Genomic DNA, 288,358 nt, shown 5'->3' with positions numbered 1-288,358 from the left:
GGTTTTGTACAAAAAATGAAAATTTCAAAAGTTCCTGTTTTTCTGCCTTAAACTATAGGTACACATCCCAAATGTATTACTGAGTTGAAAGAAGGTGATTCTGGTGCATGGTTTTTAAATGGGACCACAAAAACTATTCACATGAAAAAATTTCTAACCCCCGGGGGTTTTGTCCAAAAAATGAAAATTTCAAAAGTTCCTGTTTTTCTGCTTTAAACTATAGGTACACATCCCAAATGTATTACTGAGTTGAAAGAAGTTGATTCTGGTGCATGGTTTATAAATGGGACCAGAAAAACTTTTCACATTCACATGAAAAAATTTCTAACCCCCGGGGGTTTTGTACAAAAAATGAAAATTTCAAAATTTCCTGTTTTTCTGCTTTAAACTATAGGTACACATCCCAAATGTATTACTGAGTTGAAAGAAGGTGATTCTGGTGCATGGTTTTTAAATGGGACCACAAAAACTATTCACATGAAAAAATTTCTAACCCCCGGGGGTTTTGTCCAAAAAATGAAAATTTCAAAAGTTCCTGTTTTTCTGCCTTAAACTATAGGTTCACATCCCAAATGTATTACTGAGTTGAAAGAAGTTGATTCTGGTGCATGGTTTTTAAATGGGACCAGAAAAACTTTTCACATTCACATGAAAAAATTTCTAAGCCCCGGTGGTTTTGTCCAAAAAATGAAAATTTCAAAAGTTCCTTTTTTTCTGCCTTAAACTATAGGTTCACATCCCAAATGTATTACTGAGTTGAAAGAAGTTGATTCTGGTGCATGGTTTTTAAATGGGACCAGAAAAACTTTTCACATTCACATGAAAAAATTTCTATGCCCCGGTGGTTTTGTACAAAAAGTTAAAAAATTTCAAAAGTTCCTTTTTTTCTGTCTTAAACTATAGGTTCACATCCCAAATGTATTACAGAGTTGAAAGAAGTTGATTCTGTTGCACGGTTTTTAAATGGGACCAGAAAAACTTTTCACATTCACATGAAAAAATTTCTAACCCCCGGGGGTTTTGTCCAAAAAATGAAAATTTCAAAAGTTCCTGTTTTTCTGCTTTAAACTATAGGTACACATCCCAAATGTATTACTGAGTTGAAAGAAGTTGATTCTGGTGCATGGTTTTTAAATGGGACCAGAAAAACTTTTCACATTCACATGAAAAAAATTATAAGCCCCGGCGGTTTTGTCCAAAAAAATTAAAATTTCAAAAGTTCCTTTTTTTCTGCCTTAAACTATAGGTTCACATTCCAAATGTATTACAGAGTTGAAAGAAGGTGATTCTGGTGCATGGTTTTTAAATGGGACCAGAAAAACTTTTCACATTCACATGAAAAAATTTCTAACCCCCGGGGGTTTTGTACAAAAAAGGAAAATTTCAAAAGTTCCTTTTTTTCTGCCTTAAACTATAGGTTCACATCCCAAATGTATTACAGAGTTGAAAGAAGATGATTCTGGTGCACGGTTTTTAAATGAGAACAGAAAAACTTTTCACATTCATATGAAAAAATTTCTAACCCCCGGGGGTTTTGTCCAAAAAATGAAAATTTCAAAAGTTCCTGTTTTTCTGCCTTAAACTATAGGTACACATCCCAAATGTATTACAGAGTTGAAAGAAGATGATTCTGGTGCATGGTTTTTAAATGGGACCAGAAAACCTTTTCACATTCACATGAAAAAATTTCTAAGCCCCGGGGGTTTTGTCCAAAAAATGAAAATTTCAAAAGTTCCTTTATTTCTGCCTTAAACTATAGGTTCACATCCCAAATGTATTACTGAGTTGAAAGAAGTTGACTCTGGTGCATGGTTTTTAAATGGGACCAGAAAAACTTTTCACATTCACATGAAAAAATTTCTAAGCCCCGGTGGTTTTGTCCAAAAAATGAAAATTTCAAAAGTTCCTTTTTTTCTGCCTTAAACTATAGGTTCACATCCCAAATGTATTACTGGGTTGAAAGAAGATGATTCTGGTGCACGGTTTTTAAATGAGAACAGAAAAACTTTTCACATTCACATGAAAAAATTTCTAACCCCCGGGGGTTTTGTACAAAAAATGAAAATTTCAAAAGTTCCTGTTTTTCTGCTTTAAACTATAGGTACACATCCCAAATGTATTACTGAGTTGAAAGAAGTTGATTCTGGTGCATGGTTTTTAAATGGGACCAGAAAAACTTTTCACATTCACATGAAAAAAATTCAAAGCCCCGGGGGTTTTGTCCAAAAAATGAACATTTCAAAAGTTCCTGTTTTTCTGCTTTAAACTATAGGTACACATCCCAAATGTATTATTGAGTTGAAAGAAGGTGATTCTGGTGCTTGGTTTTTAAATGGGACCAGAAAAACTATTCACATTCACATGAAAAAATTTCTATCCCCCGGGGGTTTTGTCCAAAAATTGAAAATTTCAAAAGTTCCTGTTTTTCTGCTTTAAACTATAGGTACACATCCAAAATGTATTACTGATTTGAAAGAAGTTGATTCTGGTGCACGGTTTTTAAATGGGACCAGAAAAACTTTTCACATTCACATGAAAAAAATTCTAAGCCCCGGGGGTTTTGTCCAAAAAATGAAAATTTCAAAAGTTCCTTTTTTCTGCCTTAAACTATAGGTTCACATCCCAAATGTATTACTGCGTTGAAAGAAGTTGATTATGGTGCATGGTTTTTAAATGGGACCAGAAAAACTTTTCACATTCACATGAAAAAATTTCTAACCCCCGGGGGTTTTGTACAATAAATGAAAATTTCAAAAGTTCCTGTTTTTCTGCTTTAAACTATAGGTACACATCCCAAATGTATTACTGAGTTGAAAGAAGGTGATTCTGGTGCATGGTTTTTAAATGGGACCACAAAAACTATTCACATGAAAAAATTTCTAACCCCCGGGGGTTTTGTCCAAAAAATGAAAATTTCAAAAGTTCCTGTTTTTCTGCTTTAAACTATAGGTACACATCCCAAATGTATTACTGAGTTGAAAGAAGTTGATTCTGGTGCATGGTTTTTAAATGGGACCAGAAAAACTTTTCACATTCACATGAAAAAATTTCTAAGCCCCGGTGGTTTTGTCCAAAAAATGAAAATTTCAAAAGTTCCTTTTTTTCTGCCTTAAACTATAGGTTCACATCCCAAATGTATTACTGAGTTGAAAGAAGTTGATTCTGGTGCATGGTTTTTAAATGGGACCAGAAAAACTTTTCACATTCACATGAAAAAATTTCTAAGCCCCGGTGGTTTTGTACAAAAAGTTAAAAAATTTCAAAAGTTCCTTTTTTTCTGTCTTAAACTATAGGTTCACATCCCAAATGTATTACAGAGTTGAAAGAAGTTGATTCTGTTGCACGGTTTTTAAATGGGACCAGAAAAACTTTTCACATTCACATGAAAAAATTTCTAACCCCCGGGGGTTTTGTCCAAAAAATGAAAATTTCAAAAGTTCCTGTTTTTCTGCTTTAAACTATAGGTACACATCCCAAATGTATTACTGAGTTGAAAGAAGTTGATTCTGGTGCATGGTTTTTAAATGCGACCAGAAAAACTTTTCACATTCACATGAAAAAAATTATAAGCCCCGGCGGTTTTGTCCAAAAAAATTAAAATTTCAAAAGTTCCTTTTTTTCTGCCTTAAACTATAGGTTCACATTCCAAATGTATTACAGAGTTGAAAGAAGGTGATTCTGGTGCATGGTTTTTAAATGGGACCAGAAAAACTTTTCACATTCACATGAAAAAATTTCTAACCCCCGGGGGTTTTGTACAAAAAAGGAAAATTTCAAAAGTTCCTTTTTTTCTGCCTTAAACTATAGGTTCACATCCCAAATGTATTACAGAGTTGAAAGAAGATGATTCTGGTGCACGGTTTTTAAATGAGAACAGAAAAACTTTTCACATTCATATGAAAAAATTTCTAACCCCCGGGGGTTTTGTCCAAAAAATGAAAATTTCAAAAGTTCCTGTTTTTCTGCCTTAAACTATAGGTACACATCCCAAATGTATTACAGAGTTGAAAGAAGATGATTCTGGTGCATGGTTTTTAAATGGGACCAGAAAACCTTTTCACATTCACATGAAAAAATTTCTAAGCCCCGGGGGTTTTGTCCAAAAAATGAAAATTTCAAAAGTTCCTTTATTTCTGCCTTAAACTATAGGTTCACATCCCAAATGTATTACTGAGTTGAAAGAAGTTGACTCTGGTGCATGGTTTTTAAATGGGACCAGAAAAACTTTTCACATTCACATGAAAAAATTTCTAAGCCCCGGTGGTTTTGTCCAAAAAATGAAAATTTCAAAAGTTCCTTTTTTTCTGCCTTAAACTATAGGTTCACATCCCAAATGTATTACTGGGTTGAAAGAAGATGATTCTGGTGCACGGTTTTTAAATGAGAACAGAAAAACTTTTCACATTCACATGAAAAAATTTCTAACCCCCGGGGGTTTTGTACAAAAAATGAAAATTTCAAAAGTTCCTGTTTTTCTGCTTTAAACTATAGGTACACATCCCAAATGTATTACTGAGTTGAAAGAAGGTGATTCTGGTGCATGGTTTTTAAATGGGACCAGAAAAATTATTCACATTCACATGAAAAAATTTCTAACCCCCGGGGGTTTTGTCCAAAAAATGAAAATTTCAAAAGTTCCTGTTTTTCTGCTTTAAACTATAGGTACACATCCAAAATGTATTACTGAGTTGAAAGAAGTTGATTCTGGTGCATGGTTTTTAAATGGGACCAGAAAAACTATTCACATTCATATTAAAAAATTTCTAAGCCCCGGTGGTTTTGTCCAAAAAATGAAAATTTTAAAAGTTCCTGTTTTTCTGCCTTAAACTATAGGTACACATCCCAAATGTATTACTGAGTTGAAAGAAGTTGATTCTGGTGCACGGTTTTTAAATGGGACCAGAAAAACTATTCACATTCACATGAAAAAATTTCTAACCCCCGGGGGTTTTGTCCAAAAAATGAAAATTTCAAAAGTTCCTGTTTTTCTGCTTTAAACTATAGGTACACATCCCAAATGTATTACTGATTTGAAAGAAGGTGATTCTGGTGCATGGTTTTTAAATGGGACCAGAAAAACTTTTCACATTCACATGAAAAAAATTCTAAGCCCCGGGGGTTTTGTCCAAAAAATGAAAATTTCAAAAGTTCCTTTTTTTCTGCCTTAAACTATAGGTTCACATCCCAAATGTATTACAGAGTTGAAAGAAATTGATTCTGGTGCACGGTTTTTAAATGGGACCAGAAAAACTTTTCACATTCACATGAAAAAATTTCTAACCCCCGGGGGTTTTGTCCAAAAAATGAAAATTTCAAAAGTTCCTGTTTTTCTGCTTTAAACTATAGGTACACATCCCAAATGTATTACTGAGTTGAAAGAAGTTGATTCTGGTGCATGGTTTTTAAATGGGACCAGAAAAACTTTTCACATTCACATGAAAAAAATTCAAAGCCCCGGGGGTTTTGTCCAAAAAATGAAAATTTCAAAAGTTCCTGTTTTTCTGCTTTAAACTATAGGTACACATCCCAAATGTATTATTGAGTTGAAAGAAGGTGATTCTGGTGCTTGGTTTTTAAATGGGACCAGAAAAACTATTCACATTCACATGAAAAAATTTCTATCCCCCGGGGGTTTTGTCCAAAAATTGAAAATTTCAAAAGTTCCTGTTTTTCTGCTTTAAACTATAGGTACACATCCAAAATGTATTACTGATTTGAAAGAAGTTGATTCTGGTGCACGGTTTTTAAATGGGACCAGAAAAACTTTTCACATTCACATGAAAAAAATTCTAAGCCCCGGGGGTTTTGTCCAAAAAATGAACATTTCAAAAGTTCCTTTTTTCTGCCTTAAACTATAGGTTCACATCCCAAATGTATTACTGCGTTGAAAGAAGTTGATTATGGTGCATGGTTTTTAAATGGGACCAGAAAAACTTTTCACATTCACATGAAAAAATTTCTAACCCCCGGGGGTTTTGTACAATAAATGAAAATTTCAAAAGTTCCTGTTTTTCTGCTTTAAACTATAGGTACACATCCCAAATGTATTACTGAGTTGAAAGAAGGTGATTCTGGTGCATGGTTTTTAAATGGGACCAGAAAAACTATTCACATTCACATGAAAAAATTTCTATCCCCCGGGGGTTTTGTCCAAAAATTGAAAATGTCAAAAGTTCCTGTTTTTCTGCTTTAAACTATAGGTACACATCCAAAATGTATTACTGATTTGAAAGAAGTTGATTCTGGTGCACGGTTTTTAAATGGGACCAGAAAAACTTTTCACATTCACATGAAAAAAATTCTAAGCCCCGGGGGTTTTGTCCAAAAAATTAAAATTTCAAAAGTTCCTTTTTTCTGCCTTAAACTATAGGTTCACATCCCAAATGTATTACAGAGTTGAAAGAAATTGATTCTGGTGCACGGTTTTTAAATGGGACCAGAAAAACTTGTCACATTCACATGAAAAAATTTCTAACCCCCGGGGGTTTTGTCCAAAAAATGAAAATTTCAAAAGTTCCTGTTTTTCTGCTTTAAACTATAGGTACACATCCCAAATGTATTACTGAGTTGAAAGAAGTTGATTCTGGTGCATGGTTTTTAAATGGGACCAGAAAAACTTTTCACATTTACATGAAAAAAATTCTAAGCCCCGGGGGTTTTGTCCAAAAAAATGAAAATTTCAAAAGTTCCTTTTTTTCTGCCTTAAACTATAGGTTCACATCCCAAATGTATTACAGAGTTGAAAGAAGTTGATTGTGGTGCATGTTTTTTAAATGGGACCAGAAAAACTATTCACATTCATATGAAAAAAATTCTAACCCCCAGGGGTTTTGTCCAAAAAATGAAAATGTCAAAAGTTCCTTTTTTTCTGCATTAAACTATAGGTACACATCCCAAATGGATTACAGAGTTGAAAGAAGTTGATTCTGGTGCACGGTTTTTAAATGGGACCAGAAAAACTTTTCACATTCACATGAAAAAATTTCTAACCCCCATGGGTTTTGTCCAAAAAATGAAAATTTCAAAAGTTCCTGTTTTTCTGCTTTAAACTATAGGTACACATCCCAAATGTATTACTGATTTGAAAGAAGATGATTCTGGTGCATGGTTTTTAAATGGGACCAGAAAAACTATTCACATTCACATGAAAAAATTTCTAACCCCCGGGGGTTTTGTCCAAAAAATGAAAATTTCAAAAGTTCCTGTTTTTCTGCTTTAAACTATAGGTTTACATCCCAAATGTATTACTGAGTTGAAAGAAGTTGATTCTGGTGCATGGTTTTTAAACGGGACCAGAAAAACTTTTCACATTCACATGAAAAAATTTCTAAGCCCCGGTGGTTTTGTCCAAAAAGTGAAAATTTCAAAAGTTCCTTTTTTTCTGTCTTAAACTATAGGTTCACATCCCAAATGTATTACAGAGTTGAAAGAAGTTGATTCTGTTGCACAGTTTTTAAATGGGACCAGAAAAACTTTTCACATTCACATGAAAAAATTTCTAACCCCCGGGGGTTTTGTGCAAAAAATGAAAATTTCAAAAGTTCCTGTTTTTCTGCTTTAAACTATAGGTACACATCCCAAATGTATTACTGAGTTGAAAGAAGTTGATTCTGGTGCATGGTTTTTAAATGGGACCAGAAAAACTTTTCACATTCACATGAAAAAAATTCTAAGCCCCGGGGGTTTTGTCCAAAAAAATGAAAATTTCAAATGTTCCTTTATTTCTGCCTTAAACTATAGGTTCACATCCCAAATGTATTACAGAGTTGAAAGAAGTTGATTCTGGTGCACGGTTTTTAAATGGGACCAGAAAAACTATTCACATTCACATGAAAAAATTTCTAACCCCCAGGGGTTTTGTCCAAAAAATGAAAATTTCAAAAGTTCCTGTTTTTCTGCTTTAAACTATAGGTACACATCCCAAATGTTTTACTGATTTGAAAGAAGATGATTCTGGTGCATGGTTTTTAAATGGGACCAGAAAAACTATTCACATTCACATGAAAAAATTTCTAACCCCCGGGGGTTTTGTCCAAAATATGAAAATTTCAAAAGTTCCTGTTTTCTGCTTTAAACTATAGGTTTACATCCCAAATGTATTACTGAGTTGAAAGAAGTTGATTCTGGTGCATGGTTTTTAAATGGGACCAGAAAAACTTTTCACATTTACATGAAAAAAATTCTAAGCCCCGGGGGTTTTGTCCAAAAAAATGAAAATTTCAAAAGTTCCTTTTTTTCTGCCTTAAACTATAGGTTCACATCCCAAATGTATTACAGAGTTGAAAGAAGTTGATTGTGGTGCATGTTTTTTAAATGGGACCAGAAAAACTATTCACATTCATATGAAAAAAATTCTAACCCCCAGGGGTTTTGTCCAAAAAATGAAAATGTCAAAAGTTCCTTTTTTCTGCATTAAACTATAGGTACACATCCCAAATGGATTACAGAGTTGAAAGAAGTTGATTCTGGTGCACGGTTTTTAAATGGGACCAGAAAAACTTTTCACATTCACATGAAAAAATTTCTAAGCCCCGGGGGTTTTGTCCAAAAAATGAAAATTTCAAAAGTTCCTTTATTTCTGCCTTAAACTATAGGTTCACATCCCAAATGTATTACAGACTTGAAATAAGTTGATTCTGGTGCACGGTTTTTAAATGGGACCAGAAAAACTATTCACATTCACATGAAAAAATTTCTAACCCCCATGGGTTTTGTCCAAAAAATGAAAATTTCAAAAGTTCCTGTTTTTCTGCTTTAAACTATAGGTACACATCCCAAATGTATTACTGATTTGAAAGAAGATGATTCTGGTGCATGGTTTTTAAATGGGACCAGAAAAACTATTCACATTCACATGAAAAAATGTCTAACCCCCGGGGGTTTTGTCCAAAATATGAAAATTTCAAAAGTTCCTGTTTTTATGCTTTAAACTATAGGTTTACATCCCAAATGTATTACTGAGTTGAAAGAAGTTGATTCTGGTGCATGGTTTTTAAATGGGACCAGAAAAACTTTTCACATTCACATGAAAACATTTCTAACCCCCGGGGGTTTTGTATAAAAAATGAAAATTTCAAAAGTTCCTGTTTTTCTGCTTTAAACTATAGGTACACATCCCAAATGTATTACTGAGTTGAAAGAAGGTGATTCTGGTGCATGGTTTTTAAATGGGACCAGAAAAACTATTCACATTCACATGAAAAAATTTCTAACCCCCGGGGGTTTTGTCCAAAAAATGAAAATTTCAAAAGTTCCTGTTTTTCTGCTTTAAACTATAGGTACACATCCCAAATGTATTACTGATTTGAAAGAAGATGATTCTGGTGCATGGTTTTTAAATGGGACCAGAAAAACTATTCACATTCACATGAAAAAATTTCTAACCCCCGGGGGTTTTGTCCAAAAAATGAAAATTTCAAAAGTTCCTGTTTTTCTGCTTTAAACTATAGGTTTACATCCCAAATGTATTACTGAGTTGAAAGAAGTTGATTCTGGTGCATGGTTTTTAAATGGGACCAGAAAAACTTTTCACATTCACATGAAAACATTTCTAACCCCCGGGGGTTTTGTACAAAAAATGAAAATTTCAAAAGTTCCTGTTTTTCTGCTTTAAACTATAGGTACACATCCCAAATGTATTACTGATTTGAAAGAAGATGATTCTGGTGCATGGTTTTTAAATGGGACCAGAAAAACTATTCACATTCACATGAAAAAATTTCTAACCCCCGGGGGTTTTGTCCAAAAAATGAAAATTTCAAAAGTTCCTGTTTTTCTGCTTTAAACTATAGGTTTACATCCCAAATGTATTACTGAGTTGAAAGAAGTTGATTCTGGTGCATGGTTTTTAAATGGGACCAGAAAAACTTTTCACATTCACATGAAAAAATTTCTAAGCCCCGATGGTTTTGTCCAAAAAATGAAAATTTCAAAAGTTCCTTTTTTTCTGCCTTAAACTATAGGTTCACATCCCAAATGTATTACTGAGTTGAAAGAAGGTGATTCTGGTGCATGGTTTTTAAATGGGACCAGAAAAACTATTCACATTCACATGAAAAAATTTCTAACCCCCGGGGGTTTTGTCCAAAAAATGAAAATTTCAAAAGTTCCTGTTTTTCTGCTTTAAACTATACTGTAGGTACACATCCCAAATGTATTACTGATTTGAAAGAAGATGATTCTGGTGCATGGTTTTTAAATGGGACCAGAAAAACTTTTCACATTCACATGAAAAAAATTCTAAGCCCCGGGGGTTTTGTCCAAAAAATGAAAATTTCAAAAGTTCCTTTTTTTCTTCCTTAAACTATAGGTACACATCCCAAATGTATTACAGAGTTGAAAGAAATTGATTCTGGTGCACGGTTTTTAAATGGGACCAGAAAAACTTTTCACATTCACATTAAAAAATTTCTAACCCCCGGGGGTTTTGTCCAAAAAATGAAAATTTCAAAAGTTCCTGTTTTTCTGCTTTAAACTATAGGTACACATCCCAAATGTATTACTGATTTGAAAGAAGTTGATTCTGGTGCACGGTTTTTAAATGGGACCAGAAAAACTTTTCACATTCACATGAAAAAAATTCTAAGCCCCGGGGGTTTTGTCCAAAAAATGAAAATTTCAAAAGTTCCTTTTTTCTGCCTTAAACTATAGGTTAACATCCCAAATGTATTACTGCGTTGAAAGAAGTTGATTATGGTGCATGGTTTTTAAATGGGACCAGAAAAACTTTTCACATTCACATGAAAAAATTTCTAACCCCCGGGGGTTTTGTACAAAAAATGAAAATTTCAAAAGTTCCTGTTTTTCTGCTTTAAACTATAGGTACACATCCCAAATGTATTACTGAGTTGAAAGAAGGTGATTCTGGTGCATGGTTTTTAAATGGGACCAGAAAAACTATTCACATTCACATGAAAAAATTTCTATCCCCCGGGGGTTTTGTCCAAAAAATGAAAATTTCAAAAGTTCCTGTTTTTCTGCTTTAAACTATACTGTAGGTACACATCCCAAATGTATTACTGATTTGAAAGAAGATGATTCTGGTGCATGGTTTTTAAATGGGACCAGAAAAACTTTTCACATTCACATGAAAAAAATTCTAAGCCCCGGGGGTTTTGTCCAAAAAAATGAAAATTTCAAATGTTCCTTTATTTCTGCCTTAAACTATAGGTTCACATCCCAAATGTATTACAGAGTTGAAAGAAGTTGATTCTGGTGCACGGTTTTTAAATGGGACCAGAAAAACTATTCACATTCACATGAAAAAATTTCTAACCCCCAGGGGTTTTGTCCAAAAATTGAAAATGTCAAAAGTTCCTGTTTTTCTGCTTTAAACTATAGGTACACATCCAAAATGTATTACTGATTTGAAAGAAGTTGATTCTGGTGCACGGTTTTTAAATGGGACCAGAAAAACTTTTCACATTCACATGAAAAAAATTCTAAGCCCCGGGGGTTTTGTCCAAAAAATTAAAATTTCAAAAGTTCCTTTTTTCTGCCTTAAACTATAGGTTCACATCCCAAATGTATTACAGAGTTGAAAGAAATTGATTCTGGTGCACGGTTTTTAAATGGGACCAGAAAAACTTTTCACATTCACATGAAAAAATTTCTAACCCCCGGGGGTTTTGTCCAAAAAATGAAAATTTCAAAAGTTCCTGTTTTTCTGCTTTAAACTATAGGTACACATCCCAAATGTATTACAGACTTGAAATAAGTTGATTCTGGTGCACGGTTTTTAAATGGGACCAGAAAAACTATTCACATTCACATGAAAAAATTTCTAACCCCCATGGGTTTTGTCCAAAAAATGAAAATTTCAAAAGTTCCTGTTTTTCTGCTTTAAACTATAGGTACACATCCCAAATGTATTACTGATTTGAAAGAAGATGATTCTGGTGCATGGTTTTTAAATGGGACCAGAAAAACTATTCACATTCACATGAAAAAATTTCTAACCCCCGGGGGTTTTGTCCAAAAAATGAAAATTTCAAAAGTTCCGGTTTACTCTGCTTTAAACTATAGGTTTACATCCCAAATGTATTACTGAGTTGAAAGAAGTTGATTCTGGTGCATGGTTTTTAAACGGGACCAGAAAAACTTTTCACATTCACATGAAAAAATTTCTAAGCCCCGGTGGTTTTGTCCAAAAAGTGAAAATTTCAAAAGTTCCTTTTTTTCTGTCTTAAACTATAGGTTCACATCCCAAATGTATTACAGAGTTGAAAGAAGTTGATTCTGTTGCACGGTTTTTAAATGGGACCAGAAAAACTTTTCACATTCACATGAAAAAATTTCTAACCCCCGGGGGTTTTGTGCAAAAAATGAAAATTTCAAAAGTTCCTGTTTTTCTGCTTTAAACTATAGGTACACATCCCAAATGTATTACTGAGTTGAAAGAAGTTGATTCTGGTGCATGGTTTTTAAATGGGACCAGAAAAACTTTTCACATTCACATGAAAAAAATTCTAAGCCCCGGGGGTTTTGTCCAAAAAATGAAAATTTCAAATGTTCCTTTATTTCTGCCTTAAACTATAGGTTCACATCCCAAATGTATTACAGAGTTGAAAGAAGTTGATTCTGGTGCACGGTTTTTAAATGGGACCAGAAAAACTATTCACATTCACATGAAAAAATTTCTAACCCCCAGGGGTTTTGTCCAAAAAATTAAAATTTCAAAAGTTCCTGTTTTTCTGCTTTAAACTATAGGTACACATCCCAAATGTATTACTGATTTGAAAGAAGATGATTCTGGTGCATGGTTTTTAAATGGGACCAGAAAAACTATTCACATTCACATGAAAAAATTTCTAACCCCCGGGGGTTTTGTCCAAAATATGAAAATTTCAAAAGTTCCTGTTTTTATGCTTTAAACTATAGGTTTACATCCCAAATGTATTACTGAGTTGAAAGAAGTTGATTCTGGTGCATGGTTTTTAAATGGGACCAGAAAAACTTTTCACATTCACATGAAAACATTTCTAACCCCCGGGGGTTTTGTACAAAAAATGAAAATTTCAAAAGTTCCTGTTTTTCTGCATTATACTATAGGTACACATCCCAAATGTATTACTGAGTTGAAAGAAGGTGATTCTGGTGCATGGTTTTTAAATGGGACCAGAAAAACTATTCACATTCACATGAAAAAATTTCTAATCCCCGGGGGTTTTGTCCAAAAAATGAAAATTTCAAAAGTTCCTGTTTTTCTGCTTTAAACTATAGGTTTACATCCCAAATGTATTACTGTTGTGAAAGAAGATGATTCTGGTGCATGGTTTTTAAATGGGACCAGAAAAACTATTCACATTCACATGAAAACATTTCTAACCCCCGGGGGTTTTGTACAAAAAATGAAAATTTCAAAAGTTCCTGTTTTTCTGCATTATACTATAGGTACACATCCCAAATGTATTACTGAGTTGAAAGAAGGTGATTCTGGTGCATGGTTTTTAAATGGGACCAGAAAAACTATTCACATTCACATGAAAAAATTTCTAATCCCCGGGGGTTTTGTCCAAAAAATGAAAATTTCAAAAGTTCCTGTTTTTCTGCTTTAAACTATAGGTTTACATCCCAAATGTATTACTGTTGTGAAAGAAGATGATTCTGGTGCATGGTTTTTAAATGGGACCAGAAAAACTATTCACATTCACATGAAAAAATTTCTAACCCCCATGGGTTTTGTCCAAAAAATGAAAATTTCAAAAGTTCCTGTTTTTCTGCTTTAAACTATAGGTACACATCCCAAATGTATTACTGATTTGAAAGAAGATGATTCTGGTGCATGGTTTTTAAATGGGACCAGAAAAACTATTCACATTCACATGAAAAAATTTCTAACCCCCGGGGGTTTTGTCCAAAAAATGAAAATTTCAAAAGTTCCTGTTTTTCTGCTTTAAACTATAGGTTTACATCCCAAATGTATTACTGAGTTGAAAGAAGTTGATTCTGGTGCATGGTTTTTAAACGGGACCAGAAAAACTTTTCACATTCACATGAAAAAATTTCTAAGCCCCGGTGGTTTTGTCCAAAAAGTGAAAATTTCAAAAGTTCCTTTTTTTCTGTCTTAAACTATAGGTTCACATCCCAAATGTATTACAGAGTTGAAAGAAGTTGATTCTGTTGCACGGTTTTTAAATGGGACCAGAAAAACTTTTCACATTCACATGAAAAAATTTCTAACCCCCGGGGGTTTTGTGCAAAAAATTAAAATTTCAAAAGTTCCTGTTTTTCTGCTTTAAACTATAGGTACACATCCCAAATGTATTACTGAGTTGAAAGAAGTTGATTCTGGTGCATGGTTTTTAAATGGGACCAGAAAAACTTTTCACATTCACATGAAAAAAATTCTAAGCCCCGGGGGTTTTGTCCAAAAAATGAAAATTTCAAATGTTCCTTTATTTCTGCCTTAAACTATAGGTTCACATCCCAAATGTATTACAGAGTTGAAAGAAGTTGATTCTGGTGCACGGTTTTTAAATGGGACCAGAAAAACTATTCACATTCACATGAAAAAATTTCTAACCCCCAGGGGTTTTGTCCAAAAAATGAAAATTTCAAAAGTTCCTGTTTTTCTGCTTTAAACTATAGGTACACATCCCAAATGTATTACTGAGTTGAAAGAAGGTGATTCTGGTGCATGGTTTTTAAATGGGACCAGAAAAACTATTCACATTCACATGAAAAAATTTCTAACCCCCGGGGGTTTTGTCCAAAAAATGAAAATTTCAAAAGTTCCTGTTTTTCTGCTTTAAACTATAGGTACACATCCCAAATGTATTACTGATTTGAAAGAAGATGATTCTGGTGCATGGTTTTTAAATGGGACCAGAAAAACTATTCACATTCACATGAAAAAATTTCTAACCCCCGGGGGTTTTGTCCAAAAAATGAAAATTTCAAAAGTTCCTGTTTTTCTGCTTTAAACTATAGGTTTACATCCCAAATGTATTACTGAGTTGAAAGAAGTTGATTCTGGTGCATGGTTTTTAAATGGGACCAGAAAAACTTTTCACATTCACATGAAAACATTTCTAACCCCCGGGGGTTTTGTACAAAAAATGAAAATTTCAAAAGTTCCTGTTTTTCTGCTTTAAACTATAGGTACACATCCCAAATGTATTACTGATTTGAAAGAAGATGATTCTGGTGCATGGTTTTTAAATGGGACCAGAAAAACTATTCACATTCACATGAAAAAATTTCTAACCCCCGGGAGTTTTGTCCAAAAAATGAAAATTTCAAAAGTTCCTGTTTTTCTGCTTTAAACTATAGGTTTACATCCCAAATGTATTACTGAGTTGAAAGAAGTTGATTCTGGTGCATGGTTTTTAAATGGGACCAGAAAAACTTTTCACATTCACATGAAAAAATTTCTAAGCCCCGGTGGTTTTGTCCAAAAAATGAAAATTTCAAAAGTTCCTTTTTTTCTGCCTTAAACTATAGGTTCACATCCCAAATGTATTACTGAGTTGAAATAAGTTGATTCTGGTGCATGGTTTTTAAATGGGACCAGAAAAACTTTTCACATTCACATGAAAAAATTTCTAACCCCCGGGGGTTTTGTACAAAAAATGAAAATTTCAAAAGTTCCTGTTTTTCTGCTTTAAACTATAGGTACACATCCCAAATGTATTACTGAGTTGAAAGAAGGTGATTCTGGTGCATGGTTTTTAAATGGGACCAGAAAAACTATTCACATTCACATGAAAAAATTTCTAACCCCCGGGGGTTTTGTCCAAAAAATGAAAATTTCAAAAGTTCCTGTTTTTCTGCTTTAAACTATACTGTAGGTACACATCCCAAATGTATTACTGATTTGAAAGAAGATGATTCTGGTGCATGGTTTTTAAATGGGACCAGAAAAACTTTTCACATTCACATGAAAAAAATTCTAAGCCCCGGGGGTTTTGTCCAAAAAAATAAAAATTTCAAATGTTCCTTTATTTCTGCCTTAAACTATAGGTTCACATCCCAAATGTATTACAGAGTTGAAAGAAGTTGATTCTGGTGCACGGTTTTTAAATGGGACCAGAAAAACTATTCACATTCACATGAAAAAATTTCTAACCCCCAGGGGTTTTGTCCAAAAATTGAAAATGTCAAAAGTTCCTGTTTTTCTGCTTTAAACTATAGGTACACATCCAAAATGTATTACTGATTTGAAAGAAGTTGATTCTGGTGCACGGTTTTTAAATGGGACCAGAAAAACTTTTCACATTCACATGAAAAAAATTCTAAGCCTCGGGGGTTTTGTCCAAAAAATTAAAATTTCAAAAGTTCCTTTTTTCTGCCTTAAACTATAGGTTCACATCCCAAATGTATTACAGAGTTGAAAGAAATTGATTCTGGTGCACGGTTTTTAAATGGGACCAGAAAAACTTTTCACATTCACATGAAAAAATTTCTAACCCCCGGGGGTTTTGTCCAAAAAATGAAAATTTCAAAAGTTCCTGTTTTTCTGCTTTAAACTATAGGTACACATCCCAAATGTATTACTGAGTTGAAATAAGTTGATTCTGGTGCACGGTTTTTAAATGGGACCAGAAAAACTATTCACATTCACATGAAAAAATTTCTAACCCCCATGGGTTTTGTCCAAAAAATGAAAATTTCAAAAGTTCCTGTTTTTCTGCTTTAAACTATAGGTACACATCCCAAATGTATTACTGATTTGAAAGAAGATGATTCTGGTGCATGGTTTTTAAATGGGACCAGAAAAACTATTCACATTCACATGAAAAAATTTCTAACCCCCGGGGGTTTTGTCCAAAAAATGAAAATTTCAAAAGTTCCTGTTTTTCTGCTTTAAACTATAGGTTTACATCCCAAATGTATTACTGAGTTGAAAGAAGTTGATTCTGGTGCATGGTTTTTAAACGGGACCAGAAAAACTTTTCACATTCACATGAAAAAATTTCTAAGCCCCGGTGGTTTTGTCCAAAAAGTGAAAATTTCAAAAGTTCCTTTTTTTCTGTCTTAAACTATAGGTTCACATCCCAAATGTATTACAGAGTTGAAAGAAGTTGATTCTGTTGCACGGTTTTTAAATGGGACCAGAAAAACTTTTCACATTCACATGAAAAAATTTCTAACCCCCGGGGGTTTTGTGCAAAAAATTAAAATTTCAAAAGTTCCTGTTTTTCTGCTTTAAACTATAGGTACACATCCCAAATGTATTACTGAGTTGAAAGAAGTTGATTCTGGTGCATGGTTTTTAAATGGGACCAACAAAACTTTTCACATTCACATGAAAAAAATTCTAAGCCCCGGGGGTTTTGTCCAAAAAATGAAAATTTCAAATGTTCCTTTATTTCTGCCTTAAACTATAGGTTCACATCCCAAATGTATTACAGAGTTGAAAGAAGTTGATTCTGGTGCACGGTTTTTAAATGGGACCAGAAAAACTATTCACATTCACATGAAAAAATTTCTAACCCCCAGGGGTTTTGTCCAAAAAATGAAAATTTCAAAAGTTCCTGTTTTTCTGCTTTAAACTATAGGTACACATCCCAAATGTATTACTGATTTGAAAGAAGATGATTCTGGTGCATGGTTTTTAAATGGGACCAGAAAAACTATTCACATTCACATGAAAAAATTTCTAACCCCCGGGGGTTTTGTCCAAAATATGAAAATTTCAAAAGTTCCTGTTTTTATGCTTTAAACTATAGGTTTACATCCCAAATGTATTACTGAGTTGAAAGAAGTTGATTCTGGTGCATGGTTTTTAAATGGGACCAGAAAAACTTTTCACATTCACATGAAAACATTTCTAACCCCCGGGGGTTTTGTACAAAAAATGAAAATTTCAAAAGTTCCTGTTTTTCTGCTTTAAACTATAGGTACACATCCCAAATGTATTACTGAGTTGAAAGAAGGTGATTCTGGTGCATGGTTTTTAAATGGGACCAGAAAAACTATTCACATTCACATGAAAAAATTTCTAACCCCCGGGGGTTTTGTCCAAAAAATGAAAATTTCAAAAGTTCCTGTTTTTCTGCTTTAAACTATAGGTACACATCCCAAATGTATTACTGATTTGAAAGAAGATGATTCTGGTGCATGGTTTTTAAATGGGACCAGAAAAACTATTCACATTCACATGAAAAAATTTCTAACCCCCGGGGGTTTTGTCCAAAAAATGAAAATTTCAAAAGTTCCTGTTTTTCTGCTTTAAACTATAGGTTTACATCCCAAATGTATTACTGAGTTGAAAGAAGTTGATTCTGGTGCATGGTTTTTAAATGGGACCAGAAAAACTTTTCACATTCACATGAAAACATTTATAACCCCCGGGGGTTTTGTACAAAAAATGAAAATTTCAAAAGTTCCTGTTTTTCTGCTTTAAACTATAGGTACACATCCCAAATGTATTACTGATTTGAAAGAAGATGATTCTGGTGCATGGTTTTTAAATGGGACCAGAAAAACTATTCACATTCACATGAAAAAATTTCTAACCCCCGGGAGTTTTGTCCAAAAAATGAAAATTTCAAAAGTTCCTGTTTTTCTGCTTTAAACTATAGGTTTACATCCCAAATGTATTACTGAGTTGAAAGAAGTTGATTCTGGTGCATGGTTTTTAAATGGGACCAGAAAAACTTTTCACATTCACATGAAAAAAATTCTAAGCCCCGGTGGTTTTGTCCAAAAAATGAAAATTTCAAAAGTTCCTTTTTTTCTGCCTTAAACTATAGGTTCACATCCCAAATGTATTACTGAGTTGAAATAAGTTGATTCTGGTGCATGGTTTTTAAATGGGACCAGAAAAACTTTTCACATTCACATGAAAAAATTTCTAACCCCCGGGGGTTTTGTACAAAAAATGAAAATTTCAAAAGTTCCTGTTTTTCTGCTTTAAACTATAGGTACACATCCCAAATGTATTACTGAGTTGAAAGAAGGTGATTCTGGTGCATGGTTTTTAAATGGGACCAGAAAAACTATTCACATTCACATGAAAAAATTTCTAACCCCCGGGGGTTTTGTCCAAAAAATGAAAATTTCAAAAGTTCCTGTTTTTCTGCTTTAAACTATACTGTAGGTACACATCCCAAATGTATTACTGATTTGAAAGAAGATGATTCTGGTGCATGGTTTTTAAATGGGACCAGAAAAACTTTTCACATTCACATGAAAAAAATTCTAAGCCCCGGGGGTTTTGTCCAAAAAATGAAAATTTCAAAAGTTCCTTTTTTCTTCCTTAAACTATAGGTTCACATCCCAAATGTATTACAGAGTTGAAAGAAATTGATTCTGGTGCACGGTTTTTAAATGGGACCAGAAAAACTTTTCACATTCACATTAAAAAATTTCTAACCCCCGGGGGTTTTGTCCAAAAAATGAAAATTTCAAAAGTTCCTGTTTTTCTGCTTTAAACTATAGGTACACATCCCAAATGTATTACTGAGTTGAAAGAAGTTGATTCTTGTGCATGGTTTTTAAATGGGACCAGAAAAACTTTTCACATTCACATGAAAAAAATTCTAAGCCCCGGGGGTTTTTTCCAAAAAAATGAAAATGTCAAAAGTTCCTTTTTTTCTGCCTTAAACTATAGGTTCACATCCCAAATGTATTACAGAGTTGAAAGAAGTTGATTGTCGTGCATGTTTTTTAAATGGGACCAGAAAAACTATTCACATTCATATGAAAAAATTTCTAGCCCCCAGGGGTTTTGTCCAAAAAATGAAAATTTCAAAAGTTCCTTTTTTTCTGCATTAAACTATAGGTACACATCCCAAATGGATTACAGAGTTGAAAGAAGTTGATTCTGGTGCACGGTTTTTAAATGGGACCAGAAAAACTTTTCACATTCACATGAAAAAATTTCTAACCCCCGGGGGTTTTGTCTAAAAAATGAAAATTTCAAAAGTTCCTGTTTTTCTGCCTTAAACTATAGGTACACATCCCAAATGTATTACAGAGTTGAAAGAAGTTGATTCTGGTGCATGGTTTTTAAATGGGACCAGAAAAACTTTTCACATTCACATGAAAAAATGTCTAACCACCGGGGGTTTTGTACAAAAAATGAAAATTTAAAAAGTTCCTGTTTTTCTGCTTTAAACAATAGGTACACATCCGAAATAAATTACTGAGTTGAAAGAAGTTGATTCTGGTGCATGGTTTTTAAATGGGACCAGAAAAACTATTCACATTCACATGAAAAAAATTCTAACCCCCGGGGGTTTTGTCCAAAAAATGAAAATGTCAAAAGTTCCTGTTTTTCTGCTTTAAACAATAGGTACAGTATGTAACTTCACTGTACAGTATAATAGATCACGAACGAGGCACCAACAGTATTAAATATAATTTAGACCAAGACACAACAATCCCACCTGAACAGACCAAATTCATTCTAGACAGCATCACATTCATCCTAAAACATAACTATGTTTGGTTTGAAGACCAATACTACATTCAGACAACAGGGACAGCGATGGGCACGAGATTTGCCCCTGGGTACGGTAATTTATTCATGAGTTGGTGGGAGGACCATTACATATGGGTGGAAGGCGGACCAGGGGCAAATCTAGTGCTTTGGAAACGATACATAGATGACATACTGTTCATATGGAGAGGAGACGAGACATCCCTACAGATTTTTTTACAGTACATAAACAATAACAACAACAATTTGATATTCACCAGCAACTACAGTAAAAAAGAAGTAGAATTCTTAGACTTGAAGATCTTTATTGAAAATGATAAAATACATACCAACACATACAAAAAATCAGTCGTCGTCAATAGTTTCATACTATCCACTAGCTGGCACCACCCAAATTTCATCCCTACACGGGTCCAGATTCTTCATATCAGCTACATTGCCTTTTGCGCCACCTCTGCAGACCAAACACAAAATTCTTGGTGCACCACCCAAACTGGTTAAAATCAATCCCAAAAAGCCAATTCATCAGACTAAAACAAAACTGTACCAAGAACACAGACTTCATAGAACAAAGCAATAACATGATAACACAATTCACAGAAAAGGAATACAAACTGACCAACTTAGAAACGGCACGCAAAGAGATAGAGGGAGTAGATAGGACTGATCTCCTTAAATACAAATAGAAGAGCAGTGGGATACATCAAGAAACACCTTTCATTACTCAATACTCACAAGAATCCAAACAACTACAATATATACTGAAAAAACATTGGCCGTTACTATTACAAGACAAAACACTTTCAGATATCCTCCCAGAAAAAAACAAGAATAGTATACCGAAAAGCCCCGGATATAAAACAGAAACTGATTAAGAACCACATCCCCCCAAAAAAACAAACTCAGCAAACCATTAATAATGAACCCAACAAAGGTTTCTACTATTGTGGGACATGTGCAGGATGTACAAACCAAAAACTAAAAACAACCCAACCAGTCACAACCTACAAATCCGCATCAACCCAAGACACATACAAAATAAAAAATAGAATCTTGTGCAATAGCAAAGGGGTAATATACCTGCTAGAATGTGGCTGTAATAAGCAATATGTGGGACGAACAACAAGACCCCTAAAAACAAGAATCAATAAGCACATTCGAAATATAAACAAGAAAAATGAGGAACACAATCTATGAAAGCACTTCTATGATCACCACAATGGTAATCCTAGATCACTGACATTTATAGGTATCGCAGAAGTCCAAAACAACTGGAGGGGAGGAGATTTTATACATAAGATCAATAAACTTGAACTCAAATATATGTAGGAGCTAAAAACACTGAGACCGCAGGGACTAAACCTAGACAATGAGGTGAAAGCGATAGTAGGGAAAAAATGACACGTATACAATAGGTGACACAGGTTGACTACTAAACAAACAGACAGACAGACGACCGCCCCCATTAAATACAAATCATACCCTAGGTAAAGAAACCCCCAAGTCTAGAAGCACCCCATAAATAACACAAGAAATACTAAACAATACCACAGTGTAAGACAGATAAAGTTAATAGACCTAAATAGACATTTATCAAGCTAGAATATAAAAAACTCACGCAATTAAAATAAACCAGTATGGAATTATACACCAATTAGATGCACTTAAATCTGTAAGCAACTACATTCCCAATCCACTACCATTACTAGCGGTTAGAATCCCATAATAGAACACATTGTAATGGTTGTTAAGAAATGGTAAAATTGTAACAGGCAGAACAGCGGTGGATGTTACACAAAACAGCAGACTGATTTGCGCATGAAACTCTGCCCAATCAGAGACACCGCACCAGAACCAATCAACATAGAGAAGACTAAAATGGAGGGACATTTAAACCCAGAGACATACTGAACAAACCATCTCCCTAGAAGAAGGCTTAAGAGCCGAAACGCGTTGGAGGGTCCATAACAGAATCAAAACAGATCCATCTAGCAACTAGCCATATCCGAGTACCGACATCTGTGACCACCACACTACCCACCGGTCAGCGGGTGCACACAGGCCCCCACGCAGCAGAAGCCGGAGCGAGACTGACACAGAACTGGTGTAACGGCAGCGGTGAGTATCTGCAAGAGGGAGAGCGGGTTGAACCAGCAGGGTCCTGTCTAGGAGGATAACGGTCACCGCAAAGGATAAGCCAAGCGTCCTGAAACGGTGAGCCGTGACACCTCCCCGAGACTGGCAGCAGCATCTGTGTATCTTGTGGCTCGGTCAGCCGTGCACCGCACGGAGCTGCCGGTGCCAAACGGGACACAGACGTAGCATCACCTGTCCGGGACCCGGGGCTCCCCAGCCACCTCCACAAGATTCTTACCGCTCCCGAACATGAACAATAATGCGCACAGGTACCAATAATATTGTACAGAACTAATACCCTAAAGCAGGCATGTCCAACGTTGGCCCTCCAGATGTTGGGAAACTACACATCCCAGCATGCTTTGCCACAGTTTTGCTATTAGAGTTTGCTAAAACTATTGCAAAGCATGATGGGATGTGTAGTTTCAAAACATCTGGAGGGCCAACGTTGGACATGCCTGCCCTAAAGGAATACAAATAGCGGGACGCCGCTGAACTTATTGATTATACCACCACTCAGGATTTTTTTCGTGAAACCGAGACATTATTGTGCACACATCACTTTGGAGTGTACACCCCCCCCCCCCCTTTTTTTCTTCTACATCATACTTTTTTTCCCACACTCCTACCATATTGTGTTGTCGGTTCTAGACAAATCATTTATGAGCTAATGTGACTTTGTCAAATTATCCTAGATATTTTTTTTATATATATATATTTTTTTGTTATTGTGAAGTATTGTTGCTCTTGAAGGAGTACATTCTTCCAGCCTCTACAGACTGGACAATGTACTGAAAAGAGCAAGTGTCCTGTTGCATAGATACTGTTTATCAAATAATAAATAAAAATACCCACTTTATTTTTATCAAACCATTGTTAGAATCTTAGTGACAGAGTGCGGCACCAAACCAATCCTCTTTATACTGTAAACTACGAACGGACTCAGTCATCCGTTTAAAAGTGCAGCTGCTAGTCCTAGGTATACACCAATATAGATTACCCTTTCCATTATACTGTGCTATGAAACAAGTACCAATGTATCCCTTGACCCTCTAATAGTCTTTATAGGAAATATGGACTTCCACATTGTATAGGGTGATATTTATAACTACTTTTTGGAAGCCATTTTGTCATGTATAACCTCCATTTTGTATCTTCATTGTAACTTCATTGCTATATATATATATATATATATATATATATATATATATATATATATATATATATATATGTACTTTTTATTAGGATTACTGCTTTTACAGACATATAGGCACCAGTTAGAAATATAGTTCCATTCTAAGTCTTTTTACTTTGATCTGGTGTGGAAGATAGAGTGAGTGGGAAGTGTAGCCAGTGGTTAGGCAAACGGACAGTAAGAAATATATGTTCCTGCTATCAGTATGTCTGATCAGAACTGTCTAGTAAGCAGAGCCGGCCCTAGGCATAGGCAAACTAGGCAATTGCCTAGGGCATTTGGAATGCCTAGGGGCAGCAGCAGCTTCTGCTGATTAAAATGATATGCAACATGCCTATATTCTGTGTGTGAGTGAGGCTGTATCTGCATATGAAATAGTGTATTCATGGAAATCACTGTAACATAGCATTCCGTATGCAGGTACAGCCACAGTCGCACACAGAATATAGGCATGCTGCATATCATTTTAATCATTGGAAGCTCCTTGTGTGTGCTGGTCATAACAATGCAAATAAGACGAATTTTCAGCAAAAAAGGCACCCAACGTTACCAGAACTGGCCAGGAGCTGCATGGCCTAATGAGGCAAGATGTATGAGGAAACATCTGTATCCAAGCAGAGGCAGAGGTCACAGTGTTAGCGGCTGTGCGAGTGCTGTCTGCGGGTGGGTTGGTTGTGCAATAGTGTTCGGCATATGTGTAAGGGGCATTATGTGTGTCATGTATAAATGCATTAATAATGTGCGACATATGTGTAACATGCATTATGTGTGTCATGTGTATGAAGGGCATTAATAATGTGCAACATATGTGTAACAGGCATTGTGTGTCATGTGTATAAGGGTATTAATAATAATGTGCAACATATGTGTAAGGGGCATTATGTGTGTCATTATGTGTATGAAGGACATTAATAAAGGTTGGCATAATGTGTAAGGGGCATTATGGTTATAAGGACATTAATAATGTGTATCATGTGTAAGGGGCATTACTATGTGGTATTATCAGGGGTGCAGAGAGAAAGGGGTAGGGGGTACAAATTATCCAGGCCAAAGTCTGAAGGAAGGGCCCAGTGGGGGCCCCGGGCCCCCTCCCCTTAAGTGACTGCAGCAGCTGCAGCTCTTCTCCTCTGCCCAGCACACACTGCTTTGTGCTGGGTTGCAGTGTGGCCATGGAGGTGCTTAAAATGCAATATTTTCTCAGGATTTTTTTCTACTGGTATAATGTGAATAATGTGAGGAGTAATGTACATAAGGTAAAGTGGTACTACTGTGTGATGTAACGTGAATAAGGGGCACCATCACATGATATAATGAGAATAAAGTTGCACTACTGTGTGGCATAATTTGAATTGGGCGTACTATTGTGTGGCCATGCCCATTCCCCTGTTTGGGCTGCGCACCGAATGTGTGCGCTGTTTCTATTTAAAATATTGCGGGTAGGATCACCAAAATGATGACTGCTATGATGAGGGTTCATGGTGCTGGGAAAGGGGAGCAGGGTCAGAGACGGAAATAGTGGCGGTGCTAGGGGGCCCCAGCCAAAATCTTGCCTAGGGCATCATTTAGGCTAGGGCCGGCTCTGCTAGTAAGCTGTATGGGCTATTGTGTCCATAACTATGTGAACAGGAGTCTTGTCATTTTGGGATAATTTATATCATGTGAACAGACTGCCACATCCAGAAATCAATATCTTACAATACTAGGATATTTCCTGCAGGATGGATATATATAAAGTCTAAAGACTTACAGTATACATAGGAGAAGTCCCTGAAGCTAGGTCTGTCTGCAGCGGACGTAGAACTTCTAATCCCCCTCAGTGTAATAACTCAGTAGAGTTAATAAGGAGGGTCCCTGAGGATGACTGGACTCTTATTCTTTAAACTACGGATGACAACCATCCGGGACAGATCTTCAAACATCTGAGATAAAAGCTGTGTATTAACTTGTTACTTATTTGCATGTTTTTATTATTGTAGCTTAAATAAATGTTTATCTTTGCTTTGAAATGTCCTGTGTCAGTCTCCATATTTAACACATTGTATCCTAGAACCTGGTCGCTTGAGTTATTACTTTCAACCAACAACACACATATTGCCAATGGTCAAGGATCAGCGCAATGCAGGTATATGCTATTATCCTCACCTATCCCTATAGATTATCAGTAAAAGGTAGAATCAACAGGAGGAAAATGATAAAGTATAGATATGATTCTCACCTTTTATATACATACTAGGTGATTCATCGCACCCTACGGGCGCTCTTCACACCGTCGTAAGGGGCTGCGCCCCCTTAATTTGTGAACGTTTGTATATGAGAAATATGGTTAGAATTGTATGAAAGATGCCCTGTATTGCAACTTAGGTGTCCGCGAATCGCGGGAGGGGGGGTCACGGAGGGTGCCGCGAATTGCAGGAGGGGGGGTCGCGGGGGGTGCCGCGAATTGCAGGAGGGGGGGTTGTGGGGGGGTGGATGCTGCGAATTGCGGGAGGGGAGGGATTGCAGAGAATCGCGGGAGGGGGGTTACGGGGGCGGGGGTTGCGGCGAATCATGGTAGGGGGGGTCGTGGGGGGTGTGCCGTGAATCACGGGAGGGGGGGTCACGGGGTGGGGTGCCGAGAATCGCGGGGGGGTGTGTGTGTGCCGTGAATCGCGGGAGTTCCGGGGGGGGGGTAACGCGAATCGCCACAAGAAAAAATTAACACAGAAAGGTCAACACATGTAAATGTTGACAAAGTGTGGCACTTCATTGGTGTCCATGTCGACACATGAGAATGAATATGAAAACATTCAAAAAATGAAAAAAAAAACCTTCAAAAACTCATGTCAACCTTTTTCATTGTCGACCATAGCCATGTCAGTGTTTTCCATGTGCAATTTCATTCTGGAGCTGCCGCGAATCGCGGGGGGGGGGGTGCCGCGAATTGCGGGAGGGGGGGTCGCGGGGGTGGGTGCCGCGAATCGCGGGAGGGGGGGTTACGGGGCGGGGGTTGTGGCGAATCATGGGAGGGGGGGTCGCGGGGGTGTGCCGTGAATCACGGGAGGGGGGGGTTACGGGGTGGGGTGCCGAGAATCGCGGGGGAGGTGTGTGTGTGTGTGCCATGAATCGCGGGAGTGGGGGTTGTGGGGGGGGGTGTGGGGGGGTGTGACGCAAATCGCCACAAGAAAAAATCAACACAGAAAGGTCAACACATGTAAATGTTGACATAAGTGTGGCACTTCATTGGTATCCATGTCGACACATGAGAATGAATATGAAAATATTCAAAAAATGAAAAAAAAAACTTCAAAAACTCATGTCAACCTTTTTCATTGTCGACCATAGCCATGTCAGTGTTTTCCATGTGCAATTTAATTCATTCTGGAGCTGCTGCGAATCACGGGGGGGTGCCGCGAATTGCGGGAGGGGGGGTCGCGGGTTGGGTGCCGCGAATCGCGGGAGGGCGGGGTTCACAGGGGTTCCGGTGGGGGGTTGCCGCGAATTGCGGGAGGTGTGGGGTCACGGGGGTTGCCGCGAATCGCGGGAGGGGGGGTTGCGGGGGGGTGTGACGCGAATCGCCACAAGAAAAAATCAACACAGAAAGGTCAACACATGTAAATGTTGACATAAGTGTGCCACTTCATTGGTGTCCATGTCGACACATGACAATGAATATGAAAAAATTAAAAAAATTAAAAATAAATCTTCAAAAACTCATGTCAACCTTTTTCATTGTCGACCATAGCCATGTCAGTGTTTTGCATGTGCCATTTAATCCTGGGGCTGCTGCGAATTGCGGGGGGGGGGTGCCGCGAATCGCGGGAGGGGGGTCGCAGGGGGGGTGCCGCCCCGAATTGCGGGAGGGGTCGTGGGGGGGTTCTTTTTGCAGCGAATCGCGGGAGGGGGGGTCGCGGGGGGTGTTTTTGCTGCGAACCGCGGTAGGGGGGGTCGCGGGGGAGCGGGTGTTTTTGCCGCGAATCGCGGGAGGGGGGCGCGCGGGGGGGGGGAGGTTTTGCCGCAAATCGCGGGAGGGGGGCGCTCACCTGGTGGCTGTGGAGTAGCAGTGCTGGGCAACATGGGAAGGCAGAGGGTGTCTGGCACTGTCTGTGGGCTCACTGGGCTGGTTCTCTGTCACATACCTCCCAACATGACCCTCTCCAGGAGGGACACAATGCTCTGTTTCTAGACTTCCCCTTAATGTATGATTGCCATCACCTGTTTTAAACAGGTTAATTTCTCAGAAAGGTGTTCAGCACAGATGAAGGCAATCACACATTAAGAGGAAAGTCCAGGAACAGAGCGTTATAGACACAGACACCCACTTTGAGTGACAGATGTAGCCAAATATATAGGAGATAAGGTTAAAGTTTTATATGTTATTCAGTTCTATCACTGTCCCTTTAAATGTATTTTATTTAAAATGCTTTCAGCACAACAGATTTTAATTTCAGCATAAGATGGAAAAGTTTGAGGTGATTTTAAGAGTTGTTACCAAGCTCAGAAGATGAGACAACAAAGATATTGCACCTGTGAAATGAAGATAGCGTTTTGGAATGTTTTGAGAATCAGAAGGAGGAGGCACAGTTACTGCTTGCTTATTAACATTGATCCAATTATTTATATTATAAACAAACTTTTGTTTTGATATCTCATTAAAAAGTATCAATTTATTGCTTCAGCTTAAAACTTCAAAATTAATATTTAATAAGCACTGACGTGGATTGCATTCCACATTTTGGGTATAACTATGAGCACCTTAAGAATAAACTTCAGATCAGAAAGGTCTGCTGAGATACTCTGTGTGCGTTATCTCTTAATTTCTGGTCTCCAGCCGGCTGTCAATCATGGAACCTCTGACTGAACATTGAAGGTAGTTGTCAGACCCTGTGTCATCTCTCAGGGACCCTAACATTACACACTATGTTCCAGCCAGCGCTATATAGGGTAGGCTGCTATAGTTACACACAATGTGCCAGCCAGCGCTATACAGGGTAGGCTGCTATAGTTACACATGATGTGCCAGCCAGTGCTATACAGGGTAGGCTGCTATAGTTACACACAATGTGCCAGCCAGCGCTATACAGGGTAGGCTGCTATAGTTACACATGATGTGCCCAGTGCTATACAGGGTAGGCTGCTATAGTCACACACATATGTGCCAGCCAGTGCTATACAGGGTAGGCTGCTACAGTTACACATGATATGCCAACCAGTGCTATACAGGGTAGGTTGCTATAGTTACACATATATGTGCCAGCCAGCTATAGTTACAGAGGCATAACTAATAATTGTGCGCCCCCCTGCTGAAAATGCAGGGGGGCGCCCCACCCCCCTAAAAAAAAAAAAAACAGCGGGGAGCCGTGGCGCGCGCGGGGGGGATTGAGGGGAGAGAGCGTGTGTGTGTGTATGTGTGTGTTTGTGTGCGTGTGTATTTTACCTTGGGCCGCATCCGTCCGCGCCGGGTCCCGGCTCTCCCGGCTACTGCTGCTAACGAAAGTGACACTTGGAAAATGGCTGCCCCCATACAGCAGACGAAAAACTGTCTACGGTATGGGGGCAGCCATTTTCCAAGTGTCACTTTTTGTATCAGTGAGAGCAGCGCTGCGGCAATAGCCGGGAGAGCTGGGACCCGGACGGTGCACACAGGCAGCCAGACAGTGACTGTCGTCCAGCAGCCCCCCCGGCGCCCACATACCCGCCACGGCGGGGGCTGCGGGACGATACTTACGCCTCTGTATAGTTACACATATGTGCCAGCCAGCGCTATACAACATAGGCTGTTAAAGTTACACATGATGTGCACAGCGCTATACAGGGAAGGTTGATATAGTTTCACAGGAGGTGCCAGCCAGCGCTATGCAGGGTAGGCTGCTATAGTTACACATGTGCCATCCAGTGCTATACAGGGTAGGCTGCTATAGTTACACACGATGTACCAGCTAGTGCTATACAGGGTAGGCTGCTATAGTTACACACGTGCCAGCCAGTGCTATATAGGGTAGGCTGCAAGACTACTCGGGGTACATAGTTTCGGCTGGGTTGTACATGAACAGGAGATGCATGGCAGAGGTCACGCCTCCTTGGATAGCCTCCAGGACCTAGTGCCCAGCTAACAGGAGCAGTACAATGTACTGCAGTGTGCTCTGGCTAGGGGGCCCCCTAAGAGAGGGGGCCCGAGGTACTGTTTATTCCTTTATCTGGACTTCTATTCTGCTTTTGTGTATTCTTAGTGTATTTACATTTTTATATGGCACGGTGGAGATGTTTCAAACATTGTAGAGAGATTAACTGCAGAAAGACAAAGTACTAACCAATCAGCTTATAACTGCCATGTTACAGGCTGTGTTTAAAAAATGACAGGAGCTACTAGATTGGATGGTGGTCTTGCACTACCTAATCTGCAGCTCTACTATTATGCTACTCAGTTGTCACATATCAGGCTTTGGTTGCAGGATGATAGTGTTGAGTCTTTGCACATTCTTCTATCTTCGGTGTGTTACCCCGGGCTATTCTCCACTACAGATGTTGATGAGAGGAAATACCTTTCGTCGCTCCCCTCCGTTAGTCGTGCAGGCTGTCCAGATTTGGCAGACCTTGCTTGTTTTGGTTAAATTTAAAGCTGTTGATCCAGACACACTCTTTGGCTCCCTGAATTGAAGACGCTGCTTGGTTGGGGGGTATGGAGCCCCAGAAATATAGTGACGTTGGGACAGGTTTATTGTAATGATACTCTTAAGTCCTTTCAACAATTGAAGGAAGAATTTTATTTGCCCAATTTTTATTTTGTTAGATTCCTTCAGCTTAGCAAGGGAAACTCCACTAGTAGCTACTAAATCTGTAAGGTTTCAACAAGTACAGCTCTTTATTTTGCACAGAACTTATATGACCCCTGTACGGTTTGTTACATTTGGAGGTAGACAATCGGATAGCTTCCCCAAATGTAGCATTGACACTGGTACTTTCTGGCATCTCATATGGGCCTGCTCCATCCTGCAGTCATTTTGGTCTCAGGTTAAATCCTCTTTGGTAACCACCGGAGTACCTTTGTCGATACTTACTCCAAAACTGTGTATTATTGGAGCTGATGACATTCAGGAGCTGAGTAAATGGCAGATGCAATCTATTACTAATATTTGTGCTCGGGGGCGTGGCCTGGTGAGCACACTGGCAAGACGCTTTTGGCTCGAGCTCCCGAATTGGCATCACCAAACAGCCTCTTTTCCCCTCCAAATCCCCTCTCTCACCCCCCTGCATCACCCCATCCTTACCCACCCAGTGTCCCGACTGCTGCTGACCCCTGTCGCGGAGCCGGAGAGCACTTTTTAGTGCTCTTGCGGGGTGCGGCCTGGGCTCGAGGTCGGAGCCGGGACCTCAAGTAATACAGGGAGGCCGGATATCGAGCACCCGACGAGCGGCGGACCGCAGCCTACGCCGAGATTGGGACCCGGCTCAATTCCTCACCCCACCTGCGCCTTCCCCTACCGTGGCGCCAGAAGAGCTGAGGCGCATCAATTAATCACCGGAGCCCCGAACGGTGCCAGAGCCAGACAGAGGGGGGCGGACCTGGCGTTGGACACCCGCCGCATCCCCCGTGAGAGACACCGGAGACACCGGGCAACATAGTAGGTACCCGCTTGGGGACCTAACAGCATAAAGTGCGGGCTACGTGGGGGGGACGGAGCGGGAGGCCGCCGCCATTATACCACTACCGCCATCTTAGGACTAGCGCAGCCCGGTGTTCTGAACCCCCAGGGTCTGCAATAAAGGGCAATCCCTCCCCAAATCTCCCGGGGCTGCTCTTCTAGCTGACCTCCCTTCAGGTTTTCCACATTACTTGGGATCCGCTTTGGGGGTGTTTACACTGCATTGCAGACTAGGGAGAAGTGCAACTTCTGGCTCTCCTACGTGGTGTACCCCTCTGAGACTCCCTATCCAGGCATCACCTCCTATATACTCCACACACCTCATCATCTGCCCCCCCCCTCTAATACCCCTGGTACACAGAATCACTTCACACATAAGAGGGTTGTGGACTCTGTATTTACCAGCAATAAGGCAAATGTAAAGCAAACCCTATCTCCAGGGCATTGAAGTATTCTCAGCCTGAAGTGTCCCCAATTGTTATACATGACCGCCCTCTAGTGGTGGCTGAATTTAACTGCAGCCAGTGTATTTAAACAAACAGTAGCAGACCAGGCTAGATTTTCACGACTTACTCAACTAATTTAACGAGAGATTGCCTGACGACCTGCTGTCATTGATTAATGGGCGCAGACTTTGTGCCTAGATGGGAAGCATAAAAGACTACCTCTAAACATGCTACATCCCAACTGAAGATGCTATTCTGAAACCAGGCCCTTGGGAGTCACCGCCTGATATGACATCGCTGCTTTGATATGATCGCAGTGTGAGACCTCCCTCCCAGACCCAAGATTCGTCTTCTCTACATTCGCATGCTAGTATGGTCAAAAATAAAAGACCTGCACAGAAAGGTACCGCACATCTCCCTAAAGAAAACATGTCTCAGACAGATATGAGACCGTTCTTGCAATCCACCCCCTCCAGACAAACTGATGAATCATCAGCACCTGAATCACCAGTTCCCCCACCAGCAACCCAGGCCTCACTGCTGTTAACGGAACTCTCCGAAATTAGAGAAGCCCTGTCTTACATGAAGACTCTCCCAACGAAGCAAGACTTTCAACATACTTTCCGTCAAGAAATAGCTGCCATCTAACAAGATCTCTCCCAACTCTCTCATCGTACGACCACCCTGGAAGTACACCAGGAGGAAACATACACCTTCTGCAATTCTTTTTCAGAGATTATCCACGCCCAATCCGCTGAGATTCGCTCCCTCCAAATGCATCTGACAGACCTGGACAACAGAGGGAGGAGAAACAACCTCCGCATACGAGGTCTGCCTGAAGATATCACCCAGGAAAGCCTTCCGGACGCCCTTACTAAGGTCTTCAACGAGATATTGGGAAATGACCCCTCTGAAACTATACTTCTAGACCGAGCGCACCGCGCACTTAGACCCAGAAGCTCCCCGTCAGATCGCCCGCGGGACGTGATCTGCCGTTTACATTACTACTCACAAAAAGAGAACATTGTCCGCAAGATACGTCAGTTGGATGGCGTAGATTTCAACGGCTCCAACATACAAATTTACCAAGACCTATCTTGGCACACCCTCCAACAGCGGAAGGTGCTAAGACCCCTCACCTCTGAACTCCGCAAGCGTCAACTGAAATACAAATGGGGCGCTCCCTTCAACCTTCAGGTGACCTCCGCTGGGAAATTGCACTCCCTGAACTCCTTCTCCGACCTCCCCTTGTTTTGCACAGCACTGGGCCTTCCAAGTCTTGATATACCTAACTGGGAATTCACGCATCCAGAGCTCCCCTCTCTTTGACGACCAGAACAAGATCAGCCCTGGCAAGAAGTTCGCCACACCAAAAAGAAACAAGGACAAGCCTCAACTTCGCCAGACACCAGCCCCACCTGAAAACCTGAGGGGCCATCTTTGTTGGGACTGTCTTCAACTCCTAGCCTATACTCAGGACTGGTGACTATACCATTGTAGTTGATTACTAATTTAACTGTTTGCTTGTTGTTACAACCAACCCCTCTAAGTCCCTAATTTAAGGGATAGTTCATTTCCCCCTTTTTAGTACCTTTCAAATGTAAAGTTACATAAGCTATTTTTATAGAATGTCTCACTCTGACTGCACTTACTTTAGCATATCATTGAATGTGCATTATATTTTGTTTACAGTGGTGACTCCTTCACCCCATACCCGCCTTAGGCTATACTGCCTCCTGGGTCGCTGGCAGGCCCCACCGCCAGTTGCCCCATAGCGGGAGTTTTTTCATTAATATTGTTGTTGTTTAATATGTTTCCTTGTACACCTTTCCTTTATGCTGTCCTCTTCCTCCCAAACCCCCCCTACCACCTGACCTTTCCCGAAACCGTAGACATTTCATCACATCCCACTATATATGACCACAACAGGTAAACTAAAGATCCTTTCGATCAATGCAAAAGGCCTTAATAGCCCAGAGAAAAGATCTAGCCTACTCAGGACCCTCTGGGCTGAAAGGGCAGATATCGCCATGATACAAGAAACCCACTTTAGAGTATCTTCCCAAAACCCATCCATCTCCAACCGTCGCTTCCCCCTCGCCTACTACTGCAACACGCCCAATAGCAAATCTAAAGGGGTAGCAATCCTGTTTTCTAAAAATCTTCAGCTCTCCGATATTTCTATACAGAAAATAGCTCCTGGTAGAATCCTCCTTATCAAGTGTAAGATCTCTACTCAACCCTACACGTTTGTAGTAGTCTATGCCCCCCAACCAAGACCAGTATTCCTTCTTTCAATCACACATCACACGTTTAGACTCTTCTTTCGAAGGCACGGTAATTGTAGGAGGAGACTTCAATTGGACCATAGACCCAGTCAAAGACACATCAACCAGCTCCCGCCGATTTTCTACCCGGAAATACCAAAAAGTTAACAAAATTCTCCATGACCTCCAACTAGCCGACTCCTGGAGAGTCCTAAACCCTACCGGCAGGGATTATTCATTTTATTCCCACCCCCACCAGACCTACTCCCGTCTGGACTATCTATTCCTAAGCCATAGACACCTTCCTCTGCTTCTAGATGCAACCGTGGGCTCCATTACTTGGTCGGACCACGCTCCTATCACAATGACTCTAGCGATCCCCCAACATACCCCCGGCCAATGGACATGGAGGCTCAATGAATCTCTGCTGCAAGACACGTACTGCAAATCTGAACTAGAGACAGCACTTTCAGACTATTTCAGTCTGAATGACACCGCAGATATATCCGCAATAACGTTATGGGAGGCACACAAATGCGTCATACGAGGTAAGCTGATACAGCTGGGCACATACACCAAGAAACAAAAAGCTGCTAGAATACTGACACTAATGAACACCATCCACAACCTTGAAACCATGCACAAAACTAACACCTTGCCATCAACACTTGCAGAACTAGTTGAAGCCCGTTCTAATTTGAATAGAATCCTCACCGAGCGCACCAAATTAGAAATACGCAAGTGCAAGAGTAGATATTACCAGTGGGGCAACAAACCAGGTCGTCTTCTCGCACAAGCTATTAAAGCCCAGAGGTCCGCTTCCTTTATTAATGAGATAAAAAGGGACGCAAATTCTTTATGCTTTAAAACCCCGGAGATTGCAGCATGCTTCCAAAACTATTATTCCTCACTATACAACCTTCATGATCACGCCACCCCAATAGACCACCTGCACAAAGTACTTCAGGCCACGGAATACCTATCCTCAGTGGCTTTCCCCACCTTACCCCTTCCTGACAGGGATCTCTTGGAAAAGCCTTTTTCCCAGCTTGAACTCGATCTAGCAATTTCTTCCATGCCCTCCGGCAAAAGCCCAGTCGGCTTCACAGCCATATACTATAAAACATTTAAAAACCTCTTAGCTCCTAAACTACTCCGTGCCTTCAATGCCATCTCTGCAGATACGCACTTCTCTAAACAGTCACTAGAGGCACACATAACTGTCATTCCAAAACCTGGGAAAGTTCCCTCGGTATGCTCTAGTTATAGACCCATATCTCTTTTAAACATCGATGTCAAGTTATTCGCAAAACTGATGGCGACCAGGCTGAACAAACTTCTTCCCGCATTGATCCACAACGATCAGGTGGGATTTGTTCCTGGCCGGGAAGCAAAGGACAACACCACCAAGGTCCTAAACCTGATCCATCTTGCCTTTCAGCATCGGATCCCCACCATCCTGGTCTCTACAGATGCTGAGAAGGCCTTTGACAGGGTCAGTTGGAGTTTCATGCGGTCTGTACTAGAACATATCGGCCTGGGCACTCAAGCACTCCATAGGATTCTGGCCCTATACCACATGCCCACAGCAAGAGTAAGGACAAACGGCTTTCTCTCTGATCCCTTCCCTATTAGTAACGGAACACGGCAGGGCTGCCCCCTTTCACCGCTAATCTTCGTCCTATGTATGGAAGCCCTGGCGAGAGCCATAAGACTTAACAAACATATCTCGGGCATACAAGTCGGAGAGGCGGACTATAAGTTGGCACTATTTGCCGACGATTGTAAAGAAAAAAGGTTTTACACTGCGCTCTAAACAGCTGCTCGATAGGGAAGGTTTAAGCAATGTAATGGGTTAAATCAAGCGCTTGTATGACTGTGCATGCCGGAAAATTGAGATGAAAAGCTTAAAATGAAAAAAGAGTAATGAGATAAAATAAAATAAAAATAAAAATAAAAGCAATAAGATATACAATAAGTATTTTGCTTTGAATGTTTACAGCTCCTTCTGGAGCTATTGGAGTTTTTTTGCCTCTGTGTCTGGAACGTGGAGCGCACTTAGATGGAATTGTGGGGTGAATTTCCCGGAGGTTGCCGTAGGTAATATTCGGGAGAGTTGGTATCCCTAACTTTCCCTAGTCTTACCTCCCCTTTAGATGTTCTTCAAGGTACCGGCGTTTTCTCCGTCCCCGTGTTCTTGCGCTGTTCAGCGCGGCTGCTAAACCGAAACCGGAAGTCGCAGTCCGTGCTTCCGATAGCGGCGAGTGTGCTCTTCTCCTGTGTCCCTCTCTCCAACGCGTTTCAAGGCGTTAGCCTCTTTGTCAAGGATGGTGGCTGATTGATTTAGCCCCTGGTTTATAGCGTTGTAGCTTGGAAAAAACTTTTTTTCTTTTTGTGTCTTAAAAAACTTTATTAATCAAAAAAACGGAAGTCAGTCTCATTTTGCCGACGACCTACTGGCAATAATTACACACCCAGAGACATCACTCCCCCACTTTGTACACAAACTAGATCGCTATAGCTCCATTTCCAACTTCAAAGTTGACCAAATCAAGCATCCTGAACATCTCGATACCCCACACAGTGGTCCCCCAGTTGAGAAAGGCCTTTCCATTCACATGGCAGCCCTCCCACATAATATACTTAGGGGTTAATCTGCCCAGCGACCTAACCCGACTATACTCTTTGAACTACCAACCCTTACTTAAATCTCTCCAAGCAGACTATAGCAGATGGCATAACAAACAGCTGTCCTGGCTGGGCAGAATCAACATCACTAAAATGAACTCCCTACCCAAATTGCTCTACATACTCCAGACCCTACCTATCTCTGTCCCAGAAGCCTGGTTTAAATCCGTCCGAACCCTGACCCAACAATTCATATGGTTTCGTAAAAAACCTAGGATTAAACGAGAAGTCCTGACGAGAAGTACCCAAAGAGGGGGATTTCAACTACCAGATATAAAAAATTACTATCAAGCCATACACCTAAACAGAGTACTAGACTGGACTAGAAACCGAAACAACAAACAATGGGTGGAACTAGAGGGCGTTTGTGTCCGACAATATCCTGAAATATTTCCCTGGCTCCCTAAGCCGCCACCTTCCCACCCGACTATCACCCCCACCCTTGCCGTTTGGAAATCTCTACGGCGCAACCCCATCATCTCCTCCGAACTTGGCCCTCTGACTTCCTTTCTGTATAACCCAGATTTCCAACCGGGGTTGAACGTCTCCGATTTCTCCCAATGGGCACTAGAGGGACTTTTTAGAGTAGGTCAGGTGATAGCTGACTCAGGTATGCGCTCGTTTCCAGATATACAGGCAAAATGGGGGGTCCCTTCTAGAGACTTCTGGAAGTTCCTTCAGGTTCGACATTTCATGCAAACAAGCTCTAGAATCGCATTATCATCCAAAGAATGGGAATCTATCTTCTTAAAGGCCCACTCCAGTTCTGTTTGTATCCAAACAAGGGAAACCCAATACAAAATAATTATGCGCTGGTACAGACACCCATCTATTTTACACACCATAAACCCGACCATCTCAGCGAGCTGCTGGAGGTGTGGGAAGGCCACTGGAACTCTCCTACACATATGGTGGGAATGCCCACTAATTACTCCCTTTTGGACCAATGTTATTGAGACCTCGCAAAAAATAATCCACACTTCCCTTCCTGTGACTCCCGTCTTCTGGCTGTTAAACCTCTCCCCCAATCCGCTATCCTCCTACAAAACCTCATTGCTCAGACACCTTGGCAACGCTGCGAGAGCAGCTATACCAATCCTGTGGAAATCCACGATCCCTCCCACACGCAAATCCTGGTTCAACAAAATCAACGTTTTACTATCATCAGTGGATAGACTCTCAGACTTTACAGCCATATGGCTTCCTTGGCTGGATTATAAATCCTCACAAGAGTACAAAGATTCTATTTGTAGTTAAAGTAGCGGGATCCAGTTTCGGTCCACATTAGCTCTAACTTACCTCCGTCACCTTATACTCGGGAAAGGTCAGGACCCCCACCCTCTTCCCCCCCTCTTTATTTTCTTCCCTCCTCTCTCTTCTTCCCTTATTCCCCCCCCCCCACTCCATATATCCCACCCCGTTTGCACCAATGCGAATACTCACATCGCACCTTTCTTCCTGCGCTTCAATTTATGGTTTTTAAAATGTCTCCATAGACTTCTGAGGACCACATTAAGAGCATTAACATTACTGTTGATTGTTGACAACTGTATGTCTCGCTGCGCCGAGATAAGCAGAATATTCGCATGACTAAATGTACGAATCCCCTGTTATTTCTTTCTTTCAATATTCAATAAAAACTGATTATACAAAAAAAATATTTGTGCTCTTGCTAAAGTGTGTATTGCTAGACTGTGGTTGGATCCTAGAGGCCCTAATTTCACTCAATTTCTAAACTTGGTGAATGACTCCATTGCTCACGAAAAACATGTATATACAAAGAATAATGCCAGCTCCAAATTTGTTACACTATGGTCTATGTGACTTGAGTCAGCGTACTCCTCACCTGACTCTTCTATCTTATTCTACTTACTGTATATACTTTAAGTGGCACTGGTGATTCTGTAAAATGCCAGATACGTATTTGTAGTTTATGCCTCATCATTTCGGTTGCACGTTGCATGTATGCCATATATTGTTTTTTACCAATGCTGTTGGGATATTGTTTAGGATTGGCCAGCGCACCTCTCTACCTCTTCCTCTTTTTATTTTCTTTAATTGTTCTCCATGTTAAGGAGAAGGTTATAATATACAAAATATATTTATATCTGTTTTTATTCTGTATAAAAATAGGTATGGCACAGAAGAGCAACACAAATAATTAAACAAAATTGTTATCGTTTATTTTCATTGAGCAGTGCATTTTGCTATGTATCATATATTACGCAATATGGTCAAACAATCTGTATTCTATTTATGATATTTCCTGTGTTTGATGACTCTATTTGGTTAGCATTGCTATATGATTACTTTAATGTGCAGTCTATTTGTAATACTCTGCCTTCAATAAAAACAACTTTACAAAAAAAAAAATTACAGGAGCTGATTGGAGAATGTTAAAGTGGAGAAAGTACCAACCAATAAGAGGATCATATTCCCCAGTGTATTCTAATATGTGCAACTTTGTGTAATAAGTTTGTGTCTTCTAACACATTGCCTCATATGTCCCCATCAGTCCTCTACCCCACGCTCATATGCACCTCCTGGACCTGTATCCCTCAAATAACTTCAGAGACAAAGTCAACACCCTTGGATAGAATATTTCTCTCGCGCCATACCCTGAACATCCAAACAACCTTCTCATACACTCCCCAGATCCTCTGGAATGGATTCAGCAGTGGACAGATTTGCACATGCACCTCTGTAAATCCATCCACTGAAAATGCAAATGCACAAGGTGTCAGATACCTCCTTCTTGCATTTGTGAGCCCAGCACTGCGACCGAGGGTCAACAGCACCATTGATGGTCACAATGTTTCCCGCAGATGATTAGCTAAGTAACCTTGAGCTTACTCTGGCAATCACAGGGTGACTTTATGAGGCCACAAAGTATGCCTCCAGAGGTGCAGACCCTGGCCTGGAAATGACAGATTAGCTGATCCTGTGACACAGACCCAAGGTGCATACACATGGTGTAAGTTGAGCTTCTGATGTTGACTATATAATCAAAATCGTAAGAAAAGTGATCACAAATCACACAGTGTGTACACAGCTTGAAATGTTCACCCCGTGGGATCGACACCGCAAGAAAAAATAAACTGTGCAGGAAAGCCAATTTTGATTATATTGTGTACAGTCTAGTGCTCTAGTGTAGTCAATATTGGCCATAGTAAAATCTCAGCGTGTGTATGCACCTTTATAAATTTCTTTAGCCTATGTAATAGTAACGGCGTCACAGTTGTGTCTATCCCATTGTTGTTAATTATGTCTTCTCTGGAATATTATCTCTAATTACCAACAAGTAGTTTTAAAATTCCTAACTAATATCTGGTCACAGAAAATGAATGTACTAGTGCCAACCGGAGCATTATTGCAGGAACCTTTTTATGGACATCGTACAGCAAATTTGCAGCAACTATAAGGAAGAAAATCAAATAAAACAATTGGACTAAAGTAACCCACTGACAACACAATTCAAAATCCAAGATTTTATTAGTTAAATAAGTATTCTTCCAGTTAATTTCTTCAGAGACCTATGTACTATATGTATGAGATGCAGTACTGTACAGAGGTGGTCAGCCCGCCGTCCAGAGGGGGTTACTCCTATGAAATGCAGATGGACAAACGGATTTCCTTTCTAGAACGTGATGCTGTGCCCATGATTGCTGTAAGTAGGGGACTCAGCATTACATTTTCCTGTATAATACTATGTGACATGTCTTCTTTCATAAACACAAGAAGGTGAAGCTTCCACAGTGGTCTTGCAGGTCGAGGACATCCGAGATTGTACAGAGAAAGGCCAGGCTACTTGCTGGATACAACTAACCAGCATCCAGCAATACTCTGCAATGAGTGCAAACGAGAAGTTAGAGTCCGCCCCATCTCCACCCTCCCTACTTGTCTCTTCATGCATGGAGTTAGGGGCGGGGATTTCGTCTCAATCTGATTTCTTAGCCAAGCGCCCCATCTTGGTCTGGATGTTCCTCAGAAGAAAGAAGATGATGGTGACGGCCAAACAGGTCATCTCAGCTGCCCAGAAAGCAGTGTCCCAGCCATAATGCTTGGCTATTGTGCTGAAAGGCAGTCCTGCAAGGAACCCGCCAACTGCAGGGAGAGACAATGTTAGTATGATGGCACAAAATGTGGGGGAGAAAGAAGAAGAAGCCGTTATCAATGTCCCATTCCAGGAGGCAAATGGCTTTTGTAGCTGGAGTAATAATAATAATAATAAAAATAATAATAATAATAATAATATGAACTGGGAAGTACCACCAGAAGGGTAAACAAATGACTAAGGCTTTAGGTAGACTAGAGCCGTGGCTCTCAAACTCGGTCCCCACACAGTATCATGGACACTAGAGATGTATATGTCATTGTTACGGCATCATGTATAATAATGCGATCTGTTCTGGTGGCCATATATACCTCGCGCACAGATATTGCTCCCACACTACTGGACTTGATCCATCATTAGAGACTAACCCCAGAGCGTAGAACATCACCTGTTTTCCACCATAAGGGGGCTCAGGCACTATGATATTCTCCTTCTATGCCCGCTGGGATGGTAAAGTATGAAAGAGTCAGTTTCCAAAAAAAATCATGAAAAACTCAAGTCACTCTTTTTTTTTCGTGTCAATCTAGACACTGTTGAACTAATGACAATCAAACCTCGCTTACCCGGAAAGACTACCAGATCTCAATACATACAGTTTGGAGCAGAGAAGGGAAAGGTGGGACATGACAGAGACTATCACATATATTAAGGGCTTTACCAAGGTACCGGAGGGTGACATCTTTAAAGAATGATAAGTATTATAACATTGTGACATGCACAGACACTGGAGGGTAGTGGATACATGGAACAGCCTCCCATCAGAGGCGACAGAGGCAGCATGCTTGGCATAGGCCTGGTCTGATCCGGCAGGTACAGGAGGACAGTGCAGGACTGATAGACGCTGCCTCACAGACCAGTCGGATTAAGTGATTCTGATATCACCGGTATAAGAAAAGGATTTCATCTTTCATTCTCCTGAAACCTAATCCCAAATCTGGAATGGAGTTATTTATAAGATGCTATAAACCAAGTTAATGGTGTCGGAGCTTTAATCCTATATGCTTTATTTTATGGTGCACAGAAATGTCTGATATCAGCTTAGCTGGTTTGGTTATTCTATTGTTACCAGGAATGTGCCAATGGTACTGAAACTATAGAACCGATAGTCTGGTCCATTTCCAGGTATAATTAATCATGAACAAGACAGTTTTCATGGAACACTTCCAGCTGTCTACACACTGGCCCTTATTCTGATTGCTTCGCTTGGACCTGTGCAAGGGCCGAAACAAATGTACCAAACCCTGTCTAGCGAATGGATCGCTGGTGCTGCCCATTCGCACGCCGTATTCGGCCGGACGGCATGCGAACAGATGTTTTATGTGAACATCCATTCGGATGCCTGTGGGAACCTCCCCCATCTTTCGATGGTCATTCGGTTAAGTCAGCTGTCCGCCCCCCACACGCATGTCACGACCGCATTTCCATACACACACCCTGCGGTTTCATGGGAACGCCCATGAAATGTAGGGCGTGCACATATGGCAATGGCCAGCCCGCGACGCCCCTCTCCACCCCCTGCTCAGAAGGCCAGGAGCAAGCACTCGGCGACCGGACTTCTCGCCGAGTTCGCTGGCTCCCAGCATACAGACATGTGCAGAAATGATTCTGCGCACGCATAACATCGGAACACTGACCGAATTTGTGTCCGAGTGAAGCAATCAGAATAAGGGCCACTGTCTGTAGTGAAAGTCATTTCCTATGATATAGCGGTTTATAGATCTGCATTTATCTATTGTACTGACAGACCGTCCAGGAGAAGAGAACGGATCATCACAATGATATAGATTCTTCACTGGTAATAGGGTTACCACCTCATCCCTTTCATTCTGGACACATATTAATTACACAGGTTCTGTGGCTGGCTGACTTCAAGACTCAATTTCACCTGGTTCTAATCAGCCAGAGAACCTGTGTAATTAATGGGTGTCCAGAATTAAAGGGATGAGGTGGTAACCCTAACTGTTAAAGCCAAACCCAGTCCATAAAATGAGACCAGCGGAGGAACTCTACACTCACTGTTAGCCGATAGGGCGACGATGGCATGAGACGTGCCGCAGAAGTTGGAAGGGGCACTTTCATTGGCAATCACGCCAAACAGCGCTATTGGCCCATAAGAGGAAAAGCCAAAAACAGCTCCTAGGATCAGGATCCAGACCTATTATAATAAAATAAAAATGTGCTCAATTAATTCATATAGCGCTTAAACATTGACACAATAAGACAATTCAGTCATTAGAATGCATCTATCATACTAGTGGAAATTCGCAATAGAAATCAGTATTACATATTAAACAAATATCTGGTTAAATTATCACATGTAAAAGACATAAAAGCAGATAAAAGGTGACAATCTGACTCTGACACCAGGGGTGAGGAATAAGACAAACTTATTGCTTATTGGTAGATGAATACGCAGAGCGTGAATCTGAGCTGCACACGGAGCAGGTCCATCTGCTCAGCAATAAATGCAATTATCTGCCTGCATTCAGCGCCGGCTGCATCTCTGCGACCCCATAGTCCCACCCTTCATCAGGATTAGCGTGCATGTGCACCAGCCCCATCTCTTGTGCAAGAGATTAATGCAGATGGTTCTCTGAATACGCAGGCCACTGAATAGCCTGAGATTTGGTCTCCGCGGCACACAATTTCTAGGAATAGGCACCTCACGGCTGCCTAGGTACACCCACAAAAGCCAAACATGAAGATGCAGTGGAGATCCGTATAACGCAGAGTCCCCTGCTGTTTCTCAAAGTTGCCTACGCGGCCTCCGATACATGGGCAGGTAATAAATATGGTGAGATCCATTCGTGGAAAGGCGTTGCATGCAACAATGAATCAGACCCATGGGGGCTATGCTTTTAGGACTATGCCAGCTTTCTTCTTTTGGCTTATGCGTTTGGATACTTTGAGCGGTTAGTTGGTGCACAAGGATAGCGGTAACAGAGACAATAGCGGTAACAGGGACAATACACACTTGAATGAGTAGTAGAAAGTTACGTGGCTGATACTGGACACAGGGAAGCTATGAATAGTTGGTTAGGAAAGGACTGACAGGGCTGTGCATAGAAAGACAGAAACCTCTTGTTGGTTCAGATTGGACATCTCAGCGAGAGGCTGGAGAGCGAGAGACAAGATCCCATCAACCTGAGAGAGTAGGCAGCAAGGAGAGAGAAAGACAGACATTGTAAGAGCGGAGGCTGATCAGAAGGAAGGAGCAAGCAGTGGCGTAACTATAAATTTTGCTCCCCCATGCCAAAAATGTTTGTGAGCCCCGCCCCAATGCCATTTTTGGAAAGACAGAAAAAGAAAAGAAATTATATACACATACACATGACTATTCACGTCAAAGACCGGCGTAGATATCAACGTTTTGAAGTTTTTAATAATACTTTGTAACAATATAAAAAAACAAGGTACTTGTTTCCTAGCACGGCGCCCACGATTTTGATCTTACAGCATTTTATACATCTCATCGCATCGCATACAATATAGTGTCATGCGATGCAATGCGATTTTTAATTGTACGAGCACCCAGATGGGTGCTTACAATGTTAAATGCACCCCCATTGTGAATGCCACCCCCACTATCAAGGCCAACCCGAAGTGTGGCGAGCGTAGCGAGCCCGCGAGGGGCGGCGATACGCGTCCTCTGACCTTTTCATAACCCCACTATCCACGTCGGCGTGGAGTTGATACTAGATAGTGCCCGAAGCGTGGCGAGCGCAGCGCGCCCCGAGAAGGGACGCGGATGACTTAACATGTATTCCGCATCCCCCCGCTACACTCGCCACACTATCTAGAGTCAACTCCACGCCGACGTGGATAGTGGGGGTATGAAAAGGTCGGAGGACTCGCACCGCCGCCCCTCGCGGGCTCGCAGCACTCGCCACGCTTCGGGTTGCCGTTGATAGTGGGGGTGGCGTGGACAATGGGGGTGCATTTAACATTGTAAGCACCCATTAGTGTTGTACAATTAAAAATCGCATCGCATCGCATGCAATGCTGTGCGATATTTAATTGTACAATCCGGCTCATTTACCCAATTATCGCATACCATCGCATACCTTATGTAATGGTATGCGATGGGCGCTGTGCTAGGAAACAAGTACCAAAAACAATAAGGTGTGCATTTAACTTGCACAACTACCTTGTGCCTTCTTCTTTGCCTTTTTTTGTGTGACTGTGCATCTGGCGCAGACCCCACCAGCGCTGGCTCACCCAAGCCACCGCGGGGTCTGTGATACCATAGTTATGCCACTGGGAGCAAGCCTATCTTATCTCTGACAGCTAGGAATAATGTATGTCCTATGCACAAATTGTCAGACTATTCCAGTGTCATTCACTTCTTCACATTATTGCATGGTGGCCATTCCAATATTACCTTGGGTGATCCTGGAGTGACGGTAACACGGAACAGAAACAAGGACACAACCATTCCAGCCATCATAGAGAGAAGAAGCCCGTGGCGGGGATTACCGTGGCTCCTCAAGCCCACCTAAAATGACACAAACAAAATCCACATAACAAAGATAAAAGTAAATGGTTAATAAATATAATTATTCTAAAAGTGAAAAAATACATATCCCAGCAGCAAATACTTGTGTACAGTACAATGTGGTCTACAAAGTGCTAGCGGAGAGACTTTGGGGGAGATTTATCAAAGATTGGAGAGATATAATATAGAGACAGAGAAAGTACTAACCAATCGGCTCCCAGCACTATACAGGCTTTAATAAATGACAGGAACTGAATGGTTTGCAATTTATCTCTCTTCAAACTTTGATAAATCTCCTCCTTTAATTATTGCTGGAGAAGATGCTTCAAGCATTACTGTTAGCCTTACAGTATGATACTCAGACGGGTGTGGTATATTAGGTCAACACCAAAAGTTCGACACAGGCAAAAGGTTGACACATGTAAAGGTGGACATGAACTTTCAAATTTTTTTGAGTGTCAATGTCGATACTTGAGCACATGGACGGTACGCGTCCAGGATGCGCCGGGAGGCAGGACAGTGCCGGATGACCTGCTGCTCACCCGCCGCCGTCCTCCCTGCCTCAATCCGACATCTTTTCAAGTCAGATTGAGATTGACGGAAATGATCGGGGTTGGCCCCGTTTCCGACAAAAGCAGGTGGACTGGCAGCTATTCCACCAATATGGAATAATGGTTTCCAACAGGTTGGAACATTCTGACCTGTTGGAAAAAAGCAGCTAGAATTGAATAGGTCGGAACCCCTTCCGACCTATTCTAGTCGTAAACTGTTGTCTTTTCAACAAGACAGCAGTTCCAACTGAAATTAAATATATACCCCATTATTCTGCTATGCCAGGTGCTAGGGGTCTGCGCATACGTGGTTAGCGCTGACCGCACCGAACCTGCGGGGGAGTGTGGCCTGTAGCTCATAGGCTACAATGGGCTACCGCCATCTCAGAATGGCAGTAGCCCAGGGACCCACTGTGATGCTGTCTGATGCATCGGGCAGCATCGCATCCCCTATAGAAACCTCAGAGGGATGTGGCTGCGAGGGGAGCAGGAGGTATCGCAGCAAGGATTGGAGATTCCTGCTGCGGTCCCTCCTACATACATTCAGGGGATACTTAAAATTTGCGGCTAACCCCCAAAAATGGGCATTTTGAGGACAATTTTAGACTGAGTCCAGTTGCAGGTGGGAATTCCTCTCTGGCAGTCTCAGGAGTTGCCAGCTGAGCACATTATCAGGCGAGATTGTGATGTGCGAATTCAAATGTCTTACTCTTGCCACGGCCCGATCAGACAGCAATCCTGCGGCGATACTGCCTACCAGACCCCCCACCTCAAGGGCACTCATGTACGAGCTTCCTGCAGGAGACATGAAGGGAGACTAAGAGAACCATTCATAGGCATATATATTGTATACAGTATGTATTTTATATTATAATTATAAAACATCAGTGGCATCAGTGGCATCTTGGGGAGGGGGCACCCAGCACGGGGCAAGGCCGCTCCACACACTGCCCCGCAAAGTGCTTGCAAAATGTTATGGAAACATCACTACACATTAGTGGCTGTGCAGGCTGGCCATGTTTCGGGCTGCAGCAGCTGTGTGTGATGTCACTCAGCCGCTGTGGCCCTCCCCCCGAGCAGTCTAGAAACATCTGCATTGTACGGACCACTCCCACTCTCTTAAAAGAAAAACTACATTACACACGGCTATCTAAGACCTGTCCTTGGAAAAGTGAATAAATACCAGTTTGTGTGTTTTTGCAAACAAACCTGCTAATCACTGACCTATCAAAGCGGACTGCCCTTTGTCCTGAATGAGGAAGAGCTGACCCCAGTCTGTACAACATGTCTTCACTCCGAACACCACCAAGTAACCAGCGCACAGCAGCCACAGGTAAGGAGACAGCAGGAACTCTTTCAGAGTAGTCTCATCAACTTGGGAACCTGGGAGAGGAATGCAGCAACACGCCGAGTTACATATTGTAGACAACAATAGAATTCCTCAATTCTCTACACAAGATGTGACTGCTGATGATACAACAGTGACGAAACGCTTTGGTTGACCTCCCTCGCACCACCTGGCTGGTCTGGAGAAGTTTTTTTATCCTAAATTTGGGGACCTATGTATATGGTGCAGTGTTCCGGTTTGTAGTCGGAGAGTACACGGTGCAGTATGCAATGGATATGCTAAGAAAATGCCTGTGTGAGCAGTTTAGTTTTAACCTTTTGGGTGGTATGCCGGAAATTTCCGGGCATACCACTATACTGTAGGTGCGCACCAGTGGTGCATCCAGCTGTGCACCACTGGCGCACCACCTCTAGGCCCCCCGTTGCTCCCTCCCTCCTGTTGCCCCACCTCCGATCCGGCGATCGTACACCAGAGCTCCCTTGCCACTTCCCCAGCCACCATTCACAGCAGTGACCAAGGTGGCAGGCTCAGAGATGTTCGGGCGGCTTGGGAGCACTCGAGTTCAGGCGCCCGAGTCCTCCCGAGCCACTGCGAGCATCCCTGAGCCTGCCACCTTCATCACTGATGTGACTGGCGGCTGGAGCAGAGGTGAGGGGGGGGGCCCTACATTCTGTGGTGGGTTTTGCTGGTAGGTTGTCCTGCCCCAGCAAAACCCACCACTTAAGTGGTTAAATTGTACTATTTGTACTATTGCACAATATATCTGATGTGTTACTTCTTAGAGCCTGATTTTGCTGCACACACTGGGGGCAAGCACTATGCACAGCAGGTTAAAGTTATGTATGCAACTGAATTTCTGTTACAATGATTGTACCAAACAGATTGGTACATAGATAGATACACATATTTTATTCAATTGACTGGCATTCCCCATACCTTAAAAAGGCTTCATACCTGGGTGCCCTCCTGGGAACAGCTGTGATCACAGGACCCTTTGAGTGCCAAGTGAATTTGTTAAAATAGGTGTGAAAATTGACAAATAAACATTTGTATTCATCACGATGACCTGTAATGTTACCTTATATAGAAAATAAAAACATTTTTACACAACAATTTTTATTTGAATTTGTATAACAAATGTGAGCGACGCCGGCATTTTTAGTGGATATTGTGCACATCGCTCACAGAGATGTTGGCACTCAAAGGGTTAAGGGGTGAAGCCAATTAACACAGGGGGTATGACCAGACACCCAGAGGCTTTGTTTGCCATTGCAGTCCATGGAACTGACCCTCTAATACACTGTATCATTTGAGCTCACAATCTGGAACCCGGCATTCGATGAAGGGTTGGGGTCATCATATAATGGGGCCCACCAGGAATTTCACCTTATAAACCTGGGGGCCAGTCTAGTACCATCGCCACTTGGATCATCAATCCAAATACTCTTTAAATAAATAGACTGCAAACATGGAACAGATTTTCTCTTAAGGAGCTTAATTATCAGTAACACTAATGTACGGATCTATCCATCGTTGTCTTTTAATAAAAATGTAATCAGAACATCATTCAGGAGCTATGTGAGAATATTCCTGCAAAGAACAGTGAACCCATTAGCGCTAATTGGTTTCACTACACTTTAACCTGGCAGTATTTGTTTTACTAGGTTTACCCGGATTTATATTGTTATGTTTACCTTGCATGTACGTCACCTCTACCTGACCCTTATTTAATGACGAGACTACACTTTATTGTTACTTATGCTTTTTGCACCTTCCCATCCGAACCAATCCACATACGATGCCGTGAGACGCCCCACTCTCCCATGATCCAGAAAACACTTTGTTCACCTTTCTTTCCTTTCTTTGGCCCTTGTTCAATATTCTTCAGTCCCACATCTGACGGCTCATTCTTGATGAGGATAAGGCAGATGAAGGAGACTCCAACGCAGATGAGACCGGAGAAGGACAGTGTACTGCGCCAGCTGTAACTGGCTGCTACAAGGGTGGCAATGATGGGACCCAGACTACCCGCAAGGTTCATGCTGCAGGATAGTACAGCCCACCATGTGCCAAACTGGGAGGGCTCGAACCACTGCAAAACAAGAGCACAGCAATGAGTATACCGACCCCACACATATCGGTTTACAGCTCCAAAAAGTCACTTTATTGTGAGAGTTCATATATGCTGTCCTAGGTTGACAATAATTAGGTCGAAGGTCAATAGGTCGACCACTATTGGTCGTCATGGACAAACAGTCGACACATGCAATAGGTCGACATGGAAAAGGTGTTTTTTCATACTTTACGATCCAAGTGGACATTGAGTAAGATTATAATAGTTACTGAAAGATGCGAGGCACTGTGCCTGAGAGCCATGCGAGGGGACGCGGAACACTTTTACTGTGTCAATGTCAACGTATGTTGACATAAACACAAAAAAAACTCATGTTAATCTTTTTCATGTCGACCTTTTCCAGGTCAACCTATTGCTTGCGTGCTCATTGAGAGGGAAGCTTGCATTACTAAAGTGAGTTGGAAACTGAAGCAGGTGAGTTAGAATACTGAAAAAGGTGAGTTTGAACACAGTCTAAATTTTCATATTCTGTTTTATTGTAATATATTCATCTTCTTTCTATCCTATTGTAACCTGTTGCTCAATTTTGACATTTAAATTCATTGTATCTATATTTTTCCAACATTGTATGTCATTTTTACTCATTCACTATTATTTTCTCTTATCTTTGCCACACATTTATCGCACCCTGTTTCCCTCTTCACGCCTGCTCACATTTGCCTCACTTCTGACCTTCTCTGTTCCCTTCATCCTCTCACTTGTTGTTGTTTCATACTTAATTGGATTACTCAATCAACCTGATTTTACCCACTGGTCTCCTCTCTGACAGTAGTTCCTTGCCTGTTACCTTCTCTCTCACTCTGTTTTCTACCAAATTTACTACAGACGCTGTCTGTCCTCCCAAATCCCTCTGTCTGCTTTCACTAACCTACCCTCTCACCTTCGGTTCCTCATGGCTGTTAATCTCTCAACTTCACTTTCTCCAACTGCTCCTCCCCCCTCCCATCCCATACCTATCCTGACCACTCGCCCCCGCACCCCCACCCTCCCAATGACCCCCCCTCGCTTCTGCAATCCCAAAAACCTTATCCACATAAATACACAACCCACCCCCCCTCTTTCCTGTGCACTATGGAACGCCAGATCCATCTGCAACAAACTCCCTGCCATCCATGACCTATTCATCTCTAGAGCATTCCACCTCCTTGCTATCACCGAGACCTGGCTCTCCACCTCTGATTCTGTCTCTCCAGCTGCTCTCTCCCACGGTGGCCTCTCTTTCTCTCACACTCCCAGGCCTGACGGTCGCCAAGGTGGCGGTGTGGGTTTTCTCCTCTCAGCCTCATGCACCCACAGTGTCATTCACCCTGAACCCTCTCTCCTTTTCTACTCCTTTGAGTCTCACTCTATCCGTCTATACTACCCCTACCACCTCCGTGTCGCTGTAATCTACCGCCCCCCTGGCCCTATCTCCCAATTTCTTGACAACTTTGCCGCCTGGCTTCCACACTTCCTCTCCTCTGACCTGCCATCTGTCATTCTTGGTGACTTTAACATCCCCTTGGATAACCCCGCTGATCCTGGCACCTCCAAACTCCTCTCTCTCTGCTCCTCTCTTGGCCTATCTCAGTGGACTACCTCTCCCACCCACATCCAAGGACACTCCCTCGATCTCGTCTTCTCTCGCTCTTGTTCCCTTACTGACTACACTATCTCAGCTTTTCCTCTTTCTGACCATCACCTCATCTCCTTCTCCCTCACTGCTTCCCCCTCTCCCACCCCCCCTCCCAAGCGCATTGTCTCACGACATAACGTCAACACACTTGATCTTGCTGCCTTCTCAAACACGCTGTGTCCTCTTCTCGCCCCAATCGCCCTCATGTCCTGCCCGAACCTCGCTGCCTCCCTCTATAATGACACCCTATCTTCGGCATTGGACTCTGCCTGCCCTCCCTCCTCTATCCCCCTTCGATGCTCCAACCCCCAACCGTGGCACTCACCTATCACCCGATTCCTTAAAAATTGCTCTCGCACTGCTGAGCGCTTCTGGAAGAAATCACGCTCCCTTGCGGATTATCTCCATTTCAAATTCATTCTTTCCTCCTTCAGCTCTGCCCTTGCTCTGGCCAAGGAATCCTACTTTAAGTCCCTCATCCTTTCCCAATCATCCAATCCCCGCAGGCTCTTCGCCACCTTCAACTCCTTGCTCTCCCCCCCTCCTCCAGCTCTTCCGTCCTCCATCGTAGCCGCTGATTTTGCTACCTACTTTTCAACCAAAATCTCCTCTCTCAGGACTGCCATCACTGCTGCCATGACCTCACCCTCTCCCTCCTCCCCTCCTACATCTCCACTCCCCTCCTTCCAACCCCTGTCCTCATTTTACCCCACCACTGCTGCTGAAGTCCACTCTATCCTTCAATCCGCTTCTCCCTCCACCTGCCCGCTCGATCCTATCCCCTCCAATATTATCCGTCGTCTCAGTCCATCAGTCTGCTCTCACCTGGCTCACCTCTTTAATCTTTCCCTATCCTCTGGGATCTTCCCTTCCTCCTTCAAACACGCTCTTGTCTCCCCAATTCTCAAAAAAACAAATCTGGACCCCAACTCTCCATCCAACTACAGGCCCATCTCCCTCCTCCCTTTTGCCTCCAAACTCCTAGTAGTAGTAGTAGTAGTACGTTTATTTATAAGGCGCCGCAAAGTGTCCGCAGCGCCGTACATAGCAAACAAACAAAAAAAAAATTACAAGGTAACGTACAGGGTGTGTTGAAAGATACAGTATAAATAGAGGTATAGCTGGTAGAACTAAAATCAGCATCAGTTCAGAAGTAGGTGTCAAAATTGTCAAGGAGACTGAAGATGAAGTAGAGGAAGGGAAGAACAGGACAGGAGGACAGGTGAGGTAAAGAGGTAGGGTGAGTACGTGAGGAAGGAGGGCCCTGCTCATAAGAGTTAACATACTAAAAATAGGTGGGTGGACGAACGAAATACAATAGGATAAGTAGGAACGGAGGGGAACGGAGGCAGGATAGGAGGATCAAAAGAGGTTAGGAGGAGGGATAGGCTAGTCGAAAAAAGTGGGTTTTGAGGGAGCGCTTGAAGGAGGTAAGGGAATCAGATAGCCTGATGGGTGGCGGGAGGTTGTTCCAGTGCAGGGGGGCAGCGCGAGAGAAATCTTGGACACGGGAGTGGGAGGAGGTGATTAGGTGAGAGGTCAGTCGGCGGTCAGCGATGGAGCGAAGAGGACGGGAGGGAGTGTGGATAGAGATCAGTGAAGAGAGGTAGGGAGCTGTGGAGGAGGAGAGAGCCTTGTAGGTGGTGGTGAGGAGTTTAAAGAGAACTCGGAAAGGAATGGGGAGCCAGTGAAGAGATAAACAGAGGGGGGAGGCGGAGGTAGAGCGGCGGGAGAGGAAGATGAGCCTAGCAGCAGCGTTAAGAATGGATTGGAGAGGTGCGAGGCGGGTGAGAGGTAGCCCAGAGAGAAGGATGTTGCAGTAGTCAAGGCGGGAGATGACAAGAGAGTGAATGAGAATTTTGGTCGCGTCAGTGGAGAGGAATGGTCTGATGCGTGAGATGTTGCGTAGGTGAAAGCGGCAAGACTGTGAGAGAGCACGAATGTGGGGGGTGAAAGAGAGGGAGGAGTCAATGATGACACCGAGGCAGCGCGTTTGGTCGGTGGACGTGATCTCGGTTTCACCAATGCTGATGGAGATAGTGGGAGAAGAGGGGATGTTCGGGGGATGGAAGATTAGAAGTTCAGTTTTAGCCATGTTTAGTTTCAGGAAGCGTTGGGTCATCCAGGCTGAAATGGCCGTGAGGCATTCGGAGACCTTGGACAGAAGTGATGGGGATAAGTCGGGGGAGGAGAGATAGATTAGGGTATCATCAGCATAAAGGTGGTAATGAAAACCATAGGAGCTGATGAGGGTGCCCAGAGAGGTGGTGTAGAGGGAGAAGAGGAGAGGGCCAAGGACTGACCCTTGGGGAACACCGACTGGCTGGGGGGTAGTAGGAGAGGAGGAGCTCGGAGTGGAGACGGAGAAGGAGCGTTCGGAGAGGTATGAGGTGAACCTAGAACGTCTGACCTATAATCGTCTCCTAAGCCACCTTACTGCTAACTCCATTCTAGACCCCCTCCAATCCGGGTTCCGCCCTTTACATTCCACTGAAACTGCCCTGACCAAAGTCACTAACGATCTACTATCGGCTAAATCCAAAGGCCTCTTCTCTATCCTCATCCAGCTTGATCTGTCGGCTGCCTTTGACACTGTTGACCACCCTCTCCTGCTCAACACCCTCCGCTCCTTTGGCATCACTGGCACGGTCTTCTCCTGGTTCACCTCATACCTCTCCGATCGCTCCTTCTCCGTCTCCACTCCGAGCTCCTCCTCTCCTACTACCCCCCAGCCAGTCGGTGTTCCCCAAGGGTCAGTCCTTGGCCCTCTCCTCTTCTCCCTCTACACCACCTCTCTGGGCACCCTCATCAGCTCCTATGGTTTTCATTACCACCTTTATGCTGATGATACCCTAATCTATCTCTCCTCCTCCGACTTATCCCCATCACTTCTGTCCAAGGTCTCCGAATGCCTCACAGCCATCTCAGCCTGGATGACCCAACGCTTCCTGAAACTAAACATGGCTAAAACTGAACTTCTAATCTTCCATCCCCCGAACATCCCCTCTTCTCCCACTATCTCCATCAGCATTGGTGAAACCGAGATCACGTCCACCGACCAAACGCGCTGCCTCGGTGTCATCATTGACTCCTCCCTCTCTTTCACCCCCCACATTCGTGCTCTCTCACAGTCTTGCCGCTTTCACCTACGCAACATCTCACGCATCAGACCATTCCTCTCCACTGACGCGACCAAAATTCTCATTCACTCTCTTGTCATCTCCCGCCTTGACTACTGCAACATCCTTCTCTCTGGGCTACCTCTCACCCGCCTCGCACCTCTCCAATCCATTCTTAACGCTGCTGCTAGGCTCATCTTCCTCTCCCGCCGCTCTACCTCCGCCTCCCCCCTCTGTTTATCTCTTCACTGGCTCCCCATTCCTTTCCGAGTTCTCTTTAAACTCCTCACCACCACCTACAAGGCTCTCTCCTCCTCCACAGCTCCCTACCTCTCTTCACTGATCTCTATCCACACTCCCTCCCGTCCTCTTCGCTCCATCGCTGACCGCCGACTGACCTCTCACCTAATCACCTCCTCCCACTCCCGTGTCCAAGATTTCTCTCGCGCTGCCCCCCTGCACTGGAACAACCTCCCGTCACCCATCAGGCTATCTGATTCCCTTACCTCCTTCAAGCGCTCCCTCAAAACCCACTTTTTTCGACTAGCCTATCCCTCCTCCTAACCTCTTTTGATCCTCCTATCCTGCCTCCGTTCCCCTCCGTTCCTACTTATCCTATTGTATTTCGTTCGTCCACCCACCTATTTTTAGTATGTTAACTCTTATGAGCAGGGCCCTCCTTCCTCACGTACTCACCCTACCTCATTACCTCACCTGTGCTCCTGTCCTGTTCTTCCCTTCCTCTACTTCATCTTCGGTCTCCTTGACTATCTTGACACCTACTTCTGAACTGATGCTGATTTTAGTTCTACCAGCTATACCCCTATTTATACTGTATCTTTCTACACACCCTGTACGTTACCTTGTAATTTTTTTTTTTTTTTTGCTATGTACGGCGCTGCGGACACTTTGTGGCGCCTTATAAATAAACGTACTACTACTACTACTACTACTACACCTTTTGATCATCTCGACCCAATGCCTGTCGGCCTTTTTCATGTGTCGACCTTATAGAACCGCACTGATACCAGTAAGTAGGCAGCGAGGGGGTTATTGTTCCAATACAAAGTGTAGGAGTCATTTCCATGTAAGGACACCCCTGAGGCACTTGTACGTCATTACCTACATATAAGCATTATTATCATCTCTCGGAGAACATTTTTACACCCAACATAAAGCTTCAGCTTGTATCAAACCAATAGAGAGAATATATTTCTTATATACTTAGAACAGTGTTTTTCAACCTTTTTACCTTGCGGCACACTAAATAAGATTTTAAAATTGCCAAGGCACACCATGAGATCCCCATAGGGCAAAACACATTGGCCCCCACAGGAAAAAAACAAACCTATTGCCCCCCCATATAAAAAACAATCACATTGGTCCTTACAGGTAACAAAAATAAAATACATTGGCCCTTTACATGAAAAGAAGAGACCAGTAAATAACATTTGAACTAGTGGTGGCTGTAAACTAGTTTGGGCATCTCTAGATCTGGGGGGCACACTTGAGAACAGCTCAAGGAACACTAGGTGTGCCACGGCACAGTGGTTGAAAAACACTGACTTAGAAACATAGATATACTTGTACAATGTACTGTATACAACTAACCTTTCGGAGGACCTTCCCACAAGGTGGCCAGCCAAGCCCCTGTGCAAGGCCATTGAAGAACCAGAGGACAGCAAAGACTGAGACACTGGAACTCCAGGAGAACACAACATTCACCAAACCCACCAGACAGAGACCAGAGGAAAAGAGCCAGCGAGCGCTCATCTGGTCAGACAGGACCCCGCTGATAAACTTGCTGATGGCATAGGCTGCAGACTGGCTGCTGGTGATCAGACCTGAGGACAACACATTGTTGGTTACATGGTCATTTGGCTGATTGCTCCGCAAACATTGACTGCCAGCAACGGCTGCACCTCCAGATTGGACTGGTTTAATGTACATACAAAAACTAGCTTTCAGTCTAGCATCCTTTATTGTTCAAAACCTGTGCAAAAGTTCCTCTTCCCTGAATGGGGTGTCTCTCTAGGTTATGGTGCTTCTGGCACAGGTCTGGTCTGCATATCAATGCTGAAATACAGATCACACTGTGCTAGAAGCAAAGCAGCAGAAAGCGACACCTCAGGCAAGGAAGAGGAACTGCTTTGGAAGACACAGGGTGCTAGAATGAATATTAAAACCACAATCTATATTTTATTGCCTGTGAATATGATTATACTCATGCATGTTCACCAACATAAAAATCAACAAGAAAAGTAAAATCCATCAGTAGCACAAACTCCACATAACTGCAGTCCATATTCCTATGTAACAAGTGTCGTTGTGGTCAGAGTATTAAATGTACATAAAGTTAGTCTGTTCTACACACATTACTTACACAGAGTGACACATTTTATACTGTTTGCACATTACCTTCCCCATATATGCACAGCACTTATGTTACCTGATGCTAAGTATAACCAACAAACACCTCTACACACACACACACACATTATTATTACAGGGATATTATCTAGAAGCACATTAACCCCTTCCCGACATTTGACGTATATATACGTCATGGCCGGGATGTACTTCCCGACACATGACGTATATATACGTCATGACTTCAAAGTGCCACTGCGTCTCGAGACGCAGTGACAGAGGGACGATGTCTGCTGTCCCTGACAGCAGACATGTCCCTGCATGCCCAGGGGGGGCTGCGATGCCGCCCCCCCGTCGGCGATCGCTGTGATTGGCTGTTCAGTGTGAACAGCCATTCACAGCGTTTTCCTGTGTTACTGGCGAATCAGACGCTCGGTAACACAGGTGTCAATCACCGCCGGGCGTCAGGGGGCATGAGGGGGTCATCGGTGATGACGACACCTCACCCCACCTGCCCCCAAGGCTGTGATTGGTCCGTGGGACCCACGGACCAATCACAGCCAAGGCGCGTGATTTAAACTAACGGTGACTGCGCTGCAGACGCCATTCCGGTCTGGAATTGCGTGCAGAGCGGTCACCGTGCCAATCTGTCGTGATACATACCTGATCCTTGCCTGAAACTTACCTGATCACCGCTGATCACCGCTGGTAGCGTGCTGCCAGCAGCTGGATACTTCCTGGATCTTGTGACTTCTGTGTGTGCTGCTGCAGCAGTGTCATAGAGTCACAGATCGTGAGAGATAGGGACAGATAGTGATAGAGAGTGATAGAGAGTGAGAGATAGAGAGAGATAGAGAGAGATAGTGACAGAGAGTGACAGAGAGTGATAGAGAGTGCTATATTTTGTGTCTGCTACCCCCCCTTTTGTGCTGATCAGTATATCTGTGCTGATCAGCAACTTTTTGGGGGTGCAGGTTTTTTTTTTTTATATATATACCTGTCAGTTGCTGCCAGTTGCACTGTCAGTTGCACCAAAGGTTGTGCACCTGCTGCCCCTCACTGGTAATCAGTGTCGCATCACTGATCACCTTTTTTTTTATTTTTGAGGGTGCTGTGGGGTCTTTTTTTAATTTTTTTTTTACACACACTGTGATTTTGTGGGTGTCCTGTGGCCACTGTGCGCTGATCAGTGACGTACATCACTGATCAGCTTTTTCGGCACAGGGTTGATCTATTTTTTTTTTTTTTTTGATCAAATTCCTGTTGCCTTTGAGCGCTGTTCAGTGACGGACGTTACTGACCAACATCTGTGCTCAATTTTTGGCGCAGGACCTTTTTTTTTTTTTTTAACCCCTTCAATTTTTTTTTTTTTATTGGGATCAAATTCCTGTATGAAGTATTTTTTTTTTCTGCACTACATACACACTACACACTACATACCCCCCGTGTTGAAATAAAGTTTGTACCCTCCCTACACTATACACGTGTTGAAACATTTCACTACCAGAAACACAAAAATAAAAATGGCATCCCAAATGTCATCCCAAATGTCATCCCAGTCATCCAGAAGAATGTATTCAGCGGAGGAGGCATATGCCATGCTTGCCTCTGACTCTGACACAGCCAGTGATGCAAGCGGGGAATTTGAAGGATTCGCCTTAAGCTCCTCTTCCTCCTCTGCTGATGAGGGACCCCCTCAAAGACGCCCCCGTAGAGCAGCTGAGACCCCCCCCCCCAAATGATTGATCTCGTATGGACCCCACCACCAGACAATTTTGAGCCCCAGGTTCCTGAGTTTTTGGCCATCCCAGGAATCCAATTTGATTCAGCAGGTCTCAGAGAAATTGACTTTTTCAAATTATTTTTCTCTGATGATTTTATAAATTTAATGGTGGACCAAACTAATTTATATGCCCAGCAGTTTATTGCTCAAAACCCCACGTCATCATTTGCTAGGTGGACCCCTGTAGATGCAGTAGAGATGATGACGTTTTGGGGTCTGGTGTTACATATGGGCATAGTAAAAAAGCCAGAAATTAGGCAATATTGGAGTACAGATGTTCTGTACAGCACCCCATTTTACCATATGGCCATGACTCGGGCTCGTTTTGAGATAATCCTTAAATTTTTACATTACACCGATAATACACTGTGCCCACCCAGAGATGATCCCACCTTTGACCGGCTATTCAAAGTCAGGCCGGTCATTGATCATTTCAGTGCCAAATTTGCAGAGATGTACATCCCTGAAAAATTTATTTGTATTGACGAGTCCCTTATACATTTTAAAGGAAGGGTTAAATTCCGCCAGTACCTTCCCAGTAAGAGGGCAAGGTATGGCATAAAAATGTATAAGCTGTGTGAAAGCACCTCAGGGTACACCCACAGGTTTAGGGTATATGAAGGGAAGGATTCAAGAATTGAACCGCCAGAATGCCCCCCCTCCCTCGTAGGTGTTAGTGGAAAAATTGTCTGGGATTTAGTGCACCCCTTCCTGGATAAAGGTTATCACCTCTATGTGGATAACTATTACACTAGCATCCCCCTGTTTAAGGCCCTTGGTTCAAGAGGTACAGCAGCTTGCGGTACTGTGCGTAAGAACCAAAGAGGCCTCCCAAAAACGCACATTGCCCAAGTAATGAGAAGGGGTGAAAGCAGGGGAATATGCACCGAAAATATGTTGTTGGTCAAATATAAGGACAAGAGGGATGTCCTTATACTGACAACAATTCATGGAGACAGTACCACCTCCATCCCTGTACGAGGTACCAGTACCCACACCTCAAAACCTAATTGTATCCTAGATTACAATAGGTACATGGGCGGAGTGAATCTTTCAGATCAGGTACTGAAGCCGTACAGTGCCCTGCGGAAAACAAAAATCTGGTACAAGAAGCTGGCCGTGTATATCATCCAGATGGCACTGTATAACGCTTACGTGCTATTCCGTTCTACCAGCCAGAGGGGGACATTTATGCACTTTCAAGAGGAAGTCATAAAGGGCCTAATATTTGGGAACCAGCAGGCAGAGGGCCCCAGTACTTCTAGTACTGGCCCCCGTATTGTACCAGGGCAGCATTTTCCTAACGAAATCCCCTCCACTGCAAGAAAGGGCAGGACACAAAAAAGGTGCAAAGTTTGCTATAAAAAGGGAATAAGAAAGGAAACTATTTTCCACTGTGAAACTTGCCCCGACAAACCCGGCCTATGTATAAAGGAGTGTTTAGAAATATACCACACATCTATGGATTATTAGGTTCATCATTTCACCGTGCTTCGGGGGTCTTGCTAATGCCACATAGCACCCACCATTCATTCCACCAGAATCTGAGCTGCAAAATCCAAAAATCACTCCTTCCCTTCTGAGTCCTGCCATGCACCCAAATGGTATTTTTTGGTCACATATGAGGCATTGCCATACTCGGGAGAAATTGGGGCACAGATTTTGGGGTGCTTTTTCTCCTTCATACCTTCTGAAAATGAAAAATTTTGAGCCAGAACTGCTTCAGTTTCAGAAGGTATGAAGGAGAAAAAGCGGTACTCTTTACCTAGAACGGCGCCAGCGATTGAAATCGCGGTCGTCGTGGGTAAAAATCGCGGTAATCGCGGGCATCGCGGGTAAATCGGGATGGCCGCGATGCCCGCGATGACCGCGATTACCGCGATTTTCCCATAGGGAACAATGTTAAAAAGCCTGATTGACCGCGATTTTACACTTAAATGCCTCAATGGACCCGATTTGGGCATAGAAATCAATGTAAAATGGGCCACACAGCCCAAATAGGGCCAATTAACCGTTAAATGTCCCCCCCAATTTTTAACGCCACCCCACGATCCACGCCAACCCGAAGCGTGGCGAGCGCAGCGGTACGCGTCCTCCGACCTTTTCATGCCCTACTATCCACGTCGGCGTGGTGTGAGAATATAATAGTGTGGCGAGCGCAATTTTTCATTTTCACTGCCCAGTTGTATCAAAATTGGTGAAACCCCTGGGGGTTTGAAATGTACACTATACCCCTAGATGAATTCCCTGAGGGGTGTAGTTTGCAAAATGGGGTCACTTGTGGGGGGGTTCCACTGTATTGGTGCTTGGGGGGTCTTGCTAATGCGACATAGCACCCACCAACATTCCACCAGAATCTGAGCTGCAAAATCCAAAAATCACTCCTTCCCTTCTGAGTCCTGCCATGCACCCAAATGGTATTTTTTTGGTCACATGTGAGGCATTGCCGTACTCGGGAGAAATTGGGGCACAGATTTTGGGGTGCTTTGTCTCCTTCATTCCTTGTGAAAATGAAAAATTTTGAGCCAGAACTGCATTTTTGTGTAAAAAATTTAATTTTTCATTTTCACTGCCCAGTTGTACCACAATTGGTGAAACCCCTGGGGGTTTGAAATGTACACTATACCCCTAGATGAATTCCATGAGGGGTGTAGTTTGCAAAATGGGGTCACTTGTGGGGGGGTTCCTAACTTTTAGCATCTTATGGTGCCTAGAAACCTACATGGTGCCTAAAAAATAATCTCATAAAAAGGAGGCTCCAAAATCAAGTAGGTGCTCCTTCTATTATGAAGCCTGTGGTTTGGTCAACGTGCACACTAGGGCCACATATAGGATATTTATGAAAACAAAAGAATTGGGGGAATCAATTTTTAGTCACATTTCTCTAGTAAAATCTACTGTGTTCCTTAGAAAAATGTATTAAAATTGCAAATCTGCAAAAAAAATGAAATTTTGAAATTTCACCTACACTTTGTTTTAATTCCTGTGAAACACCTAAAGGGTTAACAAACTTCCAAAATGCTGTTTTGAATACTGTGAGGGGTGCAGTTTTTGAAATGGCATCATTTATGGGGGTGTCTCACATACAAGTCCCTCAAAGTCACATCAGAACTGAACTGGTCCCTAAAAAAATCAGTGTTTGAAATTTTCTTGAAAATTTGAGAATTTGCTATTCATATTGTAAGCCTCCTAGTGTCCAAAAAAATTAAAAGGAAGTTGAAATAATGATGGAAACATAAAGTAGACATATGGTCTATGTTAGTTATTAACTATTTTGAGTGGTATAATTATTTGTCTCACAAGCAGAAAATTTTACATTTTGCAAATTGCTAAATTTTCCATTTTTTTACGACATTTTGGTATTTTTCACAAAAAAACACAGACTGTATCGACCCAAATTTACCACTAATTTGAAGTACAATGTGTCACGAGAAAACAATCTCAAAATCACTGGGATAAGTAAAAGCAAAAAAAAGTTATCCCCACTTAAGTGATACATGTCAGATTTGAAAAAAAGGGCTCTGTCAGGAAGGCAAAAACTGGCTGTGTCAGGAAGGGGTTAATACAAGCCTGGTTTATTAGTATGCCTCAATGATGACATGGTAAATATAAAAAAGTTAGATTACGATGTTACAACATAAACTTGACATGCAGTGACATGTAATGCTGTGCTCACACTAGACAACGTGCACCATGAACAATATCGGCTGATTATTTCCCATGGGCTTCCCAGAGTCCCGGGCAAATGTCGATATCGTGCGTACACACATCATTTTCACAAACGACCAACAATATACAGGCGATGTCAGATATTTACCAACATGTTGGATTTCTACCTGGTTTAAATGACATCGTTCATAGTTTACACACCAAACCATACGCACCTAGTCGTCAATGACAATGGTGGAAATTGAGCTGCATGTACAGTCATCAAAGGACCTCGCTAGTGACTCGTTAACGATATAGTGTGTACACATTGCACAATAAACACATCAATGTAATTATGACTAGTCGTTATCGTGCATATCATTTATTATGTCATCTACAGTAGGGTCTAATGCCTGTGTCATAAAACTGGAGGGGGAATCCATGATGCTATCACTGCAGGTGTATATAGATGCAATACAACTATACAAAAAAAAAAAATATATATATATATATATATATATATATATAAAAATGTGGCATATTTTGTTGTAAGCAACACTATATTTGCTATTCTCCTTAGCTTGACATGCTTGCTGCACTACCTGTCATTGGGACATCAGTAAAAAACATGAGCAACACAAAATCAGCCAAAGTGCTCTTTATTTATAATACACAACTACTATACACAAAATGATAGGCGAAAAATATGGCATTTGCGCATTACACTTATTAAGGATAATGCTGTGAGTGGTTTCACATGGGCAAAGGTTTACTGGGAGGAACATTTTACCCCTTTTCACCCCCTTAGGTAGTATTCCTGTAAATAACTGCCCAGACCACCAGCAGGTAACATGCTCCAGGTCACCCAGCAGTGGCACAGGGAGAGTACACCAACCTCCACACTTTGCAGAACACAGTGGGGAAGCAGGGTAATTGGCAGGCGTTTTTGTCACACAACCCCGAAACGAAGCACACCATTACAATGCCAATATTTTTCAGAAAATATATGGAGAAGGACCTTTAATTTGGGCTCAGACAACGATTAATACATAGATGTATACCATATATATATATATATATATATATATATTTATTATATTACATCGGCAGAACACAGACGACAAGTCACCTCTTCACCAGTCAGCTAGTGATTGGCTCCCAGTGTTGAAGGTGATCACAGATAACATCGGGGGCAGGGAGACAGCTAAGCAGCACTGGGGTGGAGAGAACGTACAGAGATGTTGGGGGACTCATACTCATGGATATTATTATGCAGCATAGTCCAAAAAATAATAAGAAGATCTGTACATAGACCACAATGTGTGACAAATGATCCCACAATGAATGCTGGCTGTAGCGCTCACCAATATAGACACTCAGAACTGTCTAACTGCATTTTATAGCAGCACTCTAAGTACACCATGCGAGGCCTTGGAAACACACTTCAAATACTAATTAAAAGTGAGGACAAAGTACAAGGTTTTGTCTCTGCATGTATCAGCCATTCATCAAGACCCGCAGTGCGCAGCTGCAATTCAGACAATATGGGGATGTAAGAAAGCGACGATCATGTGGCGGCTGCAGCATGTCCGCCGCTAACGAGCGCTCCCTTGTCTGAGCATCATTGGATGAGGGAGGTGGTCGTTAAGTGCGGGATGGCACATCGTTAATGATATGGAGTGTACACACTAGGCGATATTGTACACAATGTCACTCAGGAAGCCCTTTCTGAGTTACTGTATATGGTGATCAATATATAGCGTGCATGGGACTTTAGACACTGCTGATCCTATGATTCACCCAATCCCCCAATGACCTGTTGTGTCTGCTCTTACACAGTAATCGGGCACGTGCCAATTAAAGGGTTGTGGTATAGTGGAATGGTCGACCACATGAGGGAAGCTTACACACACACACACACACACAAAGTCATTTTTAACAGATTGTATTACATTTGTCAATGCAGGAGGGCAGAGAGGCTGAATTAGACACATGCAGCTGAAAGTGGCACTGAGGACACAATGACAGTGTGACTGGTATTCTGCAGCATTACTTCATACAGGAGACCAGGCATCACAGACAGACTGGCATTCTGCAGGGAGTAAGGGAACAGGATATGAGAAGAGGAAATCAGAGCATGGTGCACTTGCTAAACTATAAGGAGGTGTCAGAGCCCAGGCCCTGAGCAATCAGTACAAGCTGCCCATATACTACAGGGGGGCATCGGGGCCATGGCAGATTTTGTTCACAATATTTTAAACACTGTGGATGACAACCATTATGGGATACTCCAATTGGCTCTAACTAGACAGAAAGTATGTTTCCGTACATCTGCAATAGTATGCCATAGTGAGGTATAGGATGGACGGGGACAGCCTTACGCCCGTAATTGTGTGAATGTTGTTAAATATTTCTTGCCTGTATGTCACTATCCGAGGGCAAAGCCACCATACGGGACAGGGAAATATTATGGGCCAGATGCACTAAGCTTCAAAATTGATCAAATGGAGAGTGATAAACAGCCAGCCAATCAGCTCCTTCCTGCCATGTCACAGACTGTGTTTGAAAAATGTCAGGAAGGAGATGATTGGTTGGTTGTTTATCACTCTGCATTAGATCACATGTGAAGCTTAGTGCATCTGGCCCTGTGCCTGCAGCAACTCCAACATTGTGAAGTTGAGGTCAGGTACCTAATACCCCTTTTTACACCGTCGCAAAAACCTGTGTCAGCGGCGGATCAGACTCGGTTCAGCGGCGGTGTAAATGGGGTCAACCCGTGTCCATTTACACGGGACTCCTACCCAGGTCAGGACCTGGGTAGTGTGCGCTGTAAATGGCTCCAGCATGGGTTGGGACATCGGAGAAGTGGCATTGCTGAAGATCCCCGTCAGCGGAAGGCAGCGGCAGCAGAGAGCGCACACACAGCACGCAGGCTCTGGGCAGCTCACTGGTGATCCACAATACAGACGAGTGAGCACAGGGGGAGATGAGCTGCTGCAGGGGGGAGTGGGGGAGATGTGGTGCTGTTGCTGCAGGGGGGGAGTGGGGGAGATGTGGTGCTGTTGCTGCAGGGGGGGAGATGTAGTGCTGCTGCTTCTGCAGGTGGGGAGTGGGGGAGATGTGGTGTTGCAGGGGAGAGATGTCTACTGCTACAAGGGGGAGCACAGGGGGAGAGGTCTGCTGCTGCAGGGGGAGATGTGGTGCTGCTGCAGAGGGAGCACATGGGTGATGCTGTGTGCTGCTGCATGGGAGGAAAGGGGACTGGGGGGATACAAGTTTTCCTCTCGATAAAGGGGGTGTAGCCCCAAAATGAGCCGTTGATGGCCATTTTTAATGATATCCACTAGGAAAAGCAGGGCTGACCCAGGTTCAGTGCAGGTCGAAGTGCTGTGTAATACCCCTGGGGCATTAACATATGTGACGTACATATGCTAATGCATTTGTGATGCACGTGCGGGGGGGGCGGGCAGCTGACATAGCTGGATGTCAGCTGCCCACCCAATTCCCTACATTTCTTCGCTCATATGTACAAGTGGTCGGCGACCATCGAAAGATGGGGGAGGTTCCTACTGGCAAGTGAATGGATGTTCATGTACAACAACCATTCGCAACCATTCGCAAGCCTTGCAAATTTATTCGGTGTGGGAATGGGTGGTGCGGGCTAACCATTTGCAAGGCGAGGTTTGGGTCATTCGCAAGGGTGCGAATTTACCAGAATAAGGCACCTTCTGCATAGGGCAGCCCTGGGGGAGGGGTTGCAGTAACTGGCCGCACACCTAAAGATTATCTTTATAGTTTGCTGCTTAGAAAGATAATCTGGTAATGCATGGATCGGATGGAAAAGGCCATTCAGACAAGTGGGATACATCCATGAGATTATCCGTAGGCGTATGGCCAGCTTAGGAACACCCTGCATAGGGCACATTAAAGTATGTTTATTGCAGCAACAAAACCTTCATTGTATCCTCTGCCACAGTCATTGTAAAAAATGAAGTTGCACGGCCCGTGCCCCGGTAGTTTTACGAATAGCAATGAGAACAGCCATTACAAAAGCGACTTCATGCTCTAGCACTGATAGACATACTTCCACAGTATCAGTCTCTGGGGTGCTTTGGCCACGTCTAATGCCAACAAGGTTAAAAGTAAGATTCCCTTTAATATAATTCTAGTTATATTAGACAAGTCCTACCGCCCAGCACTGACTTACACCATTACAGTAGGACTCCTGCTGTATGTTCTAAGCTGGTGGTGGGCAAATCACTGCCTGGGGCCTTTTACAGATCTGTAGCCGTATAGGAGGGTGTGGGTAGGTGGGAAAGAAACTATTGTTCATTCTGTATCTTTCAAAACCCATGCAGTTTCTCTTCCCTGCCTGTGGTGCCCCTCTGCTGTGATGCTTTTAACACAGGTCTGGTTGGCTGAAATACAGACCACGCTGTGCTAGAAGCACCACAGCAGAGAGCGACACCATGAAGGATGATGGGAACATCACCACACTTCCTGGACTGGAGGAACGTCTCACAATGGCACCCAGGAAACACAATGGCACAAAAGCGCCAACTTCACGTTGGGAGAAAATGTTGCCAGAATAAAGAAAAAAAAAAGAAAAAATAACAATCAATTTGTCTTCAGTTAGATGCATTATCTGAAAATGGGGCTCATTCAGCCCTGTTTGTTTGGGTCCGAATTCAGCCCCTTTCCCGATGTTCATGGACTGCGCATGTGCGAATATGCGTATGCGCAAACCCCAGGAACGAACGGTCGTTTGTTCGAGGAGGGAAGGGGAAGGCAGCAGCGAATCAGGCCCAATGTGTATAATAAGGAATCTCTGCATCATAGAACAAGTACAATGCTGAGGATGTGACACACTGGCACACGCTCTCTTGTACTGTAGGTCTGAGTGACATGACAGATGGTGCTGCGGGAGGGAGACGCAGTCCCAGAAAAGCAACAACTAAGCAAGCAGCCGAAGTCCCCAGCTACCTAGTAAATGACATGGAGCATGTATGCAGCTGTGCCAAGTGTTGTTAGACAAACAAGAACTTACATTACATAATGGGGGTTGTTCTGGTTGATTCGCTCGGATGCAAAGTCGCACCCTTGTGAATCAACCAAACCCTGCCTTGCGAATGGTTGGCTGCCGCCACCCATTCGCAAGCGCGATCACACAAAGGGCATGCGAATGGATGTTACACAGTAACATCTATTCGCAGGCCAGGGAGAACCTCCCACATCTTTTGATGGTCGTCAACCATCGAAAGATGTGGGAGGTGCTCGCATATATAATGTTGCTCTTAGCAACCTTACAAATGCATGCACACTGGTAAGGAAATGGGCAGGCAGCTGACATCCGGTGATGTTAGCTGCCCGCCCCCCGCACCACGGTCTCATTACCATGGGCGTTCCCATATGCTAATGGCCCACCGCTCTCTGCCCACTGCCCTTGGTGCATACACCCAGTGAACAAACTGTTCGCCATGGGTGCATGCACCCTGCGTATGCGCAGTAATGTGCATGCGCAGTAAGACAACATCGATCCGTACGTAGCGCTGCTGCAAACGGACCTGAATATGACAGAGAGCCGCATACATGCTACAGCTCTGCACACACGGTCCTCTTACACACATGGAAATACCGATGGTACTGCTATAGCGAGGGAGCAAGGTGCATACATGACAGTAACAGTACAAACATCACTCACCCAGATCATCTTTGTCCAGTGTGATCTCCTGCATGACAGAGGGCATGACAAAGGAGAACGTCTTGCGGTTGAAGTAATACAGAGTGTACCCCACAAACATGGCGCTGAAGATAACAGTCCTGTAGAAGCCATAGCCTTGGCCCTGAGTCCCCATCTTGCCTTGTGTCCAGGGGGTAGATCCTAGAGACCTAAGACCTGCGGTTCATGTAAAGGCTGCCAGAGCCAGGCCAGTTCTAGCCGAGGTGTGTATATATATATATATATATAGCACAGATCACATATGTCGCATGGACTGCCAGTGAGAATCCACTCCACGGGGCGAGCCCATTCACTGCTAAATGGAGACAGTCAGAGGAGGGGAAAGGGCTCTGCCAATCTCTTCAGGACTTCTGCTGAGCTGTGAGTTTGTTCCTGGTCTCTTTCAGGCATTGCTTCTGGGAGAATGATTAACTCGGAGCTGTCACACACACACATTACCCTGCAGGGACAGGCAGAGAAGAAGGTTGTTTACTGACACATGGACACAGAAAATACACCATCAAAACAATCAGTACAAAGAGGAAAACAAACCTGCTAACCTTGTGTAATGAGCCCCTGACACATTACTAGGAACCATATAAGTGAAGGCAAAATGTCCAGCTTTTATATATTAAACTGCTTTGTCTATTAAAACTGGAACGCAATAAGGGGACGATTCAGGATCGATCGCTGTGACCCGCTTTCGGCCACAGCCCAGACGGTCGAGGTTTGCGCACGCGCATTTCTGCGCATGTGCAAGCCCCAGCAGCGAACGACTTACACACTCGCCGGGGGAACGCCCAGCATTTTATGGCCATCCCCCTAAAAATGGTGGGGCGTTCCCCTGTAGAAGCAGGCGTGGCGATGTCTGCTTGGGGCGAGTGGCTGACATCACATGACATCAGCACCCGCCTCATCTTCAGCGAACAGCAACAGGATCATTCGATCGTCAGCAACCATCGTATGACTTCTCTTAATCCGGCCGAATGTGAGGGGATTTGTCCGCGTACAGATCCCCTCGCATACTACCGAGGGGACTTGACTATTGGTCCGACACTGCAACGCATTAAAGTCGGAAAGGAAACCGCACAGAACAAGAGGAGACATGAACTCATCATACAGAATGAACCTTCAATCGTACAGAAGATATACACAGACGTGATGAAACAATCGCTTTATCTGCTGACAAATGTTTACATTGCAGTGTGTCAGCAGCAGGATGTTTTGGCAGAACTATTGTTCATTAATATGTCAGCTATATAAGGACAAATTCCAGGGCATGAGCTTGCTTTCGGCATGTCCTATGCTAGGAAACCAAACTTGCATGGGCCTGCATTCTGACCTTTTGCAAAGTGCCATGGACAGGTCAAACCAGATCTGCAGCTCACTAGTACCACCCAGACCATACAGCAGGATATGTACTGTGCTAATTAGCAAGCAACAAAAACTATAAGGTGATTCAGATTTGATCGGAAGGGGCCGTTATGATGGTGGGGGGGGGGGGTCTTCGCTTGGGAGGGAACGGCTTCAGCGAGTTTCAGATTCTAATCAGATATAGCCAATAACACAATATACTAAACGGAAAATTAATATAAAAAAAAAAGAAAACATAAATATACACAGGCCGGTATAGTAACACAATTAAAAATACTGTCAATTCGCAAAATGCTCACCCTTCTTGTATTGTATATGTTTTGCGGTACTTGTTACCTAGAACGGCGCCCATCGCGGGCATCGCATGCCATTATAATTGTAACGCTGTCTTCTGCACTGAGTATGTGTAGGTGCTATCAAGTGCCTCCACCCCAAGATTTGGTTTTATAGGGTACGACTATCTGAATATTTAGATGATGATATTAGGGCGAACTTGGGGAATCACCCTCAGACAGATTAAGTAACCCCTAAAGTTACAACTCTTTTACATAACAATAATATCATTGACATAAATAAATACACACATCAGACATAGCTGAGACAAGGGCATCAACCTCCACCAATGTTTTATTTGGATGGAACGTTTGCAGAGTATTCTGGCTTAGTATACTTCAGAGATGCCTCCTTGTAATAAAAATATTATATATTCCTAAGGTAGTATGCTAAAACATATAACACATTTCACTTCAGACACAATGGAAATAGAACAGTTTCCAACTCCAATAAATAAATAGATATTAATTAACCTTGAATTATTATTGCGCAATAATATTAGTATTTGCAAGTGTACACTAGTTCAAAAAATATAAGTGCTTGGATTATTTTGTAGCATTCCACATGTTTGTTGCTGGATTTCCTAAGTCACTACTGTGCCCACCTGAGTCCTGTAAGGTGAGTACGGGAATAATAGGTGTATAACTTCTATGAAGTATTTGTAATCCACCACAGGGTCTCTAATACCAAAGGCAATATTCTCCTCTTTGCAATATTGTATCCTACATGTAGGCTTGTACTGTCATTGACGCTGTCACTCTCTCCTGGGATCAGAATAGTAGCTAGAAAGAACTACTTAGTGCTTTCCCTCAGTACTGTTATAGTTGTGAATAAATAATGTCACTATCTCAGTGCAATAAGCATACTTTTCTGAGGTAACTTGTGTTCGAAATTGAGCCAAATCCACTTTCTTCCTTGAGTACAATCAGTACAATATAATACTTTACTGCTTAAATCTGGCTCTCCCATTGTGACTGTAGTTATCCTCCCTAAATTAAGTGTCCCATGCAGATAGCTGGTAACAAATGTATTCTCCCAAATGCGCTGTAGACAGATTAGCCCTGAGGTCTGTAAACCAAGAGTCTCTACTGCTGCAGTGTAAGTTACTTCTCTCTTGTGCGCAGCTATAACGTCTCTGTCAGTGTTTCACGGTCACTGTAAATTAGCTTTCTGTAGTTGTGCACCACTTGGTGCATGAATAACCATCTTTATCTCTGGCAAAGGGCAGTATTCAATGCAAATATTCTCCGTGCACGGCGAGCATTTTTTTTTGCTCGCCGTGCACTCTCCGTGTTCCGGAGGGCTCGTTGCCTCTCCTGCTCCCACTATTCAATGTTTATAAGACTCGCCGCCACTCGCGGCGAGTCTTAACCCCTGCAGCGGACGAGCGTCCGCAGCAGGGAGCTGACAGGGACGTGGCATCCAGGGAGATTAAAGTCTCCCTGGATGCCACAGAACATATGTGAGGGTAGGGGGCCCCCCTGGGACCCAGGCAGCACAGGCTGCCCCCCTCTATAGCCAGCGGGGGACCCAGTATTCACTGTACCCGAACGTGCATACGGGTGCAGTGAATATATGAATATCTAATGAGCGGCTCGAGTGCTCCGGCCCCCTGCTGGCTGCACTGTGTAAAAAAAAGAAAAAAAAAAAATGTAAAAAAATATTTTTTTAAAAATTAAATATATATTCATGTGCTATAGGCACATGAATAATAATAACATGGCCCTCCACTGAAAAAAAAACCTGATTTTTTGACACCAAAATTAAAAAAAACACCCTTTTAGTTTAAAAGTTCACATTCCTGCTCTCCATCAAAAGATGGAGAATTTCTTCACGGAGAGAGACGGCGAGAATCACTAAGAAAGACGGAGAATATTTCACATTGAATAGGGTGGCTCGCCTTTGGAGAAAAAAAACCTCTCTCCACGGCGAAAAAAGCACAAATTCTCCACAAAACACGGAGAACTTTTCTCATTGAATACTGCCCACTGACTTAGGGCAGTATTCAATGGTAATATTCTCCGTGCACGGCGAGCATTTTTTTTTGCTCGCCGTGCACTCTCCGTGTTCTGGAGGGCTCGTTGCCTCTCCTGCTGCCACTATTCAATGTTTATAAGACTCGCCGCCACTCGCGGCGAGTCTTAACCCCTGCAGCGGACGAGCGTCCGCAGCAGGGAGCTGACAGGGACGTGGCATCCAGGGAGATTAAAGTCTCCCTGGATGCCACAGAACATATGTGAGGGTAGGGGGCCCCCCTGGGACCCAGGCAGCACAGGCTGCCCCCCTCTATAGCCAGCGGGGGACCCAGTATTCACTGTACCCGAACGTGCTTCGGGTGCAGTGAATATATGAATATCTAATGAGCGGCTCGAGCGCTCCGGCCCCCTGCTGGCTGCACTGTGTAAAAAAAAGAAAAAAAAAAAAATGTAAAAAAATATTTTTTTAAAAATTAAATATATATTCATGTGCTATAGGCACATGAATAAAAATAACATGGCCCTCCACAGAAAAAAACACCTGATTTTTTGACACCAAAATTAAAAAAAACACCCTTTTAGTTTAAAAGTTCACATTCCTGCTCTCCATCAAAAGATGGAGAATTTCTTCACGGAGAGAGACGGCGAGAATCACTAAGAAAGACGGAGAATATTTCACATTGAATAGGGTGGCTCGCCTTTGGAGAAAAAAAACCTCTCTCCACGGCGAAAAAAGCACAAATTCTCCACAAAACACGGAGAACTTTTCTCATTGAATACTGCCCATGGTCTTGGGACACATTACTGTAGGAGGCTGTCACTCCCCTTGTACTATCCCCTTCTGCAATGTATCTCCTATGTGACTCCAGGTGTCACTTGTCACTAAACGTCAAGCTGCACTTTTTCGGCCTAATATGGGACTCTGAGGGTGGTCTAACTCACCACTCTCCCTCCTCTGTCCCTCTGTCCAGCATCCTCCAATGAGTTCTCATGTTAAGGGCTGGCTACTTTATCCTGGCTCCTCCATCTTCTACTCTGAGCAAACTGACTAGCCAGATTTAGCTCCATCTGCAGGCACACAGGAATGCCTCACCTTTCTCCTAGTGAGAGTACAGGCCTCTGTCTCTCAATTACAGGTACCTCACAGCTCTCCCTCTTAAACTCAGGACAGTCTTTTCATAGAGTCCTCCCAGGTACCTCATCCTGTACTCCTCTGTTTTCTCTTTCCCTCTGCCCCTTCTCCTCTGACAGGGCAAATCACTCCCTGCTGTATATCACTACGCCCTCTCTTCAACTGTCAGCAACATCTGTGAACTGTGTATATAGCATCCAACAATAAAGTCCACTGCCATCGATGAAATCTGACATATACAGTGTCACCAACACACCAGAATATATATAAATATTTTTAAAAAACATAGCCATACAGAACACTACATTTAGTTAGTTCATATATTTACTGGTATTTAACATAGGGTATGAGTTTTGAATACAGGCATTTTAACCAGGGGTTACATAATGGCATGTGATGCGACTGATGCGATGCCCGCGATTTCACATAGAAATGAATGGTAAAAGGTAAATCGCGTCGGTCGCATCGCATGCGGCCAAAAAAACGCATGCGATGCAACCGACGCGATTACCGCGATTTACATAGGGAACAATGTTAAATGGCCCAATTGACCTGATTTTACATAGGGAACAATGTTAAATGGCCCACAGACCCAAAATAGCCACCCTGAAGTGTGAAATAGCTCCCCCAATTGTTGAAGCCACCCAACGATCGACGTCAACCCGAAGCATGGCAAGCGCAGCGAGCCCGCGAGGGGCGGAGGTACGCGTCCTCCGACTTTTTCATACCCCCACTATCCAGTTGAGAATAGAAAGTGTGGCGAGCGCAGCGAGCCACCGAGCCCGAAGCGTGGCGAGCGCAGCGAGCCCCGCGTCCCCTCGCCACGCTTCGGGCTCGGTGGCTCGCTGCGCTCGCCACACTTTCTATTCTCAACTCCACGCCAACGTGGATAGTGGGGGTATGAAAAGGTCGGAGGACGCGTACCGCCGCGCTCGCCACACTTCGGGTTGACGTTGATCGTGGGGTGGTGTTAACAATTGGGGGGGGGGGGCATTTCACACTTCAGGGTGGGTATTTGGGGTCTGTGGGCCATTTAACATTGTTCCCTATGTGAAATCGGGTCAATTGGGCCATTTAACATTGTTCCCTATGTAAAATCACGGTAATCGCGTCGGTCGCATCGCATGCGATGCGACCGACGCAATTTTTTTCCTTGCGATGACTAGGATCAATATCGTGGGTGCCGTTCTAGGTAACAAGTACCTGTTTTGCTTCCAAGAAGCGTATTTTAGCACGACTGCAAGATAACAAACTGGATATTTTTTTAATATTGTGAGTGAAGGATTTGGGGAGAAATTACCAATATTTCTAGAATCACAAAGTCAGCAACTGCTTTGACATATAAAATAAAGCCCAAAAATGGTGCTTATTACTGACTATAGTCCAAATCTGTTGTAACCCCACATAGACCAATCAGCTGTGATCACTAATTATCATTTCAAAATGAAAATATCTGAATGGCAAACAACAGGAAACCCCATTCAGTGCTCTTTGGTGCCCCTGGCGGCCATTCCTGCAGGCAGGGGGAAATGTACAACACATGAGACTAGACTAGACTAAATATAAATCAGGCTGAGCTTGCAACTCTGGTCGCTGGCAGCCTGCCCTTCTCAAATAGCAAAAGGGCAAATGTGAGAAGCTTCTCTGATCATTGTCATAGGAGACACAGCTCTGTGAGCTAACGTTACAGAACATTAAACACACTTGTGAATAACCGATGACACATCTCAAATCTTGTGGGAACGGCAGAGTTATGTAATTGGTAGATTTCTGGTGAAATTTTACTTTTACAGTCCATTTATCATTGTATATTTGCATCTTAGTCCCTGAAAACACCTGTTTGGGGAGGTTACCCGTAAATAGTTAGCATTCTCTTAGCAGAGGAAACTAGCCGCAACAAGACAATTTGGTACCAGAAATATAATTGGTGCCTCCCTCTCATATTCGAAACAGGAATAGACCACACACGGTAGTGTCCATTACACCACACAGTAGTCCCTTATACACAATGGGCCTTATTCTGGTTCAGTCGGTGCAACGTACGTACGGTCCGTTTCACCGTACGCGGACGGTGAGCCTAAGTCCGCCCACAAAACATCCGCATATGGATGGGCACAAACACCGACAATGGGGAGTGGCGTACACTTGAGCGTACGCCACCGTATACGGACGGGTCTCCTCTTAGACACTGTTAACTGGCGTACAACAGAGCGTACGCCACCGTATATGGACGGGTCTCGTCCGTTTTCACACCGACATCTTCCGTATATCGGAGCGTACGCCACAGTGCATGGACGGGTCTCGCCTTTTTTCAATGGAAAACTCAGCGTGTGTCACCGATCGTGAGAGCGAGCGTACGTCCGTGCACGGTGGCATACCCTTCACATATATGGCACTGCAAATCTTCCCTTTCAACTATAATTAAGACATTTAATTAATTATTCTAATTGTTATTCAATAATTGTTTTCTATTAACTCAATTGTCTACCTTAATAAACACCCTAATAAAACAACATTTTAACCCTCATTACATGTATATTTATTAATGTTGCATTTTAATCACTATCTATGTGTCCCCACATTGGTTTTACTTTTAAATAAAGTTACATGTTGGTGTTACAGTGAAAAAGTTGACACATGTCGACTTCTGTGAATTGAGTGTCCTGCTTTTTATACAAAAACACTTACTGAATGGGTGTAGATGGTTATAAAATAACTACCTTGACATATATAAGCAGGTCTTAGAATGAATCTTACCTAAAATTAAAACAACCTTTACATGTAGAGAAGTGTAGAAAGATAAGCTTCCAATGTGTTTGAGGGCTGTGTGTGGCTTGCAGGTAGTGAAATCATGGTTTTTCACTTAATAGGCTGCAGCATTGCTTATTACATTCAGGTGTAGTAATCAGCGTTAATTAGCAGACACAGGCGTCCGCTCTCATGCGGTATCTCTAGGGGTGGTCTGGAGCTATCTTTGGCGTCCGCCTGTTTTTGGCCCAAAATGCACGGTGCGTTCGCCGAGCGGTTGTAGCAGCATACATTTTTGGTGCACACCCCCGTGTACGCCCATGTTTACACCCAGTTTTCCTCATTATTCTGGCCGCTCCCATAAAAACGCCCCCATGCTGCGCACAATGACGTACTCTTGCGGACAGGTTTTTTTCGCATGGAGAGACCCGTCCGTGAGCGGTGTGAGGTCGCCGCACATGCGCATAGCGAAAGCTACGCATGCGCAGATGGAAAAAAAAAACGATCCGCCCGTTTACGGTCCCACCGTACCAAGCAGAATAAGGCCCATTATGCCAGACAGCATAATGGGCACCTTCATAGAATCCGATTATGATCACTCGTAGTCAGTTTGCACAGAGGAGGGAGGGACGGTGGCGGCGCTGGGCTATGGGACCGCCCCATGGGTACATGGGTGGATCAGTGTCTGTCGGGGGCAGGGTGCTAACGCCACATGACGTCAGTTGCCCGCCCTGTCTTTGTCCCAACGGCCACAAATATAAGTCAGTTGAGACTGACTTATATTTGTGAAGGCAGGAGAAATCATTCGATGCGCTGGGATGTGTCTTCATTATTCATGAGGGCAGCGTTACATGGATCGCTAAGCAGAGAAAAGCAGAATCACCCCTTTGTGTAACAGTAAAGCAACACAGAATAGACAAGGTAGGAGAAATTCCCTTCATATAGGCTGTATCCTAGAGTGACCCTTTATGGCACTGTAGAGACTGTGCACAGGTAACCGGCAGTGAGAGGAGTGAGAGACCGCAGTCGGTTCAGCTGCTGGTCTATGACACACACTCACCAGTGATTGAGCCCTAGCTGGATCAGCACGATCACATCAGGATCACCTTGGCCAGCCTGCGAAGCCGGGACCGCAGCTTAAGCCAATGCAGAGACCCTTAAAGCCTTAGTATCTTATACAATTTGGCGGAGGTCCAGGGAGTGCAGTGGCATAATGTCTCCCCCTGAGGGAGACATGGAGTGCGGGAGCTCTGCGGAGCATGTGAGCTCCACAGAGAAGAAGCCGGGCATACAACTAAATAAATTACAGTGCGCAGCAGTATAGCTGCTGGCAGTGAATGGATGCAATTGCAGGTACCAGGTACCACAGGTACACAGGGCATTTGTGCTGCATATGCGCTTTGTACCGAGCACTGTCAGCACCACCCTAGATGTGCCAATGAGAGGGACTGTTGAAGGTATCTGCTGCATAGGATGCCCCATCCCCCATAATATGCTGCCCGACTGGGCCCACAGCTACCGCCAACCTACTGTAGCCTTTGGGCTACACAACACAGAAGTAGTTCCTCCATCGGAAAAGACCACTGTGCAGTCAGCGGGGTGGTTAAATGGACCCCCTATGAGGCTGCTTCAGACTTGCAGATACTGTATGCTCTGTCTGCAGAGCATATCTTGTGTGTTAAACACTGTGCATGTTCTGGAACCAATTGCATGTTCCAAACACTCTTATGGTGCCCACAGACGCATCAATTATCGAATGCGTTTTGTACTTTTTAAGCACAAATTGCATCTTATGTACAATTATTGGATGGTGTTTATGTTCCCTGGAGCCCGATATTGTATGTCTAAAAAAGTATGTGCTGCACGTACTTTTTAGACTACATCTGAAATTTAACATTACAAACATGGGTTCATCACATGCATCCAAGTGCATATCTCATAGCAAGCTGGAAGAAAAATTGTATAGAACCATTGTACAGTCAAAAACGCATAGCACAGTACAATTGTAGCGTCTGTGGGCACCTTAACCCCTTCCCGACAATTGACGTACATTTACGTCATGGTCGGGAAGTACTTCCCGACACATGGCGTAAATGTACGTCATGGCATTTAACTGTCACCGCGTCTATAGACGCGGTGACAGTTTCAACATGTCTGCTGTCCCTGACAGCAGACATGTCCGTGCATGCCCAGGGGGGGCTGCGATGCCGCCCCCCCGTCGGCGATCGCTGTGATTGGCTGTTCAGTGTGAACAGCCAATTACAGCGTTTTCCTGTGTCACCGGCGAATAACGTTCGCCGGTGACACGGGATCAGAGGTGATTGGTGCTGTAAAGTACAGCACCAATCACCGCGGGGTGTAAGGGTGACACTGGTGTCACCCCACCGCACCCCGCCCGCCCCCAAAGGCCGTGATTGGTTCGTCGGACCGACGGACCAATCACAGCCAAGGAGGGGGATTTAAACTAACGGTGACTGCACTGCAGACGCCATTCCGGTCTGGAATAGCGTGCAGTGCGGTCACCGTACCTCCCTGCCGCCATACTGACCAGAACCTTGCTCCATAGCTTGCTCCATACTTACCTGATCGCTGCTTCATCACTGCTTCCTGGATCCTGTTACTACTTGTGCCTTCCTGTGAAATTGTGCTGCTGCAGTGTACTAGCTAGATAGAGAGAGAGATAGAGAGAGAGATAGATAGAGAGAGATAGAGAGAGATAGAGAGAGAGATAGTGTCAGAGAGTGCTATATTTTGTGCTGCTGCAGTGTGATATAGTTATAGATAGAGAGAGAGAGATAGAGAGAGAGAGATAGATAGAGAGGCCTAGTGACAGAGTGCTATATTTTGTGCTGCTGCAGTGTGATAGTTATAGAGAGATAGAGAGAGATAGAGAGAGAGATAGTGTCAGAGAGTGCTATATTTTGTGCTGCTGCAGTGTGATATAGTTATAGATAGAGAGAGATAGAGAGAGAGAGATAGATAGAGAGGCCTAGTGACAGAGTGCTATATTTTGTGCTGCTGCAGTGTGATAGTTATAGAGAGATAGAGAGAGATAGAGAGAGAGAGATAGAGAGAGATAGTGACAGATTGTGCTATATATTTTTGATATAACTGACTGCTGCCCCCTCCTTTTGTGCTGATCAGTATAAATTAACTGATCAGCAACTTTTTGGGGGCGCAGGTTTTTTTTTATATATAGATATACCTGTCAGTGCTGCTGCTGCAGTGTCATAGAGTGATAGATAGTGAGAGATAGAGAGATAGAGAGAGATAGTGACAGAGAGTGATAGAGAGTGCTAAATTTTTTGTCTGCTGCCCCCGCCTTTTGTGCTGATCACTATATCTGAGGTGATCAGCAACTTTTTTGGGGGTACAGAGGTTTTTTTTTTTTATATATACCTGTCAGTTGCACCAAAGGTTGTGCACCTGCTGCACCTCACTGGTAATCAGTGTCGCATCACTGATCACCTTTTTTTTTTGTGTGTGTGCTGTGGGGTCTTTTTTTAATTTTTTTTTTACACACACTGTGATTTTGTGGGTGTCCTGTGGCCGCTGTGCGCTGATCAGTGACGTACATCACTGATCATCTTTTTCGGCACAGGGTTGATCTATATTTTTTTTTTTTTTTATCAAATTCCTGTTGCCTTTGAGCGCTGTTCAGTGACAGACGTTACTGACCAACATCTGTGCTCAATTTTTGGCGCAGGACCTTTTTTTTTTTTTTAACCCCTTAAATTTTTTATTTTTAACCCCTTCATTTTTTTTTTTTTTATTGGTATAAAGTATTTTTTTTTTTTCTGCACCACATACACACTACACACTACATACCCCCCGGATTGAAATAAAGTTTGTACCCCCCCCTACACTATACACGTGTTGAAACATTTCACTACCAGTAACACAAAAATAAAAATGGCATCCCAAATGTCCTCCCAAATGTCCTCCCAAATGTCCTCCCAGTCATCCAGGAGAATGTATTCAGCGGAGGAGGCATATGCCCTGCTTGCTTCTGACTCTGACACAGCCAGTGATGCAAGCGGGGAATTTGAAGGATTCGCCTTAAGCTCCTCTTGCTCCTCTTCCTCCTCTGGTGATGAGGGACCCCCTCAAAGACGCCCCCGTAGAGCAGCTGAGACCCCCCCCCCCCAATAATTGATCTCGTATGGACCCCACCACCAGACAATTTTGAGCCCCAGGTTCCTGAGTTTTTGGCCATGCCAGGAATCCAATTTGATTCCACAGGTCTCAGAGAAATTGACTTTTTCAAATTATTTTTCTCTGATGATTTTATAAATTTAATGGTGGACCAAACTAATTTATATGCCCAGCAGTTTATTGCTCAAAACCCCACGTCATCATTTGCTAGGTGGACCCCTGTAGATGCAGTAGAGATGATGACGTTTTGGGGTCTGGTGTTTCATATGGGCATAGTAAAAAAGCCAGAAATTAGGCAATATTGGAGTACAGATGTTCTGTACAGTACTCCATTTTACCGTATGGCCATGCCCCGGGCTCGATTTGAGACGATCCTTAAATTTATACATTACACCGATAATGCACAGTGCCCACCCAGAGATGATCCCACCTTTGACCGGCTATTCAAAGTCAGGCCGGTCATTGATCATTTCAGTGCCAAATTTGAAGAGGTGTACATCCCTGAAAAATTTATTTGTATCGACGAGTCCCTTATACATTTTAAAGGAAGGGTTAAATTCCGCCAGTACCTTCCCAGTAAGAGGGCAAGGTATGGCATAAAAATGTACAAACTGTGTGAAAGCACCTCAGGGTACACCCACAGGTTTAGGGTTTATGAAGGGAAGGATTCAAGAATTGAACCGCCAGAATGCCCCCCCTCCCTCGTAGGTGTTAGTGGGAAAATTGTCTGGGATTTAGTGCACCCCTTCCTGGATAAAGGTTATCACCTCTATGTGGATAACTTTTACACCAGCATCCCCCTGTTTAAGGCCCTTGGTTCAAGAGGTACAGCAGCTTGCGGTACTGTGCGCAAGAACCAAAGAGGCCTCCCAAAAACGCACATTGCCCAAGTAATGAGAAGGGGTGAAAGCAGGGGAATATGCACCGAAAATATGTTGTTGGTCAAATATAAGGACAAGAGGGATGTCCTTATACTGACAACAATTCACGGAGACAGTACCACCTCCGTCCCTGTACGAGGTACCAGTACCCACACCTCAAAACCTAATTGTATCCTGGATTACAATAGGTACATGGGCGGAGTGGATCTTTCAGATCAGGTACTGAAGCCGTACAGTGCCCTGCGGAAAACAAAAATCTGGTACAAGAAGGTGGCCGTGTATATCATCCAGATGGCACTGTATAACGCTTACGTGCTATTCCGTTCTACCGGCCAGAGGGGGACATTTATGCACTTTCAAGAGGAAGTCATAAAGGGCCTAATATTTGGGAACCAGCAGGCAGAGGGCCCCAGTACTTCTAGTACTGGCCCCCGTATTGTACCAGGGCAGCATTTTCCTGATGAAATCCCCTCCACTGGAAAAAAGGGCAGGACACAAAAAAGGTGCAAAGTTTGCTATAAAAAGGGAATAAGAAAGCAAACTATTTTCCAGTGTGACACTTGCCCCGACAAACCCGGCCTATGTATAAAGGAGTGTTTTAAAATATACCACACATCTATGGAATATTAGGTTCATAATTTCACCGTGCTTCATAGCACCCACCATTCATTCCACCAGAATCTGAGCCGCAAAATCCAAAAATCACTCCTTCCCTTCTGAGTCCTGCCATGCACCCAACTGGTATTTTTTGGTCACATGTGAGGCATTGCCGTACTCGGGAGAAATTGGGGCACATATTTTGGGGTGCTTTGTCTCCTTCATTCCTTGTGAAAATGAAAAATTTTGAGCCAGAACTGCATTTTTGTGTAAAAAAATGTAATTTTTCATGTTCACTGCCCACTTGTATCAAAATTGGTGAAACCCCTGGGGGTTTGAAATGTACACTATACCCCTAGATGAATTCCCTGAGGGGTGTAGTTTGCAAAATGGGGTCACTTGTGGGGGGGTTCCACTGTATTGGTGCTTTGGGGGTCTTGCTAATGCGACATAGCACCCACCATCATTCCACCAGAATTTGTGCTGCAAAATCCAAATATCACTCCTTCCCTTCTGAGTCCTGCCACTTTTTGGTCACACATGAGGCATTGCCGTACTCGGGAGAAATTGGGGCACAGATTTTGGGGTGCTTTGTCTCCTTCATTCCTTCTGAAAATGAAAAATTTTGAGCCAGAACTGCATTTTTGTGTAAAAAAATGTAATTTTTCATTTTCACTGCCCACTTGTATCAAAATTGGTGAAACCCCTGGGGGTTTTAAATGTACACTATACCCCTAGATGAATTCCCTGAGGGGTGTAGTTTGCAAAATGGGGTGACTTGTGGGGGGGTTCCACTGTATTGGTGCAACATAGCACCCACCATTCATTCCACCAGAATCTGTGCTGCAAAATCCAAAAATCACTCCTTCCGTTCTGAGTCCTGCCATGCACCCAACTGGTATTTTTTGGTCACATGTGAGGCATTTCCGTACTCGGGAGAAATTGGGGCACATATTTTGGGGTGCTTTTTCTCCTTCATACCTTCTGAAAATGAAAAATTTTGAGCCAGAACTGCATTTTTGTGTAAAAAAATGTAATTTTTCATTTTCACTGCCCACTTGTATCAAAATTGGTGAAACCCCTGGGGGTTTGAAATGTACACTATACCCCTAGATGAATTCCCTGAGGGGTGTACTTTGCAAAATGGGGTGACTTGTGGGGGGGTTCCACTGTATTGGTGCAACATAGCACCCACCATTCATTCCACCAGAATCTGTGCTGCAAAATCCAAAAATCACTCCTTCCCTTCTGAGTCCTGCCATGCACCCAACTGGTATTTTTTGGTCACATGTGAGGCATTGCCGTACTCGGGAGAAATTGGGGCACAGATTTTGGGGTGCTTTTTCTCCTTCATACCTTCTGAAAATGAAAAATTTTGAGCCAGAACTGCATTTTTGTGTAAAAAAATGTAATTTTTCATTTTCACTGCCCACTTGTATCAAAATTGGTGAAACCCCTGGGGGTTTGAAATGTACACTATACCCCTAGATGAATTCCCTGAGGGGTGTAGTTTTCAAAATGGGGTGACTTGTGGGGGGGTTCCACTGTATTGGTGCTTGGGGGGTCTTGCTAATGCGACATAGCACCCACCAAAATTCCACCAGAATCTGAGCTGCAAAATCCAAAAATCACTCCTTCCGTTCTGAGTCCTGCCATGCACCCAACTGGTATTTTTTGGTCACATGTGAGGCATTGCCGTACTCGGGAGAAATTGGGGCACAGATTTTGGGGTGCTTTTTCTCCTTCATACCTTCTGAAAATGAAAAATTTCGAGCCAGAACTGCATTTTTGTGTAAAAAATGTAATTTTTCAATTTCACTGCCCACTTGTATCAAAATTGGTGAAACCCCTGGGGGTTTGAAATGTACACTATACCCCTAGATGAATTCCCTGAGGGGTGTAGTTTTCAAAATGGGGTGACTTGTGGGGGGGTTCCACTGTATTGGTGCTTGGGGGGTCTTGCTAATGCGACATAGCACCCACCAAAATTCCACCAGAATCTGAGCCGCAAAATCCAAAAATCACTCCTTCCGTTCTGAGTCCTGCCATGCACCCAACTGGTATTTTTTGGTCACATGTGAGGCATTTCCGTACTCGGGAGAAATTGGGGCACATATTTTGGGGTGCTTTTTCTCCTTCATACCTTCTGAAAATGAAAAATTTTGAGCCAGAACTGCATTTTTGTGTAAAAAAATGTAATTTTTCATTTTCACTGCCCACTTGTATCAAAATTGGTGAAACCCCTGGGGGTTTGAAATGTACACTATACCCCTAGATGAATTCCCTGAGGGGTGTACTTTGCAAAATGGGGTGACTTGTGGGGGGGTTCCACTGTATTGGTGCAACATAGCACCCACCATTCATTCCACCAGAATCTGTGCTGCAAAATCCAAAAATCACTCCTTCCCTTCTGAGTCCTGCCATGCACCCAACTGGTATTTTTTGGTCACATGTGAGGCATTGCCGTACTCGGGAGAAATTGGGGCACAGATTTTGGGGTGCTTTTTCTCCTTCATACCTTCTGAAAATGAAAAATTTTGAGCCAGAACTGCATTTTTGTGTAAAAAAATTTAATTTTTCATTTTCACTGCCCACTTGTATCAAAATTGGTGAAACCCCTGGGGGTTTGAAATGTACACTATACCCCTAGATGAATTCCCTGAGGGGTGTAGTTTTCAAAATGGGGTGACTTGTGGGGGGGGTTCCACTGTATTGGTGCTTGGGGGGTCTTGCTAATGCGACATAGCACCCACCAAAATTCCACCAGAATCTGAGCTGCAAAATCCAAAAATCACTCCTTCCGTTCTGAGTCCTGCCATGCACCCAACTGGTATTTTTTGGTCACATGTGAGGCATTGCCGTACTCGGGAGAAATTGGGGCACAGATTTTGGGGTGCTTTTTCTCCTTCATACCTTCTGAAAATGAAAAATTTCGAGCCAGAACTGCATTTTTGTGTAAAAAATGTAATTTTTCAATTTCACTGCCCACTTGTATCAAAATTGGTGAAACCCCTGGGGGTTTGAAATGTACACTATACCCCTAGATGAATTCCCTGAGGGGTGTAGTTTTCAAAATGGGGTGACTTGTGGGGGGGTTCCACTGTATTGGTGCTTGGGGGGTCTTGCTAATGCGACATAGCACCCACCAAAATTCCACCAGAATCTGAGCCGCAAAATCCAAAAATCACTCCTTCCGTTCTGAGTCCTGCCATGCACCCAACTGGTATTTTTTGGTCACATGTGAGGCATTTCCGTACTCGGGAGAAATTGAGGCACATATTTTGGGGTGCTTTTTCTCCTTCATACCTTCTGAAAATGAAAAATTTTGAGCCAGAACTGCATTTTTGTGTAAAAAAATGTAATTTTTCATTTTCACTGCCCACTTGTATCAAAATTGGTGAAACCCCTGGGGGTTTGAAATGTACACTATACCCCTAGATGAATTCCCTGAGGGGTGTAGTTTGCAAAATGGGGTGACTTGTGGGGGGGTTCCACTGTATTGGTGCTTGGGGGGTCTTGCTAATGCGACATAGCACCCACCAAAATTCCACCAGAATCTGAGCTGCAAAATCCAAAAATCACTCCTTCCCTTCTGAGTCCTGCCATGCACCCAACTGGTATTTTTTGGTCACATGTGAGGCATTGCCGTACTCGGGAGAAATTGGGGCACAGATTTTGGGGTGCTTTGTCTCCTTCATACCTTCTGAAAATGACAAATTTGGAGCCAGAACTGCATTTTTGTGTAAAAAAAATAATTTTTCATTTTCACTGCCCAGTTGTACCACAATTGGTGAAACCCCTGGGGGTTTGAAATGTACACTATACCCCTAGATGAATTCCCTGAGGGGTGTAGTTTGCAAAATGGGGTCACTTGTGGGGGGGTTCCTAACTTTTAGCATCTTATGGTGCCTTGAAACCTACATGGTGCCTAAAAAATAATCTCATAAAAAGGAGGCTCCAAAATCAAGTAGGTGCTCCTTCTATTATGAAGCCTGTGGTTTGGTCACCGTGCACACTAGGGCCACATATAGGATATTTATGAAAACAAAAGAATTGGGGGAATCAATTTTTAGTCACATTTCTCTAGTAAAATGTACTGTGTTCCTTATAAAAATGTATTAAAATTGCAAATCTGCAAAAAAAAAGAAATTTTGAAATTTCACCTACACTTTGTTTTAATTCCTGTGAAACACCTAAAGGGTTAACAAACTTCCAAAATGCTGTTTTGAATACTGTGAGGGGTGCAGTTTTTGAAATGGCATCATTTATGGGGGTGTCTCACATACAAGTCCCTCAAAGTTACATCAGAACTGAACTGGTCCCTAAAAAAATCAGTGTTTGAAATTTTCTTGAAAATTTGAGAATTTGCTATTCATATTGTAAGCCTCCTAGTGTCCCAAAAAATTAAAAGGAAGTTGAAATAATGATGTCAACATAAAGTAGACATATGGTCTATGTTAGTTATTCACTATTTTGAGTGGTAAGATTATTTGTCTCACAAGCAGAAAATTTAACATTTTGCAAATCGCTAAATTTTCCATTTTTTCACGATATTTTGGTATTTTTCACAAAAAAACACAGACTGTATCGACCCAAATTTACCACTAATTTGAAGTACAATGTGTCACGAAAAAACAATCTCAAAATCACTGGGATAAGTAAAAGCAAAAAAAAGTTATCCCCACTTAAGTGAGACATGTCAGATTTGAAAAAAAGGGCTCTGTCAGGAACGCAAAAACTGGCTCTGTCAGGAAGGGGTTAAGGCTGGTTTCACACACTCCGGCTCCTGCCGGACGGCGAAAACCCACACGGCCAGGGAGCCGTGCCGCACTCAGCAGATTACAATGGTGGAGATGGCCACAGCCCGGCAGCCGTCCCTTCCAGTGATGGGATCCGGCTGCAGCCGTGCGGCCGGGCCGTGGCCGTCCCGTGTGAATGGACACAATAGTGTCCATTCACAACTAATGTGTGCGGCACGGCTTCCTTGCCGTGCGGGATTTCACCGTCCGGCAGGAGCCGGAGTGTGTGAAACCAGCCTTACTGGTTCCCAGGGTCCCCAGAGATAATTAAAAAAAGGCCATTCCTACATGCAGGACACATGTTGGATATCCTTGATACCCTGGGATTGGGGGCTTGCCTCACTTATTTATGGTTCCCATAACCCAGATACTATCCGCCGTAAAAAAAACAACAGTTCACAGATCTGATCCATGGGGAACATTCCAACCACCACAACAGCATGTTCTGCACAACCTGTTTGTTGACAATGGTTAAACTGTATTGATCTGTATAAAGGTTCATGCAGACACTTAGCACACACACATTACTGGATGTGCCGTAGTGCACCAGGGTGTATGGGGTGGAGGTTAGGAACATACATAATAGAAGACACCGAAGCCTACAGAAGCAGCAGATAAAACAATGTACAATTCAGAAGAGAGATGGCTAAATCCCGGAGAAAATACTTGCACACACATATGGTCTGCTAATGGACAAAACCATGCTGCACTGCAGGTGGGGCTGATGTAACATGTGCAGAGAGAGTTAGATTTGGGTGGGGTTTTACTTCAAAGTGAGATCTATATCGCAATGTAAAATTAAGCAGCCAGTATTTACCCTGCACAGAAACAAAATAGCTCACCCAAATCTAACTCACTAACTGCACATGTTAACACCTGTGGTTTTGTCCATTAGCAAACCAAATGTGCTTTGCAAACCAACCTGAATCACCCCAAAAGTGAGAAGCACTTAACATGAGCAGATATTATTTCTAGACATTAGGTGGTGGCAGTTGCTGTACAAGTTGTATCATATACTCACATTTCTTTATCTTAGGGGGGTACACACCAGAACGATTAGGGCTCAATTCCATCAATCTGGATCCAATTCCGACCGATTGGATGCAAATTGTATGTAGATTGGGCATGTTTAGGTCCAATTCCGATCCGATTCCAATCCGATGCGCGTCCCCGCTGTCGTTTGGTCGTTTTACAGATCCTACCTGCTGCAGTGAGGATCTGTAAAAGATCCATTCAACTGGATACAGACTCAGAGCGGATTGGGATCAGATTGGATGCAGATCGTTAGCAGATTGTGTGCACCCAACAGATCGTGCGAGCATCACACAATCTGCTAACAATCTACTAACAATCAGGATCGTTCTGGTGTGTACCAGGCCTTACTGTTTGCAGTAGCATTAGGGAAGCCAATCCCCAGATTCAGGTATGAAAAATGCTCAATCCCGGGATTGGCTACCCTAATAAAAAAATGCCCTGGCCGCCCTGCATATTTACTTACATATGCCGATGCGGCCAGGAACCTGGGACTGTGGGACCCTGCTGCCTTATTAACACTGCTTGCACTGACGACGGAATCTATGGGGGTGCGGATTATTAGTCAATAGGTATACCCTTAAAAGTCGACATGCAAAATGTCAACATGGTCAAAAGGTAGACACGTAAAAAGGTCAACATTAGGTTTTCTCATTTTGTGTGTGTAAATGACGACAACTGTTGACATGGACCCTATAAGTGTAACTCGTACCCTTGCTTCGCTCACCATGTGACACTCGGCACACTATTATACTCTCCCTCTATGCAGACATAGATGGGGAAGAAAAAGAAGCCAGACCTATTGCATGTCATAATTTTTTATGTCACCCTGTTGAACTATTGCATGTTGAACTTTTGGGGTTCTGGGGTAAACCTATTGACTGTGGTGGCCATACATCAGAAAGATATTGTACCCAATCATACAATCTCAATTGATTGTAAAATGGATTGTGTGCACATTGTGTGCACATTGTGTGTCCAAAAACCACCAAGGACTGCCGGGGAATTGAAGGGAAATTGGACACAATCATGAGCGCAATCGATCTTCAGATCATGCAAATGGATGAATAAAGTGTTTGCGCATTTTTATTTATAAGAAAAGGACTTTCATTTGACATCCACCGGAGCGCCTATTATTCTAGACTCCTAATTCTTTTCTGTATCACAAATGGATATTTTGCATAAACATTCATTCGCAGCTTGCATGCGGGGCGAAATCATTCGATGGTCGCCAACCATCAAATGAATTCTAAAGATCTCACAGATCTAAGACACCTCTCTGGTGTCTTAGATCAGCAGGCTCCGTGTATGGGAAGACAGTGGGCAACTAACATCCACTGCATGCCCCCCGCACCCACGTCACAGAAACCACGTCACGCTGGGCATTTCCATGGGCGCGACTGCTGCCCTCCGCCCCAACAGCACTGCTGTGTGCCAGTGGCTGGCGAATAATCAATTCGCCGTGGCCCCTCGCACAATATAGATGCATATGTGCATAAATGTTATGCGTATGCGCAGACGCAAAACATTGCTCCCCTGTGCAAACGTGTAGGGGAGCAGGGGATCCTGAATGAGGGACCAGGTGTTCTGGGATCTAGCATGTCCCCCTATGCCTGGCGTGCAGCAGTCCCACTAGAAGCATCCCATTCAGGCACTAGGAGTAAGTGGGACACTAACAAGCTTGCACCATACTGTATATCTGGGGTCCTGCAGAATTAAATGGTACACACCTGAATAAAAGCTGGAAATTAAGCTTTACACAGCTCGGCTGGATTATCCGAAGTGTAAAGGTGCGAACACGCCGATATATCGACAGACCATAGGCCAGTGTGTACCACTAGTCTGACCCCAGAATCCCAACTGTTGGGAATCAGAAAGGGGGGGGCGCTATGAAGCCACTTGCAGGCTCCCTGCAATTACCACGTTGTGGGCTCGATGGCATGCTGCGTTCGTCACAGGTTCTATTCTCCCTGGCCCCCGCGAGGGAGAATAGCCATAGTCAGTCAGGATTCCGACATCGGCCTACTGACTGTCAGGAGGTCATCCGTCGCCCCACCCAATGCAGAGATCGGTTACACTTCCTAAGCGGGACTATCACAGTGCAGTACAGGCTATATGGGTTGCAGTGCACTAGAAATTCAGCCTTGGTGATGTATTCACAACATTACGTAAATGGAGCAGACTGTTTCAAAGGGGCCGATTCGGACCCGTACGTTCTGGTTTGAATTCTGCCCCGTGTCTGATGGTGAGGGGTTTGCACATGCGCAAACCCCAGCAGCGAACGGTTTCGGTGAGTTTCACACTCGCCAAGCCAGGAGCGGACAAGGGGCGGCTGCACAGGAGCGGCCAGCATTTTATGGGCGTTCCCTTGCACACGCAAGCGTGTCGATGCCTGCATGAGGCAGGCAGCTGACGTCACATGACATCACTCACTGACTTTTATTCCCAAAGGGGAGAGAAATCATTTGATGGTGTGCAACACACAGAACACATCGCCTCGCATGCTAATGACGGGATTTGGGCAGCGGGTGTCTGGCAGGTGACGTAGCCTAGAGAACAGGTCTGAATCAGGCCCAAAGTTCCTATGTTTTTGTTATACAAGGCTGCCCGGAAGTATGCCTTATATTCGCAGTGGGGTCGGACCTACAGCAGCTGCACAATGTCTTGTGTTGTGTAATAAATCCCCTATTCTGCATAAATGGCATTTTATTAGCTCGCAGCAGCTGCCGAGCTACTACCCTGCTTAGTGCCTGCTAGTTTCCTGAAATAGTGTCAGTGGCATAACTGTGTGTGGTATAATATGTAATGGGAGTTACATATTGTGTGGTATAATATGTAATAAGCATTACGCTGTGTGGCATAATCTGAAAAACTGTATATCTGTAACAGACATTACGGTGTGTGGTATAGTCTGTAATAGGCATTTTGTTGTGGCATAATGTGCAATGGGCATTACGGTGTGTAGTATAATGTGCAATGGGCATTACAATGTGGCATAAAGTGAATTAAGCATTATGGTGTGTGGCATGTGCAATGGGCATTACAGTGTGTGGCATAAAGTTAAATAAGCATTACGGTGTGCGGCATAATGTCTAATGGGCATTACAGTATGTTGAATATGTGTAATGGGCATTACGGTGTGTGGATTAATATGTAATTAGCATTACAGTTTGTGTGGCATAACATGTAATTGCATTATGGATTGTGTGGCATAATGTGTAATAGGCATTACAGATTGCGTGGAACATTGTGTAATGGGTATTACAGATTGTGTGGCATAATGTGCAATGATAAAATGGTCTAATACAGTTTCAGATTTGCGGTGTGAAAGGGGTTAAGAGCTGTCTGACCCATTTTTAGAAACGGTTAAAAATACCGGGTCCATATCCATCGAACCCGATCGCATCTTGTGGTGCTAAAGTGCCCCCTTTGCAGCACCCGATTTCGCATGCCACAGCAGTGGGCGGCGTTATGTAGCGCAAGAAGCGCTAGCGGGCGGCAGGGGTCAGTCAGCGGTGGCGGCAGAATTGTTTAAAACACTGGGCAGCCCTCTGATTGGCTGAGATTGCTCAGCCAATCAGAGGGCTGCCCAGTGTTTCAAACACTCCCTCCGCCCACTAGCGCTACATAACGCCGCCATCTCCCATGCCGCCAGCAGTCCCTCCGGCCCACTCTCCCCATCCCCACACTGATGAAAAAGCGTTGCCTCACCCCCCACCTGCGGATTGCATTCGAGCATCGCATGTGATAAAAACCACATGCAATTGCTCCTGCAATTCGATAAATATTATGTGCAACACATAAGATCTTGAGACCCGACATTCGACCAGCGTGCCCGCACATCGCGTCAAATGTCCCCTTAAAAATGAATACAATCATTCGATTTATCGGCCAGATGTGGTCGAAATCGAATGATTGCATGCAATGTCTCACAAGTGTATGGGCAGCATTAGATATATACTCATACATACAGAGCAGGCTGCACTGCAGCGAGCAGTGTTAAAGTAACAGTACATATGAATACATTACATACAGGACAGTAACAGTACAATATATACTCAGACATTACATATAGGACAGGCTGCACTGCAGCAGTGTTACAGTGAGTGACAGTAATAAACTCATACATTACATGATACAGGCAGGCTGGAATGGAAGCGTTGTTCCGAGCTCGCAGCCTCCACCCCGGGCACTGCCTGGCGCACAGGTTCGGGACCCTCTGCCCCTCACCGACCACTCCCGAGGAACAGGGGGGAGATCTCGGCTCCTGTCCTGTAATCGAGCGGTCCTGTCCCCGTTATGCCCTCCGGGCTGTCACCGTGCACAGGCAAGGACGCTATGCCTGGTGCTGCCCTCCATCATCATCCGGAGCCGCCTCCAGTCCAGGCCGCCCGCCGCCATCTTGGGCCGGTGCACTGCAGTATCAGCGTATATCGTAACCCGGCCATTGCAGCGGATGCACTGCAGAGATGCGTCACTAAACTGAACACCCGGCCATTGCAGCAGCTGTCTGTCAGTGTACAACTCAGTTATTGCAGTAGAAGTATGTGTAAATGTACTCAGGGCAGCATTGCAGCGGCTGTATGTATGGGTAGGTGTACTCAGGCATTGCAGCGGCTGTATGTGTCACTGTCAGAGTACAACTCGGTCCCCGCAGTAGAAGTATGTGTATCAGTATACTCAAGGCGGCATTGCAGAGGCTATATGTATGGGTCAGTGTACTCAGTCGTTGCAGAGGCTGAATGTATGGGTCAGTGTTTGCATTGCAGTGGCTGTATGTGTCAGTGCACACAATCATTGCAGGGGCTGTATGTGTCCGGGCGCTCAGTCGTTGCAGGGGCTGCATGTGTGTCCGTGCGCTCAGTCATCGCAGGGGCTGCATGTGTGTCCGTGCGCTCAGTCGTCGCAGGGGCTGCATGTGTGTCCGTGCGCTCAGTCGTCGCAGGGGCTGCATGTGTGTCCGTGCGCTCAGTCGTCGCAGGGGCTGCATGTGTGTCCGTGCGCTCAGTCGTCGCAGGGGCTGCATGTGTGTCCGTGCGCTCAGTCGTCGCAGGGGCTGCATGTGTGTCCGTGCGCTCAGTCGTCGCAGGGGCTGCATGTGTGTCCGTGCGCTCAGTCGTCGCAGGGGCTGCATGTGTGTCCGTGCGCTCAATCATCGCAGGGGCTGCATGTGTGTCCGTGCGCTCAGTGCCATGGGCACTGGGGGACAAGGTAAGTATTAAAAAAGAGGGGGGGGGGGGGACACAGCAAAAAAATTCCCATAAAAATAATTGCTTAGTGCACGTGTGTCCGCGCGCTCAGTCGTCGCAGGGGCTGCATGTGTGTCCGTGCGCTCAGTCGTCGCAGGGGGCTGCATGTGTGTCCGTGCGCTCAGTCGTCGCAGGGGGCTGCATGTGTGTCCGTGCGCTCAGTCGTCGCAGGGGCTGCATGTGTGTCCGTGCGCTCAGTCGTCACAGGGGCTGCATGTGTGTCCGTGCGCTCAGTCGTCGCAGGGGCTATATGTGTGTCCGTGCGCTCAGTCGTCGCAGGGGCTGCATGTGTTTCCGTGCGCTCAGTCATCGCAGGGGCTGCATGTGTTTCCGTGCGCTCAGTCGTCGCAGGGGCTGCATGTGTGTCCGTGCGCTCAATCGTCGCAGGGGCTGCATGTGTGTCAGTGCGCTCAGTCGTCGCAGGGGCTGCATGTAAGGGTCCGTGTGCTCAGTGCCATGGGCACTGGGGGACAAGGTAAGTATTAAAAAAGAGGGGGGGGGGTGACACAGCAAAAAAATCCCCATAAATATAATTGCTTAGTGCACTATTATTATATTTTTTATTTATAAAGGTGTACACAGCGCCGTACATATAGAACACATTACAACAGTACAGGGTACACAGAACAGGTTGGGATCATTTGGTCTACAGCATGATGGTCGACAGTCATTAGGTCATCACCATTATGTCGATATGGGAAAAGGTCAACATTGGTCTAGGTAGACATGGTTCTAGGTCGAAAGGTCATTAGTTCATCACCATTATGTCGATATGGGAAAAGGTCAACATTGGTCTAGGTAGACATGGTTCTAGGTCGAAAGGTCATTAGTTCAACAATGTCTAGGTCGACATAGGGTTTTTCAGTTTTTTGACCCGAACGTCAACACAGTTGACATGGACACAGTTTAAAGTGCACTGCATCCCCTCGCATCGCTCACCATGCTTCGGGCACACTATTTTATTCTCCCACCATGCCTAGTGGATGGTAGGGCATGACCTTTTCCCTTGTTGAAAATGGTGTCAACCATCATGCTGTAGACCAAATCACCACATCCCCACAGAACTAGACATAACACAATTCTTACTACACAATACAGCTGAGCTATAGGGAAGTGAGTGGTGAGAAGAGATGCAGGTAGAGATGGTAGGTGAGTAAGAGAACTGTAATTGAAATGCAAGAAGGGTGCTGTGAGAACAAATCGCTGGCAATATGGTCGCACAGAGACAGTGGCAAGTATTCAATGCCGGTGCGAGCGGCCGGCGAGGGGGTTAAACTGCGAGGATCACAGAAAACCAGTGATCCTCGCAGTTTAACCCCCACGCCGGCCGCTCGCACTATGCAACGTTCCGGGGGAATCCTCGCAGTCACAGAACGGCGAGGATTCCCCTAAACTGCGAGAGCCGAGGCTAGTGTAGCAAACTCGCTGTAATTAGCCTCGATTCTCGCAGCTTTTGGAGGCACATTCGCAAATTCCCCCTCGCTCAAAAAACGGAGCGAGGGGGAATTTGCGAACGAGGGGGGGTCAGTTGAATACTGACAGGGTGAGCGGTGACTGCGAGCAAAAAGTCCTGCTCGCAGTCACCGCTCGCCCACGGCATTGAATATATGCCCATGTTGCCAGTGATTTTCGCCCGTATGTGTATGCACCTTTAGGAGCTTACAATCTAGAAGGAGGGGTAGACAGACAGGTGACATGAGGTGCAGGTAGAGAGAATGGGCAATTATAGTAGAGGTATAACATACAGTGGGGTAGCAGGAAGAAAATATAAGAGTAAAATACAGTGGCATAAATGGCAGTATTAAAACAGTGGTAAATTAAATATAAAAGTCATGGAATTAGTTTACAAATGCACTAACCAGCAGCCTGTGTGTACACCCCTTTAGAGGTTACTTTTGTTTGCATGATGTAAAAAGAATAGCTTTAGGTCTTAAGACCGGCATGTCCAAATTATGGCCCTCCAGCTGTTGTGAAGCTACATATCCCAGAATGCCTTGCCACAGTTGTAGTATTCCCTAACTGCAAAACTGTGGCAAGGCATGATGGTACTTTTAGTTTCACAACAGCTAGAGGCCCATAGTTTGGACATGCCTGTCTTAAGGGGCATACACACCGGGCAATTTCAGCCCCTTTTCTAAATGATCCGACTAGATCACTTAGAAAAGGCACCAATCGCTTCATCGCAGTGCACAGCCATCAGTGCAGTGCATCGCCGTCGCCCGCAGAGAGGGAAAGCCAGTGCTTGCACTACCTTTACAGAGAATAAACAACACTCAGCACCGGGGGTGTGCTGAGCGATCGTGCTTCAGCGCTTAGCTAAATAGTCAGGTCACCCAGTGTATATGCGGCTTTGTTAGGTTTAAGTGGTTACAATGGGCAGACCAGACCGGTATATATTGGTACGCCACCTATTGTCCCTGAAAGATACCATTACACATTTGAGCATAACATTACTCATGTGAATTTGGTACACATCCAGCTGTTTGTTCTTAGAACATTTTGAAAATATTACCATATGAAACCAGATTCATCCATTGTACATATCCTTATGTGTTTTCATCCTACATATTCTTCGAGTCAACTGTGATCGGCTGAATCTCTATCATCTGGAAGCATTGTGATCAACAGAGGCCAACATCCAGAGGGGAGTATTGGTCTTCTGTTTATACTGATACCTGTGTGTTCAAAAAAGGAAGCATCCATATTTTGTGTATCAATATTTACCTGTCCTGTTTATTTGAAAGATCTAGGGGTAGATTTCAGCATACCAAGATAGGCTGGTCCCTTATGTAAGGGGCCAGCCTGGTCGGTCACACAGCCACCTCGGCCATCCCTATAATGCTGCCTCACTCGGTCTATACCTGGCGGCCCGGCTCTCACTGCCTTTCCCACAGCAGGAAACTGTTCACCGCCGAGTAGAACCAGCGGGAACTTCCTGTCTAGACTCTGCAGCGTGTCTCAGGCGGGCATGCTGTAGGGTCTGGCAGGCAGGGGGTCACTGCGGCGTTTGCGAGATTAGCAACGGGGTCCCTGCGGTGGATGGGAACTACTAGTTCCCAACTGCCGCAGGGACCCCGTCGCTGATCTCACATACACCGCAGGGATCTCATGCCCGCTAGCGCTACACTGACCCCGCTGCCCAGGTATTAGGGATGATGCCTCCACTGGGGGCCAACATTGCTCACAATGGAGATACAAATTCAAATAAAAAAGTGTAAAAAAAAAATTTTTATATATATATATATATATATATATATATATATATATATATATATATATATATATATATATATATATATATATTCCCCCAATATGAAGGTAAACATTACAGGTCATAATGAATAAAATTTACACACCTATTTTGACAAATTCACTTGGCACTCTAAGGGTTAAAACCGGAAACCCCTACTGTACAAATACTCAATCCAAATGGAGCTGCTCCTGGCGATAGTATCGCCGCCACATGCCATCCAACAGAAGGGGCATGCAAACCCCATTCTGTCAGAGCCCGCCGCTGGCTTCCCGCAGCCCCTACTCGCCCTGCCTATCTCCCTGAAGTGGGGACTGGCAGGGAAGCAGTTTGCTGCCACCATGCCGACGGGAACACGCGAGATGCTCGCATGTCCCTTTCAGATGGAGCTCCTGTCCGCCAGGTTGCAGACAGGCGCTCCATCTGTGTATCGATCTTCGTTTATATGCAAAGATAGCTTCTGATTTTGTATCTCCTGACAATAGTTTCCGGAATCTGTTTCTTCAGATAATCGCCCTGGCCAAGTACTGGCATGGTATCCTAGATTTTATAAATTTAAAAAAAAAAAAAGGAGGTAAATTGAGTGCAATTATTTCATGGAAAAAAAATTGACAAAAATTATTATATTATGGACTACTCAAATAATCTTTGTAGTTCACATATAACATTGGAATATATTTATATGTGAATAGTATGGTTTTTTGATCACTGGCAGGTATTCAATGCTGTGGGCGAGTGGTGACAGCGAGCAGAGCTTCCTGCTCGCTGTCACCACTCACCCTGACCGTATTCAACGCAGCCCCCTCATACGCCAATTCCCCCTCGCTCCATTTTTTGAGCGAGGGGAAATTGGCGTATGCGGCTCCTGAACCAGCGAGACTCGCGGCTAAATACAGCGAGTTTTCTGCACTAGCCGCGGGTCTCGCTGTTTTGGGGAATTCTCGCCGTCCTGTGAGCGGCCGGCACGGGGGTTAAACAGCGAGGATCGCTGGCCGCGGCATTGAATACACCCCACTGTTTCTGTACACTGGAGATTTGAAACAATGAAATGAATTGTCTTTTGTATAATTATTTTGTGTTTCTCATTTGTTTTTTATTGTTCCTGTTAGCATATGCAGTAAATCCATTAGTCAGGGGAAAACGAGATCCCTAAAATTAGGTTTTTGTGATGTGACCCTTCCAGTGCAGGCCTGGCCAACCTTGACTCTACAACTGAAAACTCACTACTTCTAAACATCAGATTCCATAACCACCCAAATTTTCCCATTCTCTTAACCCCAAGACAACATTACTGTGTGTCTATATCATACTGCCCATGTAGAACCTTTGCAATCTGGCAGAACCATTATGCAATAGATAGTCATTGATTCGCAAAGATAGGTGCCATCACTGTTGCTCTAATTGTAAAATGCAACAGAATATGCTGCGCTATATAAGAAACTTAGTCAATAAAACACACATCCCAGCATGCCCTGCTGCAGTTTTAGCATTCTCTTTAGCAAAACTGGCTTGGCATGCAAGGACTTTTTGTTCCACAACAGCTGGAGAGCCATAGGTTGGCCAGACTTGCTCCAGTGAAAATACTGCTATTCTGAATTAAAGAGCAATAGAAGACTTTATGCAGACATCCAAGTCAGGACACAATCAACACAAGATCATTTTCAGAAATATAAAGAATTTTATTATTTTTCCTAGTATCTGTCAAATGGTAAAGCAGCTCGAACTAGTCATGAAAGACCAATTGGATGCAATTAGTAGCCATCGTCTTACATCATGAGGTTAAGAGAACGTCACAGGTTGTACAAAATACCCACCACTTTCCTGTGAGCTTTGGAAAGCCACACATTTTCATAATTCAAAAGCACAAAAGAAGAAGCAATTAAAATACATTCAGGAACCTTGTGACTGTACAGAATTGGCCAGACTCATTATTTTATGATGCTAATTCAGCAAAGGAGTGCAAACTTGTACAGAAATAATCACAACTTGGTCTTCTATTGCTGCCAAATCTGCAAACTTGCTTTGGTTGCGAGAGCAGGTAGAACCCAAACCCATCTTACACCCACTAGGCAGGAAATATCGGTAAGGTGGATCAAATATGAGGCAAGGATTGCTTGGATTCAAAGAACCGGAGAAAAAAAATGCACAGAGGATAAGACAGGACAAGAAAAATAATCCACACACCTAAAAAATTAAACAATTTTACCAGTGGTCAGGTAAGCAAATGAAGACAAAAACCACTCCACTAACACATATACATTGCTGCTCATACAGAGATGTATTAGCAAACACATTAAAAGGGGGTACATTTACTAAGGATTCTTAAAATGGAAAGAAAAAAGTTCTGATGTTGCCCATAGACATCAGATTATGTCTAACATTTCTCAATTGCATCCTAGAAAGTTAGCCAGAACATGGTTGTTATGGGCAACATCACTTCACTCATTTTTAGAAGCTTTAGTCAATATTCCCCTAAGACCCCTGGAAACAGGATTGTCGGTAGTTTCAAACCGTTAAACTACATTTTCAAACAATGATCAAGAATAAGACGTTTCCAACAGTTTCGCTCATAACCCTACAATATTTTGGCATTTGAGATGTATTATTCACTGCATAAAAAATAGGGGCACATATACAAAGTCCTTCATGGCCGGCTTCTTGCTCCCTCCGAAGAGCTGCCAATCTTGCCCTGTCTGGCTTGGGACTGTAAATGTGCAAGTCTTTTCCTCTTCAGTGACTGGTCAAATATTGACAAACATCTCGCTCACAGTTTAATGGTGGCCTTAATGGTGGCTCTTGCAATTCAGGCTACTCTGCAAAATGTAAAATAAAAAAAACACACCCACATAATTATAAATAAAGTGTTTTATTAGAGTCCAAGAACAAACAGGAGAGGGACTCTTACAGAAAAAAAAAACCCAGCCTCACTTACTTTCACAGAAATGAAGGGAAGTGCTGATAGTTTAAGTGCTAAGGACCAGTGGGATTTATATATTCAATTTTCCCTATGCATATGCAATAGGTAAGGGGTTTTTAAAAACACAGCAAGAAAGCAATGTGCTCCCCTAAAGCATCATTCAAATAACCTCCTTCTTAAAGAACCGTGCACATCAGCGGACATTCCTAAATGCAGAGCGAAAAAGAAACACCCTGCACCTTTCAAAAGCCACGCAGTTATTTTTCCTGCCTGGGGTGTCACTTTGCTGTGATGCTTCTAGCACAGTGTAGTCTGTATTTCAGCAAGGAGACAGACCATACTGTGCTAGAATCAGCACAGCAAACAGACACCTCAGGCAGAAGAAAAAATGTAAATACATGTTTTTTTTAAAGGGGCAAGGTGTGAGAATGAACACTGCAGACACCCGGACCTATCTGCAGAATGAGTGAATGGAGTCTCGAGGTGAGGACGCTTTTGCCTTTTTAATCAGACAATGGTGTTGTACCACAAAGTCCAAAACAGAGTCCAGTATCATTGATAGATCTATTCATGTCTGATTCAAAATGTTTCACTTTCTGTTTAACAAAGCCTGTCATTGGTGAGCTTCTGCGTAAGCCCAAAACTACTGGGTACAATATTGTCTGAGTGAGTGAACCAGACAAAAAAAAAAAAAAGACACGGACTAGTGGGTTTAGGGGGCTTTTCTGGTGAAATGAGTTAAATAAAACACAGCAAATACAGAGGGACGAAAAAAATATATTCTAATGTTTGCTCCGAAAGGACAAATATACATCTTAATTGCAGTTTTTGTGAAGTATCAACCCAAAAAAAAAAAAAAAACAAGTTCAGTTGGTATGAAACCGTAAGGGTCCATTACAAAAAAAGTAATGTCAATAAATATGGATGCCAACACAGGTTGAGGGTGACGCAGGCTATAACTCTGTCTTCTGACTCTCTTCTGGAGATTCCTGCGTCGTCGAATCTGGCAAAATAAAAGGAGATTTTCCAATGACCCATCTTAAATGAGGATTCGCGGTACAACAGTATACGGATTGAACCCCAGAACAGAATATGTATTTGTTTGTGCATTAGGCAATGTTAGTACTTCATGTGAAACTGGCCTATCGTGTATAAAAAAAAAAAAAAAAAAAAGGTACAATGTTGGTGCAACACTCATACTCACAATCTTTACAATGTGACCAGAGACTTAAAACTCCTGTGCGTGCCCTGGTTTACCTGATTCTGAACCTGCTATCTCGAGAATCTTCTCTTCTGGTGCTGGAGGCTCCTTTGCAGGCTCAGGATCACTGGGTGGTTCTGGAGGTGGAGGGGAAGGAAATGAAAAGCTTAGAAGCGTAACATTTGAACAGATAAAATCGCTGTATGCGCCACAGTTACCAATTGCAAATAACCAAAATAAAACCGATAAACTATTTATCGCTGTAAGACAACTCTGAAGATAAAAGCTGCACCATCACTGCGGCTTCAGTAGGACCACAGTACAGTTATGGGTAGTTTTCCTCTGCTCACCCTCTGTGCTGCCTTCTTTTGTAGGGGGGATAACCTTTTCATCAGCCTCCGTTGTATTCGCACCATTCTCTGATTTGGTGGTATTGCTTTTCGGCTTGGGTTTAGCTTTTGGTTTGGAGAACTTGGCCTTGTTGAGCAGGTACTGAACCTCCCTATCCAAAGCTCCCAGCTTCAACTCAATATCCTTGGACAACAGGATAGGCTTCTCCGTGGGTGATAACTTAGCCTGCTCTGCCAGAGTTTCATTTTTCCAAGTCTGGAAATAAATGTATGGAAGTTCTAATCATATATTTAGACCCAAATATCTGAGATATCAGAACATCACAAATTTATAAGAGTGCACTATATGTACATAGTGACAGTTTGTGAGAATGATGGGATATGGGGGGGAACACAAGTCAGTCCATCAAGCTCAACCTGTCTTTAACCCTTTGAGTGCCAAGTGAATTTGTCAATTTGGTTGAAAATTGCCATGCAAACATTGTTATCCATCATAATGACCTGTAATGTTACCTTTATATAGGAAATACATCTTTATTTTTATTTTAATTTATATAACAAATATGAGAGACGCTGCCATTCTTGGCGGATATTTTGTGCATCTCTCAGATGTTGGCAATCAAAGGGTTGAAACTATAATATCCCTTCACCAGTATTCCAATTGCTATATGGCTGATATTTACCTTACTGTTCCTCCCACTACACAATATAAATAAGTCATATCCCTGGAGGTCTTTCTCCTCTAAAAATTGGTCTTAACACTTCCTTAAATATATTAACTGAATCAGCCATCACAACCTTTTCTGGTATAGAATTTAAAATTGTAACCGCTCTATCTGAAGAATTCTTTCCGGTGTATGAAATCCATGTTTTTCTAACCTTACAGGATGCCTGTGTGTCCTTTGCATAGACAAGCACCTGACCCTTCTGTATTGTGCCTTGATGTATTTGTACATATTAATCATATCCACTTCTAAAAACCACCTTTTTTTCCCCAAGTGTAAACATTCCACGCGATACAACTTATGCAGTAATTTTGCGTATCGCATGCGATCCCATTCATCACCACGGTATACAATGTAATCTTGGTGCAGTGGCGACCATCTACGGATCTGATCAGATGCGCGTAGGACCGTGCATCGGAATGGTAAGTAAATATCATACAATTTGACACTTTTCACATGATTCATCAGCTCGATGAATCAAAATAGTGTCGAAAAAGGCCAAATCGTACTAGTGTATGGGCACCTTTACTCGTTCAACTCACACACGAGCATCTGCTCCTCCAGAAATCCCACCGTGTTGCTTTTCAAATACACAAGCTTTGACCGCAATGGAGCAGCGCCAGTGCTAATAAAGGCGTACCACCTTCTAAGAGGTTTAGCATTCAGCTCACACACAGATCTGTTCTTACCCAGGTGTCGTTGATCAGCTTTTCTAGCGTACTCAGCTCAACATCTGTGAATATCTGATCATCTTGAGGGATCATTCTGGCACTCCTGAGTCACAAAGACAAACAGTGAAGTGAGAGATAGAGGAGGACCAGCAGCAAAGCAACTACTGTCAGCAAGACCATGCGGATGTAATACAGAGGCTGCAGCACAAATGTAAACATACTGGACCCATTTATCTATTTCAAATCAAAAATGGACCATTTCTGCTCATTCACAAATCAACTGAATCTCAGATATCGTTAAGCAACAAAAAGGCTATGGCCATTAATTATGCTGTCATTTAGTTCATATACAATCAAACTCATAATCCCTTCAAAACACATTTCACTTACTTTAAGAAAATACTGGAGTGATTAAGCAAACTGTCCAGTGCTGTCAGTCTGTCTGGCCACTTTCTTCTCTCCTCAACCTTGAAAAACAATGCCTTGCACAACTTCTTCAGCTCACTCAGCTTGTCTTTAAGCTCCTGCGAGGAAACGAAGCACATTAACGTAAGAGAAGTTCATGGTCTCATTATGGCACAGGAAACCAATTCCAGGCACAGCTCCTGATGAAGACGTTAACACGCTGAAACGCATTGATTCTTCTGCACCATACCAGCACAGACAATCCATTCCATACCAGTTATTTTCTTCAAAGAGGACCATCCTAACCTCAGTTATCCATGTAGCCACAAAGCCAGGTATAGGTTTACCATCAATGGCTGCCTACTTGCACATCTACAGTCTTCTGAGTGAATAAGGTTCCTCCATTGGGCAATACTCCTGGGCTCTACAAACTTCACTTACCTTCAGACATAAGGAAGTTCCATTAGCACTCCCCATTCAATATGTGCCGGTCTGGTAATTATTCTTCAAATTAACTCAGGTGCACAAACGGCTACATTTCCATCTCATCCGACTGGAACCATATGCCAGTTTACCACCAATCCAACCCCCCCCCCCACACACACACACACACATTGAGAATTCTCATTGCAAAAAGAGCCCTGTATTTATGCCCTGCTTAACGAACCGGTCACCGCCCCCGCATCCCCTCTGTAGCGTGCGAGGGAATGTGTCCGAGAAGGCATCCCCTCGCATGTGACAGAAGGGGACAAAATAATTTCTCTCCCATTCAGAAATAAAAGTCAGTGAAAACTGACTTTCCGCTGTGGTTCGCTAAAAAGGGGGCGGGTGTCAGCCTGCCTGCATTCGATGGAAATGTGCAGTGGTTTCATGGGGACACCCATAAAAACCTGGGTGTTCTCCTGCTCTGGCCCAATACACGCCTCTCTGCCGTCCCATACAAACACCACAGCAAAGCGTTTGCACATTGGGGTCTGCATATGCACAAATACGTGCATGCGCAAAGCCCCCACCGTCGAATTTGTCCCCTGCTCAGTAAGCCCGTATCAGGCTTTAGGTTCTTGTGCATCACTCTAACGCAGTGTGCTACAGAACTTAGATGTAGATGCTGCAATAAAGCAACGTACAGATGGAGTCGCCGTCTTTCAGCGGGGGTCTGGCGGTCGGATCGCCAACCCCCACAAGGGGACACGTGTGCACGAGCCGCTTGCTCGTTCCCTTCCAAAAGGAGTTCCCTGCTGGTCTCCGCACCCCCTAACCCTGCCCATCTCCCTAAAACACAGACAGGCAGGGTTCGCGTCCCCTGCCCCCAGTAAACTGGGATGCTCGTCCCAGATAAACGGGGGCATTCTGGCGAGCCCCATTGCTGGCTAAGAGGCTATAACCTGCTGTGCTGCAGTAAAACCAGGAAACATGAGGCCAGTGGTATAGGAGAAGCTGGAAGCGGTGTGGCTATTGGCCACTGATTATTCAACATACACCCCCCTCATTTGATTTGGAAGCAAACTACACAAATTCAGCTTCCGGCATTGCCATTTTATTATTTTTATATTCAGGCCTGACCCCTCCATTCCTATACCTTTGTGGCTGCGGCGTATCCCTCGTCTTCCAGCCAAGAAGAGGCCTGGCTAAGCTTATTGGCGATCTCCTCCCTCTGCTCCTGCGTAGATACCTTGCGGAATTCCTTCTGCTCAAGCTTATCCTAAGGCAAACCATACAGAGTTTAGCTTTAGAAATTCAGGATTACTTACAAATACATTCTTCTTATTCTGAAATGCCTGGCCTGCACAGATTTCCTTTGCTTAACAGAAACTATGACGTCTAACATACCTGAGTCTCAAATATGAACGCTTCAAGGCTATTTGCGGCCTTCTCTCGCTCATGTTTCGCGAGGTCTCGCTCGGTGAGCTCCTGGAGTCTGAGACAGCGATAGAATCCCATTTAGTTCTCGGACACTTGTTACAACGGTGAAAATTGGGGGAAGCTGTGTAGATGGACAGTGGATGCTAGTCACTTACTTCGTGGCAGACTTCTTTATGTCCTCCTCTGGTAAATCAGGAATATCATTTACAGTCTGCGCAGCTCCGATTTCATCAACCAGCTTCTGCTTCTTGGGGGGAGCAGGTTTCTTGGGCTCTTCCTCGGGGGTCTTTGCAGCATCTCCCTCTTTTGCAGGTTCCTCCTTCTCCTTTGTGTCCTAGTGGAATCAGGAGAATATACATTTTACACAGTTCTAGTAACAATCCTTACATCACATGCCGCAATATTACTAGCGAAGACCAAGTGACCGCTCTTTCATGTTACCTTGGTCTCTACCTTCTCTCCCTCAGTCTTCTCCTCCTGCTTTTTCTCTTCTGGTTTTGTTTCGGAATCGGAATCCTTCTGTTCATTCGCTGGCTCTGCTTGCTCCTGATCATCCTCCTTTGTCGCCTCAGTTGGTACTTCCTCTTCTTCCTTCATGTGCATAAATGAAATGTAAAATGACAATATTCTTCTTCCTGGGTACAATGCTCCTCAAATGGATGGTATATACAGAGGCAAAAGGCAGATACAGCAAACTGCACCACAAGAGGGGTGTGGCCTGCACCCAGATGTCACCAAAATTACATCTACTGCTCAATGACAGGAGCCGGCACTGCGCTCCCCGAAGGAAGCCCAGCATCTACCCGGAGTAATGGAAAGGGCGGATCATGACGCTTAACCGCACCCATTTTCATAGCACATGGGTAGCACACAGTTTCATTTTGGTGCCTCTGGATATAAGGAATTTGGTACTTACCGGTAATTCCCTTTCTCCGAGGCAGCAGGGGACACTGCAGTCTACACGTGTGGGATAGTGTGGGTGCATTGGAGGAGTCGGCACTTTAAGAAATTTGAATACAGCTGGCTCCTCCCCCCGCTATCCCCCAGCAGACTCCAGTCTTAGAAACTGTGACCGAGAGAGGATAGGGGCCAGGGCTCGATCCCTGGAACAGAGGAGACACTTCGCAGAAGAGAAAAGATTAGCAAGAATAACTCATAACAAGAACTCACAACTTGCAATCGGCAAACATTCAATGTTAAAGTAAAACAACTTGTAAGATGGCAGGAATAAAGCGCTGGGAGGGCGTGCAGTGTCCCCTGCTGCCTCGGAGAAAGGGAATTACCGGTAAGTACCAAATTCCTTATTTCTCCTCCCAGCAGCAGGGGACACTGCAGTCTACACGTGTGGGATAGTACCAAAGCACTAAACCCGGGAGGGAGAGCGCTGAGAATCCTGCAAAACAGCTCTGCCGAATGATGCCTCCTCACTGGCAAAGCTGTCAAACTTATAGAACTTATAGAACTTGGCGAAGGTGCTAGCACCCACCCAAGTGGCCGCCCTACAAACCTGTGTGAGCGAAACACCTCTGGCCGCAGCCCACGAAGTGCTTACGGCCCTTGTTGAATGGGCGGAAATCCCTAAAGGAAGGACTTGGTTAGCCCTAGCGTAGGCCTCCTTGATTGTGAGGCACAACCACCTAGCCAGCGTCTGCTTGGACGCCGGCCAACCCTTCTTTCCTGCTCCATACAACACGAAAAGACTATCCGTCTTTCTCCACGATGCTGTTCTGGAAACGTAGACACGCAGAGCGCGCACCACGTCCAAGGACTTCATATCTCGTGAAAGGGCTGGAACCACAATAGGCTGGTTCACGTGGAACGCCGAAACCACCTTCGGAAGGAAACCCTGGCGAGTTCTGAGTTCCGCCCTGTCCTTGTGGAAAACCAGAAACGGGGAACGACAGGAAAGAGCCCCAAGCTCCGACACCCTGCGGGCCGAAGCCAGCGCCATCAACATGACCGTCTTCCACGTCAAGAACCTTAGATCCACCGAATCTAAGGGCTCAAAAGTATCAGATCTTAGGAATTTCAGAACCAACTCCAAATCCCATGGCTCTGAAGGCGGAACGAAGGGAGACTGTATACGAACAACCCCTTTTAAGAAGGTCTGTACCTCCGGAATTAGAGCCAGCCTTCTGTGAAAAAACACCGATAGGGCAGACACCTGGACCTTCAAAGACGCCAGTCTGAGACCCTTCTCTAAACCCGATTGTAAGAACTCCAACAAACGGGAAAGATGAAACACTGCCCTTGGTACCGATCTAGCTTCGCACCAGACTATGTAGGATTTCCAAATCCTGTGATAATGAGAAGCGGTCACCTCCTTCCTAGCCTTCAGCATAGTTGGAACTACAGACTGCGGTATTCCACGTCTCCTTAACAAGTCGGCTTCAACAGCCACGCCGTTAAACGTAGAGACTCTAAGCCGGGGTAGATGAATGGTCCTTGTTGTAGAAGATCCTGTCTGAGTGGGAGACGCCACTGCACATCCGCTTGAAGAAGCTTGAGGTCCGAATACCAGGCCCGTCTCGGCCAGTCCAGGGCAATCAGAATTACTGAAGCGGACCCTCTTTTTATGCGCTTGAGCACTCTTGCTATGAGTGGAAACGGCGTAAACGCATATATCAGCTGGAAATCCCATGGGATGGAGAATGCATCCCCCGCCAGAGCTTCCGGATCCCGAGACCTGGCACAATACCGAGGTACCTTCCGATTCAACCTGGAGGCCATCAAATCCATCTGAGGCATGCCCCACCGGACCGTCAACTGATGAAAAACCTCCTGATGAAGGGCCCACTCTCCCGGGTGGAAGTCCTGTCTGCTCAGATAATCCGCCTGCCAATTCTCCACGCCCGGCAGAAACACCGCAGTGAATCGGGGGACAAACGCCTCGGCCCATTCCAAGATAGGACGCACCTCGCGCATGGCCGCACGACTTTTGGTTCCTCCCTGTCGATTTATGTATGCGACCGCAGTCGCATTGTCCGACTGGACTCTTACCGGACGTCCCCTGAGCAAGTTGTGTGCTTGACCCAAAGCCAACCTGATTGCTCTTAATTCCAGGACATTTATCGGAAGACTTGCCTCCTGGGCCGACCACCGCCCCTGAAAAGTCTGGTTGAGAACAAAAGCTCCCCAGCCCCTGAGGCTGGCGTCGGTGGTCAGTATCGTCCAACTGCATGGACTGAAACTCCGGCCCTGGAGTAAATTGGGAGTGTGAAGCCACCATTGAAGTGACTGACGAGCTGCTCTTGACAGGGTAATCTTCCCGTGTATCTGTAGATGCGACCCTGACCACTGTGACAGTAGGTTCCATTGGAACGTTCTGGTATGAAATCTGCCGTACGAGATGGCCTCGAAAGAGGCTACCATCATCCCCAGCATCTTGGTGCACAACAGGATCGAAACTCTGCCGGGAGCTAGGACCTGTCGTACCTTTGACTGCAGCGCCGCGATCTTGTCCATTGGAAGAAATACCGCCTCCTGCGCCGTATCCAGAATAAGGCCCAGAAATTGAAGCCTCTGTGTTGGATTGAGCTGAGATTTGCCGAAGTTCAAGATCCAACCATTTTGGACCAGAAAAGAACATGTGGCCAGAGCGTCTGCTATCAATTTGTCCTGAGAAGAAGCCTTTATCAAGAGATCGTCCAGGTACGGGATGATAGTTATCCCCTGTAACCTGAGTACCGCCACCATGCAGGCCATGATCTTGGTAAAGACCCTGGGAGCGGACGACAGGCCGAAGGGCAGAGCCCTGAACTGGAAATGAGAAGCCTGCATTGCGAACCTTAGAAACCTCTGGTGAGGTTCCCAAATAGGGACGTGCAAATAGGCGTCCTTTATGTCTAGCGACATAAGATATTCTCCCGGTTCCAGTGATGCAATCACGGACCGTATGGACTCCATCTTGAACCTGTTGTAACAGATGTATTGATTTAAATCCTTGAGGTTTAGGATAGGCCTTACGGAGCCGTCCGGTTTGGGGACTACGAACACATTGGAGTAAAACCCCTGTCCCCTCTGATGTTCTGGCACCGGTATTATTACAGAAGCGTCCAAAAGCTTTTGAACTGAATCCTGTAAGGCCTTTCTTGTCTGATCCAGCTTTGGAAGGCCCATTGGAAAGAATCTTACTGGAGGTGGCGCTGAAAATTGAAGTCTGTATCCCTGTGTAATAATTTGCAAGACCCACTCGTCCCTGCAGTGAGTCTCCCAAACCTGAGGGAACAACAACAGACGAGCGCCCACCCTGGACTCTCCCACTAGAGCCGGAAGACCGTCATGCCACGGTCTTGTCGGAAGCCTTGGGCTCCTGGCGACATGCTGGGGCAGCAGCGGCCGCTGCTGTTCCCGCCCCTCTACCTCTGCGACCTCTAAAGGCCGTAAAACCTCCTCTGGGCCTGCCTCTAAAGGCCGAGGAGCCTCGAAAGGACCGAAAGGACTGAGTGAGGGACCGCCTCTTAGGTGGAGGAGCGGCTGTAGGTAAGAATGTAGACTTACCCCCCGTGGCCTGGGAGATAAGTTTATCGAGCTCTGGCCCGAAAAGCATATCCCCTGTGAACGGCAAGGCTTAAACGGCTTTTTTAATTTCAGCCTCAGCCTGCCATGACCTCAACCAGACCGACCGTCTGGCCACCACAGCTGATGCAGAAATTCTGGCTCCTAGAGTCGAAATATCTGCCACTGCCTCACCTATGTAAGTTGAAGCATCCCTGATGCCTTCCGCCATAGGCAACAAATCTGCCACAGGCATATTTTGCTCCAGACCAGCCACAAGCTCAGCAGCCCATTGCTCCATAGCCCTGGCCACCCAAGCAGAGGCCAAAGCAGGACGCAAAAGGACCCCTGCCGTGGAATAAATGGTCTTTAGTGAGCAATCTAAACGCCTATCCTGCGCCTCTTTCAAAGAGGCCACCCCGGGGACAGGCAGAGTGGCTCGCTTAGATAGCCTGGATAGCGAGATATCCGGAGTGGGAGGAGTCTCCCACTTGGCCCTGGATTCAGGAGAGAAAGGATATAGTGTCCTTAGGCGAGCTGACACCTGGAATTTCCTATCCGGACTTTCCATATAGAGAGGAGAGTCTAATTCCTCCGAATCCGGAAAACACAACTCCTGTCTTTGAGAGCGTCCAAAAATGGACACCTGGGGAGTAACCTCAGGCTGCTCTAATTTCAGAGTGGACCTAACAGCTCTAATAAGCCCCTCCACACCCTGTGATTCATCCTCCCCTACATCCAAGGGTTGGATATCCTCCACAGGGGGAAGAACCTCTCCTTCCTCTATAATATAATCCTCATGGTCTGAATCATCAGCCAAAAACAGAGAGGGCATAGCCTTTCTTTTAATTACAGCAGCAGCCGAAGGTCTCTTAGCAGGACCTGCCATAGACTGAGTTAAAGAGTCCACTGACTGAATTAAGGATTGAGCCCAAGCAGGCTCTGCAGAGGTCAATCTAGAAAGCCGAGTCTGAAACACCTCTCTATCCTTCCTAGAGGCAGCCATTTCAGCATTCAGATTAGACAGCAATGATTGCAGCACCTCTGAGGAAACAGCAGCTGCCTGCACAGGTGCTGCAGGAGCAGCAGTAATTTGAGAAGCCCTATAGCAAATCTCACAGAGGGAACACCCTCTAACATGTTGTGTGTATTGCTGCTTACAGCTCTTGCAGGAATAAACCTTCAAAGCAGCCTTAGATGAAGTTGCTTTTCCTGCCATCCTGCCCAGTAAATGTAACAATACTGACAGACACACAACACCAGTCACACAAGAAACACCCCAAAATACAGCCCAACAGCAGGGAAATACCCAGTAAAGTAGCCCTGAAGTCTGGCAAGTTACAGGGGAAGAGGAGCCAATTAATAACCCCCGATTCTTGTGTGTGTAATGTACCCCTTAAGACTTACAGTGTCCCTGTAGTCCGCTGGGGAGCGCTGAGCTGCACAGGTAACAGAGGTCCCGTTTTGTACAGCAAACTGCAGAGAGAGAGAGCACCGCAAAAGCCACCTCACAGCTCAAAAGCTCAGAGAGAAGAGAGAGAAGCAAGCTCCGCCCTCCTCTCTTATGCTGAGGCACGAAATCCAAGCCCTGCCCCAAACAGCCGGCATACTGGAGGGTGCGCTGACGTCACCACCGCGACTCAGCTCTCTCTCTGCCACCGACCATCGCGCTTAATGGCCGCCCCCTGTCTGGCGCACAGCGCCCTTACTTGTCACCGGCATCCCTGGAGTTCGGGGGAGATAGCCCAGGACCCGCGACGCACACCGCATGCAGCTGCGGGCGGGTCCCCGGAACGGAGGCTCCGGTGGCTGGACAGTGGAGGGAGGCTGCATGCAGGCCCGACCATGTCCCTCCAGGGTCCCACGTCGCAGACAGGCATTCCCAGCCTGTCTGTGTCCAAGTATAAATAAAAAATAAATAAAAGGAAACAAAAATCCTAGTCTCCTTAGGAGACATAGCCCGGGAGTCCGACTCCTCCGGGCACTTTTTCTAAGACTGGAGTCTGCTGGGGGATAGCGGGGGGAGGAGCCAGCTGTATTCAAATTTCTTAAAGTGCCGACTCCTCCAATGCACCCACACTATCCCACACGTGTAGACTGCAGTGTCCCCTGCTGCTGGGAGGAGAAACAGACATTTGAATAACATGAAGTATAAAGAGGGCTTAGCTTTTATTTATTTTTATTTTTTAATTGAGTACATTTTTATTTGATTTTATAAAGCAGATAGAAAATTAACATACAATAAATCAAATTTGAGCAAAGTTAAATTGAACCAATTAAATAATGTCTGTTGTACAGCAAGTAATGTGCTGAAATAAAGTGCCATTATCATACATATATAAATGATTTCACTGTACTTCGGTTTTATTCAAGATGATGTTCTATAAACATTCACATAAAAAGGTATTGAAAATAAATGAAGGACTCCTAACCTGGACAGTGTCTGTAGCATTTTCTTTATCTGCGGTTGAGCTTCCGCCTCCAAATAAGCTCGATATGGTATTTCCCAGTTCTGTGGAGGACAGGGGAGGGTTACTACACATACAACATGAATGGTGAGCCAGCTTGTGTAACATTACACATACAGGTAATAGGGTGCACTAAACATACTCCCAATAAAACTATTCCCTCAGTAGAAGTAGTTTTAAGAAACCTATCCACCATCTGTTTATTAAAGCAGTTTTAGCGTAAAAGGCAATTAATCCACTTCAAATGGATTGTGGACAATTTACATTGGAAAGTTGTCTGCAGCTTCTCCCCACAATGCCCTGTGCCTGCAAGGACTCCATGTAGGACTAACCAAGCCGCACAGTAGTGGTGTCACCCATCATACCCCCAAATACCTTACATCGGGGTGCAAAGCGGTTCCGAGCAGCCACTGTCAAATCTATGACAGCCACTGTCAAGTCTATGACATTGGAGTGAGGCACGGATAACCAACCGGGGCCCAGACAAGGCCGCATTGAAATTACAAAATTAATTGAATCAATATCTCAGTGGGTCCCTTAAAGTGGCTAAAGTCAGAACACGGCTGTAGAGGAAATCTGGAGGAGCACAGACATTACTGCACCCCAACTACCATTCTGAGAAGAGAAAATAAGAGTCCGGATTGGACTTCCATCCCAGCCAGATTAAATGCCGTAAGTGGGTTGCCTACAGCTCCACCCACTGGCTACAGATTTCTGATCAAATAATTTCACCTCCTCAGATAGCATCACGTGGTCTTGTCTGCGCCCCTCTACTGACACCACAGCTATATATGGTTCTGTTTAGAACACATTTTCCCTAAGAACAAGAATGGAAAGTCAGTGTTCATTGTCCCGCAACTAAAAATCCTCTTTGTAGCATCATCCAATTCCAACTGAAAGCCAAAAAGATACCCAAACCATGGTTTACACACTTGGGAAGCGGTAAAAATCACCCTCTTTCTCAAACTGGCACCCCGGACACATGAATGAATACTATAATGTGGTGAGCTCTACACAGCTTCTCAGGGGAGTCGCCATGCCATATGAATTGGGTGAAAGGTGCCTTAGGATTTGTCACAAGCAGGGGGCCTGGGGCACCTTAAGCCTGGTGAATGGTGGAAGTAATCCACCAATAGACTACTCATAGGCTTGGTAAATGCTGCATTTTCATTTGAATATTAATGCCGCATAAAACTTCTCACAGAAGCAGAGAGAAATCAGCTTATGCAAGCTGCTGCTTACAATATATACCCCATGGTGCAGTTTTTAAAAGCACCAAACTGTATGTGACATGGAGAGAAATGCACCGTTCTCAAACTACAGACGCTGCATTCCTTCCCTCATTGTGTAACAATGCCATGACAATTTTGAATACACAAACCTTCCACATAATTTTTAACTAGATCTGCCCACAGTCCGGACATTTCACTTACTTGTCAATGTAGATTCTATTTCTGGCTTGTCTTCCACTGCGGTCTCAAAAACGGCTTCCACCTATAAGAGAATTAAAATGCATTCTTCCTTCTTTGGGTTGTCTTGGCAAAGTGTGGAATAGGGTTCTAACAGTTGGGATCCCGACTGGTCAGACCCAGACAGCATGCTGAGCGCAACTAAGCCTCTTGCGGGCATGGTGGCTCGCTACACAAGCCACCTATTCTTTTCTCCCTCTATGGGGGTCGAGGACCCCCACGAGGGAAAATAGCAGGTGGCTGTCAAGAACCCGACTGTTGGCGTTTTGTCAGTCGGGATCCCAACGTCGGGTGAATGCCTGTCGGGACCCGTCCGGCACCAATCTTGGCAAAACCATGTAATCAGCCACTTTCCACATAATGGCAACTGAGGCACAGCGGTTGCAGCTGACTTGATTATAAAAAAAGAAAGTTAAGCTGGGTACACACTTTTAGGTATATCTGAAGATCACATTGAACTACAGCTATATCTACAGAGAGATCGGGCAGCGTGTTCTCCATTCACACGGCCCGATCCGTAAGAACTGACATCACAAGGCTGTCAATCACCAGCAGCTCCAGGTGCAGCTGTATGGATGGTCAGGGGATCGCCCATACACACAGCACAATGCGTCAATCTAGCTCTAGTTATATCAGGCATTGGCTGTGTTTCAGAGCCGACGCGATATATCTGAAGGACGCCGTTCAGATATATTGCTAGTTCACACTGGCCGATGATGTATTGGCCAGTGCATACGCACCTTAATGCAATGTTATAATTGTACTAAGCAAATTATTCTGTACACTAAGGGACACGTTTACTAAAGCTTTGAAAAATTAAGAGATGTTGCCCATAGCAACCAATCATATTCAGTCTATCATTTCTCTATTGCATCTCAAAAAAACGATTGGCCGAAACAGATTGGTTGCTATGGACAACGGCACCTTTTAATCTGTGGAAGCTTTCAATATACCCCTAAGACAAACACATCCCCCCCCATGTGCTTAGCCCCTAACATCAGTGAGCATTACCCTGTCAAGACTGAGTATCCCACTCTCATCCATGTTGAAGTGGGCCTTGATGCCTTTGGACTCATAGTCAGACTTTTTCTGAAAGCTTTCCCCAACTCCACTGAGTTTAACAGTAGTGAGATTCTGTGAGCCAAATATCCTAAAAAAAAAAAAAAAAAAAAAAATGTTTAAGCAAAGTAAATTAAAAAAATTCTGGCAAGGATACTTTTTTCTTTTCATAAAAACCTTAGTCACTCACTTCAGCTCCTCAGGTTCCAAGAAGCTGAGGTCTCCATAGTTGATGTTGAAGTCAAAGTCATCGGTGTAGCGATTGAAGGTGATCACTTTGCGCTGAGGGTATGGGGCCAGCCTCTGGAAGAGGACTCTCTTGTTGTGCTTTATGCTCTTCACATTGTTTTCTTCCTCCAGCTCCCGAGTGAATTCAACCTGAATGATGGAAGAGGCACTGGACATCATAGAGAAGCACTTTCCCCCCCTATGGGGTCTTCCAGATTAAGAGCATGTCCGATTAAGAGCTCTTACCTGTATCGGGTAAAAAGCAGCATCTCTCACAACAAATGGCTTGACTTTAAAGGCCTTACTGAGAGCGGCAGCCTGATATACAGCTCCCATAGCTGCTGCCTCATCTGCATTGATGTTCTTCGAGAGCTCCTCCCTATGACAACACAATGGTGTATAACTTGAAAAATTGGTGACAGTAAACCAAAGCACTATGCAACCATAGTGAACCGTACTCACTTGCCCACAGCTTTAAGCAGCAGATCTTGGACTTTAGGAACACGAGTGGCACCACCCACAATAATGACCTGATCAATTTGATCCTATTTAAAAATAAAAAAAAACGTGTCCGTTAAGCACAGATATGTCATACATATATTGCACATCAGACAACACAGAGAAAAAAACAAAAAGGATCCTTGGCTGAATGATCTAGTCCAGGGGTTGGGAACTTCAGGCCCACGGCCGTAAAATGGCCCCCATAACCACTTTGAGTATCCCGCCCAGCCACTTGCGTAGGAGACTAGGAAGGGGGAGTTCTTGCGCGAGGTGGTGGAGCGGGTTATCGCAAGAGGCGTCCTGCAGCAGCAGCCGTTTCTCCTCACTCTTCATTCAGCGGCAGACAGAGCGTGGGACGGGGAAGCTGGGGACTTTTTAAGGTGCTTTTTTTTTTTTTACATGTCCCCAGAAGGAATTTATCCATTTTTTAGATGGCCCTTGCTAGAAAAATATAAAGTTTCTCCACCCCTGATCTAGTCCAATGTTATCCTCACCAGAGACATTTCCGCACTACGCAAAGCTTTCTCCACTGGTGCGGACACCCGATTGAAGAGATCAGCACACAGATCCTCTAGATCTTGACGAGTCACCTTGGCTTTGAAGTCAATATCGTCCATGAGTCCTTCAATCTAGACAAAGAGAAAACATTTGTAGTCCGACAGTATGCGCCTAACCATTTAACAGGCGTTTGCTTAGTCAATGTCTACTCCAGAAGGCTTTATGTACAACAATTGAGAAGGCTCTCCTCCACACATAGCTCTTAATAGTGCAGGCAAAGGACATACCTGTGCCATGTGGTCATTGTTGGCGCTCAGAATGGTCTTTACACGGTTTGCCTCCTTCAGAAGCTTTGCCATTGCTCTGAGGTTCTCCCGAACGTCTTTCTTGGATTTCTTCTGTTCATTGAATAGCTTGGCCAAATGGTCTCGAAGTCTCATGTCTATCTCAAGTCCGCCAAGTGTACGGTCAAACCTGCGATCACGAAATGTGTCAAGATATATTACTTCTTAAGGCCCATACGCACGCACTACGTTGTCTTCTTGATGATGAATGATCCCATTATAAAATCACCTCCTGAACAACCCATAACGACTTCGTTCAGGGTCGTTTAGGAGGTGAATCTTTTAACATCTTCTAGTGTTTATGCTGTGAATGACGGACGACTACCAACGATGCGCATACTGTGGGTCGTTAAAGACCATATCCATCGTCCATGCATGCAGGTCAGTTTGGCTATGGTCGTTAACATTGTTTGTTTTTTCAATAGAAAAAGGTCCTGCATCGTTTGTGGTCGTTTGTCATCTGTCGTGCACCAGCGATCACCTGCAATGCTGAGGTCCTTCATTTTCACTTCAAGGGTGAAAATGAACGATGGTAGCTAACGATGTGACACAGTGTGTTTATGGACCTTTACTTGGCCTTTATTTGGGACAGTGGGCGGTAAATCTGTAAAAAGCAAATACGGTACATTTTCAATTACATTGTCAAATGTAATAGGGGAATTTACTTAGAGGTGTATTCTACTTCATATGTGATGTTGCTCTGGGCAACCAATCAGAATCTACTTATTTATTCAGTACCTTCAAGATAGTAGACAGGATCTGATTGGTTGCCCATAGCAACATCACATGGGAAGTAGAATACACATTTTGGTAAATTTCCCCCAATAGCTTTTTTGAAGACTTCCATCCAACAGCCACCAGTTCACAGACAGGGGAAAATATACACTACGCCACAGACTTGCTTGCACCAAAAAAAGCAGATCTACACCGCCTTTAATTTCAGCATAAAACTTACAAAACTGTTCCCCAGAACAAGGTTTGTGTGTTACGTACCCAACTCCTAGAATCTGGAGCTGTGGTTGTATGCCGGAATCTTTCGTCTTTGTCGTCTGATAGGTCACAATGGTGCAGGTTGTACTCCTTGATCCCATATCATAAAACATAATGGTCTGTAACATATGATAAACGATATGTGAAAAGTTTGATCCCCAAAGCAGTCACGCTGGTATTTTTAGGACCATGTATTTACTAAAAATCAGAAAAGATATGTGACAATGATGTAAGATCAAAATCTACAAGTGGGGAGAAGAATGAGGGACATTGATTGTATATAGACAAAGAAGTTTTTACGGCAAGAATATAAAAAGGGGGAAGAGGAGGGAGCGTGCGGTATAGAGCCAACCTGAGCAGTAGAATTGATATCTTTCCTCCGGAAGACCCCATAATTCAGAGCCACAGCCGTGTTATCATTTATAAGCTGAAGCACTTTAAGACCAGCCAGCTGAGCAGCCTGTAGAACTGCTCTGCGCTCCGCCTGGTTAAAGAAGGCAGGAACTGTAATCACGATATCCTTTACTGGTTGCTCTAGCAAAGAAAAAAAAATAAAAGGGTTTTAAATTTAAAGCAAGTTAATAACGACATATAATGTTAGTAGAACCAGGTTAAAAAAAATAAAAGCCCTACGGACTAACCACAAATGTCATGCCTGCATTTGTGCACTCTTTTCTTATGAGTATGCACTACAGTTTTCCCATACTCACCTTTTTTTTGCCACGTCAGACAATGGTAGTAGTGCCAGCGCTGCATCTGATGGTGCAAGGTCACTTCAGTGACTGAAGTTTGATTTTTGTACGTATTTAATGAATGCAGTTGTGAGGCTCCTAATTGGCTCCTAAGTGGTGATGGAAGCCGCCTGGGCCAAATCAGAAGTCCTCTCGATTGCAGAAATGATTTAGATAACAGTGTGGCGGTGAGAGAAGATGCTAGGTCCTTCTGTACATGGCCAAATACCTTCAGGGCTTAGTGAAAAGGATTGTACTGCTACAGCTAGGCCCAAACACACCAATGCGCACTGCCGTTCTACAGTCATTTAAACATTCGAATGAAGACTCCTAAGTTGCCGGGAATAAATGACATGCTGCTGGCTAGATCAGAAGTCCTTAGCTTTCAGGACTGAAATCATCAGGTTACTCCTTGCTTCATGTACCAAGGAAGAAGACACATTGTTTCCTTTACTTCCTCTCACCAGATGGAAGAGATCTTTTCAAGGTGTGGCCCAAATCTGGAAGTGAGTATCTTACAAGCGAGGGCTACTTCACTCATACCCCTGTCACACCAGCCTAATTTCCCGGGTTGGGCCTGGGAACAACCCGTGACTAGTGTTGGTGTGTAAATTTCCTGGACCAAAATTCCGGCAAAATTGCCATGATTTCAACCCTGCTATGGAGCAGGGTCGTTCCCGGGTTCCACCCGTGGACCTGGCCGGTGTGAAAGAGGTAGGGGGTACTTACCTGAGTTGCCGGTCCTCTGTGTGCTGTCAGGCCGGGGATCCACACAGGCGGCGGGCGCAAATGACAGGACAGGCGGTGGATGAAGATTTTGCATCTTTCTGCGCCCTCACTGCAGCCGGAGAGTCTGCGCCCGCCGCCTGTGTGGATGCCCGGCTTGCAACGAGGACCAGCAACCGGGGTGAGTACTCGCCGCCATCAAGCCTCCTTCACACACCAGAAAATGCAGGGACTTTTCTGGTAAATGGCCCGGCATGATACCTGGGCCATATTCCCGGGTGGGTCCCTGCACATTCTGGTGTGAAAGGGGTATCAGAGCTGGTAAAGGACCTCATTGATCCTCATTCCTAATAGTTCTTAAGTTGCCCATACACGGTGCGTTTTTCGGGTGCACATCGCACAGCGTCTGTGCAGCCCGTACTTTTTGTACTAGATTGCTTCGTATCTAGTACAAAAAGTATGCTGCTGTAGCACATTGTATGCTTTTTGTACTAGATACAGTGCAATCTAGTACTAAAAGCACAGAGTTCATTGCACCATGTATGGGCAACAGACAGGAAATAAAACTATGCTATTACCCTAAAATGGGTCTAAGGGGCCCCAGCTGCAATATAAAAAAATCTTTATTTTACAGACAAATGTTTTGCATCCTGTGAGTTCCCCAAAGCTGACTCAGTGGGTGAGATTTAATAGGATGAGAGATTCAGAAAGTGAGAGACTTGGTAAGAAATCTCCAGGTTTTTTTTAAAGCGGCAATCATTTACACTGCAAACCCAGTTTGATTTTGCAGTGTAAATGATTGCCGCTTTAAAAAAAACTGGAGATTTCTCACCAAATCTCTCACTTTCTGAATCTCTCATTCTATTAAATCTCACCCAGAGTCTTCAAGTTCTACCTCTGCTCGCCCATAGTACTCAGCGAGTGGACATTAGCAGTCACCATCCAGGTGGTGGTGGTGCAGCATAAACACATATACAACAAGCAGCTCTTCCTGGTACTGATGCAAGAACCTTCTGATGGCAGCAACAAAACCTCTGCAAGAGTCATCTTACAGTTACTAACGGTAATAAGAAACCCCTATTCCGCCACAGCAAGTGGCACTGTCCCTCTATCCAGAACATCTCCAGAGTGCTGGACATTATTAAGTAGAAAAACTTTTCGAGCTGGGTGAATGAGGGCTTGCTCTCATGCAAGATTTGTCACGTTAAAAAGACCTTGGGGCTTCCCATCTACTTTTCTCAGGAATGACAAGAACAAAATACACTTCTTCCTGCGGCCATTGTATTTACGGCAACTTCAATTTACATTGGAGTCAGCTATCCATGAATACGAATGAGCAAGAGACATTACTTTGGTTTAGAACTCACCTGCAAAATCCTCAGCCAGAGATCTGGAGTAGTTCAGCATCATTGCCAGTAACTCTTCGGGTGAATAACTCTGTTCTCTGTAAAAATACGCCAAGACAAACAAGAGCTGTGTAAATATTACCTCCTTTTTTAAAGAAACACATTAGATTGTGTGATCATGGCAAAACATAAGGACAGAATAAACTCTTGACAAATTAGAAAGTGTTTCGATATAAAATAAACAGCACTTCACACAGTGGCCCTTATTCTGGTTGACTCCCAAGGTGGCGAAATTCAAGTCCCCCCATACATAGGGAAAAAAAGGGAACCTAGATAAGATTGAGTAAACTAGCAAAGCATCCACCAGGAAGGCATTTAAAGCTCTTGCTTGAGTAAAAACAGGTCGATAGTATTAAAAAGCCTTCATGTATATTAGGGCGGAGTGAAAAAGTTTAAATTGAGATATTCAAAAATCGGCTAGTGTGGAAAGTTGTGACCTGACCTGAATAAGAAACGTGCAAAAGAGTTTTGCTCTAGGTCAATATCTTCTGCTCCGGCAATACGGCTAAAGTTTAGCTTTTTTGATGGAAATAACAAAATGTATGAAGAGGCTCTGATCTAGTTAAAATTTTGTCAGGACGTCTTAGAGTGGTTCATTAATATACCCAAGCATAGCAAACCAAAAAACTTGTCCTAGTGCAAAGTTACTGACTATGGCAGGAGAAAAAAAAATCTCTTATAACTGACCAGTTTTCGTGGTCACAATTGTGAATATTGTGGGGTTTCACCATAAAGTGTTATTTATTTATTTTTTGGAGAGGATGCTCTGTAACGGAAGTTACCAAGCAAAAAAACCTTGGGGCATAAAATCAGGGTAAATCCCTTTTTTTGCCCTTAACAGAATAGTGCACCTCTGTGTCCAACTCCTTACGGAATGTTACAGTAAGTTCAGTCAACAATGCATTACACGCTTGGTTATTGCGGTACAGTATTTTAAACACTTCTGTTTATTGTCTTTAATTGTGGCAGTTTATTTTAAACATGAATTGGCCTATAATAGCTTCGTTGGGGGGGGGGGGGGTTCAGCTGTGGCTATGTTATAGTTTGGAGGAGAAGATAGCAGGTCGAAAACTGAGAATCCGCTATTAAGAGATATTTGGGTTTCTTATTTGGTGTTCCATTGTACAAGCGGCACAGTGGTTTTAAAATGCAAGCACACCATTGCACTTCATAGTTACCGACATCAGATCATGAACTTACTCTGACAATTTGAATAGAACTGTGCCACGCTGCTCATCCTTCACAATATTGTACTCTGGGAACCTGTTTTTAAAAGCCTCAACTTGTGGGTTCTCTTCCCGCTTCCCTAACAAATCCTGGAAGTAACGAAGAGTCACTTTGGGGTTCTTGGCTGCCTGTAGGGAAGATTCCACACAGTAGAACTTGAGTTATTTTTGCACAGTAAAAAAAGAGTACTTTCAACCTCCTTGTGATCACTCATCTAATATGCTTCCAGTCTCTCATGGAAATGCAGCGAAGACCAGGCCAGTCACCCATACAGCAAGGAGACAGGAAGTGCACCAGAGGCCTGGCCAGCCACCCATACAGCAAAGAGATTGGAAATGCAGCGAAATACAGGCCAGTCACCCTTATTGAGCAGACAGGCAGCGCACCAGAGGCCTGGTCAGTCACTCATACAGCAAGGAGATGGGAGGTGTGCCAGAGGATAGGCCAGTCACCCATACAGCGAGGAGACAGGAAGCGCACCGGAGGCCTGGACAGTGAGTGAGGAGATGGGAAGCATGCCGGGGGACGGGCCAGTCACCCATACAGCGAGATGATGGGAAGCTTGTCAGAGGCCAGGCCAGTCACCCTTAGAGGAGACAGGCAGTGCACCGAGGGTCAGGATAGGGCCTTTATTCAGATCTGATCGCAGTACAAATTTGTTTGGAAAATAGGCAAAACCATGTGCACTGCAGGTAGGGCAGATGTAACATGTGCAGAGAGAGTTAGATTTGTGTGAGTTATTTTTTTCTGTGCAGGGTAAATACTGGCTGCATTTTATTTACACTGCAATTTAGATTTCAGTTTCAACACACCCCACCCAAATTTAACTCTCTGCACATGTTACATCTGCCCCACCTGCAGTGCACATGGTTTTGTCCATTTTCCAAACAAATTTGTACTGCGATCAGATCTGAATAAGGGCCATAGAGTGAGGAGATGGGAAGTGTGTCAGAGGTCTGGCCAGTCACTCATAGAGCAAGGAGACAGGAAGGTACCGGAGGCCAGGACAGTCATCCATGCAGCCAGTAAAGTGGAAGCGTAATAGAGGCCCGGCCAGTCACTCATACAGCGAGGAGACAGGCAGTGCACCTGAGGCCTGGCCAGTCACCCATAGAGAGGAGATGGGAAGAGCACAGGAGGCCTGGCCAGTCACCCACACAGTGAGAACATGGGAAGCGTGCCAGAGGCCTGGCCAGTCACTCTGCAGCAAGGAGACAGGCAGCGCACCAGAGGCCTGGATGGTCACTCATACAGCGAGGATAATGGAAACGCACCAGAGGCCTGGCCAGTCACCCATACAGCAAGGATAATGGAAGCGCACCGGAGGCCTGGCCGGTCACACATACAGCGAGGAGATGGGAAGCATGTCAGAGGCCAGGCCAGTCACTCTGCAGCAAGGAGACAGAAAGCAAACTAGAGGCCAGGCCAGTCACTCTGCAGCAAGGAGACAGAAAGGGAACTAGAGGTCTGGCCCGTCACACATACGCGAGGAGATAGGAAGCATGCTGGAGGCTAGGTCACCCATACAGCGAGGAGACTGTGAGCTCGCTGAAGGCCAGGCCAGTCACTCTACAGTACAGCTCTCGCTAATTATATCCTCAGTTGTCCAGCATGAACAGATGACAGAGTATATGACATTGTGCATACACCCATATAGTGGGTGAAATTTAGATTGTCGTTCCAGACCATCAAAATCAGTAAAATAGTTTTTAATGTACTGCTGTGTACAAACTACATGTCTTTCCTCCACTTTAATACAGTTTTAGTATGTAGCCTATAAGCATGGAACAAAAATTAACTTACCATTCCTACCGCGCTATCACCAAACAGACGCTCATTATCTTTCAGTGCAACAGCAAGAGGGGTTTTCCTCCTTGATTCCCTAAATTAACAATCATTACAGAAACACAATCAATGATTTATTTTGAACCAAAATAGCAGTGGTGCAACAAATGTGACATAGAAACATAGGGCCTGATTCGGAGCTGTTCGCTGGGCTACGAGTGCTCGGATGTCACTGACGTCATCAGCAGCCCTCCCTACCGACAGCTGGGGAAAGCTTGCGTTATCTGGGGGACACTTAAAAAAATGCCAGCAACACAGCTCAAGGTGTCAATCACCTTGCTAGCCAGCTTACCATGCGCATGCGTTGTCATTCGATTATCAAACGGGTCTGAATCGGGCCGATAGAATTTGAAGGCATATAAGAACCACTTGGCCGATCTATATGCCCTAAATCAGTGCACTTACTAGGGTTACTTTTTATTTTGGCCAGGAGCTAATTAGCCTACCAGTATACTTTTGGAATGTGGGAGGAAACCCATGCAAGCACAGGGAGACTATACAAACTCTGCACAGTTACTGCCATGGTGGGAATTGAACCCATGACCTCGGTGCTGTGAGGCAGTAATGCTTTCAGAACTAACCACAGTGTGTGGACAATACATCTGATCACAACGGCAAACCCAGCTAATTGGTGCCTGAATGGAACTTACTCCTGGCACTACATCTTTAGCCAATTTGTGCAGCGGGAAATCCCAAGTTTACACCTAACATTTCCAGAATGGGATCCTGCGGTAACGGCTTCTCTATTCTGAGATGGACAAATCTCCACCTGCTTTAGAACTCTAGGATATGGCACTGTTTTACCTTATACAGGGGCTAAAACATACCTCCCCTGCACATAGTGGATTTACAATCTCAAAACAGACAATCTAAGTGCCTGATTGATTATTGTCATCAAGCAGGGACTGTGGAGAATAGACAGTGATAGAATGGTCTCTTACTGGCTTTTGAGTCTTATGCTGGGTACGCACTGGGTGATAGAACTTTAACAATATGGGCGATATAGGTAATGATATATAGCGCAAGCCATTGAGTGTGTATGCTAAATGTCATAAATTATGTGCACTCCTGTGCATCGTTAATGAACCGCCCTCCGTCGTCTGTACATACAACTCAATCTTGACCATCTAGTCAACGATGCATGTACAGAGCAGGGGGCGGGTGACACTGACCAAGATCATTAATGCTATCAGCCAGGGTGTATGCACTGTCTTTCCCCCAGGGCACCACTGATATAGAGGGAATTGCACAGCATCAGGCTGCCTGGACAGTGCTTACTATTGTATCTACATTATTAATTTCTTTGAACTGCTCTCAAGCCGACCGCTAACTGCTGGTCTGCTCTCTGATACTATCAACTGTTGCAATTTTGTCACCGTTTCTTTTTGGATGCTACTTTTAGGTCACTGAATTGCAGTTCATTCCTGCATGACATTCTACAAATCAATGGAATAAATGAACATTTAAAACACTATTGAATGTATTTGGGTAGACATGTGTGCAGTCATATCTTCTATGTTCTGACGCCACATTCTCTGGAGGTTACAGTACTATCCCAATATAATAGAGTACAATAATGGGGTTGCTCCTGTACCTCTCAGCACAAAGCAAGAAACATCCCCTATCTGCCAAACTCTTCCCACTACTGGTACCAGCTGTTGCATCCTATGATCCCGTATGTATACCTTACTAGTAGGTGCACAGGTTTGCAAGCAAACACATTTGTACTTCTGTTTTACACTTCAGTAGTTCACAACTGAATCTTGATGTACACAGTTGTGTAAATGGCTACTTATTTTAATTCACCTTTTACATAAATCGCACGTTGTTGGTGTATTCATAAGCCTCAATGTTACTTACTTGTTTAGCACAATTTCCATAGGAACTCCAGGTTTCACTATGGCAACTTTCACCCATTCGGAGCCCATATCCACAGACATGACTGCCACAGACTCTGCAAGGGGAAAGAAGGAGAACACTTCATGCTGGGTCTCAGCAGGACACAGACAATGATCAGCTGTTGTAGGAGCAGTTTATAAAGCACAGCACTGGATGGTTATTGATTCAAACATAGAAGATATGAAACGGAAGTCGGTATTGTAGAACATATTATAAAACCACACCGATTCTCCACCCACTATTGATCGTAAGTGACAAGAATCTAACAATGTATTTTATAGTTCATCCTCCCAATATCAGTCAGTCTGTAGATGTATTCAAAGCTCTCACTTAGGGCCTTATTCTAGTTCACTCTTTCTGACAAAATCCTTCTTAGATGGACAAAACCATGTGCACTGCAGGGGGCTGATGTAAAATGTGCAGAGAATTAGATTTGGGTGAGTTATTTTGTTTCTATGCAGGGTAAATACTGGCTGCTTTATTTTTCCACTGCAATACAGATCTCACTTTGAAGTAAAACCCCACCCAAATCTAATTCTCTCTGCACAAGTAACATCTACCCCACCTGCAGTGCACATGGTTTTGTCCATCTAAGAAGGAGTTTGTGAGAAAGAGTGAACTAGAATAAGGCCCTTAGTGCCAAGGACGAGATAAATGCCAGTTAATGTGGTTCTGCCAGTCCCGTGATCAATCCATGATTAAAATAGACTGGGCAGAAATAAATAATGGAGGAATCATCATACAATGGCACTAACAAGGAATAGAGGTTCCCAGAGTCATTGGTATATTTACCACATAAACACTGTAAACATCATTTGAATTACTACTTGGCTCACTAACACATGTATATGACCAAAAATGGCTGTTCTAGCAAGTGTTTTATTAATATGCCCAAGGCTAAATGACCCCCCAAGGACTATTTAATTATCCCACACTGGCAGTACTTAAAGAAAAATCTGATAACCAGCGAGTTGGCAGGTGCAGCAGCTTAAAAGAAAACACGAATCCGCAAGCTTTGCAGGTGCCGAATGACCTGACGACAGTAGTGATTCCGACAGTCAGTATACTGATATTGGGATCATGACTGTTAAATGCCTGACAGTCGGAACGCTGATTTACAGGGGCTGTTCTCCCTCGTTAGGATCCACAACCCTCAGGCTGGTTTCACACACTCCGGCTCCTGCCGGACGGTGAAATCCCGCACGGCCAGGGAGCCATGCCGCACACACTAGTTTATCATGGAGGGGATGGCCACAGCCCGGCAGCCGTCCCTTCCAGTGGCGGGATCCGGCTGCAACCGTGCGGCCGGGTCGTGGCCGTCCCGTGTGAATGGACACAATGGTGTCCATTCACAACTAATGTGTGCGGCACGGCTCCCTGGCCGTGCGGGATTTCACCGTCCGGCAGGAGCCGGAGTGTGTGAAACCAGCCTCAGAGGGAGAATAGAACATGTGACAAGCACAGCGAGCCCGCAAGGGGCTTCAATGCGCTCATTCCCCTGTCGGAGTACCGACAGTCGGTATTCCAATGACGGTATACCGACCGACTGTTGGGCCGTTATATCACATCCAAGCTTTTCATGGGTTCTATGTGAGTCAATGCCCGTTAACCCATATTTATGTTTGTGAAAACATTAATTTACAAATTGTTAAGCAGAGAAAGGGAGTACAATTGAATAGCCACATGCATTGGAAAAAAACTAAACACTTGTGTACCCCACTGCTCTGGATTTTTGACCTTTTCAGGGTAACAATTTTATGTCCAGTGGCCACACTGCCACTACAGCCACTGGTGTTCCCTGTGGTATGTTAGTAGTACTCCCAGCTTCAGTGTGTCCCGATGAGAATAGTCTCAGGGAAGCGGTAATGCAGGGATCGTAGACAGCTAGCATGTGTACATACATACACAGAATTTGAAGGCAAAAAGGAACCACTCAGCCCATTTTGTTCCTCCCTAAACAATATTTGAGCCTTATTTCTTTGCAAGTATATTTATAGGTCTATCCCAACAATGTTTCATTACTCGGCCTTAGATAGATACTTTAGAAGGCCAGCATATACCAGCGGTCTATCAAAGAGGGAGAACAACATGTGACCATCCAGCTTTACTTTTAAACAGGGTTGCCTACCCGACCCTCTCCTTCAGGGAGAAAATGCTCTGTCCCTGGGCTTCCCTGGTAATGTAGGATTGCCATCACCTGTGGTGAAACGCCTTTCTTATCCATTACCTAGATCCCCAGTCAGGTCAGGTAGGCAACCATGCTTTTAAAATACAATCGTAGCAGAGGGCACTTAATTGCGGCTTTTATATTCAAGCTTCAGAAAACAAGATATCAATTGGCGTGTGAGGGGGTGCATTTCAATTATTTACAAGGTTCCGCAGTAGCCTTGCAGGTTCGGTTTCCCCACAGAAATGAGCACAGCTAGTACTTGCTGTATTACAAACAAATATACTTAGGGGAGATTTGGGAAACTGGCATGCACTCATCACGCGTAATTATTTCCTCTACACAAAAAGAAACAAATGTTTGTAATCAATAACAAAATAAAAGTTGTGTAACTAGCATTTCTTTCATATTTAGGTTTCATTACAGTAGGAGCACAAATGCTTTACAGGAGAAATCTACCTAAAAGAGGAAGTTTTTAGGTGGAAATACACAAAATAACTTCACAGAAAAATATTTTCTATCTCAGAACAAGCGGGGAATCTGTTCTACTGCCAAGCCCAGGTGTTGTCAATGTCCAGCCCCCTCTATCTGTTTGGATAGGGGCCCTTATGGCCCCCATACACTATGCGATTTTGGGACAATTTCATCCGATTTCGGCACTTTGTGACGATAATCGGCCCAAAATCGCAGGTGTGTGATATCTGATCCGATGCGCGGTCCCGTGCGCATCGGACCGGATCAGGGAGGTCGGACGGTCAGCATGTACGATCACGTCCGACCTCCCTGTATGCATATGCCTGTCCACCTGACAGGCATATGCATGCAGACACCGGGTCCCTGAGAGCTTAGCTTGCGGCACCGGCCGGGCAGTCATAGATATCAGCAGTGCTGCGGGAGTCGGGACACGCAGAGGCGGGTATTAGATTTTAAAATACCTGTCAAATGACTGGCCGTTCTCTGATTGGCTGAGCTCTCAGCCAGCCAATCAGAGAACGGCCAGTCATTTGACAGGTATTTTAAAATCTAATACCCGCCACTGCGCATACCGTCTCGACTCCCGGCGCCACAAGCCCCCTGAGCCCCGACATGTGATAAATCGCAAGCGATTTATCACATGTCAAATTTAGCTCATCAAGTGCCAAATTGTGTGTGAGCCTCCCGGGGAGCTCCCGGGCGTCTCACAGGAGAATTGGGTCCGACTTGTCCTAAGGACAAGTCGGCCTAATGTATGGGGGCCTTTAGGGCAATTTATCTGAAGCTTGAATTTGCATGAGATTTCCCTTGAGCTCCCCGGGAGACCTGCAGGTCAGATTCAGTACTAGAGTTATTTTGCATCAGATATATTGCATGCAATTTATCAACCTGCAACAAATTGCATGCAATTGGTCTGCATACACTTGTACCATACAATTTATCTGATGGGCTGTACTACAGGGTGCTAGCCTAAATAGTACTGCTGAATTTGGCCGGTAATTCAGCAAAAATATACAACTGGAAAATACAAATTTTCCATTATTTATTAATTTTTAATTATTTATTTTTCCATTTGATTACACAGAGAAGCCTGCACGAATCACCGGGCTCAAACAGCCAGCGGTGTCATGCCAGAGCCGGGGGACACTTTTTACATCAGGTCCTCCGGCAAAAGCATGATCACCCTGGCTGGTCAGCCCGGGCCGGGTCACTGAGGGATTGGGAACCCCCCACAACAAATGGGTCCCTTCCCAACAGGGCATCCCCGGCCCGGGGCTGTCTCCGCCACCCCTGGGCTGTGGGTGGTGGGCTGATAGCATTGTAATAAAAGAACAAAGAATTGGTGGCCAGTGGAAGCAGCAGCCTCGGGAGGATTTTATTCTGTGTCCAAGGCTGCTGCTTTGTACGAGGAGCTGGAGGGAGGCAGGGCCGCTGACTCGCTGAGTGGGGAGGAAGCAGAAGAGACGAGGTGGGCGTCTGGGCGGCTGCAGAACTGGCAGCACACTCGCACAGCCAGGTACAGGGCGTCTGATGAGCAGCGACCCGGCGACAAATTTCTTCTGCAGCAGGTACGACCTAGGAGATGCGATGCAATATGCACAGAAACGCGCACTGCATCATGTACATGCAATCTGGGCACTGTACATGTGATTTATCACTGAAATCACATGTAAATTGCCCAAGTTGCATGTAAATCACCCTAGTGTAAGGGGGCCTTATGAGCCTACATGGAAGGGGCCTCGACCCCCTCTTCCTGTTTACCCCATCATAGTGAATCCCAGTATCCCTTATGGATAGAGGAAAAAAAAAAAGAGGTTACAGGGAAACGTTAATTTCCACTCAAAACTAACTTTACTTGTGTGTGCAGCTATAATTTCAGTATCCATCAGCTATGTTCCACAAATATGCAGGTGAGGGTATAAGAAGCGACATTGTACATTGATTATTGGTGGCTTCGTTCTACTGGAACATGAAAAAAATTTATATACTCTTGTTATTTAATGATCCGTGCACCATTTATTCTACTGTAGAAAATGCTCTGTTTATCCCATGCCAGCATGTAGAGCAGCAATCACTGGCAGCAGTATTTATCTCTAGTTCCATTTGGCTTGTATTCCACAGTGAAGTGTGGAGAATACAAACAGGAAATGTCTTAGCATTGCCAGACATGTATCATAACATGACACAGAAGGTATTTGGTCTTCATATTACTGCTGTTTTGGTATTGTGTACAGTAGCTACATAAGCTAACATTAGTGACACTCTGTATCGGATGTCTGCATTATGCTATTACCTGATGCGTTTGACATCCCATCCGATGTGCAGTCCTGTGCATATTGGATCAGGAGATCGAAAGTGCTGTACATAAGAGTAATGGTATGTGCAGCCCTCAGGTGCACATCGCGGGTGCTTTTTAGCAACCGAGATTTATCGTATCCGATTTCCCTTGCACTCCCCCTGGCTGCTCTCCAGGAGCCCTTGTACATACGATTTATTACATGCAGTAAATTGTATTTAAAAATGGCACATCAAGCGCCAAGTCGGATGTAAGCCCTCCCAGGGACCTGCCAGGGGTGGGAGGGGGACCCAAGGGAAATCTGGTCTGACTTGTGCCTCAGACAATGGGTTGCCTTTAGATATTTGGTCTTCTACATTGTATTTATATTACTACTAGCTCTTTTACATAAAAATAAAAAAATTATTAGATACTGGGTCCTTTCTTTACGTGTAGAATACGCATTTAATAAAGCATGAGAGAGAGATTCCTTCAGTGGCCATTATTAGGTTACACAACCCACTAAATATCAGAGGTGGCGTAAAAGTGGAACGCAGCCTAAAAGCATATTTGAATGGAATTTAAATGAGTGCAAGTCTTGCCTTGTCAGCTCAGCAAGTCATTTACAATTTAAATACTGTGATGAAGAAACCTTCTTACCCTGAATACATCACAATTAATGAGAAACAATGCCAACCAGAACAAGTTCCACAGTTGTCTTCGGGGTACTGTAATGGTCTGAGGTGCCCAGCCATAAAACTTTAGCCCAATGCAATACACTTCAGACAGTATTATTACAGCAAAACTTAAGATTTCACATTTCTATAAACACTGAAAACAAAATCCAATATTTGTAACCCCTTCACTGACTATGTTTTAATTACAGAAATTATAATCTTTTCTTTTGACTCCCTTGGCTTCATATAAGGAAAGGCTTGTCCTCCCCAGTTTTAACCCCTTCACGACATATGACGTATATATACGTCATATGGCCGTTGCGGGGGAATCAAGCCAGCTCACGGAGTGAGCTGGCTTGACAGAGAGCAGGTAATGGCTGTATATTACAGCCAGGTCCCTGCTCTCACGGCCACGAGCGGCGAGTTCGCCGATCGTGGCCGTTTAACCCTTTAAGCACCGCGGGCAAAGCGCCCGCAGTGCTTAAATAGCTGATCGGAGGGGGGGCGCCCCCCTCCGGCGCCGATCGGGGCCCCCCGCAGCGAGATCGGAGGGTGCCGATCGGTTGCCATGGTAGCCAGGGGTCTAATGTAGACCCCTGTGCTGGCCGTATATGCATACCTATTACATCCTGCCTCAGGCAGGATGTAATAGGAAGTGCATAAAATCACTACGTTCAGCCATAGAGCTCTATGGCTGAACCTAGTACAGGCGATCGCGCCCCCTAGTGGTCAAGTACACTAGGGGGCCTTGTAGTAAAAGTAAAAAAAAAAAAAAAAAAAATAAAGTTTAAAAATAAAAAAAAAAAAAAAAATATTAAAAGTTCAAATCACCCCCCTTTCCCCATTTCCCAAATAAAAATAAAAAAAAAATAAAAAAAATAAACATATTTGGTATCGCCGCGTTCCTAAAAGTCCGATCTATTAAAATATAACATTAGTTACCCCGCACGGTTAAAGGCGTAAACGGAAAATAATCCCCAACGCCAAAACTACGTTTTTTGGACGCATCGCGTACCCAAAAAAAAATAACTAAAAGAGATCAGAAAGTCGCCCATATCCCATAATGGTATTAATTAAAAAGTACACTTCAGCCCGCAAAAAATGAGCCCTCACCCAGGTCCGTAGGTGGAAAAATAAAAAAGTTATAAGCCGCAGAACATGGCGACGCAACGCAAATTAGAAAAACCGTAAAAGTTGCGATTTTTTTTTTTAGTGGTAAAACATAACGAAAACTATATAAGTTTGGTATCGCCAGAATCGTAACGACCCATAGAATAAAGATAACCCATCATTTTAAACGAACTATGAACTCCAAAAAAACCGTAACCAGCGCAAAATTGTGCAATGGCGGTTTTTTTTTTTTTTACCCCACATTGAATTATTTCCTGATTCCCCAGAATATTATACGGTATAGTAAATGGTACCATTACAAAGTACAACTTGTCCCGCAAAAAAAAAGCCCTCATGTGTCTATATAGCCGGAAAATTAAAAAAGTTACGCTTATTTGAACGCAAGGAGGAAAAAAAAAAAAAAATTACCTTAAAAGGCAATGTCGTGAAGGGGTTAAGGTGTGCAACGAGTACAAGCCACACTGCCGTGAAAGGGATCAAGATACCTTTTAACACGTGGCCTGTAAAACCTAACATTTCTATTACTTTCCCCATCAGCCTTAACCATGCAAATCAGTAGCTATGTAAACATTGACCAAGAGCTGCACAGCTGCCACTTACATCAAACATCCTGTCTAATCAACAGGGACAGGAACACTGCGTAGATGATGGTGAGAAAAGGCCACCTGCTATCACCTGCAGTAACTTTCATGCATTCCTATCCGCTTAAAGATCAGCCTCTGATATACATTGGTTTCTTAAGACTGCAATATGTTAAAAGGCATAGGCGGTATTCAATGCCGTCCGCTACAGAGGTAATAGCAGATTTCGGCAAAACAGATCTGACTTTAAAACAAGTCGAATCTGTTTTGTAGAAAACGGACATGGGTTGTCAAATAAAGGTGTCCATACACACGCAGATTTATCTTCAGATCTGTCTGGTTGGAACAAAAACATGGGTATGGATGAGAGCAAATGACAGTTGACCATTTGCTAGGAAATGCTGGAAAACTGACAAACTGTTTTTGTTCCAACCAGCCAGATCTGAAGATAAATCTCACTAGTGTATGGGCATCTTAAACATCAGTGTCTCGACAATCCGCAGCCATTTTTGTCGACACACCCACTTTTTCCGCAGGACCATCTAATTTGGGATGGTCAGACATTCGGAATCCTGGATGGAATACCTCCACTATAGTAGAAAAACAGTAAATAAAAACCTACTGATCTATGTACACATTTCTATTAAAACCTGTACTTCAAATCAAACATACTTTAAAAAGTATGTCACTGTCCATGTTCAATTATACCCCTTTCACATTGCAGCTTTAACACGGTATATTGCAGTTTATTTACAGTTTTAAAAGGGAACAGCTGCAGTGGGAAAGCTCCATTGTTAATTTAACAGTTACAGCATACCGGTATTTTGAAACGTGTTAACAGCAGGAGCCTACACGTTTCTAAGCCATTTTCCCTGCAGTCTGAACAGCTCAGAAACGGCATCTGCTACAAATGATAACCACACAAGGGTGATAGGTTATCTCCCTGCATGATCCCCGCCCCTGCATGATCCCCGCCCACAAACAGGGAATAAACATTTAAAATGACAATGTATGGCTTTCTATGGGTGAAACGGGTTGAATTTGAAAGGTACAAAAGTGGGATTGAAACTGCAATATACCGTTTACAACATGCAATATGAAAGGGGTTTAACTGGCTTTTGATCCGTTTTAAGACATGTTTACAAAAAAACGGGTTGAAAGCAGGTTTACAATGTGAAACCAGTATTAGAAACCCCCCCAAAAAATTTAAAAAATAATTACTAAAATAGGTATTCTATTTCCACATTGAAAGAGACTTCTTAATGTTTGGCAGTGAGAAGTCTTAGGTACCCCACACCTTCAATCACTAGGTGGTGATCATCATTTATTAATTTTCAATTAGGGAATCAAATTAAAGGTTTCCAAATCACTAATAAAGTAAAAAAAAGCCAATGAAAGCTGCCGGAGAGATTGAAGAATGAAAAAAAGAAAAAGCGGGATAATTTTCCATACATCAGACACACAGAGAATTTAAATGTATGATTCACCAACTCTGCTGCTTGGGTGTCACTCTTGATTCCTCCATCGGTACTTGTTTCCTAGCACGGCGCCCCCGATTTTGATCGCATACAATCGCATTGCATGCAATATAGCGCCATGTGATGCGATTTTTAATTGTACAAGCACCCTGATGGGTGCTTACAATGTCCCCATTGTCAACGCCAACCTGAAGCGTGGCGAGCCACCGAGCCCGAAGCGTGGAGAGCGCAGCGTGCCCCGCGAGGGGACACAAATTACTTTACATGTATTCAGCGTCCCCTCACCACGCCACTATCTAAAATCAACTCCATGCTGACGTGGATAGCGGGGTATGAAAAGGTTAGAGGACGCGTACCGCCGCCCCTCGCGGGCTCGCTGCGCTTCGGGTTGTCGTTGACAATGGGGGTGTATTTAACATTGTAAGCACCCATCAGGGTGCTTGTACAATTAAAAATTGCATCGCATGCCATTTTCTGGCATGCAATGCTATGCGATATTTCATTGTACAAGCACGCCTGTTAATTTAACGGGAATATCACATCGCACACCTCTAAGTATGGTATGCGATGGGCGCCGTGCTAGGAAACAAGTACCCCTCCATCTCCTTTGTCCCACCAACCCATGTCGATTTCAGCTATACAACATCCCATTATCCACTCAGTGCTGCCCCCTTCAATGGAATTAGCCATCTTGCTTTATTAGACTCTCCCTGACCGTGCAAAACAAACTGCCACTGAAAACCCACCTGTTCAAAGCGTACCCTTCCGCATAACCTAGTACCAAGGCTACTCTACCTACCCACCGCCCTGTTTCTTGGCCATCTCTACCATGCTCACTTCCCACTTTTATATAACCTGTCTGTCTCCATCTACCTCTAGTTTATAAGCTTTTTGGAGTAGGGCCCTCTTCCCTCCTGTTCTTACAGCCTTCTTCTCAAGCACTTCAATTACAGCTCTTTCAACTCTGACCATCTATATCCGCATCACACTCATAATTGTTCTTCTCTTCCTTCCCTGGTAGTACGCAGACAATGCCTTCGGTTCCCTACATCCCAGCTGTGTTGTGTATGAGAATTTTCGTGCTAATTGTTACCTGTGCTCTGTTTTAGTTCTTCATGGACTGTAATGTTTAGTTTTGCGTGCCATATGTATGGCACTGCCAACTACTTGTGGCGCCTTATAAAGTAATTCCAATAATAATCTGGTTAGTAATAGAAAACTCCTTAGGCTGAGCTTTTTCCACCCATGTCTGTACACTTATTCACTAGAAATCGGTTTTCTAAATGAAAACATACAAAGAAAATAACCTCTTAAATGTATAAAACACTAATCTTCAAAAATCACATCATTTGGGAAGAAAATCAGACTACAGTTGAGCAATAATATAAACAATGAGCAGTGATGTATGGAAATTGACAAATGGAAAAGAGCCAATAACAGACGAGGAGATTTCCCTCCTTACCACAGCGAAATAAAACAATTAATTTTTTGCATTGCCATAACACAGATGAGGCCTAAAGGAGGCCACACACGCACCGATGCGGGCGGTGCGATGCTGTACGATGGGGTGCGTGCTCCCGCGGCACCTCATCGTACAGTACAAAAAGTATGTGCTGCACATACTTTTTGTACTAGTTTTTTCTAGCATCGCATGCACATCATATGCACAAGGCATACGATGCGATGTGCTAGTTAAGCCCACAACACACGCCGGGATCGGTGCGTGTGTGGGCTGCATAAGAAGAGCCTACGGATGTTGCAATAAGTTGTGGCCTAGCGTAACCCCTGTCTCACCTGTTTGGGCAGCCAGGAAAGCTAGCAGGCAGAGCGGCAGCAGTAATAAGGCGCTCCATGTTGGAAGCCCCATGGTCCAAGGCTCTCGTCACACACAATATGCGCAGCTGCGGAGAGAACACAATATGAGACACACAAACTTATGTTAGATCACCGCAAAATCCTATTTCATAAAGTGCAGTTACACTGGCAAAGGCCGCACATCCCCATTCACTGTGGGGCAGAACACATGCCCATGTGCCACCCCTGTTCCCAATCCTATGCTTGCATTGCCCATACCTGTGCCCTACATACACTCACAAGCCACCCACTCTGCCCCAGACACACATGCCACCCTCTGTGTCTCACATATACTCTTGTGCCACCCATTCTGTGCCAGACCTATTCCCATGGCATGTCCACATCCCTGTGCCGACCAGGTGCCAGTCCACTGCATCCCACAGAGAGAGAATACTGTGACATGTCTGTGCAGGAGGTGCTGAGACTAGGGGGTGTGCCGGGCATATAGCAGCCTCCATACACCCGATCCACACTGTATGGTGTGGTGTGTCACTGACATGCGGGCTACAGTACATACACACACACTGCCAGCAATATCACACCCTGCCTCACCCCAGCCCGTCACTGTCCTGCGCCCGTCTCTCACCTGTGCTCGGTGTGCTGCTGCCGGTCTCTCTCCACTCTGACTCGCAGCGGCGGCTGTGGCAGGGTCTCTCGCGCACAGGCCGGAACGCGGCGCCCGCTGATTGGATGCTGTGCCGGCAGCTGCAGCGTCAGCCGAGCGCGGGAAACCAGCCAATGGCCGCCCGTGGATTATTCGAGTTGACCCATCCCATTGGTCCACGTTCCAAGCGGCGAGGATTGGTCCACGACCCAGTGACGTCACCCAATGAGTTTCTGCTTTCTTTCATCAGATCTGGCTGTGGTGATGGCTGATAACAGAGAGCAGCAGCACTGAGGGCTAGGGGATGACGTGTGCTGTGGCTGCTAGCAGCTTAAAGACTGTTCTAGGTGAATGATAGCTGGAATCTGATTGGTTGATAATAGCCATGTGTCCCAACATTTCAAAAAAACAGCAGGATGGTCCCACTTATCGGGCACTATACTGTTACCCTAGCTGCAGTGCCCTGCATGGGACTTCTGGTGCACTGGGTAAAACCTCACTGTGTCAAAAATCGGGCATGACTTGCGGTCACGCCCTCGAAATGTCATACATTAGTTTACCTCCCAACTGTCCCGATTTTCGCGGGAACGTCCCGTCTTTGTGGGGCGTTTGCGCATCTCGCCCCGGGGCCGGCAGTGTCGACGGCGGTGATTGCAGGCAGAGGGGCTGGGGGCATGGCCAGAAGCTCACAGCCGCTAGCCATGCCCCCACAGCAGCAAAACAGGGACATGGCCTCGAGATTGATGTGATTTGTAGAATACGCCCACATCAGTTCATGCCTCCAAATTTCAGCCGTGCAGCTTCAGCGCGCGTCAGGGCCCCACCATGAATTCTCCAAAACTTGGGAGGTATCACATCAGAGAGTGACACGCCAGGCAGGGAAGAGGAAATGCACAGGTTTTCAAAGATGCAGGGTGCTAGAATAAACACTTCACATAGGCGTATCTGCGCATGTGCGAACGCCTCGCACGTCCGAACAAGGAGTGAGGTCCGTGCATAAAATGATCGTACGGAACCATCCGAGCAGGGGGTGGAGAGGGGCGTGAAGGGCTGTTTGGACTCATTACCATATGCACACGCCCCGCGTTTCATGGGCGTACCCATGAAAACGCTGGGCGTACACATGGTAATGCGGCCGTGACGCACGTGTCGGGATCGGACAACTGACATAGCCGGATGTCAGCTGCCCGCCCATATCCCTGCTTTCATACGGAAAAATGTCTGAGTGCTCTGGAGCACTCGGTGCTGCCTGACCGCTCGGTCCATCATTCGATGGTTGGCGACCATCAGAGGATGGGGGGAGGTTCCCACAGATGGAGGAGGTGTTCACCTGAAACATCCACTCGCGGTTTGTACACTTGGCGTCTTACCGCATTCGGCTGGTGTGAGCGATCCGTATGGTAGGCGGGGCTAAGAACACTCGGTTCCTGTCCGAAATACGCATACATCCGAATCAACTAGATTAAGGGCCATATTTTGGAATGAGATTTGTAGAAAACTCACTACATAAGAAAGACCAGTATTGGAGTAGAGCTTATTCACACAATTAAAGAATGTATATTTCATATATTCCACACATTTTATGTATCGTTCACTATGTGTTTTTTCACCATATTTTCCAATACCATTGATCGTACCCATTAATGAGCCACATATCCTTTCTTGAACCACTAAAGGGAGCACCTGCTGTTTACAGCACCCATTTATATCTGTAGTAGTGTGTGTGTGCATGTGGTATCGTTGCCTTTGGTGGTGCATTATTTCCCAGCACTGGTGGCCCTGCCTCCTTGGCATGACATCACAACATCAAACGCTTGGAGGGTGTGGCTTGCACTGTTCACTTAAGCAAAAAAGAGCAATTAACTTTGCACCTTGGCAGGGCAATGTTCAACTGCAGGTGGGGCAGTTTTAACACATACCTCCCAACTTTCCGATTTTCTGCAGGAAAGTCCTGTCTTTTGGGGACGTTCCCGTATCCCACCTGGGGCCGGCAGTGTCCCGCAGCGGGAGGCGGGGGATGGCGGTTGGCAGTCCCCGTCACCTGTGAATAGATGCTGTGCGCATGCCATGCTTCTGTACATCTTCTCACATACATTGTTTCAAGCGCGTGTATATCCATACCCTCCAATAGCACCAAATTTGTACCGTTTTTTTACGGTCTGTACCAGCAAATTCAACCTGTACCGAATGTACCGTTTTTTAAAAGAATTGACAGCCAGGCAGAGAGCGCTGTCTGTGCGCGCTGCCTGGACGGATCTAGTCTGTACTCTGTACCATTTCAGCAGGCAGCAGCAGCCTTGTGACGATGCCCAGCTTCGTCGCTATTATCAATTCTTCCTAGTAGTCTGGACGGCCGCGAGCCATTAGGAGCTCACGGTCCGGCAGCCAATCAGGAGCGGCTGCCGGATCACGAATTCCTATTGGCTTGTGACCGTCCAGCGGCGGCAGAATTGAAAATAGCGACGGACCAGGCTGCTGCTTTGATTATACAGCCGGGCAGCGCACAGACAGCAGTGCAATCTCTGCCCGGCTGTCATTTCGTTCAACTGCATGAGTCCGACGGCTCCCCCTTGACAACGAGCAACCCCCCACCCCTTTGAAATGCGCAATCCCCCCCCCCCCCCCCCCTTGGCAAAGAGCATGAAGCCCCCTTTGCATGAGACATGATGCCCCTGGCATCAAGAAAGAACCGCCTAGCAATGAGCATGTAGTTAAGCAGCATTTAGTTGTCAAGTATGTAATGGTCATTATTGTTTGTTATATAGTATGTAATGTGCATCATGATGTGTGGCACAATGTTTACTGGGCATTACGGTGTGTGGCCTTATGTGTAATTGGCATTACATCGTTTACTAAAATGTGTAATGGGCATTACAATGTGTGGTATAATGTGTAATACTATGCCCCTTTTGTGATGCCACGCCTCCTTTACATGAGGCTACGCTCCCTTTTGCCCCAGATGTTGGAGGGTATGGTATATCTCTTTTTCTGTGTTTCTACATTGGGAATTGGTAATTTTCCCTCTCACGCTGCTTGAACCATATACACGTGAGACACATTTTTTTGATAATTAATTTTTTATCTTTGTCTCTGTGTGTACTTTTGGTATACAACAAATTGTACAATTAAGTATAGCAATAGAGTGTTTTGGGCATACAGTACAAAGCCCCAGTTTTTACTACACATGCTGCGATACATTGCATGCGGTCCTTTCACATGTGATGTTATAGCATGAGACCTCTATTGCCCACCACTGGGAAGGGAGTCTGTGTTGGAGGTTGACCGCGGTCCCGCATACGGGACCGCGCATCGGACCCGAGGCGACATTAAAGGCATCCGATTTGGGCCGATTCCTCTTTCCAAACCGTCGGGAACCACTGAAACTGGCCCAAACCGCTGTAGTGTATCGGGGCCTTAATCCCTCACAGTGACACAGGAGGTAATTCTGTTATCACTCACTGTTGCGAATTCACAACGGTGACCGATGTTTTGCGATTGCACATAAACATTTATGCACATGTGCAGCCGCTTGGTGCGAGCAGGCACGGCAAATTACTTGTTCGCTGTCCCATTAGCACCCAGCAGTGCAGGCAGCCGTGGGGTGGTGGCGAGATATCGCAATCGTGATCATGGGAATGCCCAGTGTTTAATGGGCATTCCCATGTAAATGTGCCTGTGACGTGGGTGCAGTGGGCTTAGATCTGTGAGCTCTTGCGACCATCGAATGATTTTGTCCATACGCGCAAGGCTGCGAATGGAGGTTTATGCTAAGCATCCACTCGCATGCGTGCAGGGATATTCAGTGTGTGAGTGGATGCTTAGCATCCACTCGCAGGCATTTAAAGGACATGCAGCTTTGCGTGCCAACCAGAATGATCTCCACAGTCCCAGATATAGTTTAGGTCTCACTATTGCTAGTATAATTGAAAATGTTTCAATGTTCCCTAAACTGTAAATTCCTAATGAATTCACCAGTGTAGCCACAATGCACTCAAATACTGATATGCTGCAGCACATGCGATACATAATAATAAGCTTTTGCACTGCAAATAGGACACTTATGGCAGCAGGACAGGAGCTGTGGCACTACAAACTAGAAGAGCATTGAGCATGAGCAGCAATGAGCAATGAGAACAGCCTCGGTCTCCACCCATTCCTCATTCGCCCCGCCCATTATGCTGAATTCTTCTAAGCCAGGTCACATGATACGGTGACGTAGCTCCGGTGCGCACTGCGCGGTCAATTGCGTGGCGTCATCCTCTTATTGTGCGTCACCCGCCTGTAGCTGCTGCAATCGGGCACATAGTACAGGAGAGATGGGCGCCCCCGCTGCTGATAGGACGCTGTTTGTGGGGAACCTGGATCCCAGGGCCACCGAGGAGATCCTGTTCGAGTTGTTTCTGCAGGTCAGGAGGGGGCGGTTCAATAGGTGCCGGGCAACTCGTATGTATGTAGGGTCCCGTCTGGTGGGCGGTGAGAGTGGTATTCAGCTAGAGATTAGATGCGAGAGAGCTATGTACTAATCAGGCGATCAGGAAGAGCGACTGTGGCCAGCGCAATCTGCTGCAGTTCCCTTATAGGCCGCTAGATGTCGCTGTATGCAGTGTTCCTCCCACCAGCAGAGGCCTATTTCACTCAGCATTATCATACAGTCCAGAAAAAAAAAGTTTTGTTGCCGTGGGTGCAAATTTAAGGAAATTAAAAAATGAAAATGTTCTTTTCTCCTCTGTTCTAGTGCATCTTTTAATATTATAATGCATTTTCTCAGAGGGAACTCAGTGTGCGTATGGGAATCTGTTGGAACATTCTAGAAAGTTAGTTCTAGATGTTCACAATCGTAATAACATATTCCTCTACTGAATTTGCGATGGGCCATCTATTGTGGTGGTCTTGTTTCTTGTCTGTGTATATATAATGCTAGAACTAACCTAGCAACACAGATATTTAACATCTGCCCCATAACCGCTTTTATTTTTCCAGTTCATCTAGTGCTACTAACGTATGTAGCGCCGTACAGAGGACATGTAGCTCGTTCCAGTCCCTGACATATTGGAGCTTACATACTACACAGCCATAGATGTGGCTTCAGTTGCTGCCAACCACTAAATTAATTAGGAAGCTCTGTACGTATTATCGGTCTCTGTAATGAGAAAGGTACATGTGTAGCGATGATGGGGAGAATTGCTGGGCTGAAAATTGCTCAGTGCATACACGATTATTATTATTTTTATCCTTCTAAATGATTACACTATTTTCCCAGGGGGTGTACGGTAATAACAGCAAATGAGCGGCAGCTGGCAATGATGTGTGAGTGTCAGTGCTCAAAGCTGCCCTGTGCACCTTTTTGGGTGGCTTTTGAGCTGAAAGCAGGTCAAATGGCAAAACTGAGCTGCTTTCAGCTCAAAATTGCCCAGTGTGTATGGGCTGTAACCTAACAACCTTTTGTATTGTGCCATTTTTCCTGGTGGGCCTAAATAATTGCATTTTGCTTTATAGGCTGGACCTGCAACTAATGTCAAAATTCCAAAGGACAAGGATGGCAAGTCAAAGCAATTTGCTTTTGTCAATTTCAAACATGAGGAATCTGTTCCCTATGGAATGAGTCTGCTAAATGGGATTAAACTATTTGGGAGGCCTCTAAAAATTCAATTCAGATCAGGTAACAAAGAAGTTCATAACATGATCACATGTGAAGGTATTTAGAGCAGGAATTGTCTACGAACGCTTTAGAAAAGCGTTTAGAAACGCTTTGTTGATGTGTACAATATACCATAGACTCCTTCTCTAAAAGAGCCACTTCGCACCATATGGTGTACCAATCATATTGGCATGTAGACCCCCTTTAAAGGCCCCCTTACATTAAAACGATATGTCTGATGCTGAAATTGGATGCAATTCACCTTGAACCTTCCCGGGAGTGATTCCAGCCAATTTGGTAGTTTGGTGTAATTTTGTGCATTAGATACATCATGTGATTGATCAAGCCTACATAAATTGCATGAGATTAATCATATGGAATACAATTGTACCAAAAGATATATCCGATGGTATGGGTTGGGCTAGAGGAACTGGAAACGTCAGTCAAACTGCCTGCGATATATTGCATGTGCAAAATGCACTCCATTTTTAATCCGATTACTTCCGATAAATCAGAGGTGCCGTCCAACCAACCTAGGGGCTCCTATCCGACTCTCGCAGGACCACGGATCGGATGGAAAACACAAACGATGTGGCACTTTTCAGACGATATATAGACCCGAATGGTCACAATTGGCCTAAATCTTTCTAGTGTAAGGGGGCTTTAAGACTGTACCTATGTACAATGTGACTCTTCTGTCAGTGCTTGCATTTGATAACCTCACAAAGCATTGGTGATACTGCTTCCTGTATAGCAGGCATTCCCAACCACGGTCCTCAGGGCACACCAACAGTGCAGGTTTTAGTGATATCCAGGCTTAAGCACAGGTGACATAATTTAGTACCTGAGGGATTCTGATTAAACCATCTGTGCTGAAGCCTGCATATCACTAAAACCTGCACTGTTGGTGTGCCTTGAGGACCATGGTTGGGAATGCCTGCTGTATAGTCTGGGCTCCACAGTCCTCACTGCACTGTTACCTAATGGGTGTGACCCTGGTAGCTGATTGGGTTGGATTCCTGTATGATTTAACCAGGTCATTTATATCTGACACTTGCCTCTGCAATAAACCTGGCTAAAAGTTTTGGGGGAGAAATTTTGTATTCGTAAAGAACTTTTAATTAGATGTGGTGGTCAGTAGCAGATGGGAGTACTTACTGTGAGTGCTTTCATTTGGTTTAAAGCATTTTTACATAAAGGTTGTTGTTGGATGTTTTTTTAATATATATGTTATTATGGGATATGTGCTTTTGTTGCTAGGGAGCAGTCATGGTTCAGCAGACACAAATAGCGCAGCCTACTCACCACAGGGAAATGGCAGTTTTGCTGGGAACAGTCCGTCAGCACATGACCGCAGGTAAATTGGACCAAGCATTTAATGTTTTAATAAAATCCTGTTTCCTAATCACTGTGTCCCACTCCAGTTTTACAGTCTTCAAACAATCACCTTGGAGGGGCAGAAGTACTACTTCCGTACAATGAATACTCTACAAACCCAATGCTACTTCCAAAGTAGCATTGGGTTTGTAGAGGGTTCATTGTACGGATGTCTCGTTACTGATTTATTAGATGCTATGTGACAAGAAAGGGAATGTAACCGCAGTGTTCAGGGTGGATTTCAGTGAGAGAGGGCCTCAATGTGGGGTATGGGTCACAGGGTTGACACTGAAGGTCAACATGATTTTGTCTTCTCAGATTTTTTGTTTTGTTCTGCATTTCGACGTAAGTCGACATGGACACTGTGGGGGAAATTTACTAAAGGAAATTTGTAAAAAAAAATAGGTGTATTTGTATCCAGAAATACTTATTTTTGACATTTACTATCCCGAAAATACGGGTATTCGTTGCCGTATTTTCGGGATAGTAAATGTCAAAAATAAGTGTATTTCTGGATACAAATACACCTATTTTTTACAAATTTCCTTTAGTAAATTTCCCCCTGTATCTGTGTACCGCTGGGCTCGCTGCCCTCGGCACACTATTCTATTCTCCCTCCCTGCCCTAGTGGATGGTATGGTAAGTATACCGCCTGCTTTGGGATAAAAAAAAAGTTGAACTCATGTTAATCTTTTGACCTTCCAATTGTCTACTTAATGCTTGTGTCGACCTTTAGTGGTCAACCTTCATCCAAGAGTTCAGGAGGCCAAGAATGGACCCTTCAGGGAGACAATGTAGAGAAAATGAGATGGAGTAGAAGGCAGATACTTAAAGGGAAAGTCAGTAAGAGAACTCTGAGGACATATGGAGGGTGTGCGGAGGACATGGCGGGGTAACAGGAAGATTATGGAGGAAGGGGGGAGGTGACCGACTGAAAGGCCAGAGGAGAGCCGATAGTAGTGTATGTGACGGAATTCAGTTCCCTGACTAATGTACCCAGTGAGAAGTCCATTTACTCTTACTAGGGGAAAACAAAATCTCGAATGACTTTAGGTAGCCCTAGGGGTAAATTTACTAAAGCCTCTTAAAATGAAGAGGTGATGTTGCCCAGAGCAACCAATCAGATGGTCTATAATTTTCTAGAATGCAATAGAGAAATGCTAGACTAAATCTGATTGGTTGCTATAGGACATCATCACCTCTTTTCATTACTAGAAGCTTTGTAAATGTACCCCTTATGCTGGTGTCTGATGGAATAGTAATGACGTCATCTTGGAATTTTGCTTCCTTTCTAAAAAGTTTAATTGAGGTCTCCAGTTATCGGATATTTATTTAGTTTCTTATATAGCGCAGCAGATTCGTTTACAATTGTAGACAGTGATAAAACAAACTGGGTAACTGACAGACTTAGAGGTAGGAGAGCCCCGCTGCAAGCTTACAACCTATAGGGATATATGAATTTGATGGCTTCATTGTGCCCAATAGGCTACATGTCCTGTTATAGAGTTCAAGAATAATGCCTGCCCAGTATATGTGCAGAAGTCTGTTAATGTCACCTTTGTGCCATGTTTGCAGACATGATAGCAATGGGGAGTATATGAAGTATTCTGAGCACTCCACGCCTGTTCCAAACTATCAGAGATCCTATTCTTCTCCGGACAGCCTCCAAAGACAAGCAATGGTGAGTTCGCACATCTGTGTATTCATACATCCATTAGCACACTCGCACATGGTTTTATTTTTAGATTCTACACTGCCAACACTGCAGTCTTCTCACTCTAACAAAGAGATAGAACATTCGTGAGTATGCCACCTTATCTGCTCCACCTGCACTAATCTGAAATCAGTGGCACCATTGTGACTGTCCTGTATGAGCAAACCACAAGGGGCCACATAAGTCGTCAGCCGGTGACCATAGTGAGCTGTGAAAGCAGTCATCAAATTGAAAGGAGGAAAAGTGATTTTTGATCAGCCCAACCTGCAGCATTGTAATAGATTGTTCCTACCCATCTGCTGCTCTATACATGTGTAATATTGATGAGTGGCAGGCTATGCATCAGGGCCACAGGTGTATTGATCACTATTATGCCCTGTACAGTGTCACTTTTGATTCCATTTGGACTTTATAGTCCAAATTGAAAGTGACGCTGAATCGCACAGTGTAAAGGGCCCCATACATTATGACAATATGTCTGACCCTGAAGTCTGATGTAAATTCCCTTAACCTTCCTGGGAGTGGTTCCATAAGACCTTGGTGTTATTTATGCATAAGATATATAGCATGCGATTGATCAAGCCAAGAATAAATTGCATTAACTTTATCTTCTGGTATACATTGTACCATAGATTATCTGATGGGCTAGGGGGGCAGCAATACATCGCTTGCGATATATCGCATGAACAAGAAATTTTTCCATGCGATTCTGATAAATCAGTGGTGCAGTACAATCGTTTTAAAGGCTCTTATCAGACACTCACAGGACCATGCAATCGTATGTGGCAAACGTGTACTATTTGCCACTTTGCAAACAATATAATGGCCCAAAAGATTGAAATGCCAATGCAGATTTGATGCGGATGCACGGCCCCGCTCAGGAATGTAAATATCTTATCTTTTGTGCATAATGTTTGATTTATTTCTGTCAATAAAAGATTTAAAATAATAATGTATTTAGTACAAGCTAATTTTCATTCTCATTTCAGATGAATAGCTTCTATAGGTCAGAAAGCCCTCACGGAACCAGCCCAGCCATGATGGCCCAACCCAGTTACTCGCCGTCAAATTATCCACCTCATCAGAGCCGGTACAGTCATGGATCCGATCATTCTCCCCCACACAGATACGAATCCTCTTCTTCTAGTCAGCGGAACAGTAGAAGCCACGGCTCTCATCCTTACCAAAAGGAAAGTTACCACAGCAGTAGAGAGACACACTACAGAGGCGGTCAGGAGGAGCACTATTATCATGAAAGCGAGGGGTGGAGCTCAGCCCATAGGAAGGAGCCTAGGTGGCATTCTTCTCGCCATTAGTGGCCACTATCAAGTCTTTTTACGGAATTTCTATGTCCATAAGTCTGTCTTCGATTTACTAACTCAAGCTGATCAGTCCTATCCTTGAGCTGTTAGGTGTAATATTAAAAGATCCGAGAATAAGCCTTCAGAAGAATTTTGTAGTATTATGGGCAGAAGGTTATATTCTGGCTCCCCTTGTGGGGTTTTTACATTTTTATTTTTTAAGTTTATAAGCAAATTCTTTTTAATAGAAAACTTAATAATCGTAAAGCAAGAAATATATTCCCTGTTTCAGGAGAGCATAGTCCTATTTTCAAGCAAATAATATTAAAAAAAAAAAAAGTATCAAAGCAAGTCTACAACTACGCTCCTTGACGGCAGGCTTTGCACGAGCGGGAATGTCCTCATTCTCTAGTGCTATCGCCAGGTCCTATTGCTGCATATCAGACCACACATTCACCGGAAGGCCGTTGTAATGTGGTGAACAATAAAGCTGGAAGTGTTACAATCTACACACTTCATATCTTGCTAAAATTGCATTCATTATCTCACCAGCTATTGATGCCGTTCCTGGTGGATCGTTCCAATGCAAGCGTGATCAGTATTTCAAAGTATTTTATATCTAAAGTAGAATAGCGCACTCTAAGGGCCTGATTCAGCTTTTTTTAGACAAGCAAAAAAAGCGCACGACTGGGCAAAACCATGCTGCGGGGCAGATGTACCATGTGCAGAGAGATTTAGATCTTGGTGGGGTTTTTTTTTTCTGCGCAGGGAAATACTGGATGCTATGTTTACACTGCAATTTAGATTTCAGTTTAACCTACTTCACCCAGATCTAAAGGTGCCCGTACACTAGATTCCCCCTTGAACTGCCTGGGATTCTCTCAGGCAGGAGGATCATGTGATGTCCTTTTGCATTTGTTGATGGCATGCGGTACAAAGCCTGCCGTAGGCTTCCCAATGCGATATATCTGTAGCGCAGCACATGTGATCTTCGGGTTCCGATGTGATTTTTATGTTTTATTTTTTTTTTACCCTTTTTATCCAATTTTCTCACCAGAGTTAGAATCTCCCTAAAAAAAAAAAAAAAAAAAAAAAACCCACACACAAACTGGGCAAAACCATGTTGCAATGTAGGTGGGGCAGATGTACCATGAGCAAATAGTAAAATGTGCCCGTCATGTTACATCTGCCCCACCTACATTGCAACATGGTTTTGCCCAGTTTGTGTGTGGGTTTTTTTTTTAATATTTGCTAAAAGAGCTGAATCGGTCCCAGCTCTGTGCAATGCTGTATGAAGGTATTGTATATCTGACAGTAAATGTTGTAGTGTTTTAAAATGCTTTAAAAAAAAAAAAATTGTTTTTTTTGTTAAAAAAAAAAAAAAAAGATTCTTAAATGTTAAATGCTCACACATTGTGGTGACTCTGTTTAGGACGTGTCTCATTTAAAACTGCATTTTACCAGTTTGCAAAACATGTTGGATTGTTTTTTGAAAGCAAAATAAATCCATATGTATTGTTCATGTTGTCTGAAATTCATTGGTTTAATCTATAGCCATGTGTTGGATGTTGGGGGTGAACAGATTTCCTAGGCTTGGTGTAGGGTAATTCAATGCAAGGACACAACTGTCGGGCCAGCCCGACAGTCATGACCCTGTCCTGTTCTCGGCCGGCTCGACACTGAATCGGCAGGCGGGATTCAATGTCCCACCTGCCGAAAAGGGGGCGTGGCCGAGAGATTATCAAGCTGTGCCCGGGAGCTTGTCAATTCACAGCCGTTCTCGGCAGATTGTGCCCAACTGCTTGTGAAGTTGGGCACGTTCTGCCGAGATCGCTGTTCAATGCTGTCGGGGAAGACTGCCATCGGGAATAGCGTCAAGAGACACCCCGTAGCTTACACGAATAAGGGCAAATTCTGACGTTTATACAACCCACCGTTCAGCACAAATACAGCTCCCACCATACTGCTACCCTACACCTTCTATGTAACTGATTATTTCCCCAGAGCTCTGTGATCTGTATGGTAGAGTGCAGTGTTAGTGCATCAGGGTCACTGTATATTCAGTGGTCAGATTCCAGTTCAACCTTTTGGGGCTTTGACTGGTGTTATCCATCTTCCCCCATGGTAGTGCATAGGTAAATGTATACAGTTCTGTTTATGCAGCAGTCTGAATTCCTATGCTTCTGCTCAAGTGACATGAACATTGTCCTAGCATATGTGGGTCCTACATAATCTCAATACATTGTGTTGAAAATGTAGCCCTGGATGGATATCTGCACATGGATATCTGGAAGTTTTATAGTGACCTCAGGATTTCTGTATGTGAAGACACCCATCGACAAATTGTTTTTGTAGTTTTGGGTTGGTATTGACAGGTGACCTGATCATCAACACTTGCAGGTCACATCATCTGAAACACTGTTGCCTCTGAGTTGACTTAAGTCAGGCATGGCCAAACTATGGCCCTCCAGCTGTGGGGGAAACTACAAGTCCCATCATGCCTTGCCACAGTCTTGCTATGAGGGAATGCTAAAACTATGGCAAGGCATGCTGGGATGTGTAGTTTCACAACAGCTGGAAGGCCATAGTTTGGACATGCCTGACTTAAGTGATTAGTAATAGATTCCCCATCCCTGCATTGCATAAGGACTCCTGTAGTGCATGGGGGCTGCTCGATCACCAAAGAGCAACGTCTGCTCTAGCAAAGTAAAATGTGCAGTGTAGGTAGCAGGGGATACTGGCATTCTGACTATCGGCCATCGGTGCTAAATACGTCCGCGCTTTGGCCTAGAGCCAAATGACATCACAGGGGTTTCTGATGTTCAGTCAAATGATCATATTTCACACTGATGGCGTTTCACCAGTATTCCAGAAGGGGTGGAAAGATTGTAGGTTCCAGTGAGCAGTGTCAGAACACACCCGAATCCCTGAGCGCAAAAAAAAGTGTGAACACACCCAAACACCTGAACGTGCCGATTGCAACAACTCCTAAATAACCAACTGTGCCCAGATATCCGAGCATCTGAAGTATGAGGGGTTCTTGAATAAAGGACTCTTTTCCAGGCCACGCCCCAACACGTTTCATCACTTGGACTTCATCAGAGGGCCCTCTGACGAAGTCCAAGTGATGAAACGAGATTGTGAGTGTAACCGCTCCAACTTTCCTGCATGTAGCAGAGACTGTATGCTGTAATCACCTGTGGTTGTGTGAACCGCTTCTTGCGGTACGTTTTATTTATCACAATGTGTTATCCCTACGGATTTTAATAGATACATTTTATATCAAATGATGCTTTGCACCATGGAGCGCTCCTTCATTTTTTTTTGTTTTCTCTGTCTGTCTGTCTCGTCCATCCGGATGACACAGCTCTACCATGGGATGTAGGAGGGTCCGCAGGAGCAAGGTTCCTATGCTGACTTCTTTTTTTAGAGCAGGCTCCTCTCTTCTGCATCCCAGAGTTCCTCAGTTTGTTTTAGGTGCCCACCAGAGTGGGTGCTGTGCTGACTGCAGCCATTTTGTGTAGAGTAGCTAGGTGTTTTTTTATTTTATTAATTCACTAGTTAGTGCAGGTTTTCCAGTGTGTTACTTCTACTAGAAGTTCACACACACTGAGAGAGCAGCAGAGGCTGACAGAAGCACGTCCTGTCAGTTCTCTGTGTGCAGAGACACTGCTGCGTCTTCTGCACCGCGCTTAACCTCCTTTTTACAGAGGTTTTTCTGGGCCCCGGGGGCGTCCTGAACCGGCTCTCTGCTTAGGGGGGATTGTGGGGGATGGTAGTAGAAACACTTGTGGGAACGGCTAAAGGAGCCAATAGGCTTCCTTCCCCGCTGAAGCAGAGACTTGTTGTCTTCCTACTCTCTGTGCTGGCGCCCTTTTCTCTCCAGGCTGCGGAGCTGAAGTAAGGGATTGGCATTACGGTGCAGTAAGCGGTTTCTCCTGGGCAGCGCTTCCCCCGCTGATCACTGGGGTTCGTTGGCAGCAAGCAGACAGATAAGTAACACTGATACAATATTCTGTTCAATTGCCTGACATTGTGCACCGTGTGTTTATATCATGATAGACAGGTGTAGTGCTGCCGGTTTGGGGGAGGGAGCGCCTGCCATGTTAGTTAACTGCAAATTTTGTGATGTTAAATTAACTGTTTAACAGATGGATCAGGGGGATTTGTGCCCCTCGTGTGTATGTGCCCAGTGGGGCTCAAGCCCAGAGGCCTGAGCAAGCTGAACCTGCGTGGCCAGCTGCGTTGGGGAGGTCTATGAATGCCTTGGTTAAGGCTCTAAATAGGCAGAGAGATCATCTGGTGAAATCTCCTGGCCCCATGTCCCCCTCTCAACCGTCTCTGGGCTCCATTACCCCATCTCAGGGGGACCCAGCTCTGTTGCAGGTCATGCAGGACACTGCAGAGTGTCCATAAAATGAATGCTTTCATGGAGCAACTGGTTAAAACCCCTGAGGTTACTTCTCATAGACACCCCTTATCCACACCTCCCTTGTTGAATATAGATTCTGATGAGGAGGGTGTGTGTGCGGAGGATGTTTTTTGGGACCAAAAGGAGGAAGTTGAATCTCCTGTCCCGGGGATTGAGTATTTGATCCTGGCAGTTAAGCAGGCTTTAGATCTGTCAGAGGAAGATAAAGTGCCTGCGCATTGTGGTTTTTAAGAAAGTACACAGAGATTCTGTGACGTTTCCCTCGGATGAGGGCATGACTTCTTTACGAGGAGAAGCATGGAAAACTCCTGACAAGAAGCTTCTTATGCGTAAAAGGTTTGAAAACATGTACCCAATGCCAGAGGAACATGTTAAATTATGGGAGAAAACCCCTTTAGTTTATGCATCTGTGTCCAGGTTGTCTAAAGCCACGGCCTTACCCGTTCAAGGTGGTGCGGCATTTAAAGACCCAGTAGACAAAGATTGAAGGATGCCTTAATGCAGTTTTTAAAGAGGTGGGCTTTACCCTGCGCCATATTGTTGCTGCGGCATGGGTATCCAAGGCTATGATTAAATGGGCTGAAGCCTTAAGAAATCATCTACAGCCTGATTCTGAGGCTTTCGCACTGGCTGAGAAGCTTAGGTGTGTGGCAGAGTAGGGATGTGAGGCACAAAGATGGCGTCAAAAGTGTCAGCCACATCTGTGTCAGCAAGGAGAGCTCTCTGGCTAAAAGCTTGGGAAGCAGACAGCGAATCAAAAAAGTCTCTTGAGGCACTGGCCTTTAAGGGTGAACTGCTTTTTGCATCAGAACTGGAGTCCATTATAAAGCAAGCTACAGGGGGGAAGAGCACTTTTCTTCCCACAATGTCAAAACACTCAGTGTCCAAGTTTGGGGCCTTTAATCCGTCCTTTCGTTCTTCCTTTCAAGGGGGAGCGTCTAACAGAGGACAGGCAGGTAGAGGAAAGTTTCCAGCCAGTAAGGGGATCCCGTTTAGGGGCCTTTGCCAAGAAGCACCCGTCCAAAAGCGAGGATAAGTCCTCCACATGACCGGGCGGAGACTCTCCATTCTGGAATCAGTGGGGGATGTCGTCTCCTGGAGTGGATCAACACCTTCACAGACCCTTGGGTTCTTTCCATAATTTCACAGGGTTACAGGATAACTCTCAGGGGGTCTCCCCTAAAGAGGGTTCTTTCAACACCCTTACCGCAGGAAGCTAGCCTGCGGACAGCTCTCTTGGGGGGGGGGGGGGGGGCAACGTCCCTTCTTGAGAAGGGGGTGGTGGTCCTGGTACCTCAGGAAGAACAAAAGAGAGGTTTTTATTAAATTATTTTTTTGGTCCCCAAACCAGACGGGTCCCTTAGACCCATTCTGAATTTTAAATCTTTAAATCTGCATCTTTGGGTGGACTTTCGTATGGAGTCTCTTCGTTCTGTGCTGTTAAGCATAGAGTCGGTGGAATTTCTAGCATCAGTGGACATCCAGGATGCTTATCTACATGTGCCTATCTTAAAGGAACATCAGTCCTTACTGAGATTCATGATAGGGGAGACTCCTCTCCAGTTTCAGGCTCTTGTTTTTGGCCTGGCCACAGCGCCAAGGGTATTCACAAAAGTGATAGCGGTCATGGCAATGGCCCTCAGACTACAAGGGATAGTAATCATCCCGTACCTGGACAAACTCCTGTTCAAGGCAGAGTCGGCTGAGAAATTTCAAGAACATCTGGACATTGGGACACGGTTCTTCCAGGAACATGGGTGGTTGTTGAACCTCCCAATGTCGCATTTAACACCCACACAGAGACTTCAGTTTCTGGGAGTGATTTTGGCCAGCACAGTACTATTTTTATGGCTTGTACCGGGTTTCTGGGTCTCCCACATTGATAGTATAGAAAAAGGGCATAGCCACGTCCCTTTCCGAATTTGTACCGATTTTTGCATTTTGGATGTTGGAGGGTAGGGCTATTGTGTCTCAGCTGCATACATCACCGCTCCAAATGGCAACCCAACATTGCACAGGGCTGGATTGGCCACAGGGCACATCGGGAGAGATTCTTGATGGGTTGACGTATACCCAAGCCTTTTTTAGCTGATATGTGCCCCCATACCACACACACCCCTGCATTAATTCTGTTATTCCATCTGCGCAGTAGGGATGGACATTGCATCGTGATGTTTCGCTACCAACGAGGTTTTTGTTTTGATCACATCAAAAGACTTGATGGCGGATGCCCAGCCATCATTTGATGGAGGGTTTACGATGTCTATCCCTACTCTGCAGTACAGTGATGCTGCTATGGCTACATGGCTTGTTATTCCTCTGGTGCTGCCCATGTCTGACCACTTTTAGTTCCCAATCTGTGTGTGTGGGGGAATGAGGTTATGGCTAAACAGCTGAATGCAAGCCATCACATGAAACAGATTTTACTCCTCTGGGGGGGTAACACATTTCACAATATGAAAGATTTGCATTTAGCTGCTGGAAAAAAAACGTTGTACTTCCAAATAATAGGCTAAGAAGCCCTTTATTATAATCAGCTCTTGTAACACAGCTCTTGCCCATAGCAAACATGGCCGGCAGGGCGTCCCAAGCAGTAGTACCGGAACAGGTAGGGGATTGGCCGGCAGGAAGCTGTTTTGACAGATTGTCCCGTCACGTGTTGTACTCCCGAAGTCATGTGATTCCCCTCTACGGGAAGAGTGGAAGATGGCAGCCTATCTGCAGTGGCGGCGCTTCGTTTTTTTCGAGAAAGAGTCCGTACGGCTACCCGGGGAGGGGGGGAAACCCCTGACCTTGCCGCCCGGCCTCACCGTCTGTGACTCGGGCCGGGGCAGCCTGCTCTTCGGGGATATCCTTCGCTGATGTCACAGTGGGTGACATGTGGGATTGTGTACGTGCATAGTCACTTTGATACGTGACTGATGCTTTGTGTTATTATGTCGGCACTGTATGTGTGTGTATGTGTGAATGCAGGTGTGTGTGTGTAGGTGTGTCTCTGTGGTAGTGGATTGGTGTACCCCATGCGATGTGTCGATGTGTCTGCTAGTAAATGCAGCCAACTGATGACTGTCATCAGCCCGTGTGGTTATTTTTTTGACCACACTAAAAGTTCCTAGTGATGGACAAGGTAAACAAGCCACAGTTGGCATATTACGTATCTGGTAAGAGTAAGGTACGCAGGCTGGACCACCACATTGCTCCTGGTATTTGTATCTGAAATTATAGTATTTTAATGTTGTTATTTGACTGCTGTTTCACATATTAACTGTTCTGCCTTGTAGCTGATATATCTCATGGCAGGCCATGTGCATGGTATCTAACTTTATAACCCCTGCACATCCATATATTATGCCACCTATATCTCTAGCTGGTTACTAGCATCGTTTGTCTTGATGTGGCCAGCCTACTCTGTCTCCCCTGCACTGGTATACAGTAATAGAGGTGGTGCATTCCGGTGGAAGCAGAGCCAATATTAATTCTTCCGATCAGCCTGCCTGTCCCCCTATGCTCTCACTCAGATGTTCACTGCTACGATCACACATATGAGTAGCAGAAGTGGAGTGACAACCACATGGACTCTGATACCTGCATTCTTCAGGTCAATCTGACCATATATCTACATGGAGGATATATGTTAATGTGTTTATCCTTATATGTAATCGTGGCATCACTGTCATATGGCCAAATGGCGATATTGGTATATGAATATGAGGTTAATCTAGGATGGCACATCACAGAGTGAATGGTACCAGCATGGGCGTAATAGAGGGTGCTAATACTATTGGACTGAGAGGCTTAGGGTGCCTGGACCTAGTTTGTAGCACCTTATGAATAAAATGTAATAATACCCTTAGCAATGCTCCTGGGGCCTTGAATCTATACTGGCCAGGGCACTCGTGGAGTTAGGTTCATATGTACTTGCCACTATTACCTCAGTGTCTTCCAGGTTCACCAATTTCCTCCTACAGCAGGCATGTCCAAACTATGGCCCTCCAGCTGTTGTGAAACTACACATCCCAGCATGCCTTGCAATCGTTTTGGCATTCCCTAATAGCAAAACCGTAGCAAGGCACGATGGGAGTTTCACAACATCTGGAGGGCCATAGTTTGGACATACCTGTCCTACAGGTTGATGTTAGGTTGTTAAGCGTAAGACTGTCAATAAAGCAGGATGATAATGATGCGCAGGATGATTAAAACATTCTTCGTGACCTTAAATGGATCATCAAAACCATAAATCTTTACACTGAAATTGTGCACCGATGTGACGTGTAAGTGACTTCTTTAACTGAGGCTCAGATATGACAGGACAAATCTGGTTCCTCCCTCGTTCCCTGCAGCTGAACTCCTTCCAGGCTTACAAACTACGTGTCACCCACCTTCATCAACTTAAACAGCACAATATCCTTGTTTCTGTAGGTGAGGATGAGGAAGGTGTGAATCCTGTGGTAAGTTTTTTTTTTTTTTTTTTTTTTTTTTTTGTTCTCTTGTAAGATGGTCTTGCTTAAATTATTGCGTTATATAATGTTAAATATATTTTTTAATACATCAAACGTGTGTGGAGTGGGTATTACCACTTAATCAAGTTATACCGCGTTGTCACCCAAGTCCTGGGATTTGGAATAATGTTGTAACTTTTATTACTTCTTTTTATTTTTTCCTTTTTTTTGTCAGGTGAAGGTTTGGAATTTGGAGAAGCGGGATGGGGGTACCCCACTATGCACTAGGATCTTTCCTGCCATTCCGGGTAATAAACCCACCGTAGTGTCCTGCATCACTGTTCATGAAAACCTCAACTTCATGGCTATCGGTAAGTGGTACACCAATCGCGCTATGTGGTGGAACCGCTTGAACTTTACTTATTAAAGCGCAGCTCTCCAGATAATGCAGAGTGAGGGGTACACTTACAGTGCAGGGTTATAGAATTGGAGAGGTTTCCCATGGCAACAGCCAGATCCTAAATATAATTTATCTAGCACCTTCTGGAAGATTATAGCTAGAATCTGGTTACTGCAGGCAACTTCTACACTTCTATAATATTTCCTTCAATCTGTCACAGCAACCTCTGGGTTCAAATCGGTGGATAGGGCTTCCTTATCTTTGTATAAGAGCACTGCATATTGCTGCCAGTCTACCCAAATACATGGCATAGTGTGTATATCAGTGACGATCCCCACGCCATCTGGCCTCTAGGTGCCAAACAAACGTGTGACCATCAAAGTGGTGCATCCTGTATTACCATCAGATGCGTGCAATGTCACAGAGTGGTGCGTCCGGTATTATCATCAGACGCGTGCCATGTCACAGAGTGGTGCGTCCGGTATTATCATCAGACGCGTGCCATGTCACAGAGTGGTGCGTCCGGTATTACCATCAGACGTGTGCCATGTCACAGAGTGGTGCGTCCGGTATTATCATCAGACGCGTGCCATGTCACAGAGTGGTGCGTCCGGTATTATCATCAGACGTGTGCCATGTCACAGAGTGGTGCGTCCGGTATTACCATCAGACGTGTGCCATGTCACAGAGTGGTGCGTCCGGTATTACCATCAGACGCGTGCCATGTCACAGAGTGGTGCGTCCGGTATTACCATCAGACGTGTGCCATGTCACAGAGTAGTACATCCTGTATTACCATCAGACGCGTGCCATGTCACCGAGTGGTGCGTCCTGTATTACCATCAGACGCGTGCCATGTCACAGAGTGGTGCGTCCGGTATTATCATCAGACGCGTGCCATGTCACAGAGTGGTACATCCTGTATTACCATCAGATGCGTGCCTTGTCACAGAGTGGTGCGTCCGGTATTACCATCAGACGCGTGCCATGTCACAGAGTGGTGCGTCCGGTATTACCATCAGATGCGTGCCATGTCACAGTGGTACATCCGGTATTACCATCAGACGCGTGCCGTCTCACAGGGCGGTACAGCATAGGCAATGATTCTATAGTATGTCTTGGCGCTTTGTCTTGCTATGTGTTTGATGGCGTGTTTCTGTCAGTGCTTTCCCTGGAATTACTGCCATCTTGTGTCTCCTTCTCTCTCACTTCCTTTATCCCTCCTGCTTTAGGATTTGCAGATGGAAGTGTTGTCCTTACAAAGGGCGATATAACACGTGACAGACATAGTAAGACCCAAATTCTTCAGGAGGGGAGTTACCCCGTTACCGGCATGGCCTTCAGGCAGACCGGCAAGACTACCCATCTCTTTGTGGTGACAACAGAGAGTGTGCGGGTGAGTGCTGCAGCTTACGCTGTTTCTAAAAGATGGTCGCTTTTCTTTTGAATGACGGTAACTTTGTAAATGAAATACTGGTACTACATAGCACTCACTGTATGCATCTGTGTTACCTCTCACCAGAAAACACCTGCACATGCTGTCCGCGGTGATTCTTCTATCTATGCGGAGTGTGTATATTGGTACAATGTAATGTGCTGTAACCAGACTCCCCATAGGGCAGCATTGCCAGGTCCCTTTCCTTTTCAACAATAGGATTTATGCTCCTCTTGAAGGTGTCTGACCACTGGTATCCGGACTGACTCATGATAGACAGTCATATGGTCGACAGGGTTTAAAGGTCAACACACAATACAAAATTTTCAGCCGACATGTGCCGACAGGCGGTATTTCATACCCTACCATCCACTAGGGCGTGGAGGGAGTATAAAATACATCAAGCACCGTGCCCGAGTGCAGCGAGCCATGCGAGGGGACGCGGTATACTTAAACAGTGTCCATGTCGACATAGACACCCTAAAAACATTAGAAACTCATGTCGACCTTTTGACCATGTCGACCATATGACTGTCTATGATTTATACCATAACCCGTAGCACTAGGGGTTCCCTGGAGCAATTCCGCATAGCATTGAGTCTGATTACCTGAGTTGGGTTAGACGAGCTACAGGACGATATGAAGTTGATTTGGTAGGAGATTTAACCAATCGGCTACGAACTGTCATTTATCTAGCACAGTTTTTGAAATGACAGAAAGCGGATTGGTTGCTCTGGGTTACTGCTCTGCTTTTTCAAACTCCAAGGCTTGAAACATCTCCCCTTGAATTCCTTAACTCAGATTAAATAAAGCTCGGTGTGGCATTGAGTATATCGGAGACTGGTATCTGTCACAGGCTATAGGTTATATTCCTGTAAACTTGTGTATATATAAAGAATAAAGGCCTCATTGTAAAGCAGGGGTGGGGAACCTTTTTTGTGCCAAGGGCCGTTTGTATGGGGAAGAAATCCTTCGGGGGCCATATGTAAAAATGTCTCTTACAAATTGTCCTGCTGCAGCCGTTCCATGCTCCTGCGGCTGCCGCTGACTAGGACTGACAGTGTCCAGTTGCTGTTGATTAAGAGGAATCTTGCGAGAACTACCGACCTCTCGCAAGAATTCCCCTTTACTTGACTCCCGGCAAAGCCACCTGGTGGGTGGAAGGGCCACACAGACGGCTACGGGGGCCACATACGGCCCCAGGGCCTGAGGTTCCCCACCCCTGTTGTAAAGTATAGCACCCACCACCTCCACCGGAGTCACAGCTCTTAACCGGAAAGACTTCCTGCAGCAGTTACTGAGGCCACGAGAAGAAATCTTCTCCGGCTTCGTTGACTAAGCCTCGTGGTGGTGGCAGCAGATGCTCTGCTACAGCTGTGGGCACCCTGGTAACGCAATGAGTTGTCAAGAGTCTGGAGAAAACATGGCACCAATCGGGGGGGACAGAGTGGTGGCAGATTACTGATCATAAGCAAAATATTCTGTAAAACCCCTTGACAAGGTATAAAAGTAATCCCCGTTCTCTCAGGGGAAGATCTATCAAGCCTTAGGAGAGAGATAAAGTACCAACCGCCACCCATCTGTCATTTTTAAAACACAGCCTGTTATACAGCTGTCAGAAGTTGATTGGTACTTTATCTCTCCCACAATATTAATGTTGATCACAGATATCCTTCCAATTGAAAACATTTCTGTATGCCCCCCCCCACACAACTTTGGTATATCGCTGTAAGCTCCGCCTTCCTTGAAATTGGTAGGTCTATGCTCACTGGGATGCATAATGACGCTTAGTAGCAGAGCATTTGCTTTCTGGTCACCCCAGCATGTGGAACGTGAGACTTGTCCAGACTTCAGTACCTGGAGACACCACAGTTACTGGTGGGGTTTATTAACTAATGACAAATCACTGGACGTTCTGTCCAGGTTCTATTAGTCTGTTCCGTAATCTCCTATATATTTTTTTTTAATTGGTGTCCTTTTTTGGTGTTCCATGCAGGCCTATGAGCTGACCCAGAAGGACTACCCGTACATAGAGTTGGATTCTCATGGCTGTGGTCTGCGCTGCTCTGCCTTGACAGACCCATCACAAGACATGCAATTCGTAGCGGCCGGTAACGAATGCGTGTACTTATACCAGCCAGATGAGAGAGGACCCTGCTTTGCTTTTGAAGGACAGAAGCTGATTGTGCACTGGTATCGGGGTTTCTTGATTATTGTATCAAGAGACAGGTACGGCAACAGATCGGAACCCCCCACCCTCATTCCACCAATATCTGTTCATTTAACATTTTCAGTTCCACCTGGATTTTTATTCTTAAACAATTGCAGATAAAATCCTTCCTTACCATTAAGCTCCGATTTCTTACACTCACAGATCGGACTTTGCTGGGCGAGGAGGAGATGGCCATGCAGCTGACAGACAGACATTGACCATATATGATCTGGGCAACAAGTTCATCGCTTACAGCTGTGTACTGACCGAGGTGGTGGATGTTCTGGCAGAGTGGGGATCTCTTTATGTTCTGACAAGGGATGGTCTCCTGCATGCCTTACATGAGAAGGACACACAGACCAAACTAGAGGTACAAGCACACAAAACTGAGTTGTAATTCACGTATTACCATAATGCATGCTATCTGGGAAGGAAGGATCATAGAGGTGCAGGTACGAATAAGCAAAGTGCTCCTCCCATACTTAACCAATCTCACACAGCCTCCGTCTCGTCAAGAAAACACCTCGCATCGCCATTCATGACATATGGTTCAAGGGAAATATCACACATAATTGAATCTGATCCTTAATGGAAATATTCAAAGCAAATTATGCCTGTTTTTTCTTTTTGAGATGATGTGAAGCCACAGCAGGACACTGAGCACTGCCAGAATTGCACAGACACCATAAATGCTGATATTTTGCCCATAAGCATCTATGTGGCTGCACCATCCCTGTCCATCTAGTGCAAGAGTGTGGTCAGAGGGATCTCTGCATCGCCCACAATTCAGTGCTCACACCCAGTATACACCATCGCCACGTTGCCAGCAGGTTATGTCCATACAGCTGCAAATGTGTCCACAGAACAGACCTATGTGCAGCTCTGCAGTAGCTTCTAGGTCTCTGCCGGATATAGGGGCTAGAACATAGGTCTCTGCCAGATATAGGGGCTAGAACATAGGTCTCTGCCAGATATAGGGGCTAGAACATAGGTCTCTGCCAGATATAGGGGCTAGAACATAGGTCTCTGCCGGATATAGGGGCTAGAACATAGGTCTCTGCCAGATATAGGGGCTAGAACATAGGTCTCTGCCGGATATAGGGGCTAGAACATAGGTCTCTGCCAGATATAGGGGCTAGAACATAAGTCTCTGACAGATATAGGGGCTAGAACATAGGTCTCTGACAGATATAGGGGCTAGAACATAGGTCTCTGATAGATATAGGGGCTAGAACATAGGTCTCTGCCAGATATAGGGGCTAGAACATAGGTCTCTGACAGATATAGGGGCTAGAACATAGGACTCTGCCAGATATAGAGGCTAGAACATAGATCTCTGCCAGATATAGGGGCTAGAACATAGGTCTCTGACAGATATAGGGGCTAGAACATAGGACTCTGCCAGATATAGGGGCTAGAACATAGGTCTCTGCCAGATGTAGGGGCTAGAACATAGGTCTCTGCCAGATGTAGGGGCTAGAACATAGGTCTCTGCCAGATGTAGGGGCTAGAACATAGGTCTCTGCCAGATGTAGGGGCTAGAACATAGGTCTCTGCCAGATGTAGGGGCTAGAACATAGGTCTCTGCCAGATATAGGGGCTAGAACATAGGACTCTGCCAGATATAGGGGCTAGAACATAGGACTCTGCCAGATATAGGGGCTAGAACATAGGTCTCTGCCAGATATAGGGGCTAGAACATAGGTCTCTGCCAGATATAGGGGCTAGAACATAGGTCTCTGCCAGATATAGGGGCTAGAACATAGGTCTAGTCCTGGCCCTCTCCAGCTTCAATTCAGATCTTCTCTTATTTATTTATTTCCCCTGTTAGAGAGAATCTCTCCTTATTCAACTGGCCCTTGCATTGCCGTGTGTGTGTGATAAATTATATTTTGTGATCACAAACGCAAAAATACATAGGCTGGGGTGTATATATACTAGATCCTATGTGTTTAGCCGTAAACGTGTAACTGACTTCTCCTTATTGAATATGTATGCGCTTATCCATTCCAGTGTGGGCCATTCTTACCTTATTGCATATAGCATTGTTACCAGAAGGTAATGGTCCCTGATGACGGTCGTATTGTGTCCATGCTGTGAACTGAGGGCACCTAGGGTGGAGATTCAGCTATGGGCAATTGTATAGCTTTTATAAAATATGCAGAAAATACCTTTACTAGAGAATAGCTTGGAATGGAGACAAAGATTCTGTAGATTAATTGTGTTCTTCTGCGGTACCTATATATTGTGTGTCCCTACAGATGCTCTTTAAGAAGAATCTTTATGTTATGGCCATTTCTCTGGCCAAGGGTCAGCATTTGGACAGCGATGGCTTATCCGAGATCTTCCGCCAATACGGAGACCACTTATACTGCAAAGGGGATCATGACGGGGCTATCCAGCAGTATATCCGGTATGTCAGATTCGTGGTACTAGATCCACGTGTTGCCTACTGCAGCATGGTTGGTATTTGGAAATAAATGAATTAGCACTGTTTACGTGGTAGGCAGCGGGTGCTTTTGTGGACTCAGGCGTGTACAATAATGTCAGATTTATTGTCACTGAGATGCAAGGCAGTGGTTCCAAAGCGTGGTCGTCAAGGCACCCTGACAACGTGCTTAGGCACAGGTGACTTAATTAGTACCTCAGTCACTTTGTCATCTGTGCACAAGCAGGGATTTACCTAAAACCTGGTCTGTTGGGGTGCCTGAAGGACTGTGTTTGGGAGCCAGTGGTGTAAGGCGTTCCTGTGCTCACAACTACAGTATATGTATTGTGGTAAAGTAAGGGACTTCACATGTTGGAGGAGTTTCTCCTCTTAACCATGGTGACTGTATTCTGGTGGATTAAATAGAACACCTGTGCTAGACAGTTAGGGGTAATCTCTCCGAAACCACGCTAACTGTATACACTAGAATGCTCCCTATTACTCACTACAGCCAATTTTTTGTCCAACAGGACAATTGGCAAGTTAGAGCCTTCCTATGTCATCCGGAAATTTCTAGATGCCCAGAGGATACACAATTTGACTGCATACCTCCAAGCCCTGCATCTGCAGTCACTGGCCAACGCAGACCACACCACTCTCCTGCTGAACTGCTACACTAAGCTGAAGGACAGCGCCCGCTTGGAGGAATTCATCAAGGTGAGCAAGCTTGGCTTATCACTTATCACATGTCTATAGCGCTTCACTCCATCTTGTGGTGTATTACATGAAGTGCATCTTGCTTGTTTTATTGTGGTACCTCACAGTGAGGTCACAGGTTCACTAATACATACCTCCCAAGTGTCACGATTTCAGCGGGACAGTCCCGATTTTCAGGTCCTGTCCCACCCGCGGCCGGCATTGTCCCGCTGCAGGGGGTGGCAGTTGGGAGCCCCCCCAAGCTGATTGAATAGACGCTGTGCGCATGCGCACAGCGTCTATTCGCGTCCGAAAATGGGGTTGCAGCTAATTTGCATAAGTCGCACCATCATTTGCATAGGCCCCGCCCCCTTTCCGAGGCGCGCACGCGGCTTCGCCGCACGAGTGACCCTATTCCAGCAGCCAAGAAGTTGGGTGGTATGCTAATACTGTAAGATGTGAGGACACCTGTCCTTGGCTCACCCCAACGGTCAGATGAATCCTGCTAGGGTGCATCTATTAATCTCGCATTGTTACTGGAAAGGTAAAACATGGCTGGCTTGTTTCCTTTTGTAGATTTGCACACACAAAAAAGTATTTGAATTTTTGTTGTATCTCTGCGTCACCAGGCCAGTGAAGATGAGGTACATTTTGATGTGGAAATAGCCATCAAGGTTCTTCGACAGGCTGGATACCATTCCCACGCCCTCTACTTGGCAGAAAAACATGCCCATCATGAATGGTACTTGAAGGTTCAGCTGGAAGACATTAAGGTGACCTCATTGTCCATCGTCATTGTCTTGCCTTGGTCTCAGCAGCAAGGCTTTATAGTGCATCAAATTGACCAGACTCTCTGTCCTCTATTCCAGAACTTTCAGGAAGCTCTAAGATACATTGGTCGCCTTCCGTTCCCTCAAGCTGAGAGTAATATGAAGTGTTATGGGAAAATACTCATGTCTCATGTGCCCAATGAAACGACTCAGCTGTTGAATGATCTGTGTACCAGCTTACCTCAGCATGGAGAAGGGAAGCGGGTGAGATTCTCCATATAATAGAGGAACCTGTGTCATGCGTAACATAGTGTGACCGGTGTTGAGGTCCATACACACTGGGCGATTTATGCCTAGTGTGTATGGACAGCGATTATCGCTGGGGGGAAAAGCTGCTCAGTGCGTACACACTGAGCTGCTTTTCCCCCTGCCCTGCGCAGTCGGCATTGTAGAGCTTTGCAATTCCGTCCTCAAAGCCGCTGATCTGCTGGAAATACCAGCAGATCAGCGGCTTTCCCGGCGATGATGCGGGGGCGCGCAGCAGCGTTCATCGCCGGGCATACACACTGGGTGGCTTTGAGCTGAATGCCGCTCAAACTTGCTGTTTTGAGCGGCTTTCAGTTCAAAGTCGCCCAGTGTGTGTGGGCCTTGAGTTTGTTACCATTTAACATGTGGGCTTCCCAAAGTCACCTGCTTCTACCCTTCTCATGTAGGCAAATCCTGAGGAGTTCATCCCCATTTTTGCTAACAATCCCTGCGAGCTGAAGACCTTCCTAGAACATATGACACGTGTGCAGAGCGACTCCCCGCAGGGCGTGTATGACACCTTGCTGGAATTACGGCTACAGAACTGGGCACATGAGAAGGACCCGCAAGTAAGTTCTCTGCATTTATCGCATCTGTCCTGCCTTATTTATAGTATTGTGCTGATGGCTGTAAAGGGCACACCTGTGTAACACTGTGTGTGCGTGTGTATACTTTTCTGGATCTGCCTTGTGCCTTTATATGAACTATGCTACATAATCCATGGCTGACTGTATTCCTACAGGTGCGTCTTAATGGATTTATTTTCCGTCTCCCTACATCAGATACAATGAGATTAATTACCCCCTGCTCTTGTGTCAGGGCAGGAACGATGACACATTTGTAGGGTATTTCCTGATCCCTCTTTCCTGTCAAACGTCAGTTTAGACAAAGGAGGGTTATTCAATCCCCACTGCTATTTCCAAAAGGGGAAATAGCGGCTGGCGCCTTTTCAATGCTGTCTTTTCTGATACCATTAAAGAGGCAGCTCGACAGAACGCACCCGACTTTAAATCCAGTCGGGTCCATTTTGCCCGAAACGGCCATGGATTGTTCAGTTCACGGCCGCATCTTGACAATCCACACCCATTTTTGCCGACACGCCTCCTTTTCACCACTCAACAGGCGGAACATTAAATTCCGCCTGCCGATAAACTGGCGAGCGGACTGAAAACGGGGCAGGATTCCAACTGCCGGAACCCGGGATTGAATACCCCACCATAGTCTGGGGATTTACTTGCAGCTGGGGAACCGCCTGGAGGAGTTGATGTGGATGGAAAGGTCTACACTGCCAAGGCAGACAATTGGTTAACTCTGACAAAATGTCAACATTGGCGAAAGATCAGGAGTAAAAGGTAGACAAATTCTTTATGATTTTTTGACACACAACCCCCCCCCCCCCCCCCCTTAGTTAGTGTGGGGCGTACCCTTATATGGCTCATGATCTTCGGGCATGGTGATTCATTCTGCTACTCTTGGTAGGTTAACTGGCTCCCAACAAATTAACCCTAGAATGTCTGTGTGTATGTACATGTAATAGGGAATATAGATTGTAAGCTCCACTGGGGCAGGAACTGATGTGAATGCTCATATATTCTCTTTAAAGCACTGCGGAATATGTGTGCACTATATAAATAACTGAGGCTTACTGGTTGGTAGCTTAGACGCTAGATTTACATTTCCAAAGCTTTAAAAGGTTCTTTCACTTTTAACAGGCGAAGCAGCAGCTCCAGATTGACGCCATGACGCTTTTGAAGAGCGGTCGTTTCAAGAACGTGTTTGACAAAGCGTTAGTCCTATGCCAGATGCACAACTTTCAGAAAGGCGTGCTGTATCTGTATGAGCAAGGCAAACTGTGAGTGTATGCTGAGAGGACTGCATGGACAGCATTCCTGATTGTATTTGCACTTGTATGGAGTCTTTGACTGTCCCTTTTCTGTTAGTTTCCAGCAGATCATGCATTACCACATGCAGAATGATCAGTACCAGGAGGTGATTGAGGCCTGCAAGCAATATGGGGAGCAGGAGAGCTGCCTGTGGGAGCAGGCACTTAGTTATTTTGCCCGCAAGGAGGAAGACTGCAAAGAACACATCGCAACAGTATTGAGGCATATTGAGAGCAAAAACCTCATGCCTCCGCTTTTAGGTGCGTCCCTCAAACTTATTCTTGCAGTACTTTCTACTCATGGGTATGTGTGCAATCTCATTTAATACTGGGATGGTGAGAAGAAGCCTCCATGCTTGAGGCTAGTTTCAAGGAAATAATTCTAAACCTAACCTGAGTCATTTTCTCTTTCGTTCATTTCGGGGGACGTATGACCTTGCTGTGTAGAGGACATTGTTGAGTAGTAGGCATTACTTGTAAAACACCTGAATCCCAGTGTGTAGCTTGTTTGACTGAGGGCCACATGTCTTAGAGGACTTGTGCAAGATTGTGGATCAGGCCTGAGTCCCGACATTAGAGGACTCCATCACAGATGTGACCAGATGTTCTGAGCGTCATATGGTGATAAGTGAACACATAGCTCCTTCTCCTTATAAGTCCAGTAGTGGCTTCATCCTCTCAAGAACTCCTGAACCTCTGGCAGAGACTCTTTGGGTCTGTTCTTAGGAAACGATTTCATCAGGTGTCTTCTGCACTGGACCTCACCTTCTCAAGCACAAGGGATCTGCAGGGGTACACTTTAAGTGGAGCTCCAATTTAGAATCTTCTTCCTTTTGAGGAGAATTACACAGATTGTGAGAAGTTCACAGGGTGGGATGATGAGTCCTCCCAGCAGACGGGGTTGAGGTGTTATGGTGCTTATACATGAGGCTATTTCTAAGCACTCTGACTAGATCAATTAGAAATTAAGTACAGATCGCTCTTTATGTAAACCGCCACGATGGTGATGCGCAGTCCTATCGCCTGACTAGATTTACACTGCATGCAGTATAAATCTAGTTAGATCGCAAGCGTCTGTCCTTCCTAACGATCGAATGAAAGCTGTGTCTTACTTAGGCCATATTATGCTAAAATCTAATCTTGTCTAAATCTCCACCTTCCGTTACGCCATTTTTCTTACCATTCTGCCCCAAGATTACAAAATGGCCTTTACCGTGTTCCAATGAGGTAATCAGTCTTGCCATGACTTATCCCTGACTCCCACATGGCAATCCTCAATATGCCCATCATCCAATTACCCAGGCAGCTGGGTCAGACAAAGTATGTGATGGACTTTATCATGTTCCAGTGGTGCAGACCTTGGCTCATAACTCCACAGCCACACTGTCTGTGATCCGAGACTACCTGATCAACAAAATGCAGAAGCTGAGCCAGCAGACGGAGGAAGATGAGAGGACGGTGAATCGGTACAGAGAGGATACAGCACGCATCCGGCGGGAAATCCATGAGCTGCGCAACAGGTGAGAGAATCTTATTAGTGTGTTACTTTATCGCCTGGTCCTGCCACATCTGCTTAGGAGTCCTCACCCCACCACTGCCGTTCCTGCATATTCCCCACATTTCCTAGTCTACACTCTGTAATTGCTGGTTGCCTTCTATGTACCCAGCTTTAGTGATGTACTTACCTGCTCATGCTGCCTTTAACCCTTTGTCCTTACGGTTTCAAGTGCTCCTCCCTCATTGCCTGACACTGTGGATATGAACCGGGCCATATAAATAAGCCATAATAATTTGACATATAAATGCACAGCATGTTGGAAGATTTGTAGGTATATTCAGTCAGCCGCACTGAAGCTCCACATGGCCAGAAGGTCAACACAAGCATTAGGTCAACAATGGGAAGGTCGGCGGTCAAAAGATCATCTTGAGTTTTTTACACTTTTTTTTTTCTTGTACCGACAGGCGGTATTTCATGCCCTACCATCCACTATGGAGTGTTGGGGAAATAAAATAGTGTGCCGAAAGCATTGCGAGCGAAGCAAGCCATGCGCGGGGACGCGGCCCACTTTGATGGTGTCTATGTCGATGGCGAAGAAAACGTGAAAAACTCATGTTGACCTAATGCTTGTTTTGACCTTCCGACCCTGTTGACATTTCCATTACATGTGTCAACAGTACATGTCGACCAAAGTACCCATACGCAGGAGTCCTGTATCATGGAGAATTAGACACCATGCTTATACATGTTTCATATAATTATATTTCTAAAATCTATTAATGCCAGACCAAGGGGTAGATGTATGAAGCAGGGATAAGGGAGGAGAAGTGATAAAGTGCCTGGTACTTTATCACCGGCCAATCAGCTCCTAACTGTTCCTTTTTAAACCCAGACTGTAACTTAGGATCAGGAGCTGATTGGCCGGTGATAGTACAAGGCACTTTATCACTTCTCCCTTATAACTGCTTCATACATCTACCCCTGAATGACTAATGTATATACCTTATTCCGGAGTGGCATTATACCCTGGGCACAAGGAACATTGGGGCAGATTTATTAAGCTCAATGAAGTGATAAAGTGTCTGGTTTTTATCACCGGCCAATCAGCTCCTAACTATGAAGTTATAGGCTTGGTTTGAAAAATGACAGGTAGGAGCTGATTGGCCGGTGATAAAAACCCAGACACTTTATCACTTCACCGAGCTTAATAAATCTACCCCATTATCAGAGCATACATAGGACTCATATTAATTACTAGCTGAATGCCTTTGCCACAGGTGCTCTGACAATGTGGACTAGTAGTAGGCAGTGGTAGTAATGTGTAGGACTGATTCACATAGCAGATGATATCCCTAAACCTGACAAATTGTATAACTGTATACAGGTTGGTGCGGCCTTTTTAAATCATGTGAAAAGGGAAACAATACATTTTTATTTTATTTTTTGCTTTAAGCCCAAAGATCTTCCAGAAGACGAAATGCAGTATCTGCAGCAGCGGCCTGGAGCTGCCCTCGGTGCACTTCCTGTGCGGCCACTCCTTCCACCAGCACTGCTTTGAGAGCTACTCAGAAAGTGACTCTGACTGCCCCACCTGCCTGCCCGAGAACCGCCAGGTCCTTGATATGATCAGGGCACAGGAGGAGAAGAAGGATCTATATGACCAGTTCCAGCACCAGGTCAGTATAACTCCATCCAGATTTTTTGGTCCATAGTTAACCATTACACATACCTGTACTTGTGTACTCACTCGGATCCACTAAAAGAAAATCAGATGATCCTCCTGGCCCCTTTCTCGGAATGGTAGGCAAGTCTCCCGATATCCTAGAACCCCTGGGCCTGGCCAATCACTTTATGAGTAAAGTGGGCGGTCTAGGTGGCTGATGCTGTGATTCTCGTTGAATCGAGTCATCCTAGCCACACCCCTGTCGCTAAAATGACAGTAGTCCCGGGAGGTGTGGCTATTATGGTGTTTAGACCACCACATCCCTGTACCGCCCCCTGTGCCTCCATGCTTGCATCAGCATTGTGCTCTGGAAAATGTGAGCGTTGGTGAACTCTCCCTGTGCACCTGCTGGGAGGTCTGGAAACTGTGATAGTTATTTGCAGCTATCCATGACACAGGGATTTTTTATTTATTTGATTAAATTAAACTCCTAAGGGGTGAAAAGGGGTAAAATGTTATGCCCGGCAAACTTGGGTACATCAATCAGTGGGTTTTATTTCTGTATAATGGTTGTGGGTTTTTCAATAGCGTAGACCCCAGTCACTAGACCAAGAACTGTGGTTGAAGGTTGCACCATTGTTCTGTTGTTGCACTACACATCACATTTTTTTTCTTCTCCTTTTACCTAGTTGAAGTGCTCCAATGATGGTTTCAGCGTGGTCGCAGACTACTTTGGCCGGGGTGTTTTTAACAAGCTGACGCTGATAACGGATGCCCCCACAGGAAGACCAGGGGCAGTGAAGGATGCTGGACTACAGCGAGAGCTCCTGATCAACACTAGGAGAAATGTGTAATACAGACCCTGCTTCCAAGGAAGCCGATAATCAGATCATTATGGATATTAGAATCTGATGCATGTGGACTATTTGCCATGATTCTTATTCCAATTCCTGATGCAAACATTTGGGATACAAGACTCTGCGGTTACTGATAATCCACCTGATCTGCAGTTCTCGATCAGAGGAGAGCGATTTCCCTTTAGTGTATGTGAGAATCGGGTCATTGCTCGGTTGGTGTAAGGTGTATATACAGCAGTGTTAGACAGGGAAGGCACAGGTATATTGCACAGCTTCTCTCTGCTCAGCAAAAGATCTACATCTGGTCTTTGTGTGGTGATTACTATTACACTGATCCATATGTTTAGTCCAGTCTTTGTTGTGAACTGCTGACTGTTTCTTACCTATGCATACAGTTCTGTAATGCTATTAAACATTAACTGATCAACAGATATAATCATATTAATACTTTACGTATAGTCTGTTAATGAAGTTATACTGCTCCCACCATGCAAGGTTCCTGTGCAGTATAAGAACCATAGGGGTGCCACTCGCAGGCAGTGCCCTGCAAATGACCCAGGCATGGCATATAGGGAATTGGAATCAGCTGGATGTAATCTATCACGCCAAATGGTTTTGCTTTTCCCAAACATTATGGGATTTATTTACGAAGATAATCGTTCCATTGAAGATGGGATGTTGCCCATAGCAACCAATCCAAATTTCCTAATTTAGCACCTTCTAGAAGATAATAGAATCTAAGTGGTTGCCCATAGCAACATCCCATTTTCAATAGAGCTCTCATCTTAGTAAATCTCCCCTATCGGGATTTATCAAAGCTTGGCGATAAAGATACAGCACCAACAAATCCACTTCTGCCCATTAATAGCAGTTAGTCCACGGTCTCTCTCCAAGGTTTGCTAACTCCCCCCATGTTTTCATTTAAAGGGGTTTTCCAACAAACCGTAATGATACTGTACATAACCAGACACGTTCTAATGTAGAATAAAGACTCTAAAGCTGCCCATACACGGCCCGATGCCGGGCTGTGCGTTCCTTGCTTTGAGGTGCGTGCTCCCGCGGCACCTCATCACACAGTACAAAAAGTGCTTGCACATACTTTTTGTACTTCGTTCTCATCACATTGCATCCACAACAGCATGTGATGTGATCTGTGCTATTTAAGCCCACAACGCACGCCCGTATCGGGCCGTGTATGGGCTGCCAGTTTTGTATATGCAGGCCTAGAGGGAGGACACAGGCTATGAAGTTGCCTCAATTTCATATATACAAAGAGAAACTAAAAAGAAGTTACTGCAACAAATAGAATGGAGGGGACTTATAGGGTGGTATTTACCTCCTTGAAAAGTCCAAATGTCTGTATCTTACACCATTCTCGTCTATTTCTACATGTATCGAACATAATAGGTATCTCCTCTCTTGGGTGGTGATAAAAAGGACCCAAATAAAAACTGGTGCTTTTAGTATATATTAGTTTAGAGGCCAGATTCTGTAAGCTTCAAACGTGATAAAATGGAGAGTGATAAACAGCCAGCCAATCAGCTCCTGTCTGACATTTTTCAAACACAGTCTGTGACATGGCAGGTAGGAGCTGATTGGCTGGCTGTTTATCACTTTCCATTTTATCACTTTTGAAGCTTAGAGAATCTGGCCCTAGGCCTGTCCTACATTTAGCATATATCACTTATCAGCACATCTGGGTACAGGAATCTTCCTCAGGATTCCTGGGTGAACAAGCGGGAACCTCAGTGACCCCATTGTAGTTTCTTCTGCGGCAGACGTCAGGGGCCACAGGGATTACAGTGGGTAGATAGCGGGTGAGCTAGTCCATTCCAGCACCTAAAAGGTTAAACTTCTGAGGCTGCTCCCAGGTCAGCCAGGCTCCTCCCCTCCTCTACCAGCTTCCAGGCCCAGCTAGTTTCAGTTTTAGATCTGCTGGCAGACTTACAGAGAGGGGCTGCCTTATGCAGCCTTACTTCCTAATTTAAAATACTTTATTTCTTTTTTTTATCTTCTTTTACACTGAAGACCAGGCAGCCGCACACCACCCATGATGCAAGACCAGAGGGGGTGTATCCGGCTGGCACTGGGGGACAGACAGCCAATCGGGTACCAGGACACCGATACAGGTAACACTCTCTTCTCCACTGGAAGCGCATGCGCTGGATGGCTGTAACAGCCCAGCGTGGGAGACTGCCGGGCTGTGCTAGCAATCGGCCGGACTGATTTGCCCTGCTGGACCACCAGGGAACGGTGTGTGTAGGCCGCGGTGCCGGTAAATGGAGCTGCCCGGCACATGCTAGATCCCTGCCATTTTACCAGCACCACATGAGGTCAAACTCTCTGGACGGCTGTTTGCTAGTAGGAAGAGTAGGCTCCCCTCACGCAACCCCTTCCCGGGGACAGGAGGAAGGAAATACCCATGTGATTCTCCTCCCCTGATCCCTTCCTTCCTGCCTGCCTGCTGCTTAGTGATAGAGGGACACGGAGAATACTCAGCCATTCCGGGGTCCACTTGGGCAAGTCTCCCTGTACCTTTCCTACTGGAGCACAGGTTACAGCAATTTATTCCCTAAACCTACTGATTTAGAGGAGGTCCTTGGTGAGCCTGGAAGATGCCGTATCTTCCCACTCCCACAGGAGGATAGGGTCTTCTGAGGGACAGTGCCTCAGGTAGATGCACATGTCGCCAACATGTGCTCAGCAAACCGCATCCCTAACTGATTCCGCTGACCGGTAGTTGGAGAATTTTCTTAAGCTCCTCTATACAACTTCCAGGGCGGTGGCGAGGCCTACCCCGGCATCTGCCTGGATGGCTAAGGCCATGGGTGAGTAGACTACCTACCTTGCAATTATGGTTGCGAAGGGGGGGATTGTGCAGAGGACATGTTGTCCACTATTGACATCATGCATCAGGCTGCACTATTTAGGGGACGCTGCATTCGATGCAGACACCCTTACCTCCCACACGTCTGCCTTGGCTGAGGGGACAATCTCTGTGGCTCCGCTCATAAAATAGATTCGGAGAAATCCTGGAGGCTTTCCCCTCTGGGTTCCCTCTTACTTGGATCACAATTGGAGAAAAATCATGACGAAGGTCAGGACAGTAAAGAGTCACGAGGTTTTCTGGGCAATTAACCAGGGTGGTGGCAGTCCTGGAACACCATGGCTGGATCGGCAATTGGCCCGTCTTCAGAGCTACCCACCCAATCCATGGTTCATCTAGGGGCCCTGTTGGACATGGTCCTTCAGTGGCTCCATTTGCCAGAGATACGCCGCAGGCCTCTGCAGTCCCGTGTTCAGCGTCTCCTCTGCCTCAGGGGAGAGTCTCAATCCAGGCCTGCATGAGAGTCCTGGGCTCCATGGAGTTGAACTTCGACATGGCAGAGTATGTGCAATTCCACTCGTCCAACAAATGGTCGGGGTCGTACTCCTATCTAGGAACACACCGGATTGTCATGTCAAGATAGTTTTGAATCCACCAGTGGACTCTGACTCTCCTCGACACAGACACCAGTCTCCATGGTTGGGAAGTGGTCACCTGTCCGACATCTTTTCAGGGGCTATGGAATTCATGGGAATCCCTGCTGTCTTTCAATGTCCTCAAACTGACTGCAGTCCTGCTGGCTCTCCGCCAGGCGGATCCTTGGCTTCAGGGTCACCCGGTGCAGGTCCAGTCGGACAACACAACAATGGCTTATATTGACCACCAGGGTGGCACGCTGAGTCGAGCGGCGTGGCAGAGGCCTCACACATCTTCCGATGGCATAGGACAATCTTTCTTCCGAGGTCCTTACTTGGGAGGTGACTTTCTCGGCCGTCAGACTCTGGATGCCGGCGAATGGACCCTCCCTCTGGAGGTGTTCCAGATGTTGGTTGACCATTGGGACAGACCCGGGGTACACTTGATGATCTCACACCACAGCCACCAGATCACCATGTACGGGTCCAGGTCTCGAGACCCAGGGGCTTCCATGGTCAGCCCCGCGGCCGTTTGTTCTGAGGTATGCCTTTCCTCCCATCTCTCTTCTCAAAGTTTTTCATTATTTATTTATTTATTTCAGTTTCTTATATAGCGCATACATATTCTGCAGCACTTTACAGAGAATATTTGAACATTCACATCAGTCCCTACCGCAGTGTAGCTTACAATCTGTTACCTACCACATGTACACACACAGACATTCTAGGGTTAATTCTGTTGGGAGCCAATTAGCCTACCAGTATATTTTTGGAATGTGGAAGGAAACCAGAGCACCTGGAGGAAACCCACGCAAGTACGGGGAGAATATACAAACTCCACACAGTTAGAGCCATGGTGGGAATCAAACCCATGACCTCAGTGCTGTGAAGCAGTAATGCTAACCATTACACCATCTGTACTGCCATGCATTAAAGGCAGGGGGGGGGGGGGGCACTTGTACCCTGGTGGCCCTGCATGGGCTCAGGAGGATCTGGTTCTCTGATCTGCAGGTTCTGTCAGTGGCTCCTCCGATATGTCTGCCTTTATGGCCAGATCCACTCACGGGGCTGTTGACACCTTCTTGGTAAAAAACAAAGACTTTAACGGTCATATCCACTATGCTCAGGGCCCGTCAGCCTTCTTTGGCTGATGCTTTTTGCCGCATCTGGTAGGTTTAAGCCCAGGACTTACCGTTTGTCTAGAATTTTGTCCTTTTGGTGAAAGCATTTAGAGGCCGGCCTCCGCCTGTCTACTTTAACAGTGCAGGTCTCGGCTCTCTCCATTCTTTGTTGCAAGATCTCTGCTCCTTCTGGCAGGGGGTCCTGCGAATCCAACCTCCGCTTGTTTCTCTGGTTCTTTAGGCCCTTCAGGGTACCCTTATGGTAGATGGACCTTTGCTGGCTTATCTGGACATTGGTTTTCCTGTAGGCTATTGCTTCCGTCAGGAGGGTGTCTTCCCGGTCGGCTATCTTGTCAGTCTCCTCTCCTAGTCTTTCATCCTCATAGGGCAGGTTCTTTGAACTAGTCCTTCACACCTCACCAAAGGTGGTTTCCAAGTTTCCCCTTTGCATTCTAATGGTGTAATGTACTCAGACTTATTTCCCATTCCCCAAGATATCACATTATGGTCCCAAGCATTTTGCATATGGGAAACTCAACCTGTACCTTGCAGGCAAACTCTAGAGCAGTGGAGCCAACCCATGGCTCTTCTTAATGAGATGCGGATCCTGCAAAACAGTCCTTGAAAAGCCTGCCAATGCATGCCTTAGTTCAGTTGTAGCCAACCCTAGCCCTCGAGAGCTACCAACAGTTCACATTTTCCAGACAACCTAGCTGCTGCACTCATTAATCACTGACACATTTTAAAAGATACACAGATGGAGCTAATTAGCTCACTTGTGATTATGTGAGGAGACCTGCAAAACATGCACTGTTGGTAAGCTCTCGAGGACTAGGGTTGGCTACCCCAGCCTTAGTTCTTTCGTGGCTGCTGGACTATGAGGAGTAAGTCAGAGCTGGGTGGTATTCTTCTGCTGGCCAGCTCTTTTCTCTAGCCTTGTGCATTTACTGCAGCGCTTGGAGAAAGCAGACATCAGCATGTCTGGCGCCATTTTTATTTGACAACCTGCTGTCCTGCACTGCATGGGGACATTTTCTGTTTGGGAGTCAGCCTACTCTCCTTTCCTGAACGCTCCTAGCTGCACCCCAGGTTAACTTAGCAGTGGCCACCCTACAGAGAGAGGAACATGACATTGGGCCCATCAGCAAATTGCAGTATAAAAAGTGTCAATGTTAAACTTTTGTTGTCAGCCTATTGATGGTCTAGTTATAGTAGGCGAGTCTTCAGGATCCCATATAATTGCCACTTTCTGGTTCCCACTAATGAACTTGGGACACTTCCACTTACCTCTATTTAAACTTGTTCATTAAAAATGACAGTTGTAAAATGCCTGATCACATATCACCTTCCTTTCACCCTGGCGGCAGCTCCTCTTTACAGCTGTAAAGGAAGGTAAGAGCTGGTTTATTTTCATTACATTTGGAAAGCTAAGCGCGGCTTGGTCATATCTGATACAAGTACGCCAGGAAAGTAGCTAAAACCTGGATTGTGTTTCAACAGCCAACAATAAGAGACTAAACAGACTGGTAAGGAAAGCCAGTTCTGTCCTAGGAATGCCTTTGGATTTGGTAGAGATTGTGGGTGAGGGGAGAATGATCAGCAAGATAACATCATTATTGGATAATGCTTCACACCCGCTCAAAAACGTTTTGAAGGATCTGTGTAGCACTTTCAGTGATAGGTTGCTTCACCCTAGATGCTCAACGGAGAGATATCGCAGATCGTTCCTTCCGGCTACAATCAGAATGTACAACTGTCATGGTCTGAAGAAGACCTGCATGTTCCTAGATTCTTGAGTTATATTGTTTGGATCTTATCTTATTATTATACCATTACTCTTATCTGTACTTGAACCTTGCTGTAATGATTAAAAATTTCTCCATTGTGAGACGAATAAAGGAATTCTATCTATTGCTACATGCCCTGAGGACTGAGTTTGGGAACCACTGCCATAAGAGTTCACTATACGTAAAGCTTTACACACACAAATCATAATTTATAGCAATCCCACCCCAGGAACAAAACAAAATGTACATAATGTAACCACTATATATTTACATGGCCAACATCTATGTACAAGACAAGCCAACAGATGAAGAATGATAATAAAACAGAAATAAAAGTCCAAACACTTTTTTATTTGTACATCAAGAAACTGGACATGTTTATTAAGTAACCTAATCACTTAAATTAAAAAAAGTGCATAGAAAAAAAAGCAAACATTTTAAAACTCCTCTCTGTAGTTTTTACAACTATTTACACTTTACATTCAAATGACTCGACGTTTTCTGTTTTCTTATCGAACAGTTGTACATTTTATTCCTTCAGTTCTGTCCAACGGACACAGGTTTTTTTTGTTTTTCTGTTTTTAATATAGATTTTTTTTATTTTATTTTTTAAATAACACTGATAAAACTACAAGTTTCCTTTTTTTCGTTTTTTTTTTCAGTTTTTCATCAAAAACAAGAAAACTGGAAGAAAAAAAAAAAAAGAGTTTGGAAGAGCAGCAGGATATAGTATGGAGAGGTTACACAGGATGGCGGTTGTAGAGTACAAGTGAGCGGATATAGATAGTATCTTGCATTGACAAAGATCTGTTACACCTGGGATTCAGGCAGGTTTGAAAGACATTGATATCTAGTTAGCATAAAGTCAAAGATCACAAGAACACCAGTTTTAGGTTATTTAAACCTTATATGCAGGCGGGCTGTTGCCCGATGAAAGTATCGTAAACCTAATATCTACCAGAAAAATAAAACCTTATTGTACATTAATGTCTGGATACAGGCTGAGAAATGAATGCGAATCTCCAGGATCAGTTTATGCTGCCTGACTATACTCATGTATTACTAATAGCGGGAAGCCCAGGAGATAGAACATTATACGGCTGATGAGCGGGTTAGAAACACTGTAGACAAAGTCACGGTACACGAGAGCGGCGGATAGCATGAAGGACGCCTGAACAGTAATTCTTGCTAGGTTAATGGACATGATGGAAGCTTCAGATTTGGAATATTACGATACAGACGCAGTTCGCATCCTATTGAATTATATCTAGATTAACAGACGTAGAACTTGATCAATAAATATTGGAGGTGTTCAATGTTTCCTATTCGAATATACAGTAAATGCCTTGTCAACCTTAAACTTTTTTTTTTTTTTTTTTTTCTTAAACAGAAGTCTGCCCTGATCCTGAACTTCTTATTGCCTACAGTTTGTGGTTTTCAAAGTGTTAAAATATCACATAGAACGATGGGGGCCGGTGTCCCAAATCAATGTCGTTTCTTGCAACATCTGTATACAATTCTGGCAAGCCTGGAGTGAGGGCGGTGTGCTTTTCTATTAGCATTGACCAGACCATCTGACTACTAGAACAGATTTGCAATTGTTGATGGCTAACAATATTATTCACAATGTTATAGGAAAACCCCAGATACTGGCAATAAAGTCACATGATTAATACAAAAATAAAAAAAGTTACCATTTTGTTGTAGCCATATCCGTCCAACTTTTCCACTAAAAGCCCAGTTTCATCCCAGGCTGCGACACAGTTCCAAACCATGTCAGACCCAGATTACACTCCTTGGACATTTTCACTGAACCCAGGTCTGGCCTACATGTCACTCACAGACTCTCCCTTGAGGCGGAGCTACGCATAAACAGCCAATCAGCAGCTTTTAAGCATAACTTGGGTTGGACACAATTACCTGGGTCCAACTCTGGTAGCTACCAGGGTTGGATTTACCATGTCACTCGACCAGGCCAAACATGGCATGGTCAGGCTGAAAGGACCACTAAAAACTATAAACAAGTCGATTCATATAGTTGATAACAGTCACTAACTTCCATTCTAAGTGGACTCTTTTCACCTTCCTCTTTCATTACGTGGGCTGAATAGTTCAATAACATGTTAACCAAACCTACATCTGTGACTAGTGCAACCATGTTTCTTACATACATGTGCCTCTGAACGCCAATAGCAGCTGCCTCTCCCAGGACACCAGATTGCATATATCTACAAAGGTTTTGGGATCTTAGAATTCCAGATGTGTCCTTCCTCATCTAGCCTCCATATACAATATGAGTCGCGGAACACGGTGCATGAGAGCAGTGTGACTTTTTGCCCTGAAAATCCATCTTATTGGCATTGCTATGTAAATAAGACAAGCTGTAACAAAGCATTTCATAAGTAGGTATACACTATGCGATAGGCTCAGTAAACGACTCACCAGAGCTCCAGAATGAACACTATAGTACATACGCACAGAACAATTTAACAAACGATAAATATAATGTTTCCTTTACCAGTGACCATCTTTGTTTTAAGAAAAGTATTATTGTTCTTGGGCATACGCACTGAACGATATGCGCCTAGTCATCAACGTTGTAGCTAAAATTTAACTGCATGCACAGATGACAGGAGGGAATGTTAACAACCAACAGGAGCATACATCGTTAACGATATTGGGCAGTTATTCAGACCTGATGGATGTTATGTGAAATTGCAACCTGCTTATTATCAAACTGTGCATGTATATGGATATTAACGTGCATGTGCGAGCCAAAATAGCAACTGAAAAAGCAAAAATATCCAATCACAATTCCCTCGCAATTTGACTGACAGGAAGTCCGCGTTTGCTGTGGTGACCAGCCGTTCTCAAGGAAAAATATCCGTATCCAAGGAAAAAAATAGGCATGCACAGAAGTTTTAATGGAGGGTCTTTGGCATCAGCTCTGGTCTCGATCACTGCCGCAGAGTTGTGGAAGAGTCAGACATACTCACAGACTGGAAAATCATTCGACGGTGACTGAATTGCATATGGATGTGCGTCAGGACGACAGATTGTGAAATTTTTGCAATTCTCTTGCAGATTTACAGGGGCAGGTTTCCACTCTGGGTGGCGACTACCTATTCGCAGTCATCTGCACATTTGCTTATGAACATTCCGGTCTGAATCAGGTCTACTGTGCGTATCGTTATGAAATATTGCATAGTGTGTACCCAGCTATATACAGATACAGTGTAAATTGCACAGAATATACACATGCTGCAGAATGTGTTCATGAGCAAAGCCAGAGTAAGCGTCTTATTATATAGCAATGCTAGTAAGATGCATTTTTGGGAAAAAGAAGCACTGGGCATTAGACAGGACTAGAAGGGCCGTTTTACCTGACTGCAGCAACTCTGAGGTCCGCTCCATTCATGGCTGCCTCAATCTGCTGATGGCCTTGAAGCCTATCTCCCAAGACTAGCACAACGCATATGTATTTATTGGATTAACAAGTACCTAAGAAGGGTTTGGTATAACTTAATGTCATTTCTCTGACATTGGAATCCTATGTCAGAGAACTATATATAACTATAGGGGTCGTGGACCTCCACCAGGGAAAAACGCCTGTTTCAGTCAGGATTCCAACTGTCGGGCTACTTATAGTCGGCATTCTGATGTCTGAGAAATGGCCGTCAGAATCCCGACTGTCGGCGACTCATCCGGCACGCCCTAAAAATTCCAAATAGAAGAGCAATTTTATTAATTTAAAATTTATAGGAGTTGAATGTTATTTACCACACTGTGTTCCCAGAATTGCCTCATCGCTGTAATTACCATGCAGTGATCAATACTGAGAATACAATGTACATTTCCTACTAAATGGGGTCTAGACATTGTCTCTTGTGCTTCACAAACATTGTGCCTGGGGAAGCACTGCGGTGATTAATGATTCATACATGATTTGTATTTGTATGGTGTAAGTAATCCTGTACATAGATTACAATGTCAGTATTACCAGACAACTTCCTCATGCACAATTACACGGGAACGCAGCTGACGTCATGCAATACCAATAACTGATGATTTAATGAATGACATTTCCTGTATTCACTGTACAAAAACTAACCACCTGTATTATGTACTAAACTAGTGCGGAAATGACACTGTTTTGTTTTCCAGAATAAGAAGCTAAAATCAAATATTTTCCCATCATGGGAACATAGCTAGCTGAATATATATATATATATATATTGCTTACTTGTAAGCACTGACAGAAAGAACTGGATGCACTACATAACCCAGGTGACCAACAACGGTAACTTATAGTATTTGTTGAATGTGTCGGAGAAAGATCCAAAAAGTAACTGTACTGAAATGATGCATTTGCTAGTTGGGTTGCGATTTATTCAGAATGTCAACATATTTGGTCAAAATGTCAATTCAATGAATAGGTAGACATTATGACAGTGTTGACATGTCAAAGGACGACATTCAGATCAAAATCATGGTGTTGACACCTTAAATGTCGGCAACTCATACAACAACCTCTGGGGTTAATATTAGCGCAGCCAGGTCCAGGAGTTTGCAGAATTAGCAGGATATACTAGTCAACTACTCCAAACTACTGTTTTGTTATGGAATGTATACGGAGGGCGAGGTGTCTACATCTCATAGAGCACTTATTAAAGATCTCTCTCTCCAAGGTAAAAATGCTTTGCATGAGCGTTACTATACGGAAACACTGGCCAGAGCTCATAGACCATATAGGCGAGTGTATGGTAGACAGAGTTGGAACTACAGGTATATAGCACATGCAGATAGTTACCGATTCCCAAGGCAAATGCGCAGGAATGCAGGCCACTCTATGAGCAAGACGTTCTAGAACGTAGAACGTCATAAGAATTTCTACCTTCGAAAGGAGACCAATGAATGTAAATCAGGGATGGGGAACCTTTGGCCCTCGAGCTTGTTGGCAGGTTTAGCATGGCCAATTAGCAAAACTGTAGCAGGGCATGCTGGGATGTGTTGTTTAACAACAGCTGGAGGGCCAAAGGTTCCCTATATCCCTGATCTAATCCCTCGTCCCCTCTGCAGAAAAAAAAAAAACAATGGAATAAAATAAAATAAAAAAGATTATTAAAATAATTCCTACAATATACAGACATTATGCAATCTGTGCAGTACTGATATAACGAGCCTCATAGTTATATGAGGAGATAATTTTCAAAAAAAGGCAATCACTATGTTTGAAAGGTCTCAACAGTAACCAAAATGTCACCTCTTCAGCAGCCTTTGAGAAAAGAAACAATTTTCACAGATCCCCCCCCCCCCCCCCCACAAAAAAAAATTTCTTTCAAAAATAAAATTTCATTGCACCAGATTTGGTGAAGACTTCCCAATACCCCAGCATTAAGTGCTTCCTTCGCTATTAAGTGCTTCCATTAGAAAAATATAGAGTATTTACATTTTGTAAAAAACTTTTTTTTTTTTTTTTTTAAATACTACGAAGAATAAACAAAATGTAAACGGAAAGCGGGAGGTGACGGATCTGACTCGGTGATTGGGAAATGAGAAGTGATTTTGCCTCTTCGTCCCGGTGACGTACAGAGAGGAGCATTGTAATCTTTCAACTGTGGTTACACTTTTTAAAAGGAGTTGTTTTGAAATGTGGCGGGTGAGGGGCTGCAAAGCCCTGCGTAGTGTCAAGAGCCCCCCAGTAGTAAACTTAGCCTATCCCTCACGCCTTCAGAAAGAGTGCATTATTTTGTATTGCATGATTTTAAAAATGTTAAATCTAAAATAAATACCTGAAGTTGGGGAGATAACTGTTCCCCTTCGCTCCTCATTGTTCTTACCATCCGCACTCTTAACCTCCCATAGATGAAAATTTATAAAGACAATAAATGAAAATAAAAATGTATCGGTGCCGCAGCTGAACTCCGCGGCAGCATAATGATGGGTTTGCTCTCCAGGGTGCGGTCCCCTCCACAAATAACGTGGGTGATCTATTCTGTATCTTTCCTATTAGGACTGTAGGTGTCATCCGTTCCTTAGGACAACATTACAAGAAGATACTGCGATCTAATGCCCCAATGATAATGCGGCTCCTGAGTGTTTGATTAACACAAACTACAATCTCTGAACACCCCTAAATGCCTACTGGGATGAACCTGTACCTCTTAGAGACGGTCATACAGATCATTTCCCTCCCAAGTGGAGAATCTTCTGAATCTGCCTCAGTTACATCAGTGCTGTAATAGCCCCTTCCTAAAGATCAGGAGGAACATCCCTCAGTGGAGGATGAGAGGTATGTAGGGTTCTGGCTCTCCAAGGAGAGTTTAAATGAGTGTCTGTTTAGTACAGTCCTAGAGGACTAAGGGATAATCAGGAGAGGAGGCCATCTCCCGGTGTCAGGTTCCTGATTTTCTTCACGGTGCAAAGCTGGTGACCTACGAGAGCACACTCTCTGCAGCGCTCTTTCTTGCAGCCTCCCTAATAGAGGGCGCCCAATAAGCCATCTCCTCTTCTCCAGAGCTCTGTGGGGGCCACAGCAGACCTCACGTGAAGTGGCCATACTTATCCGTTTCTAAGGTACATGAGCAGCATTAACTCCCCCTTTCCGAGCATTTTCTAAAGTCCCAACTTGGATTACCAACAGTGCCATGCAAAGTTGGATACATATAAAAATAAATAAAAAATATAAAACTACTAATTAATCCACTACCACGTGGCAGCAAAGCAGTATACATATACTCATCCTCGCTGTATGCCGTATGCGTTCATGATCGGTGAGCGATGGGACTTGTTAAGCATTACAGCATTTCTCTTACGGAACTAACAGCACAGCACGTCAGCGGTAAAAGCCTGTCCGCAAAGTGCGGTCTTAGCCAGCTGGCAGTGAGGTGTACCCGCGGACAGTATTAAAGGTGGAACGTTTAGCTGTGAGGGAGGATCACAAAGTAGTGACTGCATGCTTTCTGCATATCGGGAGTGAGCTCCGCTCCATTCTGTTCTCCGCACAACGGGGAAGATACCGAAACCTAGATCAGTTGAGGAATTTGCGACATTTCTTGGTCCCGCAGTTGCAGGCTAACTTGTTGCTAGCGTCCTCAATCGGGAACTTGTAGTCGTAGGTGAGTTCCTCCCCGCGGTATATTTTGCGCATCGCAAAAATTACAATGTGCTTCTGTCCATCAATCGGGATGACGCGGGAGTAGCAGTTAGGCTCACAGGAGTGGTTGATGAAGCGAGCGGCGTTACCGTGCATAGTAGCATCCACAACCTCAGAATCATCTATACGAAACATATAGCAGCCGATACCCTATAGCAAAGCAAAGAAAATGTCACACATCATCATGAAATATCAGTTCTTTCTTGTACAGCAGCAACCACCTACACACACCAAACATCTATCTGGGAATATGAACACTCTACTCTGAACTGCAGATGTTACGTCCCAACTCAAACTCGCAATATGAGTGAACCTGAACTCGCCCATCAGCAAGGGCACTGTATAAACAGACCTATACTGAAATGTGTGCAGCCCAAACACTAGGCAAGGGCGCAGTAATAACCCAATGTTCATAAATTCTCATTTTGGTTTGTGTGCAACAGTCATTTTCCACTCGCACCAATATGTTCTTCGAACAGTCCATTGACTAGGTGCACAAGAATTTACCAAACGCCCCCAAATCCTCCAATGTTTTTAAATTATGAAACTATGAATCTTTGTGTGAGCTAGAGATTGGAGTAATCCGGTTTGGCAGTGTGCGTGGCCCAGACTACATTGGTGATCCGGCAGAGTGGTAACGCCGCCTCTCTATGGTAAGATGTGTGCGATTTGTTAATTGCTATAATCGATTGCACTAATAGTATAGTGAAACCAATAGGAGATAACAGTGAAATATCTGTTGCGAACCGCTCACCTTTCCATCATAATACTTTTCTCTTTTGTCAGTCAATGTGGAGCGGACAACATTTCCCGAATACTCAATCACCATCTCTCCAGCATCAATGTTCCTTTTGCAAAATAGACCCCGGCCATGTATTGGAGATCTAAGAATAGAAGCAGAGAGAAAATCCCAGGAGCATTAATACAGGAAGGGACTTGAACCACAAAGTAACAGCGCAGTTTGGAGATGGAAGAGTCACTGGCATCTCTCTGATAACGTGGGACCTGCCATGGTACACCCTTCCCCAGGCTCTATAGGAGGACAACACAATACTCCATGTCCAACTGCATTGGAAATGTTGCAAAAACTTCACTTGGAGCCTCATTCAAATTGTTCTCTAGGCTGCGTATCTTTTTAGCATAGCAAACCGGTAAACGCCTCCCGAACGGTTGCCACCCCCCAGATCCCTGCATTTGCATGTGAGGGGACTTGTAAGCTCACACTTCCCCTCGCATGTGGCCGCACGAGCGAAACATCATTCAATGGTCGCCATGATGTTACTTACTCATCCTTACAGGTGACAATAATTGAAGATCATTTGATACTAGGAATGGTTCGTATTGATATAGTAAAAGTGGCCAACGCACCTGTAAACACCAACAGCTTCTTTGGATGTCTTTTTGAGATGTCGGAATCTCATTGGCATCGGCAGATCCATGCTGGTGGCCCGCCTGCAACAAAGGTCATAAATAAATCAATAAACAAGTTGTCCGAAATGTCTGAAACTATGGACAGAACTTTCTAAAATAAATGGATAAAGTATTGTTCAGATTTCAGAGGGGTGATGTGACCATGACGTGACACAACAGTACAAATCCATCAGGTTCATTCTGAGACTGGATCTACACTAGAGCGGGATCAGCATGCCTTTCCTTACTGGAACGATAAATCGATCATATCGACTAGGGTGTATGCCTGATTGTGAGCTCCAGCGGATCGCATGCGATATTATCTGGTCGGCTGTGCTGCGGGCTAATCAGAAAAAATCATACGCAGCTCTGTGTGTGTGATAATGAAGGATGGAATAAGATGTCATTCATTACATCAGGCAGTGTGTACTGGCAAGGGAAATCTGTCCCGGGTATAAATTGCCAGTGGGCCTGACGTGTTCCTGGCCTTACAGTACGTCGGTAAATGTTTCGACACAAATGAGAAGTTTACCGAGCAGATTTCAGCTGCACCTCTTCCTCCTCCTCATCATTTGGTTTGTACTCTGGAGGCTGGCGATGTTTGGAGGCCAGGAAGTTAAACATGTCAAACGTAGATTTTCTGGGGGAAAAAAAAAAGGGCTGGTATATTATTACCCTAGCTTTTACATGTTCAACACATCCATCATTTCTGTGCTTTTAATCTTAAATAATAAAGTAATAGAAGTCCAAAGAAATGATGGCACTTTGTGGTGATTTCTAAAAACATATTAAAAGATCAATCTGGACATAAAGACCTGATATACTGGTAGATCTCTTGTGGGAACAGTAGTTCTCCGTTCTAATCTTCTAAAGTACTTTTAGGAGGCTGCTACCAGGGGTGTGTGAGCAGTGCTACCATATTGCAGGGTTTTGAGTGAGGCATAGTCGCTGCCCTTGGTCCCTGAATCTAGTTAGTACTCCCAGTGCATCCTAGTCGTGTGACACAAAAGACCCGTGACTTTAGCAGGATTTGCACAGGACCTGGCAGCTCACTTACATCAGGTATCTCATGCTGCGTAGTGAGGCCAGATGTATGTATGTATGTCTGTGAGAACAGCAGGTGAATGTGCTCCAGCAGTACAACAGCACCAATAAAAAAAATTCCATTACGGCAGCCTTACATAAGAGTTCCTGCCTAGATCAGTGCTCACATTCTGCACAAAACTAGCCAAGCATTGACCAATAACCGTGCAGTGCCACCAAATGAAGAGGCATAAACCAGGAAAATGAATGCAGGCAGCTGTCCAAAGGTGGCAACAAGAACAAGTCCCTAACTAAAGTTTCCATATCCAGAGCTGTCTGCAGCAAATAGGAGGAATGCCACCAAATCTAGTAAGGACACTATTCCAGGCCTCTGAGTAAATAAAGTCTGCCTATAGAGCAGTAGTTCTCAACTTCCTCAAGGACCCCAGTGCACAGGGTCTCCACACAGTCACAGGTGAAATAATTAGCTCCACCTGTGGATCTTTTAAAATGTGTCCGTGAATAATGAGTGCACCTGTGCACCTGCCAGGGGACCTGGAATACGTGCACTTTTGGGGGTCTTTGAGGACGGAGGTTGAGAACCACTGCTATACAGTATTACATGGCACTGCAAAAGGTACAAACCTCAAAGACCTTTCCTCAACAGACTTTGGCCGTGATGCAGCCCCAGTGTAATTTCAGTCAAGGGAACATAGTGAATACTCTTCCATAAAGTCCTGTAGGTCTGCCCCTCCCATTTAGAATGTAAGATCTCACGAACAGGGCCCTCTTTTCTCATGTGCTACCTTCTACTCCATACTTCCTTTGACGACATCCAATCCCTCAGTTTTCTGCCACCCCAATGCATTCGGTGGCACTCCTCTTATAAGTTAGAGCTCCAGACAGCTCTGAATAGGGAAACTTTACGTGACCGTGTGGTTTTCTGTAACAGGCCCAACTTCCCACTGACATAACAAGAAACAATGTCCAGCTAATAAAGATCTATCACATCTACACATCTAAATGTAAGTAGTCCTGCACCTATTTGGGGGCCCTTTGTGTCACACAGATCCAGCATGTGGAGTACAATGATAAGAGTTATCTGGCTCACCTCCGGTGCATCTCAGCCCGTGCTGACCCGTGAGGATTCAGAGGCGGCTCCTCTTCCCCAGTTGGTCGGTGGAAGCGGAACTTATAGCTACGACACTTGTTGGCCCCGTAAAGCTGCTCCACCAGGAACACCACAGCATCGTGTATGATGCCCAGCATCTTCAGCCCATTCACACCTATGGAGAAAAGGTTATTAAGGCTCAGTGTTAACACACACACTTTGATTTTAACTACAATAAGTTTCCACAATACTGGAAGGGTATCCGGATAACAGATGGACAACGTATAGCCTGACGTGCATTAGGTCAAAGGCTGACATAACATGTTTTTTAGGGTTTTTCCAACATTTATGTGGAACATCTATGTGGACTATTCTATTGAAAGCTTCTCAGGAGCGTATCCAGCAAATCGAGCTTGCGAGGGGATACATTTGTAGTGATGGTGGTGGTAAGAAAACAGGAAATATATTCGATTGATTGGCCGGTGATAAAAAGCAGACACTTTATCACTTCACCGAGCTTAATAAATCTACCCCACTATTCCTGTAGCTAGCATTAGCACATAGTTGCCTACCCTCCTGCATTCTGCAGGAGACTCCCTGAAATAACAGCAATCTCCCTCTCTCCCTCAGTCTAGCAATCTCCCTCATGTCACCTAGCCCACATTACACTGTTACATTTTTGGGGGGAAAAAGAATGAGAGATAGAACATTTACATTGAATCATCAGCACCATTTCCCAGCACTTTACCAAGTATAGTAGCTCTTACTAACTGCTTTGGGGGTCATCTACATTTGGATATAAGTCATTTAAAAAAGTTCCTCTCAGATGTAGCAGTACACACCCACGCTTCTAGGTGCCACGTTCATAATCTCATTTCACAATCTCTCCATATATGGAAGTAGACACGCCCTTTGGGAGGAGCATGACACGCCCCCCTCAATGGCGCTTTGTGCATAATTCTACTACCAACTATAATCTCCCTGAAACTCATTTTCAAAAGTTGGCAAGTATGAATTAGCATATTACTCTACCTGCAAACGACAGCTGCTTTAGTCTCGCATTGGATCTTGCCTCCTGGACTTTGTCAGTCAGAGACTTCCAGGCCTCTGCAAGGCAAAATAAAACAGGTAAAGTAAGTAAAATAAATGTGACACTATGTATTCTAGAAGAAATCAATAAATGATATAACTACAGCAGTGCATTGCCTTAGTTTTGCTATTTGGCCATGCTGAAACTGATGCAAGGCATGCTTGGAAGTGTAGTTCATCAACAGCTGCTTATTGCCCACTCCTGGTTTAGACGGACCACCATGGGTACACCATCACTTGGACCAGCCAATAATAGCAGTGTCTCCATCTGAACATAGCCTCCTTGTACGTGGCTATGTTTCTGAGAACACAACGGCTTCTACGGATGGTCCTCCCAGAACCCCACCTCCACATAGCAGACATGCAACCACCAATATAAAGTACACCTATGACAGCTACACAAGAAAACCATGCATATAATAAAAGTTTCATTATAAGCCTGGAGTGAAAGAGATGACTCGTTGGTACATTAATATGACCAACACTTCTCTGCAATGTCCCACCATCCTCAATTACCTTCAATGCTGTTGGAGGAAATCTGGAAACCATCATCGCTGGAGATCTCAAACAGAAGACCTGTCCTGGGCTTCTGCTCCTCTAGAGAACCTTGGCGCCTCTGTTCGTGCTGCAGCAGCCGCATCAGAGGGGAGTTAAACCCAGCGTCTTCTTCCTGCTGCTTACAGTCTGCGCATGGGAAAGGTGACACTTTTAACACACTCACCAACATATGGTCACACCTAGACTATTAGCCAAGTCCACAAAGGTGGTGCTGCAAATAAAACTTTTCCACATTTCTCAGATTGAATTAAAATATAAATTAGAAAACAAAATAACAAAGTTGGATAAAACATAAAACAGATGTATACTTGATCACCAGTGTTATAAAGTAAGAGTATAATTCACACACATTCTGTAATAATGTTGCTCTATTCTGGTTCATCACTGCTTTATCCCCCTACTGCATAATCCCACTGCAAGGGCACACATACCATCCTGTTTTGGCTCTGGTTGGTTCTCCTTTAAAGGACGCTCCAGGTCTAGGACGGCCGGTGATTGCCTAAGGACACAAAATGCAAAACACATAAGTCCACCGACTGTCACACCTTCCTCATCCACTATCAGTACACATTATGATGCTGTATACAGAGTAGTTCAGTCATTTAGTATTTGTGTCATTTAGAGTTTTCCTTGGACAGGTAAAATATACGGCGTCTTATTCACCAATGCAAACATGAAATTGCACTAGCATCTGCACAATAATGCATGTTGTAATCTATTTAGCGTTGGCCACATACATAAGTCTGTAGCAGTGACTCCGTTCCTTATATATGAGTACGATGCGGCTGGGGTAGAACAGAGGAAAGCAGTGGTCTCACATTGATCACCTCCTCCTCTAATGCTGGGTACACACGAAAACGATTTGGATTGGATGAAAATTGTATGCAAATCGTATGATCTGATTTGCATCCGATCCTATCTGTATTCAGATGAATGGATCTTAAGGTGCCCATACACGTACCAATTACCCGGTACGTGTATGGGCACCTTTACACAGATCCTACCTGCAGCAGGTAGGATCGGAATAGGATCCAACCAAACGATTTTGACCCAATCTGCATCCAATCGGTCTGAATTGGATCCAGATTGATGGGATTGTGCCCAAATCATTTTAGTGTGTACCCAGCATAAGATTTTGCACGTATTGCTCCCAAGGCCCCCCATACACTACACGATTTGGTGGGAAGGACCGAAAAATCAGGTCCCAAATTGCATGTGCAATACATCCTATCCGATGCGTGCTCGGTATGTATGTTGACTACATTTGCAGGACTTACATATAATAAACATGGATGTAGCTTTGATAAATAGATTAATTCTGTTCTGTAATGCATACATGCAGAATACACAGGTAGCAGTGGTGCCTATAGATGTTAATGGCAAATGACCAGTGCTACCCTGCACCCACGGCTCACCTTGCTGTCTCCTCTGCCTCTGGCACATCAGGTACAGATGGGGTCTTTCCATCACAGACTTCAGTTTTAGGTTTGAGGCTCCTGAAAATAATACAATCACAGCTTCTTATTCATATGATCACAGGGCGGCTGACAGACAACAGTTTAGTTTCCAGAATGGTTACTCATCTCAGAAGCTAACCCATCCACACAGAGGCACTCTGCTAGCTGTATCTACAGTAGCCATTAATAACTAAACCTCCAAGAGTAGCCATGTGTGAGAATGGCATGGGATTACTTAGGGGTAAACGTATGACTGGTCATAATGTGGTAGAAGTGGGATCAGCTCCGTATCTGTGCCGATGGCGCTTCTTTCCCATATAAGAAGGAGAAGCGGGTCAGTGAGAAGGGCGCTATGCTTCTGTTGTCAGCTCTGCTATCTACAAGATACTGTAGGAAGCCAATAGGGCAATGTATGAACAGCCCAACCGTTCTGACACCTGCAACTATCTATATTGACCGCTGCAGGTGTTGTTGCCCATAAGCCGGGCTGTCCTTGGCTATCTGTTGCACATGCAAGAGTTGCGAGATCTTGCGCGAGAAGCCGTCTGGGCAGTGAAACATTATGCCTGATGTGCCGCTATGTTTTCATTTACCCCTATGCTATCCCACGGTTCATGCTGCTATAGCAGATTTAGCCCTCAGTGTTCTATGTGATATGATCAATATTGTCTAGTCCCAACACAAGTGCAGTACCCAAATATCAGATCAACACTGATCAGATCATTACTGGGTACGGCATAAATGTGGTTAGACTAGTGGGTACTTATGTATTATCTGGGCTCCCATGTTAAATGCACCCCATTTTTTCATACCCCTACTATCAAACTACGCATGGAGTTGATTTTATATAGTGTGGCGAGCACAGCGAGCAACTGTGCCCGAAGCATTGCGAGCCCCGCGAGGGGACGCGGTCTCATAAGAAAAATGGGAGCCCAGATATTACATAAGTACCGACTAGTGTTCCCTCTAGGCATTTTTTGCAGGGCACCGTGCCTGGTCCGTTTTTTTCAGTTGTTAACGCACCCTGCGTTAACAAGTGAACGCCCTCCACCATGCTGACAGCGGTGTACAATATAGACCACTATCAGTATGTGTATGCCAGCATCTTGCTAAAGCATTACCAGATCATCATGTGGATTTTTAGTTCTCCAAGCACATTAGATATAGTTGTGGTTAAGTCTTCTAAAAAGCCAAATCTCCCCGAAATTTGTGGATCTGAACCAAAACATCTACATTTTCGGATCATCCCGAGGCTCAGAATTCAGATATTAAATTTGAATTTTGGATTGCAAAACAACATGATTTAACTTTTTAATCAATGAATATCATTTTTAGTAAATGTTTAAATTAACCAAAAAGAATATAGAAACAAAAACACGATAATGAATCAGAACCAAAACAAAGGGGGCCCTGCGCATCTCTACTTTACAGGGAACTCAACACTCCTGAACACCTAGATCTTTCCCAATATAATCAAAATGAGGATAATTTTGCAGTAATTCTGGCATTTAGTCTAAGTGTTAGAGATACCAACCAGTCACCTAAATATTCCAAGCCAAAAAGTCAGTTACACTACCCGGCCCCTCCCAGGGAGGTCAGTTACACTACCCGGCCCCTCCCAGGGAGGTCAGTTACACTACCCGGCCCCTCCCAGGGAGGTCAGTTACACTACCCGGCCCCTCCCAGGGAGGTCAGTTACACTACCCGGCCCCTCCCAGGGAGGTCAGTTACACTACCCGGCCCCTCCCAGGGAGGTCAGTTACACTACCCGGCCCCTCCCAGGGAGGTCAGTTACACTACCCGGCCCCTCCCAGGGAGGTCAGTTACACTACCCGGCCCCTCCCAGGGAGGTCAGTTACACTACCCGGCCCCTCCCAGGGAGGTCAGTTACACTACCCGGCCCCTCCCAGGGAGGTCAGTTACACTACCCGGCCCCTCCCAGGGAGGTCAGTTACACTACCCGGCCCCTCCCAGGGAGGTCAGTTACACTACCCGGCCCCTCCCAGGGAGGTCAGTTACACTACCCGGCCCCTCCCAGGGAGGTCAGTTACACTACCCGGCCCCTCCCAGGGAGGTCAGTTACACTACCCGGCCCCTCCCAGGGAGGTCAGTTACACTACCCGGCCCCTCCCAGGGAGGTCAGTTACACTACCCGGCCCCTCCCAGGGAGGTCAGTTACACTACCCGGCCCCTCCCAGGGAGGTCAGTTACACTACCCGGCCCCTCCCAGGGAGGTCAGTTACACTACCCGGCCCCTCCCAGGGAGGTCAGTTACACTACCCGGCCCCTCCCAGGGAGGTCAGTTACTCTACCCGGCCCCTCCCAGGGAGGTCAGTTACACTACCCGGCCCCTCCCAGGGAGGTCAGTTACACTACCCGGCCCCTCCCAGGGAGGTCAGTTACACTACCCGGCCCCTCCCAGGGAGGTCAGTTACTCTACCCGGCCCCTCCCAGGGAGGTCAGTTACACTACCTGGCCCCTGCATCATCCAATGCATGTAGAGAAATTAGATAGATGGCTATAAAATATATCGGTCATTTTTCAAACACCGCCTGTAAATTGACAGAAGGCAATTTGATGATAGTTTATCTCCCTCCAAGGTTTGAGACATCTACTCTTAAGTAAGGAAAGGGTTAGCCTGAAAAATGTATATAACCTACCCCGTTAGGATGGAACCAGGCGGCTTGTTGTCTTGGTCCTGATCCCATGCGCCGGCTGACCTTTGGCTGGAGTGTGATGTCTTGTGTTTCTTCCTATTCGCCTTGTCGGTGGAGCTGGTCTGTCGCTTCCCTTTGCTTTTGTTTTTTTGTGTTGCTGACGAAGTAGCTCTTTGTAGACCAGAAGCGGAGGAAGTTGCATTTGATTTAATCACTTTACCCTCAGAGTCCAATATTGGCTGGAGAGCTGGGGATCTGCCTGATCCCGAACTGCAAGCGGAATCAGGCAGAATTGGAGGTCTGCTGCTGAGCAATCTGTTCATTTGATGAGCGATTGGAAACGAGCAGTCTGGGTCATTCAGTGTCTGGGAAAGAGTCATGCCGACAGGTTTAGAAGTAGGGACCACACATATGCTAGAGGTGGTTGCCATTGTAGCTGTGGCAGGACTCTGAGAAAAAATCCCTGGCCCAGAAGAGAGAGTCACATGGTTATCCTGAATACCCAAACTCTGTGAACTGGTCTTTATAAGGAAGTTGCCTATAGAACCAAGCTCAGAAGGACCTAAAATTCCGGGACTGGTCAGTGTGACGTGACCGGTGACTGGAGCAGAAGAAGCAGTTGTCTGCATCGAAACAACATTGAGGACTGGAGACCCTGCAGCTATTGCTGGTACCTGACCTGTTATATGCCCAGGATCCAATCCAATAATGCCAGGGGCGGCGCCGACAGAGTTGGCTGTTCCCACACTCTGTGGAAGCAGGGGAGTCTGATCAAAGTACATGACACCAGATTTGGATCTCTTAATAATATTAGGGATACTGCGGTGGCCTGCAGTATTTCCAAGACTGCCTAAGTCAATTAAACTCGGGTGGTTTGATAAACTTCCAGAAAGCTGCGGGGTTGTGAAATTTATTAGAGTCATATTGGAGACCATTTCCGGGGCATGCCTTAAGGAAGGTGAAACAGAAGGTGCTAATTTTTTGTTTTTCTTGGTGTGTAGGCGTGAGATCTGCCTCTTCTTAGCCATGCTAGAAGATGGTGGGTTTGTGGTACCACTCAAATCTGACCTTTGCCCAGATTCTGAAACCAAGAGTTGGGCCTCAGGCGAGGGTTGAACACCAATGAGAAGACCGGAAGGCTGGTTGGTGAGGCCTGGCAAGAAAGTAGCCTGGGATGCTGCAGTAAAGGGTTGCAGGTGTGGGTGATGAGACACTGGGAGAAGCCCCTTGCTGGCTGGTGGAAAAGGCGAGTTCAGAGAAGGATTCAAAGTGGTGGCTAAAGTTAGTCCTCCTCCCATCGGCCCCATAACTGGTACATCTCCATCCATTGGGCTTGAGCTTGAAGATAGAGATGGGGTAAGCTGGATCTTTTGAGTAACACCGTTAGGCAACGTCTGAAGGACATAGAGTGGTTGCATATTCTGATTAAGCACAACGAGATTATCAGTTGTAGATTTGAGATGAGGGGGTGGACTCTGAATGGCGGTGCTTGTTAGTTGTGATGGGCCTGGACTTTCTGAGTTGCTTGGGATGTATTTTTGGTTCTGAATTGTCACAGTGGGAGACACTGGCACTTGCAGATTTGGTGTACCACTATTCCGTGCAAGCTCTTGGCCCCCTGCATGGTCCACCTGTCCGCAAGGAGGGCTGGAAATGTGCTCAGTGTCTACATGTGGAATATATCTATCTGGTGTCATGTGACCATCAGTTTGGTCTACACTTTGTGTCAATAGAGCTGAATCTCCGTCACCTGGAGTCACTGTCTTTTCTGTGACTGTCACCCTTTTCTCACCTGTGTCAGGGGTAGGTAGAGATAAGAGGGAACGGTCACTGGGTGAAGACAGTTGGGATTCCGGAATTACACTCAGTCTACTGTGATTCTGGCTTGGTAGCGATGGGCTGCGAGTGGTCAGCACAGAGAGATCTGAGGGCAGCTCTAGTGGTATCTCAAACTGCTCCTCTGCGGACATGTTGGAAGGAACAGCGCCATCCACAGGCTCAGACGATGGTAGTTGCTGGGAGAATACCTCAAATAAACCCATATCTTTCCCACGATTGCTATCCAACCCCAAACCATCTCCAAGTGTGAGTAACTCTGACGAAGATGATTCTGGACTCTCTCCTAATGCTTGCATGGACGGTGTGTTCTTCAGCACAAAGTCCATAATGTCAATCGGGAGGATGTTCCCACAGTCATCGCTATTGTTATTGTCAGAATCAGACTTCAGCAGCTCTGAGTTGAACGTGTCCAGCAGACTTTTGTCGGATCCGCTATGACTACGACGTGATGTGTCCATGCTCAGCTGGGTCTCCAGAGAGTCCTGCTTTACAGGATGACAATTGTCCATTTTGTTGTCTGAGCCCTTGCTACCTTTGCCTGTGTGACCTTTTCCCAGCTGATCCTCTGAGGAAGCTAGCTTCTCTGCTCCATTTTGCTTACTACCCCTTTTCCCTGTATGTCCCGCTTTCCCTGCAGTAGTAGTAATGCTGGCATCGCTTTCTGTACCATCATCTACTCCATCAAGTTGGGGAATTCTGTGAAGGTTTCGATCTTCTTCTCTGAAGAGCGATCGAGCACCAAGTCGTTCATCCCTAGAAGTGGACACTACGGTCCTCGAAAAGTTATAATAATACATATCATCATCCTCAGACGAGCTTAGGTCATCTGCCCCATCAACTTGACCCTCAGCTGATCTTTTCCCCCGCTTCTTTCCTGGTGTGCTGCTACAAAAAGGTAGATCTTCCTCGCCGTAGGATCGTACACCATATAAAGGTGTTAAACCAAAGAACATGTTTGAGCGTGCTCTTGCACTCCGCCTTGGGTAACGCCTTTTATAGGAGCCATCTTCCTGGGCCTTACTTCCATCTTGACGAAGCAAGCTGGAGTCCTGAGCAGGAAAAGCATTGCCAGCTTGATCAGAATCCGTGTTTGGGCTTCTGTGATTTGCAGCAGAACCTTCAGTATCACCAGGGTTATCTTGCTGCTTGGCTAAGTCTGGCAGATCCGTAATCTCCCGAGGAGACACTACTTGTTGGTCTAACATCCTATCACTCATGTTGTCAGTCCCTATCATTGTCTGTACTGCTTTACCAGTGTTAAGTGAGGATGTTTCAACCAGAGGGCTTCCTGTAATTTTATCTGCGCTCTTGTTCTGAGCATGTACTTTGAATCCCACCGTATTCGATACCAAATGATTTCCATTAGTATCTGCTTGTCTTTGGCAGTCACTTAGTGCATGTTCAGTGTCAGTAGTGGGTTTACTGGAATGTTTCTCCTTGGAGTTCTCCACCAGTGGATTTTTTGACTTTGCTCGTCTTTCTTTGTGTAACGCAACACCGCGACTGCCAACATGAATGTGAGCTCCTTTGCCTTCCTCTATGTTTGACGTTTTCTCAACCTGGGAAACATCTGCATGTTGATCCTTTTCTCTCTTTACTGCCCTGTGGTGCTGTTGAGTAGAAGACCTGGAGCTGGAAGTCACTGACCCACTGTCCTTTGCAGGGCCAGCTCTGCCTGTGCTTGAGTTTGGACTGGACATACCCTGCGGCTGAGAGGGGACTCTAGGGCTGGCTTGATTAGTAGAGGGATCAGAGCTTCTCTGTGTAGATGTTTTTACTTTTTCAGTTTTGGGTGCTGCAATTTTTACCAGGGTTTCCAAGGAGCTAGTTTGCCTTATGTCCGATTGTGTGTCTACGTCTAGCCCTGGAGTCCTGTGTCCGTTGCTGTGCACTACAGCAGAAGAGACTTCACCTGACTCTGTGCTGTTACACTTATGATTGGTTAGGGTAACTGTTGGGTCAGCTTGAGATGCGTTAAGTCTGGTGGTGTCAGTTTGGGAAGGGGAAATCAAGCGTTGCTTCTGCGGCTGTGGTGAGATTGAAGAGGCACTATGTCTGCGTGAGCCTATGCTTCGAAGGCCAGAAGAGAGTAGAGGGTCCCCAACAGTAACTATTTCATGTGTTACAGGACTACCTACAAAAAGAAAACAAACATTAGCAAACAGTAGAAAACTATATGCAAAGATGTATCAAGCCTTATAAAGTGTGGAGAAGCCGTGAATCATCTGCAAACATTTTATGGCATGTACTTGATAAATGTAAGAAATAGGGTGCTCCCCTTAACTTTGCAGCCACTGCTTATGCTACAGAACTAACCTACCATACGGTGAGCCACGAGGGTTATTTTCGGGGACCAAGCCACCCTCCTGTGTCCACGCTACCATTTATTTCCTTTAGTAAAGTTGCAGCGAACAAAGCAAGCCCGGGACAATCGCGATTCATGTAGCTCAGGCATGTCCAAACTGTGGCCCCCCAGCTGTTGTGAAACTACACATCCCAGCATGCCTTGCCACTGTTTTAGCCTTCCCTAATAGCAAAACTGTGGCAAGGCATGATGGGACTTGTAGTTTCACAACAGCTGGAGGGCCATAGTTTGGACATGCCTGATGTAGCGGTTAACGTAACTGGAGTAAGCGGTGGCCGCAAAGATGAGAAAGTACCAAGAATAGGTATGGTTGCTATGGGCAACTTCTCTGTTCTTTAGAAAGTTTACAACATTTCCTTCTATTTAACTACATATAGACTAGCAGAAAGGCTAAACACGAACTGGCACTTAAATGCTAGTGTACGTGTGCGAGCATGAGACCGAGAACTCCAGTCATTGCTGGGAGAATTATAGGCTGCTCACACTGTCTTTATTTAGGGGCTGTTATGTCTCTAATAGCAGCTATGGCTTAACAGGAACTCTAAAGGCCCCCATACATTAGGCCGACTTGTCCTTAGGACAAGTCGGACCCAATTCTCCTGTGAGCCGCCCGGGAGCTCCCCGGGAGGCTCACACACAATTTGGCACTTGATGAGCCAAATTTGACATGTGATAAATCGCTTGCGATTTATCACATGTCGGGGCGCAGGAGGCAGGCGGTGAGGGTCAGGGGGCGGCGGTGCTCTCATCAGGGGGAGCAGTGGGGCGGGCAGCGGGTCCCTGAGTGCTAAGCTGGCGGCGCCGGGGAGTGCTGACCTGGCCGGGCGGTGATGATCATAGATATCAGCACAGCAGCGCTGTGGGACGGGACGCGCAGTGGCGGGTATTAGATTTTAAAATACCTGTCAAATGACTGGCCGTTCTCTGATTGGCTGGCTAAGAGCTCAGCCAATCAGAGAACAGCAGTGTATGGGGGGGCTCTAAGGACCGATCTCATTTACTTTTCCCATACAGAAATTGAATTACCAAAAAAAATCCATATAATCTTACCTGCTGATGGAAGAGGTCGAGGAGAACGCTGATTAGGAGAGTATCTGGGTGTTCGGACCCTACTCCCACCACGTCGGGAAGACACCCAGGAGCTGGAAGCTGAGGAAGAAGAAAGCGGTTCCGGGGAAGGGAGACCAACAGAATCTACACATTTAACTTGTTGTGGGCTGATTTCTGCAGAGAAGCAAAGCAAACAGTTATTTGTGAATGGATTTACTGCAAGAGCGTTTGCGGTCAGCTGCTGCAGAAGGCTGCATGTTACACTGAGAAGGGAGTCAGTGATGACCAGTCACCCATGTGGTAATAGGATGTAGCCACTCCAAAATGGCCCTTTATCAGATAGTGGCTCTAACTGTGCGGAGTTTGTATATTCTCCCCGTACTTGCGTGGCTTTCCTCTGGGTACTCTGGTTTCCTCCCACAATGCAAAAATATACTGGTAGGCTAATTGGCTCCCAACAAATTAACCCTAGAATGTCTGTGTGTGCATGTGCATGTGGTAGGGAACATAGATTGTAAGCTCCACTGGGACAGGGACTGATGTGAATGTTCAACTATACTCTGTAAAGCGCTGCGGAATATGTATACACTATATAAGAAACGGTTAATAAATAAATATTAGTGGGAGATTAGGGCCTATCATCGGGCAGGAAACACAGGGAAAGATGTATCAACCCATGGAAAGAAAGTGTAGCAGTTGCCAAAAGTGACCAATCATCTTCTGTCATTTATCTAGCATGGTTTCTGTACTGATTGTTGAAAGCGGATTGGTAGATTTAGGCAGCTACTCTCCTTTCCCCAAGGCTTGGTACATCTTCTTTACACTGCCAGTTCTAACTTTACATAATAGCCCTAAAGCCGTTTCACACACCACCTGACTACAGAGAATAGTCATCCATAAAGCACTGCTGTAATGACTCATTATGACGACTACGTTTGTTCCAAGCGGTGTTACACTTTTCTAGAACCTCTTTAGGATCAAAGCACATCTGGGATTTACACAATTATACAGGGCTTACCTTGTATGTAGATTGCATAACATATATGCATATAGGTGTCCACCAATAGCAAATATCAAACCACTTCACAAAGTCTATGCAGAAGTGACACTGTCCATTTGAGGTTTCTCTATTATTCTAGACCAAGGGGTGGCCAAACCTGTCCTCCAGATCTACCAACAGTTCATGTATATCAGGCAACCTGTGAATCTATCGTAAGAATGAATGCAGCATTTTTTTAAATGTGACAGCTAGGGGATTTGGAAAACATGGACTGTTGGTAGATCTCGAGGACCGGTTTGGCCACCCCTGTTCTAGGCTGTCTTGTGCAATCCAATGACATTGCATCTGCTAGCCGAAGTATTACACATTCCCCTATACAAATGGTTTGGTTCTAACATTTTATATCTGGCATACTACAGTGTGCTCCCATCTGGACCTCACCATGTATTTCACGGAGTGGGGAAGTGTGTGCGATGGTGCGGTTCTCTTCGTGATGCACAGTGCTGTTGATATCGAGCTCAGCAGGAGGCGGCCTACACTCCAGTATCTTGCATGTATATACACAACGTTTCCGGGCATCGGTCGTACTCCAGTACACACGCGAACACCTACAGGGCACACAATAACACACTGAGTATTCCGAGGAAACAAGTATCTGGCTGTGCATACAGGGAGGAACAGAGTGACCTGCTCCTGTCCGTATCAGAACCAACGATTTCTACTAGACTTCGGTGAGAATTAAATCTTCAATTTAAAACACAGCGAAAAAAATAACAATTCCAATGAGATGACTGTGCTTGTTCTAGCTCTCCCACACACTTCTTTTGAGCAGGATAAGACTGTTGGCATAATTTCACTCCCAATTTTTAATTCTTTTAACTCCTCTTTTCTGCCTGGGGTGTTGCTCTCTACTGTGGTGCTTCTGAAACCGGTCTGGCCTGCATATCAAAGCTGAAATACAGACCACACTGTGCTAGAAGCACCACGGCAACGAGCGACACCCTAAGCAGGGAAGAGGAACTGCATGGGTTTTGGAAGATGCAGGGTACTAGAATGGACACTATAAAAGTGAACTTGTGCTTTGTATGATATATGTACTCTAGTATAGATATTGTTCTTCATGTCTAATTGTTATACTGAAACATGTAAACTGAAATCTACAGTGGCAGAATTTTACCTAGAGGCTGCAGCCCCATGTAAAATCTACCACACCCATCTCCTAGTAAGTGCAGTAACAGCTGGCAGGCGATGTCTGATAGTGACATACTATACTGTAGTGTTCACTCTAGGAGTGACAGCGGGCAGGGCACCGGGGGGCGGACTGGGAACGCCGACGTCACAGCTGGGGGCGTGCCCGGGCCGCCGCCGTCATGAAAGGGGCGTGCCCGGGCCACCGCCGTCATGAAAGGGGCGTGCCCAGGCAGCCGCCGTCATGAAAGAGGCGTGCCCAGGCTGCCGCTGTCATCAAAGAAGGCGGGCCTGACCACCACCGTCCTCAAAGAGGGCAGGCCCGGCCCCTCCGAAGCCACTGTGCTGCCAGGGAAGCACCGGGCATCGCCGTCTGCGGCGACGCTGGGCTTCCCCGTGAGGCTGTTTTAACAGGGCACTGCCAGAGGGGCAGGGCGCATTTTGCCCTTTAAAAATCGGGCAGGGCGCAGCGCCCCGCTAAAACAGCCTAGCGGGAACACTATACTGTCAGTCCCTAGAGGGAGGAGTCTTGTCGCCCTGGGACTGCCATTGGCAGAAGCCAATCTGCATTCATTACACCAGTAATACCTGGCCTCTGCGGGTTGCAGCCAGAACAGTCCAGAGAAGTCGGGCTCTGTGCACATGCATGTTTCTCTTTACCTTTCTATTCACTGTTAAAGTTTGTATATGCACAATACATGCATCTAACTGCAGCTCAAAGTTAATAGCAGCTGGACCCAACTGTCGGGTGCCAGATGACCTCTCGACAGTCGGGATTCCGACAGTCAGTATGACATGGAAATCACAACTGTTAAATGTCCGACAGTGTGGGATCCAGACTAAAAGGGACTTTTATTTTCCTTGTGAAAGTCTTCGACTCCATAGAGAGAGAACAGTCGTGAGCGCCCACGTCCATTCTCTGCACCCCCCTACCCACTTCAGCCTGGAAACAGACAGTGTCTGGGTAGAAATGTGGTAACTATATTCAAATGAGGAATACAATATTTCTCCTGTGAGCATGTGATGCATCACGCCCACTTGGATAAAACACACATTCAATGTAACAGCGTGAAGATCGCTTGCAGTCATTTTCAGATTAAATAAATGAATGGATGAACAGGTACAAAAGGAAGGAAGAGAACAACAAAACACACATACTGATAGCCTATGGGGAAAAGCTTCTCCTCGCAGTCCGATAGGTCACTCAGAATCCCAAGGCAATCTACGGTCATGGAACCTATGGAAACAGAAGAGGGGGCAGTGCTGTAAGAGCAGGAAAGGGTGACGTGAAGCCACAGATTGCAGGCCAGGGTTGTGCATGTAGAGCAAGATAACAAGACAACGGAGAGATAAAAGAGGATTTACAAAACACAAATAATGATACTGTGAGGGGGGTGCCTCGTTGGCTGCAATTCTTGCTGCCGGAAATTGCCACACACTTACCTATCATCATGTGAATGTTTTCTGGCTCAAAGCCGTTCAAAAACTTCCTGCGCAGATTGATTCCTTCGAAGTCCACAAAAACTCTTCGGAGAACCTCAAAGCCGTTATCAGCTACAACCTACAAAGAAGCAAAAGGATTGCTGTAACTCTGCAGGAACACTGGATAAACCAGCGCAAACATTATACAACACTAATAAACTGCACACTTAATACAGCGTTCCATGGCTCTGCTTCAGGAAACTATGCCCTTAGTTATGCTGAAGTATTCCAGAATAACAGAAAACAGTTATGTCCTCAAACACTTTTGCTGAAGTAGTGCTTAACATTACTTTATGGTGCTCCAGGCTCCAAGTGACTGTGGTGCAACTAGGACTGTGACGGATTAACTAAATAGTCGGTTGTCAGGATATTGAGTTTGTTGGCATGTCTAACTTTTGTCAAAGTCTAACTAATGCAAGTCTAACTTTTGTCAATGTCTAAGTTTTGGTGTCGACCTATTGACTGTCTGACTACACATCTGTCTGTGAGATATACTAAACCCTAAAATACGGCTCTATAAAGTGTTCTGCTCAGACATGAAAACCGTAACATAAACAACATAAATATCAGCCTCTGCAGCCATAATGCTGCCTGCAAGGGGAGCACCATTGAACACCCAAGGATGTGTGACAATCTCTCACCTCCCCCTTGATCAGGTCTCTGTGTTTCTGGCAGTAAACCTTCTTATCCTCTAGGAATACACAGTTCTTCATCCTTGAGCACATGAAGTGGTAATTGCTTGTGCAGGAAGTCAGACAGCAGCCAACAGTGGCACCCTGCTTCAGGCAATGCTCACACCTCTGTGGAAAGAAATACTGGCCATTAAATGGCAGCTAGAAATGGGAGAGAGATAGGGAAATGGCAAGATACTGAAAAGCGGGTAATAAAATAAATCCTCGAAAAGTGGTTTGTCATCCTCAGTGCCATAATCCAAGTGTTATTATATCAGTACAGGAAACGTACCAACTGCTTCCCCCTGATCACCGCCATGTGTACATTCTTCAAGGAGCCGTCGTCATCCTCAAACACCTCCGCTGACCATAAAGCACAGTTAATGTGTGTCCACTCATCCTGTCCAATGTACAGCAGGCGTCCAGCATCCTGCAATATCAAAAAGAAGGATTTTTATTGCTATATACCACCATACTGAGAACTTATAAAGGTAAAATCGCGAGACCATTCTGGTCTACTAGGTCCCTGTTGTGTCTGCACCAGGGTTGTTCCTAGCGGCTTAGGCAAATTATCTCTTGCGCAATTGTACCCGAAAAATCTCTTTTGTGTCTGCACCAGGGATCAATGTTTTAAGCACTGCTTGTAGTCACCTTGGCTCTTGCAAAGGCTGGGTGCAGCCAGGAAACCGCTGGGCGTCCCCATGTGAACGCAAGCAGGCACCTGACTTCCAGAGGTGGGTGTCTGATGTCACAGGATGTCAGCCACTCGCCCAGTTCTCAGAGCAGGATGCTGCAACTCTAAGTCAGCAGAGACTTGCGAGCACTGAAGAAATCATTCAATGGTCGGCGAACAGCGAATGATTTCCGGCCCGCACGCTAGCCTGAGAATGGAGGTTTATGCAAAACATCCATTCGCAGTGTGGCGGGTACATTCACTGTTCTGGACAGACAGCGTTACAAGGCTCACTAAGGAGCGAACTAACGCTGCTTAGAGAGCACACCAGAACGCCCTCCCAAATTCAAACATCTTCTAATAGAGTAATACGACAGGTGCAAAACAATAGCAATGCTATTCAACAACTTGGAAAGTTACAGGTACGGTCACAAACTAAAAAGTGATGTAACGTGAAGGAGCCTGGTTATGGAGACCTTATACTCTGGACAGGGGATATAGATGGACACAGAGAGGGAGAGGAGACAGAGCTTGGAGAATGGAGGGGTGGAGAGGTAAGACAGGGTTGGGGTGCTAGCCTTGTATAAAGAAAAAAGATCCAGTCTGTCAGACAGGATGTGCATCTAACTGGGCATGGGAGGGTGTTCCAGAGGATGGGGTCAGCACAAGTGAAATCCTGGTGGTGGAAGTGGGTGATGGTGATAATAACAGCGGTCAGGTGGCAGGAAGGAGGCTGGGAATGTCGGGAGAGGAAGAGTGGATGTGAGCTTTGTGAAAGGGGATTGGTACTACGACATGTGAATAAAATTATGATTTACATCAGAGGTCGCGGAGATCAAGTTAACTTTTTCATTACTAAGACCCCACAGGCCTAACTCTCTTCTCACCGTATAACAATGCCCACGCATACTGCAATATGAACAGCAAATAGATCTACTATAACCCTAAATGGCAGTAATACTGCAAAGTGTGTGGTCCAATCACAGTTTACATCGGATAGTAAGGCTTTAGCCTCCCCAGCTGGAGCATTTAGAAAGGCCACTTTAATGTATAGCTATACTGCTGATGATTACTTTATGCCCCTGGTAAAAGCGTCAAAGGAATAAAACTGGGGAACTGCTGTGTGTTTCATCAGTAGCAGCAACTACTTACATTGGCACAGTCGTCGCCATACTTCAGACACAGGGCACACTGGCGATTATCCACGACACCAGGTGGAGGTGGCAGATCCGGGCTCTCTACCCTGCTGATATCTATGGTTATATGAAAACAAACCACAGCGGCATCAATACTGTGAGCATTTAGCAATACCACACGCAGAATCAACTTGAGGGGGAAAAAATTGTAAGTAATGTAAAAAAACTTTAATGGCAAACTAATTGCACAGAAGTGACTGTACCTGTACCCTTACTGCACCAAATTAGATAGCATGCAAATAAAAGAAATCGCTAGAAAACCAATACACCTGCTACACGATCCGGCTGCTCAAATATTTATAGCAGAAAAGTGAGCAGCACAGGAATGGCACACACACGCTTGGCTTCTTCAGATGTGTTACCTAGAGAGAACCATATATCTGTATCAGGGATGGGGAACCTCGGGCCCTCCAGCTGTTGGACTACACATCCCAGCATCCCCTGCTACAGTTTTGCAACTTGGCCATGCTAAAACTGTTGCAGGGCATGCTGGGATGTGTAGTTCAACAACAGCTGGAGGGACAAAGGTTCCCCATTCCTAATCTACATGATATTATAATAAGTAAGAGGACAGGACGTCAAGAAAAGGATGACAAATAGGCCAAAGCCCTACCCCGTGACCTTCTCTTTAGTGCTCATCAGATGCTCAGAACTGCAGAGCAGGCTCTCTGGAGTATGAGAGAGGATTTCTGGTTTAGAATACTCAATGCTGAATCGCTATGGATATATCTTCCAGTTATTTTACTTTATTTCCCATCATGTATTCTTTGTTAATGGCGGAAAACAAAAAAATTAAGGTTTATAATCAGATATAAGGCTTCAGATAACAGGATAATAAATGAGTTTAATGTTAAATTGATGACCCCACCCCTGTAGGCCATTGGCGCGGCAGCCTGTTAAGCTATCTTGCAGACTTGGTTACAGCCTCTTCTCCCCCACTCTCGCTTTTCAAAGCTAAATTACAGTATCTATTTAGAATGCAATGGGTTGAGGTGATTTTGGACAAAATAAATCACAATAGAAATGTTTTTTTTTTTCCTAATGTGGGAAACCTATATAGCCACTCTGTCATCTCCTTTGAAATCACAAATATATGACAGCCTGAAAAATGCAACATGGTACATGACGCAAATAGCTGCAAATGATTCTACGATAACTTTTCACAGTTGGGGGCTGTGGTGGGCGGAGGGGCAAGGCACCAATGACCATAAACGTGAATGACAAATGTTGACATTATGTAAGTTTCTTTTCAGTACTGGTATGAGTAATTAAGGGGCAGATTTGTTAAGCTTGGAGAAGAGATAAACTGGCGATAAAGTGGAGAAAAGGTAAAAGGAGATAAAGCACCAGCCAATCAGCTGTGTTTGAAAAAGACAGTTGGGAGTTGATTGGCTGGTGTTTTATCTCCTTTTAACTTTTCTCCATTTTATCTCCAGTTTATCTCTTCTCCAAGCTTAATAAATCTGCCCCTCAATCTGTTGTTCGGTTGTCATCACAAGGATAACATGTCAATGGCTAGATAACCTATTACTCTTAACAATTTGACTGTTATTTTAGGATTTGAATGACTTATTTGTGAACCTGGCACCTATATCTACCTGTCTCAATAAAAAACATTTGACAAAAAAAAAAACAATATTGATGATCACCATTAATTAAAATTCAAATGACAGAAGGACATAAAATCAGTGTAAGTAGACAATTTATCTTCCCACCAAGAACATTGATCATAAATAATTATAATTAATATTCAATTATAAAATCCCCTGATTTCGTGGTCAGTGATCTAAATGCAATATTCTAAGACAATGATGACCAGGATATGAATCACTCTCTGATCTAGTCCTGAAATGCCATTCAACTATATAGTGAAAATGTTCCCAGTTTAGGCATCTGTGTAGCGGCTGCCTAAACTGCGAACACTATCACTTACTATATAGTTAAATGGCTTTGTGTCTAGTTTGCCGTTTTTATGCAGCCAGTGAGTTATATCCAGGTCATCATGGTTCTACACCATTCTGTGTCTGGCTAAGTGATCCCTACCTGTTGCTGGTGGAGTTGGTGACTGTATGGGCTGTGGTGACTCTGGGTCTCCTGGAGCTTTGGGTTTTGGAGCAGGAATAATTTTCTTCATTAGAGGAGGCTGCACGGCCAGTCCGCTCTCCCTCTCCTGCCACTGAGCATAGTTATGGTCCAGGGATGGCGGCAGAACTGCATTTGGTAACATGCTGCTACTGCAAAACAACAAATCAGAATTAGGATAAGGTCACATAATATGTGTCTGCAAAGTGTATTATAAACTGAGAACCTGCAAAACAACTTATTATTTTGTTTATGGGACCCACAGAAACCTTAGTAATTGTAAGTCCTGTTGGGGAAGGTTTAGAACAGCAGTTCTCAAACTGTGGGTGCTGACCCCAAAGTGGGTCCCGAATCCATATTGCTGACCATCAGGCTGATGACTTTTCTAATCTCAGTCAGTGATTCAAGGAGTCTGAGAAATCTGTTAAATTGTCTGTTATTGTAGCCTCCTCCCATCAGTTTGTGCCTCCACAATGCTGCCATGTGTGTGCTGTCTGCTGTCTACACGTGTGATGTGATGGGTTATGGTATATTAGACTCCTCCCATCAGTTTGTGCCTCCACAATGCTGCCATGTATGTGCTGTCTGCCGACTACACATGTGATGGGTTATGGTATATTAGACTCCTCCCATCAGTTTGTGCCTCCACAATGCTGCCATGTATGTGCTGTCTGCCGACTACACATGTGATGTGATGGGTTATGGTATATTAGACTCCTACCATCAGTTTGTGCCTCCACAATGCTGCCATGTATGTGCTGTCTGCCGAACTACACATGTGATGTGATGGGTTATGGTATATTAGACTCCTCCCATCAGTTTGTGCCTCCACAATGCTGCCATGTATGTGCTGTCTGCCGACTACACATGTGATGGGTTATGGTATATTAGACTCCTCCCATCAGTTTGTGTTTCCACAATGCTGCCATGTATGTGCTGTCTGCTGACTACACGTTATGACTTTCTGCAGTAACTTTCTGGGGTCCTGTAATTAATTTTATTGTCTGATGGGGTCCCAGAGCAAAATAGTTTGATGACCCCTGGGTTAGAATATACACATTATGGTAAAATAGAGCACTTTACATTCCTTCTGGTATTTGATATTGGTTTGAAACAATTCCTTCAGGATATTGATATTTAAGATGTTGGACAATGTGAGGATGTAGACATGGTGCCTGATTCTGGTTCACTCGCAAAAGCAAATTCTCTCTCTAATGGACAAAACCATAAACACTGCAGGTGGGGCCGATGTAACATGTGCAGAGAGTTAGATTTGGGTGAATACTGGCTGCTTTATTCTTACACTGCAATATAGATATCAGTTTGAAGTACAAACCCCACCCAAATCTAACTCTCTGCACATGTTACATCTTCCCCCCCTGAAAGTGCACGTGGTTTAGTCCATTAAAGAATTTGCTTTAGCAAGTGAACCTGAATCAGGGCCATGGTGCAACAGTTACCAAGAATCCAATACACTTACTTGCTGGCAACCTTATTTGGTTCCCAAAATCTGGACTTCTTTACACTGAACCATGGGAAAACACGCTCCATTTGCTGGACACAATGAAAAAATAGGAACAACAGATTAGTTTTAGAAAAATATTAGAAGTCACAGTTACAGAAATGTATGTAGTGCAGGAGATAACACTCCATGCAGCCATTGTATTGTACAGGGTCTGCGGGCACTGAGTAGGCAATGTCTAGGTCGACACCAAGGTCGACAATGACAAAAGGTTGACAGACATGGTTGACTTGATTTTTTTTTCCCCCAGAGTTTTTTTTTTATACTTTACTATCCAAGTGGCGAGTGCAGCTAGTCATGCAAAGTGACACGGTACACATTTAGGGTGTCCATGCAGACAGACACCCAAAAAACATGAAAAAAATCTGTCTGTCAACCTTGGGTATGTCGACCATTTCAAGGTGTTGACCTGGTCACTGTCACGGACCATTAGTGGTTGACCTGACCTGCGCATTGTCTACTATTTATACCGTAACCATTGTAGCGTATAAAGTGTCCAAGCAACCCACAATTTGGGAATGCCACGGAACTGGCAACAAATTCTATACTTCTCTGATCTGAACAAAGCCTTCGGTGTGAAAGTATGTCTGCGTTAACAATTGATTAAAGTCAAGTGTTTCGCTTTATGGCAATTTTTAATTTGACAACAGCAGCCCAATTATACAGGTGCTATTACTACGTAAGGCCACAGCAGCAGAGATACCTAGTCACAGCCTGGTGGCTCAATCGGATCTTTTCAAATATATGCAACTGATATCTCTGTACTTCTATTATCATGTAGTTCTCAAATCTCATTGCAGATACTTTTCAGTATGCTGGGGAATAACTTTCTCTTATTTGTCTGGCCTGGAATAACCCCCGCAATTTAACAAATCCCAATAACTTGCGCCACAACAGAACTCTGAACAAATGTTCTAAACCAAAATAACTGAACAAATGTTTTATTACATTACATTTATGCTCACAGCTATTCTTCTTACCTACTGGATTGTTTGTGTAGTTATTTTATCACTTGTGACGTCTCCTATTATAGAAAGTCATTAAGAGGCAGTGAGCACACTCACCCTTGTGAAAAAGGACTTCACCATGCTGTTTGCTTTCTTCAACTCCGGATGCCCACCGTCTGCATTCATAGCGGCCTGGATAATCCTCACAATGTCATCACTCATTTCCAACTAAAAATAAGAATGTGGAAACAGAAATGACCCAATCAATATGGTTCTGGTACCAAAACCCAACTTGTTATCTATTTAAATGTATAGACTGAAAGATGTTTGAACCTAAAACTAAAACATACACAAAAATGACATCTGGTTCCTCAAGGTTGCTCATCTGTGTAGTATGATGTTTGGGGTGACCAGTGGGTAACCCCCATCTGCATGCACTGTTGGTCGCACACCCCAATATCATTCACTTAAATTCTGCTGGCCCTGTTTTTTCCACCAACACCACATAGGGGGTAAATCAAATGGGAGCAAGCTTCATCGTCTTAAAAATCCTTGCATACCTCAATTTTGGATTACTGCGGGTATGTGCATTACAGATACTCACGGTGTATAATAATAATAGGAAAAAAATTGTTGCTGGGAGTGGGCTGCTGGGAGATGTAGTTCTCCTAGCCTGTGCATTTGCGTGTGAACACTCAGACACATACCATCCTCACATACACTTCGCATACTCACGGTCCTAGCACATTTCTTTCCAGTGTAAGTCTCGCACATACGCTACACTTTCCTCCCAGTGTAAGCCTCGCACATACGCTAGTTTCCTCCCAGTGTAAGCCTCGCACATACGCTACAGTTTCCTCCCAGTGTAAGCCTCGCACATACGCTAGTTTCCTCCCAGTGTAAGCCTTGCACATACGCTACAGTTTCCTCCCAGTGTAAGCCTTGCACATATGCTACAGTTTCCTCCCAGTGTAAGCCTTGCACATACGCTAGTTTCCTCCCAGTGTAAGCCTTGCACATATGCTACAGTTTCCTCCCAGTGTAAGCCTTGCACATACGCTAGTTTCCTCCCAGTGTAAGCCTTGCACATACGCTGCAGTTTCCTCCCAGTGTAAGCCTTGCACATACGCTAGTTTCCTCCCAGTGTAAGCCTTGCACATACGCTACAGTTTCCTCCCAGTGTAAGCCTTGCACATACGCTAGTTTCCTCCCAGTGTAAGCCTTGCACATATGCTACAGTTTCCTCCCAGTGTAAGCCTTGCACATACGCTAGTTTCCTCCCAGTGTAAGCCTTGCACATACGCTGCAGTTTCCTCCCAGTGTAAGCCTTGCACATACGCTAGTTTCCTCCCAGTGTAAGCCTTGCACATACGCTACAGTTTCCTCCCAGTGTAAGCCTTGCACATACGCTAGTTTCCTCCCAGTGTAAGCCTTGCACATATGCTACAGTTTCCTCCCAGTGTAAGCCTTGCACATACGCTAGTTTCCTCCCAGTGTAAGCCTTGCACATACGCTGCAGTTTCCTCCCAGTGTAAGCCTTGCACATATGCTAGTTTCCTCCCAGTGTAAGTCTTGTACAGTTTCCTCCTCCTCAAACACATCAACTTGTTATCATAAATGGGTGAAAACATCTATGTATCACAGTCAAGAAGAGTAGTTATCTAACAACTTACCACAGATGTGTACCTGCCATGGTCCATCTTCTTCTTCACACCCTCCAGGTCAAGAGGCGGCTGCTCATCTTGCTTGCCAACTTGGGTCAGCACAGGCGGGTCAGGGCCCTCCGGGGAGCTCCGGGAAGGCATGTTTTCTTCCGGCTCTGGATTTAAGTCCGGCGGTTTTGCAGCCTAACAGATAACTTTGTTTTTTAATATCAGTTATTACCACTCTTTCTTCGCTGCATCTATCAACATGGACCGTAAGCAAAATAATGGAACTAAACTAGAAGTATAAGTGGATACAATATATGTGTTTGCCGGTGATTATTACAAAACAATATGATTTCTAAACAAAATGTTTTGACGTTTTTAGAATTCTAAACAAAAAGGAATTTAACTTAATAAAGAACACCAAAAGATATCCCTGAATGTATCCATGATTTCATCTTTAAGTTGATAGCATTGCTGCTGGATGGTCCAGGAACCTGAACTGTAAAAGTATGACATTTCATGCTCAGATGGATGCCAGTTCTCACCTGTCGGTAGCGCAGGAGATGACTAGATGTCCGAGAATTCAGCAGAGCAGTTACAACATATTTGAGTGAGGCCTGAAGCTCATTGGTCAGCGCCAGCCTCCACTCTGCAGGATGGTGCTCAGTGCAATTTATGCAGGTGTAGGCCACACTCTCCGGCAAGTTTGAAAGTATCTCATACATTTCATCTGAGGGGGTAAAAAAACATATACTCCTTAAATCGTGCACAGCTGAGTGTTCCTTCAGCACACACATTAATGTAAAGATAACAAAATAAATACATAGATTGTGTCAGAGAAAAATTTTAAACAATTCTATAGATCACCTACATCAGGAATTATTGTCCTATTTTATATTTATCCTTTTCCCCCTGAGGAAGTCCAAGTGGTGAAATGCGTATCGTGCTGTTTCTGGTTCCTGATTACCTTAAGACTCTCCTCTTACCTCCTGCTCCTGGATTTCCACATTAAGCGGTCATAAATACTGCGCTATATGGTCTTCCGGGTTTTGGATTAAAGGGTTGACAGTGTCTAGATAGACTGTCAACAGGTCAACACTCAAAGGCCGACAATGAGAAAAGGCAGACATGCACAAGGTCGACCGTGAGGAAAGGCAGACATGCACAAGGTCGACAGTGAGGGAAGGTGGACACAAGCAAAAAGCGGTTCATGTTATTTTATGTCAATATTGACACCTAAGAACAATTTAGCGATTCGTTCCCTATGCTTGGGGCCAGGAACTTACTGTCCACATCTGAGCCCATGTGGATGTTAAAATATGAAAAAGTCCAAATAAAAAGTAAAAAAAAAAAAAAAAAAAATGTAAAACTCATGTTGGCCTTTTCATGTGTTGATTATAGCCATGTTGACCTTTTGGTGTTGACATTCTAAATCAGTGGTTCTCAACCTTGGTCCTCAAAGACTCCCAACAGTGCACGTTTTCCAGATCACCTGGCAGGTGCACAGGTGCACTCACAGGTGGAGCTAATTATTTCACCTTTGATCATGTGTGGAGACCTGGAAAAAGTGCACTGTTGGTGGTCCTTGAGGACTGAGCTTGAGAACCACTGGTGTAAACAATGTCAACCTATGACCCCCTGATAACGGTCTTCTGTGTTCCTATATTGGAAATATTTAAGGTATGAGAACGACTTCAGAGATGATGCACTCGGGCTACCCGGGGGGCCACTGGCGCACTCGGGCTACCCGGGGGGCCACTGGCGCACTCGGGCTACCCGGGGGGCCACTGGCGCACTCGGGCTACCCGGGGGGCCACTGGCGCACTCGGGCTACCCGGAGGCGACTGGCGCACTAGGCTACCCGGAGGCGACTGGCGCACAGATAAACTTGAAACATTAACCGTTGGGTACGAGCACATCAGAACTTTACTGTAAACCAATTTTCTATGAGCTTTTTATATACGCTACATGGTCAGTGGCCTTTTCCTTTACATTACAGAGGACAGAGAAAAAGTAATCTATCTTTTTTTTTTTTTGGGGGGGGGGGGGACACTGGTGTTTTTCTTAAAATGTAACTTATTTCAGAGCAATTAAAAAATTGGGGCTCGAAGTCCCTAATGCACAGCACATATAAACAACATAACATGACATAGATGAACAGCGTAAAGGTGCGCTTGGGTTCAGGGATATGTGACAATCAATGATTGTGATGTTGTTACACCCAATTCCTTTACATTGTTGAAGATGGAAATACATCCACTCAGTTTGCTGCTAAGCAACAAGTATGTCTTAAATATAAATAAAGAATTTGCCTGTAGTTTGTAGCACTCCGCTTTCTTGTTTTTTTCTATTTTAATATTTCCCTACCAGTTTCGCTTTGTTACCCTTATTGACATCATCATCATTTTACCTTTTTTTTAGCTGAAGGAACCTCTTACATTTTATTTTTAGTACTGTGTTAATAGATGTTGGATGGGGACACACTGCTTGAATAAGAACGGTTTCCTATTGCACATGTATGTTTTGATATTTACATAACACAATATTATCTGGGTTCTAGATAGAATGAGCAACAGCAAATGTCTATGGGTACTAGACAATTTGAAGGGTAGTTACGTTTCTGTAAAGAACTCACCGGTCAGGTTTTCACATTTGGAATGTACCCAGCGATCACACTTTCCACACTGCATCATCTTACTCTCATAGTCATCATCGTCATAGCACTTGTTACACAAAGGACAGAAGTTCCCTTTAAATAAATAAATATGAATTTATGAAGGAGGTATTGGAAGAGGACATGTGAACTGGGCTGAGCACGCACAGTACAGCATAAATGCACTTCACCATTGGCATATATCCTTCTCTGCTAGAAATGTATTACAATTCTCCTTGCTGCCCATTAACCCCTGGAGTGGTGGGGATTTGCTGGGGCAGGACAAACCTGCCCCAGCAATACTCACCACTCATGGGAAGCAGCCAGTCCCGACTCCCCCCTCATGCCACCCCTGACCTCCGCCCTCCTGCGATTTTACGCCGGCTCCCTGCCGCCATTCGCACTACAGCAATGACCAGGTGGCAGGCCACGGGGGAACTCCCGAGTCCCTCCAAACTGTCCCAAACCTCCCCGAGCGGGGCCTGCCACCTGGTCACTGATGCAGTGCGAATGGCGGAGGAGCTCCGGTGTACAATTGCCAGAGCACGGAGTTCAGGGGGGGAGCAATGGGAGGGTGCCGCTAAAGGTGGTGCACAGCTGGAGGCACCACTGGCACACACCAACCTACTGGTGGTATGCCCAGAAATTTTCCAGGACAGCCCGCTGCGGCAGCACTGAAGCAGTTAATGAAAACAGAACTGCTGTACATTATCATACACACCGGGTTTCCCTGAGTAGCGGTTTAGATCCTGGTAACTAGGAGCCAGATAGCTCACAGACAAATGTCTATGTAGATAGTTAATACATCGACACCAAAAGTTTGACAGTCAAATAGGACAACAGTTACAGAAAGTCAACACAAGCGAAAGGACGACATGTTTTTCCTGATTTATTCATTTCTTTGGACTTTTCATGCTTTACCAGCTTTGTAAACTTCCTAATGGGAGCATGAAATAACGTATGTCAACCTTTTCAAGTGTCAACATAGTGCATGTTGACCTTCTGTCGTCGACCCACTGACTGTCTATTAAGCCATTTTCTATGTAACATTCTACACCCACAAGTACGCTCTTGCTCTCATGAGCCTACAGTTTATCTATAGAATGTTTCAGTGAGCAGTTCCAGCCCTCAGAGGTGAATTCCCTAAAGTAATGCTCTCATTCCCTTCTGCAGTCACATACGGGAACTATGAGTAACCACTTCCTGACTGACTAATAATGAGATAGCTAACGCCAAGTATAATCAGGCTGATGGCAGCACGGGGAGATAACGTGACAATAAGTATCCCAGCATGCCAAGGTATCACTGGTGTAGGATGAAATACTAATCCTGCACCTCTACCCTGGAGGACCCAGAGGAGAAGTGAGCCAGAGGAGCAGTGGCTCACGTCAACCAATCAGCACTGAAGTAACATCTGTCATTTGGATAATATAAAAACTTACACAGAGCAGCTGATTGGCTGCCATGGGCCACTTCTCCTCTGGCTCACTTCTCTCTGATCACTGCTTCATACATCTATCACTCAGAGCGTTGTGTACAGTTATTTGCATCTCCCAATACAGTGTATGGATTTGCATACATGCCAAATGAAGCTTTGGGAATAGACCGCGTGAGATGATGGCGCTTATGCATTTCCTAGTATATTACCTTTAGCAAACAGTTTGGCACAGTCGTGGCACAGGGAGAAGTCATGTGACCACTGTGCGTCCCACCCTTTTCCCGGTGTGGTGGACCCACAGCTCTTACATCGGACACATTTTGTGCAGATCTGAAAGAAGAAAGTTTCATTCAGACAGGAAAAAAGTGATTCCACATTTACACCTCATAATTCAAGTTCTGGCAGTAACTTCAGTAACATATTGGTATCCAGCGTCCCATGATAAATGTTGTGAGCGTGAGGTTCTCCCATTGTTTCTCATTCACACATCTTGCCCGAGTAGATAAATTATCAGCATTTGTTACTGTTTGGCAACAGCGAGTGGCTGGATGCCCAACTGTGGGCTCTGTGCCTGTAAGAATGATACTGCGGGAACAGGCCGCCAATACAAATACATTTTCTAGTTTTTTTGCTTCAAATTAGGGATCCTTCATCCGAATCCAAACACTATTGGGGATTAAAGTGCAAAAGGAATTGCTTTGAAGCGAGGGATGAGCCAACTTTATTAAATTGTACGAAAGCGCTAATTAGCAACTTGAATCAATTTTGTGATTTTAACACAGGGGTAGATGTATGAAACAGGGATAAGGGAGGAGAAGTGAGCCAGAGGAGGAGTGGCCCATGGCAACCAATCAGCTGCTCTTTGTAAAGCAATGTACACACACTTCGTTTTGCTTTAGATTCGATGTTAGATTAGATTTTCTATTAGATCTGGCATTAGATCTGTACTTTTGCATTAGATATCGATTTCGAATTCGCTTTACATTCAGGGTACAGGGTATACATTCAATTAACTGGAATGAATTTGATATTTCCTTGGCTGCACAGTCTATTTTTCCTTTCGATTTTGAGAAAACTGGAGCGCACATCAAATCAAATGCAGATCAAAAGTGTCCAAAAAAAACATTCAATGTGGATTCGATTTTGCTTCTTTAAGCAAAATCGAATCAAAAACAGGGGGGAAAAAGAATCGAAGCGTGTGTACATAGTTTAAGATTATATTATGCAAATTACAGAAGTTACTTCAGTGCTGATTGGTTGCCATGGGCCACTTCTCCTCCCTTATCACTGCTTCTTACATCTACCCCAAAGTGATGTCAAGATCAGCCGGGTCCTACCTCCCCATTCATTCTACTTGTGTTCCCCACTGCACTCTGTAGGCCCCCATAGGTCCTTTGTGCACCGGGAATACGTGGCAATGTGGCTTTGAGCTTTGATGTGGAGGTTTACTATTTAAAGTGTTTTCCGTTTTAACCCTTTGAGTGCCAACATTGCTGTGCAAGATGTCCGCTAAAAATGCAGGGCCCATAGTCGAGGAATATGAAACACTTTAGCTATTGCCAGCAAATTGTCTGAACTCAATTAATTGAAGTTTAGTTAAATATTGTGCTCCAAACACCACCACCCCCCCCCCCCCCCCCCAAAAAAAAGGTCCAGTGAGCGACGCTGGCATTTTTAGCGATATTTTGCACATCCCTCACAGCGACGTTGGCACTCAAAGGGTCAATATCTTTGATCCCTTTCTTTATAACTGGGATATATACTTGTAACTGTTTTATAAAAAAGGACGTGTATAAACCCATATAAAGAAATGAAGAAAAAAGAAAAGATGGTAATAGTCCTCTTTCTATATGCAAACAATTATCTCAGTCCCCGCATGTGATTTCATTGGCTGGCAGAAGTCAACGCCCACTGATTTTGAAAACATGGGGGAAGATGTATCAAGCCTTGCATAGAGATAAAATGACAACCAATCAGCTTCTAACTGTCATTGTATTGACAGGAGTGGATTGGCTGATATTTTATCATGCGGCTTGATACATCTCCCCAATCGCTCTGATTTGTTACCCATTATAAGTATTGGTACTTGTTTCCTAGAAGGGCGCCCATCGCGGGCATCGCATGCCATTATAATGGCATGCGATGCTACCGATGCGATGGCCGCGATTTTACATAGAAATGCATGGTAAAATGTAAATCGCGTCGGTCGCATCGCATGCGGCCAAAAAATCGCATGCGATGCGACCGACGCGATTACCGATTTTACATAGAGAACAATGTTAAATGGCCCAATTGACCCGATTTTACATAGGGAACAATGTTAAATGGCCCACAGACCTCAAATAGCCACCCTGAAGTGTGAAATGGCCCCCCCCAATTGTTAACGCCACCCCACGATCAACGTCAACCCGAAGTGTGGCGAGCGCAACGAGCCAGCAAGGGGCGGCGGTACGCGTCCTCCGACCTTTTCATACCCCCACTATCCACGTCGGCGTGGAGTTGAGAATAGAAAGTGTGGCGAGCGCAGCGAGCCCAAAGCGTGGCAAGCGTAGCGAGCCCCGCGAGGGGACGTGGAATACAAGCCCGAAGCGTGGCGAGCGCAGCGAGCCCCGCGGAATACATGTTAAGTAATCCGTGTCCGCTCGCCACGCTTCGGGAGCGTGTTCCGCGTCCCCTCGTCACGCTTCGAGCTCGGTGGCTCGCTGCGCTCGCCACACTTTCTATTCTCAACTCCACGCCGACGTGGATAGTGGGGGTATGAAAAGGTCGGAGGATGCGTACCGCCACCCCTTTGCGGGCTCGCTGCGCTCGCCACGCTTCGGCTTGACGTTGACGGTGGGGTGGCGTTAACAATTGGGGGGGCCATTTCACACTTCATGGTGGGTATTTGGGGTCTGTGGGCCATTTAACATTGTTCCCTATGTAAAATCGCAGTAATCGCGTCGGTCGCATCGCATGCGATTTTTTGGCCGCATGCGATGCGACCGACGCAATTTTTTTCGTAGCGATGCCTAAGATCAAAATCGTGGGCGCCCTTCTAGGAAACAAGTACCTAAGTTGCTTGAAGGAATTAAACATATGCTTAAAGTGACAACTTACTCCTTTATTCTTATGCGATTTTACGCGCGTGACATAGAAAGACAAAATGTATTGAAAATAGAAATAGAAGTATTCACAGCCTTTGCTCAATACTAAGTTGATGCACCTTTGGCAGCAATTACAGCCTCAAGTCTTTTTGATTATGCCGCCACAAGCTTAGGACACCTACGTTTGGGCAGTTCTGACCATTCCTCTTTGCAGCATCTTTCAAGCTCCATCAGGTTGGAGTTTGGAAAAATGTATGTTTCAGATACATTAACAATTAACTTTCAAATTGGCAAATTAGGTGTTACAGTGTAGGCCTAGTAAGTGGTCTGGGGCTATCCAGCATAGATTTTTATCACTGCTACAGGTAGCAGTATGCATTAAAATGGATTTGGTGCACACACACACACACACACACAACTCACCCAGACTCTCTTCTTCTTTGTGGGTTTAGTGGGGTAATTTGGTCCCAGGCACTCTGGGTGATAGCTGTTGCGGCACTTGTTACACTCAAGGAGCTGCTACAAAGAGAGTAAGAGCACAGATAATTAGACACAACCAAGCATGGTTGGCATACGATATCATACACAGGAATACAAATGATGCGCAATTCCATGTGGGTGTACAGGATGAAGGCAGTTCGGCCCCCCAGATTAGACCACCACAAAGAATTCAGCAATTATTCATTCATTTTGTGGTTTGGGCAATTTGAACTTAAATCCTAGACAATAGCACGGCTATGTACCTTGTTGGCCTGCTGCTGCCTACCACAAACATGGCAAAACTTGCAGTTCCGGCAACACCAGTTCTCCAGCTGGTCTTCAGACGGTCTCTCTCTTTCCTCCAAGCAAAACCGGTGAAAGGGTTCACAACACACTTGGCAATACACAAACTTACAGAATAGACAAGAAAAAAAAAAAAAAAAAAGAGAAACGGTGTTACACGGTGACAATTGTGACAGCATTAAGGAAGGAAGAACAAACCTATAGGAGGTAATATAGTGATACTAAGAGACTAAGGCAGAGCAGACTAGGCAGAGATCGACTGCTAATGCCTGCTAGATTCATGTTCACTTAAAGAAACCTGATGCTGACTGATCAAATCTTAGTTATGAAATACTACTATAGGGACGACTTAGTCCCTATCTGCTCCTACCTCTAATCTCTGTCTTCACAGCTCCCTTTGTCCATATCCAGCAAGTTTAAAACAGATCATTTAGCTTTCACTTTCTGTTAAGGAGTAATATGGTCCGTCGAGTGGCCTCTAGTGGTCACTGGCGGTCCTTCACCTGAGGTGAGGAGTATCTAGCCATTTTTAAATATAGATAACTCACCTCCACATTTCCACTGCTAGCACAAAGGAAGCACACCACGCGAGGGGTGATTGGTACAGTTGTCAGGATACTAAGACCACCCATCTCCCAAACATTGCCCACCTCGCAATCATCCTGTAGAAGCAAAACAACCAAGAGGTAACCTGCAGATAGTTGTGACCTCTATGCAGAGATGATTAGTATGAAAGGAGGTTTACAGGTAATAACAAACCTTAAATTCTACGCGAATCCTATGTACCCCATCAGATGGGGCTTTCTGTCTGGATGTGCCATTACACACATTGAAAAGGTTGGAATTCAGGTCTGGTTTGCTGGGAGCCAGTGGCTTCTCCTACAAAAGCAAAATGTCCGTGTGTCAGCGCAGAAGGAAGAGACCAATGTCTTATAGCATAGAGCAGTGGTTCCCAAACTTTTTTGGTTTAAGGCACCCTTTGGGTCTCCATGATTTCATCAAGGCACCCTTAAGCCGGGATCGGCAGTGTGCACAGGCACAGCACACCCGGGCTGGCTTCAGTCGGCTGCGCGCTCACACAGTGCGTCCATGTCACTGTGGGGAGGGCTGCTTTGGGCAACCTCAGATCGGCAGGCACTATGTGGCTGTCCCCTTTGATGCCCCTTGTCGCTGGGAATGCAAGCCCCCCCTTCCTCCTACTCCATTCGACCGATAACCAGCCCTCTCCCCCCTGTCTCCAGCTGATTACACTCACATCTGCCCACCCATTGATCTGTCCTTAGCGCATCGCATCCAGCCCGCACAATACATAGACTGGCTCTCCACTGAGAAATGTGGCTGGCTGCCAGCAGGGTGCCTCATTAGTCACGTCAGCGGCGGCTCCCCTGTGACAGTGCTGCGGCACCCCAGGGAGCCGCGGCGCACAGTTTGGGAACCACTGGTATAGAGCATGTTGTGTTACACAGTAGCAGATTATCAGGCTGTCAGCAGTACATTCCCTTAATGGGACAAAGTTCTCCTTTTGAGGGTAGAATATTTTTAGGAATTACACACCCTACGAATTAGTAGCATTGCGATCTATGGCCACATTTTTATGGTACATACTAGCCTGGAGTTGCCCGGGAAAACCTTGGGCACTTTATAATTTCCCAAAAAATTGTCTTATGCTGTGCCAAAGGCCCAAGATTGTAATTTGTTAAAACCTCCACCATAATGTTAGAATGTGTTTGCATTCATACTCAGTGACAGCAATGAAATCAGGTGTGGTGTTCCTTCACCATATGTTTACCAGATCGTCAATCTTTTTTCCCCAGATCATTAAATCAAGGCAAATTTAACCTTGGTGTTAGCTTGAAGTGAACACCAAGAGTCCAGAGGAACCTTGTTGAAGAATTTGGCGGCTCTGAGTGCCACGGTGTGCGACAGGCATGCACACACTCTTCGACTTATTATATAGATAAAGGGGAAAATGAGCAACGAAATGGAATTTCTCTACAGATTATATATTATCGCATCTACCACTGATATAATACAACTGCAATATAAAAGAGTACAGCAGTATGAGAAACTCTCCATGTATTACGGTGTACTTGACAAAGTGTAGGCAACGATCTGAACATAATGAATGCAGTTGCATAAACAGATGTAGATGAAAGTGAAATGGACAGGCATACTGTGGACATGCAGAAGCCGAATACCTCTTTCATGTCGCAAATAACCTTTCACATCACAAAAATACCTGGGTCGATCCAGAGTTGTTGCCGGGTCGACTTGGGTCACTGTGCGGTGTGAAAGGGTCTTTTAAAATTTCCAGTGTCAGTTTCAAGCACTCTCTACTACCCCGCCCCCTATGACGTGCCGCGGCTTATCGCCGGGTCACTGTGGGAAGCTTCACCTTGCAAATGCTGGGTTGCTCCCAGGACAGGTACGTGTCCAAAGCCGGTGTGCGACCCGGCATTTGCAATGTGAGAAGGGTAAAAGACAGGTCAGTGCCCGTGATATCGACGCTGGGCCTGGCGCTTTCACATTAAACCCGGGTTGCTCATTATACAGAGGGCGACCTGTGTTTAACCCGGGTCAATTTGCCAGGTTGGTCGACCCAGGTTATAAGCTTAGTGCTTTGACACAGCACCTCGACAAGGGTTGACAAGCCACCAACCCAGCAATAACCCGGGTCTGAGGTGTGGAGTGAAAGGGCAATATGTTATTCATTCCATAAGCAGTGAGTTGCTACAGCCACCACTTCCCACTGTGTTGAAGCCCAAAATTTAAAAGGGACATTATATTATTGTTATTTATGATAAGAGAAATAGGAGAGAAAAAAATAGACTAAAAACACACAAACAATGCTACAAAAATAATCAGAGCTGTACATCACAAGTATAAAGAGAGAAAAGTGCAATGCAGGAGAAAACATACATAAGTACAAAAGTAGCCTAAACCTGCAGTAAGAGATGATATTCCGCAAGGCAATACAGGACATTCTAGAGGGCCAAAACAGAATCCCATTAAGAAGGAGCCTCATCCCAACATAGGGTAAGACCAACACCAACGATTTAGGGATACCACTTCTTCTAGAAAATAGCCATCTTACACCATCATCTACAGAGTGACTAACCAGGGCCTTCCCAGTATTTAGACAGGGGTACTTAGATGCTAGTCAAGTCCAAGCAGTAACAACATTTGGCAAAGTAAAGAGATAAAACAAATACCGATAAATAATTTCTTTGTGACCAGTTTTCTGATAAATGGTAGGTGCTATGTTCCCAATACATTCCCGAAGCCCAAAAATGTATGTATCCCAGGAAGGAGCATAGACTGTGCATGAAATTGTAAGGTAACCCACTCTTAGAACAATCTGCACAGCCATAGGGGTGTATATGGACAGTCATGTAATAAACCCAGTGTCACATACAAATAAATCTGTAAGTAACACAGGCATGACTTGACCCCTATGCTACGTCCAATACTCTGACCCAAATTAGCATCAAGCAAAGTTCCCCTCCACTTCAGCCACAGGAAGCTCATTAGGAATGTGATGAGTGTGGAGATCTCCTTATGGGAACCCAGCCACTGATACAAGAGCTTGACCAGGAAAGAAGAGATGGGTCTTAACCATTATTCAGTAATACCAGAACATAAAAGATGACTGTTGACCTCTATCTGCCATCATTCAGATATAAAATGTTGAATTCTCTGGCGTGAATTCAAATAGACACGAGCATCCGCAGCTAACTGACTTCGGCCTTTTATATTTAGATGTCCTCTAAGAGTTCTGTGCAGCCACAACAGTACATTCTGATTGCCATTGCCTACCTTCTCCTTGGATCTTGATCTTGGTAAAAGCCCCAGCCTTACAGATAATTTCTTCTGTTTGTTCTGCTCAGAGCCTGTTAATAAACAGAGTTTATTAATTTAACTGGAAACTTTTGATTAGTAGAAAAAAAAAAAGTTTGGATGTACTTTTATTTACATGGAATCCTTCAACAACATATTGTGGACCATATGGGGTGGGGTTCTGCAGAATGGCGGCGATGCTGTCGTAGTGATCATCCTACATCCCCTACATCTTTCAAAACCTATGCTGTTTCTCTTCCCTGCCTGGGGTGTCACTCTTTGTTGATTTGCATCTAGCACAGAATGGTCTGTATTTCAGCACTGATATGCAGACCAGACCTGTGCTAGAAGCACCACATCAGAGAGTGACACCCAGGCAGGGAAGAGGAACTGCATGGGTTTTTAAAAAAATGCTGGGTGCTAGAATGAACACTACTGTAGGATTCTGCGGATGCAGAACAGCACCACCATAATGCTATCAGACTGGTTTATAGCCCGGAAGGACCCGTCAAGGAAGTCTGACTTCAAGGGTAGTTAGCAGAAAATTTTTTTTTTTTTTTTACGGTAACTCCTATCACTAGCAAAAGTAATGAGGAGAGTGGCTGCGCTGGACAATACCAACATTCTGATAACAGAAGCAGAATCTGCAACTCACCCATCTCCGGAACGATAGACTGCTTCTTCCTCGCTTCACAAGGTGGCAATTTGGGGGCTTCTTTGCGAGAGGGCGGTGGAGGACTTGCTTGGGGTGGGATTATGTTCACAGCCGGCTGTGGGGAAAGCTGCCTTGTGGCTTTACGGAGAATAAGCTGCTGCTTGGGCTCACTGGTAGGTGCAGACTGGTTCTCCTCCTCAGGCTTTTCCTCTGGAGCCTTCTTTGGAGGGTCAATCTTTTTTGGGGGTGTGCTAGGTGTGGGGATAGGCTCCTCTCTCACAGGTAAGGGGGAAGTAGTGGCTGGTGCTACAGCAGTTTTCACAGCGGGTTCTGTTGGGGGCTTCACAGCTGGAATCTCCTTCTTATCAGACACTTTGGTTTTCTTTTCTTTCTTCTTTGCCGCTGTGGAAGAATAAATGGCACTTACAATATTGCGTTACACATGACAAAACACATGCTAAAGCTCTGGCACCAACTTACCCTTGGCTTGTTTCTGGAGGTAAGCTTTTGAGGGCATCCACTGCAAATTCTGACACTTCCGCATCCTGCAGAAAATAATATATATGATCACATAAGAAGTAGTTGCGTCCTGTGAGCTGGTCTGGACAGAAAAAAAGGGATTTCTGAGACAAAAGTACAATTTGACTATAATCTTGGGAGGTCTCTGCCCTGGCCATATGATGCTGACCGGAGAACGCAGAAGACTGGTGTCAAATACCAAACTTGACGTAAATCAGGAAAATGTTGCTTTAAAATAACATAAAAAAAAACAACAAAAATGCAATGATTTGCATCTAACAATCCCATAAATATCCTTACTTGCAGCACTGTTTCTTGATGTTGCGACCCCCAAATTTTGGCTTGTCCAAGCAGTTGGTGCAGATGCCACAGTCCTCGGGAACCTGACAGCCTGGACACTGACCGCAGCGGCGTGATCGCCTGCCCTTCTTTACAGGTGGCTCCTGCGGAGTTTTGTTGCGGGTGATTTGCTTGATGGGTTTGAGAGGTGGAGCTGGTGGGTCTGCATCCTCTGAGCCAGCTATAGAGGATTTGTCTACATAAGAAAAAGGAGGCAGAATGTGAACTTTGAGCAATATGAAGAACGATCCGCAAAAGATGCATTACTGTACCACACCCAAAAGTGAACATGATTGTACTGACTGTTACCTAGCGTACTCAGCCTGGAAGTATAGGTTGCTATAAGTGTCGCAATTTACTCAGGGAATTGGGAAAATTCAACATGTCTAAAAATCTCAATTTCGATCACGATTGTCAAATTTTTAACATGAGGAATTTCCCCAATCCCCCGGGAAAATCGCTGATCATCGTTTGTTACCAACTGCCGTTCTGATCGCATCAGGAAATAGGCAGGTGTATGGTGTTCTTAAACTAGGGGGGTGAGCGGGGGATGACATAGATCTAAGCTGTGGCTCACTTAAGGCAGCCTTATACCAATAGCGATATAAATGGAATAATTATTGCAAAAGATGAAGAAGAAGAAAATATAGTGGATACTGTGGTGAGGCAAATACCCCTAATGTCAGCATTCCATAAAGTAACAGTGTTCATGTTCCGCTCAACTATGTAACATCCTCTGTATTTACTAAACGCCGATAAGCTCACCATCATTTCCCATGGAAGACAGGACCTTCTCTCTTTCTTCCCAGGGTAAGGCACTCAGCGTAGGCATGTCATCTGGAAACACCGCTCTCTTGCGTCCCAATGCCACAGCAGCTCTTCGACAGACATGTTTGATCCTAGGTCCTCGCACAGAGGCCTCCGATGAATCGCTCTCCTGGCTCTGAGAAAGGCGGGAGAGTATATATTGCTACACATGTAGGACACTCAGTAGAATGCAAAGCAACTTATCAGCAGTCACATTCTGTTTGCCCTCATATCTCTAATAGGATAGGTTCTGAGGAACTAGATGGTTGTCACAGCAGTGAAACAGCTTATGCTTCTCTTTTACTGGCAGTCAGAGACCAAGCAGCCAAATATATCATTGCAATGAAACCATGTGTGGGGGTACATTCTGGTCAACAATGAGGAGATCAAGGTTAAACGTAGGACAAAAATGAAACCAATTGTCACGTAATTTATTTTTAAATATGGGTAAAACCAGTTTTCACCAACACATCCCTTTTTCGTTCTGACAGTCAGAACCCGGGATTAAATATTCCCCCTTAATCTCCTTTTACCAGCATTTCCCTAACATCATAAACCAGAGCTACTCATCTAATTCACTAGCAGCACCCAAAAAAGAAAATGTCCAGTTGTGCCCAGTATAACTACTTAATGCACATGATCATTTCCCTAGTGACAACTGAGGTCTTAGAAATAAGCATTACTAAATTTGATGAATAAAAATGGCATTCCGCCTAAGAATTCCAATGGGATAACATCAAATATAACATCACTATGATTCCGTATTCACAGCCATTTGCAAAGTTCTCTTAAACTTTTTTGCCAATCACCAAAAAAAAAAAATTGAGTGCAAGAATATGTATCCCATACTGAGCAATTCAATAATATATATATATATGTAGTACTCTCTGGATTGCCTTTCGATAACAAAAATGGACAGGAAAGATCAAGAACCTTCTTCATTAATACGTATGTGGCACAAGAACGTTAGAGCATTGCTCCGGCTACATAACTTGGAACCTATGTTTTAGCCCTGGGTTTACTGCGGGAGTAAGTGGGTTTAAAATGAAATAGCTCCGAGTGTTTTAGTGTAAGGCTACCCTGGACCCATATGTTACTAGATGCCACCTATTCTGGAATCACGCACCTGTGCTTTGGGTTGGTCTCCCTGTTTCCTCAGTTTGTTCTTTTCTATATTTTGGAGTTGACATTTGGCTGTTCTCAAGAGACTGGCCACATGCTTTTCGGAGACGGGAAATTTATTGGCTTGGTCCAACATGGAGCTTATCGTGGTGGTCGAAGACTTAACCGGATTCACTGGCTGGGCAGGGATAATTGCCTGGGTCTCTGTGGGTGGGGATTTGGCACTAGTGTCCAAGTCATGCTTCTCAGAGATTCCACGACCTTTCTTGGGTATCTTATTAGCGGAAACCGGTACTGCAGGTAAGGCGGCCGGACTTGCAGCTAAAGAGGGTTCTGCCATCACTGGTTTCTTCTTTGCAAATATTTTCACTGGTGTAGTAGGTGTGAGCGCTTCTCCATCGTTCCTGTCTTTGCCGCTTTTGCTTACAGAATCTGAGCCCTTCTTGCGCTTATCCTTTCTTGAGTCGTGAGAGTTTTCTTTCTCTCTCTCTTTTTCCCTACACCTTTCACTTTCCCTTTCTTTCGGCGCTTCATCTGACGTTCGGCTCTTACGACTCCCTCTGTCACTCTGTGGACTGGAGGGAAACCAAGGGAAAAGGGCAGGAGAACTATTGGAAGAGGAGGAAAAGGGCTCTCCTGGAGTGCTGGCTTGCTTTCGTGATTTCTGATTTCTTTCTGCAGAATCCCCAGGTGCTGGAGTAATCAAAGTGGAAGAGAAAGAAAAGCTTGGGTTTAAGGCACTAGTGGTAAGGGGACTGACGGAAATGTTTGGAAGTGAGGTGGATGACTGAGGTATGAGGGACGGAACATTGTTGCTGTTCTCCCTCCTACTCCGCGTTCTCATGGAGTGAGATGGTGACCTAGACTCAGAGCTGCGAATAGGACTGAAGACCCTTCTTTTCCTTCTTCGAGAGGACATTCCCATAATGGAAGAACCTCCACCGGAACGAGCAATAGATGGTGGAAGAGTGACTGACTCAAAGATGCGGGAGTGTGCTTCACTGGGAGTAAACCTGGGGGCACGGAGTATGGGGCTTCGCTTATGTACATCAAATCGACCCCCGGAGGTGTGTAATGGAGAAAATAGTCTTCCAGGAGCAACCACAGATGCAGAGTTAAACCCAGAAGCTGAAGCCATGCCTACATCCTCTGGTGTCAGTGGTGGAGGCCTAAAATTGTCAAATATGGGTTTTCGGATGAGGCCTTCTTTGGCATATTTAGCAGAGGAAAAGTACTGAGACTCTAATCTGGAATGCTTTTGGGAGGTCCAACGGAAGGTTGGTTCTCTCAGAATGGACCTCCTTTTTTCATGCATACGTGAAGCAGAGAGGAAAGGAGTAGCCATAGGAATAGTGGGTGGCATTAGCCATTTTGAGTGTTCAGAAAGTGTTGAAGTGGGCTGCAGGGGTGCAGGAGGACTCAGCAGCGGTGGTGGTGGAGATGCAGAGGACTGCTGAAGAGTTGGCTGAGAAATAATCTTCTTAGCTTGTCTGGAGTTAAAACTCCTGTTGCAATTAGGAAGTCGTCGGCTCCTTCCACCACTTCCATTGCTTTCTGAGACTGGCTGTGGGGTAATCACAGGAATCTCTGCAACACGCGCTTGAGTCTCTGTTACAGCAGGCGTTTCTTCTGAGGCCTGTGATTCTGTTGAGGTGTCAACACTGGGGCTGCTAGAGCGAGACTCATCAGAGGTGGCCTGTGAGGACTGCTGCGAAGCAGCACTAGACTTTTCACTAGATTCGCAAGATGCCGCACTGAAACGGCCATTTGAAGCAGTCTCCAGCCGAGCAATTTTGATAGGAGGTTCATAGTCCTCATCTTCTATAAACCTTCGAGGGGTTTTTATGATTCGGGATGAGACTGTGCTCACCACAGGCATTATAAACTGACGTATATTCTTCAGCTGTGTGCCTCCCTTACGCCCTTGAAGCTTTGCAGCTTCTAGCTCCATCTTTTTCTGAGCGCCCTTTTTGGCCTTTTGTAGAAGCTGCTTAGCGATGGTGGTGTCAGTCCTCTTGGAGGTGGGGATTATCCTTACAGGCTTAATCCGACGTGGGCTTTGCCGCACAGACACCCTGATTTCTTCTTTCGAGGGCTGTGGAGAATCTTCTTTTCGTCCCCTTTGGGTTTTTTCTGCTTGAGATTGTCTCAAAATAATTGCTGAAGGTGGCATTTTAAATCTTTCTGAGGATGGGGGTCTACCTCGTCTCCTGACTATTGGAACCGTTCCCTTCCGTCCAAGCTGCAGTTTGTCACCTTTGAACTTGGGTTTCAGCGGGGACAGTTTGACTGCTCTGAGTTTCTTGATTTTGGCAGCATGCTGAAAGGCGGCGGATGGCTTCCGCCGTGTTGTCTTCTCTTCTCGAGAAATCTTTGTGGTGTCTGGCCCATCGCGTTTTTCCTGTGCCAATTTTAACTTTACATTCCCATTTGCAGGTGGTCTTCCGCGTCGCTTTTCTTCTGGTTTACTCTCTGGCTTCTTTGCTTTATCTGGTTGTCTGAGGTCCTGCTTGTTATTTAGAGGGCTAGGTTTTTCAGTAGGTAGGGAAGGAGGATCGGAGCTTCTGGATAGACTGCTGCGTGGTCTTCCTCGTGGTTTTCTTGGAGTTGTCTGATCTGAATAAGAAAAAATAAAAGGTTTTGAGAATAATAGGCAGAAAACAGACCATGGATTAAAAACACTATTGACAATCATACACAACATTTCTGGATATAAATACAGGTTGTGTCTGCTATATCCAAAATACTTGGAAGTATCAGAGTTTTTTGTATTTTTAAATATTTGCATGAGAACTCTTGGGGATGGGACCCAAGTTTAAACAAATAATGCAATTTCATATACGCCTACAGCCTGAAGCTTATTCTATACAATATTTGAGTAATTTTGTCCATGAAACAAAGTTTGTGTGCATTGATGCATAAGAAATCCAAGGTTTCACTTTCTCAGTCATGCTAAAAATATATATATATATATATATATATATATATATATATATATATATATATATATATATATATATATATATATATATATATATATCTCCACTAGCGGTGGCACTCCCAATAAATCAACAGCGAGTCAGGTATACCTGACTCGCTGTTGATTTATAGGGAGTGCCACCGCTAGTGGAGATATTGTTGGGGTTCTGACGGGACCTCTGGGAGTGCACCCTTGAAAAATATTTTTTGCGAATTGGCGGATGTGCTGCTTCACCTGTGGACATTATATATATATATATACACATATATATATATATATATACACACATATATATATATATATATATATATATATATATATATATATATATACATACATACATACATACATACATACATACATACATACATACATACACACACACACACACACATACATACATACATACATACATACATACATACATACATACATACATACATACATACATACACACACATACACACACAGGTTGAGTATCCCGTATCCGGGCATCCCGTATCCGAATTATTCCAAAAACCGTGTTTTTTTTTTGAATAATTGGAATTTTTTTTTGTACTTCCCTAACCCTTTTTTTATACTTACCAAGTCCCCCGGCGTTCACGGCAGGCCTTCAGCATCCTCTCCGTCATCTCCAGTGGTCCCAGGAGTGCATTGCGCGAGTGTGTGCGCGCGCAGGGGACGTCACCGGCGCGCCTGGGAACTCGCACAATGCACTCCTGGGACCACTGGTGATGCCGGAGACGGTCCTGGAGGCCTGCCGTGGATGCCGGGGGACAAAGTGGATGCCGAGGGACCATCGGGGCACCACCAGGGGACAGGCAAGTATGTTTAAAAAAAAAAAAAATTCCAAAATCCGGAAAAATTCCTTATCCAGAATGCTCGCGGTCCCGAGCATTTCGGATAAGGGATACTCAACCTGTATTATAATAAAAATATTCTGGAATTTTGGAAATGGGACACTCAACCTGTAGTAAAGTAAGTTTGCAACCTAAAAGGCATTATTCAATCATAAAAGTACATTATATAAAGTTAAACACAGACAGAACAGAAATGTCTTTTTGTGGTGCATCTTAGATATAAAATTTAAAATTTATTAAAACTGTGAAATAAAAAAAATGCATAGGAGAGGTAAGTAGATGTCTAACCATTCAACAGTGAGTAAATCATAGCGAGGCACCGCGCCCGAAGCATAGCGAACGAAGCGAGTGTTGCGAGGGGATGCGGTGCATTTTAAACTGTGTCCATGTCGACATTCGGGTCAAAAACCAGTGAAATACCCCATGTCAACCTTTTGACTGTCGACTGAATGTCCTGTCGACCTAGACCCATGTCGACCTAATTGTTGTAAACCGAACGATCTCAACCCGCAGCATTAAGCAGCAAAGCCCACTTATACTATTTAGTGGACTGTCAAAACTGCAATCGGAGTGTCCAAAAGCACCGTTTTCAGTGCATCTGAACTCAGGGCGGTACAAACAGAAATAAAAGACACCCACAACACTTGCGCTTTATCTATAAAACAATTGAGGAGCTCCATCGGGTCGAACTTAAAAAAAAAAGAAAAACGATTGAATTCCCTTTATACAATAAGTGTACAGAGAAATATGAATTGGTGAATAACATAGCATGTATTACCTTGGGGGGATTTTGTGGGGCTTCGAGTTTTTACTTCATCATCGGGACCAAATCCTAGAAAATGATCTTCCTGCAGACAAAGACAATTCAAAAATAAATAAATAATTTAGCAAAACATAACTCCTCTCATTTCAGATTCTAGAACTGTAATTATCTTGGTCTATTGGTCAGTTGGCTGGATATTGACAGCACTCCAAGCACACACACGACAAGCAAACTGCATTCTCAGAAATGCCTACACTTGTAACTTGTAAGGTACAAAGCAGGCAGCGTTATAAAGCTGCAGTTTAATTACATAGTCAGACTCTAAAGGCCCCATACACTTATGAGTTGGGCCCGTTTCACCCGATTTCGACAGATCGGCCAGAGAAATCGGGTGAAAAGTGCCAGATCGCAAGTGTTTTATCTCAGATTCTGATCCACGGTCCTGTGCGCATCAGATTGGATGATCCGAGATCACAGGAGTAGCACAAAGGATGTGTTGGATCCCACAGTCCTTGCTCGTTTATCATACATTGTATATGACACATGCATATGTAGAACTTAGTAATGCAAGGTAGATCCCTCATTACACCCAACCTCACAATGGGGCAGATATAGGAAGCCTGGTGAAGAGACAAAGTTCAGATAAAGTGGAAGGTGATAATGCACCAGCCAATCAACTTCTGTCATTTTTTAAACATAGCCGATTGGCTGGTGCATTATCATCTTCTACTTTTATCCCTTCACCAGTCTTAATACATCGGCCCAATTGTTGGCTTCCACAATATGGAGTTACAATTCTATGTATTTTGACTTTTTCAGCAAGTTCGTATGTTGTAGTTGCCTCTTCAAACAGTACAGGTCCTCAAATATGATCTTTCCACCTGCAAATTTTGTGCATCCCTGCTGTAGGTGATAGGAAGCCATTCGATATCATGCATTGCATTGGCAAACCAAGATTAATATATAGGGTGGATAGGAGGATGTTAGCAATGATTACAGCTACCACTATAACTGAATGCAATCAGCAGTACAGACCCAAACGTGATGGCAGAATTCCTCGCCTAAACATTTCTACAGGGACAGGCATAGAGATCCAGGTAAGAACATACCCGTGAATAATAAAATGATGGTCCATTCCCGACTTCAAGAATCTGTTGTTACCAATGGGGAAACTATCCACTAAGGAACAGCAAGCAGTACTCCAGCAAAATCCAAGATTCTCAAAGTCATATATACCTAATGTATATATACTGGTGGATAGCTATAAGAACGCTGTGCACAGAACTCACATTTACAGACTAATAGTATTGCAGACTGGTCATTCACCAGCTATTGTGGCCAGAATTTCTTGTCCCCCACTTTTATCCTCTCTCCTCCACCAATATTTTCTCCTTAGCCCCCCAAAAAATGGGAAAAACTCATGCCTGCCATCTCTACCTTCTGTTGACCTTTTGCTGTCGAACTACTGACTGCCTAGCTAGACACTGTAGATCAAACCACAACCAGTATAGCAGTTAAAATGAATCATCCAAAGAAGGTATACTGTATATGTGGATGCTAATAACCAACTTCACATAAGTAACAGACACCTTTTGGGGCATGTTTATCATAAAAACTATGGAGGTTAATCCTACTCAGGCACAATGTACACATGGTAGATAGTCATCATGGCATCTCCCACCTTCACCGTGTTCACTGTTCCCATTTCAGCAGCCGGATGGTACGAATGCCATTGATGGCATTAAAACCCTGTGACATCGGCAGATTGCACCTTTCCAGCTGAATAGTAACTGACCCCTGTATCTGTGAGCACTATGTTTTCACTTATCCGTAAGGGGGGTAAAAAACAGGTTATTAGCTTCTCCTGGCACACATGAAAGACACACAAGTGTCACACCAATAAGAATGATTGCAGAGTTAAGACTCCCTTATTTATACTGCAGGACCCGTTTGTTGTACATTACGCTCATGTTTTCAGTTCTAGAACTGGGAGAGCATGATACAATTTCTGTATTAGTATCTAATTGTCAGTGAAAAGCATTTTCAAGGCTTGGTAACCCAGCTGATGTCAGTCTTTCAACAAAGGCTACATTAAAAACGGTTGTTCTTTTGTAGTCATTAAGAGTGTTCTGGAGGTATTTGTACTATAGTTAGGTAATTTTTATTGGCTGCTAATCATGTCATTAGAGTTCACAATTGAAGCACAAACCACCAGCAGAGGTAAGACAATGGGTAGCCTTAAGGGGCATACACACGGTGCGATTTTGGCTTAACTTTCCTTACGATTTTGACTTCATAGTAAAAATGTTAAGGAAAGCAGGGCCGAAACTAGGGTTTCTGGTGCCCGGGGCAAGACATTCATTTATACATATGACGCACACTGTGATGCCCATTATACATGACACACACCGTGATGCTCCATTAAACTTATGCCACACACATGATGCCCATTATACATATGCCCCACAGCGTGATGCTCCATTAAACATATATGTCACACACATGATGCCCATTATACATATGCCACACACCTTGATGCTCCTTATTAAATAAGTGGGTGGAGTGGGTGGATCATTGGTGGAGATGTTTTACCAAAGGAAGTTGTGCTGCACTGTATAAAGGCAACAAGTATGGAGAATCAGAGTGGAGACGGGTGGTGGGAGATTTAATGTTCCCTCATCGTGTAAAACATCCAGCCTCCCCCTGCCACTCTATTGATGAGGTCTAGACATCATAACATAAGCTTTGCATTAGGCTTACTTTTTCACTGCTGCCGCCGCCGTTAATGCCCGTCTGTGTTTGCCGCGCACAGCATTTCTCTGGGAGCGTGGGAGGGGACGCGGCTGCGCCAACCAATGGCGAGGAGGCGGCTGCCGCGTCATCACGTCCCCTCCCAAGCTCCCAGTAATGCTGTGCGCGACAGGCACAGACGGGCACTAACGGCGTCGGCAGCATAAGTGAAAAAGCGATGGGTTAGCTAACAGCAGCGGGACTCGGGCTACATCAGTCCCCAAAACCCCGCTGGCTGTCACTCTCCCGGACCTGACAGCACCCCCCCCCCCCTCCAGCGCCCGGTGCGCGTGACCCCCCAGCCCCCCCCTAGTTACGGCCCTGAGGAAAGTTAGCCAATATTGCACAGTGTTTAGTGTCTCACGATACCGATGCACAGCCCTGCAGGCCATTCCCCCTCTCCACTGTCATTCATCCCTTGCTGATGCCAGCACCCCGCCACTGCTGGCTGCCTTTACCACTATAAGAACAAGATTTGTACAGCTTTATTTTCAAGAACGCACTGTACTATCCCTATTTACAGAAGTGACTCAGAGGTTACCACAAAAAAGGGAAGCTGACATAATTTAAACCACCAAGCCACGTGTATTAGTTGTGGCCTGGACAAGAGGTACAACAAAGACGGGATCCGGGTGATAGGTCGATAGTGTCAACTTCTGTACCATTTGGTCGACGCGCTTGGATTATTAAATAGACCGTTCACGACGACTAAAAGGTGGAGATGCAATAGGGTCAAAAGGTCAACGTAAAAATGGTAGACACATTAAAAGACTGGCATGAGTTTTTCACAACAAGTCAGCGTCAACAAGGTCACCACGAGTTTTACTGATTTAAAAAAAAAAAAAAAAACAGACTACGAATGTGAAGAGTACAGTGGCGTGCCATGTGAGGGTACGAAGTACACTTATTGGGGTCCACGTGCTGAGGTGTAAATATTGACACCCAGAAAACGTGAAAAACTCACGTCAAATTTAGCATATCGACCTCTAGACTGTCCATCCTATGATCCATGCCCCTCAAAGACCAATAGCTAGTTGTACAACACTTGTTTCTCTTTGCATGCCAATAAGACAATGTATAGCTGCACCAGCACAAATCCTGCATAAAATTAATGCGCTAATTATTACCACAAAAATTCTGTAATACAGAGGACAATGGCGCTATGCATAGAACGGAAAACAAACAAAACAAATACCAGTTTAACAAAAGTCACAATGGATTTGTCAGACACTGTTTATGTATCCTGTACTTTCCTCCTGCTTCATTATTTAAGAACAGATTATCCATTGAGTTTGTTTGGTACAGCTCCTGCTTCTCGCTTATTAGCAGCAAGCCCGCTGCAGTGTCAGCCCCGGAGATCAGCCTGAGGCCAAAATGTAATAATCTGGGACCTGCCTCCAGTGGCATATTTGCCCAATATAGCCTAAAGATTTAAAGTGCAAATTCTTTTAAAGGCAAAACCAAGTTGGTTTTGCCTTTAAAAATAATTGCTGTTTTATACTTCAAGGCTACATCGCTCACATTACCACTGCACACAACTCTCACGCTGTTGTTATACCAGGGCCTGAGGGGCAGATTTATTAAGTTCGTGAAGTGATAAAGTTTCTGTTTTTATTACCGGCCAATCAGCTCCTAACTGTGAAGTTACAGGCTTGGTTTGAAAACTGACAGGTAGAAGCTGATAGGCCGGTGATCAAAACCAGACACTTTATCACTTCACCGAGCTTAATGAATCTGGCCCTGAGCCTCCACGTTTAGAGAAGGCGTGGCCAACCGGTCAGAGGTAAAGAGCCAAAAAATATCTGTAGTCAAGCTAAAGAGCCAACAACATGCATGCACCGAAGACGCGCGTGCCAAAAAAACCACAGTACCGCGTGCCGCGCACCACAGTACCCATTACATATGATGCCGCACACCACAGTACCCATTACACATGATGCCGCACACCATAGTACACATTACACACGATGCCGCACACCATAGTACACATTACACATGATGCCGCGCACCATAGTACACATTACACATGATGCCGCGCACCATAGTACACATTACACATGATGCAGCGCACCATAGTACACATTACACATGATGCAGCGCACCATAGTACCCATTACACATGATGCCGCGCACCATAGTACACATTACACATGATGCCGCGCACCACAGTACACATTACACCGCGCACCACAGTACACATTACACCGCGCACCACAGTACACATTACACATGATGCCGCGCACCACAGTACACATTACACATGATGCCGCGAACTTTACTACACATTACACATGATGCAGCGCACCATAGTATACATTACACATGATGCTGCACACGTAATGCCCCTTAAACATGATGCTGCACACGTAATGCCCCTTAAACATGATGCTGCACACAGTAATGCCCCTTAAACATGCCACACATTATGCAATATCCCCACATACTGCCACTAGTAGTGTCCCTTAATCAATGCCCCCAAAAGTGCCACTCACTGTAAATTTTTAAATGAGGGTCAGCCCAGCCTTCGCTGCTGCTGCAGGTAGAGAAGGAGAGTGGTGCAGCTGCTTCTAATGGGGAGAGGAAAGCGCTCCTGTTCCCATCCTGGTGTCCCTTTCAGCGGACATTTCAAATATTGTGCGCAGTGTTATTGTGCCATGAATGACGGCCCACGGCATCGGGGAGCACGCCGGCATCACATGGTTAAAGGGGGGCAGGCTGCTACTCCTGCAGGAGAGGTGGAAGCGGGGAGAAGAACTGGAGAGGAAGCTGCAGGGGTAGCGCTGCCTTACTACTCGGCTACACCTCAAGCTAAGGACAGCGGCGGCACAGCTCTGAAGGTACTGCCTTCCAGAAAGAGACGCATCGCCGGGAAGCGGTGCGGCTTCTGTTCCAGTGGGAGCAGGAGCCGCACAGGGGGAGATCCGCGGGTTGGCCACCCCTGTTTTAGAGATTTCACAGGCAGAGAAATCAGACTCTCTTCTAGCAGCGGAGAGCTGGTGTACGATGCCCATGGAAGGTAGAGTCAAGTTATTGCTAAGGGCAAACCTTCGTACAAGGAGACTTCTGAGAGCTAATTATTTGACTTTCATTACCCCTTTGAGTGCCAACTGAATTTGTCAAAATTGGTGTGAAAATTGCCAAGCAAACATTGTTATTCATCATAGTGACCTGTAATGTTTACCCCATCTATGAAATATATGGATATACTAATTTACAGTAGTAACTGCCATCTTGACTGAAAGATGGCAGTTTCCTACTGATTTAGGTCGGAAGGAGTTCCAACCTACTCAATAAGGGCTGTTTTTTTCTGATAGGTCAGAATGATCTAACCTGTTAGAAACTACAAAGATTGGCGGAAACGTGGCCAAATCTAACAGGTTTCGGCCCCGTTTCCAACAATCTCAATCCATCTTGAAAAAAAAAAGTCAGATTAAGGAATGAGGCAGGAAGCTTGGCAACGAGTGAACAGCAGCAGCTCCCCCGACGCAGTTCTCCCACACAACCCCATGCTCGACGCGGTCCTAAGCAGCAGCAGTTCATCCAGCTCGCTCATTTGCCATCTCCCACCCCATCACTTACCCGGTCCCGGCACCATCCGAGTGAGCAGCAGCAGCCAAATCCGACAGTGGGATCCGGCTGCATTGAATAGGGGTTGTCGGATCCATTCCAACAAATATATGTCGGAATGGATCAGACTTTAACCCCTTGAGTGGTGGGTTTTGCTGGGGCAGGACAAACCTACCAGGGCAGGTTTGTCCTGCCCCAGCAAAACCCGCCACAGGAAGTTATAAGCCCCCCCTCCCTCACCTCTGCTCCGGCGTTAGTACGCCAGAGCTTCCCTGATGCCGCTATCCCCGCTGCATTCGCCTAGCCTGCCCCCAACGTCACTGTAAAATGAGTGACGGCTGGCTGGCGGGTAAGGGGAGCCCTGGCGTGCCGATCGCCGGAGCAAAGGTGATGGAGGGGACTCCATGGTTGTAACGGGTGTGGGTAGTAGAGGTGCTGCGCCAGTGGTGTACACCTGGACACCACTAGCGCACACCTATTGTATAATAGGGGTATGCCCGGAAATTTTCCGAGACAGCCCACTGCGGCAGCGCAGCTGAGCCCGGAAAATTTCCGGGCATATCACTCAAGGGGTTAATGGAATATACCCCATCATTATTATTTTTTTTACACATTTTTTATTTGAATTTATATAGCAAATGTGAGCAGCACTGGTATTTTCTCACAGAGATGTTGGCACTCAAAAGTGTTAAGAACTTAAGACATTTTGCTATTGGTGCCTAACCCATTACGGGGGTGTGGATTATTAGATAGTGTCTAGATCAGGGGTGGGGAACCTTTTTTGTGCCAATTGTATGGTGGAAAAATCCTTTGAGGGCCATATGTAAAAATTTCTCTTACAAAGTGTCCTGCTGCAGCCGTCCCACGCTCCGGCGGCTGCCGCTGAATAGGACTGACAGTCTCTGGTTGCTGTTAATTAAGAGGAATCTCGCAAGAACTACCGACCTCTCTCAAGAAGTCCCCTGTACTTGACTCCCAACAAAGCTCCCGGGTGGGTAGGAGGGCCACTCAGACCGGCTACGGGGGCCGCATACGGCCCCCGGGCCTGAGGTTCCCCACCACTGGTCTAGATAGTCAATAGGTCGACCCCAAAAAGTTGAAATGCAATAGGTTGACAGGGTGACAATTACCTGGGGTCAGCCTGGTTCCACTTGGATGTACTGAACCATTAATTCCAGGTACACTACAACAGAAGGTGCAGGTACAGTAGATATCCTGGAAGTGCACTGATACCTTAAAATGTGATCTCACATTTCTGCGCCATTGCACAACCTACTGTATGCAATAACCCCATCCCCCACCCCTACTAATCTTTTGTGCTACAAGGATGTGCAAAATTACAACTATTAGCCGCATATTCAATTGGAAACAAATGCATAATTATAAAAACCTTTATGGTTTTGTTAAAAAAGATTTGGAAGGCAGGAAAATCACTTGAAGTCATGTAAGTTTTCAACGATCAGTAAGTGTAGGAGACCATGGAACACTAAGCAGAAGACAAAAAGAACACAACCTTCCTTTGGAACTTCCTAAAAAAGAAAACGAAAACAACCTTTCCCACTACTGCACGTCCCTAGAAGTAGAACAGCAGAGCAATCATGTTATGCTTTGTGGTGTAACTTGTGCCGGAGGTTAAAAAAAAAAAAACGTTCAGCTTGGCCAAGTATTACATAAGGATTTCTAGGAAGTCCCAGCTCTGCCTGCAGTATCCACAGCCTGGAACTCTGGTCTTGAGGTCTATTTTTGGATTTTGCAGACATAATCTCACAGCCATCTCCTGTGAGCTGCTGTATGAACTGCAGTAAAACACTTTTGAAAGTTCAGGTCCACAAAGTGAACTGATATTTGTTACAAAAGAATTTATGTTTAAAACATATCGATAATAAAGAATAATATTTAGCATTGTTAAAAGTTATTGCTACTTTACACACAAGCATTCTTCCACTGATACTATAATTTGTTATACAACAGGGCTCAACAAATCCTGGGGGGCTAGGTCGCCATGGAGACCAGATTCTGCTTCCTGGCGACCAGATTTACAAGCTGCACCCCTGCTGTCCGGCATTCCCCTGGCTGGGCAGAGTGGTGCACTTGCGGTAATGGCAACAGCCGGACAGAGTGGTGGACAACCTTCCCGGCTGTAGCAGAGCAGGTCCGCGATGATTTCATAACTCGCGCTGGCTTGCGAGCCAATCGAAGCTCAGGAGCTGAAGTGGTAGTTCATGGTAGGCTGTTGGACCGCAAGCTCCGATTGGCTCGTGAGCCACCCTAAGTTTTGAAATACCCGCAGGCCTACACTAATACAGCCAGGTGAGTTAGCCACCGCTCTGCCCGGCTGTTGCCATTACCGCACATGACTACTGTGGGGAGGATGAAGGGTAATACCCAGTTGCAACAAGCATGTAACCCCTGGCATCGAGCATGTAGGTAAGTGGCACTTATGTGTCTGGCTCCTACACTTTCATACTGGCTCCAAGATGTAAAAAACAATGTGTCAAGTCCTGTTAAATAGTATAGTTGGGTTGTATTTGGTCTACAGCAAAAGGTGCACAATTAGTAGGCTGCCAGCCAATGCCGCAACCCACAACGGCCAGAATAACATTTTGTAAGCAGGGTCATGTTCCCAGACTTTATCTTAACATTGCTGCTAAACAAGTGGAAGAAACAAAACACAACTGACATCCAAAATAACTTGTTTTGGAGGCACGACAGAGAAATTCGATTGTTGCTCCGTTTGAGTGCAAATCAGCCTCAGGATCACACATTTCTGCCTGTCGCCTCCTGACGTGGCAACAAGAATCGTCTGCATTTTGGGTGAAGTATAGGAAGTAGAACTCTAGAGGGAATTCCCCACTTTCCATGATAAAACCTAGGACTTCAGGGTGAGCATATGTGTAACTCTGTATACGGTCCCTAGGTCGACATTCATTAGGTCTACCACTGATGGTCGACAGTTGGTGAGGACACTAGCACTACCCACTCTGGGATGATAGTATGGAAGGAAGACCGGAGTGCGGCGTTTTGTAGAAGCTGGTCACTGCATGCACAATTAGGCGTTCACATGGCATAAGCGAACAGAACACTGCTAATACAAACGTGTCAGAAGGTTGGGACACATTAGGCGACTTTGCAAACGATCGTCAGTTGCAGCACCCAGGAGTATGTTGACGTTAACGATTCACAAATCTTACTACATGTTCAAAAGACAAGCGACAACCAACCAGCGGGAACGCCCAGTGGCATCATGACAGAGCGTACACACTGGACGATGTCAACAAATTATCGTTCTGAACCATCATTTTAATTTAGTGTGTACATAGCTAAGGTACGTATCCTTGCACATGCTGCAAGCATGACAGTTATGCAGATGTGTATGTACAATGGAACATTCATAACAGCCGCAATGCTGGAGCAGTTAAGGTGGCCGGGGTATAGCACGCAGCTCCACATGTGATACTTCAGCAACGAGCCGGCAGCTAGATCGCATATGATGTATCGTATGCATTGCCATTCACCACCCAGAGATATGATGTATCCTTGTTTGTACACTATATAGAATAACAAATGTTTAATGGTTGCTATGGACAACTTGTCCACTTTTTGCACTGCTTGACATATACCACCTTATTACCAGTATTAAAAAAAACACACCTCAGCCATATCTAACAAATGGAGGATTTCCAAAAACCCTGGTCATCGTCTGCTTCGACAGCTTGAGTGTACCATGACACTAGGACTAATTGCAAAACAAGCCTGATTAAGTATTTATTACTATTCCCACGGTGTATACAGCATGCACACGCATGTTTACTAAAGGTCACAGCTGGCACAACCATGTATTGACACAGGAAAGTGTCTGCAAAATCATAAGTGAGTGGGCTCAATACTCTGCTGGCATAATCATGTGTGGGCAGAGGCTGAGCTGGCACACGTCGCTCTTGTTATAATCCTGAATGCACATTTTTGGTAATACCAGGCAATGTCTCTTTTGGTTATTTCTTTCATTATTTACTGTTTTTTATACGGCGCAGCAAGTTCTGTTGTGCTTTTCAATTGGAAATAGGGATAAAACATACTGGGTAGTTAGGCAGTTGGTAGGAAAGCCCTGTTCACAAGCTTACATCATAAGTAAAACAAAAAAAAAAAATGTTTGCGCTGATGACTCCTCTGATCTCTCAGGCAATGATGCAAGCAGTCTGGAACTGCTGGAGAAATCAGAGGAGAGGAGTCATTATGCAGCTCCGCCCCCACCCCATTGCACAGCCTCTTCGGTCCTGCTCCCACCCCAGCGCACAGCCTCTTCAGTCCTGCTCCCACCCCATTGCACAGCCTCTTCGGTCCTGCTCCCACCCCAGCGCACAGCCTCTTCGGTCCTGCTCCCACCCCAGCGCACAGCCTCTTCAGTCCTGCTCCCACCCCAGAGCACAGCCTCTTCAGTCCCGCTCCTACCCCAGCGCACAGCCTCTTCAGTCCTGCTCCCACCCCAGTGCACAGCTTCTTCAGTCCTGCTCCCACCCCAGTGCACAGCTTCTTCAGTCCTGCTCCCACCCCAGTGCACAGCTTCTTCAGTCCCGCTCCCACCCCAGTGCACAGCTTCTTCAGTCCCGCTCCCACCCCAGTGCACAGCCTCTTCAGTCCTGCTCCCATCCCAGTGCTCAGCATCTCCCATCCCAGTGCTCAGCATCTCCCATCCTGCTCCAACCCAGTGCAAGTTTTTCTGTTAAAAAAAGTTGCAAATAGGACTCACAAGAAACTTCTTATTAAAATGATATGCGGGATGTCTAACGGCTATATCTCCATATAAAATTACAAAGGTTTTCTTTAGGAAAACGGCTAGGTGTATATGGACACATCTGAATGACAGCAAAAAAATATAGCTCAAACCAGGAAAAGTTATTAAATGGCAAGTCACATGAATGAGAGGGGTAAAGGCTTTGTGTTTGGCTGTGCTGTGCACGCATGTCCAAGTGATCATGTCCTGATGCTGGAGGAAACACATCATAGTGAGAATATCACATTCTTATCCACTACTAGCACGCAGAAAAGTACCTGATGCAGTGTGGTCTACCAATGGGTAATTCCCTTATTACAGTACTTCTTAAAAGAATATGTGCGATACATGACATAGTATGACGGGGTGAATAACGCGACAACTATAAATGCATAATGGCCTAATTCTCTAACTTTTTTGGAATATTCTTTTACACACATAGCGATTTTTTAGCTATTGTCTGAGATCGGATTAGATTGCTTAAGGTGCCCATACATTGAGGCGATTTGGTCCGATTTCGGCAGATTGCAACCAATCGCCCCATTCAATCGGACCAAATCGGCCATCCCTGACATGCCGTTGGGTCTGATGCACGGTCCCGTGCGCATCGGACCCGACCAGGTGGTCGGACTGGCAGGCGGTCCTGACCACACGTTCCTCCTGGTGGCGAGGTGGGCGGGAAGCACGGACGCATGTGGTCCATCACAACGGATTGCATGCGTCCCTGCCGCCGGGAAGGTCCCGGCGGCTCGCAGGCTGTCTGGTGTCCGTACACTGCTGCGAAAATGACCCTACATTGCTGTGTGTGTGTGTGTGTGTGTGTGTGTGTGTATCGGCCAGTGATAGCGGTGCACCACGCTATTGCCAGTAGAATAAACAATGAGCTGGCACCATAAATATAGGCATCGCCAGCGTTCTCTCACTGGAGAACACTGGCACTGACAGATCACTCAGCACACTCGCTATGTGTGTAGGCCCCATAAGACTATCATGCAGATTAACAATAACTTTCCTAAAACCAAACTTGGTTCCAGTGAAACTAGAGAGAACTCTGCGCTCAAAATCTTGTAAAAAGTTCCTAAATCGATGACTCTATTCTGATAAACCAAACATCTATTTCAACTGTGGTGCGTACCCGCAGCTGAGAGTCTGTGCTAATGCGCCTATCAGAGACACTCAATTGTTTCTCCTAACAGCCGCACATTAGAACACAGAAAGAGACAAAGAGAAAAGGAATTCTGCAACAGGTATATAGGTCATGAGAAAAGTCAACATGCCTAAGGTCGACAGGGCCAAAGGGTCGACACAAACATTAGATTAACATTGGGAAGATCGACATGGGCTTTTCAGGGTTTTTTGAGCCCACATATGCCGACAGGTGGTATTTCATGCTAGGGCAGCGATAGCTAACTTGGACGCTCCAGCTGTTTTTTGAACTACACATCCCAGCATGCTCTGCTGCAGTTTTGCTATTTGGCCATGCTAAAAAATATACAGGCCATGCTGGGATGTGTAGTTCAACAACAGCTGGAGTGTCAAGGTTAGCCATCACTGCACCAGGGCGTGGGGGGGAAGATTAGATTAGTGCACTGAGCGTCATGTCAACCTTCCCAATGTCAACCTTTTGCCTCTTTGACCTTATGTGTCGGCACTTTTCATGTGACTGTCAACCTTAATTTGGTTGACCTAAATGACCCTTAACCCCCCCCCCCTAAGGATGAGATATAAATCCAATTTTCTTAACTTAATATTCTGTTCCTGGCTTTCTCAAGGAGAAGCTGTTGACCTAGGGATGCTGTTAGAAATAATTCTTATACACCGGCACACCGTGATTCAAATAACTTCTGTATCCACTGACCTAGAGCAAGCATGTCTAAGCTATAGCCCTCCAGATGTTGTGAAACTACAAGTCCCATCATGCCTTGCCACAGTTTTGCTATCAAGAAATGCTAAAACTATGGCAAGGCATGCTGGGATGTGTAGTTTTTCAACAGCTGGAGGGCCACATTTTGGACATGCCTGACCTAGAGCCTCAGTCCTCCGTAAAAGGGGCAGTTGGAGGGCAACACATTATACAGCCCCCACCCTAAACAAAATATAATACAGTACATCTGCATGAGCGATGGTCTTTTTATACCACAGGAATTACAAATCAGTTAACTGTAAAAATAAAAAAGGATTGCTACCCATAGTAACCAGATGCTTTCAGTTTCTACAATGCACTTTTACTTTCATATACGGAAGAAAAAACTGCACACAAGTTTTTTTCAAATGATCTAATGTAGCATTTAAAAGTGTGGTACTAAGACACATCCTCAATCTTTAGGATTAAAGGTAATTTAATAAAACAATGTGTGTCTCTAACATGCATGCAGAATTGGATGGAGCGATTGGATGCTGTGGTTATGATCATCAGCCTGCCCAGAGAAACAGCAAGAGAAAACCCAGGTCTTACTAATGCACATGTGCTGTAGTAACAGCCCCTCCTTCCTTCTGTCACATGATACCAAACAGTGACACAGCAACCTCCACACTGACTGGTAACACAGAGCACTGCAGCCCATACAGACAGCGACAGGAAGGGCGATTATTATCTGCATGTGGTTTACACTCCAATGCTACAAATAGCAAGAGAGGGGGGCCACACCGAAAGAGAGAGAGAGAGAGAGAGAGAGAGAGAGAGAGAGAGAGAGAGAGAGAGAGAGAAAGTGGGGGACATACTTGGCAAGAGAGGGAGGATGGGGGCATACCCAGCAAGATAGAGAGGGTGGGGGGCCTATTCTAGCGATAGGAAGAGTGAATGTGGATGGGGACGCAAAAGGGCAGGCTTGGCCAGAGAGAGCTTTTTGGGTAACCGGCTGGGACAAGAGAGAAAGAGCGTACTCAAGATGGCGGGGGGGGCACTTGGTGGGGGCAAGAGAGAAAGAGGGTACTCAGGGATAGAGAGAACAAGCGGGCACACAGAGCGAGCGAGAAAGTGCACAAACAGAGCGAACGAGCGAGTGCACAGAGCGAGCGAGCGAGCAAGTGCACAGAGCGAGCAAGTGCACAAACAGAGCGAGCGAGCAAGTGCACAAACAGAGCGAGCAAGTGCACAAACAGAGCGAGAGAGAGAGAGGGGGGCACACAGGCAGAGAGATGGGGGAGGGGGCACACAGGCAGAGAGAGAGGGGGGCACACAGGCACAGAGAGAGAGGGGGGGCACACAGGCACAGAGAGAGAGAGGGCACACATGCACAGAGAGAGAGAGGGCACACATGCACACAGAGAGAGAGAGGGCACACATGCACACAGAGAGAGAGGGCACACAGAGAGAGAGAGGGCACACATGCACACAGAGAGAGAGAGGGCACACATGCACACAGAGAGAGAGAGAGAGGGCACACATGCACAGAGAGAGAGAGGGCACACATGCACAGAGAGAGAGAGGGCACACATGCACAGAGAGAGAGGGCACACATGCACAGAGAGAGAGAGGGCACACATGCACAGAGAGAGAGAGGGCACACATGCACAGAGAGAGAGAGGGCACACATGCAGAGAGAGAGAGCACACATGCACAGAGAGAGGGATAGAGAGAGAGGGCACACATGCACAGACAAAAAGAGGGGGCACACATGCACAGAGAGAGAGAGAGGGCACATGCACACAGAGAGAGAGAGGGCACACATGCACAGAGAGAGAGAAAGGGCACACATGCACAGAGAGAGAGAGGGCACACATGCACAGAGAGAGAGAGGGCACACATGCACAGAGAGAGAGAGGGCACACATGCACAGAGAGAGAGGGCACACATGCACAGAGAGAGAGGGCACACGCGCACAGAGAGAGAGAGGGCACACGCGCACAGAGAGAGAGAGGGCACACGCACACAGAGAGAGAGAGGGCACACGCACACAGAGAGAGGGCACACGCACACAGAGAGAGAGAGGGCACACGCACACAGAGAGAGAGAGGGCACACGCACACAGAGAGAGAGCACACACAGAGAGAGGGCGCACACAGAGAGGGCGCGCACACAGAGAGAGAGGGCGCACACAGAGAGAGAGGGCGCACACAGAGAGAGAGGGCGCACACAGAGAGAGAGGGCGCACACAGAGAGAGAGGGCGCACAGAGAGAGAGAGAGGGCACACACAGAGAGAGAGAGAGGGCACACACAGAGAGAGGGCGCCCACAGACAGAGAGAGGGCGCACAGAGAGGGGGCGCACAGAGAGGGGGCACACAGAGAGAGAGAGAGGGCACACAGAGAGAGAGAGAGGGCACACGCACACAGAGAGAGAGAGAGAGGGCACACGCACACAGAGAGAGAGAGAGAGGGCACACGCACACAGAGAGAGAGAGGGCACACGCACACAGAGAGAGAGAGGGCACACGCACACAGAGAGAGAGAGGGCACACGCACACAGAGAGAGAGAGGGCACACACAGAGAGAGGGCGCACACAGAGAGAGGGCGCACACAGACAGAGAGAGAGGGCGCACACAGACAGAGAGAGGGCGCACAGAGAGAGAGAGGGGGCACACCGAGAGAGGAGGCACACAGAGTGAGTGAGGGGGCACACAGAGAGAGAGAGGGGGCACACACATGCACACAGAGAGGGCACGCACACAGAGAGGGCACACACACAGAGAGGGCACACACACAGAGAGGGCACACACACAGAGAGGGCACACACACGCACAGAGAGGGCACACACACGCACAGAGAGGGCACACACACACGCACAGAGAGGGCACACACACACGCACAGAGAGGGCACACAAACACGCACAGAGAGGGCACACACACATGCACAGAGAAGGCACACGCACAGAGAAGGCACACACGCACAGAGAAGGCACACACGCACAGAGAGAGAATACACACACACAGAGAAGGCACACACACAGAGAGAGAAGACACACACAGAGAAGACACACACACACACAGAGAAGACACACACACACAGAGAGAAGGCACACACACACAGAGAGAGAGAAGGCACACACACACACAGAGAGAGAGAAGGCACACACACACAGAGAGAGAGAGAGAAGGCACACACACACAGAGAGAGAGAAGGCACACACACACACACACACAGAGAAGGCACACACACACACACAGAGAGAGAGAAGGCACACACACACACAGAGAAGGCACACACACAGAGAGAGAGAGAAGGCACACACAGAGAGAGAAGGCACACACACACACACACACAGAGAGAGGGCACACACACACACACACAGAGAGAAGGCACACACACACACACACACACACACACACACAGAGAGAGAGAGAAGGCACACACAGAGAGAGAAGGCACAGAGAGAGAGAGAGAGAGAGAGAAGGCACACACAGAGAGAGAGAGAGAGAGAAGGCACACACACACACACAGAGAAGGCACACACACACACAGAGAGAGAGAAGGCACACACACACACAGAGAGAGAAGGCACACACAGAGAGAGAGAAGGCACACACACAGAGAGAGAGAGAGAGAGAGAGAGAGAGAGAGAGAGGGCACACCGAGAGAGAGAGAAGGCACACACACACACAGAGAGAGAAGGCACACACACACACACAGAGAGAGAAGGCACACACACACTCAGAGAGAGAAGGCACACACACACACACACACAGAGAGAGAAGGCACACACACACAGAGAGAAGGCACACACACACACACTCACAGTGAGAGAAGTCACACACACACACTCACAGTGAGAGAAGGCACACACACACTCACAGAGAGAGAAGGCACACAGACACACACACACAGAGAGAGAAGGCACACAGACACACACACACACAGAGTGAAGGCGAGAGAGAAGGCACACACACACACAGAGAGAAAAGGCACACACACAGAGAAAAAGCACACACACAGAGAGAGAGAAAAGGCACACACACACAGAGAGAGAAGGCACACACACACAGAGAGAAGGCACACACACAGAAAGAGAGAAGGCACACATACACACAGAGAGAGAGAAGGCACACGCACACAGAGAGAGAGAGAAGGCACACGCACACACACACACAGAGAAAAGGCACACACACACACAGAGAGAAAAGGCACACACACACAGAGAGAAAAGGCACACACACAGAGAGAGAGAGAAGGCGCACACACACAGAGAGAAAAGGCACACACACACAGAGAGAGAGAAGGCACAGAGAGAGAGAGAGAGAAGGCACACACACACAGAGAGAGAGAGAAGGCACACACACACAGAGAGAGAGAGAGAGAGAGAGAGAGAGAGAGAGAGAGAGAAGGCACACACACACACAGAGAGAGAGAAGCCACACACACACACACAGAGAAGGCGCACACAGACACAGAGAGAGAAGGCACACACAGACACAGAGAGAGAGAAGGCACACACAGACACAGAAAGAGAAGGCACACACAGACACAGAGAGAGAAGGCACACACAGACACAGAGAGAGAAGGCACACACAGACACAGAGAGAGAGAAGGCACACACACAGAGAGAAGGCACACACACACACACACAGAGAAGGCACACACACAGAGAGAGAGAAGGCACACACACAGAGAGAGAGAAGGCACACACACACACACAGAGAAGGCACACACACACACACACACAGAGAGAAGACACACACACACACAGAGAAGGCACACACACACACAGAGAGAAGGCACACACACACACACACAGAGAGAAGGCACACACACACAAACACAGAGAAGGCACACACACACACACACACACAGAGAGAAGGCACACACACACAAACACAGAGAGAAGGCACACACACACACAGAGAAAAGGCACACACACACACAGAGAGAAAAGGCACACACACACACACACAGAGAAGTCACACACACAGAGAGAGAAGACACACACACACAGAATGCACACACACACACACACAGAAGGCGCGCACACACACACACACACAGAAGGCACACACACAGAGAAGGCGCACACACACACACAGAGAGGGCACAGGCACACACAGAGGGCACACACACAAAGAGAGGGCCCACACAGGACACACACACAGAGAGGGCACACACACACACAGAGAGGGCACACACACACACACACACACAGAGAGGGCACACACACACACACAGAGAGGGCACACACACACACAGAGGGCACACACACACACAGAGGGCACACACACACACACAGAGGGCACACACAGGACACACACAGAGAGGGCACACACAGGACACACACAGAGAGGGCACACACACACACACACAGAGGGCACACACACACACACACACAGAGGGCACACACACACACACACAGAGGGCACACACACACACACAGAGGGCACACACACACACACACACAGAGGGCACACACACACACACAGAGAGGGCACACACACACAGAGAGGGCACACACACACAGAGGGGGCACACACACAGAGGGGGCACACACACAGAGGGGGCACACACACACAGAGAGGGCACACACACACACAGAGAGGGCACACACACACAGAGAGGCCACACACACACAGAGAGGCCACACACATACACAGAAAGGCCACACAGAGAGGCCACACACACAGAGAGGGCACACACACAGAGAGGGCATACACACACACGCACAGAGAGGGCGCACACACACACACAGAGAGAGGCCACACACACACACACACACAGAGGCCACACACACACACACACACATAGAGAGGCCACACACACTCACAGAGAGGGCACACACACACAGAGGCCACACACACACACAGAGAGGCCACACACACACACACACACAGAGGGCACACACACAGAGAGAGGCCACACACACAGAGAGAGGGCACACACACACAGAGGACACACACAGAGAGGCCACACACACACACACAGAGAGGGCACACACACACAGAGGGCACACACAGAGAGGCCACACACACACAGAGAGGGCACACACACACAGAGATGCCACACACACACACACACACACACAGAGAGGGCGCACACACACACAGAGAGGGCACACACACACACACACAGAGAGGGCGCACACACACACAGAGAGGGCACACACACACACAGAGAGGGCACACACACACACACAGAGGCCACACACACAGAGAGGCCACACACACACAGAGAGGGCACACACACACACACACACACAGAGGCCACACACACACAGAGAGGCACACACACACACAGAGAGCGCACACACACACACAGGGCGCACACACACACAGAGGGCACACACACACACACACACACAGAGGGCGCACACACATACACACACACAGAGGGCACACACACACACAGAGGGCACACACACACACACACACACAGAGGGCACACACACACACAGAGAGGGCACACACAGAGAGAGGGCACACACACACAGAGAGGGCACACACACACAGAGAGGGCACACACACAGAGAGGGCACACACACACAGAGAGGGCACACACACACAGAGAGGGCACACACACACAGAGAGGGCACACACACACAGAGAGGGCACACACACACAGAGAGGGCACACACACACACACACACACAGAGAGCTCACACACAGAGAGCACACGCACACAGAGAGCACACGCACAGAGAGCCCACACAGGACACACACAACACACACAGAGGGCACACACAGAGGGCACAAACGCACAGAGCACACACAGAGGGCACACACACAGAGAGAGATGGCACACACACACACACACAGAGGGCACACACACAGAGAGGGCCCACACACACACAGAGAGGGCCCACACACACACAGAGAGGGCCCACACACACACAGAGAGGGCCCACACACACAGAGAGAGGGCACACACACACAGAGAGAGGGCACACACAGAGAGAGGGCGCACACACACAGAGAGAGGGCACACACAGAGAGAGGGCGCACACACACACACAGAGGGCACACACAGAAAGGGCACGCACGCACAGAGAGAGAGAGGGCACGCACGCACAGAGAGAGAGAGGGCACGCACGCACAGAGAGAGAGGGCACGCACACACAGAGAGAGAGAGAGGGCACGCACACACAGAGAGAGAGAGAGGGCACGCACACACAGAGAGAGAGAGGGGGCACGCACACACAGAGAGAGAGGGGGCACGCACACACAGAGAGAGAGAGGGGGCACGCGCACACAGAGAGAGAGAGGGGGCACGCGCACACAGAGAGAGAGAGGGGGCACGCGCACACAGAGAGAGAGAGGGGGCACGCGCACACAGAGAGAGAGGGGGCACGCGCACACACAGAGAGAGAGGGGGCACGCGCACACACAGAGAGAGAGGGGGCACGCGCACACACAGAGAGAGAGGGGGCACGCGCACACACAGAGAGAGAGGGGGCACGCGCACACAGAGAGAGAGAGGGGGCACGCACACACAGAGAGAGAGAGGGGGCACTCACACACACACAGAGAGAGGGCGCACACACACACACACACAGAGAGAGGGCGCACTCACACACACACACAGAGAGAGGGCGCACTCACACACACAGAGAGAGGGCGCACTCACACACACAGAGAGAGGGCGCACTCACACACACACAGAGAGAGGGCGCACTCACACACACACAGAGAGAGGGCGCACTCACACACACACACAGAGAGAGGGCGCACTCACACACACACACAGAGAGAGGGCGCACTCACACACACACACAGAGAGAGGGCGCACTCACACACACACACAGAGAGAGGGCGCACTCACACACACACAGAGAGAGGGCGCACTCACACACACACAGAGAGAGGGCGCACTCACACACACAGAGAGAGGGCGCACACACACACAGAGAGAGGGCGCACTCACACACACAGAGAGAGGGCGCACTCACACACACAGAGAGAGGGCGCACTCACACACACAGAGAGAGGGCGCACTCACACACACACAGAGAGGGCGCACTCACACACACACAGAGAGGGCGCACTCACACACACAGAGAGAGGGCGCACTCACACACACAGAGAGAGGGCGCACACACACACACAGAGAGAGGGCGCACACACACACACAGAGAGAGGGCGCACACACACACACAGAGAGAGGGCGCACACACACACACAGAGAGAGGGCGCACACACACACACAGAGAGAGGGCGCACACACACACACTGAGAGAGGGCGCACACACACACACAGAGAGAGGGCGCACACACACACACAGAGAGAGGGCGCACACACACACACAGAGAGAGGGCGCACACACACACACAGAGAGAGGGCGCACACACACACACAGAGAGAGGGCGCAGTCACACAGAGAGAGGGCGCAGTCACACACACAGAGAGAGGGCGCAGTCACACACACAGAGAGAGGTCGCAGTCACACACACAGAGAGAGGTCGCAGTCACACACACAGAGAGAGGGCGCAGTCACACACACAGAGAGAGGGCGCAGTCACACACACAGAGAGAGGGCGCAGTCACACACACAGAGAGAGGGCGCAGTCACACACACAGAGAGAGGGCGCAGTCACACACACAGAGAGAGGGCGCAGTCACACACACAGAGAGAGGGCGCAGTCACACACACAGAGAGAGGGCGCAGTCACACACACAGAGAGAGGGCGCAGTCACACACACAGAGAGAGGGCGCAGTCACACACACAGAGAGAGGGCGCACTCACACACAGAGAGAGGGCGCACTCACACACACAGAGAGAGGGCGCACTCACACACACAGAGAGAGGGCGCACTCACACACACAGAGAGAGGGCGCACTCACACACACAGAGAGAGGGCGCACTCACACACACAGAGAGAGGGCGCACTCACACACACAGAGAGAGGGCGCACTCACACACACAGAGAGAGGGCGCACTCACACACACAGAGAGAGGGCGCACTCACACACACAGAGAGAGGGCGCACTCACACACACAGAGAGAGGGCGCACTCACACACACAGAGAGAGGGCGCACTCACACACACAGAGAGAGGGCGCACTCACACACACACAGAGAGGGCGCACTCACACACACACAGAGAGGGCGCACACACACACACAGAGAGAGGGCGCACACACACACACACAGAGAGAGGGCGCACACACACACACACAGAGAGGGGACACACACACACAGAGAGGGGGCACACACACACACAGAGAGGGGGCACACACACACAGAGAGGGGGCACACACACACAGAGAGGGGGCACACACACACAGAGAGGGGGCACACACAGAGAGGGGGCACGCACACACACACAGAGAGGGGGCACGCACACACACACAGAGAGAGGGGGCACACACTCACAGAGGGGGCGCACTCGCACACTCAGAGGGCGCACTCGCACACACAGAGGGCGCACTCGCACACACAGAGGGCGCACTCGCACACACAGAGGGCGCACTCGCACACACAGAGGGCGCACTCGCACAGAGGGCGCACTCGCACATACAGAGGGCGCACTCGCACACACAGAGGGCGCACTCGCACACACAGAGGGCGCACTCGCACACACAGAGGGCGCACTCGCACACACAGAGGGCGCACTCGCACACACAGAGGGCGCACTCGCACACACGCACACACAGAGGGCGCACACACACACAGAGAGGGCGCACACACACACACACACACACACACACAGAGAGGGCGCACACACACACACAGAGAGGGCGCACACACACACACACACACACAGAGAGGGTGCACACACACACACAGAGAGGGCACACACACACACAGAGGGCGCACACACACACAGAGGGCGCACACACACAGAGGGCGCACACACACACACAGAGAGGGGGGACACACACACACAGAGAGGGGACACACACACACAGAGAGGGGGCACACACACACACAGAGAGGGGGCACACACACACAGAGAGGGGGCACACACACAGAGAGAGGGGGCACACACACAGAGAGGGGGCACACACACACACACACAGAGAGGGGGCACGCACACACACACAGAGAGAGGGGGCACGCACACACACACAGAGAGAGGGGGCACACACTCACAGAGGGGGCGCACTCGCACACACAGAGGGCGCACTCGCACACACAGAGGGCGCACTCGCACACACAGAGGGCGCACTCGCACACACAGAGGGCGCACTCGCACACACAGAGGGCGCACTCGCACACACAGAGGGCGCACTCGCACACACAGAGGGCGCACTCGCACACACAGAGGGCGCACTCGCACACACAGAGGGCACACACACACACACACACACACACACACACACAGAGGGCACACACACACACAGAGAGGGCGCACACACACACAGAGAGGGCGCACACACACACAGAGAGGGCGCACACACACACAGAGAGGGCACACACACACACAGAGAGGGCACACACACACACAGAGAGGGCACACACACACAGAGAGGGCGCACACACACAGAGAGGGCGCACACACACACACAGAGAGGGCGCACACACACACACACAGAGAGGGCGCACACACACACACAGAGAGGGCGCACACACACAGAGAGGGCACACACACACACACACAGAGGGCACACACAGAGGGCACACACACAGAGAGGGCACACACACACAGAGAGGGCACACACACACAGAGAGGGCACACACACACACACACAGAGAGGGCACACACACACAGAGAGGGCACACACACACAGAGAGGGCACACACACACAGAGAGGGGGCACACACACACACAGAGAGGGCACACACACACACAGAGAGGGCACACACAGAGGGCACACACACACAGAGAGAGGGCACACACACACACACACAGAGGGCACACACACACACAGAGGGCACACAGAGGGCACACACACACACACAGAGGGCACACACACACAGAGAGGGCACACACACACAGAGAGGGCGCACACACACAGAGAGGGCGCACACACACACAGAGAGGGCACACACACACACAGAGAGGGCACACACACAGAGGGCACACACACACAGAGAGAGGGCACACACACACAGAGAGGGCACACACACACAGAGAGGGCACGCACACACACACAGAGAGGGCACGCACACACAGAGAGAGGGCACACACAGAGAGAGGGCACACACAGAGAGAGGGCACACACAGAGAGGGCACACACAGAGAGGGCACACACACACACAGAGAGGGCACACACACAGAGAGGGCACACACACACACAGAGAGGGCACACACACACACAGAGAGGGCACACACACACACAGAGAGGGCACACACACACACAGAGAGGGCACACACACACACAGAGAGGGCACACACACACACAGAGAGGGCACACACACACACAGAGAGGGCACACACACACACAGAGAGGGCACACACACACACAGAGAGGGCACACACACACACAGAGAGGGCACACACACACACAGAGAGGGCACACACACACACAGAGAGGGCACACACACACACAGAGAGGGCACACACACACACAGAGAGGGCACACACACACACAGAGAGGGCACACACACACACAGAGAGGGCACACACACACACAGAGAGGGCACACACACACACAGAGAGGGCACACACACACACAGAGAGGGCACACACACAGAGAGAGAGGGCACACACACACAGAGAGAGGGCACACACACACACAGAGAGGGCGCACACACACACACACAGAGAGAGAGGGCACACACACACACACAGAGAGAGAGGGCACACACACACAGAGAGAGAGAGGGCACACACACACAGAGAGAGAGAGGGCACACACACAGAGAGAGGGCACACACACACACACAGAGAGAGGGCACACACACACACAGAGAGAGAGGGCACACACAGAGAGAGGGCACACACACAGAGAGAGGGCACACACACAGAGAGGGCACACACACAGAGAGAGAGGGCACACACACAGAGAGAGAGAGGCCACACACACACAGAGAGAGAAGGCACACACACAGAGAGGGCACACACACACACACACACAGAGAGGGCACACACACACACAGAGAGGGCACACACACACACAGAGAGAGGGCACACACACACACACAGAGAGGGCACACAGAGAGAGAGGGCACACACACACAGAGGGCACACACACACAGAGAGGGCACACACACACAGAGAGAGAGAGGGCACACACACACAGAGAGAGGGCACACACACACACACACACACACAGAGAGGGCACACTCACACACACAGAGAGAGGGCACACACACACACAGAGAGGGCACACTCACACACAGAGAGAGGGCACACTCACACACAGAGAGAGAGGGCACACTCACACACAGAGAGAGAGGGCACACTCACACACAGAGAGAGAGGGCACACACACACAGAGAGAGAGGGCACACACACAGAGAGAGGGCGCACACACACAGAGAGAGGGCGCACACACACAGAGAGAGGGGGCACACACACAGAGAGGGGGCACACACAGAGAGGGGGCACACACAGAGAGGGGGCACACACAGAGAGGGGGCACACACACACACACACACACACACAGAGGGGGCACACACACACACAGAGGGGGCACACACAGAGAGGGGGCACACACACACACACAGAGAGAGGGGGCACACACACACACAGAGAGAGGACGCACACACACACACAGAGGGCGCACACACACACACAGAGGGCGCACACACAGAGGGCGCACTCGCACACACAGAGGGCGCGCACTCGCACACACAGAGGGCGCGCACACGCACACACAGAGAGGGCGCGCACACACACACAGAGAGGGCGCGCACACACACACAGAGAGGGCGCGCACACACACACAGAGAGGGCGCGCACACACACACAGAGAGGGCGCGCACACACACACAGAGAGGGCGCGCACACACACACAGAGAGAGAGGGCGCGCACACACACACAGAGAGAGGGCGCGCACACACACACAGAGAGGGCGCGCACACACACACACAGAGAGGGCGCGCACACACACACACAGAGAGGGCGCGCACACACACACACACACAGAGAGGGCGCGCGCACACACACACACACACACAGAGAGGGCGCGCACACACACACAGAGAGGGCACACACACAGAGAGGGCACACACACACACACAGAGGGCACACACACACACACACACAGAGAGGGCACACACACACACAGAGAGGGCACACACACACACAGAGAGGGCACACATACAGAGGGCACACACACACACAGAGAGAGGGCGCACACACACACACAGAGAGAGGGCGCACACACACACACACAGAGAGAGGGCGCACACACACACACACAGAGAGAGGGCGCACACACACACACACAGAGAGGGGACACACACACACAGAGAGGGGGCACACACACACACAGAGAGGGGGCACACACACACAGAGAGGGGGCACACACAGAGAGGGGGCACGCACACACACAGAGAGGGGGCACGCACACACACACAGAGAGAGGGGGCACACACTCACAGAGGGGGCGCACTCGCACACTCAGAGGGCGCACTCGCACACACAGAGGGCGCACTCGCACACACAGAGGGCGCACTCGCACACACAGAGGGCGCACTCGCACACACAGAGGGCGCACTCGCACAGAGGGCGCACTCGCACACACAGAGGGCGCACTCGCACACACAGAGGGCGCACTCGCACACACAGAGGGCGCACTCGCACACACAGAGGGCGCACTCGCACACACAGAGGGCGCACTCGCACACACAGAGGGCGCACACACACACACAGAGAGGGCGCACACACACACACACAGAGAGGGCGCACACACACACACAGAGAGGGCGCACACACACACACACACACAGAGAGGGTGCACACACACACACAGACAGGGCACACACACACACAGAGGGCGCACACACACACACAGAGAGGGGGGACACACACACACACAGAGAGGGGACACACACACACAGAGAGGGGGCACACACACACACAGAGAGGGGGCACACACACACAGAGAGGGGGCACACACACACACACACAGAGAGGGGGCACGCACACACACACAGAGAGAGGGGGCACACACTCACAGAGGGGGCGCACTCGCACACACAGAGGGCGCACTCGCACACACAGAGGGCGCACTCGCACACACAGAGGGCGCACTCGCACACACAGAGGGCGCACTCGCACACACAGAGGGCGCACTCGCACACACAGAGGGCGCACTCGCACACACAGAGGGCACACTCGCACACACAGAGGGCACACACACACACACACACACAGAGAGGGCGCACACACACACACACAGAGAGGGCGCACACACACACAGAGAGGGCGCACACACACACAGAGAGGGCACACACACACACAGAGAGGGCGCACACACACAGAGAGGGCGCACACACACACACAGAGAGGGCGCACACACACGCACACACAGAGAGGGCGCACACACACGCACAGAGAGGGCGCACACACACAGAGAGGGCACACACACACACACACAGAGGGCACACAGAGAGGGCACACACACACAGAGAGGGCACACACACACAGAGAGGGCACACACACACAGAGAGGGCACACACACACAGAGAGGGCACACACACACAGAGAGGGCACACACACACAGAGAGGGGGCACACACACACACACACACACACAGAGGGCACACACACACACAGAGAGGGCACACACACACAGAGAGGGCACACACAGAGGGCACACACACACAGAGAGAGGGCACACACACACACACAGAGAGGGCACACACACACACAGAGGGCACACAGAGGGCACACACACACACACAGAGGGCACACACACACACAGAGAGGGCGCACACACACAGAGAGGGCGCACACACACACAGAGAGGGCACACACACACACACAGAGAGGGCACACACAGAGAGGGCACACACACACAGAGAGAGGGCACACACACACAGAGAGGGCACACACACAGAGGGCACACACACACACACAGAGAGGGCACGCACACACAGAGAGGGCACGCACACACAGAGAGAGGGCACACACAGAGAGGGCACACACACACACACAGAGGGCACACACACAGAGAGGGCACACACACACACAGAGAGGGCACACACACACACAGAGAGGGCACACACACACACAGAGAGGGCACACACACACACAGAGAGGGCACACACACACACACAGAGAGGGCACACACACACACACAGAGAGGGCACACACACACACAGAGAGGGCACACACACACACAGAGAGGGCACACACACACACAGAGAGGGCACACACACACACAGAGAGGGCACACACACACACAGAGAGGGCACACACACACACAGAGAGGGCACACACACACACAGAGAGGGCACACACACACACACAGAGGGCACACACACACACACAGAGAGGGCACACACACACACACACAGAGAGGGCACACACACACACACACACACACAGAGGGCACACACACAGGGCACACACACAGGGCACACACACAGGGCACACACACAGAGGGCGCACACACAGAGGGCGCACACACACACAGAGAGGGCACACACACACAGAGAGGGCACACACACACACACACACAGAGAGAGAGGGCACACACACACAGAGAGAGGGCACACACACACACAGAGAGGGCGCACACACACACACAGAGAGAGAGGGCACACACACACACACAGAGAGAGAGGGCACACACACACAGAGAGAGAGAGGGCACACACACACAGAGAGAGAGAGGGCACACACACAGAGAGAGGGCACACACACACACACAGAGAGAGGGCACACACACACACAGAGAGAGAGGGCACACACAGAGAGAGGGCACACACACAGAGAGAGGGCACACACACAGAGAGGGCACACACACAGAGAGAGAGGGCACACACACAGAGAGAGAGAGGCCACACACACACAGAGAGAGAAGGCACACACACAGAGAGGGCACACACACACAGAGAGGGCACACACACACACAGAGAGAGGGCACACACACACACAGAGAGGGCACACACACACACACAGAGAGGGCACACAGAGAGAGAGGGCACACACACACAGAGGGCACACACACACAGAGAGGGCACACACACACACACAGAGAGAGAGGGCACACACACACAGAGAGAGGGCACACACACACACACACACACACACACAGAGAGAGGGCACACTCACACACACAGAGAGAGGGCACACTCACACACACAGAGAGAGGGCACACACACACACAGAGAGAGGGCACACTCACACACAGAGAGAGAGGGCACACACACACAGAGAGAGAGGGCACACACACAGAGAGAGGGCGCACACACACAGAGAGAGGGCGCACACACACACAGAGAGGGGGCACACACACACAGAGAGGGGGCACACACACAGAGAGGGGGCACACACAGAGAGGGGGCACACACAGAGAGGGGGCACACACAGAGAGGGGGCACACACACACACACACAGAGGGGGCACACACACACACAGAGGGGGCACACACAGAGAGGGGGCACACACACACACACACAGAGAGAGGGGGCACACACACACACAGAGAGAGGACGCACACACACACACAGAGGGCGCACACACACACACAGAGGGCGCACACACACACACAGAGGGCGCACACACAGAGGGCGCACTCGCACACACAGAGGGCGCGCACTCGCACACACAGAGGGCGCGCACACGCACACACAGAGGGCGCGCACACGCACACACAGAGAGGGCGCGCACACACACACAGAGAGGGCGCGCACACACACACAGAGAGGGCGCGCACACACACACACAGAGAGGGCGCGCACACACACACAGAGAGGGCGCACACACACAGAGAGGGCGCACACACACAGAGAGGGCGCGCACACACACACAGAGAGGGCGCGCACACACACACAGAGAGGGCGCGCACACACACACACAGAGAGGGCGCGCACACACACACACAGAGAGGGCGCGCACACACACACAGAGAGGGCGCGCACACACACACACAGAGAGGGCGCGCACACACACACACACAGAGAGGGCGCGCACACACACACACACAGAGAGGGCGCGCACACACACACACACACACACAGAGAGGGCGCGCACACACACACACAGAGAGGGCGCGCACACACACACACAGAGAGGGCGCGCACACACACACAGAGAGGGCGCGCACACACACACACAGAGAGGGCGCGCACACACACACACACAGAGAGGGCGCGCACACACACACACACAGAGAGGGCGCGCACACACACACACACACACACAGAGAGGGCGCGCACACACACACAGAGAGGGCACACACACAGAGAGGGCACACACACACACACACACAGAGAGGGCACACACACACACAGAGAGGGCACACACACACACACAGAGAGGGCACACACACACACAGAGGGCACACACACACACAGAGGGCACACACACACACAGAGGGCACACACACACACAGAGGGCACACACACAGAGAGGGCACACACACAGAGAGGGCACACACACACACAGAGAGAGGGCACACACACACACAGAGAGAGGGCACACACACAGAGAGAGGGCACACACACAGAGAGAGGGCACACGAGGGCACACACACACACAGAGGGCACACACACACACAGAGGGCACACACACACACAGAGGGCACACACACACACAGAGGGCACACACACACAGAGAGGGCACACACACACAGAGAGGGCACACACACACAGAGAGGGCACACACACACAGAGAGGGCACACACACACAGAGAGGGCACACACACACAGAGAGGGCACACACACACACACAGAGAGAGGGCACACACACACACACACAGAGAGAGGGCACACACACACACACACACAGAGAGAGGGCACACACACACACACACAGAGAGAGGGCACACACACACAGAGAGGGCACACACACACACAGAGAGGGCACACACACAGAGAGGGCACACACACACACACACAGAGAGGGCACACACACACACACACACAGAGAGGGCACACACACAGAGAGGGCACACACACACACAGAGAGGGCACACACACACACACAGAGAGGGCACACACACACACACAGAGAGGGCACACACACACACAGAGAGGGCACACACACACACAGAGAGGGCACACACACACACAGAGAGGGCACACACACACACACACACACACAGAGAGGGGGCACACACACACACAGAGGGCACACAGAGAGAGGGCACACACACACACAGAAAGGGCACACACAGAGAGGGCACACACACACACAGAGATGGCACACACACACAGAGAGGGCACACACATACACAGAGAGGGCACACACAGAGAGGGCACACACACACACAGAGAGGGCACACACACAGAGGGCACACACACACACAGAGAGGGCACACACACACACACACACACAGAGAGGGCACACACAGAGAGGACACACACACAGAGAGGACACACACACAGAGAGGGCACACAGAGAGGGCACACACACAGAGAGAGGGCACACACACACACAGAGAGAGGGCACACACACACACAGAGAGAGGGGGCACACACACACACACAGAGAGAGGGCACACACACACACACAGAGAGAGAGGGCACACACACACACACAGAGAGAGGGCACACACACAGAGAGGGGGCACACACACACACACACACACACACACAGAGAGGGGGCACACACACACACAGAGAGGGCACACACAGAGAGAGGGCACACACACACACACACACAGAGAGAGGGCACACACACACACACAGAGAGAGGGCACACACACACACACAGAGAGAGGGCACACACACACACACACAGAGAGGGCACACACACACACACACAGAGAGGGCACACACACACACAGAGAGGGCACACACACACACAGAGAGAGGGCACACACACACACAGAGAGAGGGCACACACTGACACAGAGAGAGGGCACACACTGACACAGAGAGAGGGCACACACACACAGAGAGAGAGGGCACACACACAGAGAGAGAGAGGGCACACACACAGAGAGAGAGAGGGCACACACAGAGAGGGCACACACACACAGAGAGGGCACACACACACAGAGAGGGCACACACACAGAGAGGGCACACACACACACACACACACACAGAGAGAGGGCACACACACACACACACACACACACACAGAGAGGGCACACACACACACACACACACACACACACACACAGAGAGGGCACACACACACACAGAGAGAGGGCACACACACAGAGAGAGGGCACACACACACACAGAGAGAGGGCACACACACACACAGAGAGAGGGCACACACACACACAGAGAGAGGGCACACACACAGAGAGAGAGAGGGCACACACACAGAGAGAGAGAGGGCACACACACAGAGAGAGAGAGGGCACACACACAGAGAGAGAGGGCACACACACAGAGAGAGAGAGGGCACACACACAGAGAGAGAGAGGGCACACACAGAGAGGGCACACACACAGAGAGGGCACACACACAGAGAGGGCACACACACACACACACACAGAGAGAGGGCACACACACACAGAGAGGGGGCACACACACACAGAGAGGGGGCACACACACACACAGAGAGGGCACACACACACACAGAGGGCACACAAACACACAGAGGGCACACACACACAGAGAGGGCACACACACACAGAGAGGGCACACACACACAGAGAGGGCACACACACACAGAGAGGGCACACACACACAGAGAGGGCACACACACACAGAGAGGGCACACACACACAGAGAGGGCACACACAGAGAGGGCACACACAGAGAGGGCACACACACACAGAGAGCGCACACACACACACACACAGAGAGAGGGCACACACACACACAGAGAGAGGGCACACACACACACAGAGAGAGGGCACACACACACACAGAGAGAGGGCACACACACACACAGAGAGAGGGGGCACACACACACACACAGAGAGAGGGCACACACACACACAGAGAGAGAGGGCACACACACACACACACAGAGAGGGCACACACAGAGAGGGCACACAGAGAGGGCACACACAGAGAGGGCACACACAGAGAGGACACACACACACACACACACACAGAGAGAGGGCGCACACACACACACACAGAGAGGGCACACACACACACACACAGAGAGGGCACACACACACACACAGAGAGGGCACACACAGAGAGGGCACACAGAGAGGGCACACACAGAGAGGGCACACACAGAGAGGGCACACACAGAGAGGGCACACACACACACACACACACACACAGAGAGAGGGCGCACACACACACACACAGAGAGGGCACACACACACACACACAGAGAGGGCACACACACACACACACAGAGAGGGCACACACACACACACAGAGAGGGCACACACACACACAGAGAGGGCACACACACACACAGAGAGGGGGCACACACACAGAGGGCACACACACACAGAGGGCACACACACACAGAGGGCACACACACACAGAGGGCACACACACACACAGAGGGCACACACACACACACAGAGGGCACACACACAGAGAGGGCACACACACAGAGAGGGCACACACAAAGAGAGGGCACACACAAAGAGAGGGCACACACACACAGAGAGAGGGCACACACACACACAGAGAGGGCACACACACACACAGAGAGGGCACACACAGAGAGGGCACACACACACACAGAGAGGGCACACACACACACACAGAGAGAGGGCACACACACACAGAGAGAGGGCACACACACACAGAGAGAGGGCACACACACACACAGAGAGAGGGCACACACACACAGAGAGAGGGCACACACACACAGAGAGAGGGCACACACACACACAGAGAGAGGGCACACACACACACAGAGAGAGGGCACACACACAGAGAGAGGGCACACACACACACAGAGAGAGGGCACACACACACACAGAGAGAGGGCACACACACACACAGAGAGAGGGCACACACACACACACACAGAGAGGGCACACACACACACAGAGAGGGCACACACACACACACAGAGAGAGGGCACACACACAGAGAGAGAGAGGGCACACACACAGAGAGAGAGGGCACACACACAGAGAGAGAGAGGGCACACACACAGAGAGAGAGAGGGCACACACACAGAGAGAGAGAGAGGGCACACACACAGAGAGAGAGAGGGCACACACACACAGAGAGAGAGGGCACACACACAGAGAGAGAGAGAGGGCACACACACAGAGAGAGAGAGGGCACACACACAGAGAGAGAGAGAGAGGGCACACACACAGAGAGAGAGAGAGAGGGCACACACACAGAGAGAGAGAGAGAGGGCACACACACAGAGAGAGAGAGAGGGCACACACACAGAGAGAGAGAGAGAGGGCACACACACAGAGAGAGAGAGAGAGGGCACACACACAGAGAGAGAGAGGGCACACACACAGAGAGAGAGAGGGCACACACACAGAGAGAGAGAGGGCACACACACAGAGAGAGAGAGGGCACACACACAGAGAGAGAGAGGGCACACACACAGAGAGAGAGGGCACACACACAGAGAGAGAGAGAGAGGGCACACACACAGAGAGAGAGAGAGGGCACACACACACAGAGAGAGAGAGAGAGGGCACACACACAGAGAGAGAGAGAGGGCACACACACAGAGAGAGAGAGAGGGCACACACACAGAGAGAGAGAGAGGGCACACACACAGAGAGAGAGAGGGCACACACACAGAGAGAGAGAGAGGGCACACACACAGAGAGAGAGAGGGCACACACACAGAGAGAGAGAGAGGGCACACACACAGAGAGAGAGAGAGGGCACACACACAGAGAGAGAGAGAGGGCACACACACAGAGAGAGAGAGAGGGCACACACACAGAGAGAGAGAGAGGGCACACACACAGAGAGAGAGAGAGGGCACACACACAGAGAGAGAGAGAGGGCACACACACAGAGAGAGAGAGGGCACACACACAGAGAGAGAGAGGGCACACACACAGAGAGAGAGAGGGCACACACACAGAGAGAGAGAGGGCACACACACAGAGAGAGAGAGGGCACACAGAGAGAGAGAGGGCACACAGAGAGAGAGAGGGCACACACACAGAGAGAGAGAGGGCACACACACAGAGAGAGAGAGGGCACACACACAGAGAGAGGGCACACACACAGAGAGAGAGGGCACACACACAGAGAGAGAGGGCACACACACAGAGAGAGAGGGCACACACACAGAGAGAGAGGGCACACACACAGAGAGAGAGGGCACACACACAGAGAGAGAGGGCACACACACAGAGAGAGAGGGCACACACACAGAGAGAGAGGGCACACACACAGAGAGAGAGGGCACACACAGAGAGAGAGGGCACACACAGAGAGAGAGGGCACAGAGAGAGAGGGCACACACACAGAGAGAGAGGGCACACACACAGAGAGAGAGGGCACACACACACAGAGGGCAAAAGAGTGCCCTCTCACTCGCTCTCTGTGTGTGTGAGCGCGCGAGAGGGATGGCGCGCACACAGAGCGAGAGAGAGAAGGCGCGCACACAGAGCGAGAGAGAGAAGGGGGGGGGTCACAGAGTGAGCAAGAGAGAAAGAAGGCCCACCGAGAGCGCAAGCAAGGGCACACCCGCCCACAGAGAGCGCAAGCAAGGGCACACCCGCCCACAGAGAGCGCAAGCAAGGGCACACCCGCCCACAGAGAGCGCAAGCAAGGGCACACCCGCCCACAGAGAGCGCAAGCAAGGGCACACCCGCCCACAGAGAGCGCAAGCAAGGGCACACCCGCCCACAGAGAGCGCAAGCAAGGGCACACTCACCCACAGAGTTCACAGAGTCAAATCAATAGGAGGGGGCAGACTGTGGACACAGAAGCAAATGATAATAGAGTAAAGACACTGGGCAAGAATAGAAGGGAAAGAGTGGGCACAGAAAAACTAAAGTAAAGAGGGGACTGACAGTAGGCAGATAAGAAGAGGCAAAAGAAGAGAGGGGCAGACAGTGGGCACAGAGGCAACAGAATGGGACAGAAAGCAGTCACAGAGAGGTAAAGAATAGAAGGATCAGATAGTGGTCTCAGAGGCTAAAGAAGAGAGGGCGCAAAGAAAGTGCCAACCTCAATGTCCCCAGACTGTCATACGATCTTGACATAAGGGTTTTAGAGAGTAGAGCTGTAATTATAGACAAGGTAGGATGTAATAGACCCAAAACAGTAATAGAATTTTAAAAATAGTGTGATAATGAAAATACAAAAACAAAAAAGGGTAGTGACAAAGATTAGAATTCCAAGTGGTAAACAGCCACAGAGGGAAGTACTGATTAAATCCATACTGAAAGAAGACCCCCTCCTAAGAATCAGACAGCAGCTGCTCTTCTGCCGCCAAAACAAAGCCCCCCTCACCACATCCCAAACACAATAACCAGAGCCCAGCCTACATATACCACACCTCCTGTGTTTACTACACATAACTCTTCAGCTGAAAGGACTACCACAGTGACACCAGGGGCTAATGACACAATGCAAGGTGCATGTCCATCAACTGACAACCAAATATACTTACCACACATAAGTCGCTAGTATAAAATATTGAAATTTCAATTTAAAATAAATATATATATTTAACAAAAATATGCCTAACCTCATGATAAAATCAGCATAAACTGTTATTTCAGAGACACAACCCCCTGAGTAAGGTGTACGCAACAAAGAGACATACGTCCGCACGCAGAGCTACAGAGTGACAGACGGGGCGTATGTATACACTTCTATACACTTCCTCAAAGTGCGACACATGAAATACAAAACCTAATCCCGTCTACCAGAGACAAAATCCTTTCATTCCCATCTCCGGGAAGGTGACATCAGCCTATATCTTATATAAATACCCACTTCATCTGCATAAACAGTTTAAAAGATCGCAGTGACGCCTCAACGCACGACATATACTAAAGACAAAACAGATGCAGAAATTGTGTGCACTATGCACAGTAGCAAAAATCAGCCACAATCCCTCCATATATAAATCAATCACACTGCCGCTATGCCACAAGCACAAAATACAGCACAGCCACGGGTACTAAAGATGGGGATATGATCACTGGTGACGGTACTGAAAGCAATTTAACACAGATGGGCACAAAGGGCCTTTAATTCAGAGAAGACCACACAATATATATATATATATATATATATATATATATATATATTCAACTAACAAATGATAGCAAGCTAGATAATTTTATGGTGTACAATTTACATTAAAAAACATACAATGACCATGTATTTTACAGCAAGTGTACATGAACCAGACACACCCCCTTTACTTTTTCAGTCTGGATAGCAAGCTGCTCGGTACGATGGTGCAGCATATTCTTTAACGGAGTGTGTGTGTATATATATATATATATATATATATATATATATATATATATATATATATATATATAGATATATCTATATATATCTATATATATATATATATATATAGATATAGATGTATAGAGAGAGATAGATAGATAGATATACACACAAAAGTAATTGTAAATGACGCTTTTGAAGATAGACAAGTACACTTACAAATAACACTCATTTATATTCTAATCGTGTAGAAGTGACAGTTTAAAACCTCAAGATAAAACTAGGGCAACTTCCAAAGCCAAAATAAACCACACACACACATACATATATACACATTCACCTATACATGTCTAGTGTACATGCACATACAGTAATCTATTGGCACACACAGCCACTTTAATCCTCTGACACCTTAGAACTGTCAGTGACGTACACATCTGTCACAGAATCTCTATACAGAATCCATGCCTAGCCTGCCTGGTGTTTTCTCCTCTGCTGCCTAACAGTCACATATAGCCACCAAAGCCCCATGCCCAACACATCCACAACTATGCCCACTCTGTGCCTGGCATGATACTCAGCACCCTCATCACTGGCTGCCAAAAAATACATTCAGTAGCCCAACACTGCTCTCTCATCACATCACCAGCAGTACTGCATCTTCCTTCAGCACCGCCACACTCCCCCTACCCCAATCACCCTACTCCATTCCCTCCTTCTAGCCATCACAAACACACCCCTGCCTCAGCCACCCCACTACATGCTACCCATCACATACACACCCTTACCCCACTCACGCCATTCCCTCCTGCTACCCATCAAATACACACCCTTACCCCCACTCCATTCCCTCCTGCTACCCAACACACACCTTTGCCACAGCCACCCCACTAGTTGACCTCTGCTCCCCCCCCCACACACACACTCCATGCTACCCATCACATACACACCCCTGCCTCATCCACCCCACTCCATGTCCTCTGCTGCCCATCACACACACCCCCTGCCCTAGCCACCCCACTCCATGCTACACATCACACACACACCCTGCCTTTTGCTACCCATCACACACCCCCTGCCCTAGCCACCCAACTCTATGCACCCTGCTACCCATCACACCGATCCCACTGCATGCTTAAGCCACCCCACCCCATGCTACCCATCACACACACCCCCTGGCTTCTGCCACGCATCACACACCCCCTGCCTTAGCCACCCCACTCCATGCCCCTGCTACCCATCCACTCCATGCCCCTGCTACAGTACCTATCCCACACACCCCTGCCCTAACATGCATCTTGCTATCCATCACACACCTGCCCTACCCACCCCACTCACCAACATTCAGCCCCATTGCATTAGAACACAATGTGCTCCTGACATGCCCCCCAGTCACACACCCCTCTGCAGCCACCACCACGCACCGTACCCCGCAGTATCCCCGGAATCCCCCCGTGAATGCACCTCCCCACCCCCCTGACACAGCATCTCATCCCCCCTCCACCCCTTCCTCACCCGTCTCCTCCTCACCTCTCCGCTGCTCCCGCCGGACACGTCCCGGAACCGCCGGAGGTTGCTGCCGATAGCCACCGATACTTGCAATGCCGCATCAAACCCGGGTCCAACCCCCCCACAGTTTCCGGGGCCCCCGGGGGCCAAGTCGGATCCATTCGCAGCTCCAACACTCTCGCCTGATCCCGAACTGGATCTGGTGTCGCTCACATCCTCCTTCAGCACAGCTGCCAGCCTGTGCCGGGCCCCCAGCCTCCGGCCGGTCCCGGGCCGAGCTGGGAAGCGCCACCGACAGCTGTGCGCCATTTTGTGTCCTGGGATCTTATTATCACCGCGGGCTGGAGAGCAACAGCACTGAGCGGGGCCGTGGGAGGAGGAGAGAAGCGGCCCCGAAACCTGCACAACGCAACACTCAGACACGTCACCGTAGCGGGTTATATCGTTTAGGCTGGTTACAGGGTTTCGCGTCGGGCGCATGACGGGAACATGTGTATGCTCAGAACTGCAGCTGTGCTGCTATCACTGGATTATGATTTAAACAGCGGCCGGGACTCGGGAGGAGTTGGCTGCAGCTAGAACCACATGTATAGGCGCACATAACTGTGGTAGCTACTAGCTGATATGTAAATGTAACTTAGACTGCACATGTAATGCTGTCTGCTGGCCAGCCTTATATCAAGGACAATTCCTATGTTATTGCCTCGCTCTGTGTTTCAGTCCTTACCTGTTATTTTATAGATAGTATTACATTCTTATTCATTCCTTTTGGACTTTATAATAATAATATTAATAATTATATCATTTTTATAGCATGTTTCTCCTGACAGGACTCCAAGTCCTGCCATTACATTTGCATTTAAGAGCAAAAGACACAAAATATGGGTAACACAAAAGAGAACTGAGCATTTGGGTTGTGGGGTTTGTAGAAACTACTTTAGCATTAGTGAAACGCGTCAGTTTCAAAATCTTCAGCCACTCTTGCATAGGGATGACCATTGGTGCAGCGTCCATCAATGGTTGCCATCGATGGTGATACTGCAACCAGCCATCAATAGTAATAAATTATGTGATGGATGACCATCGATAGTTTTCCTATTAATAGTCATCCATTTTCTTTGACTGACTGGCCCATGGGCCACTCAGAACATGGTGTGGGGATTCGCGGATGTCAGGGGCGGAGCTGTCCTCTGTGTCCCGGCCCTTTGAAGAAAACAAAAGCAAAACATTGGTTTTGCTGTGCTATTGATGGTGAGAAACCATCTGGTTCTCCTCCATTGAGTATTCGACATCAGCCATAAACCATCAATGATTTCAAATCATCGATTGGTCCATGGCCATTCCCACTCTTGCATCTCAGCTAAGCAGCCATTTAAGGATTTTATTGTGTATTCGGAGCAAAATGCAAATACAGTTGCGTATCATCTGTGCAGCAATGGTAGACCAGGCCATGACCTCTGTTTATGTCACTGCTAATTTAACTATTAAAATGCACAGAAAATCAAAATAAGGTGGCCCCAATATTTTTGAAATGACAACCCACAGAAATACAGTATGACTGAGTGAGTCCTATGGCAGTTTGCACAACATTACTAATGTAAAACCGCATGCCAAGAAAAACACAGGTAGTCACATATGGGTCTATGTCCAAACTGTGGGGCCGTTTTATGGGCGTGCCCATAAAAAACGGTGGGCGCACCCATAGAAAAGCTGGGTGAACCCCAGGGAACACATGTATTCCCCTGTCTGCTCAGGGCAGGTGGACGATGTCACATGACGTCAGCACCTGCCCAAAATTTGGAGCAAAACGTGCAGCAGAAAAGTAAGTCTTGCCTTTTCTGAGCGAACAGAGGAGAAATCATACGATGGTGTGGAACCATTTAATGATTTTTCCTCTGTGCGGGCGCATGCGAGCGGATGTGTAAGTGTACACATGCCCTGTATGTAACTTGTCACAGTTGCATGTTTGTATATGCATCGCAAATGAATGAAGGTCTTTTATGTAATGCATGCAATCCTGTGATATGGGACCCAACTGCAGCAAGTTCTGCATAAGTACCATTATGTGTTAAGTAGATATACTGTAGATTAAAGGTTAATAATTGAAATGTCTGATCCACAAAGCGGCCATATTGGAAAGATTATTACGATATATATATATATATATATATATATATATATATATATATATATATATAAAAGGGACTGGGTAACAGGGTAGCACTCCAATCATTTAAACAGTAGAATTCAGTACCTGGTCCATAACAGTAATACAGTACACTTACCCCCCCCTCCCCCCCCCCCCCCCCCGCTGCGGAAGGAGTCCAAACCGGCACACGAGTAGTGAAGAAAAAATATGTGGTATATTCCATAAGTACAAGAGTTATAACAGCAGTCCCGACAGCTGTTTCAACTGGGTCCGCCCCTGATGAAGACTGGTAGGACCCAGTTGAAACAGCTGTCGGGACCGCTGTTATAACTCTTGTACTTATGGAATAAACCACATCTTTTTTCTTCACTACTCGTGTGCCGGTTTGGACTCCTTCCGCAGTACTATATAGTATATATATAGTGTCCGTGTGACTCCGAAACACTGCCATCTGTTGGCAGCAAGTGAAACTACATCTACTAGCTTTCGAAGCATTTGCTTCAAGCAGGCTTACACTGCCAACTGTTGGCAGCAAGTTAAATTACTTGCATTTAGCATTTGCTTCAAACAGGCTTACTAGTCATCTATATATTTCTGTCTAGTGTCTGATTGTGTCTGATTGTGTGTCTCTAAAACACTGCCATCTGTTGGCAGCGAGTGACTACATCTCTTTCTCTCTCACACATGCACAAACACAGAGACAATCTCAAGGTAGCAGACTAGCTTTTGAAGCATTGGCTTCGAGCAGGCTTACTAGTATATATAAATATATATATATATATATATATATATATATATATATATACAGTATATATATATATATATATATATATATATAATTGTATAGAAAGGCTAAAATGGACTGTACAAACTGTAAGATGATAGGCTGAGTCATTCATGCTTAATCAGTACTTGATTCAGGAACCACACATTCATTGAACATATGACTAGGCTCAGGGGCGTAACTAGAATTTTATGGCAATAATAGCAAAATCTTGATAGGGCAAAATGTAAGTGGGACCAAATAAAATATAAGAAGGGCCCAACACAAAGATAGGTGGGATTGCATTTAGGACAAAGAGGAAGAGTGCCATTTGCTGTGAAACGACATCTCTTTCACACATACAGAAACACAGAGGCAAGCACAAGGTAGCAGACTAGCTTTGCTAGTGGGCTTAGCTAGTCTGTTATATTCTTATTATATATGTAATGTTGCTTAAAAAAAATATAAATTGATTTAAAATATAAACAATAAAATGTGAACTTTCATCAGTTGTCCACAGATGCACATCAAGGAGAGACCTTTCCCAGCAACAAGCAGAATCTCATTATAGACAGATTGTTATTGTCACAAAATGATGATGATAATAATTACATAGCACTTTCCTCCCAACAGGGCACAACATGCAAAAAAATAAATAAATACAATTTACAAAATATAATGTGGGTGCTGCAGCCGCAAATTAGCAAGTTAATATGACAGCCCAGCAGCGGGACTCGGGCCCGTGGGTGCTCATCAATCTCTGTGGGTGCTCGGGCTCTTGAGCACCCACAGAATCGGCACCTATGAATGGGGATGCTAAGTAGCAGCCTGGCAGCTGCATTTTGCACTAGCTGCAAGCAGCAGAATAATTTTGCTGATAGATCCAGGTAGAGGGAATTGCAGTAGTGTAAAGGTGCCCATACACGTTACAATTATTGTATACAATATTGTATACAATATCGCATCTCATCCGATCTCGGTTTTGCGATGACATCAGATGAGATGAGATCTAGTACAAAAAGTATGTGCAGCACGTACTTTTTGTACTAGATCTCATCTCATTTGATGTCATCGCAAAACCCAGATCGGATGAGATGCGATATTGTATACAATATTGTATACAATAATTGTAATGTGTATGGGCACCTTTAGTGTGATGATATAAGACAGGAGTGGCCAAACTGGTTCTCAAGATCTACCAACGGTCCATGTTTTCCAAATCACCTAGCTGGTGCACAGCTGTAGTCATTACTAACTGTCACATGACCCTAATCTCCTAGCTGGTGCACAGCTGTAGTCATTACTAACTGTCACATTTTCAAACCTGCTGCATTCATTCCTACTATAGATCCACAGGTTGCCTAACACACATAGAGAAATGTGCCAGCGCTGGCTGAACAAATATATAAACCAGACAGTTTCTCAATTAAAAAAGGACAATTTATTGTTTACATATAAAAGAAATGACATAAAACACTTCTACCTAAAATAAAATAAAATATGCAAATGAGCAGACAAATTATTTAGATGTTATAATCATGTATTGTGGAGCTCCATATATAATGGCTTTCTTGTTGAATGAGAGATATTTGAATAAAGATGTATATTACCATCCGATGTTGTCTGGTATTTTTATGCACCAGAATGTGGTGATGATAGCGTCCCAAATAAAGTTCCCTTGATGGGTAGAGTTTTCTCCCTATTCGGCGTCTTCTCCTTACGCTCTGAATGACCGCTTATCCATCTGAGCTATCTGAATGACCCCTTATCCATCTGCTATAAAGTGATGTCCCTACTCCCACTGACGTCCATTATCTCCTGATCTGATTGGATTACAAATATCATATGGGATACCTGCAATATTCCTAACATCCAGCGTAAGGAGAAGACGCCGAATAGGGAGAAAACTCTACTCCATCAAGGGAACTTTATTTCGGACTCTATCATCACCACATTCTGGTGCATAAAAATACCAGACAACATCAGATAGTAGTATACATCTTTATTCAAATATCTCTCATTCAACAAGAAAGCCAATATATATGGAGCTCCACAATACATGATTATAACATCTAAATCATTTTTTTCTGCTCATTTGCATATTTTCTTTTATTTTAGGTAGAAGTGTTTTATGTCATTTCTTTTATATGTAAACAATAAATTGTCCTTTTTTTAATTGAGAATCCGTGTGGTCTGTATATTGGTTCAGCCAGCGCTGGCACATTTCTCTTTGTTTTTTCCACTAAATATTTGGGCTTGACACCGCAGTGCCAGCAGCTATTGATAGCGCACCACCCATCCAATTATTTTTCTTTTTTGCCTAACACACATGCTGCATTCATTCCTACTATAGATCTACAGGTTGCTTGAAAAAAAAATTACTGTTACAGGTTGAGTATCCCTTATCCAAAATGCTTAGGACCAGAGGAATTTTGGATAAAGTACTAATTATTCCGTATTTCAGAATATTTTTATATTTCAATGAGGTATCTTGAGGTATCTTGCATTTATGTTGTATAAACACATCAAACACATGAAATACACACAAATATATTTTGTTTGTGCATAAAACAAAGTTTCAAAACATGAAACAAACTTTGTGTACAATCTCAGATACTGAATTTGAATGCCAAGCAATCTATTTCTTGCAGATATTTAGGGCCTTATTCTGGTTGGTGCGGCCGGGCCGTACGCGTACGTCCCGGGGTTTTTTATGATCTGCACATGCGTACATTCGCTAATGCGCAGGCGCGAACACTCCACAACGCTTCCGGACGGGTCTATACGTGCGAAAAAACCTATACGCGAGTGTACAGGCATTGGGGGCGGCATAGGGGCGTGATGAGGGGAGCGGCCGAAATAATGAGGGAAAATGGGCGTAAATATGGGCGTACACGGGGGTGTGCACCAAAAATGAGCGGTGCTACTACCGCACGATCGACTAAAGCACCGTTCATTTCGGACACAAAACAGGCGGCCGCCAACCGCCATCTCAAACCACCCCTACAGATACCGCATGCCAGCGTGCGCCTGGATTTGCTAATTTACGCTGATTACTACCAAACACATACACCTGAATGTAATAAGCAATGCTGCAGTCTATTAAGTCAAAACCATGATTTCACTACCTGCAAGCCACACACAGCACTCAAACACATTGGAAGCTTATCTTTCTATACTTCTCTACATTTAAAGGTTTGTTTAATTTAAGGTAAGAATCTTTGTAAGACCTGCTTATATATGCTAAGGTAGGTATTTGTTAAACAGTTATACACATTCACTACGTGCTTTCATAGACTTTACACAGTAGCACACTCAATCTACACAAGTCGACATGTGTCAACGTGTTCACTCTAATACAAACATAGGTTTTGTATTTAGGATACAATAACATAAACCACATCTAACACCTACAAAGGATGTTTCAGCAATGTTTTAAGCCCATGGCCACTATTTTGCACATTAATTAATTCAATCAATTAATTAATTTTCATAATTATAGTTGAAAGGCAAGATTTGCAGGTCCATATATGTGAAGGGTATGTCAGCGTACACGGACGTACGCTCACTCTCACGAGCGGTGACATAAGCTGACTTTTCTATTGAAAACAATAGGGACCCGTCCGTGCAAGCTGGCGTACGCTCAGATAGCCGCAAGAAGTCGGTGGGAAGACGGACGAGAGACGTCCGTAAACGGTGGTGTACGCTCAATTGTACGCCAGTTGTCGGAGTGTAAGGGCTGGCCCGTCCGTGTACGTTGGCGTACGCACATTTGTACGCCACTCCCCTTCGACGTTGTTTCTGGCCGTACGTATGCGGCTGAGTTGTGGGTGGCCTTAACCCCAACGGCCGCGTACGGATAGCGTACGTTAATAGCGAACGTACGCACGTTTGGCCGCTCCGATCAGAATAACCTCCTTAGTGCCATTTACATATCATGTCCCGAGTAGTGCTGTTATAGATGTCCCCAGTAGTGCCTGTTACATTTCATGTCCCCAGTAGTGCTGTTACAGATGTCCCCAGTAGGTTTTTAGCAAATGTATGGTTTTCAGAATAATTTGGTTAATGGATATTTGGATAAGGGACAGGTTCGGCCACCCTGATATAAGATACAGTATATTTTAGCTCAATAAGATATTGGGAATTTACAGTTCAATAACAGATCAACAGGGCTCATACATCATATTGGACAATTATAAAATGCCTGCATAAGCTTACACACCTGGAAAATGCACACACATGTCTGGATGTCCAAACATAAATGAGAATCTTTAAAACAGTGAGAGAGGATGGATGCTAAACGCACAGAAAATATTGAGGTAAAAAAAAAAATACTAATTTTTGTAATCAATAATAAAGGAAAACAATGCATTTTTTATATTTTTAGATATATTAATACAACTGGAGTAAAAAAGGAAAGGAAGAGAGGCTTAATAAGGCATTTAAAAGACTATAGAGAGGGTATATGTACTGAAGGTTGAGTTTCATGTATTTTTTTTAATCAGTTTCTAAATGAAGGAAATAGATTTAAATCACTGTTGTGTTCGCAGGACTGAAACACTTTTACTGACAGGTATTTTTTAGATGTTAGTCAGTAAGTGTTTTAGTCCTGGAAACACAACATCGATTTAGAGCAATTTCCATTGTTTCGGAATTTGAAAAAAATTAAATAAAAAATCAATGGAAAATGAACATCTAGTAAATATATACCCCTAGGAATTATATGTTGAAGTATATAGATAAATCACAGACTATCCTTGTATTTTTTATAATTTTATATTGGATTTTAATATTGTTTATAAAATTAAAATAACCTTATTCCAAGTAATTACAGAATATAATGTCATTCCATAGCAGATATTGGTACAACTACAGATTTTTAGGTTAGAATTACAGACATAATAAAACACAGTAATGAAAAAAAAATAAAGAAAAAATAAAATGAATATGTGTTTTCTAATAAATTATTTATATTTCTGGCATCTAAGCTTGTGCATCAAGTCATATTTCTAACCTTAGTAATTAAATTATGATATGGGTTGATGGTAAATTTGCTGACTCTTACTTAAGGCATACTTGCCTACCCTCCCGAAATGTCCAGGAGGCCCCCAAAAATCGAGTCCGCCTCCCAATCCCTCCACCCCCCGCTGCGGGGGGTGGGCAAGTACCCCGCAATCTTCCCAGACTCCTGAAACACCGCCCCCCTCGGTGGGAGGTCCACATGGACTTGATGATGCGAATTGCGTCATTGTGCGCTAGCCCACTCCCCACCACCCCGCGCTGTAATACCAGCATTGCACAGAGGGGGGCATGGCCACGATGATGCAATCGCAATTTTCACGGCCCAACACAAGGCTCAGTTGTTGAGCTCTGCCTCTGGCCCCACCCTTTCATGGCATGCCCACCGGCCCCACGCCCTGCTTCCTCTAGCTGAAAAGTAGGCAAACCTAGGAGTAAATTTATTTAAACTTCTAAAAAAGAAAATTTGTGAAATTGCCCATAGCAACCATTTACCTACCATTTCTCAATTGTATCATAGAAAATGATAGACAGCATATGGTTGCTATGGGCAAAATCACCTCTTTTAATTTTTACAAGCTTTAGTAAATGTACACCTTTCTTTCTTGCTAGTATAGTAGGGTATTTTTAAGTCAGCGTCTCCCCACTGGCGGAGGTCACGACACAGGAAAACAGAAGGCTGGGTAGTGATAGGGGTGTGTGGGCATAAGGGGGACTAAAGAGGAGGGTGGGGGACACTGTGCAGCTTCTGCCAGTGGGTGAGGGTCCAGCGTGGCAGCACAGGAGTACAGGACGGTGGCCCTGAGTCAGTGTCTTCTCCTACTGGGTGGGAGTTAGGGTGCATGAGAGCAGGAGGCTGGGTGGTAAAGCATGATAGGGGAATGTGGGCAACACAGGGTGAGCGGCTTCCCACTGGCGGAAGTTACGGGGCAGAAGAACAGGAGGCAGGGCAGTGATAGAGGTGTGTGGGCATGAGGGGTAGTAAAGGTTTTTGGCTGTTGCAGAGTAGGGATGGGCATTGGTGCAGACGCCATTGATGGTTGGCATTGATGGCGATTTTGCACCATGCCATCGATAGTAGTAACATATTACTTGGATAACCATCGATTGTTGTAGCTATCGATGGTCATCCAATATATCTGACTGAATAGGCCGTGGGTCAATCAGAACTCGGTCGCGGGACTTCCGGGTGTGGGGGGGCGGAGTTATGCTCCGTGTCTCGGCACCTTAAAAAAATTTGAAACTTGATTGGTTCTCCTTTGCCATTGATGTAGGGAAACCATCTGGTCCTCCCACATTGATGGCAAAAGTATTCAACATCGGCCATAAACCATCGATGATTTGAAATCATTGATGGTCGATGGGCATCCCTAGAACTGGAGGAGGGTGGGAGACAGTATGCAGCTCCCGGCAGTGGGTGAGCGTCTCCTCGCACTGGGAGGGAGTATGAGAGCAGGAGGCTGTATAATAGTGGTATGTGGGCAAGACATTGATAAAAGTTGTGGCGCTGGTGCAGAGGACCGTGGGGACACTTCTGGCAGTGGGGGGCCTTGAATGGCTGGAAGGGGGGGATCCGCAAATTGCGGGAGGGGGGTTGTGGGGGTCAGTGAATTGCGAGAGGGGGGGTTGTGGGGGTCCGGGAATCGTGGGAGGGGCGCGTGGGGTGCGCGGGGTGACATGAATAGAGGGAGGGGGGCACGGGGGTCCGCGAATCGTGGGAGGGGGGCGCGAGGGGGTTATGAATCGCGGGAGGGGGAGGTCGTGGGGGGCAGCGAATCGCGGGAGGTCGGGTGCGGGGGTGCCATGAATCGTGGGAGGGGTGTGTGAATCGCAGGGGTTGTGTCACGGGGGGGTCGCGAATTGCGGGAGGGGGCACCGAAAGTGCTGTGGGGTTCCGTGAAGCGTGGGAGGGGGTCTGCTGTGGGGTTCCGTGAAGCGTGGGAGGGGGTCCGCAAATCGCAGGAGGGGTTGCGAGGGGTGCCGTGAATAGCGGGAGGGGGTCCGCAAATTCCGGGGTGGGGTGGGGCGCAGCGAAGCACGGGAGGGGGGCGCGGTGAATCGCGGGAGGGGGCGCGGTGGTGCCGTGAATCACGGGAGGGGGCTTGGGTCCGCAAATCATGGCAGGGGGGGTCATCGTGAACCGCGGGAGGGGGGTCGCCGCGAACCGCGGGATGGGGGTTGTGGGGTCCCACGAATCGCAGGGGGGGGAAATGGCGGAGGTCCCGCGGATCGCGGAAGGGGGTGGTCGCGGGGGTCCCGCGAGTCGCGGGAGGGGGGGTTCGCGGGGTCCCGCGAATTGTGGGAGGGGGGGTTGCGGGGGTCCAGCGAATGGGGGGAGGGGGGGCCGCAGGGGTCCCGTAAATTGCGGGAGGGGGGGGCGCGTGGGTCCCACGAATGGGGGAGGGGGGTCGCGGGGGGTCCCGTGAATGGGGGGGTCACGGGGGGTCACATGAATGGGGGAGGGGGGTCACGGGAGTCCCGCGAATGGGGGCAGGGTGGGTCGCGGGAGTCCCGCGAATGGGGGGAGGGGGGTCGCGGGAGTCCCGCGAATGGGGGAGGGGGGTCGCGGGAGTCCCGCAAATGGGGGGAGGGGGGGGTTGCGGGGGTCCCGCGAATGGGGGGGAGGGGGGGCCGCGGGGGTCCCGCGAATCGTGGGAGGGGGGAGGGTCGCGGGGGTCCCGCGAATGGGGCAGGGGGGGTCGCGGGGGGGCCCGCGAATGGGGGGGTCGCGGGGGGGTCCCGCGAATTGGGGGAGGGGGGGTCGCGGGAGTCCCCCGAATCGCGGGAGGGGGGGTCGCGGGGGTCCCGTGAATCTCGGGAGGGGGGGTCGCGGGGGTCCCGCGAATGGGGGGAGGGGGGGTCACGGGGGGTGCCGCGAATTGCGGGAGGGGGGTCGTGGGTGTCCAGGGGGGGTTTGCTGGCAGAGGGGGGGGTTGCAGGAGTAATTGTGGCTGTGGAGTAATGGTGGATGGTGGACGTGTACTGTAGCCCTGGCTGGGCGGGGGGAGGTGATGTCAAGGGGGTGGGATGTGTAGAACGTTATACACATAGAACACTTTTCCCTTTTCCCATAGAATCCTGGAGGATTTGTGTATCCTGCTGGGCGGGAACGTTACCTACACAGGGGATGAGTGACAGATCTGGCTAAATATAGAAGAGATATGCAAAAGGAAATAGAGTGTGCCTATGAATGTGCCACCACCAGCCAAAAACACTTATAAGTGACACTATAACAGCTGGTTATACAGATCTTGTAGGAAACATTTTCCATTAAAAAAAATTCTTTATGAAAAGGATTTATTTTCCAAGATCTCTATGCAGCCTGGTAACATCAAATGGTTCAGATATTCTCAAAAAATGATCAACAAAAAACCCGACGCGTTTCATCCTCAAGACTTCATCAGGGGTGATGATCAATTGTGTGGGGATACTAAAGTACCATATTCCACTGATCGCAGAAATGTGGGTCTTCTTGGACTTCTTATAACATAAAAATTCACTGATATCCAATGTAGAGTGGGCGAAACAGTTGTGTAATCAAAGTGGGGTCTAGATAACTGATCCTGTTCGGCTCTGAACAGATAAAACTCCAGATCTATGGACACTATCTGAGAAGCTGCAAGACATGTATATGTGTGTCTAGTATCCGTGAGTCTCTGAAACACTGCCATCTGCTGGAAGATAGTGAAACTACATCTCTTTCACACACATGCACAAACACAGAAAGTAGCAGACTAGCTTTCTCATGCTGCTTTCACACTGCCAAACCTGCTCTGACCCGTTTTTTTAAACGTTTCTTTAACCGGGTCAGAGCAAGTTTAACCCCATTCACACTGCATGTTGTAAATGGTATATTACTGGTTAATTACCGTTTTTGTACCTTTCACATTGAACCCGTTGTGAAAGGTACACAGTAATTAACCAGTAATATACCATACAGTAGGCAGAGCGGGTTCAGGGACCCGGGGGCGGCAGCCACAGGTGTCGGTAAAGCAGCAGGCCCCCCCCCACCTCCACCCCCACATACAAAGTCAGCACCTAGTAACACCCCCTCCCTCCCCTGGTACCTGGCTGCGGATCCAGGCAGGGCAGTGGGCTGTGGCCATGCACAGGTCACTAGGAGCCGGTCATTACATATGCATATATGAATGAGCCAGTCATTACATATGCGCATATGTAATGAGCGGCTCCCGATTATTAAATATTCACTGCGCTGATAATCAGCTCAGTGCTAACTGCTGCCTGAGTCCTATATACCGGTTCAGAGCCGTTCACACTGCATAAAAAAAAAATGGCTCTGAACCGTGTAGGACTCTGTTTTTTACCCATTTGCAAGTACCGGTTATTTGTAACCGGTAAATGCAGACTGGTGCTTTCACACTGCAGCTCTAACCAGTTTAAAAGGCAAAAAAAACCAGCAATATACTGGTTAAGGGCTGCAGTGTGAAAGGGGTATAAGCTTTTGCTTACTAGTTGTATAACAATACTGGAAGTGACAGGAGAATATTTTGTACCTGCTATAATAATAAACAACCAAATGAAACATTGTATTCCGTAACAACTTCAACAATGATCTACAATCAATTTTGTCTTATTCTGTTAATTTAACATTCTCTCACAAAAGTAGATTTTAAAGCATTTTATTTTCCATAGTGAGTGCCAATCTCCCATACCCTAACCAAATTAATAATGGTTCTTTTCTCTCTGGAAATAGGGATTTTCCTTATTTATGGAGTTAGCAGATGTGGTCACAAAAATAAAAATAAAAAAAGCTGTCATTTTCAAATAAAGCAGTATATACACATAACTTATTTTTTTGTATATTTTCTGTTCAACAAATCTGTGCTTGGATGTCCTAGGCTGTATTCCAGGTGCAATCTCCACTGTGTTCCAGGTCATGCATGCACAGTGAGTGGCAGGAAATGCAGTCTATGCTCAGTGTTCCAGGTCATGCATGCACAGTGAGTGGCAGGAAATGCAGTCTATGCTCACTGTGTTCCAGGTCATGCATGAACAGCGAGTGGCAGGAAATGCAGTCTATGCTCCCTGTTGCAGCCCACTATCGACAGAAAGCTGACCACTGCTATTTTAATTTTCCTCATGTTTGTTATTGGTAAAACGCATCAATAGGGTGATCGATCCCAGGATTTGGCCCCAAAATAGCCGGAATTTCAATCCTGGGATTAGAGTTTCCAATCCCGGGATTTCGCATGCTGGGCAACATCTGAGCACCCACTCACAAGCTGTCCGGCTATTCCCGATCCACGGCTGTGCAGCTCTGCGCAGCTTGACGGTCAGAGGTCACGCTGTGCAGCCGCACCACTTCCACCCAACCCCCTCCGGCATAACCCCTGCACCCACGCTTCGGGCTCAGTGGCTCGCTGCGCTCGCCACACTTTCTATTCTCAGCTCCATGCCATCGTGGATAGTAGGGGTATGAAAAGGTCGGAGGACGCGTACCGCCACCCCTCGCGGACTTGCTGCGCTCGCCACGCTTCGGGTTGGCGTCAATACCGGGGTGGCGTTAAAATGGGGGGGGGGGGCATTAACCATACTTTTTACACATATTCAATGTGAAATGGGCCATATTGGCCCATTTCACATTGTCACCTATGTTAAATCGGGTTGATCGCATCGCGGGCCATTATAATGGCCCGCGATCAACCCGATTTTCACTTTAAAATTAATTTAACATTGTTCCCTATGGGAAAATCGCATTGATCGCGTCGGTCGCATCGCGGACCCTTATTAGGGGCCACGATGGACGCGATCAACGCGATTTTTACTTTTACCGGCAATTGAGCATTTTAAAGTCAGAAAATCGGGTCCATCGCGTCCATCGCATGCCTTAAGTACCTTAACTTAAGGAATGTGATGAACCCCGACAGGCGCCGTGCTAGGAAACAAGTACCCATGGTTTTGTCCATTAGAGAGTGATTATGCCTTTCCGAGTGAATCAGAATAATCCCCAATGTCCCCTGTATTATGAAGCAAATTATCCCATTTATCAACAAGTTTTAGCAATAAAAATATTTGGTGTGTATGGTAAAATAATGAACCAGCCAAAAGGTGATTGACTGGAGTACCATAAACTATATGAAATTAGTTTTAAATAGCTAAAACTCATTGATAAATTGGCACCTAAGTGTCTAGAGTTAAACAGGAGCCAAGGTACCACTCAATCATAGGCGGATCGCTTAGGGCATTCCGCCATGTTGCTGTCTCCAACGAGGCACCTTGATCCTGACCCGATTCCACACTCATCAACACTACCTGATTCCTGTCCCGGAATGTGACTGCATTGTGGGTGCAATGTAAAAATGTTGAGACACTGCCGAACAGTAGAGACCGAAGACTGAAAGAGTATTCTGGAGACAGAGGAGGACGTCCAGTGATAAATTAATCAATAGGGATGTGGGGAGAGAGGAACATGGATGGGAGTGTTGACAGCACAATACAAAGCATAATTTGGCCTCGGTTACACCAATTTGATATTTGGCCTCCCTTTTGTAGCAATGCCAGTTGGTGTGCGCTGCATCGTACTCTTGACAAGATTAATGCATTCTCAATTTGTTGCAATTTATGTTCTGTTGTGGTGCGTTGGTTGTTTGCTGGAATCATCTTAAGCAAATATTATATAACTATTTTCACTATAAATGTTACTTCCTTTCTGTGGTCTGTTTCTGAGAAGTGGGTGTGCCTACTAACCACAAGCTTTAAATATCATTTGTATGACTTCCTGGATTTTAGATGACCTATTCATTATGACTTCTGTTATCTTGCAATTATGCTATAAATTTGTACTTCCGCTTACGTTTGTACCATATCCCCACAGTGGCATAACTATAGTCCCACAGATTCCGCGGAGGCGCTGAGTAGGTGTGGGCGCCGGGGTTCAGCGGGCTATTGATGCGCTGCACTGCCTGCAAGTGCTGCTTACCGTCTGCGGTCCCAGCTCTCCTGGTTGGCTCCTGCAGTGCTAATGAAAAAACAGCTCACACAAAATGTCCGCCCCCTTAACAGCAGACACTTTTTAAAGGACATTTTCAGAGATATTTTCTCATTAGTACTGCAGGATCCAGGCAGGAGGAGAGCCGGGTCCGCAGACAAGTAGATCTGTGGTCCTGGCCACACATCGGCGACGGCAGCAATGGCAAGTGGGGTAAGGCAGGGGGGGGGGGGGGGCTGTTTTTATAGTTACACTACTGTCTCCCCACTATTCCTCCTGTTTGCTGCTAGTTAGTGAAACTTGAGTACTCCTCACTGAAAGCGTAAAATCTGCTTGTATGAAAATCAGAGTTCTCATTAGAGTTGAACCTCTGCAAAGCTAACATCAATTGATAAAGGCTTAAATACTTTCCTGATCACCGGTAAATGCCACAGCAGTGCAAGGTCTTGGTGGTTACCTTATGTCAGGGCTTAAAGTGGTCCTGGAGAGGTGGAATAACTTAGTTCCCTCTACCACCTGATTCCTCCCCCATTAGGCAGAGCCAGGGCCAGTGGAAGGGTTTTTGGCACCCTCCTGCAAACAACATATAATGCTTTTCTGTAAGAATGACTGTGCAGGGCCAAGCTGGAGGATAAACTAGTTCCACCTCACCATTAGAGGTAACTCCCCACTTTAACCCCCTACCCTATTTTTATATATAATGATGATATAATGGTTTTGGATGGTAAAAATAAATGCATAGGGCCCGCCTGTTAATAGTTTTTACCACCCTAAACCACTGAAAGATGGCTTACATAAGGAGAATTATGAGCAATCTATACCATTATCCAAATTACCACTATGATTGAAAGGGGATAGGACTTCAAGGCACTACTAAACATTAAACAAACAGGTTCTAGCTATGTCCCAGAATATATCCTTTAAAAAAGCAACATCAAGGATAATAAAACTAAACCACAGTAGTCAATATTTTAGAAAGAAGTTAAACAAAATTGCACCCCTAGAACAAGAGGACTCAAGGCACCCATACATAGTCCGAACTGTCTTAAGGACAAGTCGGACCTGACTCCCCGGTAGGGGTTGCACACAATTAGGCAATTGATGTGAAAAGTTTAGCATGTGGTAAATCCCAGGGAGCTGCAAGCGGAGGGAGCGGTGCCGGACACAGCAGCGGCAGGCGGGGGACACCGGCGAGAGGAACAGAGAGCCGGGCAGGTGGAGCAGGAAGCCAAGCTGCAAGAAAAAAAAAGCCCATACAAATGAATGGGCAGCCACTGATTGGCTGAGAGCTCTCTCAGCCAATCAGCAATTGGCTGAGAGAGCTCTCAGCCAATTACTGGCTGCTCATTTATTTGTATTGTTCTTGCAGCTTGGCTCCTGCTCCTCCTGCCCGGCTCTCTGTTCCGCTCACCGGCGACCCCCACCCACCGCCTCTGTGTCCGCCGCGACACTGCCTGGCTTCCCCTGCCTGCCTCTCTGGTCGGCTCGTGGTGTCCACCGCCCGGCTCCGGCTGCACATAGGATTAAGCAAATCTTTTGTGCAGCTGGTCTGATCTCCCGACTCCGATCTGATGTGCAGGGGACCGCGCATCATGTCAGACAGGATGTCTACACAGGAAATATGGGACAATTTCACAGCCCAATCCATCTGAATCGGGTGAAATCGGGTCCAAATCACAAATGGGAGACTTTAGATCTGAGTGTGTTATGCGATATCCATCTAATGCCAAACCCCCATTTTCAGGATTCTGGTTGTCTGGATCCCGAATGCCATGATCCTGACTATTGCTCCCATACATGTGGTAATATAGATTGTAAGCTCCATTACATAGTTACATAGTTACATAGTAGGTGAGGCTGAATAAAGACTTACATCCATCTAGTTCAACCTATGTTTATAGTAGCTAATTCCTTGTTGTATAGTATGTTCTGATATTTTAAAGACAGATTGTTACTTATTCATACCCGTGGATGTTTTTAACCAATAAATGTTTATCCAACCTTATTTTAAACATATTTATAGTGTCTGCCGACACCACTTCTTCAGGAAGAGAGTTCCAAAGTTTGACTGTTCTGACTGTAAAGAAATTTTTTTCTTCTAGATGAACAAAATCTTTTTTCTTCTAGTCTATACTCATGCCCCCGCGTCCCAGATTCCTGTCTAGCAGAAAAAAGGGTGTTTGACAGTTCCTTATATTGGCCCCTGATATATTTGTACATGTTGAGCATGTCCCCCCTTAAACGTCTCTTCTCTAGTGTAAATAGTCCCAGCTTGCATGAGTCCATTGGAGCAAGGACTCATGTGAATGACTATTCTCACTGAAGAATATGTGTGCTCTATATAAATAATGCTTAATAATATAATGTAGGTAAATCCAACCAGTAATTTTAGCAACCAATGACTACACATATTTACCATTAAGGCCGTCCTGTAAACCAACAGTAATGAACAACCTTCAGCTATACATGTAGTGCAAATCTCCCCTAGCTTAGTCACCATTTATTGTGATATCATACACCATGTTGCACTTCTAAGGTTGGAAACCATTAGGGCAGGCATGTCCAAAGTCAGTGACGTTTCAGGGAAAAGGGGAAGAGGAAGATGGACCAGTGCACAGGTTGGTGTCGTGGTGGATAAATATAGGAAGAAAGTTATAGCAGTCCACAATAGAATTTAATTATGAGAACAGGAGGTTCCCTAAGAAATCACGGATGTGGAGGTGCTCCCTAGAGAGTAAGGATTAATGGAAAGAAGAAGAAGGAAAGACTCTCTTTTGTGTTGGGGCACTCTTTATTTTAATGATTACATATAGTAATCCCTTGGTAGGGTAAATATTTTGTTAATCTGCCTCATGAGCAGATGTATAGTCTGTCTCACACAGTCACGTGAGAACCGCACGGAGGAAAGGCTGGTTTAAGTGAAACTTCACTGAGTATTCATATTACCTATGTGAAGTTATTAAAACAGACACATTTTCATTACGGGAAAAAGGTAGCAGTATAGACTAACTATTTCTCCCGCAAGGAGACAGGGATAGGACTGAGAGGAGGGGAAGTAAGTGAGGGTAGGTCAAGCTAGGAGGCAAGTTTGAGTAAGAATAGGGTAGAAGTTAGGGGTTAAGGTCCCGGTCTGCCCAATAGGCATGGGTAGTCCCACCGACTTTATATACCCGTAACAGAAGGGAGAGTCTGGTTTAAGGCTGGAAAGTCTCCTTTCCCCTCTGGCAGGTTGTCTCAGTACTCAACTGAGACTCAATGGAGAATCATTAGCATACCCAATCAAACGACAGCAGCTACAGGCTAAATAGGAGGCTGACAGGCCCCTTGACACACACCCTGACGAAGCCCATAGGTGAAACGATCGTTGGTGATTTAGGGAGTGACGCTACTACCAGGCGCCTCCCGCAGCAGCCGCATCGACGCGAGGAGATAGAGGGAGAGACACTACTACCTAGCGCCTCCCGCAGCAGCCGCATCTACGCAAATCACACGATACCGCTCGTTGATCCCGGGGAACAGCTCGGACACTGAGCATCCCCCGCAGCAGCTACCTCACCGCTCGGTGACCCTGGGGAGCAATTCTGACACTGAGTGTCCCCCACAGCAGCTACTTCAGTCTGCTTAAAGATTCCTGCAGCATCGGGCAGACACTTGTCAAAAGCCGCGTCCAACGGGATTCCCCAGGCACCCTCCGGCCTCATACACAGCAGCCCGCACAGTGATTGACATACACAACCAACTGAGAAACAAGCGCGGACACAGGACGCCGTCTCAAGCAGCTTCTATTACCTGCAGGAGACTGTTCAAGTGCCACACACGTGTACGTTGTACACAGGCAGGTACCACCTTCTCCCGCATCCCCCGTTACCTTTCCTGACCTGTGTTATCCCCCTCTTTCCTCCCCCGTTCCCTTCTTCTCCCTCCCTCCCCTGAACCTCTATCTACTATTTGCCCACCTCCTAACCTGCTCTCCACCTACCTCACTAGCTGGATTCCTGATAGGTGCCGCTCACCCTCCACCACTATTTTTAATATATATGTGAAGGACAGCAGCACACCTATCCCAGCACTGACTGTATACTTTATTCAGGGTATTACTCCCTGTTCAGGGAACACTCATCCGGGCACAGCACCCATGACCCACCCTGCACTGGTGACCTCTCCCATAAAACATACATTTATTCCGCCCTGAGCCCACAGGTATATAAAGCTGGGCAGCAGCCGCTTGCTACAGAGGATTACACAGAGCATTTTTTCACTTTCCACCTCTGACCCGATACCCTACAAGGTTGGGAACATCCCCCACAATACCCTCAAAGCCCACTCTCACCAAGTGGCAGCTGACAGTTGGAGTAGACAACCTGCCAGAGGGGAAAGGAGACTTTCCAGCCTTAAACCAGACTCTCCCTTCTGTTACGGGTATATAAAGTCGGTGGGACTACCCATGCCTATTGGGCAGACCGGGACCTTAACCCCTAACTTCTACCCTATTCTTACTCAAACTTGCCTCCTCTCTTGACCTACCCTCCCTTACTTCCCCTCCTCTCAGTCCTATCCCTGTCTCCTTGCGGGAGAAATAGTTAGTCTATACTGCTACCTTTTTCCCGTAATGAAAATGTGTCTGTTTTAATAACTTCACATAGGTAATATGAATACTCAGTGAAGTTTCACTTAAACCAGCCTTTCCTCCGTGCGGTTCTCACGTGACTGTGTGAGACAGACTATACATCTGCTCATGAGGCAGATTAACAAAATATTCACCCTTCCAAGGGATTATTGGTAACTGGGCTATAACAGGCCTGTATACTGTGTCCTCTTGTACGAGTAACGAGACCCATGACCTATTGAAATATCTCCTTCCCTAATAATTTAAAAGTGTGTATAGATTTCATGACAATTTTGGATGTTTTAGAATGGTGTAATGGTGTAATGAGCACACTGTTGTAAACTGCATACACTGTAGTCAACTTCTGTACAAAGGTCAATTCTGCAGGGAATATCATTGCTCAGGAAAAGAAACATTGTGGCTAGATAGAAATTGATGTCTGCACTGTGATTCCTCTCAGGGAGGTGAGAAGGATCTAAGGTTTTTTTTGGGGCTAACGGTGCTGATAATCTCCTCGTCATAAATAGAGGAAATTCTGTGACACAGGTTTTATGTTCATGCTGGCATTCTGACCCTCTTTTTGAGATATGTAGCACGTCATGTAATTTTCTTTGCACGTACCGGGTAACCTGACCCGAGAGTTACCAGACGGTATATCTCTGGCCAGACTTGACGAATTACTTGATCATAGCGTGGACATATTTATGGGGAACAAGAACCCAAGTGTTTGACACTAATACATTAATCCCCAAAACGGTGTACACACATAGGCGAATCTAGGGGGTGGTCCGGGGGTGCACAGGACCACCCATTAGCTGATTTTGTAGCTGAGGGATGGGGCTTTCCAACGAGCCCAGCCCCGTGTCTCTAGCCCTCTGGGAACCAGAGATACGGTCAGGCAAAGCTGGAACATTTTCCCTATAGGATAACATGGGACCCCCACCCAGTTCAACGGTTGCCAGTTCCCCCTTCGGCATCACTGAAGCTCAAGGTTGATCTCAGTCGAACCCAAATCGCTGGGCCTTCAATCTGATACCAGGCTGGATCCATATGGGTTATTTGGTTCCAGGGATATTGAGGTTAAACCGTTTTTTTTTTTTTCATTTCTTAAATGTAATTTCATGACTGTTTATGTACTTTGAGGGCAGATTTCTCTGGAACCAAACAGTCCAGTTTCACGGGACCAAAATCATTCAAATCCAACTCAAAAGTTCTTCAATATGATACTGGTCTCATGTAAATGGGTCAGTTGGTTCCAAAGATATAGCTGGTTTGTTAAAGGGGGGTAGGGAGAGGAGAGTGGTTGTCTCTCCCCCTCACACCAGAAAATGCAGGGACTAGGCTGGTGTATAAAGGGTCAGCCTGGGAATGTCCCTGCATGATCCTGGGACCATATTCCCGGGTAAATCCCTGCATTTTCTGTTGTGAAAGGGGTATTATTTCAAAGGGGCATTACGGTGTGCAGCATCATGTGTAAGCGGCATTATGTATGCAGCACCATGTGCAAGGGGCATTATGTGTGCAGCATCATGTGTAAGGAACATTATGTGTGCAGAATCATGTGTAATGGGTACTATTGTGCACGGCATCATGTGTAATGGGTACTATTGTGCACGGCATCATGTGTAATGGGTACTATGGTGTGCGGCATCATGTGTAATGGGTACTATGGTGCCATCAAGCAAGAACCCCCTAGCAATGAGCACGTAGGTAAGCAGCACTTATGTGGCAAATATGTAATGGGCATTACGGTTTTTTATATAGTATGTAATGGGCATCATGATATGTGGCACAATGGGGTTTATTCTAGTTCATTCTTTCTGACAAAATCCTTCTTAGATGGACAAAACCATGTGCACTGCAGGGGGGCAGATGTAACATGTGCAGAGAGAATTAGATTTGGGTGAGTTTTTTTGTTTCTGTGCAGGGAAAATACTGACTGCATGATTTTACACTGCAATATAGATCTCACTTTGAAGAAAAACCCCACCCAAATCTAATTCTCTCTGCACAAGTTACATCTGCCCCACCCGCAGTGCACATGGTTTTGTCCATCTAAGAAGGATTTTGTCAGAAAGAATGAACTAGAATAACCCCCAATGTGTAATGGGCATTATGGTGTGTGGCCTTATGTGTAATTGGCATTACGGCGTGTGGCTTTATGTGTAATGGGTATTACGGAGTTTGCTAAAATGTGTAATGGGCATTACTGTGTATGGT

General features: G+C 45.8%; 5 protein-coding genes across 15 annotated transcripts; 2 read left to right on the top strand and 3 right to left on the bottom strand.

Moving 5' to 3' along the window:
- Positions 1-40,213: 40,213 nt before the first annotated feature.
- Positions 40,214-91,264, bottom strand: SLC37A4 (solute carrier family 37 member 4). Of its 5 annotated transcripts, none has more exons than XM_083163031.1 (10): positions 90,791-91,264; positions 67,619-68,096; positions 55,728-55,960; positions 49,097-49,340; positions 47,125-47,283; positions 46,610-46,695; positions 45,236-45,349; positions 43,933-43,998; positions 42,871-43,009; positions 40,214-40,844 (listed from the first exon to the last, which is right to left on the bottom strand). In XM_083163031.1, the coding sequence occupies exons 2-10, from the start codon at positions 67,770-67,772 to the stop codon at positions 40,678-40,680; spliced, it is 1,362 nt and encodes a 453-aa protein (XP_083019157.1). In that variant the 5' UTR covers positions 67,773-68,096; positions 90,791-91,264; the 3' UTR covers positions 40,214-40,677. The 5 variants fall into 5 exon arrangements, with proteins under 5 accessions (XP_083019157.1, XP_083019156.1, XP_083019158.1 ...); XM_083163030.1 differs by having other exon boundaries at positions 90,796-91,264; XM_083163032.1 differs by having other exon boundaries at positions 90,803-91,264.
- A 5,556-nt stretch (positions 91,265-96,820) lies between these two features.
- HYOU1 (hypoxia up-regulated 1) lies at positions 96,821-134,562 on the bottom strand. Of its 2 annotated transcripts, none has more exons than XM_083163029.1 (25): positions 134,406-134,562; positions 133,760-133,866; positions 123,144-123,237; positions 121,242-121,320; positions 119,412-119,566; positions 118,173-118,249; positions 115,701-115,882; positions 115,352-115,467; positions 114,302-114,488; positions 114,011-114,145; positions 113,478-113,560; positions 113,262-113,394; positions 112,978-113,165; positions 112,740-112,878; positions 111,693-111,753; positions 110,224-110,303; positions 103,736-103,885; positions 103,450-103,628; positions 103,262-103,349; positions 103,011-103,133; positions 101,417-101,550; positions 101,045-101,129; positions 99,631-99,886; positions 99,284-99,417; positions 96,821-99,082 (listed from the first exon to the last, which is right to left on the bottom strand). In XM_083163029.1, exons 2-24 carry the CDS (start codon positions 133,830-133,832, stop codon positions 99,308-99,310), a joined length of 2,907 nt encoding a protein of 968 aa, XP_083019155.1. In that variant the 5' UTR covers positions 133,833-133,866; positions 134,406-134,562; the 3' UTR covers positions 96,821-99,082; positions 99,284-99,307. The 2 variants fall into 2 exon arrangements, with proteins under 2 accessions (XP_083019155.1, XP_083019154.1); XM_083163028.1 differs by having other exon boundaries at positions 99,337-99,417; positions 134,406-134,561.
- A 4,060-nt stretch (positions 134,563-138,622) lies between these two features.
- Positions 138,623-145,973, top strand: RBM7 (RNA binding motif protein 7). Of its 2 annotated transcripts, none has more exons than XM_083163026.1 (5): positions 138,623-138,829; positions 139,920-140,082; positions 141,322-141,418; positions 143,011-143,119; positions 144,142-145,973. In XM_083163026.1, exons 1-5 carry the CDS (start codon positions 138,740-138,742, stop codon positions 144,466-144,468), a joined length of 786 nt encoding a protein of 261 aa, XP_083019152.1. In that variant the 5' UTR covers positions 138,623-138,739; the 3' UTR covers positions 144,469-145,973. The 2 variants fall into 2 exon arrangements, with proteins under 2 accessions (XP_083019152.1, XP_083019153.1); XM_083163027.1 differs by having other exon boundaries at positions 138,624-138,829; positions 143,014-143,119.
- Positions 145,974-151,535: 5,562 nt separating this feature from the next.
- Positions 151,536-167,910, top strand: VPS11 (VPS11 core subunit of CORVET and HOPS complexes). Of its 3 annotated transcripts, none has more exons than XM_083163023.1 (16): positions 151,536-151,737; positions 153,189-153,333; positions 153,560-153,695; positions 154,957-155,120; positions 157,156-157,388; positions 157,534-157,741; positions 159,633-159,784; positions 160,330-160,516; positions 161,125-161,268; positions 161,365-161,529; positions 161,979-162,140; positions 163,284-163,423; positions 163,512-163,714; positions 164,802-164,973; positions 166,405-166,627; positions 167,304-167,910. In XM_083163023.1, exons 1-16 carry the CDS (start codon positions 151,592-151,594, stop codon positions 167,466-167,468), a joined length of 2,745 nt encoding a protein of 914 aa, XP_083019149.1. In that variant the 5' UTR covers positions 151,536-151,591; the 3' UTR covers positions 167,469-167,910. The 3 variants fall into 3 exon arrangements, with proteins under 3 accessions (XP_083019149.1, XP_083019150.1, XP_083019151.1); XM_083163024.1 differs by lacking the exon at positions 151,536-151,737 and adding an exon at positions 151,749-151,775 and having other exon boundaries at positions 153,226-153,333; XM_083163025.1 differs by lacking the exon at positions 151,536-151,737 and adding an exon at positions 151,989-152,012 and having other exon boundaries at positions 153,226-153,333.
- Positions 167,911-174,171: 6,261 nt separating this feature from the next.
- KMT2A (lysine methyltransferase 2A) lies at positions 174,172-267,013 on the bottom strand. 3 transcript variants are annotated; one of them, XM_083163020.1, is made up of 36 exons: positions 266,659-267,013; positions 227,824-227,893; positions 223,210-225,821; positions 222,042-222,219; positions 221,238-221,472; positions 220,899-220,963; positions 220,419-220,820; positions 219,743-219,816; positions 216,686-216,805; positions 216,475-216,588; positions 215,887-216,033; positions 215,567-215,662; positions 212,267-212,387; positions 210,602-210,715; positions 208,512-208,696; positions 207,991-208,164; positions 206,435-206,545; positions 205,329-205,402; positions 203,810-204,000; positions 201,723-201,823; positions 200,190-200,327; positions 199,868-200,026; positions 199,188-199,305; positions 198,903-198,981; positions 196,998-197,164; positions 195,557-195,730; positions 190,306-194,275; positions 187,604-187,684; positions 186,620-186,687; positions 186,147-186,314; positions 185,574-185,648; positions 184,542-184,716; positions 182,940-183,047; positions 182,366-182,449; positions 181,752-181,881; positions 174,172-181,147 (listed from the first exon to the last, which is right to left on the bottom strand). In XM_083163020.1, exons 1-36 carry the CDS (start codon positions 266,959-266,961, stop codon positions 180,872-180,874), a joined length of 11,457 nt encoding a protein of 3,818 aa, XP_083019146.1. In that variant the 5' UTR covers positions 266,962-267,013; the 3' UTR covers positions 174,172-180,871. The 3 variants fall into 3 exon arrangements, with proteins under 3 accessions (XP_083019146.1, XP_083019147.1, XP_083019148.1); XM_083163021.1 differs by having other exon boundaries at positions 215,567-215,659; XM_083163022.1 differs by having other exon boundaries at positions 266,674-267,013.
- Positions 267,014-288,358: the final 21,345 nt, after the last annotated feature.

Source organism: Crinia signifera, chromosome 19 (assembly GCF_055691185.1).
Source record: "Crinia signifera chromosome 19, ASM5569118v1, whole genome shotgun sequence".
Taxonomy (NCBI): Eukaryota; Metazoa; Chordata; class Amphibia; order Anura; family Myobatrachidae; genus Crinia; species Crinia signifera.
The sequence above is the reverse complement of the archived record's forward strand: the minus strand, read 5'-3'. Positions and strand labels throughout refer to the sequence as shown.

What these genes read in the sequence shown, in the direction of transcription:
- RBM7 (XM_083163026.1), top strand. Translation starts at nt 138,740, where the DNA reads ATGGGCGCCCCCGCTGCTGATAGGACGCTGTTTGTGGGGAACCTGGAT. An exon ending in AAAAATTCAATTCAGATCAG is followed by an intron (nt 140,083 to 141,321) that starts GTAACAAAGAAG and finishes TTTTGTTGCTAG; the next exon opens with GGAGCAGTCATGGTTCAGCA. An exon ending in GCCTCCAAAGACAAGCAATG is followed by an intron (nt 143,120 to 144,141) that starts GTGAGTTCGCAC and finishes TTCTCATTTCAG; the next exon opens with ATGAATAGCTTCTATAGGTC.
- KMT2A (XM_083163020.1), bottom strand. Translation starts at nt 266,961, where the DNA reads ATGGCGCACAGCTGTCGGTGGCGCTTCCCAGCTCGGCCCGGGACCGGC. An exon ending in GATCAAGATCCAAGGAGAAG is followed by an intron (nt 216,806 to 219,742) that starts GTAGGCAATGGC and finishes TTGCTTTTGTAG; the next exon opens with GAGAAGCCACTGGCTCCCAG. An exon ending in CCCACTCCGTGAAATACATG is followed by an intron (nt 195,731 to 196,997) that starts GTGAGGTCCAGA and finishes GCTTCTCTGCAG; the next exon opens with AAATCAGCCCACAACAAGTT.
- SLC37A4 (XM_083163031.1), bottom strand. Translation starts at nt 67,772, where the DNA reads ATGGGGACTCAGGGCCAAGGCTATGGCTTCTACAGGACTGTTATCTTC. An exon ending in ACTGGACAAAGATGATCTGG is followed by an intron (nt 55,961 to 67,618) that starts GTGAGTGATGTT and finishes TGTTGTCCTCAG; the next exon opens with GTCTGATCACCAGCAGCCAG. An exon ending in GCCAAAGAAAGGAAAGAAAG is followed by an intron (nt 47,284 to 49,096) that starts GTGAACAAAGTG and finishes TTCCTCTCCCAG; the next exon opens with GTTCCCAAGTTGATGAGACT.
- HYOU1 (XM_083163028.1), bottom strand. Translation starts at nt 133,832, where the DNA reads ATGGGGCTTCCAACATGGAGCGCCTTATTACTGCTGCCGCTCTGCCTG. An exon ending in CTGCTTAAAGCTGTGGGCAA is followed by an intron (nt 113,395 to 113,477) that starts GTGAGTACGGTT and finishes GTGTTGTCATAG; the next exon opens with GGAGGAGCTCTCGAAGAACA. An exon ending in CTGCTTTTTACCCGATACAG is followed by an intron (nt 113,166 to 113,261) that starts GTAAGAGCTCTT and finishes TCCATCATTCAG; the next exon opens with GTTGAATTCACTCGGGAGCT.
- VPS11 (XM_083163023.1), top strand. Translation starts at nt 151,592, where the DNA reads ATGGCAGCCTATCTGCAGTGGCGGCGCTTCGTTTTTTTCGAGAAAGAG. An exon ending in CCTCAACTTCATGGCTATCG is followed by an intron (nt 153,696 to 154,956) that starts GTAAGTGGTACA and finishes CTCCTGCTTTAG; the next exon opens with GATTTGCAGATGGAAGTGTT. An exon ending in TGACAACAGAGAGTGTGCGG is followed by an intron (nt 155,121 to 157,155) that starts GTGAGTGCTGCA and finishes TGTTCCATGCAG; the next exon opens with GCCTATGAGCTGACCCAGAA.